The sequence below is a fragment of the Oncorhynchus nerka genome, linkage group LG4, assembly GCF_034236695.1.
Source record: "Oncorhynchus nerka isolate Pitt River linkage group LG4, Oner_Uvic_2.0, whole genome shotgun sequence".
In the NCBI taxonomy this organism is placed as follows: Eukaryota; Metazoa; Chordata; class Actinopteri; order Salmoniformes; family Salmonidae; genus Oncorhynchus; species Oncorhynchus nerka.
The window spans coordinates 48,530,885-48,796,609 of NC_088399.1; the positions used below are offsets into that span (position 1 = coordinate 48,530,885).

The 265,725-nt window shown below is 41.6% G+C and overlaps 9 protein-coding genes and 1 long non-coding RNA gene across 18 annotated transcripts in view; 7 read left to right on the plus strand and 3 right to left on the minus strand.

Moving 5' to 3' along the window:
* Positions 1-34,078, plus strand: part of fer (fer (fps/fes related) tyrosine kinase) — a 36,099-nt gene extending 2,021 nt beyond the window's left edge. The window contains exons 2-19 of one of the 2 annotated variants that reach the window (XM_029656285.2): positions 3,055-3,363; positions 3,887-4,060; positions 4,268-4,367; positions 4,837-5,020; positions 11,828-11,965; positions 13,685-13,804; positions 13,945-14,067; positions 18,717-18,906; positions 23,685-23,780; positions 24,064-24,270; positions 24,873-24,995; positions 26,736-26,792; positions 26,939-27,054; positions 27,247-27,341; positions 27,462-27,585; positions 30,489-30,643; positions 32,246-32,368; positions 32,980-34,078. In XM_029656285.2, the coding sequence (XP_029512145.1) occupies positions 3,154-3,363; positions 3,887-4,060; positions 4,268-4,367; positions 4,837-5,020; positions 11,828-11,965; positions 13,685-13,804; positions 13,945-14,067; positions 18,717-18,906; positions 23,685-23,780; positions 24,064-24,270; positions 24,873-24,995; positions 26,736-26,792; positions 26,939-27,054; positions 27,247-27,341; positions 27,462-27,585; positions 30,489-30,643; positions 32,246-32,368; positions 32,980-33,116 (2,472 nt within the window). In that variant the 5' untranslated portion in view covers positions 3,055-3,153 and the 3' untranslated portion in view covers positions 33,117-34,078. The remainder of the gene's footprint in view (positions 1-3,054; positions 3,364-3,886; positions 4,061-4,267; positions 4,368-4,836; positions 5,021-11,827; positions 11,966-13,684; positions 13,805-13,944; positions 14,068-18,716; positions 18,907-23,684; positions 23,781-24,063; positions 24,271-24,872; positions 24,996-26,735; positions 26,793-26,938; positions 27,055-27,246; positions 27,342-27,461; positions 27,586-30,488; positions 30,644-32,245; positions 32,369-32,979) is intronic. The other variant, XM_029656290.2, reaches the window with a different exon arrangement.
* A 2,890-nt stretch (positions 34,079-36,968) lies between these two features.
* pja2 (praja ring finger ubiquitin ligase 2) lies at positions 36,969-49,686 on the minus strand. 4 transcript variants are annotated; one of them, XM_029656304.2, is made up of 9 exons: positions 49,579-49,686; positions 46,619-46,813; positions 45,005-46,052; positions 44,386-44,547; positions 43,585-43,770; positions 40,901-41,012; positions 39,554-39,667; positions 37,601-37,716; positions 36,969-37,458 (listed from the first exon to the last, which is right to left on the minus strand). In XM_029656304.2, exons 2-8 carry the CDS (start codon positions 46,809-46,811, stop codon positions 37,618-37,620), a joined length of 1,914 nt encoding a protein of 637 aa, XP_029512164.2. In that variant the 5' UTR covers positions 46,812-46,813; positions 49,579-49,686; the 3' UTR covers positions 36,969-37,458; positions 37,601-37,617. The 4 variants fall into 4 exon arrangements, with proteins under 4 accessions (XP_029512164.2, XP_064873691.1, XP_029512158.2 ...); XM_065017619.1 differs by lacking the exon at positions 43,585-43,770 and adding an exon at positions 48,768-48,843 and having other exon boundaries at positions 49,579-49,595; XM_029656298.2 differs by lacking the exon at positions 49,579-49,686 and adding an exon at positions 48,768-48,843.
* Positions 49,687-55,104: 5,418 nt separating this feature from the next.
* Positions 55,105-117,802, plus strand: LOC115126674 (alpha-mannosidase 2-like). The gene is made up of 22 exons (XM_029656321.2): positions 55,105-56,248; positions 57,149-57,406; positions 65,201-65,345; positions 68,390-68,561; positions 70,849-70,976; positions 72,011-72,184; positions 76,854-77,040; positions 77,773-77,950; positions 78,232-78,431; positions 98,033-98,218; positions 98,469-98,583; positions 99,137-99,204; positions 99,439-99,604; positions 99,853-100,083; positions 104,125-104,247; positions 104,598-104,712; positions 107,587-107,720; positions 111,366-111,507; positions 111,813-111,946; positions 112,251-112,442; positions 113,776-113,889; positions 114,510-117,802. The coding sequence occupies exons 1-22, from the start codon at positions 56,105-56,107 to the stop codon at positions 114,660-114,662; spliced, it is 3,459 nt and encodes a 1,152-aa protein (XP_029512181.1). The 5' UTR covers positions 55,105-56,104; the 3' UTR covers positions 114,663-117,802.
* Positions 117,126-136,859, minus strand: tmem232 (transmembrane protein 232). The gene is given in 14 exon segments (XM_029656330.2): positions 117,126-117,766; positions 118,174-118,252; positions 118,362-118,539; positions 118,542-118,680; positions 119,346-119,524; positions 119,845-120,022; positions 120,262-120,388; positions 120,608-120,756; positions 134,385-134,506; positions 134,668-134,767; positions 134,929-135,086; positions 135,389-135,494; positions 136,063-136,174; positions 136,514-136,859. Coding segments are annotated over 14 exon segments (1,944 nt in total). The 5' UTR covers positions 136,645-136,859; the 3' UTR covers positions 117,126-117,580.
* A 39-nt stretch (positions 136,860-136,898) lies between these two features.
* LOC115126692 (mitochondrial outer membrane protein SLC25A46) lies at positions 136,899-144,154 on the plus strand. The gene is made up of 8 exons (XM_029656342.2): positions 136,899-137,348; positions 140,145-140,187; positions 140,375-140,432; positions 140,643-140,720; positions 140,872-140,972; positions 141,530-141,586; positions 141,839-141,896; positions 142,779-144,154. The coding sequence occupies exons 1-8, from the start codon at positions 137,099-137,101 to the stop codon at positions 143,352-143,354; spliced, it is 1,221 nt and encodes a 406-aa protein (XP_029512202.1). The 5' UTR covers positions 136,899-137,098; the 3' UTR covers positions 143,355-144,154.
* Positions 144,155-147,247: 3,093 nt separating this feature from the next.
* LOC115128954 (uncharacterized) lies at positions 147,248-150,071 on the plus strand. The gene is made up of 6 exons (XR_003863572.2): positions 147,248-147,401; positions 148,402-148,465; positions 149,113-149,234; positions 149,352-149,402; positions 149,505-149,633; positions 149,780-150,071. It is a non-coding gene; the product is annotated as an uncharacterized LOC115128954 (long non-coding RNA).
* Positions 150,072-150,423: 352 nt separating this feature from the next.
* Positions 150,424-168,426, plus strand: wdr36 (WD repeat domain 36). Its single transcript, XM_029656353.2, has 23 exons — positions 150,424-150,726; positions 151,202-151,229; positions 151,568-151,668; positions 151,881-151,998; positions 152,199-152,331; positions 153,005-153,059; positions 153,963-154,095; positions 154,257-154,432; positions 155,173-155,293; positions 155,376-155,441; positions 155,573-155,656; positions 155,780-155,934; positions 156,089-156,203; positions 156,298-156,463; positions 156,605-156,713; positions 156,833-156,912; positions 157,156-157,263; positions 158,426-158,523; positions 158,821-158,963; positions 159,233-159,352; positions 166,276-166,357; positions 166,620-166,807; positions 168,056-168,426. Exons 1-23 carry the CDS (start codon positions 150,571-150,573, stop codon positions 168,203-168,205), a joined length of 2,685 nt encoding a protein of 894 aa, XP_029512213.1. The 5' UTR covers positions 150,424-150,570; the 3' UTR covers positions 168,206-168,426.
* Positions 168,427-170,669: 2,243 nt separating this feature from the next.
* camk4 (calcium/calmodulin-dependent protein kinase IV) lies at positions 170,670-196,736 on the plus strand. The gene is made up of 11 exons (XM_029656369.2): positions 170,670-171,070; positions 185,692-185,770; positions 185,880-185,942; positions 186,053-186,135; positions 186,337-186,409; positions 188,555-188,645; positions 188,924-188,998; positions 189,354-189,429; positions 190,078-190,204; positions 191,098-191,250; positions 195,099-196,736. Exons 1-11 carry the CDS (start codon positions 170,949-170,951, stop codon positions 195,261-195,263), a joined length of 1,107 nt encoding a protein of 368 aa, XP_029512229.1. The 5' UTR covers positions 170,670-170,948; the 3' UTR covers positions 195,264-196,736.
* Positions 196,737-197,442: 706 nt separating this feature from the next.
* Positions 197,443-214,835, plus strand: kcmf1 (potassium channel modulatory factor 1). 2 transcript variants are annotated; one of them, XM_029656379.2, is made up of 7 exons: positions 197,443-197,639; positions 207,011-207,178; positions 207,381-207,520; positions 207,825-207,926; positions 208,075-208,252; positions 208,629-208,917; positions 214,113-214,835. In XM_029656379.2, exons 1-7 carry the CDS (start codon positions 197,624-197,626, stop codon positions 214,399-214,401), a joined length of 1,182 nt encoding a protein of 393 aa, XP_029512239.1. In that variant the 5' UTR covers positions 197,443-197,623; the 3' UTR covers positions 214,402-214,835. The 2 variants fall into 2 exon arrangements, with proteins under 2 accessions (XP_029512239.1, XP_064873700.1); XM_065017628.1 differs by lacking the exon at positions 197,443-197,639 and adding an exon at positions 200,868-201,181.
* Positions 214,836-237,284: 22,449 nt separating this feature from the next.
* On the minus strand, positions 237,285-258,653 carry LOC115126741 (BDNF/NT-3 growth factors receptor-like). 4 transcript variants are annotated; one of them, XM_029656387.2, is made up of 18 exons: positions 258,364-258,653; positions 256,857-256,931; positions 256,676-256,747; positions 254,798-254,866; positions 254,493-254,653; positions 254,104-254,240; positions 253,028-253,160; positions 252,304-252,615; positions 251,882-251,902; positions 249,208-249,216; positions 246,095-246,129; positions 245,887-245,986; positions 245,459-245,647; positions 244,855-244,985; positions 244,367-244,539; positions 241,496-241,736; positions 238,370-238,528; positions 237,285-237,709 (listed from the first exon to the last, which is right to left on the minus strand). In XM_029656387.2, exons 1-18 carry the CDS (start codon positions 258,567-258,569, stop codon positions 237,524-237,526), a joined length of 2,409 nt encoding a protein of 802 aa, XP_029512247.1. In that variant the 5' UTR covers positions 258,570-258,653; the 3' UTR covers positions 237,285-237,523. The 4 variants fall into 4 exon arrangements, with proteins under 4 accessions (XP_029512247.1, XP_064873690.1, XP_064873688.1 ...); XM_065017618.1 differs by lacking the exons at positions 249,208-249,216; positions 251,882-251,902 and adding an exon at positions 246,789-246,803; XM_065017616.1 differs by lacking the exon at positions 249,208-249,216.
* Positions 258,654-265,725: the final 7,072 nt, after the last annotated feature.

Consider the following 265,725-nt stretch of genomic DNA (forward strand, 5'->3'; position numbering starts at 1 on the left):
TGTGCTCATGAAATGTGCTGGCTTTGGTTGAATTTCCTTTTTTGTACCCAAGGTTTGTTGTTGTCACGATACACTGTCAGGTCAAAGTGATCCGTCTCGTAAGTGACACAACAAACTCCCTCTTGTACTTTCACTAGATGGCCAGTCAGAGGCTATTTCTTTATTGTGGATGACTCAGTATGTTATGCAAGCTTAATTTTCAATGTTGTCTTTATAGACCCTAAAGGCTAAGTATTGAGATGTTGCCTGCCGGATGATGGAGGAACCAACAATTATTTTGTGTCAGGGGAAAAAGGTGAAAGTGTACCACAGTTTACAGCTTCCTGTTCCTGAAGCTCCAAGTCCGCAGCTTTGCGGCTCTCTTGCATTAGGAAGCATGGAGTGAAAAAAAGCCTTGAAAGGTGTTAAATGTCTACTAACACAGACCTATTCAATGGTATTTGTTTATCAGGATGTCAAATGCTGAAACGTGTTCTTGCAGTCAACTCCATTGTTTTTGTAAGTTTGTGATAGTGCTGGGAATTGCCAGGAACATCCAACAATATCATGTGATACGTTTTGCGATTCTATATTTATCTCAATTCTTTATGTTTGGCTTTTGCGATTTAGATTCTGCGATTTTATTCAATTTGATGTTCCAAACATATTGCTCACTATGTCTGCTGCAGAGGAACAAGAGAGAGCCATTAGAAAACGAGTTTAGGAAGAAAAAAGTACTCAAACATGTTGGCACACCATTTTAAAACATGTAAAAATGACTATAGGATGAGAAATACTGGAGTTTCGGCGCAGGTACAACTTTATAGTGCTAGCTACCTAGCTATTTTATCATTTTTATCGATACTTGTAGTCACAGTATACTCTACTGTATCGATCTTACCCCATCCCTAGTTGGTGTTTGCCTTCACCACTTTTGTCTCCCTATCAGTCAGACACTGACATTTTGTGGCTTTAGTTTAGTGGGATGAATCAGTCTGGTCATAGTTAGGCCTATAGTTTGATAAAACTCACATTGAAACATACAAAACAATCTTTTTGTTGTTGTCATATAGCCTACGATGTTTGAGAATAGGGAGTTGCGGCCCCCCTTAGCGTTCTCTTGTTGGTGTCCCATGGCTTGATTCTTAGGCCGGCCTACATCAATTGCATTATAACCACTTTGTGGTTTTCTTTCATACTTTTTCTATGGATGCTTGCTGGTGGCTTTTACATTTGGTAGGCGACTGATGACTTGAACATGCACTGTAGTCTGTTTTCCTGAAGATGCTCCCTTGATCTTCTCTGACTAAAGGTAGGTGTTCTAGAAAATGGTCTTTGTTGAGGTCAAACGTGTGGTGTTGCCTGTGGCTACAGGTAAGTGTTCAAAGCCACCTTGTAAAGGGGATGTTAACTGTTCACAGTAATATAAGGGGCAAGTGGTAGCCAGGAGATCAAGTTTCACAAAAATGCATGGTTGTTAGGCCTAGGCTAATACAGAAGTCCCTGTTTAGCTAGTTAACTTTTAGTAGCCTAGTGTATGTCAGTTTATGGGGTTTCCTCAATGATAAAAGGCCTATGTTATCATTTTGAGGTTCGGTTCATGCTTTTGTCTTCTGCTGTGAAAGATTTGCTTCTGATCCAGCTTCTGTAATGGTATTTTAAAGCTTGTTTTTAAGTAAACCAGAGGCATTAGCTATAAACTGTATAGTTTCAGTACTCGCGCTGTAGAGTGGAGTCATGTACCTCATCCTTGTTAGCCTGTGACTTGTGGGTGGTAAAATTACGCCTTTTGAATTCCTTTCAGGCAGTGTTCACATCATCATGCCAAGAATGTGCAACAAGCCTGAATATTTCACTGTGATCCGTGACCGAAAACCTGACACTCCGTCCACTTGATTTTGCATGGACAGCCTAAATACAATTCACATGATCTTCTGTATCATTAAATTGTTACAATTCAAGACTAAAAAAGGTTTCCTGAATGTGGAGGACATTTTTGTGTTTGCTTAGTAGCCTCTTGTTGTGCTTGTCCTGGTATTTATGCTATGACCCATTGATGACACAGGTTAGACAAGTCTGCTTGACGAATGAGGCGGTTCTTGTTAAGTTTCTACATCTCTGAATTTCAGACGCTCCATTCTCATAAGGGAGATTGCACGTTTTCAAATATTAGACCAAGGCACACTATTTGAAGACGTTCCTTTCCAATTAGTCTACAGTGGGTGGCACGTGTGATCTTACTGGAACACACACAAGCACATTCCCAAATAGTAAACCACATTTTTCTACCCTCTGGGATGCTTGGTACATCTTTGACAAATTGTATTTGCCAAACTTTTTACCTTCCAAAACTGATAGTTCAAGATATGTTCTTGGTACCTTATTTTTTTTTGTACTCCCTTGTGAGACATAACTCCCTTTTAAAAAAGTATTTTGTGTGAGACAATGGAACAGAAGGCTCGGAGATAATCCGCTCTCCCCCCCTGAGGTTTAAAGACAGATTAAAAATCTAGTAGTAGCAGAGGTACAGTGAATACACATGTCTGTCTGTGTATAAAAGCTGCCCTATCTATAAAGGTTGACCCTTATATCTCATGTTAGAGAATTCACCAGCCTACATCCTGTTGTTGTAGATACAGTATATCAAACAATGGTTTCTGGCCTCTCTATCAACTTTGTTTTAATGTCTCCATGTGGTTTAACAGGCTACCTACCTGAGAGCTGATGAGCTGTGGTGTGATGCGGCTAGGGCTAGTCTATGTGTTGCGTCTCTTGTTAAGCTTCAGTTTTGTGCTGTTCACTGTTCTCACACCCACTTCCTGAGCTAAGCTGGTCATCCTCCCCTCCTTATTCATTATTTCAGAGAACTCTGCCTCTTCCATTAACAGGCTGTTGCAGTCTATAAAGGGTTTGGCTAATGAAAGGAGTGCCTTTTTATTTAGGCTATGTCATAGAAAACCATCCACAAACTGTTTGCTGTACTTTGTAGAAAAATAGGTTTCACCCATGTACTATAGCTTCTGTATGTGCAAATATCAATGCTTAGTTTTCTGTCCCTCTCAATCCTCCTTCCAGGAAAGATGCAGACCTGAGGGTGATTTCCCCGTCCTCTCGGCCCAGCGAAGTGTTAGCCTAAACAGCGTGCCTTGAGGAAGACTGAAGGGAAGAGGGACGATGGGGTTCGGACGGGACCTGCGGAACTCCCACGACGGGCTGTTGAAGCTGCAGGACTGGGAGCTGAAGCTGCTGGAGACGGTGAAGCGCTTCATGACGCTACGGGTGAAGAGCGACAAGGAGTACGCATCACTTCTCCTTAATATCAGCCAGCAGGTGGAAAAGCACGACAACTCCTCCCAGATGGACTACATCAGCAACGTCTCCAAGGTATCAACCTATTCAAACATATCAATACACAGTAAAGACCGGTACAATACAGACCCAACGGTGAACACCGACTACAGCAACCTAAGGCAAGATAGGAGATGATAAGATGGTGGTTTGTTGACCGCCGAAGCCAAAATGATATGCTATATTATTAGACACAACACACACCAGTGAACATGTAGATTCATTTAAGACCATATCTCCCTTTTTATCTGATGTTTTTACCAGTGGGGATCCCACACTTATGAATGTGGGTTGTTTTTCTGCTGTTGAGCAGGATGTTGGAAGGGGAGTGTGGAACTGGGTTGGTTATAGTGGGATATCAGTCACAGCGTTGTGTAGAAAGTGTTCTACAGGAGGCGTTAAATGCTTTTGCTTCGAAGAAGAAAACATTTGCACAATACATCATGCCTTAAAGTTCCAGTTGATTTTCCTATATACTGAAATCAGGCGTGACATTGCGATCTCCCATATCCCTCTTCCTCTCCCTCTCATCTATCTTCTTCCACCTCCATCTCTCCAGTCTTGGGCCCACATGGTCCAGCAGACGGAACAGCTGAGTAAGATCATGAAGTGTCACGCGGAGGAGCTGAACTCGGGCCCTCTGCACAGACTCACCATGATGATCAAAGACAAGCAGCAGGTCAAGAAGAGCTACCAGAGCATCCACACACAGATCGAGTTTGAGATGAACAAGGTATTGTATGCACTCACCTTACACACATTTACCGTTTCTTCATACACTATCCTCCCTGTGCATTGACTTTATTTACGGTTATGGAGCGTTTGTTGACAGGGTGTTTCACATGTAGTCCGAGTATAAATGAGGTGAACTTTACTTATGTCAAAGATGCCAATGTTGCTTTTGTTGACGATGTGATGTTTCTGACATTATCTCTTCTAGGTGACAAAAAGTGACCTAGAAAAGTTAAAGGGCACCTATAGACAATTGACAAAGGACGCCCACAGTGCCAAAGAAAAATACAGAGAAGCAATGGTGAAAGGTAAACATTTCTACTGAACATTGACAGGAAACTCAAGTTGAATATGTTTTCGTAGTGGAGTTTTCCTTAGAAATGCATGAAGTCTTAGTAGAAACCATCTGAAGTGCATCAATACCTACCGCACCAAACCTTTGGAGGCAGATCGTATGACTGACATGGGAGGCGAATGATGAGGCACACCCAATGATGTCCCTCGAATGATGAGGCACACCCAAATTAAACCTCCGTACAAACCAGCAGCACAGCATTTCTAGTGCAGACTAGTGGTTAGAGCGTTGAGCCAGTAACCGAGAGGTTGCTGGATCGAATCCCCGAGCTGACAAGGTAAAAATCTGTCCTTCTGCCCCCGAACAAGGCAGTTAACCCACTAGGCCGTCATTGTAAATAAGGATTTGTTCTTAACTGACTTGCCTGGTTAAATAAAGGTTAAATAAAACAAATAAAAAATGTCTTCTTGTTTTGATTTCAGGCAAGGAGCCAGAGAAGGCGAGGGAGCGCTACGACAAGACCACTATGAAGTTGCACAACCTCCACAACCAGTACGTGCTGGCGGTGCGGAGCGCCCAGCTCCACCAGGAGCACTACCACGACACCACGCTGCCCCTCCTCCTCGACTCCCTGCAGAAGATGCAGGAGGAGATGATCAGTGCACTGTGAGTGTGTCAAGCGGAGATTCGGGAAGGGATTACAACATACTCATGATATCTAATGGCTTTGAAAAGATGCTGGAGGTCAATGTACTGCGATGTATGCTCCAAGTGTGTTTGTTATGTTAGGTTACTTTTAGGTTACTTTGTTTCAATTCTATATGATGTGTTACTTTAAGTCATGCTACTTTGTTACGTCTTGTTACCAGTGATGTAGTATTGAAAAATAAGGTAGGTAAACAACGCTGTTCGCAGTGAGTAAATTAAGTCCTTATACTTTGCATTTTTCCCACAAAGGTGTTTACCCTCCACTACACCACTGGTCCCGACTCTTAGGTTAACAACTGATGAAGGTCTACGTGCTGAAATGTTGTTGGTTAACACACTTGGGTGCATATGTCACTGTGTGCAAAGTGCTCCTTTTCTGCAATGTCCAACCTAGACGTCCAGCAGCACACTGCAGATTACCATATCTGTAACACCCTAACATGTCAGGCAATTTAAACATTCTTCGGAATTACGTAAATCCAGAATTATTTTAGTATAGCGAGTTAGGAGTTATTGTTTTCATGTGGGACGATCCCAGATGAGGCTTAATCACATAATTTCATAGCTGTCAAGGGATTACTAGGAGTCAGAGGCATTTTCAGATGTCCTGTTTAACTTCTTGATGCACCCATCCCATTAGCAGGATCATTTTTGTCAACATCCGCTGAACTGCAGAGCGCCAAATTCAAATTAAATTATTAAAATATTTAATTTTCATGAAATCACAAGTGCAATATAGCAAAACACAGTTTAGCTTGTTGTTAATCCACCTGGCGAGTCAGATTTCAAAAAAGCTTTTCGGCGAAAGCATACCAAGCATTTATTTATTTATTTAACCAGGTAGGCAAGTTGAGAACAAGTTCTCATTTACAATTGCGACCTGGTCAAGATAAAGCAAAGCAGTTCGACACGTACAACAACACAGAGTTACACATGGAGTAAAACAAACATACAGTCAATAATACAGTAGAAAAATGAGTCTATATACAATGTGAGCAAATGAGGTGAGATAAGGGAGGTAAAGGCAAAAAAGGCCATGGTGGCGAAGTAAATACAATATAGCAAGTTTAAAAAAAATAAACACTGGAATGGTAGATTTGCAATGGAAAAATGTGCAATGTAGAGATAGAAATAATGGGGGCGCAAAATAAATACAGTAGGGGGAGAGGTAGTTGTTTGGGTTAAATTATAGATGGGCTATGTACAGGTGCAGTAATCTGTGAGCTTCTCTGACAGCTGGTGCTTAAAGCTAGTGAGGGGGATAAGTGTTTCCAGTTTCAGAGATTTTTGCAGTTCGTTCCAGTCATTGGCAACAGAGAACTGGAAGGCGAGGCGGCCAAAGTAAGAATTGGTTTTGGGGGTGACCAGAGAGATATACCTGCTGGAGCGCCTGCTACAGGTGGGTGCTGCTATGGTGACCAGCGAGGTGAGATAAGGTTGGGACTTTACCTAGTAGGGTCTTGTAGATGACCTGGAGCCAGTGGGTTTGGCGACGAGTATGAAGCGAGGGCCAGCCAACGAGAGCGTACAGGTCGCAGTGGTGGGTAGTAATATGGGGCTTTGGTGACAAAACGGATGGCACTGTGATAGATTGCATCCAATTTATTGAGTAGGGTATTGGAGGCTATTTTGTAAATGACGTCGCCGAAGTCGAGGATCGGTAGGATGGTCAGTTTTACAAGGGTATGTTTGGCAGCATGAGTGAAGGAGGCTTTGTTGCGAAATAGGAAGCCAATTCTAGATTTAACTTTGGATTGGAGATGTTTGATGTGGGTCTGGAAGGAGAGTTTACAGTCTAACCAGACACCTAGGTATTTGTAGACAGACCCGTCCAGAGTAGTGATGTTGGACGGGCGGGCGGGCAGGTGCAGGCAGCGATTGGTTGAAGAGCATGCATTTAGTTTTACTTGTATTTAAGAGCAATTGGAGGCCACGGAAGGAGTGTTGGCATTGAAGCTCGTCTGGAGGGTTGTTAACACAGTGTCCAAAGAAGGGCCAGAAGTATACAGAATGGTGTCGTCTGCGTAGAGGTGGATCAGAGACTCACCAGCAGCAAGAGCGACATCATTGATGTATACAGAGAAGAGAGTCGGTCCAAGAATTGAACCCTGTGGCACCCCCAATAGAGACTGCCAGAGGCCCGGACAACAGGCCCTCCGATTTGACACACTGAACTCTATCAGAGAAATACTTGGTGAACCAGGCGAGGCAATCATTTGAGAAACCAAGGCTATCGAGTCTGCCGATGAGGATGTGGTGATTGACAGAGTCGAAAGCCTTGGCCAGGTCAATGAATAGTTTATGTAAAGACATCTCTCTCAGCAGACAAAACATTACAAACAGCTAGCAGCCAGGTAGATTGGTCACGAAAGTCAGAAAAGCAATAAAATGAATGATCTTCGGATGTTTGCACTCACGAGACTCCCAGTTACACAATAAATGTTCCTTTTGTTCCATAAAGATTGTTTTTATATCCAAAATACCTCCATTTGGTTGGAAAGTTATGTTCAGAAATCCACAGGCTCGAGCGGTCACGACCAGGCAGACGAAAATTCCAAATAGTATCCGTAAAGTTCGTAGAAACATGTCAAACGTTTTTTATAATCAATCCTCAGGTTGTTTTTACAATATATAATCAATAATATTTCAACCGGGACTGTAGCATCTTCAATAGGAGAGAGAGATAAATTGTCTGCTCCAAGCTGTTGCGTATGCAAAACGCTGCTGGCACCCAGCCATACAATGACGCGATGTGATCTTTCTCGCTGATTTTTCAAAGTAAAAGCCTGAAACTATGTCTAAAGACTTCACACCATGGGGAAGCCATAGGAAAGGGAATCTGGTTGAGATCCCTTTAAATGGAGCGAAGGCAGGCAATGGAACAGAGGTTTCAGAAAAAACAGCACTTCCTGGTTGGATTTTCCTCAGGTTTTCGCCTGCAATATCAGTTCTGATATACTCACAGACAATATTGTCACAGTTTTGGGAACTTTAGAGTGTTTTCTATCCTAATCTGACAACTATATGCATATTCTAGTTTCTGGGCCTGAGAAATAGGCAGTATCATTTGGGTACGATTTTCATCCATACATCAAAATACTGCCCCCTACACTAAACAGGTTAAAGGAAAATTCTACCCCCAAACTATCTTTTGGTATTTGTTTAATTAGTCCATTATTGACATAGTCCCAAAATGTTTTGCATGTCAGCAATCCACAAGGAGTAAGTTAGAAATAGTTGCTTTCATGTAAAACCAGTTTTCGAGACCACCTAAAGTGAGACCGATTCAAGACCAAGACAGGGTTAAATGAAAAATGCGAGTCCAGTTCAAGACCATGATTTTAATTTGGTCAAATCACCACCATAATACGAGTCCAAAATGTCCAGTATTTCTGTGTTCATATTTCAGGACAACATATGGATTCTTTAGACATTCAGAATAGTGAAAATAGAGCCACACTACAAATTATTACTAACACAAACACAGTGGGGAACAATGAGGGCCGACTACGCCTTCAGAGAAGGGCGAAGGATTTATAAAATAATGATTGTAATGATAATTATTATTTTCAATGATGATCTGATTTCATCTCTTCAGTTTTTATTAACACTGAAGGGGAAAAAAAGATCCAATCAGGATTTTTTTTGCTTGTTTCTGAAGAGATAAATCTAGCTAGTTTAGTCAGCCCTTGGCTAGGCCATCAGACGCTAGATAAAGGCATCTGCCATTCATCTGTATTAGGGCAGCGTTTTGGAGTGACAGTGGAATCAACCAATCACATTTTGATTTAATGGGTGAGACCATTTTTGCAAAATTGTATGGAAACTTCTGCCTTGAAGGCAACAGGTCATCGCGCAATAGCAAGCAGTAGTTTCCCCACGGTCTAGCTAGCTAGCATTTGTTGTCGTCTAGTTTGTAGCGACTGCAGCATGTGTTATCAAAGAGGATGCTGTCGCTAATTTGTTAGCTTCTCCCTTATCAAGAATAACTTTCAACAAGAAGTTAAGTTTTAAATGATCATCATCTGGTGATTGGAACTGTGTTTTTTTTTAAAATGTATTGCAGCACGCTTGCTGTTAGCCATATCTTTGAAAATAACTTATGTGCGTGAAACATTGTTGCATTTAAAGTGGAACTGAGAGTATTTTACCGACCATGAAATCTTATTAAAATCTGTTCATATACACCCACAGGAGGAATGACACTTAAAAAAAAAAAATAGTACAAAAAAAAATAATAATCTGGCAAGCGACCACTTAGAATGTTTGGTAATTAGGTATACTAAGGCATTTGTGAAAATTCTATAGTAATATACACCGGGAAAGAGGCTGTGCGTTTGGACAATCAATAGACACTGCAATTAATAAAACCGAATAAAAACATCTGTTTTGTCTAGGACCGGAGTCTACACAGACCGGTGTGCCATAGCCAATCAGAGCTACAGTAGGCCTTTATACAAACAAGCCATTTGCTACAAGGGCCTGCCATCATTCACTTTGAACTGGACTGTGTGTTTACAGGCAGTTGCAACAGCGTGACTTTTAGATCATTAGAACGCATTTGCCAAAAGCCACAAAATACACCTGAATGGATTTCTGCAATTATGTAAACACCACGGGAGTCCTCTTACATTTGAGAACTTTACTGTCCTATTGATCAAACAACCATGACAAGGTAGGCTCTCTCTCCCTCAGTTATGCACATCAACAAGATCAACAAGTAATGCTAGCCAGAGCAAGATGAGCTAAAATCTAATGAAAGAACATCAGATATACCCTCTCAAACTTTTTCAGCTAGTTTGACGTCAAAATTGTACTGATAAACGATGGGAAATTGTAGCCTCCTTGTCTTTCTGCAGCTTGCCTGCCAATGCATGCTTGTCCCAACCATGCACCCAAGTTAACTGACTAAAGTTGGCTAGCTAGCTATTTCCAGACACAAATGAGAACACGCCACTGACCATTTTACTCTCCGTAGCAGAGCTGGTTAGGCTGTTTACATGTTATCTAGAGCGTTCTTGACCAACTATTACTTTTTTTGCCTACATTCGGTGGTTTAAAATACTTATATTAAAAATACTTTAAAGTACTACTTAAGTAGTTTTTTGGGGTATCTGTACTTTACTATTTATATATTTTTACCCCTTTTTCTCCTCAATTTCGTGGTATCCAATTGTCTCATTGCTGCAACTCCCGTACGGACTCGGGAGAGGCGAAGGTCGTGAGCCGTGCGTCCTTCGAAACACAACACAACCCAACCAAGCCTCACTGCTTCTTGACACAATGCCCACTTAACCCAGAAGCCAGCCGCACCAATGTGTTGGAGGAAGCACCGTACACCTGGCAACCGTGTCAGAGTGCACTGCGCCCGGCCCGCCACAGGAGTCGCTAGTGCGCAATGGGACAAGGACATCCCTGCCGGCCAAAACCCCCCCTAATCCAGACGACGCTGGGCCAGTTGTGTGCCGCCCCATGGGATGCGGCTAGCTGCGACAGAGCCTGAACTCGAACCCAGTATCTCTAGTGGCACAGCTAGCACTGCGATGTGGTTCCTTAGACCACTGCGCCACTCGGGAGGTCTACTATTTATATTTTTGACTACTTTTACTTTTACTTGACTACATTCCTTAAGAAAATATAGTACTTTTTACTCCATACATTTTCCTTGACACCCAAAAGTACTTGTTACATTTTGAATGCTTAGAAGGACAGGAAAATAGTCAAATTCATGCACTTATCAACTGAACATCCCTGGTCATCCCTACTGCCTCTGATCTGGCGGACACACTAAACACAAATGCTTTGTTTGTAAATTATGTCTGAATGTTGGATTAAAAAACTAGAAAATGGTGCCATCTGGTTTGCTTAATATAAGGAATTTGAAATTATTTATTCTTTTGATACTTAAGTATATTTTAAACCAAATACTTTTATACTTTTACTCAAGCAGAATTTTACTGGGTTACTTTTACTTGAGTCATTTTCTATTTTTTCCACCACTGCCTACGTTTACTGACACCTGTCATATTCAGCGGGTGTTGTGTGCTCGTAAATGTATCAGTTCTGCGCTCTGGCACACTCAGATGAGAGTGCTCTGAAATCGGAGTAGATCGCCAGAGGGAATTTGCAAACGCAAGACATGTGCTAACTGGATGACAGGGGTTCTTGCCAGCTTACCAAATCACACCTGCATCTCTAGCTGTGTATAGACTCAGAAAAACAATATAAACAAACGTCAGTCACTCACCCACTCCAATGGCATAACATGACATCCTACTAGCAGCTAGCTAGCATAAACTGGGGGGTTTTGTAGTACTCGAGTACTTGTAGTACTTTTAGATTTTTGTAGTACTCGAGACCGGACTCGAGTACTACAACATTGAATAAAATTGCACCCAAAAACTATCTTTTGGTATTTGTTTACAGCCGGCATCATATGATGCTAAATGCATCATAGCGGCTGTATTTATGTATTTGAAAAGCTATGTATCTTAAACTTGATTGCTGACATGCAAAGAATTTGTGACTATATCAGCAATGGGCTAATTTACCGAATAACAAAAGGTGGTTTTGGGGTGCTGTTTTACTTTAAGCAACTATTTCTAACTTTCCCCCTTGTGGAAGTTTGGCAAATTGCAAGTTTGGTCCACCAACTTCAAAGAAATATGTATTCAATATTTTTAGTTATTGGATAATATATTTCATAGAGATGTATACTAATAGATAAATTGAGCGTATTCTAACTGTGTTTTATGTCATTTTCAGGAAGGGGATTTTGGAGGAATACAGTGAAATTACCAGTCTCTTAACTGATGAAATAGTAAAGGTCCACAAAGAAATACACACGTCCATCGACCAAATTGACCCTGTGTCAGAGTATGAACACTTCATTGAGGTCTACAGGTAGGTTTTAGTGATTTTGCCTTAGAGACTGAACTGAAAAACCAACTTCTCTGGTTGAAAACAGCCATGTGGCATTGATGAGTCATAAACATTTATTCTAGTGTCAAAATTGACTACAAAGGGTAAATAGGATAATTTTGGTCATAAAGTCAGTCTCGTCCAAAATCTGAGATTTGTGAGATGAATAGGGGGAAAAATGTCACAGAATTAAGGGAACGCCACCATTTTCTTTGGGTTGGGGTTATTTCAATCCTGCCCACATTTGGCAGCACCCAAGTAATCATCAAGACCCAATCGATAATGCACATGGTCAATTTGGTTTGACTTTGGATATCCCTATGGTGCTAGTGAAGGACTAACAGTAAATTACACAATGTACAATGAGTGTACCAAACATTATGAACACCTGCTCTTTCCATGACATAGACTGACCAGGTGAAAGCTATGATCCCTTATTGATGTCACTTGTTAAATCCACTTTATTCAGTGTAGATGAAGGGGATGAGACTGGTTAAAGAAGGATTTTTAAGCCTTGAGACAATTGAGACATGGAGTGTGTATGTGTGCCATTAAGAGGGTGAATGGGCGAGACAAAAGATGTAAGTGTCTTTGAACGGGGTATGATAGGGGCCAGGCGCACAGGGGTGTATCAAGAACTGCAACGCTGCTGGGTTTTTCACACTCAAAGGTTTCCTATGTGTACACCCAAAGGACATCCAGTCAACTTGAGGTTGTTCTGAGAGCAAGGAGGGGGGTATTCCTAATGTTTTGTACACTCAATATTGGGACAATATTTTAACATTTCAATAGCTCCAAGTTTCAATTAATTATAAACCTCAAAACCACTATATATTGTGGAAATTCATATACAAATATTGAAAGCATTTAATGATACAACTAAAAGGTGTTCAACATTAAAATATTGTCCCATTTACATTGTGTAATTAATTGGCGGTCCCTAAATAGCCCCACAGATAGGCTATCCAAAGTCAAACCAACTTTGCCACGGTCACACAACAGCCGGCTGAAGCTAATTGGCGAAGGAAGCTACTTCCAGACTCGACCTGATTAGACTGTTTCAAGTTATCTTGAAGGGTGAGTGACTAATTGTGTACTGTTTTGGCAGTGTGTACAAGCGCTTCCCGCGTGCGAACACACACACACACACACACACACACACACACACACGAGACAACCACATCAAAGCATGCCTCCAAGACCCAAATCTCCTTCTCAGTTACATTTCCTAATGAGGAGGATTGACCTAGAGGCTAAATCAGTCAGTTCAGCCCATCTTTAAAGGAAAATTCCACCCCAAAATTATCTTTTGGTATTTGTTTCATTAGTCCATTGTTGATAGTCTCAATGTTTTGCATGTCAGCAATCAAGTTTTCAAGATGCATAAATTTCAAAATACCCAAATCTGACCTGTATGATGCATTTAGCATCATATGATGCTGCTTTTTGCATCATATGGGACAGCTTGCTGTATTTTTTAAGTTCAATATCTTGAAAACTTGATTGCTGACATGCAAAACATTGAGACTATATCAACAATGGACTAATGAAACAAATACCAAAAGATAATTTTGGGACTATATCATCAATGGACTAATAAAACAAATGCCCCAAAATAGTTTTGGGGTATTTTCATTGAAGTAACAGTACGTTTGTCCCCATTTTAAATGATTTTGGTTAACATGAGATGTCATCTTCCAGGTCTCCAGAAACCAAAGAACCGAATGTAGAATTTGACATTTCACTGCTGGAGGAAACAGAGAATCTTCAAGCAAACGAGATCCTATGGAACAATTTGACTGCAGACAGTTTACAAGCGATGTGAGTACAACAATGTATGAAGGGAGGAGAGTAATTGCGGTCATTGACCCTGTCTCGCGCTGATGTTTTGAAAAGAAGGTGGGAGGATGTTGTGAGGAATCAAGGAAGGACTTTTGAGATCCATCCATCTTCTTCCACAGGCTAAAATCCACATCAGATGAGCTGGTCCTCACTCAGCAGAGCCTACGCAGCAAGGAGGATCTTATGCAGGACCTGGAGAACAAGATCGAGGAGTCCACCAGAACATGTGAAAGGAAATCTGAGTACGTTGCTACCTTGTCTGATTAATCAGGCTATAACACAATGAATTGGTGTATATACAGTGGGGCAAAAAAGTATTTAGTCAGCCACCAATTATACAAGTTCTCCCACTTAAAAGGATAATAGAGGCCTGTAATTTTCATCATAGGTACACTTCAAGTATGACAGACAAAATGAGAGAAAAAAATCCAGAAAATCACATTGTAGGATTTTTAATGAATTTATTTGTAAATTATGGTGGAAAATAAGTATTTGGTCAATAACAAAAGTTTATCTCAATACTTTGTTATATACCCTTTGTTGGCAATGACAAGAGGTCAAACGTTTTCTGTAAGTCTTCACAAGGTTTTCACACACTGCTGGTATTTTGGCCCATTCCTCCATGCAGATCTCCTCTAGAGCAGTGATGTTTTGGGGCTGTTGCTGGGCAACACAGACTTTCAACTCCCTCCAAAGATTTTCTATGGGGTTGAGATCTGGAGACTGGCTAGGCCACTCCAGGACCTTGAAATGCTTCTTACGAAGCCACTCCTTCGTTGCCCGGGCGGTGTGTTTGGGATCATTGTCATGCTGAAAGACCCAGCCACGTTTCATCAAATGCCCTTGCTGATGGAAGGAGATCTTCACTCAAAATCTCACAATACATGGCCCCATTCATTCTTTCCTTTACACGGATCAGTCGTCCTGGTCCCTTTGCAGAAAAATAGCCCAAAAGCATGATGTTTCCACCCCCATGCTTCACAGTAGGTATGGTGTTCTTTGGATGCAACTCAGCATTCTTTGTCCTCCAAACACGACGAGTTCATTTTTTACCAAAAAGTTATATTTTGGTTTCATCTGACCATATAACATTCTCCCAATCTTCTTCTGGATCATCCAAATGCTCTCTAGCAAACGTCAGACGGACCTGAACATGTACTGGCTTAAGCAGGGGGACACGTCTGGCACTGCAGGATTTGAGTCCCTGGCGGCGTTGTGTGTTACTGATGGTAGGCTTTGGTACTTTGGTCCCAGCTCTCTGCAGATCATTCACTAGGTCCCCCCGTGGTTCTGGGATTTTTACTCACCGTTCTTGTGATCATTTTGACCCCACGGGGTGAGATCTTGCGTGGAGCCCCAGATCGAGGGAGATTATCAGTGGTCTTGTATGTCTTCCATTTCCTAATAATTGCTCCCACAGTTGATTTCTTCAAACCAAGCTGCTTACCTATTGCAGATTCAGTCTTCCCAGCCTGGTGCAGGTCTACAATTTTGTTTCTGGTGTCCTTTGACAGCTCTTTGGTCTTGGCCATAGTGGAATTTGGAGTGTGACTGTTTGAGGTTGTGGACAGGTGTCTTTTATACTGATAACAAGTTTAAACAGGTGCCGTTAATGCAGGTAACGAGTGGAGGACAGAGGAGCCTCTTAAATAATAAGTTATAGGTCTGTGAGAGCCAGAAATCTTGCTTGTTTGTAGGTGACCAAATACTTATTTTCCACCATAATTTGCAAATAAATTCATAAAAAATCCTACAATGTGATTTTTGGGGATTTTTATTTCTCATTTTGTTTTAGAACCACTTCAGACAGCCATAGACTTTCCTAGAACACCCCACTAAGCTACAATCCCACTAAGCTACACACCACATACAAAAACCAATGTCACACCCTGGCCTGACCAAATACATAAAGAAAAACACAAAATACTTTGACCAGGGCGTGACAGTGTGTGTATATGTATATGTGTGTGTGTATATATATAGATATATACACACACACATATACACACATACACACATATATATATACACACACACATATACACACTATATACACTGCTCAAAAAAAATGAAGGGATCACTTAAACAACACAATGTAACTCCAAGTCAATCACACTTCTGTGAAATCAAACTGTCCACCTAGGAAGCAACACTGATTGACAATAAATTTCACATGCTGTTGTGCAAATGGAATAGACAACAGGTGGAAATTATAGGCAATTAGCAAGACACCCCCAATAAAGGAGTGGTTCTGCATGTGGTAACCACAGACCACTTCTCAGTTCCTATGCTTCCTGGCTGATGTTTTGGTCACTTTTGAATGCTGGCGGTGCTTTCACTCTAGTGGTAGCATGAGACGGAGTCTACAACCCACACAAGTGGCTCAGGTAGTGCAGCTCATCCAGGATGGAACATCAATGCGAGCTGTGGCAAGAAGTTTTGCTGTGTCTGTCAGCGTAGTGTCCAGAGCATGGAGGCGCTACCATGAGACAGGCCAGTACATCAGGAGATGTGGAAGAGGCCGTAGGAGGGCAACAACCCAACAACAGGACCGCTACCTCCGCCTTTGTGAGGAGGAGCAGGAGGAGCACTGCCAGAGCCCTGAAAAATGACCTCCAGCAGGCCACAAATGTGCATGTGTCTGCTCAAACGGTCAGAAACAGACTCCATGAGGGTGGTATGAGGGCCCGACGTCCACAGGTGGGGGGTTGTGCTTAGAGCCCAACACCGTGCAGGACGTTTGGCATTTGCCAGAGAACACCAAGATTGGCAAATTCACCTCTGGCGCCCTGTGCTCTTCACAGATGAAAGCAGGTTCACACTGAGCACGTGACAGATGTGACAGAGCCTGGAGAAGCCGTGGAGAACGTTCTGCTGCCTGCAACATCCTCCAGCATGACCGGTTTGGCGGTGAGTCAGTCATGGTGTGGGGTGGCATTTCTTTGGGGGGCCGCACAGCCCTCCATGTGCTCGCCAGAGGTAGCCTGACTACCATTAGGTACCGAGATGAGATCCTCAGACCCCTTGTGAGACCATATGCTGGTGCGGTTGGCCCTGGGTTCCTCCTAATGCAAGACAATGCTAGACCTCATGTGGCTGGAGTGTGTCAGCAGTTCCTGCAAGAGGAAGGCATTGATGCTATGGACTGGCCCGCCCGTTCCCCAGACCTGAATCCAATTGAGCACATCTGGGACATCATGTCTCGCTCCATCCACCAACGCCACGTTGCACCACAGACTGTCCAGGAGTTGGCGGATGCTTTAGTCCAGGTCTGGGAGGAGATCCCTCAGGAGACCATCCGCCACCTCATCAGGAACATGCCCAGGCGTTGTAGGGAGGTCATACAGGCACGTGGAGGCCACACACACTACTGAGCCTCGTTTTGACTTGTTTTAAGGACATTACATCAAAGTTGGATCAGCCTGTAGTGTGGTTTTCACAGTGTCACTCCAAATCCAGACCTCCATGGGTTGATAAATTTGATTTCCATTGATAATTTTTGTGTGATTTTGTTGTCAGCACATTCAACTATGTAAAGAAAAAAGTATTTAATAAGAATATTTCATTCATTCAGATCTATGTAAGTCGCTCTGGATAAGAGCGTCTGCTAAATGACTTAAATGTAATGTAAATGTAATCTAGGACGTGTTATTTTATTGTTCCCTTAAATTTTTTGAGCAGTGTATATATATATGTATGTATGCGTGTGTATATATATATCTATCTATATATATATACACACACAATATTCTGGCTTGTATATATATTTCCACACACATATACACACACACACGTACTCTTCACAGACCGGTGCGTCATAAACAATCAGATCTGCAGTAGGCCTAAATGCAAATAGACCATTGTCATATATGGATCTGTGCCATTTACTTTGAGTTGGACTGTGTTTACAGCATGAGCGGTCGTGAGTAGATGCGAATGTTTTGAGATCAAAGCGAGAGCTGCATGTAGCCATGTGTGCACATTTTTGTTCATATCCTTTGCTAGCTAGTGAGTTATTAGTTATAGATAATTTGTAGTCAGCAATAGTGGAGTGATTGCTACCTACAAGAGCACAAAATGTGTACATTTCTAGATGTCTTTGAAAAGTGAGTCCGGTAAATAGTGTTGTATTTTGAGACATGTTTGAATAAGCTAAGTAGAGGCAGAGGGTAGCATAATTTGTCTGATTCTCTGTAATAATGGTATGGGAATAATGCATTTTATTTTGTAAAGTGGTTTCTTGCATCAAACACAACATTTTCAGTCACCTCCTTGTCTGAAGGACAAGTGGATTAACAGGTTTAATATTAAGTCCTGCATGTTTTTTTTCTTCAAAAGTCTCATGGAATGTAGGCCTACATTGAACACCACACATTGGCTGTTACTGTAGGCTGAATGATAGAACAGCTAGTTCCATGTTAAAATGTTTTTGGATGCATTTTCTCCATTGTTTTTGGTGGTAGGCCACTCTTGTAGTCAAATAGTCACACTAGGCTACATGGCCACTGTTAAAACTGTAACTTAAAGCGGGTATTGCCTCAGTGTTCACAGTCAAATTTGCTCAGTGCCGGGAACATTGGTCTTCACACCCATTAATCAGAGCACAGATAAAGCTTAGCAGTTGGAGCTGTTGCACTGTAGGCTATATATCGCTCTGGGAGAAAGCAAACCCCAAAATAATTTTCCTCGTTCCGAGAGGCAGATTAAGCCATAATACTGTTTGAATTCAGACAATGTGACCCCCCCCTCCCCCTCCTCATATCTATCCCTATCTTTTCACTCTCACATATACATACTCCCATTTTCTCTCTCCATCTCACTGCCCCTCTCTCTTTGTTTCTCTCACAACACACTCATTCACTCCCTAACTCATTCTCCCTCTCCCCATCAGTGCGGTTCTGCTGCTCAGTCAGAAGCAGTCTCTGGAGGATCTGAGGCAGACTGTCCAGTTGCTGCGCTGCACCGTGGCCAAGCTGGGCGCCCAGAAGGACCTGCTCGACCACAAGATGCAGGAGAACGAGGGCAAGGAGCTGCCCCCCATGGTCAACTACGAGGACGACGCGCGCTCAGTCAACTCCATGGTGCGTCAGTGTTGTTGATTTGTTGTTGGTTTTTAATTGGGAAGAACTTACTTGTCTAGCCTGGAATCCAAGCTGATATATCGATGGTGAAACAGAGCCTATCCGTGTGGATTTCAGGCTATTACTTGTCACTCAGACACAGCTTTGTAATAAGAAGGAATGCAGCACTTTCCACTCGGACTGACCCATGGTATGAACTTCTGTCCTGTCTTAGACCGTTTTGTGTCGAGCCAAACGGTCGTCTTTGCCGTGTTATTTCAATGCATTCCCCAGAGAGATGCTGTATATCGTTATGAAGGCATGTATTGATTAGATCAAATAAAAAGGTGTCGACATTACAGACAAATGCTTACTCACGAGCCCATTCTCAACAGTGCAGAGTTAAAAAGTAAAACAAATATTAACGAAATTAAAAAGGAAATAGTAACACAATAACAAGGCTGTATACAAGGAGTACCAGTACCAAGTCAATGTGCAGGGGTACGAGGTAATTGAGGTAATGCAGTATGTACATGTGGGTAGGGGTTGAAGTGACTAGGCAATCAGGATATATAATAAACAGAGTATCGGCAGCATATGTGTAAGTGTGTCGGTGTGTGTATGGCGTCAATATGCATGTGTGTATGTAGTGTGTGTGTGCGTAGAGTTTAGTGAGTGTGCAAGGGAGTCAGTGAAAAACAATAAAGATTCATAAATAATAGAGGGGGTCAATGTAAATTTGATGAACTGTTCAGTCGTCTTATGGCTTGGGGGTGGAAGCTGTTCAGCTGCATTTTGGTCACAGATTCGGCGCTCCGGTACCACTTGCAGAGAGAACAGCCTATGACTTGGTTGGCTGGAGTCTTCGACAGTTTTTAGGGCCTTCCTCTGATACCGCCTGGTATAGAGGTCCTGGATGGCAGGGAGTTCGGCCCCAGTGACGTACTGGGCCGTATGCACTACCCTCTGGAGCGCCTTGTGGTCGGATGCCGAGCAGTTTGCATACCAAGCGGTGATGCAGCCAGTCAAGATGTTCTCAGTGGCGCAGCTGTAGAACTTCTTGAAGATCTGAGGGCCCATGCCAAATCTTAACGCCTGTGTTGATGTGTTTGGACCATGAAAGATCCTTAGTGATGTGGACACCAAGAAACCTGAAGCTCTCGACCCGCTCTACTACAGCCGCGTCGATTTGAATGGGGTCATGTTCAGCCCTCCATTTCCTGTAAAACAGATTTCAGTGTCCCTGCATTATAATCACGGCCACTGGGAGCGCCGCATCTGGATAAGCATTTTCTTGTTTGCTTATAGCCCTATACAGCTCATTGAGTGTGGTCTTCGTGCCAGCATCGGTTTGTAATGGTAACTAGATAGCTACGAAAAATACAGGTGAAAACTCTTTCTAAATTATATGGTCTACATTTAATAATTGGGTATTCTAACTCATCGCGCACCAGCGGTTGTTCATTTGTATTTATTTATAGGGGACAATGTACACATAATAAAGAGACACAAAACCACCAACCCTGATCTTACCGGACTCTGCCGTTCTGTCCTGCCGATGCATAGAAAAGCAAGCTAGATGTATATTATCCAGGTCTTTGTTTAGCCACGACTCCCGAGAAGCATAGTATATTACAGTTCTTAATGTCCCGTTGATAGGGTAGTCTCAAACGGAGCTCGTCCAGTTTATTCTCCAGCGATGGGACATTTGCCAGATACAGTTAGACTACCTGTCTTAACCTCTGATTAAATGTATTCCACACACATAGCTAGCTACAGTGCCTTCAGAAAGTATTCACACCCCTTGACTTTTTCCACATTTTTGTTATAGCCTGAATTTAAAATTGAAAAACAGATTTTATTTTTTTTATCACTGGCCCACACACAATAGCCCATAATGTCGAAGTGGAATTATGTTTTTCGAAATGTATACTCAACCCCTTTCTTATGGCAAGCTTAAATATACTGAACAAAAATATAAACGCAACATGTAAAGTGTTAAAATAAAATATCCCAGAAATGTTCTATACGCACAAAAAGCTTATTTCGCTCAAATTCTGTGCAGAAATTTGTTTACAACCCTGTTAGAGCATTTATCCTTTGCCAAGATAATCCATCCACCTGGCAGGTGTGGCATATCACGAAGTGCATTAAACAGCATAAACATTACATTGTACTGTGCCTTGTGCTGGGGACAATAAAAGGCCACTCTAAAATGTGCAGTTTTGTCACACAACACAATGCCACAGATGTCTCAAGTATTGAAGGAGCGTGAGATTGGCATGCTGACTGCAGGAATGTCCACCAGAGCTGTTTCCAGGTCATTTAATGTTAATTTCTCTACCATAAGCTGCCTCCAATGTCGTTTTAGAGAATTTGGCAGTACATCCAACCGGCCTCACAATCGTTGATGACGTGTAACCACGCCAGCCCAGGACCTTCACATCCGGCTTCATTACCTGCGGGATCGTCTGAGACCAGCCACCCGAACAGCTGATGAAATTTTGGAATATTTCTGTCTGTAATAAAGCCTTTTTGAGGGGGAAAACTAATTCTGATTGGCTGGGCCTGGCTCCCCAGTGGATGGGCCTATGCCTCCCCAGTGGGTGGGCCTATGCCTCCCCAGTGGGTGAGCCTATGCCTAGATGTGAAATCCATAGATTAGGGCCTAATGAATTGATTTCCTTATATGAACTATAACTTTGTAAAATAGTTCAAATTGTTGCATGTGTGTGCTTAACAAGTCTCATAATAAGCTGCATTATAGTGTTTAACAGTATTTTTGAATGAGTACCTCATCTCTGTACCCCACACATACAATTATCTGTATCAGTCAAGCAGTGAAGTTCAAGCACAAAAGCCAGGGAGGTAATCCAATTCCTCACAAAGAAGGACACCTATTGGTAGATGGGTATATAAACATTTTAAAAAAGGATAAGGAATATTCCTTTGAGCATGGCAAAATTACTAATTGCACTTTGGATGGTGTATCAATACACCCAGTCACTAGATACAGGCGTCCTTCCTAACTCAGTTGCTGGAGAGGAAGGAAACCGCTCAATACTAACCTAATTGACAGAGTGAAAAGGACACCTGTACAGAATAAAAAATATTCTAAAATATTCATCCTTTTTGCCACAAGGCACTAAAGTAATAATGCAAAAAATGTGGCAGAGCAATTCACTTTTGTGTCCTGAATACAAAGTGCTATGTTTGGGACAAATCCAATACAACACATTACTGAGTACCACACTCCAGATTTTCAAGCATAGTGGTGGCTGCATCATGTTATGGGTATGCTTGTAATTGTTTAGGACTGGGGAGTTTTTCCATAATAAAAAATAAACGGAATGGAGCTGAGTACAGGCAAAATTGTAGAGGAAACCCTGGTTCAGTCTGCTTTCCACCAGACACTGGGAGATGAATTCACCTTTCAGCAGGACAATAAACTAAAACACAAGACCAAATCTACACTGGAATTGCTTACCAAGAAGACGGTGAGTGGCCGAGTTAGTTTTGACTTAAATCTGCTTGAAAATCTATGGCAAGACTTGAAAATGGTTACCAATGAAGACGCATAGCCATAATTGCTGCCAAGGGTGATGCTAACATGTATTGAATACTTATGAATACTTATGAGACATTTCTGTATTTCATTTTCAATCAATTTGTAAACATTTCGAAAAACATGTTTTCACTTTGTCATTATCAGTTATTGTGTGAAGATGGGTGAGAGAAAAAAAATGTATCAGGTTGTAACACAACAAAAATGTGGAATAAGTCAAAGGGTATGAATACTTTCTGAAGGCACTGTATGTGTAGCCTACTTGGACAACGGATCCCCACTTTTCCCATTCTCCCACGAATAGCCTAAGCCACAGGACTTATCGCAGGCTCATATTTCCCTACGGGAGAGCATTGCGAATCGTAGGTCGGGATTTTTGACCTGGTTAAATGTACATTGAACAACGTAGCTTTTTGGCATGTTTTGTTATTTCTGTTTAAGTGAGTTTGCTCTGTTTCAATGGGGAAAACAATGTTTGGTTTCCCCAAGTTGTGGTCGAGGGGAATTCGTCCTTATCACGTGAATATCGTATCAGTTGATAGAACATTCCAAATGACCATGAAAATGATTACATCACAATTACTCGGCAGCCATTGCGAGTGTACTTGAGTTTAGCAGTCAAATTGTCAGGGTTAGAGCTTCTATGACCGTTCTATTCATTCTGTGCATTGTCCTGTACATTTTCATTGTATGGTAGTAGGTCAGTGTGTTTTTTTTGTCTTCTGCTGTCTCCAAGGACATTTTCATTCAGACTACTGAAATGTTTTTAGTTTTTTTTCTTAAGGACAATGCTGTGCCTGCCCATGTGGGGAGATGACATGTGACAGTGTGTCTGTGTGTCAATCAAGTTTCTGTTTAAAAGATGATGGTGTCATAGAAAACCAGTTCAGAATGATGTTGCGTACTAGTTTTCCATTGACTTAGTCATTTTAGTGAAATGGGAAACATATTTCATTGACATTGAGATGTCTGACTTTGAATGGGGCAACGTATGAGCGCGACATAAAACGCCTTGTGTTGACTGGTATGTGAGATGATTTAGTGCTGTTGAGCCTCCTTTTGGCTTCAGCTCTCTCTGCAGATAGCTGGGTGAACAGCGGAGGGCAGTGTGAGCACATAGGGATCACACTAACCCTCCGGAACATACAGTACAGTCAGGTTTTCTATATTGGGCTTGTTCAATTGTTAATGCTCGACTGCTTATCAGTCTAACATATTTCTCTGTCATTTTCAGGACAAAGGCAAAGACAAGATATCAAAGTTTGACACCTTGCGTCATTCCATCGCCGGTATCATCCGCTCTCCGAAATCTGTCCTTGGCTCATCATCTGTAGGTTCTGAAGTCTGTTATTTCAAAAATCGTTTTTAAAACCATTGTTTGTTTTGCCTTGTGTAGTGAGTGTGGAAAATATGTTGTGTATCGTACACATTGCATTCCAATTGTGAATGATCTGTTTTATCATGTCTCGTCAACAATATGTCCTTTTCTGAGTGGAGTGACACAGATCTTCCGGCTGTCTTGACTGATAATTGAAGAGTAATTCACAATTGATCCCTAACTGTCATTATCATATCATCATAATATCATATTTCATTCCGTCGTACGTGTCCAGCAGTTTTTTGACGTGATCCCGACCAGTGAGAAGCCCCTGGGGGACCAGGAGTGGTACCACGGGGCCATCCCCAGGACCGAGGCCCAGGAGCTGCTCAAACAGCAAGGCGACTTCCTGGTCCGGGAGAGCCATGGCAAGCCTGGCGAGTACGTCCTGTCTGTCTTCTCCGACGGACAACGGAGACACTTCATCATCCAGTTTGCAGACGTGAGTTCTACGTGTTCAGTTGTGAATAAAAGCTGTTTGTCTCCCTGCAGAGCAATTGGGTTTCGGCAGTATAAGAGACAAAAGAAAAGGATGTCTTCGGGTATATTTGATGCGATGATGTGCGTCAGCTAATGATTACTTTGTGTCTGTTACATATACAGAGATACGAGTTCACAGGCAACTTGGTACGAACTGAAACTATTTGACAAGGAATTCTATGGTTCATTGATTCAGATGGCAGTTACAAGTAATGCTGCTAGTAGTAATTGCTTGTGAAGTTATAAGGTTTCCGTAAAAACGAAAGATGATGATTAGCAAATATTTTGAATGCATTAATGACTAAGTCAGTAGCCTTGCAGTTAGTGTCTTCCCTGAGATTGGAAGATTGGGAGTTTGATCCCCAGCCGAGTCGTACCAAAATGGTACCCGATGCGTCTCTGCTTGGCACTCAGCATTACGGAGGTGGATTGGGGGTAAGGCCCTGGGATAGACTAGCGTCCTGTCCAAGGGTTGTGTACTTGCACATCAAGCTGCTCCTATGAGCTGTTCTGGCTTTGCACAAGTCTTTCTTTTTTCACCTACTTTCTGCTCTTTGTCCGCAGAACCAGTATCGTTTTGAAGGCACTGGCTTCCCGACCATTCCTCAGTTAATTGAACACCATTACACCACAAAGCAAGTCATTACCAAGAAGTCAGGGGTGGTGCTTTTAAACCCAGTCGTCAAGGTAAAACATTTTCTCTCATATCCATGTTCATTCACCATGTGATGTAGAAGTCAGTGGGAGTTGTTCCCAACAGGGATGGGAAATGTAATTGTTACAACAGCCATCAAGCTGTCTTGGAGGCCTTTTAATGGCACACTGTAAAACTCGTTAATATGGTCAGGTTGTCCAGAAGCGTCTGGTGTTAGGCTAATAGACGTTCAGAAATAAGCCCCGTCAATTTCAAAATTAGCATTCACATTTACATTTGATGCTTCTAAAACAGGGAAAGGATAGCAAGCAACACGCACGTCTCAAGTCGTTTTCAGCGACATCAGTAGTCTAGGCTCTATAACTATTAGTCCTAGTTGTACCTTACGAATAGGGCCCCGACTCCTGGTGCTAAATCATGATATTAAAGGTTCTGAAGTTCTTATTTACATTTTCATAAAGTTTTTGTCATTTAGCAGATGCTCTTATCCAGAGCGACTAACGGTAGTGAGTGCATGCATGCGTTTTCATACTGGTCCCCCGTGGGAATCAGACCCACAACCCTGGCGTTGCGAGCGCCACGCTCTACCAAACTGAGTCACGGAATAAACATACATCGGTTTGTATGACTGCCGTGGTGTTTTTGTACTCGGCTCTCATTTCAGTCAGTTTTCACCAGGTCTTTCATTTGAGATGCATTACTTTTTTACAGGCTCTCTCACTGAGACTCATTATGTATACATCCACTATCTGCCGCTGACATCAGCATGAGTCGAAATGAAGTTGATCCCAAGCTTTTCTTGTACTCGCGACTTTTAATTGATTGATTTTTCCGACGTTCTGACATACCGCATCATCTCACCGTTATTTGATGCTTTGTTCCGCAGGTTATGGCCATATCCTGAAATATAGTGAGAATCTGACATCAAGTAAATATTTCAGTTTTAATAAGTACTGTGCTGTGATCACAGTTGAACATATTTCTGTAAGGTTAAGTTCTAACTACACTTACCACAATTTAATGAAACATATTCCAATTGGGCTTTTCAGTCCTCTGTATTAAATGACATTGATCATGATGTGCTCCAAAAGATTCCTTGGCTATTTTAGCCATTGACGCTGTTAACCTCTGTTTTCCTGGCCTGTATGACATCTTTCACGGCACATTTCTCATGTATAGGTTCGTAGTGCAAATGTATTTTAATATCCGCTATGTGCTGCAACTGGATCCAATATGCCTGACGTTTTCTCGATAGAGGGAAATAAGTCAACACTTTCAATAGCCAGGTTTAATCATAAAGAAGTGCTAGAGTCCTCCTAAGCTACCCGGTTAGTGTTGAACATAATGGGGTTTTAATTGCCCCAGCCATTACGAACACAGGGTTAATGGTTGTTGTCATTACTACTGTATTGGGTCTGCTGAAGCCGCCGAACACTAAGTGTTTTTAAATAGTCTTTTTGTGAGCACTTCATGGCAAAGCGGTGACATTTTACCATTAGGCACCACATCGCACTTGGAAGATTTGATCATTATTTTTATTCAATGAGACTGGCCATTGGAATGTGTTATGTTTAGGTGGGCCATTATTTTCTTGCTCCATGAAAATGTTTTTGAGGCATCAAGGTTTTTGTGGCTGAAGTAAATATTTCTCGGGTTTTATAGGAATTCTGATAATACAATAGTCAGTCGATGCTTTGTTACACAGTAGCGTGTGTGGTGTGTGTTTTGTATTTGGTGTTTACATTGCCTGTGTTTTGTTCCATCTTTCGTAGGATAAAAAATGGATACTCAACCATGAGGATGTTCTTCTTGGAGAGCTTCTTGGCAAAGTTAGTGGGTTTTGGATATCCTCTTCGTGTTCCCCACACCTGTAGGACAGAGGTGTTTTTTTGGGGGGTTTGTTAAATTAATATATACTAAACAAACTTTTGTTACTGTATCTCTGGTTTTTTTCCTATCTTTTCTTTGTTCTTAGGGCAACTTTGGTGAGGTATTCAAAGGAACATTGCGGGACAAGACTCCTGTGGCAGTCAAGACATGTAAAGAGGATCTTCCACAGGAGCTGAAGATTAAGTTCCTATCAGAAGCCAGGTGAGAGGAGCAACATATCCTGCAATATAGTGGATGGAAATGTCCGCAATCAGTCGCAGGTCCCTTTAAGTGCCTAGAAACGTCTGTTCACTCATCTTTGACATATATTTACCTGAACAAACTTTTAGTCTGGTGTTTTAGAGATCTGACAAATGTGTAACTGTCTCGTACTGTCAAATGTTGCTGCTACAGGATCCTGAAGCAGTATGACCACGCCAACATTGTGAAGCTGATAGGCGTCTGCACACAACGGCAGCCTATTTACATTGTGATGGAGCTCGTGTCAGGTAAGTCCAGTAGCGTACAGTACTGCCATACAGAAACAAACTTTTTTGGAACATAACTCCGTTGATGTCCCCCCCCGAATGTTACAATTCTGAACATAGATTTTGATATCTTGTTGGAAGGAGGGGACTTCTTGTCGTTCCTCCGGAAGAAGAAGGAAGACCTGAAAACCAAACAGCTGGTGAAGTTTTCTTTAGATGCTGCTGCAGGAATGGCTTACCTCGAGCTCAAAAACTGCATCCACAGGTATTGCTTTACGTGTGCTGTATGTTCATTATTCTGCATCGAGTATTCCAGCAAATAGCCCTATCTGTCTAACGTTCAAGAGATTGCAAATGCGTCGAACAGAATTTCAGTTCAGCTGTTCTTATTTTTACTCATGGGTCCTGTTAATGGTACAACATTTTAGACATGAAACCTCTTGCCCTAGCAGCAAGCCCACTCCATTTTCAAACCTAACTACAATTCCATGACCCCCCTGAAGTAAGATATGTGAGAGGACAACATGGATCTCTCGTTGCTTGACACGGTTTACAACACTATCAGCTTTGATAGTAACACCTTGAGCTCTGATCCATTTCTCTATGCTGGCTAATTTGAGATTGTGTTTTCAGTTGAAAACTATTTCCACCGAGCCAGATAGTGGAGGCAAGAGAAAGTGAGGTGCTGCTGCAATCAGTCTTACATTTCTCTTAGCACAGCGGGGCTATCAAATCATCTCCGGTGCATTGCTCTTACTTATCTCACCGGGACCAGTGTCCCTGAGTGACAGCCTAATTTGGCCCAACTCTGCGGCTTAGTGCTGGCAGTCAGCAGAAACGCCAGGAGAAGTTCTTTGAAAAATAAACTCAGCAAAAAAAAAAAAACTCCTCTCACTGTCAACTGCGTTTATTTTCAGCAAACTTAACATGTGTAAATATTTGTATGAACATAACAAGATTCAACAACTGAGACATAAACTGAACAAGTACCACAGACATGTGACTAACAGAAATGGAATAATGTGTCTCTGAACAAAGGGGGGTCAAAATCAAAAGTAACAGTCAGTATCTGGTGTGGCCACCAGCTGCATTAAGTACTGCAGTGCATCTCCTCCTCATGGACTACACCAGATTTGCCAGTTCTTGCTGTGAGATGTTACCCCACTCTTCCACCAAGGCACCTGCATGTTCCCGGATATTTCTGGGGGGAATGGCCCCAGCCCTCACCCTCCGATCCAACAGGTCCCAGACGTGCTCAATGGGATTGAGATCCGGGCTCTTCCCTGGCTATGACAGAACACTGATATTCCTGTCTTGCAGGAAATCATGCACAGAAATAGCAGCATGGCTGGTGGCATTGTCATGCTGGAGGGTCATTTCAGGATGAGCCAGCAGAAAGGGTACCACACGAGGGAGGAGGATGTCTTCCCTGTAACGCACAGCGTTGAAATTGCAACAAGCTCAGTTCGATGATGCCCCAGACCATGACGGACCCTCCACCTCCAAATCGATCCCGCTCCAGAGTACAGGCCTCGGTGTAACGCTCATTCCTTCGACGATAAACGCAAATCCGACCATCACCCCTGGTGAGACAAAACCACGTCTCGTCAGTGAAGAGCACTTTTTGCCAGTCCTGTCTGGTCCAGCGACGGTGGGTTTGTGCCCATAGGTGACGTTGTTGCCGGTGATGTCTGGTGAGGACCTGCCTTACAACAGGCCTACAAACCCTCAGTCCAGCCTCTCTCAGCCTATTGCGGACAGTCTTAGCACTGATGGAGGGATTGTGTGTTCCTGGTGTAATTCGAGCAGTTGTTGTTGTCATCCTGTACCTGTCCCGCAGGTGTGATGTTCGGATGTACCGATCCTGTGCAGGTGTTGTTACACGTTGTCTGCCACAGCTGTCCGTCCTGTCTCTCTGTACACTGTCTTAGGCGTCTCACAGTACAGACATTGTAAGATATTGCCCTGGCCACATCTCCAGTCCTCATGCCTCCTTGCAGCATGCCTAAGGCACGTTCACGCAGATGAGCAGGGACCCTGGGCATCTTTCTTTTGGTGTTTTTCAGAGTCGGTAGAAAGGCCTCTTTAGTGTCCTAAGTTTTCATAACTGTGACCATAATTGCCTACTGTCTGTAAGCTGTTAGTGTCTTAACGACCGTTCCACAGGTGCATGTTCATTAATTGTTCATGGTTCATTGAACAAGCATGGGAAACCGTGTTTAAACCCTTTTACAATGAAGATCTGTGAAGTTATTTGGATTTTTACGAATTATCTTTGGAAGACAGGGTCCTACAAAAGGGATTTTTCTTTTTTTGCTGAGTTTATATTGAGTATCTGTAGTCCTCCTCACAGAGGGGCTGCGGGGGCTGTGCAATTGAAACGGGGGGATACAGGGCTCAATTTGAACATGCCGCACGCACACACTCTTGCGCATACTTACACACACACACAGAGAGATGGTACAGGTTCATCCCATCCACCTGCAGCAGGGCCCAAACGATCTGTTGTATGTTTTCTCTCTGTAGATTATAAATGTTCACATCATCTGATTTACAGACAGTATGGTGACCTTTAACCTACATGTACCGTAGTAGTTGAGATCCCCGTCTGTCCCGACTCATGTACATGTGTTTTTAGGTGTCCTGATTTGCCTACTATTTAAGTCATTTATTTAATGGCCCATTGTTAATATGTACATTAAAATGGTTATTCATATGGCTAGCATCTGTCACGATCAGCAGGCTCTACCACTACATCCATTCACTTTGTTCTGTAAATATTCTGATCTAGCTACTGCACCCAATGTGTCTGTGCGGTGTCTGCGTGCGCATAAATTGCTTGTTTGATGGAGATGTTGAGGCGGGCAGCAAATAACGTCGAGAACGGCTATCTAGCTGAACGGTTGCCAGTCTTGTCATGGTATAGAAACTATTGATTAATACTTCTCTGAGAGCAATGGTTTCCGTTGAAATGCCTGTTAAATGTTGTGGTCATGAGTGACTGTTCGTTCACGAAAAGTTAATAAAGGCCTACTGTTTGTGTTGTTGTTGTATTTTGAACCCACCACAGCCCATCTTTTTTGTCTACACTCTGGACTTGTCATTCCCTCTGCTGCACCACCCCAATATCACGTAAAGTGATATTGTAGCTCCGTCTGTCTCCCACAGGGATCTGGCTGCCAGGAACTGTCTGGTGGGAGAGAGCAACCTGCTGAAGATCAGCGACTTTGGGATGTCGAGACAAGAGGATGATGGGATCTACTCGTCGTCCGGCCTCAAACAGATCCCCATCAAGTGGACGGCTCCAGAGGCATTAAATTATGGTAAAACTGCGTGGCTTTACTTTTTCACCAATTTCGTTATCAAACCTCCAAATAGATTTATAATTATGTGCTTAACAGCAACACTGGCCTAGCCCCATAACACTGGCCTAACCCCATTACACTGGCCTAACCTCATTACACTGGCCTAACCCCATTACACTGGCCTAACCCCATTACACTGGCCTAACCTCATTACACTGGCCTAACCCCATTACACTGGCCTAACCCCATTACACTGGCCTAACCCCATTACACTGGCCTAACCCCATTACACTGGCCTAACCTCATTACACTGGCCTAACCCCATTACACTGGCCTAACCCCATTACACTGGCCTAGCCCCATTACACTGGCCTAACCCCATTACACTGGCCTAGCCCCATTACACTGGCCTAGCCCCATAACACTTGCCTAGCCCCATAACACTGGCCTAACCCCATAACACTGGCCTAACCCCATTACACTGGCCTAACCCCATTACACTGGCCTAACCCCATAACACTAGCCTAGCCCCATAACACTGGCCTAGCCCCATAACACTGGCCTAGCCCCATTATACTGGCCTAGCCCCATTACACTTGCCTAGCCCCATAACACTTGCCTAGCCCCATAACACTTGCCTAGCCCCATAACACTTGCCTAGCCCCATAACACTGGCCTAGCCCCATAACACTGGCCTAGCCCCATTACACTGGCCTAGCCCCATTACACTGGCCTAGCCCCATTACACTGGCCTAGCCCCATTACACTGGCCTAACCCCATTACACTGGCCTAACCCCATTTTACTGGCCTAACTCCATAATACTGGCCTAGCCCCATTACACTGGCCTAGCCCCATAACACTGGCCTAACTCCATAACACTGGCCTAGCCCCATAACACTGTCCTAACCCCATAACACTGGCCTAGCCCCATAACACTGGCCTAGCCCCATAACACTGGCCTAACCCCATAACACTGGCCTAGCCCCATTACACTGGTCTAACCCCATAACACTGGCCTAACCCCATTACACTGGCCTAGCCCCATTACACTGGCCTAACTCCATTACACTGGCCTAGCCCCATTACACTGGCCTAACTCCATTACACTGGCCTAGCCCCATTACACTGGCCCAACCCCATTACACTGGCCCAACCCCATTACACTGGCCTAGCCCCATTACACTGGCCTAGCCCCATAACACTGGCCTAGCCCCATAACACTGGCCTAGCCCCATAACACTGGCCTAACCCCATAACACTGGCCTAACCCCATAACACTGGCCTAGCCCCATTACACTGGCCTAACCCCATTACACTGGCCTAACTCCATTACACTGGCCTAACCCCATAACACTGGCCTAGCCCCATTACTGGCCTAGCCCCATAACACTGGCCCAGCCCCATAACACTGGCCCAGCCCCATAACACTGGCCTAACCCAGCAAAATGCAACTACAGTAGTTGGTATTTAGGGACAAAAACAGCTGTTGTATTTTTTTGGAGTATATGATTTGAAGTCTGCAGAAGGTAGCATAGCTTTTTGATGACACAACATCCCCAACATGTCACCACATTTCTTCTCCAATACATGGTGGCTGAGAGTGTTGTTGTTGTTCCAGGGAGATACAGCTCGGAGAGTGACGTGTGGAGCTATGGGATCCTCCTATGGGAAACGTTTAGTCTCGGAGTGTGCCCTTACCCTGGGATGACCAACCAGCAGGCCAGAGAGCAAGTGGAGAAAGGTAAGGAGACGTCCCTCCGAGGGTTCAGAGTGTCGTCTTGATTTCCTTGTCTGACAGAATATCTGTATTAGCTTGGTAGCCGGATCCGTTTGTGCTTTAGCCAACTCTTCTGTTGTTGATTTTTTTAGGCCAGTGGCCAGAGGAGTATGTGCTCCAGTATTTTGTTGGAGCCTATTTTTTATTGGTTAAATGACAATATCGTTTAACCAATTGTATCTTGTGATTTTTCCTGTTTTCTAGAGATTTGCTAATGATATCGGAGACCACATATGACCATTAGTGGTCTGATGAAGGCATTTCTGACTGGTAACAGTCTTTAAGAATGAATGAACGGTATACTAATTAGGTATAAAACTGAAGGTAATGAGGGAACTCAAAAGACTACGCCACCATAATTATGCATTGACCATCGAGTGAGTCGATGTGTCGTGTGTTCTCATGCATTGGATTTGGCCTTAGTTTTCCAAGCAATTGTCTCTATGAGCAGTCGTGAAGAGAACCGCATTGGTTGGTATTTTGTTTTCCAACCTTATACCCCTGATTATCCTGCCTCGATCCATCCTAGGAAATTCACTGAAAGTGTGTCTGTCTGTCTTTCACCCCCATCTTAGGCTACAGAATGTCCTGTCCACAAAAGTGCCCTGATGAGGTTTACAAAGTCATGCAGAAGTGCTGGGAGTACAAGCCTGAAAACCGGCCGAAGTTTGCCGACCTTCAGAAAGAACTGGCCTCGGTCAAGAAAAAATAGCACCCAGGTAGGGGAAGGGGGACCAAGTCATGCATCACCTCCAGGGAATCATCCCCTTACAACCCGAAGTAAACACCACAGAAAGTTACGTCCTTGATGCTACTTGTCTTGATTGTATTTACGGTTTGTACTTTGTCACAAAATCACTGTGTTATTTGCCTATGCAACTGTTTTGAGCCATTATCGAGGAGAGAGGTCTCTGCTTAGCTTGGATCATTGTCAAAATACGACCGTATTTCTTTTTAAACCTGGTGTTCTTTTATTCCTGTTCCTTTCTTTCACCTCTTACTGAACCTCAGTAAACTTCAGGTATTTTGGAGCAAAACCATGCAAACCTGGAAAGATTGTAAAATACATAATAGGATCATGCTCCGTTGCGCGTACAGTGAGCTCCAACCGTACCGGGACAGTGACAAATGATATTTGTGCATCATGATTCACAATTCATTCAGGATTATCTGTAATCGTGGTACCATCTACATTAATACAGAAGTGTTGAGAAGCAAATTATATTCATATTTACAATAAAAGTGACTCCAAAATGGCGCAATACATTATTTACCATTCATTTCTATTGCGCCCAAAATAATCTGAAACAACCACATTAAACAGCAAATGCGTCCACAAACTTGATGTAGTCATTGTGTGCTATGAATATGGGACCAAATACGTAACTTTTTACTGTCTTAATTCTTTTGGTGGCCTAAAATGGGGCGACTATGTACAAAAAGTACTGTAATTTCGATTCTCTCAATTTGGATAAAAAAATACCCTCAAATTAAAGCTGACAGTCTGCACTTTAACCTCAGTCATTGTATCATTTAAAAGCCAAAGTGCAGGAGTACAGAGCCAAAACAACAACAAATGTGTCACTGTCCCAATACTTTTAGAGTTCACTGTATGACTTCTGCTGTTGCTCATCATTCATTCATTCATAGCCACAATAATGAAACATTTTTTTTTTTTTTAGGGCCCTGAGTTTGGTCCTGTTAAGGTAGCATGGTTTATGAGGACGTGAAAAAGGTTTCTGGGCCTCCGTGTAGCTGTGCAACCTCAAACAGACAGAAAAGGTAGATGCACTCTAGCTCATTTCAGTCTTTAGACAGATTGCGTGTGAGTGTTCTGTTGTTCTCTTTACCAGCAGATCATACCTAGGGGGTTATTATTGTATGTCTCAAGCTTGACTTTGACTTTCCAGGAAGAGAAATACTTCTAGCTGAAAGTCTTGTTTGTGACGATTTTGAGATCAGCTACAATGTCTTTCCAAAGATCAAGTATTCTCTTCACTCACACCATTCAATCTCGGAAACATTTTCAGTTTAACATAAGGATAAGTGCAATTTGTTACACCATTTTCCTATAATTATTCAGGCAATATAATGCAGAAATATTGCAATAATACTGCCTTAATTATAAAGTGAATGAATGTCTAAGTTGTGTATTTGTAATTAATACAATTTTACTTAGAATTATTTAATTTAAAGACCCTCCAGATTGCTGCCTCATTTCTAAGTATTGGTCTCGGTCAGTTGTTACAACCTCAATAGTTTTGTATGATCTGAAAATTAGAATGTGTCGTAACTGTACTATCTGACGTGAAATTTTCGCATTTTGTGTCAGAAACAGTCCGCTGTTACATTAGTCATGACAGTTAAGGAACTCCATGCATTCATTTGTGGTATTTTCTACTTCAAACAGACAATTATTTTTGGTGAAACTCACAATTGTAAATTGTTGATAGACATTGCATTCAGTAATGTACAGTGAACTAGTTTTCATTAAGTATACTTAGGGCCAGTTTTATCTGACCATGCATCATGACAGGATAAAACTCTGGGACCTAGGGCTTGAATCAATCTATCGCAATTCGCAGAAGATCGGCGGTATGGCGTGATTGAAATGTAAAGATCATTTTTAATTGAGCCGACATATGCAGCGTTTACCGGGAATGTTCCCTTTTAAATTTAAATCGTGCTTTACCGTGAATTTTCTACAACACGGATTGAATTGAGCCCCTAGGCCTAGTCAATAACTAGGGGCTCTAGTTCTTCCTGGTTCTTTAGTGAATTAGCTATTCTAGTCACTTCTGTATTCGGTCATTCCTCGAAGGCTGCCATGTTGACTCCATGTAGCCAAGCTCCTTGCCATTTTGTGCTGACAGTCCAGGTGTGAGTCTCTTTAAAAGCATCTTCTGTGAATTAAACACATCACATCCATCCATCTCACTTCTTGTCTTTTGAATTTTACAAACATTCCTCTTCCTGTATTTTGTAAATACTTGTAGATGCTATAACCTTTTTCTATATTGTTTTTTGAATACTAATCTGAGAAAAAATGCAATCATGCAAATGTAGGTCACTCTTTAGGATTGTTTCTTCCAATGGTTTATTTTGATAAAGAAAACGTCTGTTTTGCGTCTGCATGATTCATTTGTACATTTTTAGTATGTATAAAAGATATTTGGAAAGATCCTCCTGTTTCCTATCCTCTGTATACAATGTCAAACTGTCATGACCTCGTCTGTTGTCTCTCCAATGACATCCTGTTTACCATGTAGTGCACTACATGGTAAATGGGTTGCCGTTTGTAGACTGGAGTAACAAGTTATTCAGTGGTTTCTCCAGTCAAATTACCTCCAGATTGGTTTTCTTGCGTTCCAGACGAACTAGTTACAGTTTTAGTTGTAAACCCCAAAAAAACATTGATTTGTACGTGTATTTTTTTTTTATTAAAATGGTCTTTAATAACAAAAGGTGTAGAATGAAATGGGTGATTACATCACAACTACTGGTTGATGAGCACAATATATTTCTGTTTAAACAAATTTAAGGCATACACCTTTTTTTAGTAACCCTTTTATTTATTTGACACTAAAATAGTATCCTCAGCATTTTGGATCAATTTCAGTCTCTTATTAGTGTATGAAGATATTTGCCAGTGTTTTGTTTTTATAGAATTTGTTTTCTATTTTTATTATTCTCATGCAAAGTGACCAAGTCTAGATTTTCCCATGCGTAGTTGGAGATTCACCTCTATCTACACTACTGGCCAATGCATGATATGCAAACCATTATTACATCGGTGTTGAATGGAATCGGGTTTTTTTTTTGTGACTAATTCTGCTTCACAATTCAAAGTGAATGCCTCGTGCTGTATCGTTTATTTACTCCAAGGCCAACTTTACAGCATTCGAAAGTTTGTGCGTTATTGAGCGCTTTTCCTAAAGTATATTGCTAATATTTGAGTCTGTGTCAGACTCATTTAAAAGGCTGGGATATTTATTGCCACAATAGAGACCTTTTATATATTTTGATTGCACTTTTGGCCATGTTAAAGGCACACTAGTACCTGTTGTGTTCATTGTTTAGCTCAACATGCTTCCCTTTTAATAAAGACCATATCTAAAGTAAAAAATAAAATAAAATAAAAAAAGTGGACAATGCACTGGATTTAAGTAATTATCAAATTAATGTTACACGGTTACCCCACTTCAGAGTAAGAATTGAAAAATATCCTTAACTGTATTTTCCCCTTGTTAATGATCAAATCTCATGTCCTGTTTTTTTTTAATACTGTGTACTTGCAATAAATCTCTCTTGGCTCTTTGAATTCAATCTCTCAAGTGTTCTGTTTGGGGAGGTGCAGAGCTGAATTTCAACAAACCATAATCTTTTAAGTCCATTTTCAGAATACAAATATTTGATCCTGATTTTGTTTCATTCAACAGGCAACCAGAGGCTTACAAATGGGTAAATTGTATGAGAGATGCCTAATCTTTCCCTCGTATAAATGGCTTTTATACAAACTGAGTAAGGAAGTTATTATTTTGATAGACTTCTTGAAGACAAAGCCTTGCCCACACTACAGCCTTTATTGAACACGGGAAACAACATTATTTAGAAAATGAATACAATAAGGTGCATAATAAGCAGTGCTTTCATCTGTATTAAAAAAAAAGTGCATGTAAAATGCGTTAACAAAAATCTGGGCTAAACAAATTGCAATTTCCTATCCTTCATTAAAACACAACAAAAACTTGATTACACAGATAATATTTTCTCAGAAAATAAGCCTGAACTGTCACTCTCAGACATGGAACTTGTTAACATGTGCAGAACTAAATAAACCTCATTCATGAAGTGCTAAATTGTGGAGGCAGTGACAGAAAAAGTAATAATTTTAATTTAAGCGTTAGAGGCCTCTTATGGCTGTGGATTCACCGTGTTCCGGCTGCGCTGTGATTGGACGGAGGGATGTACTGATCCGACACAAACGAGGTGGGTGCAGGGGTCTCAGCGACAACAGGCAACAGGACGTGACGACAGACAGGGCAAGTCCCAGACTAGAGAGAGAAGATACCAGAAGTCAAATCATAGGCCAGGTGCTAGACTGATGCCACCATCATTTAAATTACATGCAAGGTTAGTTTAATTTTTTCAATTTAAGACTTCAAAATAAGTAATTATCCACACACACACACACACCTTCTGGAGCCAGAGAGTCACGCAGATCTTGTGGAACATGTGGTGGCACGGCAACTGGGTTGCAATCTCATCTTTGACGTACTCACAACAGCAGATGGCACAGCACTGTTCCTGCCCTAGAGAGAGAGAGAAAAAGGCAAGGATAAAGATTGAGGGATGCATAGCGAAAGGACAAAGGCTATAAAAAGAGACGCCGAGAAAGGCCCAGTCATACTGACACGGAGACACACAGGAAGTACTAATTGTCAGTGTCAGAGAACGGCGCCGCGCCATCGATCACGTCATGTTCTACATCCCCAGCCTCAACCACACTGTTTTGTATTCACAGCCCCAAGCATTCACGTTCGAATCACTAGATCCACGTGCACACAGATGGAACTGTACGCTCCGACACATGGCATAACGAATGGCGGCCATCTTCCCTCAACGCCTGCATTCCGTGATTTATTCCCGAGGACGCCCGGCATGTCATAAACTTGACGCGGCGCCAGTGCATGAAAATGTTCTTTCCCCCTCTCACAGTTACATTATGCATTACTTTACAGTTATTTCCTGTCGTGGCACCACATCGGCTCTGTAGCAGCGGGATACTGCCATGGGGAACGCGTTGATGTGTTGAGAGATTGTGACACCTCTTTTTTTATGATCCATTTTCTGGCAGAGTTCGCAGACTAATAAACAGAGCTTAAAGTCTTTATACCACTACGTGGCCAAGAGTACGTGGATACCTGCTCCTCAAAGATCTCATTCCAAAATCATGGGCATCAACATAGAGTTGCTCCCCCCTATGCTGCTATAACAGCCTCCACTCTTCTGGGAAGGCTTTCCACTAGATGTTGGAACATTGCTGCAGGGACTTGCATTAGTAAGGTCGGACACTGATGTTGGGAGATTAGGCCTGACTCGCAGTCGGCGTTCCAATTCATCCCAAAGGTGTTCAATGGGGTTGAGATCAGGGCTCTGTACAGGCCAGTCAAGTTCTTCACACCGATCGACAAAACATTTCTGTATGGACCTTGCTTTGTTCACAGGGCCATTGTCATGTTGAAATAGGAAGGGCCTACCCAAACTGTTGCCACAAAGTTGGAAGCACAGAATCGTCTAGAATGTCATTGTATGCTCTAGCGTTATGATTTCCCTTCACTAGAACTAAGGGGCCCAAACCATGAAAAACAGCCCCTGACCATTGTTCCTCCTCCACCAAACTGGCACTATGCATTGGGGCAGGTAGTGTTCTACTGGCATTCGCCAAACCCAGATTCCTCCATCAATCTGCTAGATGGTGGAGCGTTATTCATCACTCCAGAGACAGTGTTTCCACTGCTCCAGAGTCCAATGGCGGCGAGCTTTACACCACTCCAGCCGACACTAGGCATTGCACATGGTGATCTTAGGCTGCTCAACCATGGAAACCCATTTCATGAAGCTCCCAATGAGATTGCATGGCTGTGTGCTCGATTTTATACAACTATAGCAACGGGTGTGGCTAAAATAGCAGAATCCACTCATTTGAAGGTGTCCACATACTTTGTATATATAATATATTAGTAGCTAATTTCTGACTTTAAGACAGTTAGTCTGGACTGCTGGTTGGCTAATGGTAAAACTGACTAAAGACCGAGGTTGAGGATTTACAGAGTGGATAGTCCCACTAATTAGGCTACATGTTTTATTTTTATTCTGATACAAAGGCACTCATCGTGTTGGTATTAAGCACAGCATTACCTAGGCCTATTACAGTAATTAGTGCATGCCAAATTAAAACTAATCTTACTCGTTCAATCACTGAAAATATGGCTTTGCTTGAGCATTTTCAAAGGTCATTCGGAATTTGCCAGGCGCACCGACAACCCCCCCCCCCCAATGCAAAGTGGGCAATTGCACACATTAACAATACAGCCAATTCAAAAAGGAAGGGAAGGGCTAGTCTGTAAGGACAAGATGTGGCCCTACCACTGTGGTCCTCCAATATGGTGATCTGAGGCAGACACTCGATGATCTGTTCTGTAGCAGGAGGGTGAGCCTGCTCCACGTCGATGGACAGAGACTCAAGGTGGCTAAAGCCGCCTGTGAACCAAACAGAAGAACATCAGGTGCCAACGTCCCTACACGGTCTGTCAACGTAGGGTGGCACCATCTTGAAATGCACATTTGATGCAAACCTTTGAGAGATGGAATGGTGTTTAACACATATGGTCCTAAGATGCTTCCATCTGCACTTATGCCTTAAGTGACTCGTGTCATTGTAGGCAAGGCAAACCAGTTATCATGATTTCCCAATGATCAAAATAAATAAAAATCACAGCACATCGACTCATTCAGCAGTTTTTACCTGATTAAGTAGAATCCTATTGGAAATTAATGTGTAAAGTTCCATTCATATTTCTGAAACAAGTTGAAAATTATGCCGTTCTGCTTCCTGTTGACAAGAACTTTTGATAAATAGCCCAAAGTCAAAACACTGTTTTGAAGTGTCCAAATCAATAGTCAATACGCAGAAACAGTTTGTGATATATTGAAAACCTAAACATAAAAACGTACAACCTACCCATACATGTGCCACAACAGTAATCAGATTACTCATATTTTATTAAAACTAGGACCATAAACTGCATAAGCAAAAAATAAAAAAATTGATGTGGCAATAAAATCACATGTCGATGAGGGGGGGGAAATCAGATTGTATGCACTGTTGAAACTAACCCCCATCACAGAAAATGGAACAAACCACTCAATGAATCACGACCCGCAATAGGATATCAACAGTGATAACTGTTGGCTGCTATTTCAGGGATAGTTTGTCAAATCCGTGTATTGGTGTGTCACTTTTATAGAGAGGCCGCCCAGAATTGTTCTCTAGTCTGTCCTTTTAAATTAGAAAATGACAAATCTAAATAAAAAAAAGGTACAAAATCAAAGACATTGATCTGTTTTAAGCAATACATCGTGATGATTAAACTTTTATACTAACAAAAAATAGTGTAATTCCCCCCAATTCAATGTGTTCAAAACGTGAGCTTGTCTAATGTAGTAACACATATTGTCCAAATCAAGGAAAGTAGCATAACATAAAAATGGAAAAAATAATTCCATATTTAATTTTAGGATGACCGTAAATGAAGCAAACTTGCAAAATGTTAGTAACCACATACTGTATGTTCACTAGTTTCACCATTTAGAGACATCATTAAAAAATATATATCATGCAGAATTTAACCAGGTGCTCTAGAATGAGATCCCATAGTGACTACGCAGCAGTGCAGTCGCTGTCCCTTGAAGAGTCTAGGACTTGGGCCTTACCTCCATAGCTTGGGCAAGGCGCTCTTCAAGAGCCATGTATGTGAGGAGCTGAGGATCCACATAGGAAATAGCCTGAGCCATCCCAAAGCCCTCTCCAAAGTCATCTAGCAACCTAAGATGAAGCCAAACAAAATGCATTTAATTGTGCGGATTTCTCTCATAACAATAGCATACCATGTCAATTCTTCCTGGTCAGAGAGAACTCCTGGCTTTACATACAGCTTACATTTAGGAAGTGAAACTACCATGTTGTGAAAGTCAACAGAGTACAGGCAAACATTCCCACCTCCGGGAAACAAAGCATCCATTTTCTATGATGAGAATTTCAAGAAATTCGAGATGCATTGCTTCTCGACAGACATGGCTATAATTCAAACTTGAGAAATTCTCAGGTCTTGAACACTGCCTCTGGAGGGATGTGCAAGACACTCGCTGGACATTTGCCCCCCTCTAAGCAGGGCAGTAGAAACAGAATTGTCTAGCTGAGTTCAATATTCATACAGTAAAAATACTAATAGCATAGCAATGTTTTTGAAACAGATGAAATGTAATATAGACATTATCACTATATTTGAGACTTGTTTCCAGTGGCAACCCGTCATTCAGGGCAGGTGGGGCAGAGAAATTAGAGATAAAATGTATCGGTGCTCATCGGCCATAAACATTACAAGTTAGAAGTCGAAAATTCAACCATGAGTAGTTTGGATGGAATCAGTAGCTAACTACAAGCGTTGCAAAGCAATCACTAGCCTGCTATTCGGTGGAGAGCGCTTGTGGTCCAAGTCTTGGTTTAAGTGTCTCTTTTCAAAGCTTAAAAGTATAAAAAACAGTCGACACCATGGGCCAGAAAAGGTTGAATACATTGACCATGCTGTCAATCCAGCATGAATTCTGCCGCGTTCAAAACAACTGGAAACTTGTAAGTCTTAGACTTCAATGAGTTTAAAACAACTGGGAATTTTTTTAAATTTAAAAAAAAGGGGACCGCTTAAAAACAGAACTTGGGCCTCTTTCTAGAGCTCCGACGTCGTTTTTTTTCCCCCTTTATTTAACTAGGCAAGTCAGTTAAGAACAGATTCTTATTTTCAATGACGGCCTAGGAACAGTGGGTTAACTGCCTGTTCAGGGGCAGAACGACAGATTTGTACCTTGTCAGCTCGGGTGTTTGAACTTGCAACCTTCCGGTTACTAGTCCAACGCTCTAACCACTAGGCTACCCTGCCGCCATCATGATTCAACCTTGTTTTTTTCCGATTTCCCAGTTGTCTTGAAAGCAACATGAATCCAGAGAATGCCAGACTTTGATGACACAATTTGCCCACAAGAAGGACCGCTGCGACACCTTCCTGTTCAAGTGAGCACAGTAAGGAGAGCCCAAAAATGACTTATATGCTACTGCATAAATTGTGTAATATGCCAGGGAAATGTGTACTGTAGTGTACTTCGCTCATTAATGTCTTAATCGAAACTCTGGATTGCCTCTTATCCGCAAGTCGTCCCCTTATGACATAGTTGGTACAGATCAATTGTCAGGAGAAACCACATTTTAATGAGGCTGAATGAACTGTTCTGCTGCCAGACAAGGCTCCACTGATGTAGTAGTGGTAAGGATTCACTCCATGGTGCTGAAAATAAAGCTCCTCTGTTGGGACAGCTTTATGTAGGTCCTAACAGTTTGGTGGGCACCGTTTGTCACCGTTATTGTGCAATGAATGTATTGTTTAGTGTTGTGTTATGGCTTTTCTGGCATTTTTTGTATTTGTTCTCGGGTAACTTTAATATGCTGAAACCGTACATGTATATTCGTGTGAGAGGGGTAATGCTAACATTGCTAGCTAGCAGTATTATTGTCTTGCAATCTACATTTAGCTAACGCTTGTACGAACGAGAAAATATAAACTGTCATTGTCCGCACATTATTCAAGGCTGTAATATGGTTTGGTAGCATTATTAATGTGAACCCAATATGTTTTTGAGGAAAAGTTGCTCACATTCGTTGAATAGTTTGCAAGCTTACTGCCAGCCGCAACCAAAGGTTAGGCAAGGATGTACTGGAAATTGAAAAGTGTGTACATATTATGTAAATTAGAAACCTGTCAAGCTGCCTCCCCTTAAAATATTTGTCAATGAGAATAGCCTCTAAACACAAAAGAGCCTTAAATACACGCCGTGTAGAAAACATTAGGAACACCTTCCTAATATTGACCTCAGAACAGCCTCAATTCGCCGGGGCATGAACTCTACAAGGTGTCGAAAGAGTCATGGTTGAGTCCAATGCTTCCCACAGTTGTGTTAAGCAGGCTGGATGTCCTTTGGGTGGGGGACCATTCTTGATACACACAGGAAACTTGAGCGTGACAAAACCCAGCAGTGTTACAGTTCTTGACACACTCTAACCGGTGCGCCTGGCACTTACCATACCCCGTTCAATAAGGAACCGACATTTTCTCTTTCCCATTCCCCCTCAATGGGCCACATGCACAATCCATGTCTCAAGGCTTAAAACCCTTCTTTAACACGTCTCCTCCCTTTCATCTACACTGATGGAAGTGAACTTAACAGGTGACATCAATAAGGGATCATAGCTTTCACCTGGAGAGTCTGTCATGGAAGGTGCTCCTAATGTTTTGGACACTCAGTGCAACTCTCACAATTTGGAGTAGAAAGCTTCATGTTTCCCCCACCTCCACTCAGCGTCCAGGTCCTCGCTCATGCTGGAGTCATCCTCCAGGTTGTTGTTGCCGTCAAGGATGAAGAGGCCCGGGTGGACAAAGTGACTCATGCCATCGGGGTCTTCGTCACTGCTGCTGCCCGCCTCTCCGTTGTACATCAACCAAGGAATCTCCCCCTCCTCCAGAGGTGGAGGCTCCCTGCACACACAAGGGCTATGTTCATTGGGCACCAGACAGAAGAGAACGGACTGAAAAGGGGAGGAACTTGTCCAATAAGGAACACTGATTTTCATTGTGGCAAACAAAGTTTTCACCGTGCAACTGAAAATAAAAAAAGTGTATGTACTGGAAAACATAGGCTAAGCAACTCGCTATTTATCAAGCTACACACATATGCAAACAAGCCAGAGCTACTGTACATCTTAGCTACTTAACTCATCAAAATCCATATCCACGGGAATGATTCAGCCTGCCTCAACGGATTTAATGTAAGACCTTGCTTGGACAGTGTGCTGCTGTGGCACTTAGCTTAATCGTCATTCCAGTCCACACCCTGGTTCAACATCACAGCAGTCACACATGGAGATGTGCATCTGAGGGCTGGCGGTGCTTACCAATGAAATTCTATACACATACAGTTGACTGATGAATGCAAAGTCTAAGTGTAGTGGTCCCCAGTCTCAATTTGAATAGTTTCTATTAGACCAGTCTCAAGCAATTGATTGCATTTATCAGGAGTGAACTGTGTATAAGACCTATATCATCATGGTGTATTTATTGAACTGTATATAAGGCATGTGTTATGGCGCTTACGCAGGGGGCAGGCTGAGCTCGGGTACGTCCTCCAGACTGCTGCTGTTGCTGATGTGCAGCTCGTCCAGGCCGGGCAGAATCTCCCAGCTTTTCTGACGCTCCGTCTCCAGGCCAGAGTCCGACGTCCACGAGGCCGCCCACTCCCCCTCGCTGCACTCCGAGCTGCAGATACACACGCGCACGGATGTGTAAATACACACGCACGCACACACACACACACTTCGCCCTAATAAACACCAACCAATCCGCTAGCAGAGGTCTTAGCAGTAAACACAAGACCTTCGCGAGCAACCTTTGCTTCCTCAATCCCCAGTTAATACTTTATCAGGACAACAGAGAGCTTCGTATTCACACGTTCCCAGAAAGGCTTAATAATATTGCGAGTTGCAATGTCATGGCTCATCAGAGATCACGAAAATGACCGGTCTACTTTTATGAATAACTCCCAAGTGCAGACAATCTATACTGCTGACGTTTCCCCATCACCGCAATCCAATCCTTATGATTAGATTTCACTGACCGTATACACACACTCGCTGTGCGTTTTGTCATATTTTACTAGGCTCCAAGACCAATAAAAAAAAAAAGGTACTACGTAAACCAATGTATATTACAATACCTTTCCTCAGCCTTCATGAAAGGAGCACACGTCTCATTGAAATCCTCCAGATCTTCCCAGATCTCATCTTCCTCATCTGAATGAATTTTGCTACCAGCATCTCCATGTTCACGCCACCTCTCTATAGGGCTAAACCCATTCGATTCAGTCTGAGGAAAATCAAAGAGCATCTCCTGGTTTGGCCTTTCTGTTTGCGTCAGAAAGAAAGGAGGTGCAGACACACACTTGGTCTTGCTGGCCTGCTTGGCTAAGCCAGAGTCTACCTCCTCGCGGTGAGAACTCTTCCTCTTCTCCAGGTGTGTTTCACTCGTCTGCTTACGAATTTTGGGCCTCACCACCATCTCAGACTGTGTCCCTCTCTGGTTGTCGTTCCCCAGCTCAGCAGGACCTTTGGGACCGATGGGAGAGCCACCGGCTGCTAGGTCATCTGGTATATGGTGGTCCTCAGTGCCGTTTTCCATGTGATCTGTTGCGTTGTGTTCCGATATATTCCTCTCAGGAGGGGGTTCCTCTGTGTTTGAATCTGATTTAGGATCCGTTCTAGAATCTTTCACTGACTCAGTGTCTCTGAGGGAAGAGTCTGTCCCTTCACACGATTTTGTATACAAATACGAGTGCAAACCGCTGAGATAGTCAAACTCCTTGCCCAGCTCGAAGATCATGTCATCCAGTCTTTTCTGGAGACCGTGAGACAGGTCGGAGCTCTGCCCCTCCTCCTCCTCCTCGCCTCCACTACTGTCCGGCTCATAAGCATCAATATTTACAAAGCTCAATACGCTAGAATTAGATGGGTTACTGTCCTCGGAGATAGGCCACGCACTGGCCTCAGCACTTTTCTTCAAGACATTTTGGTCCTGGTCACAGGCTACAGGTTGGTTACACTTTAGTTTCTTGTAATGGACGGAGAGGGCTTCCGATGGCTTCCTAGAAATTGACGGTTTCTTGTGGGGAGGATCTTTGCCAGATTTGGCTTTTACTTCTGGGCGAACCGAACTCGATGACACAGGAAAGCTGGTGTGAAGCGTCGAGGAGATGTTCCCTTTTGAAGCTAGAGGAGGAGAGGGAGGCATTTAGTCACAGCTAAATAAAACACAACCAAAACGTCTACCATGACTTGTCAATACACAATGATTACACTTGTTGAAAGAGAAAGGAAGAGAGAGAGAGACAATAGAGCAAAGACAGAAAAGAGCAGTCCTTGTTTTCTGAATACAGATATAGCGTGCAGCAGCACCAAGCAGACATATTTTATTAAAAAGCAGAATAAGGGATTCATAGGCTTAGCTGCTTGCTCACACTGCATTCCATGTCACAGGATAAATCAATCCAAACCTCAAGCTATGCAGTACTCACTCACATGCTGCTGACTACCCTACACAATCTGCTAAATGGTCTGCCATGGATGATGTCACAAAAACAATAAACACAACTTTCATTGATTTGCCGACCTTGTTATCATTGCTAACATGCAGAAATATAGACCTGTATCATTGCTTGAAAGAAAAAAATATATGCTCTTCAGACTCAAATAGCCTACATCTTGTCCCTCGGCTAATCAATGCACTGCAAATGGGACTTGAAAGCATAATAGATGTATTTGCACAGTGAACGTACGTATGGAATGTGCTCTGTGAACACCATCCATTTCCATAGCTGGCCAATCCTCCACACTGGCTGGGTTCCTGTGCTTGGCAGAGGTTGGACGGAAGCTAACGTATGCATGCCTCCTGCCGTATCTCCTTCCTGTTATTGTGTGATATCCAACAGCCGGTTTGGGCCAGGCTGGCTTGCCAGCTTCCTGACCCATCACTAGAGAGAGAGAGGAAATAACAACATTGAAATACACAGCTTCAAAACTAAAAGCTGCAAACAGAGTGACTGATGGTTTAATCAAAACCTGAAAGTAGACCAATTGTGTGAAAAGAGGGTGAGAAACTGCAACTTTGAGCTTTGATCCATTCAAAATACAGCACAGTAAAGATACAAGAAACATTGCTGCAAGCCATTACGGTTGTGGTGGGCTTCTTTACACTTAAAATCTGTCTGGAAATGTTGTCAACGGAAAGCAAAAACACTCAAATATGATTAACATGGCATGAAAGAAAAGTAAACCATCATGGTCTTGCTCAAATTCTTGTTAATCTACAAATGTGACCAAAATTGGAGATGAATGGAAAAGTCAGAATGTATATACACCATAAAATTCAGTACTACCAGCAGTGCTATGAAATTATCCAAAGAATGAATGATATGCCTACCTCTGGCTGGGTTCAAATAAAATGTTTTGTCACATTCGCAGAATACAACAGGTGTAGACCTTCCTATGAAATGCTTACTTACAAGCCCTTAACCAACAATGCAGTTCAAGAAAAGGGGTAACAAAATGTTTTTAAAAATAAAGTACAAAAATAAAATAAGTGATACAGAGGCTCCCGGTACAGAGTCAAGGTAATTTGTACATTTATTTTACCTTTATTTAACGAGGCAAGTCAGTCAAGAACAAATTCTTATTTTCAATGACAGCCTAGGAACAGTGGGTGAACTGTCTGTTCAGGGTCAGAAAGACAGATTTGTACCTTGTCAGCTCTGGGATTTGAACTTGGTTACTAGTCCAACGCTCTAACCACTAGGCTACCCTGCCGCCCCATGTACATTTAGGCAGTGGTGGAAAAAGTACCCAAATGTCATACTTGTGTAAAAGTAAAGATACCTTCATAGAAAGTGACAAATGAAGGTCACCCAGTAAAAAAATACTTGAGTAAACATCTAAAAGTATTTGGTTTTAAATATACTTAAGTATCAAAAGTATAAATAATTTCAAATTGCTTAAGATCAGACGGGACAATTATTTTTTTATTTACAAAACAGCCAGTGGCACACTACAACACGCAGACATAATTTACAAATTAAGTTCGTGTTTATTGAGTCCTCCACTTCAGAGCCAGTAGGGATGACCAGGGATGTTCTCTTGATAGGTGTGTGAATTGAATCACTTTCCTGTCCTGCTAAGCATTAAAAATGTAACGAGTACTTTTGGATGTCAGAAAATGTATGGAGTAGTAAGTACATTATTTTCTTTAGGAAAGAAGTGAAGTAAAAGTAGTCAAAAAAACAATAACTTAAAAGTACAGATAACAAAATACTTAAGTAGTACTTTAAAGTACTCTTTACACCACTGCATGTAGGTAGGGGTAAATAGATAGTAAACAGCAAGTAGCAGCAGTGTAAATAGGGCGAGGGGGTTCAATGTAAATAGTCCAGGTGGCCATTTGATTAATTGTTCTGCAGTCTTATGGCTTGGGGGGGGTAGGAAGCGTTTAAGGAACCTTCCACCTAGACTTGGCACTCCGATACTGCTTGCCGTGCAGTAGCAGAGAGAACAGTCTATGACTTGGCTGACTGGTGTCTGACAATTTTTTGGACCTTCCAGTGGTTAAGTTTGTTAACATATCGTTTCATAACAGAACATGCATTATTATCATCATCATGCATGCCTTGTGGAAGTAACCAGCAACATTACTTGCGTAAGGTGCAACATGATTTAATAGCCAGCTAATTGTAAACAAACATTTAGCTAGATTATGGCGCTAACTAGACGGCCCTGATTGAAACGGAATAAGCAATACTGTTGCTTGTTAGCTAGCAAGCTGAATAATTACTGCAACCGGCTTGCCAATGTTGTCTTGCTTGGTTACAAAGTTATTTTCATGACGTCATTAGCTTGCTAGCTAATTGCACCCAAGCAAAAATGTAGCTAACTTACGATTCATATTCGTTGTTTAATAGTCACATGTTCCAGGTGTGATTGCAGGGTAGCGCTCCAACAAGTGAAATCAAATCTTGAAAACGGTAAAGAGAGAAATATAACTACACACATAACTGTGGCAGTGACGAATAAATAAGCATGTCCATTGGGGATGGAGGCAGACTAAAGACTTGAGGTGGAAATTGCTGATAATAGGAGGGGGCAGAGTGACCCTTGAAGGGTTGGGTTGTACTTGTAAGGGCCAAGTGAAAAAAAAAAAAAAAAAAAAATCTATAATACACATATTAACAACTGCAACATTGATGAATGTCGTTTGGGTACGGGCAGAGTAAACGTCCGTTGTGGGGGAATATCAGGGGAGAGCAGGTAACGCGTTAGCTAACTTAGCTGACTAACGTTAGTGGTGGCTATTCAGCAGCCTGATGTGATGGTCTGAAGGTAGAAACGATTGGCCCCGATACGATAACAGTAACGTTAGTCAATATAGCTGATTATTGGTGCGTGTATTTTCACAAGATAACATTTGTATTTGTAGATGGAACTTGGAAAAACGCTTGGCCCTGGCCTAACGTTGGCTAACTAACTGTGTTGTGTTAAGCTAGCTAACGTTAGCTTGTCAACAAAAAAAAGCTTCCCTCTTCTGGTTGTCAACAAGGCATGCAGTAAACTAGTTGGCTACTGTAGCAATTTTCAAACGGCAAGGGACAAACCATTTCAGATGTTATCAATCAAATATTATCGATCACCTTATTTTCAACTAGCTTGCTTATTTTAACCAATATCAAATACAAAATAATGGTCGTATTACCTGTCCCCGACACTTCCTCTCCGTCCGAAACTGCGAACAAACCTATAAGCCAACGTCATCCGCAAAGAGTGTCATGTGACTGGCTTTCTCCAATCAGAATGTCCGAGACTGCATTAGCAACATCAGTAGTGAGGAGTAGGAGTACGCCTTTTCAAACATTGTTTTAAGCTTTGTTTTACATTTACAGCTGATTCTGGGATTGTATATCGATTCGATCCTTAAATATTTGTCATCCGGTGTATTCGTTTCAGTCTCTGAATTGCTTAACATAACTTTTAGCCGCCAACTCCTGATATCAGGGCATTTCCTGAATTTGCCCAGAAGTATATCCAGTCCGGTATATCCAGCTCGTTTTCCATGTTTTTTTAAATATATATTATTTTTATTATGAACACAATAAATACAAAAAAACGGAAATATACAAACAAGAGTACATAAACCTAACGGACAGGTTAGGTTCAAATCAAATCCTCTAACTCACTCCAAAATCTTCTGACATAAGAACAGTCCCAAAATAAATGGTCAAGAGTTTCTGGGTCACAACCACAAAATACACATTTGTTATCAATAGCTATTTTAAATCTATTTATAATAAAGGTCTTTACAGGGTAGATTCTATGAATGAGTTTGCGTGATACTTCCGTCACCTTATTAGATATACAATATTTCCCAGACAACAACAAAACTGAAATATATCGGAGCGTTGGACTAGTAACCGGAAGGTTGCAAGTTCAAACCCCCGAGCTTACAGGGTACAAATCTGTTGTCCTGCCCCTGAACAGTCAGTTAAGAAGAAATTCTTATTTTCAATGATGGCCTAGGAACAGTGGGGTAACTGGTCTAGGAACAGTGGGTTAACTGGTCTAGGAACAGTGGGTTAACTGACTGTTCAGGGGCAGAACAACAGATTTGTACCTTGTAAGCTCGGGGGCCTGAACTTGCAACCTTCCGGTTACTAGTCCAACTGTTCCTAGGCCGTCATTGAAAATAAGAATTTCTTCTTAACTGACTTGCCTAGTTAAATAAAGGTAAAATAAATAAACATCCACTGGTACACCTCCAATTGACTCAAATTATGTCAATTAGCCTATCAGAAGCTTCTAATGACATCATTTTCTGGAATTTTCCAAGCTGTTTAAAGGCAGAATTTCTTAACTGACTTGCCTAGTTAAATAAAGGTACAAATAAAAACTTGTCCTAGGGCTGCATTCCAGTACATTTCAGCAGAGGGAATAGTAATATATTGACATAGTTTCCTTATATACATGTTATTTCCGGCGCCGACAGAGATGGCCGCCTCGCTTCGCGTTCCTAGGAAACTATGCAGTTTTTTGTTTTTTTACGTGTTATTTCTTACATTAGTACCCCAGGTCATCTTAGGTTTCATTACATACAGTCGAGAAGAACTACTGAATATAAGATCAGCGTCAACTCACCATCAGTACGACCAAGAATATGTTTTCCGCGACGCGGATCCTGTGTTCTGCCTTACAAACAGGACAACGGAATGGATCGCATGCAGCGACCCAAGAAAACGACTCCGAAAAAAGAGGAAACGTAGCGGTCTTCTGGTCAGACTCGGACAAGGGCACATCACGCACCACTCCCGAGCATTCTTCTTGCCAATGTCCAGTCTCTTGACAACAAGGTTGATGAAATCCGAGCAAGGGTAGCATTCCAGAGGGACATCAGAGACTGCAATGTTCTCTGCTTCACGGAAACATGGCTTACTGGGAAGACGCTATCCGATGCGGTGCAGCCAACGGGTTTCTCCACGCATCGCGCCGACAGAAACAAACATCTTTCTGGTAAGAAGAGCGGGGGGGCGTATGCCTCATGACTAACAAGACATGGTGTGATGAAGGAAACATACAGGAACTCAAATCCTTCTGTTCACCTGATTTAGAATTCCTCACAATCAAATGTAGACCGCATTATCTTCCAAGAGAATTCTCTTCGATTATAATCACAGCCGTATATATCCCCCCAAGCAGACACATCGATGGCTCTGAACGAACTTTATTTAACTCTTTGCAAACTGGAAACCATTTATCCGGAGGCTGCATTCATTGTAGCTGGGGATTTTAACAAAGCTAATCTGAAAACAAGACTCCCTAAATTTTATCAGCATATCGATTGCGCAACCAGGGGTGGTAAAACCTTGGATCATTGTTACTCTAACTTCCGCGACGCATATAAGGCCCTGCCCCGCCCCCTTTCGGAAAAGCTGACCACGACTCCATTTTGTTGATCCCTGCCTACAGGCAGAAACTTAAACAAGAGGCTCCCACGCTGAGGTCTGTCCAACGCTGGTCAGACCAAGCTGACTCCACACTCCAAGACTGCTTCCATCACGTGGACTGGGACATGTTTCGTATTGCGTCAGATGAAAATATTGACGAATACGCTGATTCGGTGTGCGAGTTCATTAGAACGTGCGTCGAAGATGTCGTTCCCATAGCAACGATAAAAACATTCCCAAACCAGAAACCGTGGATTGATGGCAGCATTCGCGTGAAACTGAAAGCGCGAACCACTGCTTTTAATCAGGGCAAGGTGTCTGGTAACATGTCCGAATATAAACAATGCAGCTATTCCCTCCGCAAGGCTATTAAACAAGCTAAGCGTCAGTACAGGGACAAAGTGGAATCTCAATTCAATGGCTCAGACACAAGAGGCATGTGGCAGGGTCTACAGTCAATCACGGACTACAAGAAGAAACCCAGCCCAGTCACGGACCAGGATGTCTTGCTCCCAGGCAGACTAAATAACTTTTTTGCCCGCTTTGAGGACAATACAGTGCCACTGACACGGCCTGCAACGAAAACATGCGGTCTCTCCTTCACTGCAGCCGAGGTGAGTAAGACATTTAAACGTGTTAACCCTCGCAAGGCTGCAGGCCCAGACGGCATCCCCAGCCGCGCCCTCAGAGCATGCGCAGACCAGCTGGCCGGTGTGTTTACGGACATATTCAATCAATCCCTATACCAGTCTGCTGTTCCCACATGCTTCAAGAGGGCCACCATTGTTCCTGTTCCCAAGAAAGCTAAGGTAACTGAGCTAAACGACTACCGCCCGTAGCACTCACTTCCGTCATCATGAAGTGCTTTGAGAGACTAGTCAAGGACCATATCACCTCCACCCTACCTGACACCCTAGACCCACTCCAATTTGCTTACCGCCCAAATAGGTCCACAGACGATGCAATCTCAACCACACTGCACACTGCCCTAACCCACCTGGACAAGAGGAATACCTATGTGAGAATGCTGTTCATCGACTACAGCTCGGCATTCAACACCATAGTACCCTCCAAGCTCGTCATCAAGCTCGAGACCCTGGGTCTCGACCCCGCCCTGTGCAACTGGGTACTGGACTTCCTGAAGGTGGTGAGGGTAGGCAACAACATCTCCTCCCGCTGATCCTCAACACGGGGCCCCACAAGGGTGCGTTCTGAGCCCTCTCCTGTACTCCCTGTTCACCCACGACTCGTGGCCACGCACGCCTCCAACTCAATCATCAAGTTTGCGGACACACAACAGTGGTAGGCTTGATTACCAACAACGACGAGACGGCCTACAGGGAGGAGGTGAGGGCCCTCGGAGTGTGGTGTCAGGAAAATAACCTCACACTCAACGTCAACAAAACTAAGGAGATGATTGTGGACTTCAGGAAACAGCAGAGGGAACACCCCCTATCCACATCGATGGAACAGTAGTGGAGAGGGTAGCAAGTTTTAAGTTCCTCGGCATACACATCACAGACAAACTGAATTGGTCCACTCACACTGACAGCGTCGTGAAGAAGGCGCAGCAGCGCCTTCAACCTCAGGAGGCTGAAGAAATTCGGCTTGTCACCAAAAGCACTCACGAACTTCTACAGATGCACAATCGAGAGCATCCTGGCGGGCTGTATCACCGCCTGGTACGGCAACTGCTCCGCCTCAACCGTAAGGCTCTCCAGAGGGTAGTGAGGTCTGCACAACGCATCACCGGGGGCAAACTACCTGCCCTCCAGGACACCTACACCACCCGATGTTACAGGAAGGCCATAAAGATCATCAAGGACATCAACCACCCGAACCACTGCCTGTTCACCCCGCCTATCATCCAGAAGGCGAGGTCAGTACAGGTGCATCAAAGCTGGGACTGAGAGACTGAAAAACAGCTTCTATCTCAAGGCTATCAGACTGTTAAACAGCCACCATTGAGTGGCTGCTGCCAACACACTGTCATTGACACTGACCCAACTCCAGCCACTTTAATAATGGGAATTGATGGGAAATGATGTAAATATATCACTAGCCACTTTAAACAATGCTACCTTATATAATGTTACTTACCCTACATTATTCATCTCATATGCATACGTATATACTGTACTCTACATCATCGACTGCATCCTTATGTAATACATGTATCACTAGCCACTTTAACTATGCCACTTTGTTTACTTTGTCTACATACTCATCTCATATGTATATACTGTACTCGATACCATCTACTGTATGCTGCTCTGTACCATCACTCACTCATATATCCTTATGTACATATTCTTTATCCCCTAACACTGTGTATAAGACAGTAGTTTTAGAATTGTTAGTTAGATTACTTGTTGGTTATCACTGCATTGTCGGAACTAGAAGCACAAGCATTTCGCTACACTCGCATTAACATCTGCTAACCATGTGTATGTGACAAATAAAATTTGATTTGATTTGATTTGATTTATTACATTTATAGTTTAAAATGTCCATTCCGAATGCGCTGTATGTATGAGCTAGACCTACTATCACATTTAAACATTTTTATTTTTTTTAGATTGTATCAATTTTCTTTAGATACTATCTCAAAATGTTGACTTACATCTCTGACAGTTTTGTAAATTTTTTACATACTATCCAAACATTCTGATATACTATCTCGAAATGTGGACTTTAATATCTCAAAATGTTTAGATAGTGTCAACTTTTTTATGGTGGTGGGAATGAGCTTCTATATGATCTGGCTAATAATGGGAGCCTCAAGCGGGAAAACATGGGCCGGTGTGGGGGCCAAGGTGGATGAATGAAGGCTGTGTTTCACCAGGCTAAAGAGGTTGCATAGAAATCTGTTCCCAACTCAGCTTGAGTTCCAAGCCAAGCAAGGGATGGGGATCCTAGAAGCTTGCTTTACCAAAAATTCCGACATTGCAGCAAGATTCATTAAGTTATTTAAACGAGTAAATGATTGACTGACAAATCTAGATGATTTGATCTTGATGATATAATTACATTTCTTTAAAAAACAAGTATGTATTGATATTATTATTAATACTAGTAGTTGTATTAATAATATTATTAGTATTAGTAGTAGTATTAGCCTAATATAAATAGTGGATAATTTACACTCCGAATTACCCCATTAATCTATCCATATCTTTTTTTACCTGTTAAATTTGAACCAAATTATATTTTTCGTCACCAAATGATGTCAGAGGAGGCGTATGCAAGTTTCGGTTCTCCTGTGCCCTACTGGGCTACTACTATGGCCCGGAGAGAGAGAAGGGAGACGTTTCTCAGCTGTGAGATTACATTCACAAAGGAAACTTGTAACGCAAAGAATTGCACGCTCGTTTCGCTTTACTCAATCGATTAATGCTGAGTGAAATGTGTGGCGTTTTCAATTTTATTTGCTTATCTCAATCTTACAATCAGAATGGAGTAAGAAATGATTTTTTTGTCGGTGGAGCTTGTCTATTTCCGCAGATGCTGTTGACGTTTGCAATGAAATAGCGTCACATCTTTCTCTCTTTTTCAATTCCAAATGTTGAAAATATGAACGCGATCAAGTAGAAGCTGGCATTTGGACAGCCTGGAATCATCAGTGGCGCGCGCTGAACATGCCCATGCAGCTGTTTTCACGAGGTCTCTGGTGTTTTCTGGAGTTAATGACCAAGTTTTGGCAACACAAATGAATCATTGGAGGCGTGGTTTCTGGAAGATACTACAGTGGGATAAGGGCAATGATCGCAAAACGATGGAGTTGGAAACGTTTACGCATTGTGCGCTGGACTAAAAACGCAGTAACGCACGACTTTACCTGTGCGCCTCAAATGAAAGTTGTGAGTCGGTAGGCGGCGCACGTTCATACCATATGGTTTTCACTTCCTCGCTTAATTTGAACAGAAAACAAATACAGGAAGGAGACGGGGTCGATCTGCTGAATCACACTAATCTTTCACACTAAAACTTTGCGACTGACGACGCAGTCTGTGGTTCAGGCTACCTTTGGGTGACAGATCCAGCTTTTTAAAGTTTATTGTACATAGGAGGGAATGTCAACAATTATGTAAGTTCCTTCGTAACACATTAAAGCAGAATGTATTACTATTTTATAAAAGAGTTTTAGGAATAGCATAGACATTTTCCGATCCTCGCCGCGGAGTCAAGACATCGACCATTCGCAGAGGGGGATTTACATGACTATAGGTTATTGCTGTCACTCAATGCGATCAACTTCGATTCATCTGGCAGTATCGATTGTAAATGATGATAAGGCTCAATCGGCAAGTCACTGTTTTTGGCAGTGCCATATTTTGTGTAGTGGTCTTCTCATTGTACCTGATGCTGGATCACCTGCAATTAGACAATACCAAAAGTCCAAACAACGGTGGGGATAGATTGCAAAATGTAAGTCGGATTTATTTTTCGTAAGATATAGCCTATGACTGATGAACCTTGTTTTTACATAGTTGCACAAATATGAATGAATTTGTAAAGTAGCCTATTTCCTCAAAATCGTATCAACTGCTACTGTGTAGATAACTGGTGTTGATTGGTTGCTGTAGGCATGGGCACGGTTAGTAGGCCAACTAGTAGTTTTTTCATTGTTACAATGTACCAACGTTCTAGACAATGTTTAACAGTTTTCGCTTCCAGACAGGAAACACATTTTCAACTGTAGCCATGATATAGTTATCGTCTTGAAACATAAATGGTTCCAATAAACACAAGTGTATGACTTTTCTTGGAAGTCCTAGGGTCATATTCATTTTGAGATCTTGATATCGTGGGGTTGTGTGTCACATAATTCCATTCCTGAATCAGTGAAAACGAGTATTTCTAGGCAATCGGGTTGCCTCCCACAATAACAATGTTCCAGCATAACATACGCCCTCTTATTATACACCTATTTTGCACCTATTGCTATTGCCCAAGGTATGAGATATCGAGACTAAGTGAAACTGGTAAAAGTGGACATGTTTGTGCAACAAGAAGGTGACTGACCTCTTGTTATCTCTTTATTCGTCATTTCCACTTCCTTTCACTGAGGGCTTAACAATTAACCCTGTGACACTTTGGATTTGTGTGTAATATAGTATTCTATATTTGTCACCATGGAGGACATACCCATAGGTCCTCGTTTTGGTAACAGTATAGTAAGGTTACTTTTATTAAGGGTTTACAATTAGTTTATTGACTGTCATTATAACTCATTTATCAACGGTTATTGCATAATAATTAGATGCATACTGTATTGTATAAAGCCAGTGAACTTGTTTTCCTCCATCCCTTCTTTTCCTTGACCAGGGCCAGTTGTCAATCCTGCAGGGTAAGATTGACCGCTTGGAAAGACTACTGGCAGAGAACAACGAGATCATAACCAACATCAGGGACTCTGTGATCAACCTGAAGGAGTCTGTCAAGGATGGGGTTCCTGGTGGAGGGAACATGAGCCAAGGACCCTACCCAGAACTGCTGGCTTCGCCTCCACTGGTCCTCCCTATTGACTCCCAAGACTGTCAGTTTGCAGCAAGGGAGTTCTCTGAGCCAGCAGATGGGGTGCAGGTAAGACTTTTAGAGAAAATCAGAAACAGCTCAGGTATTTGTAGATGCAATGCTGTTGTAGGCTTGAACATCGATTTGAGCTGTAAAGCATCCTCCAGTGAACGTTTGAAGTGGACAAAACTTCAATGGACAGCGTTATAACTGCCAGTGTTATTTTTACTGAACTCTAACCTATTTTGATAAGATGAATTCGTTATACGGAGAGACATCATCGTGGTCTCATTACCACGCTGAATTGCTCCTACCATCAGTGTGAAATATGAAGCCTTGCAATAGCCACGGGGGAAATCCTTGTTACAGTGTGACGTGACTATGGTGTTAAAATGAAGGACAAATGTAAAAACCATTACACTATGTGTCATGAATATTTTTCATAATTAATAACATGATAGTGCTGAGTGATTAGTGCTTTTTGAAGTTGGTTTGGTTTCGGTCCGGTTCTAAAAAAAATATAAACTTTTTCGGTTTTGATTATTTTATAAATATTAAATACAATACGTGGGTTGAATGCTTTAACAACACAGAATAAAACAATTAATAAAAGTCCCATGATGGTAGTGACTGCCCATTACCGCATTACCATCATTTATTCACATTACTTTAATAAAATAGTTCAGTTGTGGTGTATATTACATTTATTTTATTTGATGACATTGTTATTTCATTCCAAGTCATCATCTCTGTACTACTGCTGCCTATGCTGTCTGACAAAATCACTATTTTAGTAGTTCTTCAAAGTAAATCATGTATACTTTTATGACTGCTGAACACCAACTATCAATCACTTAGCTCACGTATTTTCAGGTAGAGATACCTCCCGAAGCAACTGCTCTCTATCCCTCTCGATCGTGTATTATTTTGTCTCCCACGCCATGTCTGCCCCACACAAACCTATTGTAGCAGGCGTAAAAGAAACACACAGACCAGACAAGTAGGCACGCAATGGATTATGGTCATTGTAGTTAATTACCATGTTTTCGGCGCTAAACCATGTAGAAGATTGGCCTCTTGGAAACTAGAACTCCCTACTACCTCACATAGTTTGGGCTTGATCTGATTTACCTCTAGAGAAACTATGTATTGAGCAAAATAAAATAAAACATTAAATGGAATTCAAATAATGGATCTAACATTGGTCAATTAGTTGTTTAAAAATGAAATAATTACCAAAATGTTGGTTAATTGCTCAGCACCTATATCATGAGCATGTGGGGTGCGTGCTATGCCACTGCCTATAACTAACTATAAGTTAAAGCTACGATATGTCATGTTTTGAATGGCCCGACCAAATTCACATAGAAATGTGAGTCATAGATATTTCAGTCTCATTGAAAGCAAGTCTAAGAAGTGGTAGATCTGTTCTATGCTTCCCGTTCTTAAGTTTTGCTTTGAAATACAGGTTTCTTTCAGTAGAGATAATACCTTTAGGTACAATTATGTCAGTCAATACTCAAGAATGTTACGGATGAAAAAGAAACCTGCCACCCCTGTGCTTAAATAGACAGAATGAGTGTATATAGCCACCGTGAGTGTATATTTTACATTTTTTATTTGACCTTTATTTACCTAGGAAAAGCCCATTGAGACCCAGAGTCTCTTTTTCAAGGGAGACCTGTCCAAGAAGGCAGCAACAATCAATACATTACAGAATTAAAACATACAACAATACAACATGATCCAGCCTAAAAAAAAGCATTTTACACTCCTTCGTAACAGAGTCTCCCATCAATATATTAAATTCATTCAGGGGCACTAACATATCTATATGAAGCATGGATTGTAGACTATTCCATGCGTCTGGTGCACACGAAGAGAAGGCAGTCTTGCCTAATACTGTGAATGCCCTGGGGACTTTAAGTAGCAACCACCTAGCAGACCGGGTACGGTAACTGCTGGTGGTGACTCTTTGATCCACCTCTACGCAGACGTCTCCATTCTGTATACATCTGGTCCATCTTTGGACACTGTGTTAACAAACCTCAAAACGAGCTTCAACGCCATACAACACTCCTTCCGTGGCCTTCAACTGCTCTTAAATGCAAGTAAAACGAATTGCATGCTCTTTAACCGATCGCTGCCTGCACCTGCCCGCCCATCTAGCATCACTACTCTGGACGGTTATGACTTAGAATATGTGGACAACTATAAATACCTAGGTATCTGGCTAGACTGTAAACTCTCCTTCCAGACTCACATTAAGCATCTCCAATCCAAAGTTAAATCTAGAATCAGCTTCCTATTTCGCAACAAAGCCTACTTTACTCATGCTGCCAAACATACCCTCGTAAAACTGACTATCCTACAGATCCTTGACTTTGGCGATGTCATTTACAAAATAGCCTACAACACTCTACTCAGCAAATTGGATGCAGTCTATCACAGTGCCATCCATTTTGTCACCAAAGCCCCATATACTTCCCACCACTGCGACCTGTATGCTCTAGTTGGCTGGTTCTCGCTACATATTCGTCACCAAACCCACTGGCTCCAAGTCATCTATAAGTCTTTGCTAGGTAAAGCTCCTCCTTATCTCAGCTCACTGGTCACCATAGCAACACCCACCCGTAGCACGTGATCCAGCAGGTATATCTCACTGGTCATCCCCAAAGCCAACACCCCCTTTGGCCGCCTTTCCTTCCAGTTCTCTGCTGCCTGACTGGAACATATTGCAAAAATCACTGAAGTTGGAGACTTATATCTCCCTCACTAACTTTAAGCATCAGCTGTCTGAGCAGCTTACCGATCGCTGCAGCTGTACACAGCCCATCTGTAAATAGTCCACCCAACCAACTACCTACCTCATCCCCATATTTGTTTTTGTTTTTCTGCTCTTTTGCACACCAGTATATCTACTTGCACATCCTCATCTGCACATACATCACTCCAGTGTAAATTGCAAAATTGTAATTACTTTGCCACTATTGGCCTATTTATTGCCTTACCTCCTTACTTCATTTGTTCACACTGTATACAGATATGTCTATTGTGTTATTGACGGTATGTTTGTTTATCCCATGTGTAACTCTGTGTTGTTGTTTTTTGTCGCACTGCTTTGCTTTACCTTGGCCAGGTCGCAGTTGTATATGAGAACATGTTCTCAACTGGCCTACCTGATTAATTAAAGGTGAAATAAAATAAAATAAAAATAAAAGCAGACCAGATTACACAGGTAAAGAGGGAGTTTACCCAAAAGGGTTTTGTAGATGAACACATACAAACATATCTTTCTGCGCATATAAAGTGAGGTCCAACCTTCCATTTGGTACAAGGTGCAATGGTGGGTGAGTGTCTTGACATTTGTAATAAAGCACAAGGATGCATGATAACAGAGTCCAGTCTCTGTAAGACGGAGGAGGTCACCATAATCAATTACAGAGAGAAAAGTGGCCTGAACAAGCTTCTTTCTAGCCATAAGCTGGAAGCAAGCCTTATTACGAAAATAAAAACCCAATTTCAATTTAAGCTTTGTCTCAAGATTATTCACATGAACTTTAAAGGACAACTTGTTATCCAACCAAAAACCTAGGTATTTGTAGGATGACACTTTTTCTATGAATTAGCCACCTGATGTGACAATGCTAACGTTCTCTGGCAGAGTTCTAGCTCTGGTAAAGGTCATGAATTTAGTTTTTTGTATATTCAAGAACAGTTTGAGACCATAAAGGGAGGCCTGCAATGACTGAAAAGCAGTCTGGAGCTCTTCAACAGCCTGAACCAGAGAAGGAGCATTCGGAAAGTATTCAGACCTCTTGACTTTTTCCACATTTTGTTACTTTACAGCCTTATTCTAAAATATATTAAATAGTTATTTCCCCCCCCCTCATACATCTACACACAATACCCCATAATGACAAAGCCAAAACAGGTTTTTAGACATTTTTTCACGTTTATTAAAAATTCAAACTTGAAGTATCACATTTACATAGTTGAAGTCGGAAGTTTACATACACTTAGGTTGGAGTCATTAAAACTTTTTTCAACCACTCCACAAATTTCTTGTTAACAAACTATAGTTTTGGCAAGTCGGTCAGGACATCTACTTTGTGCATAACACAAGTCATTTTTCCAAAAATTGTTTACGGACAGATTATTTAACTTATAAATCATTATATCACAATTCCAATGGGTCAGAAGTTTACATACTCTAAGCTGACTGTGCCTTTAAACAGCTTGGAAAATTCCAGAAAATGATGTCATTAGAAGCTTCTGATAGGCTAATTGACATCATTTGGAGGTTTATTTAACCTTTATTTAACTAGGCAAGTCAGTTAAGAACAAATTCTTATTTTCAATGACAGCCTAGGAACAGAGAGTTAACTGCCTGTTCAGGGGCAGAACGACAGATTTGTACCTTGTCAGCTCGGGGGTTTGAACTTGCAAACTTCTGGTTACTAGTCCAACACTCTAACCACTAGGCTACCCTGCCTCCCCAATGTATTTCAAGACCTACCTTCAAACTCAGTGCCACAAATCTGGTTCACCCCTGAGAGCAATTTCCAAACGCCTGAAGGTACCACGTTCATCTGTACAAACAATAGTACGCAAGTATAAACACCATGGGACCACGCAGCCATCATACCGCTCAGGAAGGAGACACGTTCTGTCACCTAGAGATGAACGTACTTTGGTGCAAAAAGTGCAAATCAATCCCAGAACAACAGCAAAGGACCTTATGAAGATGCTGGAGGAAACGGGTACAAAACTATCTATATCCACAGTAAAACGAGTCCTATATCGACATAACCTGAAAGGCCGTTCAGCAAGGAAGAAGCCACTGCTCCAAAACAGCCATAAAAAAAAACAGACTACGGTTTGCAACTGCACAAGGGGACAAAGATTGTACTTTTTGGAGAAATGTCCTCTGGTCTGATTAAACAAAAATAGAACTGTTTGGCCATAATGACCATCATTATGTTTGGAGGAAAAGTGGGGATACTTGCAAGCCGAAGAACACCATCCCAACCGTGAAGCACAGGGGTGGCAGCATCATGTTGTGGGGGTGCTTTGCTGCAGGAGGGACTGGTGCACTTCACAAAATAGATGACATCATGAGGGAGGAAAATTATGTGGATATATTGAAGCATCATCTCAAGACATCAGTCAGGAAACATCCGTCAGTCAGGAAGCTTGATCGCAAATGGGTCCTCCAAGTGGATAATGACCCCAGGCATACCTCTAAAGTTGTGGCAAAATGGCTTACAGACAACAAAGTCAAGGTATTGGAGTGGCCATCACAAAGCCCTGACCTCAGTCCTATAGAAATTTGTGGGCAGAACTGAAAAATCGTTTTGAGCAAGGAGGCCTACAAACCTGAATCTGTTAACCCAGCTCTGTCAGGAGGAATGGGCCAAAATTCACCCAACTTATTGTGGAAAGCTTGTGGAAGGCTACCCAAAACATTTGACCCAAGTTAAACCATTTAAAGGCAATGCTACCAAATACAAATTGAGTGTACATAAACTTCTGACCCACTGGGAATGTGATGAAAGAAATAAAAGCTGAAATAAATCATTCTTTCTACTATTATTCTGACATTTCACATTGTTAAAATAAAGTGGTGATCCTAACTGACCTAAGACAGTGAATCTTTACAAGGATCAAATATCAGGAATTGTGAAAAACTGAGTTTAAATGTATTTGGCTAAGGTGTATGTAAACTTCTGACTTCAATTCTAAGAATTCAGACCCTTTACTCAGTACTTTGTTCATGCACCATTGACAGCGATAACAGCCTCGAGTCTTCTTGGGTATGACGATACAAACTTGCCACACTTGTAGTTGGGGAGTTTCTCCCATTCTTCTCTGCAGATCCTCTAAAGCTCTGTTAGGTTGTATGGGGAGTGTCGCTGCACAGATTGTTTCAGGTCTCTCCAGAGATGTTTGATCGGGTTCAAGTCCAGGCTCTGAAGGGGACATTCAGAGACTTGTCCCCAAGGCACTCCTGCATTGTCTTGACTGTGTGCTTATGGGTTGTTGTCCTGTTGGATGGCGAACTGAGCACTCTGGAGGAGGTTTCATCAAGGATCTCTCTGCACTTTGCTCCGTTCATCTTTCCCTCGGTCCTGACTAGTCTCCCAGTCCATGCCGCTGAAAGACATCCCAACAGCATGATGCTGCCACCACCATGCTTCACCATAGGGATGGTGCCAGGTTTCCTCCAGATGTGTTGCTTGGCATTCAGGCCAAAGAGTTCAATCTTGGTTTCATCAGACCAGAGAATATTGTTTCTCATGGTCTTGAGTCATTTCGGTGCCTTTTGGCAGACTCCAAAGTGGGCTGTCATGTGCCTTTTACTGAGGAGTGGCTTCCGTCTGATCACTTTACCATAAAGGCCTGATTAGTGGAGTGCTGCAGAGATGGTTGTCCTTCTGGAAGATTCTCCCATCTCCACAGAGGAACTCTGGAGCTCTGTCAGAGTGACCATTGGGTTCTTGGTCACCTCCCTGACCAAGGCCCTTCTCCCCCGATTGCTCAGTTTGGCCGGGCGGCCAGCTCTAGGAAGAGTCTTGGTAGTTCCAAAGTTATTACATTTAAGAATGATAGAGGCCACTGTGTTCTTGGGGACCTTCAATGCTGCATAAATGTTTTGGTACCCTTCCCCAGATCTGTGCCTCAACACAATCCTGTCTCAGAGCTCTACGGACATTTCCTTCGACATTATGGCTTGGTTTTTGCTCTGACATGCACTGTCAATTGAGGGACCTTATATAGACAGGTGTGAGCCTTTCCAAATCATGTCCAATCAATTGAATTTACCACCGGTGAACTCCAATCAAGTTGTAGAAACATTTCAAGGATGATCAATGGAAACAGGATGCACCTGAGGTCCATTTCGAGTCTCATAGCAAAGGGTCTGAATACTAACGTATGTTATGTTTTTCATTTTTAATAAATGTGCAAAAATGTCTACAAACCTGTTTCCACTTTTGTCGTTATGGGGTATTGTGTGTAGATTGTTGAGGATTATTAAAAATATATATATTTTTAGAATCAGGCTGTAACATAACAAAATGTGGAAAAAGTCAAGGGGTCTGAATACTTTCCGAATGCACTGTATGTCATCATGTTTCTTCTTGACACCAATCATGATAACAAGCTATTTTCTGCGCTTCATCCTGTTATTAAAACCATGGCTTTAGTAAGGGTTCTTGTACCATTCCATACTGGACATATAAACCCATGACAGACAACACATTTTATCATCTTGTCCTCTCGGTATCACATTCCAATTATTCCGTTATTTTATTTGGCCGTAAAACAAAGACAGATATTTAAGTTGGCGCGAGTCCCAGAGAAACCCCAAGCAGCCTCTGTTGCATTAGAAGTTCCATCTCTCATTTGCATTCTTCTGACCTCCCGATATCACAGATGTGAATGTTATCATACACCGATTTCCAGGAACAGATGCGTTGTTTTCTTTTCTTTTTCTTTCTTTCCACTGTGGTGGAGTAGGGCACTTAATTTGACTGCTACTTGGACATAAAGTGAACACAAAACTGAAGCTGAAGCAAATACATTAAACTTCCTTGAAACACATTCTAGAGTAGGCAACATTGCCTAATAAAGTGACGCTTTGCTGCAAACCAGTGACACAAGACTATCTGTGGCCATATTGTTCAATACTTTCAATACTACTAATCATACATTGTTGACAATAAACAGGTGAAATATACTTCAGTGTATGTTAGCCTTCTTCACGTTAGTCGTTTACCGCAAAGAATATCCCACTATTTTTCTCAGGGGAGAAAACAGAAACAGGGGTTGGAGTGTTTGTTTTTTGTGTGTCTTTTTCAGTTGCTGGATGTTTATGACCTTCTGACCTTTGACAATCCTGATGGGGGAGTGTGGAAACAAGGATTTGACATCACCTACCAGGAGAATGAATGGGACAGCGAGCCACTGCAAGTCTTTGTTGTGCCCCACTCACACAATGATCCTGGTAAGCAGTGCACTACTTCAGAGAGCATTAAAAGGACACCACACTCCAAAACCAAGTTGTGTGGTTCTTCACAGCCGATGGCGTGGGACATGGATTTGTCTTAACATAAGACTACCTTTGAGGTTTAAAAAAACATCCGCTCACATTTCATTTTGGAGTATGTTGTCCCTTAGAAGCTAACCTAGAAACACTGTACTTTCCTCTGTGACTTCTTCAACGCTTTGTTTTCTCTACTTAATACAGTCACACCTCGTGTAGACAGGAAGCAAGGCGTAGGCAGCTCCTCAGCAGTCAGGAATCATATTTCTAGGTTAATTGTGTTTCATGGTCTGCCAAGGGAGCAAGCATTATACCACAGTATACAACGTAAAGACAAGCATTATACCACAGTATACAACGTAAAAACAAGCGTTATACCACAGTATACAACGTAAAGACAAGCATTATAACGTAGTATACAACCTAAAGACAAGCATTATATCAAATCAAATTATACCACAGCATACAACGAAAAGACTACATTATACCACATTATACAACGTAAAGACTACATTATACCACAGCATACAACGTAAAGACTACATTATACCACAGCATACAACGTAAAGACAAGCATTATACCACAGTATACAACGAAAAGACTACATTATACCACAGCATACAACGTAAAGACTACATTATACCACAGCATACAACGTAAAGACAAGCATTATACCACAGTATACAACGAAAAGACTACATTATACCACAGCATACAACGTAAAGACAAGCATTATACCACAGTATACAACGTAAAGACAAGCATTATACCACAGTATACAACGAAAAGACTACATTATACCACAGTATACAACGTAAAGACTACATTATACCACAGCATACAACGTAAAGACAAGCATTATACCACAGTATACAACGTAAAGACTACATTATACCACAGCATACAACGTAAAGACTACATTATACCACAGTATACAATGTAAAGACAAGCATTATACCACAGTATACAACGTAAAGACAAGCATTATACCACAGTATACAACGTAAAGACAAGCATTATACCACAGTATACAACGTAAAGACAAGCATTATAACGTAGTATACAACCTAAAGACAAGCATTATACCACAGTATACAACGTAAAGACAAGCATTATAACATAGTATACAACCTAAAGACAAGCATTATACCACAGTATACAACGTAAAGACAAGCATTATACCACAGTATACAACGTAAAGACAAGCATTATACCACAGTATACAACGTAAAGACAAGCATTATAACGTAGTATACAACTTAAAGACAAGCATTATACCACAGTATACAACGAAAAGACTACATTATACCACATTATAAACTGGGTGGTTCGAACCCTTAGAAGCTAACCTAGAAACACTGTACTTTCCTCTGTAACCTTCTTCAACGCTTTGTTTTCTCTACTTAATACAGTCACACCTCGTGTAGACAGGAAGCAAGGCGTAGGCAGCTCCTCAGCAGTCAGGAATCATATTTCTAGGTTAATTGTGTTTCATGGTCTGCCAAGGGAGCAAGCATTATACCACAGTATACAACGTAAAGACAAGCATTATACCACAGTATACAACGTAAAAACAAGCGTTATACCACAGTATACAACGTAAAGACAAGCATTATAACGTAGTATACAACCTAAAGACAAGCATTATATCAAATCAAATTATACCACAGCATACAACGAAAAGACTACATTATACCACATTATACAACGTAAAGACTACATTATACCACAGCATACAACGTAAAGACAAGCATTATACCACAGTATACAACGTAAAGACAAGCATTATACCACAGTATACAACAAAAAGACTACATTATACCACAGCATACAACGTAAAGACAAGCATTATACCACAGTATACAACAAAAAGACTACATTATACCACAGCATACAACGTAAAGACTACATTATACCACAGTATACAATGTAAAGACAAGCATTATACCACAGTATACAACGTAAAGACAAGCATTATAACGTAGTATACAACCTAAAGACAAGCATTATACCACAGTATACAACGAAAAGACTACATTATACCACATTATAAACTGGGTGGTTCGAACCCTAAATTCTGACAGTCGTTGTATATCAGACCATATACTACAGGTATGACAAAACATGTATTTTTACTGCTCTAATTACATTGGTAACCAGTTTATAATAGCAATAAGGCACCTCAGGGGCTTGTGGTATATGGCCAATATACCACGGCTAAGGGCTGTAACCAGGCACTCTGCGGTGTGTCGTGCATAAGAACGGCCTTTAGCCGTGGTATAATGGCTTTATACCACACCCCATCGTGCCTTATTGCTTAATTATACAACATAAAGGTCGTAGAGCAATTGATGAAAGTCTTGTCCTGTTACCAATAAAACAATTGATCAGAAAACGAAAACAATTGATCAGACGTATAAGACGCCTGTTTTCTTTACATTTCCTCACTGTTACATTTTCCACAGAAACAGAACATTTGAACTATGTATTCCAGTGTGAAGGCGTAGTCCCTCACAAGCATTCTAGAGACGAAGGCGTCAGTGCAGGCAATAAGAGTGCTGGTAGTTCCGGGTGCTTGTCACATCGTGTGTATGCTCAATAGCAGCATCTGCAGCTCAGTAACAGCCAGGTCCAGTCTATTCTTTGTTCCTGAGATTGGTTAACTCTTTAGTAACCTGAGCTGTCTTTCTATTTTGTCTTGCAGTGGAAAGAACAATGCAATTTTCAGATTTTTTTTATTTTATGCATTGATTTTCATTGGAAATGTGATAACATGTGAAATCAATGGATGTGGCAAATTGATTAAACCACATGTTCTGCTCATTCACCTGATGATGATAATGATGGCCTTATTGAATCCGTTAATTTAATCTACGGCAGACAGATAGACCACATAGCATTTATGTAGAACTGAGCACACATAGATTGTTCCCGTACACACCACTCTACAGTCGTAATGTATGCTCAACCACTTTGTCATAGTTGTCCATTCGTTCATTTTCAGGATGGCTGAAGACGTTTGACGACTACTACCGGGACCAGACCCAGCACATCCTGAACAACATGGTGGTGAAACTCCACGAGGACAGCCGCAGGAAAATGATCTGGTCCGAGATCTCCTACTTCTCCAAGTGGTGGGACAACATCGACGGCCAGAAGAGAGACGCTGTCAAGAGGTAGGAGTTCTGTCTGTGTCATTCTAGCTTCAAGTTGAGACTGAAATCAATGCGAGCAGCAAATCACCAGTGGTGAAAAAAGTTCCCATTTTTCATACTTGAGTAAAAGTAAAAGTAAAGATACCTTAAAATAAAATTAGTCAAGTAAAAGTGAAAATCGGCCAGTAAAATCCTACTTTAGTAGAAGTCTAAATGTATTTAAATATACTTAAGTATGAAAAGTAAAAAATCCTTATATAAATTAGACCATTTTCCTGTCCTGCTAAGCATTAAAAATGTAACAAGTTCTTTTGTGTGTCAGGGAAAATGTATGGAGTAAAAAGTACATAATTTTCTTTCGGAATGTAGTGAAGTAAAAGTAAAAGTTTTCAAAAATATGAATAGTAAAGTAAAGTGCAGGAATAAAACAACTTAATTAGTACTTTCAAGTATTTTTACTTAAGTACTGTACACCACTGCAAATCACTTATGGATTCTGTTAGTGTATTCTTGATTTAGCTTGGCTGCTGTAAACATGGAAGCTAATTCCTTAGTGGATTTGCAATAATATTCCGATGCTCCTGTTATTCCCATTTTAATTAAAGGAAGGTTATACCTTGCTTAGGGCTAGCAGTTTTATAGGGTTTATTAAAAATGCAATGACATTAGAAGTGAAGAAGTTGTAGATAAATTAACTCAACCTCACAGCCTGAGATTGTCATTATACAGTAGGTACAGGTAAATCAATGGCCGCGTCCCAGTTTACAGTACAACTATTCTTTACCTGGTAGCAGGAGTTCATTGGTTTGAATTACCTTAACAAGCCAAACTGACTCCAAATGGTCGTGAGGTCATAAAATCAATTGTGCTTGTGAGAGGCACATGGGCTCACACATGCTCTCTCTCTCTCTGCCTCAGTCTCTTTGCTGTTGATAATGTCCCCTTGAGGATGTAACAGTTGTCAGGAGTTAGGGGGTTCTCTGCGAACGACATGGAGGGAGTGATGGGGATAGGGTTTTCCACTTCAGAAAACAGCCCCAAAGGCAAAGAGGGTATCACAAATGCTGTGTGCATTGGCCATGCTCACGATGAGCTACTGGCGGGTAAGGTTTCAGCACTAAGCCTTGGGAGATTACAAAACGGTGTATGAAATGCAATAAACATTTCAGCTGCAGGTTAGAATTCCAATTAGGAGCACAAGCAAAAACAGCCTTAAGGTGAAGGATGGAGGAAGATGAAAAATCCAACACTAATATTTATTCACTATTGATTTGATGCGCAGGGAGTTCAAAGAGAACCAGATCCATTCCTTTTTTTTGTTGGAGAATATTCCGTGTTTGCTCTTTTTTTGAAGGGTGCTGTTGCTCATTTAATAACTTATTTTCTTTGCAGGTTTTCATTTGATGTCAGCAAATTCAAGGTCTGGCGCTTAATGATAAAATGTCCCCCGTTACAGTACACGGAGAACTATCGCTCAAGAAATTCAAACAAACAACCTCATTATTTCTTCGGCAAAACACCTTTAGGATTTGAGAGGAACTTGTTTTTGAGCAGCATGTTTGGGATTTGTAGGACAGCCACATCCATCCGTCCTCGTTAGAATGCAGTGTTGCTATCGGCTCAGTGAAGATGGCACCTGCTTTCCTCACTCCAACTCTTCATCGCCCGGACAGACCTACACTACACCCCGCTCCCGCCCGTCCAATCATAGAACAGTGAAAGAAACCCACCGGTGATTGAATGATCCCAGAGGAAAATCCGGTTTCCAAGGAGAGAAAATAAAGAGCTATTCCTATTCCAAAATGGGCTGAGTCGTCGTACTTTGTGTTGCTGCTCCATGCAGCAACATATTATAGGGACTTGCCAGGGACACGTTAAAGAGGTCTGCAGATGAAATATGCTCTGCGAACAGGGGAACGATGCTGACTCAAAGTCAATGCAAGAGGTTTCTAGTAAGGGGGGGGGGAGTATCTACTAAAGTGGTTGGTTTCACTCTTAGGACATAGGAGTAAGATAATTAAACAGCTACGGAGCAGGAGATGGATCTGATTATTGCAATATGTAGAGGCCTTGATTTCTCCTGCAACTAAGATGCATGTTTGACACCCTCAGATTGTCGTATTATCCATGTCATAATGTTTGTGACCGAAAGCATCTCTTTTAATCCACAAGCTCAAATTCATGAAGCTGCAGGGTTTTTGGATCGCTTCACGATTTGTTTGTTTATATTTTGGTTTGTGAGCTATGAGACGGTAATTGACTGAGTTGACAATCTGAAATCCGGATCCTTTTGCTCGGTGTTGTTTAGTCTGGTTGAGCGAGGCCAGTTGGAGATTACAACTGGAGGCTGGGTGATGCCTGATGAAGCCAACTCACACTACTTTGCATTAATTGACCAGCTATTGGAGGGACACCAGTGGTTGGAGAGAAATTTGGGTGAGTACATAATAAATATATCAGGCATTTGTTATCTGGAAAGAGATCGTAAAAAATAAATGTTGTTGGCAAACACAACATACACTGAGTGTACAAAACATTTGGAACATCTTCCTAAAATGTTGTTGCTCCCCCCTTTTTCCCCTCAGAACAACCTCACTTCTTCAGGGAGATGGGACTCTACAAGGTGTCGAAAGTGTTCCACAGGGATGCTGGCCCACAGTTATGTCAATTTGGCTGGATGTCCTTTGGGTGGTGGACCATTCTTGATACACACTGGAAACTGTTGAGCGTGAAAAACCCAGCAGCGTTGCAGTTCTCGACACAAACCGGTGTGCATGGCACCTACCACCAAACCCCGTTCTAAGGCACTTTTGTCTTGACCATTCACCCTCTGATTGGCACGCATACACAATCCAGGTCTCAATTGTTTCGAGGCTTAAAAGTCTGTATTTAACAGTTCTCCACCCTTTCATCTACAGTGATTGAAGTGGATTTAACAAGTGACATCAATAAGGGATCATAGCTTTCAGCTGGTTTCACCTGGTCAGGCTATGCCATGGAAAGAGCAGGTGTTCATATTATTTTGTACACTCACTGTGAAGCTGTTTGTTTTCCTGTGCTGGAGAGACAGGTCTGTTTACACACGCTTCCAGTCACAAATGATAGCTACTTGCTAGTGATTTGTCTTGAATTAACACTCTCCTAATGTTTTGTACTCTCAGTGTATTTGCTCAACATATTTGTTATTTTGCGTGATTGACACAAAATGATTGGCATACTTTAACCATCAGAGATTTGAACTGTTTACACATGAACACATTAACCCAGTGGCAGCTGGTGACTTAAAAAGTTAGGGAGGATGACAAATGAAGACTGGTTGATTGAACGGGGCGACCTGTGTAACAGATGTTTATCACAATTTGTTTTTAAGTGATGTTTCATTGTTTTCTATTGTTTATCCATTTTTCCTCAACATTTTGAGGAGAGTTGTTTGCATGAACCTGAATCTTCCTTCTGGTTTTCCCTGTTAGGTGTGAAACCCGAGACGGGCTGGGCTGTGGACCCGTTTGGCTACTCCCCTACCAACGCGTACCTGCTGAAACAGGCTGGCCTGGCCAACATGCTTATCCAGAGGGTGCACTACTCCGTCAAGAAACACTTTGCCAGTCAGAAGACCCTGGAGTTCTTCTGGAGACAGAACTGGGGCAAGTATGCAGACTGACTGTGTCCCCTGTGGCTCTCTCAGGGTGCTTTCCCAGAGCCAGTGTTTCCCCTAGCTAGATTGTTTTCTAGGCGGGGCGCTAAGGCCCTCAAATAAACACCCAGTGCCTCTTTCGGATCTCTGCCCGGAGATCTGCTCCTCATGCCTCTATTCTCAGTCGTTCGGTGTTTCAGGCGCTAGCTCACCCATTGAATTTAGCATATTCAAAGTCCTAGTTTTAATTCTATCGGCAGAAACAAAAGAACATGACTTCAGAGTGACTACTTTATACTCGGTAGAAAACGCATGCTTCCAGCTACTTCCATTTCCTTGACATATTTGCTGTGGAAGATGCTGTGGATGGTTTGATGCCCAGTGTTGAACTCTGGACAATCAGCTTGTGTAACTAAAAGCGCTAGGATAGGCGACAGTAGCATCTGCTGTGGACGGTATTGACTCGCCTAAAAGCGCTAGGATAGGCGACAGTAGCATCTGCTGTGGACGGTATTGACTCGCCTAAAAGCGCTAGGATAGGCGACAGTAGCATCTGCTGTGGACGGTATTGACTCGCCTAAAAGCGCTAGGATAGGCGACAGTAGCATCTGCTGTGGACGCTATTGACTCGCCTAAAAGCGCTAGGATAGGCGACAGTAGCATCTGCTGTGGACGGTATTGACTCGCTCAGACCATCGCAGAGGGATTTCTCATGCGTAACACATGCAAGAGCATGCTTGTCTCTCAAGGCTCCGATTTTGTTTGGCGTCATCTTATAGCATCTGTGGTATAGGGGATTGTCTCCTTGTATGGACTGAGGCCTGGCTTTAAAATGTCTGGCAGGCATTTCATGCGATGAACAGATCTCGGTTCAAATAGTATTTGATTTCTTTCAATTTGTGTTTGAGCTTGAACGTAGTGCCAGATGGGCAGGGTTTTCACTTTTGAAACAATTACGTTGGTTCCATTACACCAGGCAAGCTCAATCGAGTACAGCTGAAGCATTTGAAAGAAGATAAGTACTATTTGAACCCAGGTCTGATGATGAGCATGCTGATTGATAAGAACAATGGAGACCACATCCTCATGACCAACATAAGGGGTTTCACATTTGCCGTGAACCATCTGCTTTGTGTGTCTGTGTGTGCCTGTGCGCGCATGTGACAGGGATCAGTTGGTAACAGTTAGTGGGTCCATGCAGCCATGTTGGAACCAACCGTCCCCCAGACGCTCTGTCCAAAAACGGGTGATTACTCAAACCCCTAAGCCAAATGATACAGTACTCATTAATGATTCTCACTGGGTAGACAGATGCTGAAATCGTCTGCAATGCCAGAGCATCTGTCTGTACAATTTTTTATTTACGTCATGAAAATGATCAAATACTGTTATGGTTATTTAATAGTAGACAATGATGAAAGAGCAGATCAGTTTGTGCTCTGTTCTTATGGTTCACTTTCATCGAAGTGTTTTATGTTAGAATTGAATACTTGTTGATGCCCCTCGGGAGGCTGAAAAGATTTGGCATGGGCCCTCAAATCCTTATAAAGTTCGACAGCTGCACCATCGAGAGCATCTTGACTGGCTGCATCACCGCTTGGTATGGCGATAGTACCGCCCTTGACCAAAGGGTGGTGTGAACAGCCCAATACATCACTGGGGCTGAGCTCCCAGCCACAGGACCTCTATATCAGGAGGTGTCAGAGGAAGACCCCAAAAATGGCCAAAGACTCCAATCACCCAAGCTGTAGACTAGTAGTCAACCAACTAGTAGTCAACCAATATTCAACCAATGGTACCCAAACTATCTGCACTGACTCTACCTTGCACTGACCTTGCACACTCACTAGACTTTAAATACTCACTCACACACACTACATTGTCTCTCCCACGCAAATCCCTCACATATTCAAATACATAATACATAATGCACACACACACATACCGACAGAACACAAACATACATATGCACACGTACACTCACACAAACACACGTACTTTTACACTCATCATTTGCTGCTGCTACTCTGTTTTTATTATTATTATTATTATCTGCCTAGTCACTTTACCCTGCCTTCATATTCATATCTACCTCAAGTACCTCGTACCTCTGCACATTGATCTGATACTGGTACTACCTGTATATAGCTTCATTCTTGTGTACTTTATTTTTATTCATTTTTGTTAGTTAGTGTTTTATTTTTTTAAACTGCATCGTTGTGAAAGGTTCGTAAGCCAGAATTTCACTGTAAAGTTTATACCAGTTGTATTTGGCGCATGTGAGAAATACAATTTGATTTGAGTAGATTCGTTTGTTTGGCTATGTGGTGCCATTCTGCCAGGGGACACACTCTCTAATTATATAGCTTAGTCTCTGGACAATGTTTTGAAACATACAAATAAAAGAGCACCTACATTATATACATGAGATTTTTTTTTAAGTCGTGTTTTTTAGCTTTGAAGACTTGAATGAATTGAACGTCGAATGAATAGTCGAATGACAGTCGGTTGGTCTGAGAATGTTGTTTTACCTGCAACTTACTGGTCAAATAACAGTAGAATACAGTATATTATTAAGCTTTCTGTAGCTAGTGTGTATGCTGCTTACCTTCTCTGTATGTGTAACGATGTGCGCTGAGAGTCGGGAAGCAGGTTCAGGGTGAGTGAGTGTTTTAAGAAATAAACACAACACAATACAACACAACACAATACAACACAATACAACACAATACAACATAAGAACCACAAACGACGCACAGACAATACACTGGAACAGAAACAATAATGCCTGGGGAAGGAACCAAAGGGAGTGACATAAATAGGGCAAGTAATTAAGGAGGTGATGGAGTCCAGGTGAGTCTGATGACACGCAGGTGCGCGTAACAATGGTGACAGGTGTGCGCCATAATGAGCAGCCTAGTGACCTAGAGGCTGGAGAGGGAGCACACGTGACACTGTTCCCTCTACTCAATAACAAACGCGGGGTCAAATACATGTCATGGAAAACCAACACTGATGTAGGGGTTGGAAACATCACTCTGCTATTGTTTTGAGAGACAGACATCCTGTGGCATAATAGAGTGCATGGTTTGAAATGTGCAATGTCACACTGGCAGATCCATATGGGAGGTGACAGCATCCTCCAGCTCAGGAAGCAGGCCACTTCCACTGCAGGACAAATAGGATTTAATCTCACTTGGCCGCAGTGGTGTGTATTCATAGATGCCAAGGGAAGCCAGGCTTCCCCAACATTTTTACCAATTAACATTTAAAAACATAAAATTATTTATCTTTCGTCTCTCTGTGTTTCATAATTTTCCTTCAATTCGCAAGAGTATCTCCCAGGAGAAAGCATATAAGCGAGCGAAACAGCGCCCCTCTGTCTCTCAATTGTGAATGCCATCTATCTGATGCCTTCTGTTGTTAGCTTGCTAAAATGAACCCTTTCCTAAATTAGCCATGGATGGACATAGGGATTTGTGGTTTTACTTAATTCGTCGTACTGGCCAATGATTATAACGGCAATTGTGAACCAACCATTAATTCATACATTGTTGTGCCCCTGGCCTGAGAGGATGGAAGTTCAACATGTAGCTAGATGTAGAAGGCTAATGCTAACTAGCTAACGTTACCCATGAATGGAAGTTAGGCTCGCGAGCAAGCATTTTAGCCAAGTAGCCTAGGACAACAAAAAATAAGTGTCTACTATATGAGTGGTAGACCGTTTTGTCAACATGAAAGAGAGGAGAATGGCATTGGCGTTTCTCTAAAAGTAGGTCAACGTGTTTTTCTACTTGCAAGAAACACGTACGCACGCACACACACACACACAAATCAGAACCATGGACAGTCACATCATATTCAGCTTACGTTGATTGGACTAAATAGTTTTTGGTATCTGTTAGTTGTCATTGTATTGGACTAAGCATAGGTGATTTGATGTTCAAATGGTGCCGGAATAGTAGAGGCAACTCTTGTTCTCTTTGCAACTTGCCGTAACTCTCTGTGCTTCAAAGTTTTTTAGTGGTCTTTAAATGTCGGAAACATTAACTTGCTTGACCATGCAACTGTTTGTTACATGCAATATGCTTTGTGGTCTTCACTGGACAGAGGTTGCCATCTGGTTTAGCTGCGGTTTAATTTATTATGCTGCTGTGTCTTCTTATTGTCTCGGCATTTGAATTAACAGGTTACAAACATCATCATTATCATCATCCCCAGTGATTTTACCCACGCACCGCTACTGCTTGGTCGTAGCAAATTAGTCATCGGTTCAGTGCCAGATCAGATTATATCATCCAATTTTATTTTATATAATTTTATATCATCATACCAGCGACCAGGAATTAGTTGTTATTTCTAATAAGGGATAAATGTTAGTACTTTTGAATACTGCGTGCATACAGCGGCCAGTCTCTTTCAGATAGAAATGTCAACCGTTTTTCTTTCAAACAGTTTTTAGACATTGCATGCTAGCTATTTGTTTACAGTCCACATTCTGAAATGTTGTCATAAGAATGCTTGTGCATTCTTTGTTCTGTCAAATGCAAATACCACACAAGACGTACCGTTAGGAAGAAAATACATATTTTCTATGTTCTATTCTAATACTCTATTATGTTTCTATGTTATATTCTAATTCTCTATTCTATTTCATGTTATATTCTATCTGTGTGCAGACCCAGCCTCCAGCACGGACATTCTATGTCACATGATGCCCTTCTACAGTTACGATGTTCCCCACACGTGTGGCCCCGACCCCAAGATCTGCTGCCAGTTTGACTTCAAGAGACTTCCTGGTGGGCGGGTCAGCTGTCCCTGGAGGGTCCCCCCTCAGCCAATCACGGATGGAAATGTACAACAGAGGTGACCAATCACATAGAAATGGAATGAGAGTGATATACTGTGTCTCTATAAGAAACCAATCTTTATTGTTCTATCGAATTTACATGAAACAGGAAATTGTCTTTGGCTTGAGGCTCACAGTTACTAACAACACTTGACATTCAAACACAACAAAAGCAAAGCTGGTCACAAAGGCTTTGGGTCCTCAATGTAAAGTGTTTCTTAATTGGTGGTCTGTCCTGTAGCTTTCTTCTCCCTAGTACAGACAAGTATTAGAAACACTGGTTTATGGGGTAGACAGACGGTCCACATTCTCTCCACAGTTTGATAATGTTATGGACAAGGGTCAAACACTTTGTATGAATAAGATGAGACATCGAAGCTACTGTACGATAATATTTTGTGGTAATAGGAATTTCAGATGGCCTTTGTTTTTCTAACACAAGATAGTCTCTGATGATAAGTGGACTTTCTGACACAGTAGCAAATCCACTAGAGACTAGAGAATTGACCACACATGTGAATGCACAAACACAGACACAGATAATTCATTGTCAATTATAAATCAATCAATCAAATGTATTTATAAAGCCCTTCTTGCATCAGCTGATGTCACAAAGTGCCGTACAGAAACCCAGCCTAAAACCCCCAAACAGCAAGCAATGCAGGTGTAGAAGCACGATTACAGCTTAATATGTCATGAAAACTGTGAATTCGTTGTAGTATTGTGACTCTTTTTCCCATGATCCCTAGGGTTCAGATGCTGCTGGACCAGTACAGGAAGAAGTCCAAGCTATTCCGAACCAAGGTGGTGATGGTCCCCCTGGGGGACGACTTCCGCTACACAGAGGCCTTGGAGTGGGACCAGCAGTTCCAGAACTACCAGAAGCTCTTTGACTACATGAACTCTCATCCAGAACTACACGTCAAGGTCTGACTTTGGGAGCTGGAATGTTGCGTTGAATATGCAGGACGTTTTCCTTTTCAAGCGGCCAGGTTTATTTCAGGTTTATTAGGTTTGCAATAGTGGAAGATGGTGGGGGTTAAGGTTTTGATGCAACACATCATTGGAATGACTGATGGTTGATCGTGAAATGGTGTGTTTTGTTGGCTTCCCACCCTCTCAATAAAGCAGAAGAGTAAACTACCCTACAGCATTAACGATAGAGTTTGATAGAGTTGATTTCTTCTAACTGGCGTATTCTGTTCTAGGCTCAGTTCGGCACCATCACGGATTACTTCAATGCTCTTCGTAAATCGGCCACAGACCCCGGTCACACTGTTCCCTCTTTACCTGTGGTCAGCGGAGACTTCTTCACCTACGCAGACCGAGATGACCACTACTGGAGCGGCTACTTCACCTCCCGACCCTTCTACAAACGCCTGGACCGCGTGCTGGAGTCACACCTCAGGTGGGAGCACAGACCGTTATTTTGTGGCAACCTGTTTGTCTTTCTCTGTTTGTCTTTCTCTGTTTGTTTTTCTCTGTTTGTCTTTCTCTGTTTGTTTTTTCTCTGTTTGTCTTTCTCTGTTTCTTTTTTCTCTGTTTGTTTTTTCTCTGTTTGTCTTTCTCTGTTTCTTTTTTCTCTGTTTCTTTTTTCTCTGTTTCTTTTTCTCTGTTTCTTTTTCTCTGTTTCTTTTTTCTCTGTTTCTTTTTTCTCTGTTTCTTTTTTCTCTGTTTCTTTTTTCTCTGTTTCTTTTTCTCTGTTTCTTTTTCTCTGTTTCTTTTTTCTCTTGTTTCTTTTTTCTCTGTTTCTTTTTTCTCTGTTTCTTTTTTCTCTGTTTCTTTTTCTCTGTTTCTTTTTCTCTGTTTCTTTTTTCTCTGTTTCTTTTTCTCTGTTTCTTTTTTCTCTGTTTCTTTTTTCTCTGTTTCTTTTTTCTCTATTTCTTTTTTCTCTGTTTCTTTTTCTCTGTTTCTTTTTCTCTGTTTCTTTTTCTCTGTTTCTTTTTTCTCTGTTTCTTTTTCTCTGTTTCTTTTTCTCTGTTTCTTTTTTCTCAGTTTCTTTTTTCTCTGTTTCTTTTTTCTCTGTTTCTTTTTCTCTGTTTCTTTTTTCTCTGTTTCTTTTTTCTCTGTTTCTTTTTTCTCTGTTTCTTTTTCCTCTGTTTCTTTTTTTTACAACGTATTCTAATTTCTTTTTCTACGTCCTATACATTTTTTAAAAATGTATCTATATTGCTAAATTTCAAATCGTCATCCGTCAACCAAAAGAGATTACATAGATTATTTTTTACAAGCAGTACAATTTCAACATAGAAAGTGAATCACTGTAAGTGCATGTATTGGATGTCTGGTTAAAGAGCAACTGCCCCTAAAAAAATGACCTTCGCATTTAGAAAACAACCTATGTGGCATCGATATGATGCCGAAACATTTATTCTAGTGTCAAAATGTACTACTAAATGTAAATAGGATAATTTTGTTCATGAAGTCAGTCTCGTCCAAAACAAGAGTTTCTTGAGACTTTTGGTCGTGACTGCCTCACAACGTAAATTAAGGTTGGGTTTCTTTCAATTCTGCCCACAGCTGGCAGCACACAAGTAATTGTCAATTCAGCGTGCAGCTGCACGTGACCTAATCGTAATATCTGTGGTAAATTAGGGTTGAGTTTGAATATCTCCATGGGGCTAGTTAGGGACCATCGTTAAATTACACAATGTACATGGGACAATGTAAAAATTCCAAGTGCTCCAAATTTCAACCTTAAACCAACTATAAATTGTAGAAATTCATATACAAATATTGAAAGCATTTAATGAGAAAACTAAAAGGTGTGCAACATGAAAACAATTTTGCCATAGTCGCACACCAGCTAGCTTGAAGCTAATTGGCTAAATAATTTGGATAGCTCTCCCCACCTGCGAACACACAAGAGACACCCACATCAAACCACACACCGAAACCAACTCGTGTTTGAATTCAGTCTTGGCCGCTAGCATTTCTTAAAGGGCTTGATAGTACTACACCTATTGTATTCGGCGCGTGTGACAAATAAAGTTTAATTTGATTTACCAGGAAGACTAGTGGTTGCCAAGGTGTCAGCTCATGGAGATCCAATTCAAAAAAAGAATTCTGTAACTCAATCAAAGACATGGTGAAACTAATCCACTGTGCAATGTAAAAATGCACAGCATTATAAACACATAATTGATTGGAGAAATTGTTATTTTTACATTTGAAGCTCTGAGACAGCCCAAAAACAAACTGTGAATAATAACCCACATCTCAAATTAAGCCTGTTACAATCATTACAAGCCTTTTTGAAATAATATGCTTGTTTGATATTATTTTTGTTGCATTCGTAATGTTTTTTTTTACCAACCTCTTGCATATTGATGAATATGAATCCAATCAAATATTCTAATTCAGTCTTCTCACTCCAAAGTGTTGAAAGAAAGGAAAACCAATCTAATGGTCCACCATCTAATAACCTTAAACACTGACCAGACAGACTTGACTTTAATGCATTTAGTACTTGTAGACTTTAACCTTAATTCACAGGCTTGAGAAGATCTCCACCAGGTCGTTGCCTTTGATCCAGTCTGTTTCTTTCTTTAGTAAAGGTTCATGTAACACGTAATTTTTTTTAGGTGGTGCTTTGTCCGCCTGCTACCCTTCGACCTGTCTGGCTTGGTTGGACCTGCCGGGGTAGACACCCTCTCCGGCAAGGAGACAGTCCAGTAGACTAATTACTAGCCTTAATTAGTAGTTACCCTTAATTAGTACAATGGACAGTCTCTCCCAAATTAGTACAAAGGACAATCTCTTCCCATCATCAGCACGGTCAGTTAGAGCCCGTGTTGAGTGTGGTGTTGGGAAGGTTAGTCATGATTATAGAAAGGGTCTGTAAGGCTTGTGGGATATTTCTCTGCCTGCGTCTTCTAGGCATAGAGCCACAACTTTAGGGTCGCCAGGGCATAAATGAAGACATGCAGGAAACCGACAGTTGATGTTGGTTTTACTTGTATGTAGTACCATTTAGCAGATTTTAATATACTTCACTCACACAAGTGAGCCTTGTGGTTTGGGCTGGTCCCCAGCAACTACTTTAGATAAATAATCAATGTCGTTTGGTCTATTGTTTGGCTAATTGACAGCCAACTTGGCATTCCCTCATGTACACTGCAAGCTTAAAAGGCGACTTTCTGATTTGGCCTTGTTTAGATTTGGTTTCGGGAGTCGGTGCTCCTTCCACGGGACGGTTGAGCTAACGTAGGCTAATGCGATTAGCATGAGGTTGTAAGTAACAAGAACATTTCCCAGGACATAGACATATCTGATGTTGGCAGAAAGCTTAAATTCTTGTTAATCTAACTGCACCTTCCAATTTACAGTAGTCTCATCGTCACACAACGCATAGGTTTACCTCCACTGTACTCACATTCTACCATACCCTTGTCTGTACATTATGCCTTGAATCTATTCTACCACACCCAGAAATTGGCTCCTTTTAATCTCTGTCCCCAACGCACTAGACGACCAGTTCTTATAGCCTTTAACCGTACCCTTATCCTACTCCTCCTCTGTTCCTCTGGTGATGTAGAGGTTAACCCAGGCCCTGTAGCCACCAGATCCACTCCTATTCCCCAGGCGCTATCATTGTTGACTTCTGTAACCGTAAAAGCCTTGGTTTCATGCATGTTAACATCAGAAGCCTCCTCCCTAGTTTGTTTTTTTCACTGCTTTAGCACACTCCACCAACCCTGATGTCCTAGCCGTGTCTGAATCCTGGCTTACGAAGGCCACCAAAAATTCTGAAATTTCCATCCCCAACTGCAACATTTTATATAGATATAACTGGCAAAGGGGGTGGAGTTGCAATCTACTGCAGAGACAGCCTGCGAAGTTCTGTCATGCTATCCAGGTCTGTGCTCAAACAGTTCGAGCTTCTACTTTTAAAAATCCACCTTTCCAGAAATACGTCTTTCACTGTTGCCGCTTGTTATAGACCCCCCTCAACCCCCTTCTGTGCCCTGCACACCATATGTGAATTAATCGCCCCCCATTTATCTTCAGTGTTTGTACTGTTAGACGACCTAAACGGGGACATGCTTTTAACACCCCGGCCATCCTACAATCTAAGCTAGATGCCCTCAATCTCACACAAATGATCATGGAACCTACCAGGTACAAACCTAAATCCGTAGACACGGTCACCCTCATAGATATCATCCTGACCAACCTGCCCTCTAAATACACCTCTGCTGTCTTCAACCAGGATCTCAGCGATCACTGCCTCATTGCCTGCGTCAAACGACCACCCTCAAACGACCACCCCTCATCACTGTCAAACGCTCCCTAAAAAACTTCAGCGAGCAGGCCTTTCTAATATCCTGGAAGGATATTGACCTCATTCCGTAACCAGAGGATGCCTGGTTATTCTTTAAAAGTGCTTTCCTCACCATCTTAAATAAGCATTCCCCATTCAAAAAATGTAGAACTAAGAACAGATATAGCCCTTGTTTCACACCCTTGACCAGCAAAAAAACATCCTGTGGCGTTCTGCATTAGCCTCGAATAGCCCCCGCGATATGCAACTTTTCAGTGAAGTTAGGCACCAATATACACAGGCAGTTAGGAAAGCAAAGGCTAGCTTTTTCAAACAGAAATGTGCATCCTGTAGCACAAACTCCAAAAAGTTCTGGGACACTGTAAAGTCCATGGAGAATAAGAGCACCTCCTCCCAGCTGCCCACTGCGCTGAGGCTAGGGAACACTGTGGAAACACCACCGATAAATCTACGATAATTGAGAATTTCAATAAGCATTTTTCTCCGGTTGGCCATGCTTTCCTCCTGGCTACCCCTTCCCCTTTCAACAGCTCTCCACCCCCCTTCCCCTTTCAACAGCTCTCCACCCCCCACAGCAGCTTTCCCAAGCCTCCGCCATTTCTCCTTCACCCAAATCCAGATAGCTGAATGTTCTGAAAGAGCTGCAAAATCTGGACCCCTACAAATCAGCTGGGCTAGACAATCTGGACCCTCTCTTTCTAGAATTATCTGCCGCAATTGTTCAACCCCTATTACTAGCCTGTTCAACCTCTCTTTCGTATCGTCTGAGATCCCCAAAGATTGGAAATCTTCCGCAGTCATCCCACTCTTCAAAGGGGGAGACACTCTAGACCCAAACGGTTTCAGACCTATATCTATCCCACCCTGCCTTTCCAAGGTCTTTGAAAGCAAAGTTAACAAACAGATCACCGACCATTTCGAATCCCACCGTACCTTCTCCACTATGCAATCTGGTTTCCGAGCTCGTCATGGGTGCACCTCAGCCACGCTCAAGGTCCTAAACTATATCATAACCGCCATCGATAAAAGACAATACTGTGCAGCCGTATTCATCGACCTGGCTAAGGCTTACGACTCTGTCAATCACCGCATTCTTATCGCAGACTCAACAGCCTTGGTTTCTCAAATGACTGCCTCGCCTGGTTCACCAACTACTTCTCAGACAGAGTTCAGTGTGTCAAATCGGAGGGCCTGTTGTCCGGACCTCTGGCAGTCCCTATGGGGTTGCCACAGGGTTCAATTCTCAGGCCGACTCTTTTCTCTGTATACCTCAATGATGTCGCTCTTGCTGCTGGTGATTCTCTGATCCACCTCTACACAGAAGACACCATTATGTATACTTCTGGACCTTCTTTGGACACTGTTAACAAACCTCCAGATGAGCTTCAATGCTATACAACTCTCCTTCCGTGGCCTCCAACTGCTCTTAAATGCAAGTAAAACTAAATGCATGCTCTTCAACCGATCACTGCCTGCACCTGCCCGCCCATCTAGCGTCACTACTCTGGACGGTTATGACTTATGTGGACAACTACAAATACCTAGGTGTCTGGTTAGACACCACACACACCTCTCCTTTCAGACTCACATTAACCTCTTGAAGCTAGGGAGCACTATTTTCATGTTTGGAAAAATAACGTTCCCAAAGCAAATGGCCTATTTCCCAGGACCAGATGCTAGAATATGCATATAATTGACAGATTAGGGTAGAAAACACTCTAAAGTTTCCAAAACAGCAGGCGAAACCCTGAGAGAAATCAAACCAGGAAGTGGCTTCTATTTTGAAAACTCCATGTTCCATAGCCTCCCATTGCTCCATTTAAAGGGAGGTGTCAAGGTGTCAACAGTCTTCAGACAGTTTCAGGGTTTTATTTAGAAAAATGAGCCAGAACGATAACATCGCGTCAAGTGGTCACATGAGTTTTGCTCGCTCAACAGAGTTTGGATAGATATTGCTTTTCCCTCTCCTACTGTGAAAGACATTTGCGGTTGATATATTATCGATTATATATTTTAAAAACAACCTGCGGATTGATTATAAAAAACATTTGACATGTTTCTGTGGACATGACTGCTCCTTCCTGTGGATTTCTGAACATAATACGCCAAACAAACAGAGGTATTTTGGATATAAAAATAATCTTTATGGAACAAAAGGAACATTTGTTGTGTTAACTGGGCGTCTCGTGAGTGAAAACATCCGAAGATCATCAAAGGTAAACGATTAATTTGATTGCTTTTCTGATTTTCGTGACAAAGCTACCTGATGCTAAGTGTACTTAATGTTTTGTCATGCGATCGATAAACTTACACAAACGCTTGGATTGCTTTCGCTGTAAAGCATAATTTCAAGATCTGAGACGACAGGTGGATTAACAAAAGGCTAAGCTGTGTTTTGCAATATTGCACTTGTGATTTCATGAATATGAATATTTTTAGTAATATTATTTGACTGAGGCGCTATGCTTTTCAGCGGTTGCTGATGACAATTATCCCGCTTAAGGGATGGGTATCGTCAAGAAGTTAATTAAGCATCTCCAATCCAAAATTAAATCTAGAATCAGCTTCCTATTTCGCAACAAAGCATCCTTCACTCATGCTGCCAAACAGACCCTCGTAAAACTGACTATCCTACCGATCCTTGACTTCGGCGATGTCATTTACAAAATAGTCTCCAATGCTCTACTCAGAAAACTGGATGCAGTCTATCACAGTGCATCCGTTTTGTCACCAAAGCCCCATATACTTCCCACCACTGCGACCTGTATGCTCTCTTTGGCTGGCCCTCGCTTCAGATTCGTCGCCAAACACACTGGCTCCAGGCCATCTATAAGTCTTTGCTAAGTAAAGCCCCGCCTTATCTCAGCTCACTCGCCACCATAGCAGCACCCACCCGTAGCACGCGCTCCAGCAGGTATATTTCACTGGTCACCCCCAAAGCCAACTCCTCCTTTGGCCGCCTTTCCTTCCAGTTCTCTGCTGCCAATGACTGCAACAAATTGCAAAATTCACTGAAGCTGGAGACTCATATCTCCCTCACTAACTTTAAGCATCAGCTGTTAGAGCAGCTTACAGATCAGTACATAGCCCATCTGTAAATAGCCCAACCAACTTTGTTTTTGCTCCTTTGCACCCGTCTCTACTTGCAAATTCATCTTCTGCACATATATCACTCCAGTGATTAATTGCTAAATTGTCATTATTTTGCCACTATGGCCTATTTCTTATATAGACTTTTCTATTGTGTTATTGGCTGTACGTTTGTTTATTCCATGTGTAACTCAGTGTTGTTTGTGTCGCACTGCTTTACTTTATCTTGGCCAGGTCGCAGTTGTAAATGAGAACTTGTTGTTCTCAACTGGCCTACCTGGTTAAATAAAAGTGAAATTGTTTTCTTTAAAAAAAATTGTTTTAAAGACCATTAGATGAATCCCAGAACATATTACAGTCTGTGCTAGCAGAACAGTCCTGTAGCGTAGCATCCGTGTCATCTGACTACTTCCATATTGATAGAGTCACTAGTACTTCCTGTTTTAGTTTTTGCTTGTAAGCAGGATTCAGGAGAATGTAATTATGGTCAGATTTGCCAAATGGAGGGCAAGGGAGAGCTTTGTATGTGGAGTGAAGGTGGTCTAGAGTTTTTTTAATCTGGTTGCACATGTGATATGCTGGTAGAAATGAGGTAAAACGGATTTAAGTTTGCCTGCATTAAAGTCCTCGACCACTAGGAGTTTCTGGATAGGCATTTTCTTGTTTTCTTATGGCCTTGTACAGGTGGTTGAGTTGCGGTCTTAGTGCCAGCATCGGTTTGTGGTGGTAAATAGATGGCTAGGAATAATATAGATGAGAACTCTCTTGGTAGATAGTGTGGTCTACAGCTTATCGTAAGGTACCCAACCTCAGGCGAGCAAGACCTCGAGACTTCTTTATTATTTGACATCGCACACCAGCTGTTATGGACAAATACTGTAGACACTTTCCAGAAGTAGTTTCTCTGTTCCTGACTATACATGGGAAATCCCGGCAGCTCTTGATTATCCGGGCCTTCTAATCTAGTGTTTCCTCTATGAATACACTTGAGATACACCTCAAAGTACCATGTACCCAAACTTCTGACCAAAAGTTTGGCTACTTTCTACCGATAACAGGGCAAAGACCCTTACTCGGAGTGTTTAGAACTGTGTTCTCAGCACATATTGATTTCCTTTGCTTTGTCTTTTGAGATAAGGGTCTAATCTTACAGGCTCCCTGGTGGGAGGCCGTCAAAGTGGTCAGTGCAGGAACTAAGCACACAGAGAGTGTGAATCTGTTTGAACTTCGAACCTCTTCTGTCCTGCTGAGGTCTCAAGACTGCGTACACATCTATTGTTATGCATGGATGGTTCAACTTCATAACAGGAAGGAGTTTGTTAGATTCAGTCCACCAACAAATACAGTAGGGATGGATTTGTGGATTTTCATTAAACACAGGACCGTATTTGCATTTGATGGTGTCTAAATATAGGAAGGGAGATGGCTTATCAGAATACAGTCGTTAAATTAGTCTTGGCACTCAACCGGCGGCTCCTTTCAAGCTGCAAACAAGACTGTGCACAGTATGTGGTGTATGTGTGCCTGCTCTCATCCTCATTCATCTGAAAGAGATGTTCCCTTAAGTCATTGTCTCATTCTGTACATGTGTTTTTCTCCTTGGACGAAGGTAGAGCTATTGGCTTTTTACACGGTGCATTTGGGTCAGTTGCCTCAGTGTGTTGTATTATGTTAGAAGCTCTCAAGATGCAGTCATTGCATTAAAACCAATGATTTTCTTAGAGATACTACCACAAATGAGAGGTGTTACTCCACCATTGTAACAATCTAGAAAGACACAATAAGACATAAAACATAGTAAGATTATCAGGATGCGCAATATAAAATATTGAGATACGGTAGAGAAAAAGCAGTAATCAAGTTATACATTAGTAAAAAACTGTCCTATGACTTTAAGTTCTCCATCCCTCAGCTTTATACCAAACCAAGTGGCAGGGCTGCCATTGGGCTGAAACTAGGGCTGTGGCGGTCATGACATTTTGTCAGCCCGTGATTGTCATGCAAATAATTGCCGGTCTCATGGTAATTGACAGTTAATTACCATGATATATTACCATAAACACGTTCAGGATCTCCTAACCTACAAGCCCCTGATGCAGACCATTTGAACATCTACATTTTAAAAAGTCTAATAAATCAATTGAATATAGCCTACGGCATTTATTTTAGACAGGTCTATTTATTTTAGACAGGTCTAAAGAAACATGTAGCCTATTTCAGAGGTCTAAAGAAACAAGTAGCCTATTTCAGAAGAACAACATAGCATATTCTGAGTTGTCCTTGTGTTAGGCCCAGTGGCGGCTGGTGACCTGAAAAATTGAGGAGGATGATATAGACGACAAAGTGTGTTTCAAAAATCGTCAAAGACTAATTATGTTAACCTAAAGCATTTAATAAAGACATTTATAGTAAACTATTATGGGAAGGGAATGAGAGGGCTACTTAAACTGTGTTGGAAAGGGATCACAGCAGTGATTGAATGAGGGTATGAGGCATGAGTTGAGGTGTTCAGAGGCTTGACCAGTGCAGGACAGGATTTGACTGGGAAGACAAAAAACTATAAGACAGCACACTACACAGTTAGACAAAAGAGCTAAGAATGAGTTAGTCCAAGCAAGGAGTAAAATCATTGATGTGTAATAATGTGATTGTGTTTGTGTTTGTGATTGACTCTACATACAGGAATGAGAGAAAATTGATAGGGGTACTCACAGTTCTTTGAGGGGAAGCGTTCATTGTGCCAGTGGATGAGTGGGCACATGAGACGTAGCTTCAGTTCATGTCAGGAGAGAGTTGACAATGGCAGGTAAAGTGGTGTGATCATCACCTCTTAATCAGGGAACAGGAGGGGACTTAGCTGTAAATACAAACAGCAAATACATTCCATTACAGCTGCGCCATCGTAGGCTTGGACAACGAGTTTCTCTATGAAGTTAAACTCAGACATCTCAAAATTCATGAAGTCAAACAGACTGCGCACCTCGCCCTCTTAAAGTATCCTAAGAAACATTCCTGAATAAAACCCTGTTTCATCCACATATCTGACAATAACTGACAACTGCACGCAGACTGGTGACACCATTGGTCTTAGAGCGGTGGGGCAATTTTTAAATTGTCTCGTTTTTATCCAATACAGCGTGTCAGATGTTTAGGTGTAGCCTAGGCTGCTGAAACATTTCTGTCGTGAGTTTCTGCTTGTGTCTGTCCGGAGTGATTATGTGTTAACATCTTTGCTAAATAAATACCGGACGAAAGTGGAAAGCCTACCTGAGCATGCCCTGCTTTTGTTTTTTCGTTAAGCTGAACACAATCGATGTTCTTCAAGTCACTGTACCCATCTTTCGACCAAGGCCAGCAATACAGACGGCTTGATGAAAAGCTCCCTGTTAACCAGCTATACTTTTGACGTCAGGTGGTACTGAACGCCCTCATCTTTTCATCCTTATTCATGAAACTAATCTCAGGCAGAGGTTGACTCTCGCTTTTAATTCGCACCTTTTCCACGTACCCCAGAGAATGAAAGGGGTTCTTCAACAAAAAGTCCACAACATTTTCGTCAGCGTTGGCCATTCAATCATTCTGGCAGAGAAATCTGCACACTCGTGCTGATATGGAAGTTAGCAAGGCAAATTTAAATAAATTTAAATAAATTGCAAAAATAAAGTTCTAATACCAAGAAAACAATGTATAATATACCTCTACCATCTCCTGTCATTTGAAAAAAAAACTCATTTGAATTGAATAATATCCCCAAAATCTCTATCCAACAATGTCACCAAGCCTCTCAACACATAGAACCCCCATAATGCTCTGTGGCACAATCCCACTACAACTCACTTTGTTAATTCTCTGGATGGACACCATGTCATTTCATACTGCAAAAGTTTTGATTGGTTGGAGAACGTCCTCCGGGAGTGGTCATAATTACCATGTATGTCAATGGAAGGGGGAAAGGCCTAGGAGCCTCCTAGGTTTTGTATTGAAGTCAATGTAGCCAGAGGAAGACGGAAGCTAGCTGTCCTCCGGTTATACCATGGTGCTACCCCAGACAGGGCTGTTGAAGTTACTGTAGACCTTCATTGCAAAACAGTGTATTTTAATCAATTATTTGGTGACATATGAGAATATTTAGTGTAGTTTAATCTAAAAAGGATAACTTTTTTAATTTCTCTAGGCTACGTGGGACGGTAGCGTCCCACCTCGTCAACAGCCAGTGAAACTGCAGAGCGCCAAATTCAAAACAACAGAAATCCCATAATTAAAATTCCTCAAACATACATGTATTTTACACCATTTTAAAGATACACTTGTTGTAAATCCAGCCACAGTGTCCGATTTCAAAAAGGCTTTACGACGAAAGCAAACCAAACGATTATGGTAGGTCAGAGCCAAGTCACAGAAAAACACAGCCATTTTCCAGCCAAAGAGAGGAGTCACAAAAAGCAGAAGTATAGATACAATGAATCACTAACCTTTGATGATCTTCATCAGATGACACTCAAAGGACTTCATGTTACACAATACATGTATGTTTTGTTCCGTAAAGTTCATATTTATATCCAAAAATCTGAGTTTACATTGGCACATTATGTTCAGTAGTTCCAAAACATCCGGTGATTTTGCAGAGGGCCACATCAATTTACAGAAATACTCATAATCAACATTGCTTAAAGATACAACTGTTTTGCATGGAATTTTAGATCTACCTCTCCTTATTAATGCAACCGCTGTGTCAGATTTTTTTTTTAAAACTTTACGGAAAAAGCACACCATGCAATAATCTGAGTACGGTGCTCAGACGACAAATCAAGTCAAACAGATATCCGCCATGTTGGAGTTAACCTCTTCCCTCTACCCTCTACTTTTTTGAACATTCTGTTAAAAATCGCGCAACATTTCAGCGCCCTGCTACTCATGCCAGGAATATAGTATATGCATTTGCTTAGTCTGTGTGGATAGAAAACACTCAGACGTTTATAAAACTGGTTAAATCACTGCTGTGGCTTTACTAGAACGGCATTTACATCGAAAAGCACAGGAAAAACTGATCACTGAAAATGGAAAAATATATCCATGCGCTACTTGAACCCATTGATAAAGGTGAACCACAATTAATTGACTGAGGTTGCAGTACCTACAGCTTCCACACGGTGTCTAGAGTCTTGTCATTTGCCTTCGAGTTTTTTCTTGGTCAAACACATGCAAGGCACCGTATTTCTTCAGGTCTAGGACCGGATATTTTGGTTGAGTTTCTAGCCGGACATTTTTCCAGACGGACAGCTAATGATTTTTACATCGCCTCCTGATGAATTTTATCGCTTATTAACGTTTACTAATACCTAAAGTTGCATTACAAAAGTATTTCGAAGTGTTTTGTGAAAGTTTATCGTCGACTTTTTGAATTTTAAAAAATGACGTTACGTTTTGAAACGATGTTTTTTTCGTTTATCACACAGTCTACATATAACGATATCTAGGCTTTATATGGACCGATTTAATCGAAATAAAGACCCAATAGTGTTTATGGGACATCTAGGAGTGCCAACAAAGAAGATGGTGAAAGGTAATGAATGTTTTCTATTTTATTGTGCGGTTTGTGTAACGCCAAAATGCTAATTATTTTGTTTACGTCCCCTGCGGGTCTTTTGTGTTGTAGTGTATTGTTTCATGCTATCAGATAATAGCTTCTCATGCTTTCGCCGAAAAGCATTTTAAAAATCTGACTTGTTGCCTGGATTCACAACGAGTGTAGCTTTAATTCGATACCCTGCATGTGTATTTTAATGAACGTTTGAGTTTTAACTAATACTATTAGCATTTAGCGTAGCGCATTTGCATTTCCAGAGCTCTAGTTGAGACGCAAGCGTCCTGAGTAGAGGGAAGAGGTTAACCTCTTGAGTTTGGAATATATTGTGTAAATAATAATAATGCCCTTTTAGTGTAAGAGCTGTTTGAAAAGACTGCCTGAAATTCCTGTCTGTTTTTGGTGGGTTGGAGTTTTAGTCTTCCATGGTGACATCACCATGCGGTAAAATTAGTTATTAGTCCAATAAGAAAGAGTTCCAAACCTCTCTGCCAATAACAACTCGTTTTCAGTTTTCCCCTCCCCACTCAGACCACTCCCAGACATTCCTGGCAAACATCTTGCTGGAGAAATTGCTCTTGCTACGAAGCTATGTTTCTTTTTGACCATTTTCATTGAAAACCATCATAGTGAAGTACTGAATTGTTACCCAGAAATTATTTGATATTCAGATAAAAACAGCTGCATTGGACCTTTAAAACTGTAACACTGATATAGTGTCTGATTCCCTGACAGCACTTACAGGGCTTGAGCAGTTAAAGAGAACACTCTTCCATCAGCTGTTTTCCTTGATACTCTCTAGGGGTAGGGCTGTTACGGTGTTCCGTATTACCGCCGCACCGGCGGACACGAGTCATGACGGCAGTCAAATTCCATGTGAACGGTTTTGTCACAATAATTAGGCTTCTCCAAGCTCTGACGCTGCTGATGGTCATTAGTAGCCTACCAAACTTGCTAACTGCCTGGTACTCAAGCACTCTTTTGTCCCTCTAATCACTCTGACATCAATGCAAATGTATTCAAGAATCTAGTCAAACACTTCATGAGAGTCCATGAGTTCATGCTGCGCAACATTTCTGTAGGGTATGCAATTTCGTGAGAAAACAGAGTTTTGATGGTCTCAATTAAAAAGAGGAGGATCCTATCAGCTTTCTATAGGCTAGGCCTACTATATTTATTTTTAAGCTTGACTAATATTAAGCACATTGCTTCTATTTACAACAGGAGTGTAGCCTATCTGGCTGTCATGAAAAGAACCACAGGAAAAGCGTCCTCCTTTCACTATTTCAGTTTTTTTTAATCCCCTACCCGTTTCTAGACAGGTGCATGATAATGGTCCATTCTAAATCAAAACAAATTTCACACATGTATGTTTTTGTACATGTAAAAACAAGATTAAATCAAGAATAATTTAATGGGTGACAATATTAGCCTATCACTTGTGAATTATATATTATCACTTGTGAATGATGCCCAGCTTGTGCTCAGTAAGTTTTTTTTGCAACTTTTTAAAATCATAATCACACACCTCATGTAGTTTTGGTAAGGTTTGTAATCACGACTAAAGTGGCCAAATAACTTCTTAAAATTAAGCATATTAATCCGCTTTACCACGGGTGTAGAGCTGGTATACATTTGTTTTTTGTTTTTTTGGTACTTTTTACCCATTTTTCGTGATATCCAATTGGTAGTTACAGTCTTGTCCCATCGCTGCAACTCCCGTACGAACTCGGGAGAGGTGACGGTCGAGAGCCATGAGTCCTCCGTAACATGACCCCGCCAAGCAGCACTGCTTCTTGACACACTGCTCGCTTAACCCGGAAGCTAACCACACCAATGTGTCGGAGGAAACACCATACAGCTAGCGACTGAAGTCAGCGTGCATGCGTCAGGCCGCCACAAGGAGTCGCTAGAGTGCGATGTGACAAGGACATCCCAGTTGTCCAAACCCTCCCCTAACATTGCCTTAGACCGCTGCGCCACTCGGGAGGCCTAACTGGCATACATACGTGAGTATCAAGTTTGGGGAAGATCATTTTCACCATGAAAATGCTAACCTTTATAATAAAAGCATTACATGCAGAATAGCATTTGCGGTCACTTTCCCCGCTAATTGATTGCATTTTGGAACATTTGCGCTGATGATGTGAAGAAATAGCCTAATAGTTGATCAACATTTAAGCTAAACGTTCTGATCTTTTGCGTCAGCCTCATTGCTTAAACATGTTTTTTGGATGCTAATGGTTGTATTAATTTGGGATCTATCGCATCCCACAACTGTCTCAGACTATGATTTGAATATTTCTTTCTCTCACAGAATATAATAGTTCAACTTTTGTACTATTGGGATAGTAAATTGACATAGGCTAGTTCTTTTGCTGGATAGTAGATTGACATAGGCTAGTTCTTTTGCTATTCGTTAGGCCTACTCATCTTGTTGGCTGACGAAAAGTAAATGTGGACAGTTCTTTCAATATCGTCAATATACGCCTCGGAATTGGATAAGGACACGGGCCGTTCCGTCCCTGATGTGTCCGTCTTCACATGGAGCCTGTGAAAAAGACCTGATCACGTGACGGGCATTGGCTACTAAGAATTGAGCTATCTGAGAGAGCCATGTGAGTGAAAGGTGCTTCGGAGCCCACAGCCAGGAGAATGGAATTATATTTAATATATTCAGCCCTAGGGCTCAACAGTCACTGGCCGCAAAAGGCACGGATTTTTTTAGGGGGCATTACTGCCACACAATGGGGATGCCACCGAGAAGTTTGAGGCGTTATCAAGTGCTTGTCAAATTGTGAATGAGAGACTGATTAAGTGTGTGTACTGCTCAAAAAAACAAAGTAGAGCTCATGCCTTTCATGCAACTTTTTTCAAATCATCATTAGAGTTGCATCATGCAGCCTTAGAATGTATTAAAAATCTAAACATATAGCCCAACGTTTGTATCACAACCACAGTTGCATAAATAACTCTAAATGAAGCAAATAGGAGGACCTGTTTCTTTGTTAACCCCTCAACACAGAATAGCTGCATATGAGCACTCCCTCAAGTCATTTGGAGAAAATACCCTTTCTATTTTATTCATCAATGTTCAATTGTATTCTTCATTCTATAAAATCATATAAAATAGTGCCACGGAATTCTAAGCTAATTTTTTCTGCTAAATTAACTAATGTAGCCCACAGCCATATGTAGCCCACAGCCATAGCCAGATCAGGGCCTAACATAAGGACAACTGTTTAAAGAGTTACCATCTCCCATATTAAACTCTGAAGATCTTTACCTATCACATCCCTAAAACAGTCAACATATTAATGATAACCTTTTGTCATATCATCATTCTGAACAGTCGTAACCTTCTTGGATCTGCAAAACCCCCAGCCTTACTTATGATTCAGTACTACATAAATTGGTTTAATTATTTATTTACTAGCCAACTAAATAATAACACAGATTAAACATACACACTTCATACATAATTAAAGGTCCCTAGTGGACTGACACAATATGATGGCTTTTTACATAACAACATGGAGAGGGAGAGAGGAAAAGATAGAGAAAAAGACACTTATCATTGATACATTTTCAAAACTATTCTCACAGTAATCATATACTTTGCACATGAACCACCACCCTTTTGGAAAAATAAATCATGATTGTATTTATGTGTGAATGTCTTTGTCCGTCATGTAGTCCTGAACAGAACTAAAGAGTTCACTCTGTTCCATTCGCTCCTGAAGCTGCTTCTTTGAAGATAGGCTAGCCAGCCGTGTCGATGCTTCCTAGTGGGGTGATGAGAGTAGTGTAATATGATGGTTTGAGGAGAGTAGTACAGTTGGATGATTTGAAGAGTAATAGCATGGTCCCACTTAAATGAACATTTCTAGATATTTGACTTAGGACAGCTAATCAGCCGTGCTAGTGATTGTCCTAGAGGGGAGTTTTCTCCTCTCTCCACCTCGTGTTAATAGTCAGAGTTTGAACCACTTTAAATGCACAGCTGCAGCCTGGCGATGTTCTGGTCTAGTCTGGGAGGTGAGTTTCTTTTTTCTTTACCTCATGTTGAGGTTCAAAGTTCCAACCATTTCAAACGTGTAGGCTACCGTTTTTCTGGTCTAATGTTAATTTCGTTACCAATCCTTTTATGCACTCTGGCCGAAGTGGATGGTTCCGTCAGTCTGACTGTAACGATGTGCGCTGAGAGTCGGGAAGCAAGTTCAGGGAGTGAGTTTTTAATAAATTAACACAACATAATACAAAATGAGAAACATGAACAACGCACAGACATGACACAGGAACAGAAACAATAACGCCCGGGGAAGGAACCAAAGGGAGTGACATAAATAGGGCAGGTAATTAAGGAGGTGATGGAGTCCAGGTGAGTCTTATGAAGCACAGGTGCGCGTAACGATGGTGACAGGTGTGCGCCATAACAAGCAGCCTGGTGACCTAGAGACTGGAGAGGGTGCACACGTGACACTGACACGCTCTCTGACCTCACTCTGTCTACTTATGCACAGTTTATAGGAGATATATTCTCTTATGGCTCCTAAAATCACATTCCTACTTAATACTTTCATCATTTTTCATATTATATGCATGTATTTGATGGAAACTTGACAGACAAAGGGGATATACTTTCCAAGTTACAGTATTTCCTTTATACCATTTTTAATGACACGACAAAAGAACAATCCATTTGAAATGATTATATTCCCCACGTTCTTATGTTAGAAATATTGTTCCAGTATTCGCTTTAGAAACTGTTAGAGTTTCGGCGGGAAGACTGTCTGTTAACAACGGGATTCCTTTGGTTAATATTGGAGGGGACAAAAGAGAGTCCTCTGTTCCTGTAATTTACAAGAGGGTGTGAACTGTCAACCCCCCAGCAGCTCCCTCCCCCCTTCTGTGGGTGAGAGAGGGCCTGGCTACTGTCATCCACCGCCGAGCTGATCTGACCCATTCTGATCCTCACAGGGCAGTCATGTCACTATCCGTGGAAGCCAGGAAATGCTAAATGTGTTTATGTTCATTAACGGTCAATTACCATGAGAACGGCAGGTATTTGCTTGATAATCACCGACTGACAAAATGTCATTACCGCCACAGCCCTGTCTAGGGAAAATGAAAAGACCTCTATTTTGGGAGAAGAGCAGCTCAGTTTTCATTGTTGTGGCTCGGGGGTTAAATGGGTTCCATAACACAAGCTGAGACTCTGATTGCAATCAAATACGGGAGATTTCCAACTGTGGTCAATTTGGAGTACTTTTCTTACGCTCTTGGCCCATGATGACCCATATATCAACAACTATTTTTCACTTCACTGAATGCACTGACATGAGTGAACAAAGCAAAACTTTTTGCAATGGAAAACAAAAATCTGCGGTCTTATTGGACAAATCATATACAGTACCTTTGGAAAGTAGTCCGACCCCTTGACTTTTTCCACATTTTGTTAGGTTACAGCCTTATTCTAAAATTGATTGAATTGTTGTTGTTTTTTATCTCATTAATCTGCCCACAATACCCAATAATGAAATTAGGATTTAGACATTTTTGCTCATTTATAAAAAATGTCAAACTGAAATATCACATTTACATAAGTATTCAGACCCTTTACTCAGTACTTTGTTGAAGCAACTTTGGTTGCAATTTACAGCCTCGAGTCTTCTTGGGTATGATGCCACAAGCTTGGCACACCTGTATTTCCCCCATTCTTCTCGGCAGATCCTCAATCCTCTCAATCTATCAGGTTGGACGGGGAGCGCTGCTACACAGCTATTTTCAGGTCTCTCCAGAGATGTCCATACTCTGACTGGGCCACTCAATGACATTCAGAGACTTTGCCTCAAAGCCACTCCTGCGTTGTCTTGGCTGTGTGCTTAGGGTTGTTGTCCTGTTAGAAGGTGAACCTTCACCCCAATCTGTGGTCCTGTGCGCTCTAGAGCAGGTTTTCATTAAGGATCTCTCTGTACTTTGCTCTGTTCATCTTTGCCTCGGTCCTGACTAGTCCCCAGGTCCCTGCCGCTGAATAACATCTCCACAGCCTGATGCTGCCACCACCATACTTCACCATAGAGATGGTGCCAGGTTCCCTCCAGAAGTGACGCTTGCCATTCAGGCCAAAGAGTTCAATCTTCGTTTCATTAGACCAGAGAATCTTGTTTCTAATGGTCTTGGAGTCCTTTAGGTGCCTTTTAGCAAACACCATGCGGGCTGTCATGGGCCTTTTACTGATGGGTGGATTCCATCAGGCCACTCTACCATAAAGGCCTGATTGGTGGAGTGCTGCAGAGATGGTTGTCCTTCTGGAAGGTTCTCCCATCTCCACAGAGGAACTCTAGAGCTCTGTCATTGTGACCATCGGGTTCTTGGTCACCTTCCTGACCAAAGCCCTACTACCCCGATTGCTCAGTTTTGCGTGCAACTTCTTCCATGATGTTTGCCACTGTGTTCTTGGGGACCTTCAATTCAGCAGATATTTTTCGGTACCATTTCCCAGATGTGTGCTTCGTCACAATCCCGTCTTGGAGCTCTACGGACAATTCCTTCAACCTCATGGCTTGGTTTTTGCTCTGACAGGCACTGTCAACTGGGGGACCTTATATAAACAGATGTGCGCCTTTTCAGATCATGTCCAATCAATTGAATGTACCACAGGTGGACTCCAAGTTGTATACACATCTCAAGGATGATCAACGGAAACAGGATGCACCTGAACTCAATTTCGAGTCTCATAGCAAAAGGTCTGAATACTTATGTAAATATTGGATTTCTGTTTTTTTATTTTTAATACATTTGCAAACATTCCTAAAAACCTCTAACTGTCGAATTGCTGAGTATTTTTTTTTTTTTTTTTTTTTTAATAGAATAAGGCTGTAACGTAACAAAATGTGGAAAAATTCAAGGGGTCTGAATACTTTCTGAAGGCACTGTAGCATCTCCCTGTTCAAAACGTTTCCCCCCTAATGAACACGACCCATGTCTATCTTCGTGTCATGGAAAGGCATACTGAAGAAAATAACTCTTCTCTCTGTCTGTCCTTCAGGGCTGCTGAAATCATCTACTCCCTCACCCTGGCCAATATTAGGAGGTCTGGGAAGCGGAATGATTTTCCAGCAATGGAGAATTATAGACTGCTCACTGAAGCCAGGAGGAACCTGGGCCTGTTCCAGCACCATGACGCCATCACAGGCACCGGCAAGGAATTGGTAGTGATCGACTACGGTATCAGGTATCACTTCTTTTTTTTATTGCTTGCTTTATTAGTTTTCATTGTCTTAATTGATGGGGAGAGATGCAGTTCAAACGTGAACACGAGGATTAATCAATAATTGAATGGATTGGCACTGACATGGTTTTGTGATTATTACCAGCATCGTGCTGTAGACGTTGGTTAAATGAAAGTGAAACACTATATATTTGACTCAGAACTTTGACTGCTTTCCTCTGGGCATTGAATTAGAAGAAATCTCCCTTCTCAGATTGTTTCATTCCATTTTGAATTTGAAACAAGTGATCGTCAACTCCGCTCACTGGCTGGTGCTGAAGGACAAAAGTGCATACAGTTACAATCCCTCAAAGGCCTTCCTTCAAATGGTGAGTAAAAAAAAAACGCTGGCATTTTAATTTTAGTGTTGAAACACAAGGTAGTTGATTGTACATAGCAACATTTCAGATTAGTATAGTGATTTTCAAAGGGTGACAGTTTATGGCGGTGATGCAGGGAGTGAAATGCGTGCCATAGCTACATTTGAAGTGTTTACTAGACTCTACTTTCGGCCAAATCCCTGAAGGTGGCACAACATCAGGATTTGAATATGCAAATTGCCCGGGCAGGAAGTCAACATCAATTTTCAGAGTAATGTAACCTCTTCCACTTCCTTGTTTCGCTACAGCAGCTGAAAAGACGCTCGATATGCATCTCACTCACCCAAACCTAATGAAAATTGTGTTCAAGTGAATGAGCCTTAGATGTTTAAATAGCTTTTCCGTTTTGAAAAGCATTACCAATACCAGAAAAACTCAAATTAAATATATTTTTTTGAAAACTAGTCTATAAGGACTGGATATAGCCCGTGGACTGTGTGTTGGTGTAGCTATACCAGATTGGTGTTCTTTTGCAAATCAACTCTAATCTCATTTCTCTCAGGATGATATCCAGCCTGCTCAAGATGCCCTGCCTCGAAAAACAGTTCTGAAAATCAGCTCACAGCCCAGGTAAGGCACCGTACAAATCTTCCTCCCTTTTCCCTCACACATTCTGCCTGTTATTATGACCCCTTTCACATTGCAAACCTGATTTAGAATAAATACAGGACGTGATAGTCTGGTCAGGTTGAACCATGTTAAACCTGATGACAACAGCTGTGGAATCTTTTCTTTATGACCAATTTGCCTTTCAGACTTTTCAAAGCGTTAGCAACTCGCACCAACCTGTCTATTTTCCTACAGGTCTGTGGTCGTCTACAACCCCACGGAGCAGGACCGCACCTCAGTGGTGACTGTGTATGTGAACACTCCCCACGTACGTGTGGTCACAGACCACGGTCGTCCCGTCCCCGCTCAAGTCAGCGCGGTGTGGAACGAACCCACCACAGCCTCCACAGAGGCCTTCCAGGTACAATTGTCCATTTTTTGTCATTAGTGTTTGTATTTAGCCTTTATTTATCCATGTGAATGTTATTTATCGATAGTTTTTTATAATGGCAGTATCAGGTAGGACTATGAGGTTACCACGGAGATTAATTGGAGATTAACTGGAGATTGATTACCAATGTGTTACCAGTTCATTGTGATTTTATTTTTTATGTTCATGCATGCTTTCCCCACATTATCTCATGTTATGGTGTTTTCTCTTGGGGTCAGTTGTCATTCATAGCGCAGGTGCCAGCGCTGGGTCTTGGGGTGTACCAGTTAGGTGAGGCTGCGAGCGGCAGAGCGGAGACTGCAGAATACGTATTCTTCAGGCAGAGCGGCGAGCTTTCCGTCAACGTGAAGCACTTCACAGTTAACATCCCCCAGGACGCCTCCACCCCCCTCAGCATCCACAACGCCCACCTCCAGGTCTGGAGCTCCCCCATCACCGGCCTGATGGAGGTGAGACATGCACAGCATAGCATAACAAAGCATACCATTGCACGGTAAAAGCATAACATGGCATAGCTTAGTAAAGCATAGCATAGTTTAGTAAAGCATAGTTTAGTAAAGCATAGCATAGTAAAGAATAGCATAGTAAAGAATAGCTTAGTAAAGTATAGCATAGTTTAGTAAAGCATAGCTTAGTAAAGTATAGCATAGTTTAGTAAAGCATAGTTTCGTAAAGCATAGCATAGTAAAGAATAGCTTAGTAAAGTATAGCATAGTTTAGTAAAGCATAGCTTAGTAAAGCATAGTTTAGTAAAGCATAGCATAGTAAAGAATAGCTTAGTAAAGTATAGCATAGTTTAGTAAAGCATAGCTTAGTAAAGTATAGCATAGTTTAGTAAAGCATAGTTTAGTAAAGCATAGCATAGTAAAGAATAGCTTAGTAAAGTATAGTTTAGTAAAGTATAGCATAGCTTAGTAAAGCATAGTTTAGTAAAGCATAGTTTAGTAAAGCATAGCATAGTAATGAATAGCTTAGCAAAGTATAGCATAGCTTAGTAAAGTATAGCATAGTTTAGTAAAGCATAGCTTAGTAAAGAATAGCTTATTAAAGTATAGCATAGCTTAGTAAAGTATAGCATAGTTTAGTAAAGCATAGCTTAGTAAAGAATAGCTTAGTAAAGTATAGCATAGCTTAGTAAAGCATAGTTTAGTAAAGCATAGTTTAGTAAAGCATAGTCTAGTAAAGCATAGTTTAGTAAAGCATAGTTTAGTAAAGTATAGCATAGCTTAGTAAAGCATAGTTTAGTATAGCATAGCTTAGTAAAGCATAGCATAGTAAAGTATAGCATAGTTTAGTAAAGCATAGTTTAGTAAAGCATAGCATAGCTTAGTAAAGCATAGTTTAGTATAGCATAGCTTAGGAAAGCATAGCATAGTAAAGAATATCTTAGTAAAGTATAGCATAGTTTAGTAAAGCATAGTTTAGTAAAGCATAGTTTAGTAAAGTATAGCATAGTAAAGAATAGCTTAGCAAAGTATAGCATAGTAAAGAATAGCTTAGCAAAGTTCTTTCTTCCCACCCCACACTAAGACCCCCATTCCACTACCTTTTCATGCTTTTGTTTTATTATATGAAAGCAAGCTTTGTTTTTATACTTACAAGACCATCAGGCTTGATTGGGCTGTCTTGTAGTAATGTGGTGCCTGCCCGTATTTCCTTAAACCTTTATTTTAACAATACATGTCATTGAAAAATACAAATATTTCATAACATATTTTTGGGTCAGTAGGTACCCAACATAAGAACAGGAGGTGGTGGTGTGTTCGACAGTCACTCATATAGATATAGAGGTCTATAGAGCACATCTGCATTCCTGATTTCTGTCACCGTTAGCTTACCTGCGTTGTATTTACATAAGCTCAGAACCATTTTGTTTTTCAAACATGGCCCTGTTTTATTAACTGCTGTGGTGATCAATGGGTAGTTTATCGCCTTTGTCAAAAGACTATGTAGCTTAAAGTTATATGTGTATTTGTATTTATTTTTGCAATGCAGATGATGACGCTACAATAATACACATTTACAATAGGCCTGTATCTGAAAAATACATACATACTGATGATATATATATATATTATTTTAATAGCAGGACACTGCAAAGTCCATTATCCCTCTGAATAGTATGAATTAGGCTGTTTGAAAAGGTTTGAATCCAGAGTAACCTGCCCACACACTGCTGGAAGTAAAATAGACAAACCTAGCTACCGTAGTAGGTCAAAGATGTGTGCTGCAAAACCTTGGTAGAGCATGGGTGAAGTACGCATTGTGGTGCTCAGGTGAATTTCAGATTAATGCCGACTTCTCACCTAAAACACCATTTTTTTGTTTTTAATTTCCATGGTTTTTACACCGGAAGGTGACAACTACTGAAGAAGTGCATAGTACTACATTACCTGTAAACAATAATGAGTTATTGCGAAATATAAGATTTACAATCAAACGTACATTCATCAGATATAGTCAACGTTGTAGATACAGCTCAGGGATGGCCACAATTGCTCTTGAAGAGCTACAAGGTTATGCAGGCTTTCTTGTTCAAGCACAGTTCTACCACACCTGTACAAAATATTTTTAAGTATACATATTTACAAATGTGACGTTGGATAGGCGGTCGAAATCCTTTAGCGACAAATGTTCTTAGTAACGCTGTACACAGCAGTCCAACCCCAGTAAAAGAGAACACATTCCCACATTTATAAATGGCATCTATCCTGGCCATTAAGCAGACTGGGGCATTCCCTGCAGCACGAAGATTGGTGTAGAGGTCCACTGCTCTTGTGTGCACGTCAGGAGAGGGGGTAATCAAATGCTTGTTTAACAATTCAACTGCAGAGCTGGTAAGTCTGCCATTTAAGCAGTGTGTCCCTGGGATGTACCGTAGGGATGGCATGCATCTGACGGATGAGGGCAACGACGTCCTCCTTGAGAGATTGAGAGCTGGTCTCTCCACCGTAGTAGCAATGACGCACACACTAGTACTACATACACGTCACACTCCCTGTCCCTTGCCACTCAAAAATGTCCAACAAACCCCAAATCTTATTTTTAAGACACCCCTAATAAATCAAAATTAGCACTAGTGCGTGTGTCGGGAAAGGGAGGGGAATGTCAAAAACTATACACGAAAGAGAATGGTCAAAATATCAGGGCGGTGACGCTAACCTGTACGCTACAATCCCTGTTAGCTAGCTTATTTGTTTGTGCTCTGATTACACACAAGTGTCCAGGTCAGAAGTTTACACAGATGACTTCAGTCAATGTGAAAAATCTTCCATAGCAAAATATACCTAGCGCCCTCTTTTTGCTTCTCATCCAACTGGTGTTAGCTAAGCTAGCTTCAGCTGCTAGCCTTCTACTAATTAGCTATTACTGTTGCGCAGCAGCCAAGTTGCTCAACCTGGTTTTAGATCTCTGAGATTCGGCTGAAAAGATGTTAGCATTGTCAGAAACGCTACAAAAAGGTAGCACATTGTTGGTTTTTATTGGGAAGAAATGTGAATCAGGGGCGGCAGGTAGCCTAGTGGGTAGAGCGTTGGGCCAGTAACCGAAAGGTTATTGGATTGAATCCCCGAGCTCACAAGGTAAAAATCTGCCCTTGAACAAGGCAGTTAACCCACTAGTACCCGGTAGGATGTCATTGTAAATAAGAATTTGTTCGTAACTGACTTGCCTAGTTAAATAAAGGTTAAATAAAAATAAAATGTGCATGCGAGAGCGGTAAATTGGGAATTTAATAAAAACTGTTACACCTACAAACATATTCAATCCAAATGGATTTAAGTCTAATGGTCACCTTATGGGCGCTGTAGCGTCGTTTTAATCGATGTCTAAAAACTGAGCTAGTTTTGGGCAAAACATTGTCTGACAACCCTGTCAGAAATCCGGTATAGTGGTTCTCGGTAACGGCCGGACGGGTCATGACGAGAGGCTAGTGTGTTGTACCTCCAATCAAATTGGTTTTGAATTTCCTTAGACATTGGTGTCATATTGGCTTAGATAGGATGCTAGAGAGATTTGAATTTACATTGAGCTTCAATCAATCCCATACTATAGTCGTGGTGACCGGCACCGCTATAATTCAAGCCTATTCTAATATTAGCACTGAACCAGAGTCATTAAGTATTTAGTGACTGTGACCTGCACTGATAGGTCGCAAGGAATGTATCACACTTCTAGACTGTTAATGGTACTGACGTGGTATCAAACCAGGGTCGTCTGTGTGACAAAAAACTACATTATTCTTCTGAGCTAAAGCATAGGCATGAGTTCTCGGGAAACAAAACAAGTCTTCAGGTCTTCAGGCGAGATTAGTCGTCACACAAGCTCATCACATTGTTCACCAAACCACCTCAACTACAACAACACAGGATACAGTCTGTGTCGTATTACAATGGTATATCCGTTAGCTCATCTTTATTCATGTCAAGCTGCCAATGTAATGGTGATGATGCAAGTGTTGAATCCGACCTTCTTCTGACTGACATCCGCAGAGATTGAAGCTGAAAGAGGACGGCTCAGAACACCAGATCAAGGTGGAGTTTGCGTGGTACGGCACAACCAGCAACCGAGATAAAAGCGGAGCCTACTTGTTCCTGCCTGACGGGGAAGCCAAGGTAACTCTGCAACTTTATTAAACGTGATTGATTCTCCTTTGTCAACGTGTAGCATTACAGCGCCACTGAAACCTTGTAAAGAAGAGAGTGCTTTCAGCTCTTACAGTAAAGGGAAAGGAGATACCAAGTCAGCTGCACAACGGAATGCATTCAACCCGAAATGTGTCTTCTGCATTTAACCCAACCACTGAATCAGAGAGTAGTTCTGTTACCCCAGTTTCCCTCTCTTTTCTCCCTTATTTGTGCTCCCTTGCCGGCACACTCTCTGTAGGAGGTATTATTGGCAGAGGATGGATGGGAGAGGGTGTTATGAGTGATTTGATCCCCATTGGTTTTCTGTGCTCCTCCAGATGTACTCTCCCGCTCGGCCTCCAGTGATAAGGGTTACCAAGGGATCTGTGTTCTCTGAGATCACCACTACCTTCGATCATGTGACGCACACTCTACGCCTCTATCATGTTCAAGGTAATGATGGAATGTGTGTGCGTGCGCATGTGTGGCCAATCTACAATTGACTCCATACACTGTTACACCTGATCAGTGATCAACTGAAAGCATTTGTACAAACATGCATGCGACCTTCGTAGCCTGCATGTATCAAAATCAGAAAACGTTGAAATATCAAAAACACCCTGAAACGTAATGTTTTGTCTTTGAAATGGGAGAAGATCCAAAACCCTGTCTGTAGATGAGCCACGCGAAGACTCACTCAGTGAGCTTACTAGGATAGTCGAGAGAGAGGGAGAGAGACGGTTTAGTCAGTGCAAAAACCATTTGAATGGCTTGCTTTCTAAGAGAAAATGTGTGTTGTTTTGTTTGCGTGCTCGTCGATAAAAAGGAAGCTGCAGTCATGCTACCCAGGGAGCCCCTGAAGGGCTGCATGTCATCACACAGCAAAACAGGCCTTAATTGGACCCAGCATGCAGATTTGTTACTGAAGAATGGTTTCATTGCATATTTTGACCTGAGGGTACAGTATATAGAGATACAGTCTACATGTTTTGAGACGTATCACTATAGTTGTAATTTACCCATTTGGAATTTTTCACTGTGACATTGGTCCTCTATTAATGTATTTACGATATTTAATGGCTCAATGTTGAGACTTTTTACTGCTTTTGCATTCAACTAAAGTCTATGTACTGTAACTGTGGATTTTTTCTTCTTAGATATATTTATTCATGTTTTGCATTATTTCTGGGGTTATGTTTATTTATTTTTTTCATCTGAAGAACTGGGGCAAAAGAAATTCAACTGTGTTTTTATTTCTCCTCTCGGTGGATTAATTAAGTTAGGTATGTAAAATTATATCAAACAATGCAAGATGTATTCCCAAAAAATGTACAGTACCAGTCGAAAGTTTGGACACACCTACTCATTCAAGGTTTATTTTTTATTTTTGACTGTTTTCTACATTGTAGAACAATAGTGAAGACATCAAAACTATGAAATAACGCATATGGAATCATGTACAGTCATGGCCAAAAGTTTTGAGAATGACACAAATATTAATTTTCACAAAGTCTGCTGCCTCAATTTGTATGATGGCAATTTGCATATACTTCAGAATGTTATGAAGAGTGATCAGATGAATTGCAATTAATTGCAAAGTCCCTCTTTGCTATGCAAATGAACTGAATCTCCCCCAAAAAATTCCACTGCATTTCAGCCCTGCCACAAAAGGACCAGCTGACATCATGTCAGTGATTCTCTCGTTAACACAGGTGTGAGTGTTAACGAGGACAAGGATGGAGATCACTCTGTCATGCTGATGCTGAGTGGTGCTTGGAATCTTTTTTCTTCCTCTGTTAACCATGGTTATCTGCAAGGAAACACGTGCCTTCATCATTGCTTTGCACAAAAAGGGCTTCACAGGCAAGGATATTGCTGCCAGTAAGATTGCACCTTAATCAACCATTTATCAGATCATCAAGAACTTCAAGGAGAGTGGTTCAATTGTTGTGAAGAAGGCTTCAGGGCGCCCAAGAAAGTCCAGCAAGCGCCAGGACCATCTCCTAAAGTTGATTCAGCTGCGGGATTGGGGCACCACCAGTACAGAGCTTTCTCAGGAATGGCAGCAGGCAGGTGTGAGTGCATCTGCACGCACAGTGAGTCGAAGACTTTTGGAGGATGGCCTGGTGTCAAGAAGGGCAGCAAAGAAGCCACTTCTCTCCAGGAAAAACATCAGGGACAGACTGATATTCTGCAAAAGATACAGGGATTGGACTGCTAAGGATGGGGGTAAAGTCATTTTCTCTGATGAATCCCCTTTCCGATTGTTTGAGGCATCTAGAAAAAAGCTTGTCTGGAGAAGACAAGGTGAGTGATACCATCAGTCCTGTGCCATGCCTATAGTAAAGCATCCTGAGACCATTCATGTGTGAGGTTGCTTCTCAGCCAAGGGAGTGGGCTCACTCACAATTTTGCCTAAGAACACAGCCATGAATAAAGAATGGTACCAACACATCCTCCGAGAGCAACTTCTCCCAACCATCCAGTAACAGTTTGGTGACGAACAATGCCTTTTCCAGCATAATGAAGCACCTTGCCACAAGGCAAAAGTGATAACTAAGTGGCTTGGGGAACAAAACATCAATATTTTGGGTCCATGGCCAGGAAACTCCCCAGACCTTAATCTCATTGAGAACTTGTGGTCAATCCTCAAGAGGCGGGTGGACAAACAAAAACCCACAAATTCTGACAAACTTCATGCATTGATTATGCAAGAATGGGCTGCCATCAGTCAGGATGTGGCCCAGAAGTTAATTGACAGCATGCCAGGGCAGATTGCAGAGGTCATGAAAAAGAAGGGTCAACACTGCAAATATTGACTCTTTGTATCAACTTCATGTAATTGTCAATAAAAGCCTTTGACACTTATGAAATGCTTGTAATTATAGTTCAGTATTCCATAGTAACATCTGACAAAAATATCTAAAGACACTGAAGCAGCAAACTTTGTGGAAATTAATATTTGTGTCATTCTCAAAACTTTTGGCCATGACTGTAGTAGTACATGATTTCATATGTGTCATTTCATAGTTTTGTTGTTTTCACTATCATTCTACAATGTAGTAAGTAGTACAAATAAAGAAAAACCCTTGAATGAGAAAGGTGTGTCCAAACCTTTGACTGGTATTGTATGTATTCGGAGACTCACTAGGAGTATAATTAATAAATCGAAATCAAGCCAAAAGAGGAAGGAAGCTTATAAATATGTGCTGTGAATATGTTCTGTGATTGTGTTAGTGTTCTCTTTCTCTCTCTCTCTCTCTCTCTCTCTCTCTCTCTCTCTCTCTCTCTCTCTCTCTCTCTCTCTCTCTCTCTCTCTCTCTCTAGGTGTGGAGGGCCAGGCGGTGGAGATCTGTAACTCGGTAGATATAAGGGGGGAGTTCAACCGTGAAATTACAATGAGGTTAACATCAGATGTGGACAGCAAGGATCGATTCTTCACAGACCTCAACGGATTCCAGGTACTGTTACTGTATGACCTGGCTCTCTCTCTCCCTTTCACTCACCCTCTCACCCCCTCCCCTCCCTACTCAGGCATTGCCCCCAGATCATTCAATGAGTGAATGAGAATTTTATTTTGTACACACTGAAGGATACGTGTACAGGGAAAACGGTCACAGCTCTTCGAGGGCCACTTTGAAAGGAAATGTAGCCTTGCAGTCACCCCTGATATTTAAGATATCACAGACACATGCATAGAGTGAAGAAAACAAGGACAAAGAGCAACCTTACACAAGTTATACACGGTGGAACATTTTCATTTCTAGTAGGAATACACAATTACAGCCCAGTCCCTAGCTATCCAGTTGTGAGAAAGTACTGCACAATATAACGGAGCCACATATACTGCTTTTCTTGCTTCTTGCTTCTGAACTGGAGATTTCTATGCGAGACTGTGCATGGACATTGAGCATGTCAACAGTTACGACAAGAGCAATTAACTATGATACAAATGGCTAGTAGCATTAGCTTGACATCAAATGTACATAGAACTGGCTGAATGTGGGTATATTAGATGTCCAAATTCGTATAAATGACTTCTTGGACGTCTTCCATTTTGTCATGACAAAGTTTTGAATTGAAAACGAAGTCAGAAATGCAGATTTAAACGATTACATTTTGTTCAGGGGAGAATCTTTCGACAGATCAGTGTCTGAGCTCCTTTGCCAATTAGACACTCTGCCGTAATTCTAGTGAGAGGCAGTGTTTTCTCTCAAAATCTCCATTTGCATGGTTTTGGCAGTCGGACCTTACTTTCAGTGATTAAAAGGGATTTACTGCCATCAGAGATTAAATATATTTTTCTCCGACATGCAACGCTACACGCAAACAAACAATAGACAACCCAGCTGAACAGCTTCCCGTAACCATTGTAGTCAAAACAAAGACGGTCGGCTTAAGATCCCACTCAACACACTTGCTCACTGGTGATACAGTATGTGTGGGGCCCATAGTTTTTCCCTTGTAGGATAAACTGTGGGTCCTTGTTGAAGCCTTTAAAACTTCTTTAGGGATAGGCTTCCCGCTAGCGGGACAACTTCCTGTGAATCTGGAGGGCGCGCAATTCAAATAAATAATCATAAAAATGATGGATATTAAACATTTAGGTACATAGAAGTGTCTTATATTGGCTGAAAGCTTAAATTCTTGTTAATCTAACTGCACTGTCCGATTTACAGTAGCTATTACAGCGAAAACATGCCATGCGATTGTTTGAGGATGGCGCCCCACATCAAGATATTTTTCCACTGGTACAGGTTTCATACATTCAAAAATAACGATTGAATATTCACTTACTTTATGAAAATCTTCCTCTGATTTCTCATCCAAAGGGTCCCAGCTATAACATGTAGTGTCAGTTTGTTAGATAAAATCCTACTTTACATCCCAAAAAGTATGTTTAGTCGTTCAATGTGCAGAGAAAATCTACCTCTAAACTTTTACTTGCCTTTCGTCTCTCAAAAAAAAAATCTGGTTGGTTTTTCTTTAGATTTTCTCCTACCATATTAATTGTGTTATATTCTCCTTCAATATTTTAACATTTCTACAAACTTCAAAGTGTTTTCTTTCCAATGGTACTAATTATATGCATATCCTGGCCTGAGCAACAGGCAGTGTACTTTGGGCACGTCATTCAGGCGGAAATGGAGAAAAAAGGGGCCTAGCCCTAACTAGGGCCTTAAGGTTTTCCTAGTCAGGTCACATGGTTCCTCAACATCACCTTGATATGTGACCAGAGACGGAAGAGGAAGTGAGACAGCTCACTCACTTTTTTTCTGGTTAATCAATGAACGAAGCAGACCAGACCCAGCTGCTATCGCAATGGTGCCTATGGGAGAGTCACCCCTTAAACAGACCAGAACTGTGACATTTTTTTTTTCAATGGTAAAAGTCATCAAATCAAATTTTATTTGTCACATACTTCGTAAACAACAGGTGAAGACTAACATTGAAATGCTTACTTACGGGCCCTTCCCAACAATGCAGAGAGAAAAAATACAAATTACAGGGAAAAAATGATAACACAATAAATAAATACACAATGAGTAACGATAACTTGGCTATATACACAGAGTACCAGTATCGATTCGATGTGCAGGGGTACAAATTAATTGAGGTAAACATGTACATATAGGTAGGGTTAAAGTGACTAGGCAACAGGACAGATAATAAACAGTAGCAACAGCGTATGTAATGAGTCAAAAGACTTAGTGCAAAAAGGGTCAATGCAGATACTCCAGGTAGCTATTTGGTTAACTATTTAACTAACCATTTCGCAGTCTTATGGCTTGGGGGTAGAAGCTGTTCAGGGTCCTGTCGGTTCCAAACTTGGTGCATCGGTACCATTTGCCGTGCAGTAGCAGAGAGAACAATCTATGACTTGGGTGGCTGGAGTCTTTGACCATTTTTTGGGCCTTCCTCTGACACCGCCTGGTGTAGAGGTCCTGAATGGCAGGGAGCTCGGCCCCAGTGATGTGCTGGGCTGTACACACTACCCTCTGTAGCGCCTTGCGGTCGAATGCCAAGCAGTTGGCATACCAAGCGATAATGCAGCCAGTCAAGATGCTTTCAATGGTGCAGCTGTAGAACTTTTTCCAGATCTGAGGGCCCATCCAAATCTTTTCAGCCTTTTGAGGGGGAAAAGACATTACCGCGCTTTCTTCGCGACTGTGTTAGTGTGTGTGGACCATGTTAATTCTTTAGTGATGTTGACACCGAGGAATTTGAAGGTCTGGACTTGCTCCACTATAGCCCAGTCGATGTGGATGGGGGAGTTCTCAGCCCTCTGTTTCCTGTAGTCCACGATCAGCTCCTTTGTCTTGCTGACGTTGAGGGTAAAGTTATTGTCCTGGCACCACACTGCCAGGTCACTGACATACTGACATCCTCATTATAGGCTGTCTCATTGTCGTCGGTGATCAGGCCTACCACTGTCGTGTCGTCAGGAAACTGAATGATGGCGTTGGAGTCGTGCGCGGCTGCGCAGTCATGGGTGAACAGGGAGTACAGGAGGGGACTAAGCATGCACCCCTGGGGGCTCCCGTCTTGAGGCTCAGCGTGGCGGATGTGTTGTGGCCTACCCTCACCAACTGGGGGCGGCCCGTTAGGAAGTCTAGGATCCAGTTGCAGAGGAAGTTGTTCAGTCCCAGGGTTGTGAGCTTAGTGATTAGCTTGGAGGTCACGATGGTATTGAACGCTGAGCTGTCTTCAATGAACAGCATTCTCACATAGGTGTTCCTTTTGTCCAGGTGGGAAAGGGCAGTGTGGAGCTCAATAAAGATTGCATACTCTGTGGATTTGTTGGGGCGTTATGTGATTCGGAGTGGGTCCAGGGTGTCTGGGATGATGGTGCTGATGAGTGCCATGACAAGCCTTTCAAAGCATTGCATGAATAAAGATGTGAGTACTACGGGGCGATAGTCATTTAGGCAGGTTACCTTTGCTTTCTTGGGCAAAGGGACTATAGTGGTCTGCTTGAAACATGTAGGTATTACCGACTGGGTCAGGGAGAGGTTGAAAATGTCAGTGAAGATACTTGCCAGCTGGTCAGCGCATGAGTGGGACATCTTCATTTATCCACCATCTTTGATGTGATTTTCTTACAGATCCAGTCTAGAAAAACCATGGCCAAACTTCCCCTCCAGGCAAACTTTTACCCCATGACCAGTATGGCCTACCTTCAGGACCCCGGCACCAGACTGACCCTCCTCACCGCACAGTCCCTGGGCTCCGCCAGCCTCAAGAGTGGTGAGTGCAGGCCTGGGGATTTGTTTTCTGTTGTCTATTGGAAGGAGGGCATCAGTACTTTAATTGTCCAGGAAAGATGACATCCCTGCTCGGTTCTAAGATTACCATCTGTACAGTACATAGTATCATCTGCTATTTTGGCACCAGGATGTGAAAAGAAGGAGAGACATGACTTGATTTAAAATGAGTGCAGTTTCTATCGTGCTGTTTCTTGCCAAGCAATACATGTATATACACATTTCTGTTATGTAAACAGAAGGCAATGTGATATTGAAATAGATCAACTTTGACCTTTTCCCCTCCAGGCCAATTGGAGGTGATCATGGACCGTCGGCTGAACCAGGATGATAACCGCGGGATGGGCCAGGGCGTCCTGGACAACAAAGTTACTGCCAGCTCCTTCCGCCTGCTACTGGAGAAGAGGGCCAAGACCGATGGGGTACTAATACCAGGAATTTGAAGCAATTTTGTCATTTTCGTAGTTACTGTAGAGTGTAGCTCTATTGTAGGTTTACTGAGGTTCACTGACAATGGAGACTTGATTAAGACGATTAAGGTTCAAACATAGAGTGTAGCTCTATTGTAGGTTTACTGAGGTTCACTGACAATGGAGACTTGATTAAGACGATTAAGGTTCAATCATTGTCATTATAGTAGATTATGATCAATCCTCTCTTTTCCCAGTTACTTTTGCACCAGAGTATTGCCCTAACCTGTCCATGTCCCTGCTTTGATATTTCCAGGGGGAGAAACTCTCTACCCTCAGCTACCCGTCTCTGCTGAGTCACGTGTCGTCGCTGTACCTGAACCACCCTCTGATCCCCATGGCTGTGAGCACGGAGGCAGAGTCCCGGTCTCTATCCCCCTTAAGCCCTCTGGCCTCATCACTGCCCTGTGACGTCCACTTGGTCAACCTACGCACCATCCAGTCCAAGGTGAAGGTTTTCGCATTGCTACATAATACTTTCTTCTCTTTTCTCTCTGTGGAGCATAAGGCCGCAACAAGCCGTACATCCTGTTGCTCTTTTACCTGTGTAGTAATGTTTTCATTTACCTTGCGTTAACAGGTTGTTACCTAGTGATTTAATCGCGTTTAATTGCGTTGTACTTGCATATTCATGGCGTTCGGGACATTTTTCGAATGAACCTGTTCCTTATTCCCCAAAAAAGAAACGCTCGCGTCATTTGCTACTGTATTCAAACGATGAATTACTATGTAACATGTTAATACAATCCTGTTGCCACAGTACTTACAGTGGTACTACATAGGAGCAACTCCTTACAAAGAGTCACCAGGTTTTCTAAAGTGATGAGTGCATCGCTGTGTTCTCATAGTCATTGTCTTTAATATGATTAAGCGCATCCCTGGCTGTATGGATTACCCTGGCTGTATGGATTACCCTGGCTGTATGGATTACCCTGGCTGTATGGAATACTGGCTTAATTGCTTGTTAGGACAAAACACACACTCAGCACTCCTCCAAGGGGCTCTCCATTAATTTCCTTATATAATCTCTGTAAATATACACTACATCTGTATGTTGTAAGTCTTCAATGATCTCCTCTTTGTTGTTGCATGGCCCATCAACTCTGATGACACCGCCGTCTATCATGTCAAAGATCGAGCTAATTGTTCCGGGGATCTGCCGACCAATTTGCTCGATTATCGATTGTACAGGCACGCTCGGACATCCAATTTGACTCTGAGAACAAATCAAAAGAGGAGACGGGCAGAATCGTTGAATGTGTTTTCGACGAGGGCTTTGTACTCATTTATACAAATACTCACATGATGACACCACTGCCGCTACTACCTACTACTAACACACTTAGTATGCACTGTGGCATCTCCATATACTCAGCCAGGAACTGTGGATGTAAAAACAAAAAAAACTGTTTCTGAAAGGGGGATGAAATTGACTGCAGTAACCCTGTTTCAGAGTCCGAACCTGGGTTCAAATACTATTTAAAATCTTTCGATCTTTCTTGCCTGGTATTCCAGATAGGTGGGGTGGGGTTTGCGGTATTGAGACTATTCTATTGGTCCATTCATCCAGACTAGCTCAATAAAGCACTGATAAAGTGTTTGAAATGATGTAGAACAGTATTTGAACCCAGGTCTGTTGCAGAAGCAGCACCTCGAACATGGCTGTGGAAATGCAGCTGACCGGTGAAAGGGTGGTCTCTATAATTGCCCCAGTGTTTAGGCTGAAGGGGGAGAACAGGAGGGGTCTTTATGGGGACTGAAGTTTCTCACTGGTCCTACAGGAGGAAGGGGGTGGGCCGTCGGACGAGGCGGCTTTGATTCTGCACAGAAAAGGCTTTGACTGCGCCCTCTCCAATAGGAACACAGGGCTACTGTGTGCCACCACGCAGGGGAAGGTAAGGCCTGCCACACACATGCCGGCACACTAGCACACACAGGAACACACGTTATACACACACACACAAATGAAAGTTGTGATCAAACACTTTATTAATTAGTGATTAAGGGGAATTTTAACCTGAGGGTTGCACGCGATGCTCTTTATTCAAGCAGCTAGTAGTGTTACAGAAATTAACTTCCCCTCCAGCAAAAAAGCTCAAGAGTCACTTGCCATAGAAAATGTGCAGTGAGGACGGAAATTCCTTTCATTACATTTCCTCCTTTTCCAATGTCATTACAACTGTAACAATGCAACCATAATCAGTTTAAGTGAATACTTATCTCTCTCCAAGAGGAAAATCAAGGCTGTTATGACCAAGAGTGTGTTCATTAGAAAATGGCCAGAGTGGATGGTGAAATCTCTGTTGACCCAGGCACTTAATCTTAATATATTTAATAAGCCTGTTAAGTGTCCATTTATATTAATAGCTTCTAAAAGGAAAGGGTATTTCATTGTGATCATCGGTGTCAATTTTTTTTATTGAACCTATCCATCAACGCCTTTCATAATGGGTTTTCCTATTCAAACATGCGGGTATAATGCCATTGTTCATGTTTTGGATTGGTTTTCTCACAGATCCGCATGGAGAAGCTGTTTTCTGAACTGAAATTCCAGAGCATCACCCCTGCGTCTCTTACTCTGATGCACACGCCTGAGAAAGGGCCGAACCAAGAGGAAATCAGCCTTAAGCCAATGGAGATCAGCACATACCGTGTGCAGCTGACATGAGCGCTGGCCAGAGAGTCGGTGATCGCCACGGAACATGCCCAACATCCGGCCTCTGTTCCTGTGCCGAAAAAACATAGTCAGCGAGGCTATGCAGAAGCCTGAAATGCATAGGACATCCTTGGAACAGACAGAAGGAGGGAAAGAGGAAGAAGAGAGGGAGGACGAGAAGGAAGGAGAGAGGTGGAGAAGGAAAGAGAGGCAGGAGGAGAAGTAAATGGAACTTGCTTAAGCTTAATTCTACAAGTGCAATATGATATTGTTTGAGTCCAGTATACCTAGTTATGCTGCAGTCTCAGGTTCTGTATGTGTTGGGAACATTTGTGTTGCAATTTCACATGAACTCACTCTATTGGGAAGACCACATGTTCAGATTTCCTTTTTCCACAGCTATGATTTTGTACAATGTGATTCTTTGTTTTCTTTATACCGAGGTATGGCTTCAATCATAGTGAATATTGCTTCATGTCCTTGGCGTGCCTGAAAAAAGATTTGAAGGCCAACTGATTCTAAATATTAATTCAATATTTTTTTAGCGGTCAATATGTGATAAATTGTTAATTGCAAGTGAGATCTTGTTTTGTTGTTCGTTCCAAAGAGCAAGAAATGTGCCTTATTTCACAGTTTTATAATGAGCCTTATGTACATATCTTTGTATGTTGGTCTTGGGAGAAATTTGTCACTTACAATTTGCTATCGATGCAAAATGAATGCATTTCATAGTTGATGTCACAAGATTGACATGTGGTATTACATTAATTGATATGGGTCTGTTATTGTGACCTTCATACAGTGGGGAGAACAAGTATTTGATACATTGCCGATTTTGCAGGTTTTCCTACTTACAAAGCATGTAGAGGTCTGTAATTTTTTTATCATAGGTACACTTCAACTGTGAGAGACCGAATCTAAAACAAAAATCCAGAAAATCACATTGTATGATTTTTAAGTAATTAATTTGCATTTTATTGCATGACATAAGTATTTGATACATCAGAAAAGCAGAACTTAATATTTGGTACAGAAACGTTTGTTTGCAATTACAGAGATCATACGTTTCCTGTAGTTCTTGACCAGCTTTGCACACACTGCACCAGGGATTTTGGCCCACTCCTCCATACAGATCCTTCAGGTTTCGGGGCTGTCGCTGGGCAATACAGACTTTCAGCTCCCTCCAAAGATTTTCTATTGGGTTCAGGTCTGGAGACTGGCTAGGCCACTCCAGGACCTTGAGATGCTTCTTACAGAGCCACTCCTTAGTTGCCCTGGCTGTGTGTTTCGGGTCGTTGTCATGCTGGATGACCCAGCCACGACCCATCTTCAATGCTCTTACTGAGGGAAGGAGGTTGTTGGCCAAGATCTCGCGATACATGGCCCCATCCATCCTCCCCTCAATACGGTGCAGTCGTCCTGTGCCCTTTGCAGAAAAGCATCCCCAAAGAATGATGTTTCCACCTCCATGCTTCACGGTTGGGATGGTATTCTTGGGGTTGTACTCATCCTTTTTCTTCCTCCAAACACGGTGAGTGGAGTTTAGACCAAAAGGCTCTATTTTTGTCTCATCAGACCACATGACCTTCTCCCATTCCTCCTCTGGATCATCCAGATGGTCATTGGCAAACTTCAGACAGGCCTGGACATGCACTGGCTTGAGCAGGGGGACCTTGCGTGCGCTGCAGGATTTTAATCCATGACGGCGTATTGTGTTACTAATGGTTTTCTTTGAGACTGTGGTCCCAGCTCTCTTCAGGTCATTGACCAGGTCCTGCTGTGTAGTTCTGGGCTGATCCCTCACCTTCCTCATGATCATTGATGCCCCACGAGGTGAGATCTTGCATGGAGCCCCAGACTGAGGGTGATTGACTGTCATCTTGAACTTCTTCCATTTTCTAATAATTGCAGCAACAGTTGTTGCCTTCTCACCAAGCTGCTTGCCTATTGTCCTGTAGCCCATCCCAGCCTTGTGCAGGTCTACAATTTATTCTTGATGTCCTTACACAGCTCTCTGGTCTTGGGCATTGTGGAGAGGTTGGAGTCTGTTTGATTGAGCGTGTGGACAGGTGTCTTTTATACAGGTAACGAGTTCAAACAGGTGCAGTTAATACAGGTAATGAGTGGAGAACAGGAGGGCTTCTTAAAGAAAAACTAACAGGTCTGTGAGAGCCGGAACTCTTACTGGTTGGTAGGTGATTAAATACTTATGTCATGCAATAAAATGCAAATTATTTACTTAAAAATCATACAATGTGATTTTCTGGATTTTTGTTTTAGATTCCGTCTCTCACAGTTGAAGTGTACCTATGATAACAATTACAGACCTCTACATGCTTTGTAAGTAGGAAAACCTGCAAAATTGGCAGTGTATCAAATACTTGTTCTCCCCACTGTATATGTACTGTGGTGAGTGATAAAACATTTTTTGTTGCTTTACACAGCTATCACATTTGTTTATTTTTTTAAATCACATCTTATGATAACCTCAGTGCAGTATATCTACTGCTTCAACAGAGATGTGCAACGTCCTCACTTACGCCACCTCTACTGTCGTTTTGTGAAGCTCCTCTTGGTAGAGCACACAAGTCGGATGTTTGGTTCCATTCAATCACTTGCAGGTAAAGGGAAACTGCACTGCGAGTTCACTTGGAATGTTCACACAAATGTCTACCAATGTTGCTCGCTAAGAGTCACATTTTGTCCATTTTTTTTCTATCTTTCTGTAAATATAATGTGAGATTAAAAAAGGATGAAACCCAAGTTACCTTGGCCAATTAAATGAAATAAAGTGCATAAAACAATTTGCACTTGTTGTAAGACACTATTCCCTCCAAAATAATGCTAGATGCAATCACCATGGTAAAAATGTTTTTGGATCAGTATTATAACAAAGAGCATAGCACAAGTCATGTATGTCTCTTTCAGATTCAGATTTGACCTCCCGTTTGTTGATATTCAGGCAGCTCATATGGTTTGGTGTCCTTCTTGACTTTCTCCACCCGCCTCCTCATAATCTCTTTGAATTGTTCCTCTTTTTCCTTTTGTACTTTCTCTAATTCATTTTGTTCAGCATCTTCCTCCTCTGCCATTTTGATCTGTAGTTCTTTTTGCCACTGTAGTGAAATGAAAATACAATTGACTTGAATTTCCGTCCCAACCATAGTTATTTTCAACCATCATCAGAAATTACAATGACTTTGATTAAGTTATCACTGCTAATACACTAAACCATGCACAGTAAGGGTTGGCTAATACGCTTTTAGCAAGAGAACATCCTCAAAAAGCAATCAGGGTACAGTATATCCCCAGGCACAATGCCACCATAAGGAACACATCACACACACTGGAAAAGGACATTCATTTCTAATTACACTCTATGATTTGTTTTTGGCACATCTCTATTTATGCAAGGGACATTATCAATACAAAATTGACATTCATAATTGTAATCTGCATGTATCAGGTTTGTAATACCTTGCGTGAATCACTTTTTATGTATGCCTTAATGTAATGCTCTCACCTGGTCCTCCACAACTCTCATCAAGTCAACATCTGTACGTGCATTGAAGTCCATGTAAGTTTGATGTTTCTTACTTTTTCTAGGATAAATGTAATAACATCATGTTCAATTACATTTCACTTCTTTTCCATAGTTACATCAAGTATTGTAGTCATAACAACAATTTAGACTAAATCTGTTTCCTGTACCCCGGGGCACTGTGATATTCCTCTGGATGTCTGGTTGGATGCTGCGTCTTACTGGCAGGGCCAGGGAGTGTTTCTTTAGGCAGTGGAGAACAGGCTTCCAGCCTAGGCCTGTTGGAGGGAGGTGGTGGTTCCTTCTTGGCCTTGGTGTGGGGGGTGAGCTGGAGAGGCGTGGGGGAAGGTAGAGCTGTGAGAGGGTACATGCTAACCTCCAGGTGATCAGTTGGCCAGGTAGACTAGCGGGTACGCTAGAAGCAGAGGTAGATGATGATGGCTTCCCTCCCTCACTGAGAAGACTGCTCTCTGAAACATTCATTTCAGCCTAGGAAACAAATAAAAGAGCACATATATATTGCAGTGCCTTAACTTATGTTTAAAAAATAATAATAATAAGTTAAGTCATTTAGTAGTTATGCATTTCATTTGCAAAAACTTGGACAGAGTATTAAACAATGCCATGGTAATAACCACAGTAATGATAAAATATGCTAATCTTTAATTGGATCCATAAATCACCAAAAACTGCCTTTGTTCCCTTCGTTTCGATCACAAGTAAAGAACCAGTTTGAATTTTTTTCTGATGCAAATTATATTTCAGCTAACAATAAATGTGTGAATAAGAAGCCAAGTTGCTGATTCTGTTTGGATTTTAAGACTGAATCCTCTCAGTTTACAGGTAATTGATATTCATTTTCAGAATCTTCTATACTATATATAGACTGTGACAAACTTCAGGACTTTCAGGATTTTCCTAATGATGTTATTCAGCTCCAACCTGGTAAGCAGATGTTTGTGCTTTAAACAATACTTTGTGAAGGGAAAAGCAGTTGTGACAACACAGCAGTTGTATATGAAAAGTCAAAGACATCTCTTTTCTTTGAGAGTAAGTTGACATTTGAGAGGAATAAGGCCCAGAGTTTTTCCTGACCATGTGACCGGACTAGGAAAAGATCTGCACCTTAAGAGATATCAAAAACAACTCGGCACCTCTATAACCCGGGCGGCATCTCCGACTCTCTGGTCAGTCTCTTGGCACAGGTGTTCCTGCAGAGTGATCCAGGCCACATTCCTCAGCCCCTCCTGCAACACAGCTCCGCTGAGCCCTCGGCATATGCACACCAAAGCCTGAACAGCACTGTAGCGCAGCTGCCAGGCCTCGGCGCCAGCTAGCGAATGAACAGATGACACCAAACTCAGTGAAAACCCTGACAAACTGGAGACCAGGATAGGGAATTACTGCTTTAGACTTTTGGTGTAAAGATAATGGCTAACGCAAGCTGTGTCATTGGATCGTACTCTTGCTTTAAACTGTAATGTACGCAATGGAAGTTTAGGCTAATAAGTCATATAGGCATAAAATCTGAAGATGATTATAACTCCCACAAACCAAAACAAATGTGGCTATTTTTGTACAATGCTCATGTTACAGTGTTTGTTTGCTTGTTTTTCCACTATCTCCATCCGTCATGCCACTTCCTGGACTTACAGTGGTTCAGAAGTTTAAGCAGTCCATCAGTATTGTGATATCCTGGAGGGGTTTGACTGCCCAGCAGAGCTGTTTTCTGTATCTCTGCATTGCTGCTATGCTGGCATATGTCTGCTAACACAGTGGTATAGATGTGTTCCAACTGCCATGGCCAGCAACCACTCTGAGACATACCTTCCTGGAAAAGAGAATGACATATTTTTAGCACGAATGAAAGAAATGAAAAGAGAGAGAAGTTAATTTAATGTGTGGATTATGGGCCGGCATTACCAGAAACAGATTTAGCCTAGACCTGGGCTAAAAAAAAAAGCATGCTCAATGGAGAATCTCCAGTTAAAATAACTTTTAGTCCAGGACTAGGCTTAATCTTGGTCTGGGTAACCAGCCCATAATATGTATGGCAGTTAATAGCTTTACGTTTTCTTCTATAATCCCATCCTGCTCTGTCTTTGGGTTGATGTGGAGACTCATCAACATCTGAAGGCACAACAAGCTGGACTTTGCAGCCTCACCCAGAACCATTAATCCCAAAGCACAGTCCACCCTGGATTTAAAAAAGATTAAATAAAATGTATTAATTTACAATAAAACACTTTGATTTGGATGATTACACAAGTATTTATGACTTGATACTGGTATAAAATAAACATTCATATATTTATGAAGAATGATACGCCAGGAGTAATGTATGAACTAATGTTGCACTAATGAAAACGTTTGACTGCTGGAGAGAACAAGATTACAACACACAGCCCAAACCAACCAGTTTTCTTTCTGCAGCTCCTCTCTCAGCATGATGAGGTGCTGTGCCACTTGGGAGAGCTGGCGGACATTGTTTTGTACGCAGTACCAACTGAGAAGACAATGCCAGAGCACCTGGTTCATGTCATACTCCTGACAGTCTGCCTGAGCCTACAGTACACAACAGATCACATATGGAAAGCATCAGGACGTAGCTACGGGATATGCAAACAGCATACAATGGGTGGGTCTAATCTTGGACGTTTATTGGTTGAAACTTTATTCCAGCCTGTGTCTATTCCACAAATTACCACCGGCTAAAGCTATGACTTTGAAATGCCTATTTACTCTGTTCCATCTCACTGCGCAATCCACTGTCTCGTCAACCCAGCCAGGCAATTTATATGAATTGCTCAACTTGATCTCCGCTGTACAAAGCATCTTGACATTATCTCCGGTTTCTCTTAGACTAGCAACTGGTTTTCAATAGCGGATATTTGTATAAACCTTACTCTGTCTCACTGACATTTGCAACATTGTTTCAGTATTGAAATTCGACCTCTAGCTGTCCCATAGTAATAAACTGTGTAAGGGTCGGGATGAGAATGACAGGCGGGCAGCTTTTCTCAGCCAGGTGAAATCATGAATCAGCTGGCATAATTTGTATGGCTATAGGGAAAGAATGGTCGATAGAAAACAGGTGAACGAAACAAAATGCAGCTAGTTTGCAGCTTCAGTTTGAAGTGATTGTGTTTGCTGTGTTGTTGGCTAGCTCCTCTGAACAATAGTGTCCTGATGAGAGAGCACATTTTCTATGCCAGGCGAAATCGCCCATCATAAACTCATTGTTGTGGATGCAGATCTGCCAACTCTCACACATTGGCAGATGGACACACACATTTGACCCTCTTCTCACGCATTGAAAAGTACTGCTTTTATTTTTCGAATTAGTTAATTGTATAGTCAGCGCGTTAACTTTTCAACTGTGCTCCAAATCGTTTTGAAATCGGAGCATCTGCGCCTGCAATTTAACATCACGAGCGGAACCTCTTCCGTCCTGTTTTGCAACAGCACAGTGAACAGCGGCACATTGAAGCATATGATTGGTCTAGTTATGTAAGGGATCAAGGGGATTGAATGCATGTTTTAAAGAAACGCCCCTCAAAATTAGAGTGTAGCTGAATGCAGACGAGAATGTTCTCCGCTGAGTTTATAAAACTGTAAAAGGAGCATTTATGTACAAAGACAACATTCTTTTTGCTGTTACTCCCGTCACTATTATTGCAGAATGCAGCCTTTTGACAACATGTACTAAAATTGATTTAATCCACACTCGCATTAGTCCCTACTCCCCTTGAATTGGCATTTAGGCTGTGACAAAGACAGATTTACAGCAGTGGCGGTCACTGCCGTTTATGATGATGATTTTCTATTACAGCATGTTTGATGACTGTCATTCATATTCCATTCACCCAATTCAATGTAACATCGATAGGTTTAGGCTACTGCATGATCAAATGTTCCCTGTACCCATCACGAGGTTGCTACAACCTAGCCTGAATGAAAGTTTACAACATAGGTGCACACAGGTCGAGAGAAAAATTTGAGATGACAGACACATCGACACATGGACAGACAGTGACCCAATTCAATACCGCCTTGCACATGCTTGCCTGCTCCTAGGTTATCTAGGGTGTAATCATTAGTCGAAAAGTTGCAAACAAGTTTCTATTGGACAAATTCTGGTAATTTTCCCCGTTTCGTTTAAGATTTTTTTTTAAACAGAATCGGTGGAACGAATACCCACCTGATCATGCATAAACACAGTTCACTTTCATAGCAGCCACGTTGTATTCCTTCTCGCCTCTATGCACTCTCCTCCTCTCACCTTTTCCCTTTGTTTGTGGATTTCAATAAACAACACATCAGCTCTATGTGACCAGGCGAAAAAACCTTTCCAAGCCAAACCATGTCATAACCGCTACACACAGCATACATCGTTGTACCTATATTAGCTAAAGTAACATTCTAGTCAACATAGCTAATAAAACAAATACATTAGTAAACCCACTACAATCATGCAGTAAGGTCACAGTGTACAGTCAGTAAGCAGTTACACCGGCAGGTGCCGGTGGCGATAAATTAATTAAACAAAAAGCGTACCTTGACATGGAAGAATTCCAGTGATATGTTGGATAGTCATAGCCACCTAGCTAACATAGCATTCCTCTGTTTTAGCCAGGTGTTGAGTAACTAAACAAGCCAGCTACATTTGCTAGCTAAGTAAGTGAAACTAAAAGTGAGGGAAAAATGACACTCTCACGCCCTCTCTCGCTTCTCCTTCATTTTTGAATAAATTCATATGTTGAAAACTGTTCAACTATTGTCTTTCTCTTTGAGTCAACTACTCACCACATGTTATGCACTGCAGTGCTAGCTAGCTGTAGCTCATGCTTTCAGTACTAGATTCTGATCCTTTGATTAGGTGGACAACATGTCAGTTCATGCTGCAAAAGCTCTGATAGGTTGGAGGACGTCCTCCAACCTGTCATAATTACTGTGTAAGTCTATGAAAGGGGGTGAGAACCAAGAGCCTCCTAGGTTTTGTATTTAAGTCAATGTACCAAAAGGAGGATGGAAGATAGCTGTCCTCCGGCTACTCCATGGTGCTACCCTACAGAGTGCTGTTGAGGCTACTGTGTGTTTTAATAAATTATTTGGTGATATGTGAATATATTTGGTATAGTTTTATCTAAATAGCTTTTTTAATGTTTTACCATTTTTATGAAATTCACTGAGGAGGATGGTCCTCCTCTGAGGCGCCTCCACTGACCTACAGTATGTTTTAGCAGGGAAGTTTGGTAGGGTGACCTTATTTGTAACTATGAAAATAATTTTGTAAAAACAGTTTTGAACCGAAAAGTGTAAGTTGATTCTAGAGGGGGGAATGAATATAACAATTCCTTGGCTAGGTTGTAGGGGCAGATTCATGTAATCTTGTCATCGGGAGATTTTATTATCTATTTACTTGATTTAGTCTGATCAGTGGAACAATTCTCATTCTTAACAATGGGCTAAAATAGAGGGTAGTTACTGTGCTTGTCACCAAGAACACTACCGTTACTCCCCACACTTATTCTATTATTCCACTTCTTCCCAATTTTGCCAGTGTAATCACATATCTGATATGCGTACTTGTGTCTTTGAAAAAGTATGATATTTGTATTACTATTGCAGTTTTGAATAAGTCATACAAATAAGCGTTGGATATTAAATGCTCTAGGAATCCAAAATCATTTTTGATATTTTAGTAACGTGCGCAAGCTAGGCAGAGATGGTAGGGGTCTCACAACTCATAAACACATATTTTGTCTATTTAGAGTAAGATGATGGAAAGGATCTTCAACAATATAGTAGGCATAAGTAGTAAGGAAGTAGCATTGTAAGAGCTTTGACTTGTGAGAACCGGAATGGCTCATTGGGCAGGAGCCGATCTCCTGTTTCTGTAGCGAGAGGCATCTTGATGTAAAGTACACCCCCTGGACAGGACGCAAGTCTATTGCAGGGCCTTACCACCTACATTTGAAGTCGGAAGTTTACATACAATTAGGTTGGAGTCATTAAAACTTGTTTTTCAACCACTCCACAAATTTCTTGTTAACAAACTATAGTTTTGGCAAGTCGGTTAGGACATCTACTTTGCGCAAGTCATTTTTCTAACAACTGTTTACAGACAGATTATTTCACATAAAATGAATTATATCACAATTCCAGTGGGTCAGAAGTTTACATACACTAAGTTGACTGTGCCTTTAAACAGCTTGGAAAATTCCAGAAAACATTGTCATGGCTTTAGAAGCTTCTGATTGACATAATTTGAGTCAACTGGAGGTGTACCTGTGGATGTATACAGGATGTACCTGTGGATGTATTTCAAGGCCTACCTTCACACTCAGTGACTCTTTGCTTGACATCATGGGAAAATCAAAAGAAATCAGCCAAGAACTCAGATTTTTCTTTTTTAGACCTCCACAAGTCTGGTTCATCCTTGGGAGCAATTTCCAAACGCCTGAAGGTACCATGTTCATCTGTACAAACAATAGTACGCAAGTATAAATACCATGGGACCACGCAGCCTTCATACTACTCAGGAAGGATACGTGTTCTGCCTCCTAGAGATTAACATACTTTGGTGTGAAAAGTGCAAATCAATCCCAGAACAACAGCAAAGCACTGTGTGAAGGAAAAAGGTACAAAAGTATCTATATCCACAGTAAAACGAGTCCTATATCGACATAACCTGAAAGGCCGCTCAGCAAGGAAGAAGCCACTGTTCCAACACCGCCATAAAAAAAGCCAGACTACGGTTTGCAACTGCACATGGGGACAAAGATCGTACTTTTTGGAGAAATGTCCTCTGGTCTGAATAGAACTGTTTGGCCATAATGACCATCATAATATTTGGAGGAAAAAGGGGAGGCTTGCAAGCCGAAGAATACCATCCCATTGACCTGGAGAATCCGCAACCCGCAAGAATTCAGAATCACACCCACAGAGGAGGAAGCCTAGATCAAATTTACGAGCAGCAATGATGAGGATCACCCCAGACGCTCAGAGGCTGGCTCCTCCCAATATTTTTTAGACCAGGAAGAGGAGCCACGCAGGTTCCCCAACAAGAGAGGGAGAGGACGCGGAAGAGGCCAACACGGAGGAAGAAATCAAGACTATCCAACCACACAAAGCAGGACCAGAACAAGGCTGTGATCAACATTTCTGGAGAACCCCTTTATGCTGGTTGTGTAAGGGTCTTGTCTAAAGGACTGTCCTTTGCAGCCACGTACTCAACTAATGAATTCAATACAAAGATTGACCTATTTTGTTTCTCCATCTGAAGGCCTGGTACAAGCAAAACATTTCTCCAACTACAGACACCGGTGTTTCAGGTCAGGCAGTTTCTGTGCCCTCAAAAACACCTTTCAAGCCCAAGTTCACCTTTTGTCCCATTGTCCAGAATACCACACTAAATACATATGCCAAGAAGGTGCATTTTGATGTGGAGAATCTGTTTAAAAGGTCAAATTTACTCTAACCAAACACGACATAACTTTTCTAAGACAGAGGGGGATGCAGTTGAATCATTGTCCAAAAATGGACAGATTGTGGTTAAAAAAGCAGACAAAAGGTGGCGCTACCGTAGTGTGGAGTAAAGACATATGTGACAGAAGTCTACCATCAATAAGACAATGATGAATTCTACCCACCTCCAACCCTACAGAGGATCTCAAAGCTGAATTGAAAGGGATCCTCACAGACGCTAAGGAGAATAGCTACATTTCAGACAATGAGTTTAAAAAAAGTATTATCTTCTTCCAAAGGTCCACAAGAATCTTAGAGCAGTGATTAGTGGTGATGAAAGTCTGACAGAACCCATCTCCAAGTTCATTGATTACTTTATTAAGCCTCATCTGACGTCACTCCCAGCCTATCTTCAAGACACCACAGATGTATTGAACAACATTAAGGAATTGAACAATATAGGTACAGCTTCATTTTTAGTCGCCATGGAGGTGGAGTCCCTATACACCACCATTAAACACAGACAAGAATTGGCAGCTATGTACCATTGAGTACCTGGCCTGAAACTGAGATGCCTCCCACAGAATTCTTTGTTTCACGGACTGAATGGACTCTTAATAATAACATCTGTCTTTCAGGACCATATTGTTAAACAAGTCAGAGGATGTGCCATGGAAGCTTGCTATACAGCCCTTCCTACGCTGGTTTGTACTTATGTAAATGGTAAAAATGACTTCATTTTGGATCCTTCTAAAAAAACGGTTATTTGACCAGATTATATGTTTGGGACGCTATATTGATATTTGCCTGTTCTGGTCTGGCTCAGAAGATGAACTTATTTCCTTCCACCAATACCTTAACAGCATTAAACCCCAACATCAAACTAACTATGGAGTACAGCAAGGAAGACATTCATTAACCCCAACATCAAATTAACTATGGAGTACAGCAAGGAAGACATTCATTAACCCCAACATCAAATTAACTATGGAGTACAGCAAGGAAGACATTCATTAACCCCAACATCAAATTAACTATGGAGTACAGCAAGGAAGACATTCATTAACCCCAACATCAAATTAACTATGGAGTACAGCAAGGAAGACATTCATTAACCCCAACATCAAATTAACTATGGAGTACAGCAAGGAAGACATTCATTAACCCCAACATCAAATTAACTATGGAGTACAGCAAGGAAGACATTCATTAACCCCAACATCAAATTAACTATCAAACATTCATTAACCCCAACATCAAATTAACTATGGAGTACAGCAAGGAAGACATTCATTAACCCCAACATCAAATTAACTATGGAGTACAGCAAGGAAGACATTCATTAACCCCAACATCAAATTAACTATGGAGTACAGCAAGGAAGACATTCATTAACCCCAACATCAAATTAACTATGGAGTACAGCAAGGAAGACATTCATTAACCCCAACATCAAACTAACTATGGAGTACAGCAAGGAAGACATTCATTAACCCCAACATCAAACTAACTATGGAGTACAGCAAGGAAGACATTCATTAACCCCAACATCAAACTAACTATGGAGTACAGCAAGGAAGACATTCATTAACCCCAACATCAAATTAACTATGGAGTACAGCAAGGAAGACATTCATTAACCCCAACATCAAATTAACTATGGAGTACAGCAAGGAAGACATTCATTAACCCCAACATCAAATTAACTATGGAGTACAGCAAGGAAGACATTCATTAACCCCAACATCAAACTAACTATGGAGTACAGCAAGGAAGACATTCATTAACCCCAACATCAAACTAACTATGGAGTACAGCAAGGAAGACATTCATTAACCCCAACATCAAATTAACTATGGAGTACAGCAAGGAAGACATTCATTAACCCCAACATCAAATTAACTATGGAGTACAGCAAGGAAGACATTCATTAACCCCAACATCAAATTAACTATGGAGTACAGCAAGGAAGACATTCATTAACCCCAACATCAAATTAACTATGGAGTACAGCAAGGAAGACATTCATTAACCCCAACATCAAATTAACTATGGAGTACAGCAAGGAAGACATTCATTAACCCCAACATCAAATTAACTATGGAGTACAGCAAGGAAGACATTCATTAACCCCAACATCAAATTAACTATGGAGTACAGCAAGGAAGACATTCATTAACCCCAACATCAAATTAACTATGGAGTACAGCAAGGAAGACATTCATTAACCCCAACATCAAATTAACTATGGAGTACAGCAAGGAAGACATTCATTAACCCCAACATCAAATTAACTATGGAGTACAGCAAGGAAGACATTCATTAACCCCAACATCAAATTAACTATGGAGTACAGCAAGGAAGACATTCATTAACCCCAACATCAAATTAACTATGGAGTACAGCAAGGAAGACATTCATTAACCCCAACATCAAATTAACTATGGAGTACAGCAAGGAAGACATTCATTAACCCCAACATCAAATTAACTATGGAGTACAGCAAGGAAGACATTCATTAACCCCAACATCAAATTAACTATAGAGTACAGCAAGGAAGACATTCATTAACCCCAACATCAAATTAACTATGGAGTACAGCAAGGAAGACATTCATTAACCCCAACATCAAATTAACTATGGAGTACAGCAAGGAAGACATTCATTAACCCCAACATCAAATTAACTATGGAGTACAGCAAGGAAGACATTCATTAACCCCAACATCAAATTAACTATGGAGTACAGCAAGGAAGACATTCATTAACCCCAACATCAAATTAACTATGGAGTACAGCAAGGAAGACATTCATTAACCCCAACATCAAATTAACTATGGAGTACAGCAAGGAAGACATTCATTAACCCCAACATCAAATTAACTATGGAGTACAGCAAGGAAGACATTCATTAACCCCAACATCAAATTAACTATGGAGTACAGCAAGGAAGACATTCATTAACCCCAACATCAAATTAACTATGGAGTAAGCAAGGAAGACATTCATTAACCCCAACATCAAATTAACTATGGAGTACAGCAAGGAAGACATTCATTAACCCCAACATCAAATTAACTATGGAGTACAGCAAGGAAGACATTCATTAACCCCAACATCAAATTAACTATGGAGTACAGCAAGGAAGACATTCATTAACCCCAACATCAAATTAACTATGGAGTACAGCAAGGAAGACATTCATTAACCCCAACATCAAATTAACTATGGAGTACAGCAAGGAAGACATTCATTAACCCCAACATCAAATTAACTATGGAGTACAGCAAGGAAGACATTCATTAACCCCAACATCAAATTAACTATGGAGTACAGCAAGGAAGACATTCATTAACCCCAACATCAAATTAACTATGGAGTACAGCAAGGAAGACATTCATTAACCCCAACATCAAATTAACTATGGAGTACAGCAAGGAAGACATTCATTAACCCCAACATCAAATTAACTATGGAGTACAGCAAGGAAGACATTCATTAACCCCAACATCAAACTAACTATGGAGTACAGCAAGGAAGACATTCATTAACCCCAACATCAAACTAACTATGGAGTACAGCAAGGAAGACATTCATTAACCCCAACATCAAACTAACTATGGAGTACAGCATTAACCCCAACATCAAATTAACTATGGAGTACAGCAAGGAAGACATTCATTAACCCCAACATCAAATTAACTATGGAGTACAGCAAGGAAGACATTCATTAACCCCAACATCAAACTAACTATGGAGTACAGCAAGGAAGACATTCATTAACCCCAACATCAAACTAACTATGGAGTACAGCAAGGAAGACATTCATTAACCCCAACATCAAACTAACTATGGAGTACAGCAAGGAAGACATTCATTAACCCCAACATCAAATTAACTATGGAGTACAGCAAGGAAGACATTCATTAACCCCAACATCAAATTAACTATGGAGTACAGCAAGGAAGACATTCATTAACCCCAACATCAAATTAACTATGGAGTTCCTATTTAAGGAATACCTAGGATAGGATAAAGTAATCCCTCTCACCCCCCCTCCCCCTGAAAAGATTTAGATGCACTACTGTTCCACTGGAGGTCATAAGGTGAATGCACCAATTTGTAAGTCGCTCTGGACAAGAGCGTCTGCTAAATGACTTAAATGTAATGTAAATGAGTACAGCAAGGAAGACATTCATTAACCCCAACATCAAATTAACTATGGAGTACAGCAAGGAAGACATTCATTAACCCCAACATCAAATTAACTATGGAGTACAGCAAGGAAGACATTCCTTTTTTGGACCTTGACATCAGTAAAAATGACAAAGGTTGTTTGCACACATCAATCTTTAGGAAGCCTACAGATGGGAATACCATTCTGAGGGCAGACAGCTTTCACCCCAAAAGGCTAAAAGAGAACATTCCATATGGCCAATTCCAAAGATCAGGGAATAGACTACAGTGTCAAATTGCTGAATTAGAAAATTGCTTCTTGAATCTCGGTTACAGTGCTCAGGTCCTGAAAGATGCATGTATAAGGGCCGGACGACTTGACAGGGGGAACTTGTTGCGAAGCACACTGTGATGTACCAGAGAGAGTGTACTTTATTACAAAATACAGAACTGAAGTAGAGAACATGAAAATAATGATTAAAAAGAATTGTGGAATCATCCAAAGTGATACGCTACTATGCCAAGTATTTCCTGAGCCACCAGTCATAAGCTATAAGATATGTCTTACCCTAAATTACAAATTAGTCCACAGTTATCTTCCTGGTGACTCTCAAACAACTTGGCTAAACCACAAACCCAAGGGCTCTTTTAAATGTAACCAGTGCAACCATTGCAGAAATATTGCACAGAAGAAGTATTTTGTTGACACAGCTTCCAAAATGGAGTATTACATCAAGCATTTCATTAACTGCAAAACCACTCATGTCATCTACAGATTGGAATGTCCACAGTGCAAGGTGTTCTACATTGGACGGACAAAGAGAAGCCTTTAAGACCGCTTAGCGGAACACAAGTACGCCATTCGGGTAGGCAATGAAGACTACCCCATGGCAAGACACTACAAGTCCTTACACCATGGCAACCCTGCCTCCCTACAAGCTATGGGTATTGATCATATTCCGGCCTCTATTAGAAAAGGGGACCGTCTGAAACAGCTAAACCAAAGGGAAAGTTTTTGGAATTTACAAACGACTGGCCACTAAGTACCCTGGTTTAAATGAAGATATGGATTTCTCACCTTTCCTGTAGGGTCGTGAGAGGTCCCTTTGTTGTCATTTAGTGGACATATTGCTCAACTACCCTCAGCTATGTTTAGACTGCTGTGGTCTGTTTGCTAGTGTACTATAAAATAGATGGCTCTCCTATTCTTAACACTTTGCCCAGTCATGTTCAAGGTTAGAACTACCTTTCTAGGTGTTCTGATGCTTTAAGCCTCGATTAGCATTTTTGATAACATATCTACAGTATTCAACTGTTTTTTTAAATGTATGTGTATAGTATTGTTTACTAGGGTTGTCCAGTGAATTCTGTAACCACTACCTCTTCAAATCAGGGTTGATTGGAAAAAGCTGTTCAAAAGAGGACATTGTATTATCATGTCTTTGTACTCCCCGAAGAAGGCCATGCAGCCGAAACGCATCAGAGTTTTTAAACTTTGTTTCCATTGAACATGCCATACAAATAAAGGCATTTTAATTAATTATATGAAGAGTGCCTTGGTGCTCCTTTTCTTTTGATGACCAATTTACACCTTTTACCAAAGAGCACCTTCTGTCTACAAAAACCTACTATTGTGAACCTTAGTAGCTTCTGTCTACAAAAACCTACTATTGTGTACCTTAGCACCTTCTGTCTACAAAAACCTACTATTGTGTACCTTAGCAGCTTCTGTCTACAAAAACCTACTATTGTGAACCGTAGCAGTTTCTGTCTACAAAAACCTACTATTGTGAACCTTAGCACCTTCTGTCTACAAAAACCTACTATTGTGTACCTTAGCAGCTTCTGTCTACAAAAACCTACTATTGTGAACCATAGCACCTTCTGTCTACCAGAACCTACTATTGTGAACCTTAGCACCTTCTGTCTACAAAAACCTACTATTGTGTACCTTAGCAGCTTCTGTCTACAAAAACCTACTATTGTGAACCTTAGCACCTTCTGTCTACAAAAACCTACTATTGTGAACCTTAGTAGCTTCTGTCTACAAAAACCTACTATTGTGTACCTTAGCAGCTTCTGTCTACCAAAACCTACTATTGTGAACCTTAGCACCTTCTGTCTACCAAAACCTACTATTGTGTACCTTAGCAGCTTCTGTCTACAAAAACCTACTATTGTGAACCTTAGTAGCTTCTGTCTACAAAAACCTACTATTGTGAACCTTAGCAGATTCTGTCTACAAAACCCTACTATTGTGAACCTTAGCACCTTCTGTCTACAAAAACCTACTATTGTGTACCTTAGCAGCTTCTGTCTACAAAAACCTACTATTGTGAACCTTAGTAGCTTCTGTCTACAAAAACCTACTATTGTGTACCTTAGCAGCTTCTGTCTACAAAAACCTACTATTGTGAACCTTAGCACCTTCTGTCTACAAAAACCTACTATTGTGTACCTTAGCAGCTTCTGTCTACAAAAACCTACTATTGTGAACCTTAGTAGCTTCTGTCTCTACAAAAACCTACTATTGTGTACCTTAGCAGCTTCTGTCTACAAAAACCTACTATTGTGAACCTTAGCACCTTCTGTCTACAAAAACCTACTATTGTGTACCTTAGCAGCTTCTGTCTACAAAAACCTAATATTGTGAACCTTAGTAGCTTCTGTCTACAAAAACCTACTATTGTGTACCTTAGCAGCTTCTGTCTACAAAAACCTACTATTGTGAACCTTAGCACCTTCTGTCTACAAAAACCTACTATTGTGAACCTTAGCAGCTTCTGTCTACAAAAACCTACTATTGTGAACCTTAGCACCTTCTGTCTACAAAAACCTACTATTGTGTACCTTAGCAGCTTCTGTCTACAAAAACCTACTATTGTGAACCTTAGCAGCTTCTGTCTACAAAAACCTACTATTGTGAACCTTAGCAGCGCTTCCCTTCTTTTTCTTTTTTTTCACCTGAACTGTGGTTTTTAATTTTCCAACCTGGTCATAGGTCGTACCCATGTGAAAATACATAGCATTGCATTATCTTGAAAAAAGTAACATTTTCCTGGAGGAGGACCCCCCCAGTCCCCCGTCTAGCAGTTGTGCCAGGGGGCAATGAAATTCACATAGCAAATCTCACTCCGAGCTTTATTCAAAAGTTGGCAGGCCTGTGGGTGTATCCAAATAAATGTCACTAGTAAACAGCTTAAACAAATGCAAATGCAGCTACTTAGCTGTTATTCTGGCTGCACTGTTTGACGTGACTGTAAGTTATCTGCAGTTGACTAGCTAGCAAGCAAGGGATAAGAAGGTTGCCAGCCAGTATGGCAATGGAACATCTGGATACAGAACAAAAAGACTTAACGACTGGGTCGCGTTTCTGGCAACCAAACCAATAGAACGAACGACCAGCCGGCTTGGGTAGCAACCATAGATTTGTGTCGGGACTATATCTCCTGAAAGGATTAAATAGTATGATTAAATTAATCAAAATACATTTTTTAATGAAAATATTTCAATCATTATTTGAATATGTTGGTAACCCGTTGTATAAAAGTGATAATGCCCTCGAAGCCGGTGTTTGGAGGATATATTGGCACAGTTTGCCAGCACTCGACTTTGTCTCGGGACTAACAACACCCGTGCCAATATTTCTTCCAAATACCGGTTTCGAGGGCATTATCGCTTAATTAGTACACCTAGATAAGTCATGTTGTGTTATGACACAGTGCAAAATTACACATATTGACATGCATTTGAGTGAACGTGAATACACTTTCCAATGTTAATCTTACACTAATATTAAACCAAATTCATTTTTGGGATAGACTGGATTTAAATGAATATATGCCACTTAGAAGAGTATTATCCAAAGCAACTTTTTCTACCAGCAGCACTGGTAGAAAAAGTACCCAATTGTCATACTTGAGTAAAAGTTAAGATACATTAGTCATTTTCTATGCAGGTAAAAGTGAGTCACCCAGTAAAATACTACTTGAGTAAAAGTCTAAAGCTATATCATCTTAAATGTAATTGCTAAAATGTACTTCAGTATCAAAAGTAAAGTATAATTAATTTCAAATTCCTTATATTAAGCAAACTAGACGGAACCATTTTCTTGTTTTTTATTTTAGATTTACGGATAGCCAGGAGCACACTCAAACACTCAGACATCATTTATAAACTAAGCACGTCTGTTTAGTGAGATCAGAGGCAGTAGGTATGACCAGGGATGTTCTCTTGAGAAGTGTGTGAATTGGACCATTTTTCAGTACTGCTAAGCATTCAAAATGTAACGAGTACTTTTGGATGTCAGGGAAAATGTATGGAGTAAAAAGTGCATGATTTTCTTTCGGAATGTAGTGAAGTAAAAGTATAACTTGTCCAAAAATATAAATAGTAAAGTAAAGTACAGATACAACGACCTAAGTAGTACTTTAAAGTACTTTTACTTGATTACGGGTATATACTATGGGCAGCGCTCTTAACAAATGTTCAATCAGGACCAAAATAAATATTTTAGGAGATTTGTTAGAATTTGTATGTAACTCTTACTGATGCTGAATCATCTTCAAAAGGTTCCAGTCCACAAATGATCTCCCCTGAACGTAACATGAAGTGCACTGAGAGCAAGATGTTTGGATACGGTTGGTAGCATGGCTCACACTGAGACAGAGCTAAAAGGGAAACAGTTTACAGCCATTAGTTGTGTTTTTCAACAACACAGTTCACATCAATTAGTAGAACCTGCATGGGAACACACACAATAATTACACTATTACAGGATATTGCTATGCAAAAGTAGAATGAATCACTATTTATCCATCTAGTACTCTACCTTTTAAAAAAACGTGAAGATGGGATTTGCTTCTTTGGTATCCACTCAGGTTTCCAGAGATGTGAAAGAGAAATAGTCTCAAGAAGACCAAATATCCCAGCTAAAAGAGCACAATAAAGTTGCAAAGGTGAACTAAATATAATACAATTCAAGTTCTTACCCTGTTTTAGGAGTATGGCTGTTCTGTAAACTTGTTACATAAGGTATTTTTTCCCACACAGTGACACGTACTTAAAAGAAACCTAGATCTGTCCACTCTACCTTCAGTATCTTCACTTCGCAGGTGTACAAATTGGGCTTCTGGGACGTATCAGTACAGACCCAGTACAAGACTGACTCTCCAAGGTAAAAGAGGGCGGGAATCTGTTCTGCATGCACTGGAGCATGGTCCAGTGACATCAGAAGGGAATCCAGGGAATCTAAAGAGGTAACACAATGTTTGTCTTGATTTAAACAAAAACAGTATGTGTTAACAGCTATGGCATTAACATACTATACATAATCATTATAATTACCAAGGCCCTAAATCTTTCCTGACCATGTGACCTGACCAGGAAATCCTCTAGGCTCGAATTACATAGTTATAGTAATCTATTGGGCCCTGGGTTTTTAATGGTCAGGTCAAATGGTCAGGGAATAAATCAGGGCCCGGCCCAATCATTACAGTACAGTTATTGAAAAGTGCACTCTATGCACATTAGGTCTCTCAATAATAACCTACCATTTTGAATTTTACCACGGCACAAACCAAGCAACAGCAGCTCTGCCCATGCCAGAGGAAGCTGAACGTGGTAGCCCTCACCCATGCATTTCAGTCCAGCTCTGCGCTGTTGAGGAAAAATATGATTACCGTGAGGTGTACAGCAGGGTTGGGGTCAATTCCATTTCAATTCCAGTCAATTCAAAAAGTAAACCAAATTCCTATGCCAAATTTTCCTAATTGAAACGCAAGAAGAGAATTGGAATTTCAATGTACTTCCTGAATTGACTGGAATTTAAATGGGATTGTCCCCAACCGTAGTGTCCAGTTAAATAGCCACATATTTGATTTTGTCACCATCTGCTGGGAATTCTGTGAACTGTCACGGAAAATGGTTGAGAAATGAATGCGGGACATTGACACCTGGGCTGCGTTCAGTACGAAAAACATTATGGTACGTCCAATTAAACGGGAAAGGGGGAGGGTTGGGGAACGCTGTCAGCATGGCCGCTGCTCTTTAAATACGTACCTTCAAAGTCTGTTCAAGAAATTTGAAGAACGTTTTGGTGAAATGTGTTGTTCAGTACAAGCCGTTATGTAATGTAACAAACGTTTAAACGAACTGAACGCACCCCTGGATCGTTTGCAACAGAAAATTAAAATATGAGCATTTATTATTAGATAAGTCCAGGTACCTTGCTTCGGCTAAGTAGTTGTCGTGCCAGCTCATTATACTTTTCTTGTTCCTCAGAGCCATGGGAATTGTTGTACTTTCTGATAAACTCCTCTGTTATTTCAAATGGGTTTCTGTAAAATATATACATTTTACCATACAGTAGGCATATGTGAAGACAACAAACATACAGTAGTAGGCTAAGCATTTTTTTTTTACGAAGGGGTATGGGTATATACATTTTACAAAAATATATCGAGATTTGAAACAGTAAAACATCATTCTGGCAGTCGCCTAAATTGAGCTCCCCCAGTCTAGCTCATTTTGCAGAGACAGAGCTTGAACCAGCAACTCTGAGGTTATTGGGCAAGTTCACCACCACCTGTGCCATAAGGTCCAGACCTTTACACACATATAGGCTACATTACTTAATTAAGATCAAAAAGGGACAGTGCAGTAAACTCAGTCCTTACCTGGTAGCCTTTGAATTGGTTGTGATTGTTATTTCCTGAGCTTTTTTGAAAAGTCTTTTTTGCAAATCCTCTTTGTGAGTTTGGGAAATTATACCCAAATTATGGACAACTGGAACTTTAATTATAGGCATTTTGCACAGTTTTATAAATACAAAATGACAACGTTGTCAGCTTTCATCATTTTGTAGACACCTGTTTTCCTCGCCTACGTCTATGGAATTTCACTCTCATCTCGTGTACATCTGTCTCGTTTGTTTGCTGTGTTTCCATGGACGCATGGCAGCGATGTCAAATAAGTGCACAAAAAATACATATCCCACAATGCAATTTGGATGCGGAATAGAACGAAACCACTTCCGGTTGATCAGTTGACAGTTCATTCGCGTTGTTTTGCTAGCTATATCGCTAGCTATCTAACGACGTCATTTAGAGTGGCTAGCTTGCTAGCGGGTGAAATTGATGTTATACAGTGGTTAAGTTTTATATTTAATGTGTTCCTCGTAGATTTTGAGAGCGATATAGTTACACACATTTGACCAATCGTGATACTAGGGAGCTGTCACTCCTATTTAGCTCTCAGGCAGCATGACTTCTCGGCGTCCGGACAATTTCGATGGCTTAGGTTACAGGGGTAGGGAGGATACGGCTTTCAGTGGGGGTTACAGTGGAAGGTCATTTAATAATTCCTCTAGTGTTGACCTACAGAATTGGGTAACAACACCGCCAGATATTCCAGGTAGCCGAAATTTGCATTTTGATGACCGCACGCCCCCATTTGAGGCGGCCCCTGCAGCGCCTGGTGCTCAAGATACCCTGCCCACGGCTCCTCCATCCGGTAAGGGATCGACATCATGATCATTCCAGCAATGCTGGCCCTTTTCATTAACAGCAACGACAACGACACAGTATCATCACTGGGTCATGAGTGCTTCGAAAGTGAAAGCATTCACACATTTCAGCTGTCTAGCTAAAGTTAGCTTTTAAATGTTAGCAGAGTCCGTGTCAGTAGAAGACGTTTTGCTTCTTCGCCTTGAAATCGATATTTACAATAATTTACCAGTCACAGCTGATATGTGTGCAATATAGGGATTCAGTGACATTGAAGTACAAAAAAATTGAAGTACAGAGCACAAACTAGGCCTATAATGTTATTATATATATATATATATATAACAGTTTTATGGCTGAGGCATTGTTCTTTATTGCATGTACAATTGGGCCGTTAGTGTCCAACCAAGTCCAGAGAAAGATGGCTGACAGCCATTTATGTTGTCAGACAAGACCAAGAGAGAGGGAGGCTAGAGTAGACCAAGGTGCAGTTCTCAAGTAGGCAACATGGCCTTACTGGAGCATCTGTAGAGTGCAACAGAAATTTAAATGCGTGTCATTCGTATATTATAAAGTCACTTTTCTGGTTATTTGTACCTTTTTAGGTTAGTTGTGGATTTGTGAACATTGATTGATGTCAATTAGGCTTACACTCCAGCTAATGGCATATTGTTGACACAGCTCAGGATGGAGTATATTGTGGGTGTCTTTAACAATGGTAATTTCCATGTAAAACGGCCCATGAGCACCAACATATGAACTTCATAGGAGCATGTCAGATGAAAGCTAATATTTTTATTGTTGAGAAAAGTAAGGCATACATACATTTTTCAACCATTTTCCATCCCATAGAGTTAACAAGTGAAGGTAGACCTTTCAATTAGTTATAGTGTTTTTACTAATATCAATTTTGGTAACAGAATTTCAGAAAAATCGTTAATGGAATTTCTACTATTGAATTGGCTACATTGGGAAATCATAGTAGTCACAAACCACAGTTGGTTTGCTGCTACTGTCTTCCCTTCCACTGGCATTCTGTTATGTTCAGCTCATAACTGTTTTCTTTTTCTGTCGTCTGGTGGTCAAAGCAATAGTGTGAAAAGTCTAGACAACCCCTCCCTCTTCCTCTATCTCTTTCTCTCTCCAATTAATGTAACTTCCCCCGGCTCTTAATGAGACCTATTCATGAGCCCCCTCTCTTTCCATTTACTGTAACCAGCATCCTCACCCACATTTAAAAGTACTTGAGATTTGGTCAGTCTGCCTTGTCCAGCCTTGTTTTCAACGTCCACAGACGTCTGGACCAGCCTTCATTTGGCCCAAAAATAGACGTCCATGACTGGTTCAGATTTGGTCCGATCCGTAAAGACGTCTATGTTCACAAATTTGGACAGCACAGTACAGTTCATCTCCATCGTTCATTGAAGTTGATGGTTCATTTATAACAAAACCTTTCAATATTGCCAATCATTTCAATGAACCATTTCACTAGTAAAGTGGAAAAACTCAAGGGAAACAACAGTGAACCATTATATCTTCGTATAAAAGATCTAATAATGAAAGTGAAGAATTGCCTGTTTAGAATTTGATCTAGTTCGTGTAGGAGAGTTGGAAAAACTATTGTTATCCCTTATAAGATTGCTGTCAGAGTGCATTATAACTGCAGTACAATGCAGTTAGAGTTCAGTCTAATTGCAGTATGCTGCAAATACTGCGTCCAAAATAACACTTTTTTTTTTACTTCAGTCATTTTGCAGTGTAACTGCAGTTATTCTGCAATTACTGTGTTCAAAATACTACAGTTGACTGCACTTTTACTGCAGTGTATACATTTCAATCTCATTAAGGGTATTTATCAATAATGATAAGCCACCAGGTATTCTCAACCTTGATTGGAATGGTAGCAGACTGTATTGCCACCATTATTTGCTATATCTTTAACCAAAGCCTAAAGTAGTTTGTGTGTCCACAGATGTAGACGGAAGCTAAAGTAATTCCGCTGCCTAAAAATTGTAAAGCACCCTTTGCTGGCTCTAACAGCCACCCAATCAATTTGCTGCCTGTTCTTAGTAAACTGATGGAGAGAATTGTGTTTAACCAAATACAATGCTATTTTTCAGAGAACAAGTTAACTGCTGACTTTCAGCATGCGTATAGAGAAGTGCACTCAATTTGTACTGCACTGACCCAGATGACACATGATTGGTTAAAAAAAATGGAAAATAACCTGCTAGCACATGGTTGGATAGTTATTTATCCAATAGAACCCAGAGAATATTCTTCAACGACAGCTTCTCTAAGATCAGATATGTCATCGCTGACACCCCATTCTTTCTGCAGACATCTTTTGAATCATCATTCTGAGTGGATATTTAATATTTTTTGGGGAATGCGGTGCGAAAACTGAGGGAGATTTTTCCAAAATTCTGTTACCAAATTTTGCATCTGCGCAGTTCTTCCAGTAAATGTGTTTTTGAAAAATGTTCAGTGTAAATGTTTTTTGTTTGACATTGATTTCAAGTGAAAAATTCGGAGTCTCAGCGCAATTCCCATACTGTGGAATTGCCCACATCTGACTAATACGTGTGCCAGATACTCGGTTTGTAAACAACAAACACAATTCAAATAGTCTGCTGCTACACTACTCAATCTGTGACGCTCAAAATAGTTATAAGAAACTATTACTTATTAAGTGACTATAGTCACTTGAGTGACTATGACTTATTAAAATAGAGCAATAAATAAGGTTTGCGATTAAATGTTGCTGTTTGATATTCACATGTATTTGTTCTTTCTCTTTCAGAGCAGTTGAACAGATTTGCTGGATTTGGTATCGGGCTTGCAAGGTAATTCAGTGTTTGGCCTATCCACGGCAGTAGTTCACCAGTAATGTCAAGAGATGACTATAATCCAACATTGAATTCATAAGAAAGAGAAAAAACGTTTCTACGAAAATATATTTACATCATTGAACATTCCATATACAGTAGAAGTGTAATATTCATTTATTCACACAATGACTTCTTCTTCCAGTCTCTTTACTGAAAATGTCCTGGCTCACCCTTGCATTGTGTTCCGTCGTCAGTGCCAGGTAAGCATACGGTCAGGTTAGATACTGTATGTGTTCCACCTCAGTTGTAGTCTTTAGACTTTTCTACCATACAATATATCAATCTTCCTGGGTATATCACAGTTGTCCATTAGAATTCTCCAGTGCGCATGAAGTAAGTATGAATGAAGTAAGTAGTAATATTAAATGTTCATTATTCCTAATTCTGTTTTTTTTTTTTGTGGCTTCCAGGTCAATTATCATGCCAGGTGCTACCATCTGTCCCCATTGACTGCTGTTAGTGTGATGTATAATGTCACCAAGAGTCAGGTAATAAATGTTTTTCATGATCCCAACATTCACAATTAGTCCTAACAGACAGTGTATCGCAAGAAAACGTTCAAAGGATATTGAAAATGTGAATTCGGGGCTGGCATTTTGTTTTTATGCCGGTATATTGTTGTGATTTCTCTGCTCGCAGGGTCCTAAGGCCTTATGGAAAGGAATGGGCAGCACCTTTGTGGTACAAGGAGTCACATTGGGCACAGAAGGCATCATTAGTGAATGTACTCCACTACCACGGTATGGATTATATTTTAGAGAAGAAACCTAGCTAACGGGTCTGAACAAATATTGTCCTTAGTCATCGCCTGATCGCCCACCATATCATATTCCTTATGGATTAGCTTTGACAAGACTTCAATGAGCACATTTTTAAAATGTTTTTTTAATGCTGTTGATAAAAATCGAGCACATCTACTGCGAGTCATTTTAGATGCCGTTAAGTGTCAAACTTGCATTCACGTTGTAATGTAGCCTCTACCAGAACATGCTGAAGTGGCCGATTCTACTCAGAGGGGCCATATATATCAGCTTCCAAGGTTTCCAGTGAGATGAGCAAGACGTCCCAGTACCAAAATCAAAGACCACTAAGGGGGGGGGGGGGACACAAAACATAATACAAAACTATCGCACATACTTCAACAGTAACTGTTCAAGCAACACAAAAACTAGTTTCAACCAATCTTTTTAAATTCTTAAAAGTCACAATCCTGTTGAATCTCGTTATTTGAACATATGCAATAAACAAATATGAACTGGTACCATGGATAGAGGTCTGACTATGTTTGTTTCCTCAGGGAACTCTCCCACAAATGGAACCCCAAGCAAGTTATTGGGCATTTGGTTCTGAAAGGGTAATACAATTTATTTGCTTTGTTTTATAATGGATGGTTTTCATACTGTAAAAAGTAGTGACAAAGTATGTTTGGTGAAAGTGGGGATTCAGTTGCATAACTATTGATTGCCAATGGATATATTTCTCAAAACGGTGCAGTGTAATTGAAGGGACTTTACCCTTAGTAAATGCTGGTATCAGATGGTGTTGATAATATCTTTATTTCGGTAGAATCTTTTGAACAGTCATTGTGTATCTCTCTTTCTTACAGTTTGACCTATGTGGTTGCCATGCCATTTTACTCAGCTAGTCTCATTGAAACTGTGCAGGTCAGTGAGTCCATACTTATATGAATGATGATCCGTTTGTGGTCGGTTGTATTTTGGCCATCGGTATCGCATCTATAACTCCCCTCCACTTTCTAACTGACTTTCCCTAAAACATAAAGATAATCGTGAGCGTGAAGACAGTGGTGTAAAGTACTTAAATTAAAATACTTTAAAGTACTGCTTATGTAGTTTTTTGTGTGGTATCTTTACTTTATTATTTATATTTTTGACAAATTTGACTTCTATGTTTACTAAAGAAAATAATGTACTTTTTACTCCATACATTTTCCCTTACTCCCAAAATGCATAGCAGGACAGGAAAATGGCCCAATTCTTGCACTTATCAAGAGAACATCCCTGGTCATCCCTATTGCCTCTGATCTGGCGGACTCACTAAACACAAATGCTTTGTTTGTAAATTATGTATGAGTGTCCCCTGGATATCGGTACATTTTAAAAACAAGAAAGTGGTGCCGTCTGATTTGCTTAACATAAGGAATTTGAAATGATTTATACTTTTACTTTTGATACTTAAGTATATTTTAAAACAAATACTTTTAGACTTACTCAAGTAGTATTTTACTGGGTGACTTTCACTTTTACTTGAGTTACTTTCTATTAAGGTATCTATACTCTTACTCAAGTGTGACAATTGGGTAATTTCCTACCACTGTGTGAAGATCGTTCTTTTACCAAAGATAAATATGATCTTTATGTTTTTGGGAAACTCCACCTTTGTCAGTATCAAAGAATCAGTACATTTTACGATTCCTTTGCAGATCTGGTCATTCCAATCCAAACACACAAGCAAATATAATTTCAGGCTGTTCTTAACTATTCTGCCATACCATACCAATGCTGTCCCTTGTTGTGTGTCCCCAGAGTGAGATCATCCGGGACAACCCTGGCATCCTGGACTGTGTGAAGGAGGGTGTGGGCCGGGTCATGGGCATGGGCATCCCCCACAGCAAGCGCCTGCTGCCCCTGTGGGGCCTCATGCTCCCCACCGTGCTCCACGGGGTCCTCCACTATGTGGTGAGCTCCACCGTGCAGAAGCTAGTGCTCTTCCTCCTGCGCCGGAGGAGCCCGGCCAAACAGCCCGTGGACGGCTCGGAGACCGTCCAGACCATGCTGGACGCCTACTTCCCTGAACTCATGGCCAGTTTCGTGGCCAGTCTGTGTGCCGACGTCCTCCTCTATCCGCTGGAGACGGTGATGCACAGGCTCCACATCCAGGGCACGCGCACCATCATAGACAACACGGACCTGGGCTTTGAGGTCCTGCCCATCAACACGCAGTATGAGGGTATCAGGGACTGTGTGAATGTGATCCGGCGAGAGGAGGGAGCCCTGGGATTCTACAAAGGCTTCGGCTCCATCGTGGTGCAGTACTCGCTACACGCCGCCGTGCTGCAGATCACCAAGGTGATCTATTCCACCTTGCTGAAAAATGCTTAAAGCAAAACAATGGAATATATTCCTAAATGTTTTTTGGGGTGGTGGTTCCCCCCTTTGAAACCTGTTTTTTTTTCTCATGTGAGTCAGGGTTGTGCTCACTGCAGAGGATGTTGTCCTAAAAAAAATGGAGGAAAAAAGGAAAATACCAAAAGATGACTTGTTTTTTTTCTGTCCAGAAGCACATTTCAAGTGGTGTTCCTCACGTAATTGTCACCACTTCCACTGTGTCACAAAGCACTTGATATGTTCTATAACGTATGGCATCAACAAATATCCCCAAATAGTCATGGAAGTTAAGTGTATATTTCCTTCTATCTGTCAAACAAACTCATCCTGCCATCATTTATGTGAAGTATCAGTCAGTAGTCTTTTCTGCAAATCATGTTGACACACGCTTTCTTTGCGCTTTTCTGCTTTGTATGAATGTGACAATCTGTTGGTTTTTGGGTTTGTGTTAGCACTAGCAGATAATGGATTGTGCCAGAAATGTATGTACAGAATGTCTTTAAATTATTCTTTGCTTTAGGAGTGATAATGTTGTGTGTGTAGGTATGTATCAAGTTGTTCACATTTTGGCATCCACAGAGTACAGTACATTGTAAATTTAGGAACAATTTAAAGATATTTAGTACGAGACTAGGAACATGAGCAGATAATGTATAATATGTGCAGATGGATGATTGAGTTCAGGGATTTTAAATGATTGAACTGCCTCTAAGTGTTTAAGGACTTTACTTTCAGAGTAGGGAAATGTATAAGATCGCTTGAGAACCTTGCTAAAATTAAATGGCTGACTTATATTTGGTGTGCGTTTGTGTAATTTGAACAATGAGTTCTCCAATGCCAAGGACTGACAGCGATAAAGTAGCTGACTCCAAATGCAGTAGGATACCAACCAGCATTCAGATAGTTTACCTCGGAGACATACACCAATTGTTCAAAACATTAGGAGCACCTGCTCTTTCCATGACAGACTGACCAGACTGACTTTGCCTATTAAATCAATTTCAGTCAGTGTAGATGAAGGGGAGGAGACCGGTTAAATAATGATTTTTAAGCCTTGAGACAAGGATTGTGTATGCGTGCCATTCAGAGGGTGAATGGGCGAGACACAAGCTAGAGTAGAATAGGACTTTATTGTCCATCCAGGATGGACATTTTTCTTTGGCATCACCTTCCATTAAAAGGATCGCAGATTTAAGTGCCTTTGAACGGGGTATGGTAGTAGGTGCCAGGCACACCTGTTTGAGTGGGTCAAGAATGGCAACGCTGCTGGGTTTTTCCACACTCCACAGTTTCCTGTGTGTATCAAGAATTGTCCATCAACCAAAGGACATCCAGCCACCTTGACGAATTTGAATTTGAGTCAGCATGGGCCAGCATCCCTGTGGAACGCTTTCGACACCTTGTAGAGTCCATGCCCCGATGAAGTGAGGCTGTTCTGAGGGCAAAAGGAGGTGCAACTCAATATTGGGAAGATGTTCCTAAGGTTTTGTACACTCACTGTATATGTCTCTGATTTACATGTACTGGACCTCAGTATAGGGCTTTTAATTGTTGTATACAACGTTCCATCCACCCACACTAGTCTCGTCTACCAGCCAGCTCTACACACAGGTAGATATTATATTCCCAATAAAAAGCTTTTTGGAATTCAACTAATAATTATAGTGGAAATCATAGGTAGGCAAAAAGTACTGTATCAGCCATCATAAGGGAGGTATGAAGAATTCTGCTCTAGGTACCAAGGGAGTACCCGGGGCAGTTACACTGAACAAAAATATAAATGCAACATGCAACAATTTCAAAGATTTTACTGAGTTACAGTTCATATAAGGAAATCAGCCAGTTAAAATAAGTTCATTAGGCTGTAATCTATGGATTTCACAACTGGGAATACAGATATGCATCTGTTGGTCACAGATACAATAAGAATAAAGTTAGGGGTGGATCAGAAAACCAGTCTCAGGTGTGACTGGGGCTATTGCGGTGACGTGTTACCGCCACACTGGCAGCCATGAGTCATGACCGTAGTATCACCTTTCGCAGCAAGAGGCCGCATGCTCCTCAAACAGTGGTGGATGCTTGGAGTGAAATAAGAGTATCCTACCCAAAAGGCGGGAAAGCGCCTTCCATTCGCTATTTGATAATGGGCCATTCGAAATCAAAACTAATTTAACACAGTATTAGTAAAGACAATATTACATTGAGAATAGTCTGATGGGTGATAATATGATCACTTTATGAGAGAACAGTGTGTGCAGCCTGAGGCAAGGAACAGGGGGCAAGCTTTTTTTGTGACTTTCTCAAGTCATCAATAGCCTATAGTCACATCATGCAGCCTATTTATGTATTGATTTCTAAGACATTCTAAGGTTTGAATCAACACAACTAAAGTTGCCAAATAAATCTAAATCTAGCGTAACTCACTCAGGAATGGGAAAAATATATATATTTTTTTTATTCAGCTAAATTTAATTATATTCTTCTTACTATAAAATCATATAATATCAAATAATGGCAAGGGACTTATATGCATATCTTGTCTGCTAAATGAACAAGCCTACAGCCTATGCTATGTGAGAATGCTGTTCATCGACTACAGCTCGGCATTTAACACCATAGTACCCTCCAAGCTCGTCATCAAGCTCGAGACCCTGGGTCTCGACCCCGCCCTGTACAACTGGGTACTGGACTTCCTGACGGGCCGCCCCCAGGTGGTGAGGGTAAGCAACAACATCTCCACCCCGCTGATCCCCAACACTGGGGCCCCACAAGGGTGCGTTCTGAGCCCTCTCCTGTACTCCCTGTTCACCCACGATTGCGTGGCCACGCACGCCTCCAACTCAATCATCAAGTTTGCGGACGACACAACAGTGGTAGGCTTGATTACCAACAACGACGAGACGGCCTACAGGGAGGAGGTGAGGGCCCTCGGAGTGTGGTGTCAGGAAAATAACCTCACACTCAACGTCAACAAAACTAAGGAGATGATTGTGGACTTCAGGAAACAGCAGAGGGAACACTCCCCTATCCACATCGATGGAACAGTAGTGGAGAGGGTAGCAAGTTTTAAGTTCCTCGGCATACACATCACAGACAAACTGAATTGGTCCACCCACACAGACAGCATCGTGAAGAAGGCGCAGCAGCGCCTCTTCAACCTCAGGAGGCTGAAGAAATTCAGCTCGTCACCAAAAGCACTCACAAACTTCTACAGATGTACAATCGAGAGCATCCTGGCGGGCTGTATCACCGCCTGGTACGGCAACTGCTCCGCCCACAACCGTAAGGCTCTCCAGAGGGTAGTGAGGTCTGCACAACGCATCACCGGGGGCAAACTACCTGCCCTCCAGGACACCTACACCACCCGATGTTACAGGAAGGCCATAAAGATCATCAAGGACAACAACCACCCGAGCCACTGCCTGTTCACCCCGCTATCATCCAGAAGGCGAGGTCAGTACAGGTGCATCAAAGCTGGGACCGAGAGACTGAAAAACAGCTTCTATCTCCATTATTTTATTTTACTAGGCAAGTCAGTTAAGAACAAATTCTTATTTTCAATGATGGCCTAGGAACAGCGGGTTAACTGCCTGTTCAGGGGCAGAACGACAGATTTGTACCTTGTCAGCTCGGGGATTTGAACTTTCAACCTTCCGATTACTAATCCAACACTCTAACCACTAGGCTACCCTGCCGCACTTATCTAAAATAGATCATGGATTGTTATATATTAAATTGATGTATTATTAAATTGGATTTATTGGAGATGCTAAATGTGTTTATGTTAATTATTGGTCAATTACTATGAGACCGAAAGTCTTGCATGACAAGAGCCAGCTGATAAATGATCAGGACCGCCAGAGCACTAGTGTGTGAACACCATTTGCCTCATGCAGCGCTACACATCTCTTTCGCATAGAGTTGATCAGGCTGTTGATTGTGGCCTGTGGAATGATGTCCCATCTCTGGCAGGAACTGGAATATGCTGTTGTACACGTAGATTCAGAGCATCCCAAATGTGCTCAATAGGTGACACGTCTGGTGAGTATGCAGGGCACGGAAGAACTGGGACATTTTCAGCTTCCAGGAATTGTGTACAGATCCTTGCGACTATGCATTATGCTGAAACATGAGGTGAGTGCTGTGGATGAATGGCACTACAATGGGCCTCAGGAGGATCACGTCGCGGTTACGCTGTGCTTTCAAATAGCCATCGATAAAATGCTATTGTGCTCATTTTCCCTAGTTTATGATGTCAACTCTGTTCACAAATTGACATCAGCAAACCGCTCACCCACATGATACCATACAGCAATATGGCTGCCATCTTCCCGGTACAGTTGAAACCGGGATTTATCCATGAAGAGCAAACTCCTCCAGTGTGTTAGTCGCCATCAAAGTTGAGCATTTGCCCACTGAAGTGGGTTACATTGACAAACTGCAGTCAGGTCAAGACCCTGGTGAGGACGACGAGCACGCAGATGAGCTTCACTGAGACGGTTTCTGACAGTTTGTGCAGAAATTCCTCTGTTGTGAATACTCACAGTTTCATCAGCTACCCGAGTGGCTGGTCTCAAGACGATCCCGCAGGTGAAGAAGCCGGATGTGGAGGGGCTGGTGTGGTTACACGGGGTCTGGTCTACGGTTGTGAGGCTGGGTTGGAAGGACTGCCAAATTGTCTAAAACTATGTTGGATGGGGCGTACGGTAGAGAAATTAACATTCGGTTCTCTGGCAACAGCTCTGGTGGACATTCCAGCAGTCAGCATGCCAATTGCACACTCCCGCAAAACTTGAGACGTCTTTGGCAATGTGTTGTGTGACAAAACGGCACATTTTAGAGTGGCCTTTTATTGTCCCCAGCACAAGGTGCACCTGTTTAATGATCATGCTGTTTAATCCGCTTCTTGATATGCCACACCTGTCAGGTAGATTATCTTTGCAAAGGAGAAATGCTCACTAATAGGAATGTAAAAAACATTTGCTCATAAAACATGGGACCAACACTTTACATGTTGCGTTTATATTTTTGTTCATTGTAGATATCAGGCGACCACAAGAGCTGCTCTCTCTCCAGGGGAGGCTAGATTGGTGGTCAAGTGTAAGGTATGCTTCAGGCTGCATGTGTTAGTCTGCCCAGTGCAGAATATACCCTCACACACAGACCGATGTCTTCATTATGATAAAGTGGTCTGACTAAGCTCAAATGTCAGTAATGGCCACAGTTGTGGGAACTCCATTTTTGAGAAAAGTGGAATCATCTTATTTGATTTTGATCAATTTGTATGATAACTCTTTGGTGTGTTGTCAATCAGAGGTGTACCCTTTTCAATCTGAGTACATAGTGGTTATTCAAACTGAGATCAGATCAGATTTTATGGAATGTGGTGAGTGGGTTGAGATTTCTTCTATGTTAGATGAATTGACCATTAGTTTAAAGTACATGCCTATATGATTCATACTGTGAGTCACAGTTTATTTTGTTCATGTGATCATTTTTCATTTATGGAGGGACATTATGGGTAAAAAATGAAGGGGATTTGAGAGAGTATAAAAGATGCCCGATCACTGAAATGTTCAGTTCTCAAATTAACACAAAGATGAGCAAGGCACTGATTGGTAAATGACTGAATTTTACAATTGATTGGTAACTGATTCAATTGAACACATGTTGACTTTGACAGCTTTCCTGGCTTCTTTCTGACATGTTGTAATTGTGGTATTGGTCTGTGTGTCGAATTCATTTTTTGCAGGTTATGTCACACTGGCTTTTGCAGTGTACCTTGCTGACAGCATTTCAACAATGCATAAGGGATGTCTCCAAAAAATGCAGGATGAGGCTATAAATGATATCATACCAAAATATAACATGGATGTAAGTCAGATTTCTAAAAGTTTGTTTCTTTGAGTGTATTAATTATCTTATTGATATTAGGTTTGTACATTCTGAGATTCCATGAGGTTTGAAACACCTACGTGGTTTCATTTGCAGGCAATGTGGAAAACGCACTGTGGAAGTTGGAGACCGAAGCATTATAACAAGGTAAAGTCTTAATATCCTATCGGTTGGATTTGACTTAGACCAAATGTTTTTTTTTTCAATGACTTAAAGCCATCATATTATACATTTCATTTCACTCTGCAGACAATCCTGCCTAATTGCATTTTCAAATGGTCTCACTGCCCACTGCCCAGTGGAAAATGCGTTAATTACACACGGATGAATATGGAGGAATTGAGGAAGATACAATGTAGTTTGGCATCTTCTGCAAAGGTGAGTATTTTGAACATTCTTATCTGTCATATTTTCCATATTTGTCTGTCATTGTTATTGTTATGACAGACAGTAATCACATGGGGTTTCTCTGAAATCAAAGGTACAACTAGTATTGTCTTTGATTGTATGTTTGATTTCCACAGGGTGAAGAGTGTGGGAATCTGAAGGGCATTCCGAAACGGCCATGTAAACGTGCACAAGTTCCATGCAAGTTCTTGGAATGCTGGCAAATTTTTGTATCTGCAAACCTGATTGATAATTTTTTTTAAATCATAGCCACATTTAAAACCAGCAGCAAAAAATCTGTTTGATATTGTTTTATAAATAAAATATTAATCAATTGTTTATCAAGTATTTTCTGTAAAAGTACTTATGCAACCTTCTTCGGTTAAATCTACCTATGTTCTATATGATTGCTTATTTTCAGATATTACATTTTTCATTTCAACTTATTTTTTATTTGGTTATTTCAGGTTTGCTTAATGATGTCTTATTTCTGTATTTAAACAATAAATAATAAACGTTTGATAATAAACACTGTAATACCGTATTTTGATTTAGCTACAACTCAAAATATGGTGGATTAATTCATTATTTTATTCTCAATAGACACACACGGCAATATATTCTTTACTATACTAATAATTTATTAGACCGTTTTCAAGATTTTGTTGATACTTTTATTTGCAATATAATAGAGATTGAGAGGGGTAGATATTTATGAAGGGAATATCAGGGAATTTATCAGGCGGAAGTTATAATTCTCTTAAATCCAGTCTATCGGACACTTTTCAGTGTTACACAAGATGTGTTCACGCTTTGAAAACATTGAAGAACCACAGGAACAACCTTATTCTGCCTGCCGTATTTAAATAGATTACGAAAAAGGTCTCTACATTTGATAAAGCATTACTTGATATACATCAACCTAAACATGCCGGTGGGTAGTAAAAAGGGAAGCGTTATATTTTCAGGCTTCAGAGCATTGGGACTGTATTCGAATCACCTCTCACACGTGGTACGGTACCATAAGAAACATCGAGAATTCTACATTGTAACAGCCGTGGGAAACTGTTTCCACACGTACAATGTAAGTACTTATGTTGATAAATGTAACGATAAACTTAGCTATTTACTTGTCACATAGCAATCATTTAAAACATATATATATTTGCCATTTCCTGATGTCAACTAGATCGATGAAACAACATAGCTAAAGGATGTGCCACGAATGCAATGCCAGATTTTGAGGGCAGCCTTTTCTAAAATAACGTTATCTACCCTTACGAAAGAAGATTGCAGTCAGAGTGCACGGTATGCTGCAAATACTGCGCCCAAAATACCACAGTAGACTTCAGTTACTGTTTTTGTAAGAGTACATTTAGTTATTTGATAGCTCGCTAATTCTCATATTATAATCGGAGTGGTTATTCAGTGGTCCTATTGGTGATCATCATTAGTTCTGTAGCCATAACAGTGACTCAAAAGACAAGTTAACATCACTTCACCTTTTTGCACATTCCATTGTCCATTGTTTTGTTTGGTAACCATTTGCAATGTTACAGGTCAAGAAACTTGGAATTGTTGCTGTCAGTAAGTAGGACTCCATGTATATTTATGTAGTTTAATTTAAAGGTACTCTTCCTGATATGATGACATCATCTTACACAGTGGGACATCCTCCCTACAGAAATCAACAGCAATCAAATGCATATCTGCCAAAAGAGCCACTGTTTGCTCTTCCTAATGTGGGCATGTGTCAAGGGAGGGCATACAGCGGGAAGATTGGATTCTGTTGATGTCTGTAAGAGTTTCCCGACTGTGTATGACGATCACTCATATCACCAAGTATAGCTCCCTTATTAATTCACCGGTGTTACAGTTTCAAACAATTTGACTGTAGATTTAAGGAATGTATGAATTTTCCCAAGGTAATGCACTTCCAGAGGACATATCATGCATAGCGGCTGATCGGATGCTGGTCTATGTTGCAATTGGGGGGAAAGTATCAGCATTTGCCAGGAACAAAGAGGTGAAGTATCCATTCCATCACTTATATAATAAATATATTATATGATCTTTTTTTTTTTAAAGACAATGATATCAAACTATTTAGGCCACCTACTTGTCATGACACGAGGCTAGCTGAGGGCACACACTCGCTTTAGCTTCAATGTTACGTTGACGTAGAGTGAATGACATTGCTTATAGTCAACTGACTGTGAGATTGTTGCGTCTATCCAGGTCGTTCACATGTACACCGGCCATGGAGCTGATGTTCACCTCCTGCTGCCTTTTGGGGATCACATCATTTCTGTAGACCGGGACAATGCTGTCATTGTTTGGGACGTGGAGTCAGAGGGTTTGTGTTGCAAAAATAATGCAGAACTGATCATTGGGATCATTGTTGAGTTTATCTGTTCCAATGAACCTAGAGTTGAACATGTTTTGGTAAATTGATTGTTTTGAAATGATGATCAGTAGTTTTTCATTTTCCAGTCAAACCAGTTTTTGTGAAGTCAATTAAATAGGTTTGTTCTCTTGTGCTTGTTTGTCCCACAGAGGAGTACCTGCAGATAACATTTGACAAAGTGTCATTTGAGGTGTCTGCTGTAATGCACCCAAGCACTTACCTGAACAAGATCCTGTTTGGGAGTAGCCAAGGAGGTCTCCAGCTCTGGAATGTCAAATCCAAGTACGGTCATTAATGTAGTTTTAAAATAATTTGAACAGGAGCCTCCCGGGTGGCGCAGTGGTTAAGGGCACTGTACTGCAGCGCCAGCTGTGCCATCAGAGACTCTGGGTTCGTGCCCAGGCTCTGTCGTAACCGGCCGCGACCGGGAGGTCCGTGGGGCGACGCACAATTGACCTAGCGTCGTCCGGGTTAGGGAGGGCTTGGCCGGTAGGGATGTCCTTGTCTCACCGCACTAACCAAGGTTGCCAGGTGCGCGGTGTTTCCTCCGACACATTGGTGCGGCTGGCTTCCGGGTTAGATGCGCGCTGTGTTAAGAAGCAGCGCGGCTTGGTTGGGTTGTGTATCGGAGGACGCATGACTTTCAACCTTCGTCTCTCCCAAGCCCGTACGGGAGTTGTAGCGATGAGACCAGATAGTAGCTACTAAAAACAATTGGATACCATGAAAAAGGGGTAAAGTGAAACAAAAAAATTATAATATTTTGAACTAAAAAGTATTGGTTGATAATTTAATTATAATTTGTTTGTGAAATCATAAAACTGATGGAAGGACAGAACAACCAAAGATCTGCATTAATGCAATTGCAAGTGTGCTTTGTCAAAGTTTGGTCTTAAATGTAGGAATGTTTGCCATGTTCTCTGTGCTCATTAAGTGCATTTCTTTTGTGTCTTAGCAAGCTTCTGTACACCTTCACTGGGTGGCCATCAGGAGTTACAGTGCTTCAGCAGGTTGGTTAAAATACCATTTTACTTTTCTCAAAGCTGAAAGTTTTTAGGTTGAGGAACAGTCAAGCAAACACATGTTCAACTCCTTTCAAATACTGTATAGAATGAAGGTACTGTGTAGCCTACATTCTGACTCGGGAAGACATGCAGGCAGAGGCAGAAATCTGATGACGGCAGGGCCAGCAAAAATGTAGGTGGGCCCCTATCTGGGCACTCAAACCATAATTAAAGGATCAATAAAGCATAGCCTACGCTATACCCTGCTGTATTCAGTCACCCATAACAAACCATCTCATGTGATTTCGACATTACAGACCAAATAGCCTTGTAGACCTACGGAAATCCACGACTCTTGCATTTTACCATGCGACTCTACACATAATAAACCATAGGCCTATGTAGCGTTAATAATCACAATAGGCAGCCGTAGACTAGAACAGCGGTCACCAACTTTTTCTTGTTCTAGATCACTTTGAGTGAAAATGTAAGCAGGGTGCGCCTACAATGTGATGTCAATGAAATGATCCGTAGGCTATAGGGCCTTCACTATAGTGTATGGCCGGAGAAGCACAGGGCAAAGTTCTATTTCCAATTAAATGAAGCTCTTAAAAATGATAGGCTATTTACATTGACTGGAAATAAATACTTCATGCATTTGCCACTGTGTCAAGAAGCAGTGCGGCTTGGTTGGGTTGTGTTTTGGAGGACGCACGGCTCTCGACCTTCGCCTCTCCCGAGTCTGTGCGGGAGTTGCAGAGATGAGACAAGACTATAACAACCAATTGGATACCACAAAATTGGGGAGGAAAAAGGGTCAACGGTTTTTTTCTTTTTTATTAAAAAATCTATGTGTTTCCTGTCGAGCTTATTTCTCTCTCACCCATTTCCTCTAAACCGCCCCCTCAGACCCCAGCTGTGGACGTTGTAGGAGTTGGCCTATCATCGGGTCAGATCATCATCCACAACATCAAGTTTGATGAGTCACTGATGAAGTTCCAGCAAGACTGGGGCCCAGTCACTTCCCTTTCCTTCAGAACAGGTGACATCCCCAATTGAACGAGGTGTTGTCGTAATGATTATAATGATAAACACAACATTGTGTGGCTTCATTTTTTTGTCTGGTGCGTCACTGCTTTGCGTCCAATATAATAAATAAAATGTTTACTCACCTCTTAACACTTTGATGTGATTGTCTTCTAGATGGCCATCCAGTAATGGCAGCTGGTAGTCCTATTGGACATATTGGGCTGTGGGATCTGGAGGAGAAGAAGCTTGTTTGTCAGATGAGAGATGCCCACAACACAGCTATCGCTGGACTAACATTCCTCCATGGCGAGCCTCTTCTCATCACCAATGGGGCTGATAACGGCATTCGGGTTAGTGTTACTTAAATTGTGTTACTTAAATTATCATTCACTAGAGGACGGCACTGTACAATTGCTGTAAAATTTTTATTTTTTTACTACACATCTTAAAGAAGGGGTGTCAAACATACTGCCACATTTTCACTTGAAACTGTGTGGAAATGATTGTGTCTACGTTAATTTCTTGACTGTGTCCAGCTTGCTAATAGTCACCGACATGAAAGCTTGACAGTCAGGGAGCATCGAAAATTTAAAAGATTGAAAACCGAATGCGCTCCCCCCGGACCTCTTTATAGACCGAATGCGCCCCCCCCCACCGGACCTCTTTGTAGACCGAATGCGGCCCCCAGGACCTCTTTATAGACCGAATGCAGCCCCCAGGACCTCTTAGTAGACCAGGCCCCGGGGTAAAATTAGTTTGACACCCCTGTCTTAAAGCTTGTATTTGCAAATCTCAAGTTGCAAATTCAGCTCTGCTAACACATTCTCGTACCAAAATATTTAACCTTTATTTAACTAGGCAAGTCAGTTAAGAACAATTGTTATTTACAATGATGGCCAAACCCGGACGACACTGGGCCAATTGTGCGCCACCCTATGGGACTCCCAATCACGGCCGGATGTGATTGTCTTGGATTCCATCCAGGGACTGTAGTGTCGCCTTCTTTCACTGAGGTGCAGAGTCTTAGACTGCTGCCCTCGAGATTTGGTATTCAACCATAGAGTTTTGAATGATCAGTCATATTCCTCAGGTGTGGATCTTTGACACGGCGGGGGGAGGAGGCCGTCTACTCAGGAGTCGTCAGGGACACAGCGCCCCGCCCACTAAGGTCCAGCACCACGGCCTGAACGGACATCACATTCTCAGTGCTGGTATGTGTGATTTGCTTTATCAGGCAGTTGTATAAGGTTTTTTTTCTTCTCTCTAATCCGCTGTACTCTTTCTTTTTCTAAGGTCAAGATGGTACTCTGCAGTCGTTCTCCACTGTTCATGAGAGATTCAACAGGAGTTTAGGACATGGTACGATTACATTTTTTCTGTTGTAGGGAAAATTGCTGTTATGGACTATGAGCTGTCAATTTGAGTACTGTTTACCTGCATGAATCCTTGTTTGCTCTATTCTTCATGACAATAAACCAATTGGTAACTAGGTTCCATCAACAAGAAGAAATCCAAAAAGAAAAGCTTGAGGTATGACAAACTAAAGCTTCCTGCCATCACCACTTTCGCCTCAGGTATGTTTAGCAACAACAACAAAAAAACTCGAAACAAGTCAGTTTTTCCTGTAGAACTTTTATCATTGAATGGGATTTAATTTGTAAAAACGTTTGTTTTCTCTGATTCTATGTGGGATGTAGAAAGTGCCCGCCAGAGTGATTGGGACAGTATAGTGGCGTGTCATCGAGGGTACCTCATGACGACCACCTGGAACTATCAGAAGGGCAGCATGGGAGCACACAAGCTGGAGCCGAAACGCTTCAACAAGAACCGCGCTCTCAGCGTCCATGCTACGGTAGCTAAATATGTGTAAAAATGTCTTGTTCTTAGTGTCAAATGAACCCAAATTATTTGATGAGTTAGTTTATAACACAACGTTTATTACACATTTTGAAACAAACACAATGTATACGCTATTTCTGTTGTTAAAATGTGTACTTTCGCCTCAGGCGGTAGATATCACATCTTGTGGTAACTTCGTGGTGATAGGACTCTCATCTGGACATATTGACGTTTACAACATGCAGTCTGGCATGCATAGAGGTCAATATGGAGAGGACGAAGGTAAGTACCCCCAGAAAGACAATTACCGATGTATATTTGGCTCGTGCTTTCCGTGAAAGATTCAGCTTCATTCGTCCCATCTCTGACCGTGTAGCTCACAGCGGGGCGGTGCGCGGCGTGTCGGTGGATGGACTCAACCAGCTGACCGTGAGTGCCGGAGCTGACAAACTGGTCAACATCTGGAAGTTCAAATCTAGGAAGCTGGTCCTCTCCATTGACCTGGGCACCTCGCCCGCCACCACACACTTGCACCGGGACAGGTACGGGACAGATAACACCACAGGGAGGAACAGCACTGACACGACTGCACGTCTTCCAACTGATTTGTAGTTTTCACGTGGTTATAACATAGCTGTAGGAAAGTGTCTGATTGATTGTAGTCTTTTCTGTCCCTGGTAAAGTGGGATGTTTGCCATCGCGCTGGACGACTTCACTCTCAATGTTCTGGACATGGAGACCAAGAGGATTGTCCGCAAGTTCTCTGGCCATCGAGGACAGGTCAATGACATGGTGAGTCGTTATCTTTCTTGATCTCCCTTTCTGTTTTTTTTTACTCTCGATTTTGATCTCTTTCCCTCAAATATCTTTTTGACTACTGATGATTTTTCTTGTCTGACGTTTCTCCTCAGGCTTTCAGTCCAGACGGTCGCTGGTTGATAACGGCAGCCATGGACTGTACTATCAGGACATGGGACCTTCCCTCTGGCTGGTAAGACTAATCCTTCCGCTTCTGGAGCAGCTTCTCGTCATTTCCTCTTGCCATAACCTGAAATCGTTAAGATTACTTTTTGTTCAGATTCTTAAAAAAAAAAAAAGGGGGCTTTATCAAAAATGTAGTTTATCAATGAATCTCCTTTAAGTGCTCTGCAGGGGAATTTCCCTCTCAGCCTTCAGTAATTGACTTGATTTATTCTCTCTCTTTTTTTCTGTCACTGTTAACTTTCTTTCCTAGCCTGGTGGACTGCTTCTTGGTCGACTTTGCTGCAGTCAGTCTGACCATGTCACCCACAGGGGACTTTCTAGCCTCCTCCCATGTCGACAACTTGGGGATCTACTTATGGTAAGAGTCACCCACATCAAAGAAAGACTGTGTGGTGGGTGGAGTCGATGATTATCTGAGGTTATGTCCTTATTACGGAACCTAACCTGCTGGTTAATGTTCACACTAACAGGCAACCAAGCATTGGATGATAAAGGAACAATCTTGATTTGCTTAGTCTTTGAATAAATGGGACCCAGCAAATTAGTAGTCATATGGTCAATTGTTCCAGCATCTATTCAATTGAATAGTTATTTATGAAGGATTTATTTGTTATTTATGAAGGATTTGAGTTATTTCCTTGTATTCAAGTAGTTTTCTGTGACACACTGTGTTGCATGTATATTGAGTAGTAGTATCACATCCAGTATAATACTATTCAGGATAGTAACTCGTAGTATTCAGCAATAATAATAATGTATGACATTTACCAGGCGCTTTTACCCAAAGCGACTTAGTCATGTGTGCATACATTTTTACGTACGGCAGGTCCCGGGAATTGAACCCACTATCCTGGCGTTGCAAGCGCCATGCTCTACCAACTGAGCTACAAAGCACAACATCATAGTAGTATTCAGTATTAGTAATTCAATCGAGTACAGGCCCAGCTGAATGAACAACAAAGACCGAAAGCAATATGAGATTTTGTGAAATAGTTTTGGGGGAATGGTTTCGTCTCCGAGGGAAGATCCTCTGAGCTAGATGAACCGATGACGGGTTGCCCTATGCGGGGCTGCTGGCATCGAAGCCCTCTCCCGCTGGAGGAAAGGAGTTCCCGTGACGGCCCTTAAGGTTATAATAGCTAGTGGTGGCGGATGGTTGTTGAAAACTGAGAGAGAGGAAGGTGATACGTGCGAGATTGAGCCCACAGGTTAGACTGCATGTGTGAGGAATGTGCATCATTGTGCCGTGGTTATAGGCTCTACGCTCAGGAGGTGATTGACATTCCACATATGGCTGACAGGGAAGAGGAGAAACGAGACACTATGCTGATGATGATTAGTTTTGTATTCATTCCCACTATGCCCCTAGAATAGGAAATAAAGTGACTTCTGTTATGCTTACTGGATGACGTATATATGAGCATTCAGACCAGCCTTCCTGATTTTGAACATTACTACATTAGTGTTATTGTTGAGTGAGCATCCCATGTTGAGTGAATTCCGTATGGTTGTGTTTCCAGGTCCAACAACACGCTGTGCAGTATGGTGTCGCTGCGCCCCCTGCCTGCAGATTACGAGCCCACCGGGATCATGCTGCCAGGAACCTGTTCCAGCCAAGGTACCGACTGAACAGCCACTGTACCCATGTAGCACTTACTCTGTACCGGGCACGAGGGGCTCGAAAGTCCCCCACACCATCTGGACTGGCACATGTAACAGTGGTACCAGCCAATTATTCAAGCGGTCCTTTTGAATATTTTCTAGATATTGGTGGAGAAAAACAATACTGTGCCGTAATGTGTGTGGCAGAGTACTGTACATTCAAATGCTTGAAATAGCCTTTCTGGAGCTTAAGCAATATTAGATGGTAGCTGATGGTGTCCGTTGCCAAAGAAACATTAGTTTTCTTCTGCAGATGAAGAGGAAGAGGGAGATACTGATCTCAACACTGAGATGATAGAATATGAGTCTCCCGAGCAACTGGACGAGCAGCTGGTCACCCTCTCTCTGCTGGCCGACTCTCGCTGGAAGAACCTGCTGCACCTCGACATCATCAAGGTGAGCATGTCACGCTGTGGTTGTCTGCGGAGGGAAAACGGGTCAGCTACACGGTCTCAAGCCCAGGTTGTCTGTGCGACTCAAGACAGTCTTAGCCCTCTGAGCTAAACCTAAGGCAACACATTTCTCCTTACACTTGCAGTGACTGACGACGCGTGTGGTAATATCATTGTCATCGCTTCATAAGACAGACTTTCACAGTGCTCATATATTTTGTTTTTGTTATGTCGGACTGAAATGAGATTGGTGTTTTCCCCTTTCACATATAGAAACGGAACAGACCCAAGGAGCCCCCCAAGGTTCCAAAGGCTGCCCCCTTCTTTATGCCCACCATCCCAGGACTAATACCACAGTTCGCCCCCTCTGAAGGCTCCAACCAGGGGGAACAGGTGAGAGAAGTTAGCTACTTCTTCAAGTTCTGATAATAAACAGAACTCCATGAATGACCCTGAAACCACAACACTGTAAAATCCATTTTTATAAAAAATAAATTAACATTAATGTAAATTACAGGAGCTGGAATCCTTAATGTTGAAACTGCCATGTCTGTTTGCGATGTTCAAATAAAAAATCAAGTCAAATTGTATTTGTCACATGCGCCATATACAATACCAGGACCTGCCAACATGCACGCATTTTGCGTACCAGCTGCGCAATTCTCTGTCCATGTACGAGATCCGAGTTAAAAGTACGCAGAAATGAATAGGGACTGATTATTATATATACATATATTTTTTTTAAACAACATTTGAATAACAAATAAACCCGCTGAGTAAATCTAACCTATTGTTGAGCTGCAACACCCAGGCGTCTACGGAGTTTGTGTCAACGGACACGGAGATGAATAAAATCATTATTGGACGTAGCTACCCCGTGTCTGCCCCTCCTCCTGTTTGATGTGATGCTGAGTTTGCCGACTGTCAGCTGTACGTAAACACACGGGCAAGTCTCTTTTCGACTCTGTGTTGTTGTGGAAAGGTAAACACTAATTGTTTCAAGCTAACATTAGCGAACATAGGATGGACATTCGGTGGGCTCTAAAGTGCCAGCAGTTCACTCGCATTTTCTTGCGAAAGAAATTAAATGCAAATGCGAAAAAGAACTGGTCGCATTTGTTGTGAGAATGATAGACATTCAATTCTGCGTCCCATTAGTTGCATTTTCCACGTAACATTACGAGGATCACGCAACCTGATGGACTGCGACTGAAATGATGATCCATGTCAGAAAAAGCATTTACAAAAGTATAATCCCAAATAAATATAAATATCTTGGCATTAAATGGGAGTCGGGAGTTTAGAAGACGGCGCGATGAAGAATGAATGAGTGTCCTGTATTGGCTATAGAGGCAATGCTTCTAAAAGTCCTTGCACTAGATTTGAGATTTGATGCATTTCGAAAATCTGAAATGATGTATGTGCTGCAAAGAAATCCAATGGGCACCTTCACATAGGCTGAAACATTGCCAACAGGCCGACTGCCAAGTTCTCATCCCTCAACCTTTTCACGACGTGCTCTCCCTGCATTATTTCTGAGGGAGCCTCTGTTGATCTGGTGGAAGATGAGTTTAGACTCTATCAGGCAGCAAACTTTTGAGCAGAGTCTGGTCAACATGCGCACGGATCAGGCCTGGAGAGAAATCTGCACAATGAAAAGGCGGGGCAGCCTGGTCTATTCCCACCTTTCGACTGTGATGCTGTGCATATTGGTCATATTCCACTGCGATGCAGACTGCGAACTAATATTCAGTCTCGTTTCCAAGGACAAAACCCAGTACAGAGCCTCCCCCAGTACAGACATGCTGAGTGCCCTTGTTACCAAGGTTTCAATGATTGCCAGAGGAACTGTTTGCCACGGAGAAGTCTATCCTGATGCCCTGCTGCGTGAGGCTAAGTCTGCTAGCTGCCAGGCAAATCTGTCTAGGAAATGATTTCCTGAACATTTCAAGCTCTCCAGAAGATGTGTTCTTACCCACTGCTTCCTATCATAGCCTTTTCCTTTTACATGTTTATTTGATACTGATTCTCTGCTTCAAACATTTGTTCTTATCAGGTTTTTTTTTATTCCCATGGATAAGACCTTTGTACATTTTGTACTTAAACAAATAACTTGTTATTATATGCTTAATTATTATTTTTTTACTCCAAGAATAAAGGCCCTTTGTGTTTTTTCTAATTACATATTGTTAGTGACTTTTACCATATGTGTAACTGGAATGCTGTCAAAGTATTCCATCCTTTTTATCGACTTGATTTGGAACAACTCTATAATTGCGATCAGACTCACGAACAGCGTGCACACGTGCGGGGGAAGGAACCCCAATTCGGGGAGTGCTACGAGCGCGTGTTGAATCTCCAATTTGCCGCGTGCGTCTGGTACTCTAAAAAGTTGGACAGGTTTGGCAGGTCTGCAATAGGTGTAGACCGTACAGTGAAATGCTTACTTACAAGCCCTTAACCAACAATGCAGTTTTAAGAAAAAATACATGGGGTACTGGTACAGAGTCTATGTGCTAGGGCACCGGTTAGTCGAGGTAATATGTACATGTAGGTAGAGTTAATATGCATAGATAATAAACAGAGTAGCAGCAGTGTAAAGGGGGGGGGGGGGGCGACGACAATGCAAATAGTCCGGGTAGCCATTTAATTAGATGTTCAGGAGTCTTATGGCTTGAGGGTATAAGCTGTTCAGAAGCCTCTTGGACCTAGACTTGGTGCTCCGGTACCGCTTCCCATGCGGTAGCAGAGACCACAGTCTATGACTAGGTGGCTGGGGTCTTTGATAATTTTTAGGGCCTTCCTCTGACACCGCCTGGTGTAGAGGTCCTAGATGGCAGGAAGCTTGGCCCCAGTGATGTACAGGGCCATACGCACTACCCTCTGTAGTGCCTTGCGGTCGGAGGCCAAGCTGTTGCCATACTAGGCAGTGATGCAACCAGCTCTTTGTTGCAGCTGTAGAACCTTTTGAGGATCTGAGGACTCATGCCAAATCTTTTCAGTCTCCTGGGGGGGAATAGGTTTTGTCGTGCCCTGCCCTTCACGATTGTCTTGGTGTGCTTGGAACATGTTAGTTTGTTGGTGATGAGGACACCAAGGAACTTGAAGCTCTCAACCTGCTCCACTACAACCCCATGAGAATGTGGGCGTGCTCGGTCCTCCTTTTCCTGTAGTCCACAATCATCTCGTTTGTCTTGATCATGTTGAGGGAGATAAGAGGTTGTTGTCCTGGCACCACACGGCCAGGTTGCTTACCTCCACCCTGTAGGCTGTCTTGTCATTGTCGGTGATCAGGCCTACCACTGTTGTGTCATCGGCAAACTTAATGATGGTGTTGGAGTTATGCCTGGCCATGCGGTCATGAGTGAACAGGCAGTACAGGAGGGGATTGAGGGGCCCCCGTGTTGAGGATCAGCGTGGCGGATGTGTTGTTACCTTCCCTTAACATCTGGGGGTGGCCTGTCAGGAAGTCCAGGATCCAGTTGCAGATGGAGGTGTTTTTTTCCCAGGGTCCTTAGCTTAGTGATTGGCTTTGAGGGCACTATGGCGTTGAACGCTGAGCTGTAGTCAATGAATAGCATTCTCACATAGGTGTTCCTTTTGTCCAGGTGTGAAAGGTCAGTGTGGAGTGCAAAAAGATTGCATCATCTGTGGATCTGTTTGGGCGGTATGCAAATTGGAGTGGGTCTAGGGTTTCTGGGATAATGGTGTTGATGTGAGCCATGACCAGCCTTTCAAAGCACTTCATGGCTACAGATGTGAGTGCTATAGGTCGGTAGTCATTTAGGCAGGTTACCTTCGTGTTCTTGGGCACAGGGACTATGGTGGTCTGCTTGAAACATGTGGGTATTACAGACTCAGGCAGGGAGAGGTTGAAACTGTCAGTGAAGACCCTTGCCAGTTGGTAAGTGCATGCTCGGGGTACACGTCCTGGTAATCTGTCTGGCCCTGTGGCCGTTGACCTGTTTAAAGGTCTTGCTCTCCGTAGCTGATGTGAGTGTCATCACACAGCCGTCTGGAACAGCTGATGCTGTCATGCATGTTTTAGTGTTACTTGCCTCGAAGCGAGCATAGAAGTAATTTAGCTTGTCTGGTAAGCTCGTGGCTGTGCTTCCCTTTGTAGTCTAATAGTTTGCAAGCCCTGCCAAATCCGACGAGCATCGGAGCCGGTGTAGTACAATTCGATCTTAGTCCTTTATTGATGCTTTTCCTGTTTGATGGTTCGTAGGAGGGCATAGCAGGATTTCTTATAAGCTTCCGGGTTTTTTTATTTTTACCTTTATTTTGCTAGGCAAGTCAGTTAAGAACAAATTCTTATTTTCAATGACGGCCTAGGAACAGTGGGTTAACTGCCTGTTCAGGGGCAGAACGACAGATTTGTACCTTGTCAGCTCGGGGATTCGAACTTGCAACCTTTCGGTTACTAGTCCAACACTCTAACCACTAGGCTACCCTGCCGGGTTAGAGTCCCGCTCCTTGAAAGCGGCAGCTCTACCCTTTAGCTCAATGCGGATGTTGCCTGTAATCCATGGCTTCTGGTTGGGATATGTACTTACGGTCACTGAGGGGACGACGTCATCGATGCACTTATTGATGAAGCCAGTGACTGATGTGGTGTACTCTATGCTTCTCTGTGTGTGGAGTAAAAGTGGTTGAGTTTTTTTTTTTTTTTTTCTCCTAAAACGGATTTGAGTTTTTCTGCATTAAAGTCCCCAGCCACTAGAAGCCCCGCCTCTGGGTGAATGTTTTCCTGTTCACTTATGGCCGTATACAGCTCATTAAGTGTAGTCTTAGTGCCAACATTGGTTTGAAATGGGAAATAGACAGCTACGAAGAATATAGATGAAAACTTTCTAGGTAGATAGTGTGGTCTACAGCTTATCATTAAATACTCTACCTCAGACGAGCAAAACCTTGAGACTTCCTTAGATTTCGTGCACCAGCTGTTTACAAATATACAGTTGAAGTTTACATACACTAAGTTGACTGTGCCTTTAAACAGCTTGGAAAATTCCAGAAAATTAGGCCATGGCTTTAGAAACTTCTGGTAGGCTAATTGAGTCAATTGGAGGTGTACCTGGTGGCTATATTTCAAGGCCTACCTTCAAACTCGGTGCCTCTTTGCTTGACCTCATGGGAAATCAGCCAAGACCTCAGAAAAAAATGTAGACCTCCACAAGTCTGGTTCATCCCTGGGAGCAATTTCCAAATGCCTGTGAAGGTACCACGTTCATCTGTACAAAAAATAGTACGCAAGCATAAACATCATGCGACCACGCAGCCGTCATAGCTCTCAGGAAGGAGACACATTCTGTCTCCTAGAGATGAACATACTTTGGTGCGAAAAGTGCAAATCAATCCCAGAACAACAGCAAACGTCCTTGTGAAGATGCTGGAGGAAACGGGTACAAAAGTATCTGTATCCACAGTAAAACGAGTCCTATATTCGCATAACCAGAAAGGCTGCTCAGCAAGGAAGAAGCAACTGCTCCAACTCCGCCATAAAAAAGCCAGACTACGGTTTGCAACTGCACATGGGGACAAAGATCGTACTTTTTGGAGAAATGTCCTCTGGTCGGATGAAACAAAAATAGAACTGTTTGTCCATAATGACCATCGTTATGTTCGGAGGAAAAAGGGGGAGGCTTGCAAGCGGAAGAACACCATCCCAACCGAGAAGTACGGGGGTGGCAGCATCATGTTGTGGGGGTGCTTTGCTGCAGGAGGGACTGGTGCACTTCACAAAATAGATGGCATCAAAGGGGGGAAAATTATGTGGATATATTGAAGCAACATCTCAAGACATCAGTTAAAGCTTGGTCGCAAATAGGTCTTCCAAATGGACAATGACCCCATGCATACTTCCAAAGTTGTGGCAAAATGGCTTAAGGACAACAAAGCCAAGGTATTTGAGTGGCCATCACAAAGCCCTGACCTCAATCCTATAGAACATGTGTGGGCAGAACTGTAAAAGCAATGTGTGAGCAAGGAGGCCTACAAACCTGACTCAGTTACACCAGCTCTGTAAGGAGGAATGGGCCAAAATTCACCCAACTTATTATGGGAAGCTTGTGGAAGGCTACCCATAACGTTTGACCCTAGTTAAATCATTTGAAAGGCAATGCTACCAAATACCAATTGAGTATATGTTCGCTTCTGACCCACTGGGAATGTGATTAAAGAAATAAAAGCTGAAATAAATAATTCTCTCTACTATTATTCTGACATTTCACATTCTTAAAATAAAGTGGTTATCCTAACTGACCTAAACCAGGGAATTTTATTAGGATTAAATGTCAGGAATTGTGAAACTCGAGTTTAAATGTATTTGGCTAAGGTGTATGTAAACTTCCAACTTCAACTGTATATAGACCGCCACCCCTTGTCTTACCAGAGTCCGCTGTTCTATCCTGCCGAAAAGCTTAAAACCCGCCAGCTATATGTTATTCATGTCGTCGTCCAGCCACGACTCGTCCAGTAAAACACAAGATATTACAGTTTTTAATGTCCCATTGGTAGTATATACGTGATCCGAGTTCGTCTATTTTATTATCGATTGATTGTACGTTGGCTAATAGGACAGATGGGAAAGGTAGACATTATAAATTGTGTTAGGGGCCCGGTAGGGTCTGTTTTTCCCATCAATAACGAGGCAGGGCTCCTGTATCACTAAATTGATCAGTAACATTTTGAAGCTGAGCTATTTGCTCGTGATCTGCTGTGGGGTACTGTCATATCTGACTAAGATCATAACATGGTGTCAGAAGTGCTTCAACCTCATCAAATATAAGACAGGAGAGATTCTTTCACAGAAAATAATAATGTTCCTTGAGTTTTGTCAGAGTGACTAACAGTCTACTGCTCTCTGTCTCGTCATTGAACAGAGTAGCCCAAGCGGAGCCATTTGCTATAGATACTCACAGATACGGAACCGCCATGAGCAGAGCGAGCAGCGTGCAGGAGCGACTGACAGGCAGCGAGGAGTAGCTAATGCATTTGCTAACAGAGGAAGTTATTTTGGATTTCGGGCAGGGTCGGTCCTTAAGCAGTCAGACCTGCGTAGGGTCGGGCCTGAACGTCGCTGGCATGGGTAGGGCTTGGACATGAAATGCATGCCTGTGCAGGGCTCTAGGCGACCCTCCCCACCTCTGCTTTGTCAACAAAACAAAAACGGCTGTAGGGTGGACAGTGGCGCTGTTTCCCCTACTACTGATTCCAACTTTTAAAAAAGGTTGTTTGCTTTTCATATTATCCCCCCTCCCATAACAACTGTTATTTGGTTTAAACAATGCTTCTTTTGTTTACTTTTTTCACAGTCAAAGATTGTGAATTTTGGAGTCCTGGCACAGAAGTCCCATTTCTACCAACAGCTAGAATCTGCTATGCTCAGCAACAAATGTAAGTCTGAATCTCACTTACCTAGCTATTACTCACCGCACCTTTTGCAAGCATAGCAATTCCTCTAACCCCAAATCAATTCTGACTCCATAAAAACTCAAGAATATCTTTTGGAATCACAATACTTGGGCCTACTGCTATGAAGTCGAGTCATTAGCATGTGCACTAACTAAAGTATTATTTGGCACGACTTTGCATTTCAAATGGCATGTACCTCAGGCCAATCCAATGAATAACCCATCCTCATGATCGTTTCCTCCAGATAATGACCCTGTGGGGTTGCTGAAAGAGATGGGTCCGTCTGGGATTGATGCTGAACTCCGAGGCCTGGCCCCTGATATGGGTGGCGATGTATCCGTCTTACAAGGTTTCCTGAAGATGGTGGCCAGCATGCTGGACTCCAAGAGAGACTTTGATCTGGCACAGGCCTACCTGGCTCTCTTCCTAAAGGTAACCACATAAATATCATAGTCACTAACACTGCACATTTAATCAGCTGCTGTTATACCAAGGGTCGCGTTAGTTCACAACTGTATTTTCAAAATGCTGTATTTGATTTATTTGTATTTTTTAATTGCCTGTGTTTAATATTGAAAGTCGTCTTTTTTTGTTGTTGCTTCACATAGTGATCAAGGCCGTGCAATTATAGTTTACCATCACAGAAAATACATTAGTGGGACATATTCCGTGGAAAATAGCTTCATTTTCATCAGATGACTACAGAAGTGCAATGCTATTTGGCTAGTCGTAAATGAGAAAGGTATTTTTTGCAAAAAAAAAATTATACATGGCCATCATATTTATCATAGAAAGAATGTAGCCAGCTACATTTCCTAATGTTTTGCCTGAAGTGAATCTTCATTTTACAGGAGAAACCGAGAAAAGTACCAGAGAAAATAGCTACGCATCAGTCAGAGCGCTGTCTGCTGATAGAATGCCCATTCGTGAATTCTCATCTGAGTGGAGAAGTGCAACTGAAGCATAAAATCAGTCTGATGCCGAGCAGAAATTACAATAAGGAGCATTTTAGATCTGGTTTACAAAACACAGCAAGATATTTCTTTTTGCGTTTGATCTATTTGTCTGGGTGAAAAATACAGAGTTCTGCGTTATTGCAACCACTGTATACCTGTGTAAAGACAGTTTATTTTTTATTGAATCTACATTTGATTGATTTAGTTGTTTTTATTGTTACGTTTTCGTCCAATGTTATTACTACAGTAATTGTATCGTTGTTACAAAGGTATAAGAGCAGCTTAATGGTATCAACTCCAGATGCCACTAGATGAAGGGGAAAGTTGTTTTCTGTTGCATTGACTGTCATCCACTTACATCTGCAGCCAGCAGATGGCATCAGAACACTATGATTGGAAAGAAAAAAACAGAAACGTAAAAATTCTCTGATACACAACGCCCTATTCGATCAAAACTAATACCCAGATTCCCTGTAGAAGTCCAATAAAAATGGAACAAGAAAACATGTTTGACTTGATACGCAGTTCTATTGTATCCCTCTTAAAATACAATCTATTTAGTTGAGTACCTTCATTCAAATTGCATCTCTACAGAACATGAAGAATGATGTGTTTGTCTTCACAGCACCACAGGCACGTTCTGAGGGCAAATAACAAGTGTGTGTGTTCATGTATGGCTAGACTTACATCCATCGCTAACCCTGGTTCGTCTCTCTCTCTCTAGCTGCATCTTAGACTGATCTCCCAGGAACCAGGGCTGATGGAGGAGGCATCTAAAGTATCAGAGAAACTGGAGGAGACGTGGACATCCATGCAGACACTTTTCAATCAGAGCCTGTGTTTGCTGTCATACACCAAGAGTGCACTGCTTTGAAGCGTACCTCTCCCAGTGTTGTTTTTCACCATAAAAGTTATGTATAAATCTCTACACAGTATTCTCGGCGCAAGTATCACAGTTGATGCGAGACAAATTGGTCACATTTTATATGAAGTGCTCTCATAATGGTCTGAACAAAATATGAAGTTCAATGAAACTGTGGTTGATCGAAAACCTGATGTAACCGTTTAAAATAAACATGGATTGTTATCATTGTATTTGTTCACTTTGTTTGTTCCTTTGGTCTGCTTTAGTTTGCTTTGTTCCCTGCGGTCTCAATAGATAAGAGGATAAAGCTCAGGTGCATCCTGTTTTCATTGATCATTCTTGAGGCATTTCAACATCTTGGTTGGAGTTCACCTGTGGTACATTCAATTGATTGGACATGATTTGGAAAGGCACACACTTGTCTATACTAGAGTTTCCCCATCATCAATCTAGACACAATACCCCATAATGACAAAGCAAAAGGTTTTTTAGATTTAAAAAAAAAATAAAAACAAAACATTTACATAAGTATTCAGACCCTTTACTCAGTACTTTGTTGAAGCAACTTTGGCAGCGATTACAGCCTCGATTCTTGGGTATGATGCTACAAGCTCGGCACACCTGTTTTGGGGGAGTTTCTCTTCAGTGCAGATCCTCTAAAGCTCTGTCAGGTTTGATTGGGAGCGTTGCTGCACAGCTATTTTCAGATTTCCCCAGAGATATTCGATCAGGTTCAAGTCCGGGCTCTGGCTCGGACACTTGAAGACATTCAGAGACTTGTCCCGAAGCCACTCTTGTGTTGTCTTGGCTGTGTGCTTAGGATTGTTGTCCTGTTCAAAGGTAAACCTTCACCCCAGTTGGAGGTCCTGAGCGCTCTGGAGCAGGTTTTCATCACGGATCTCTCTGTACTTTGCTCCGTTCATCTTTCCCTCGATCCTGACTAGTTTCCCAGTACCTACCGCTGAAAAACATCCCCACAGCATGAAGGCCGCCCCCACCATGCTTCACCGTAGGGATGGTGCCAGGTTTCCTCCAGTCGTGACGCTTGGCATTCAGGCCAAAGAGTTCAATCTTGGTTTCATCAGACCAGAGAATATTGTTTCTCATGGTCTGAGTCTTTAGGTGCCTTTTGGCTAACTCCAAGCTGGCTGTCATGTGTCTTTTATTGAGCAGTGTCTTCCGTCTGGCCACTATCATAAAGGCCTGTTTGGTAGAGTGCTGCAGAATTGTCCTTCTGTAAGGTTCTCCCATCTCCACAGAGGAACCTCTCTGACCAACCCTTCTCCACCGATTGCTCAGTTTGGCCGGGCGGCCAGCTCTAGGAAGAGTCTTGGTGGTTCCAAACTTCTTCCATTTAAGAATCATTGAGGCCACTGTGTTCTTCAAAGCTGCAGAAATGTTTTGGTACCCTACCCCAGATCTGTTCCTCGACACAATCCTGTCTCGGAGCTCTACGGACAATTCCTTCTACCTCATGGCTTGGTTGTTTCTCTAATATGTACTGTCAACTGTGGGACCTTTATATAGAATAAGGCTGTAACGTAAGAAATGTGGAAAAACTCAGTCTGCGTACCTTCCGAATGCACTGTATTTTCATTGTGTTCAGTGCTGTTGGGGATTATAGTTTTTGTCTCATGACGGAGCAGGTAGTGGAGCAGATGGTGTCTCTGTGTGCCTCTCTCTGTAGCTAGGCTCTGTTGGAGTCCTAGAGGATGACCAGCCACGCATGGGGTTTTAGTCAAGCCTGTCATTTTTATGGTATGGAAAATAAAGCAATAGAGTAACTTTTTGTTAGTGTATTACATCTTACTGCAACTTTTACATATGAAAGTGTTGTCATTGAATAATGATAATGTTAGTTACTGGGCATCAATTGCATTTCTGTGATTTGTCAGTGTTTAATTGTAGGGCAGTCTTTTATTTTTTATATGCCCCACAACATATATGTTTGCGGGAATATTAAGGCTACAGCGTAATTACATAGTTCAAATGGTAGGCCCAGAGCCATATACAGTGTACATATTTTTAAACAATACGGCCCAGAAGGGGTGTGGTAAATTGGCCATATACCACCCCCCGTGCCTTATTGCTTATATATATATATATATATATATATATATATATTAGTTCATTCAGAAAGTATTCAGACCCCTTGACTTTTTCCACATTTTGTTACGTTACAGCCTTATTCCAATAGTTTTTTTCTCTCATCAATCTACACACAATGCCCCATAATGACAAAGTGAAAACAGGTTGTTAGAAATGTTTGCAAATAGGCCTATTTTCATGTCATAAAAAGCAACACAATTATGTCTGGTAGTTATGGTAACATGACGTGCTTGATTGTGACCTCAGGTAAAGGTAACTCAATTGTTTTTGTATGTTAATCCAGCGACAGTAAGACCCGGTGGAAACCCTCTATAACGCAGACTCCACTGTCTGCACACTTTCCTTTACACTGAGTGCAATATGGTAGCAATGCTGGGCTGGAGGCTGTGAATAATATGCATTTAGGACCAAGCTCATTACGCTACCCGGTCCTTTAAATGGTCTTGTAACTCACATTAGATTCTTACGAAAGGCTGTGTTTTTTTTGCTTTGGAGAAGATAACGGTCTTACGCGCATCTCTATCTCAGCCTGATCGCAGACAACTCGCTTTTCTTCAAACCACTGTAACTGAGTCAAGCCTTGAATCGCCGCAGGGGAGACGAGCTGTCAAGATACTTATTAAATCCGTTTGGATAGCTGGTGATGCTTAAAGTCACTATGCTCTCGTCCAGAGCAGGGGCAACCCCAGCTCCAGACTACTGGATAGATGGATCGAAGAAGGAGATCTTGGCTGACTACTATGAGTTGGAGTCCGAATTGGGACGGTGAGCATCATCTCTCTCTACAGTACTACTGTATTCAGTGTTTTCATGTTTTCACTGCCTTGATATCGCCAGGAGTCGCATTCTGATGATCTTCTAGTCTTTTCAAGCTATAGTTTTAATAATATATTAGTTAGTGATCGAAGGACATGCAGCAAATGGTATTGCATCTATTATATAAACACTATTTTGTTTTCAATGGAAATAAATTCTGCATACAACACAGGAGAGAATGCATTCGGTTACCACAATTTCCTTCCTAGATTAGCATCCCCTGATGTTTTTGCTAAAGAAAACTATTATTAAAAACAATCTAAAATAATAATTGTCATCTAAATAATTGATATACAAATAATTGACAAGGCAATAAAAAGTGAACTGTCAATTTCCTTCATACCCAACCTGGTCAGAGCATTTAGTAATATTCTGTACGTAAATACGATACTTTCTATTTAGTATGTTACGTTTTGTATGGTATGTATTCATTTGTGGATTTCCATCACCCATTTCGTATGATACCTTGCATTCGGAAACTATTCAGACCCCTTGAGTTTGTCCACTTACATTGCTCCCGAATGGCACAGCGGTCTACCTCACTGCATCTCAGTGCTTGAGGCGTCACTACAGACACCCTGGTTCAAATCCAGGCTGTATCACATCCGGCCATGATTGGGAGTCGCATAGGGCGGCGCACTATTGGCCCAGCGTCGTCCGGGCTAGGCCATCATTGTAAATAAGAATTTGTTCTTAACTGACTTGCCTAGTTAAATAAAAAATAAATGCGTTAAAAAAACGTACATCCTTATTCTAAAATTGATTAAATAGTCCCCCCCCCATCAATCTACACACAATCCATCAAAATGGCAAAGCAAAAAGTTTTTTTTTTAAATGTTATGAATGACAATTTGTATTATATTAAGTTGTAAAATGTACGATATGTTACGAATTCGCATAACCTATTATGCTAAGAATTTGCTAAATGTCCAATATGTTACGAATTAGCAAACGTATTAAATCTTACAAATTCTAGCTATGGTTAGGTTTAGGAGTAAGGTTAGGGGAAGGGTTAGCTAAAAGGGTTAGGGTTAGGTGAAAAGTTAGCTAAAAGGTTAGGGCAAGGATTAGCTAATATGCTAAGTAGTTGCAAAGTAGTTAAAGTTGCTAATTAGCTGAAATGCTAAAGTTGTCCGTGATGAGATTCAAACTCGCAATCTTTGGGTTGCTAGACGTTGACCTTTTTTGTTTTTGCTTTAACATTTACATTTAAGTCATTTAGCAGACGCTCTGTCTTATTTAACCATACCAAATGTAACATATCATACTAAATGGAATGTCTTGGATTTGCATACAGATTAATACGAAAAGCTCTGAGACCAGGCTGTCATACTGGTAATTGTCCTTTTATGACCATGGTCCACTGAGAAAAACACAACTCTGTTTGGTCATGTTTATCCTCATAGCACTTTTCTGTACAACTGTAAACACTTCCAAAGCATGAAAAATAGATACAGAGAAGTTTTGCTCATCACTTTTTCTCGTGAGTTATAGCGGTACAATTAACATGATTTGAGATACTCTGTGGCTTACATAAAGCAAGTCACCTACCAAAACAGTCTCCAGGCAACGACATTGTGAGACAACAGCAGCAAGTTTGAAGTTGTAATGTCACATGCACAAGTACAGTGAAATGCCTTTCTTGCCAGGTCTAAACCCAACAATGCAGTAATCAATAACAATGTAATACTAAAAATAACAAGGTAGAACAAAAACGCACTGTAGAACAAAAACACACAAGATATGGAAATAAACAGCTGATTTCATGGCAGATTATAACACATTCAGTAGGTGGTCTGGTGACATGATATGGACTGGTGCATGTGTTTTTATTTATTCCCTTTACGCCTTACATTCTGAACACCTGACTGAGGTGTATGTTTGTTTACTTGTTTATTTGGATCCCTATTAGTTTCTACAGAAGCAGCAGCAACTCTTCCTCCTGTGGTCTACGAAAAACACAAAACATGACAAGTAACATAACACTCATACACTGATAGACAGGGAAAGTCACACAATAGGCTACAGTATTAAAAGGAGCGGTATTGACCATGCGCTGGCACTGCTTTACATGGCTCTGGCTGTGCCGCCACAATCACATGAGAAGAGCCCTACTCCATATTCATAACTAATTGTATTATACAAGGCAGTCTGATAGCATCGGGACAACAGTTGCACTCAAGGATCTGCCACTGAGCCATAATCAGGGATATGGAATGGAGAGAGGGAATCTAATGCATAGAATCAGGGAAATTAGAGCCATCTACAGAAGTCCCAAAATGGACCTGTTTCTGGCCATGCTGCTGTTGGTCGTGAGCAGGGAGATGGTGGCCTGTTGAGTTTGAGTTCATTCAAGTTGGTAATTGATTTTGGTAAGATGAAATAGGTGATATTATATTTAGGGCTGAACATAGGCTATCCATATCTGTTGGCTCAGAGGTAGGGCCGGTGCCAGAAGGAATCAGTTGGACGTGCAATGGGTTTCACAGGGGGGCACATTTATTTCACAGGACCTCCTATGTGTGCACATGGGAGTAAATATAATAGGCGGTGTGTGAGTTTCAAGTTTGGGGAAGCTTACAATTTATCCTACCATTTATACCAATCTGAGTGGCAGTTATGATTATTTTATAGGCTTATATGAATTTTCATGGAACAGTTTCATTTCAATAATAACGTTTTAGTTTCTCAAAATCATTGTCTCAAAGTTAATCAAACATCTGAATTTAAAAATAATAATAATAAAAGTACAAATTAAACTAATGCGAGAGCACCAGCCTCTGCTATATGGACACCTTGGTGCACCGTGATCTATTGGCAGCTAAAGAAATGAGCTAATGGAACAGAGAGCCTATAGGCCAATAACTGCCATTGCTAAAGAAATGAGCTAATGGAACAGAGAGCCTATAGGCCAATAACTGCCATTGCTAAAGAAATGAGCTAATGGAACAGAGAGCCTATAGGCCAATAACTGCCATTGCTAAAGAAATGAGCTAATGGAACAGAGAGCCTATAGGCCAATAACTGCCATTGCTAAAGAAATGAGCTAATGGAACAGAGAGCCTATAGGCCAATAACTGCCATTGCTAAAGAAATGAGCTAATGGAACAGAGAGCCTATAGGCCAATAACTGCCATTGCTAAAGAAATGAGCTAATGGAACAGAGAGCCTATAGGCCAATAACTGCCATTGCTAAAGAAATGAGCTAATGGAACAGAGAGCCTATAGGCCAATAACTGCCATTGCTAAAGAAATGAGCTAATGGAACAGAGAGCCTATAGGCCAATAACTGCCATTGCTAAAGAAATGAGCTAATGGAACAGAGAGCCTATAGGCCAATAACTGCCATTGCTAAAGAAATGAGCTAATGGAACAGAGAGCCTATAGGCCAATAACTGCCTTTGTGAACTAAATAAAATACATGTACATAGGCCTAAAGCCAATAAATAAAAACAGCATAAAATATCCTGATGAAAATGCAGGTTCTTTTAATTGCATTCATATATCTACTCTACCTGTCTGCCTCCCTTTTTAATCTGTCTTGAGCTATCTCTAGTGAAGTGAAACATTGTATCAAATCTGTGAGGACAGACGCTGAGAGACGAGAAGCAAGTACAGGGACTGAACTTTCTTTATAAATATTTTTTTATGTTTTTAGTTTATCTTGTCTTATCGCTACTAAAGTGCTATGATTGTGAAGTTGAAATGTACTGTATAGGAGCAACAACTGCCCAGCCGCAAAGTGGTAGGCCACACACGCTCACAAAATGGGACCGCCAATTGGTGAAGTGCGCAGCGCCTAAGAATCATCTGTTCTTGGTTGCTACACTCACTCAGTTCCAAACTGCCTCTGGAAGCAACGTCAGGACAAGAACTGTTCGTCGGGAGTTTCATGAAATGGGTTTCCATGAACGAGCAGCCGTAAGCCATGCCCAATGCCGAGTATCTGCTGGAGTGATGTAAAGCTCGACACCATTGGACTCTGGAGCATTGGAAACTCGTTCTCTGGAGTGATGAACCACACTTCCAGCAGTCCGACGGACAAAGCAGGGTTTGGTGGATGCCAGGAGAATGCTACCTGCCCGAATGCATAGTTCCAACTGTAAAGTTTTGTGGAGGAGGAATAATGGTTTGGGCCTGTTTTCCATGGTTTGAGCTTGGCCCCTTAGTCCAGTTAAGGGCAATCTTAACACTACAGCATACAATGACATTCTAGACGGCCATTTTCTGTTTCAACATGACAATGCCCCAATGCACAAAGCAAAGTCCGTACAGAAATGGTTTTTAGAGATCGGTGTGGAAGAACTTCAAATCAAATCAAATTTTATTTGTCACATACACATGGTTAGCAGATGTTAATGCGAGTGTAGCGAAATGCTTGTGCTTCTAGTTCCGACAATGCAGTGATAACCAACAAGTAATCTAACTAACAATTCCAAAACTACTGTCTTATACACAGTGTAAGGGGATAAGAATATGTACATAAGGATATATGAACGAGTGATGGTACAGAGCAGCATACAGTAGATGGTATCGAGTACAGTATATACATATGAGATGAGTATGTAGACAAAGTAAACAAAGTGGCATAGTTAAAGTGGCTAGTGATACATGTATTACATAAGGATGCAGTCGATGATGTAGAGTACAGTATATACGTATGCATATGAGATGAATAATGTAGGGTAAGTAACATTATATAAGGTAGCATTGTTTAAAGTGGCTAGTGATATATTTACATCATTTCCCATCAATTCCCATTATTAAAGTGGCTGGAGTTGGGTCAGTGTCAATGACAGTGTGTTGGCAGCAGCCACTCAATGTTAGTGGTGGCTGTTTAACAGTCTGATGGCCTTGAGATAGAAGCTGTTTTTCAGTCTCTCGGTCCCAGCTTTGATGCACCTGTACTGACCTCGCCTTCTGGATGATAGCGGGGTGAACAGGCAGTGGTTCGGGTGGTTGATGTCCTTGATGATCTTTATGGCCTTCCTGTAACATCGGGTGGTGTAGGTGTCCTGGAGGGCAGGTAGTTTGCCCCGGTGATGCGTTGTGCAGACCTCACTACCCTCTGGAGAGCCTTACGGTTGAGGGCGGAGCAGTTGCCGTACCAGGCGGTGATACAGCCCGCCAGGATGCTCTCGATTGTGCATCTGTAGAAGTTTGTGAGTGCTTTTGGTGACAAGCCGAATTTCTTCAGCCTCCTGAGGTTGAAGAGGCGCTGCTGCGCCTTCTTCACGACGCTGTCAGTGTGAGTGGACCAATTCAGTTTGTCTGTGATGTGTATGCCGAGGAACTTAAAACTTGCTACCCTCTCCACTACTGTTCCATCGATGTGGATAGGGGGGTGTTCCCTCTGCTGTTTCCTGAAGTCCACAATCATCTCCTTAGTTTTGTTGACGTTGAGTGTGAGGTTATTTTCCTGACACCACACTCCGAGGGCCCTCACCTCCTCCCTGTAGGCCATCTCGTCGTTGTTGGTAATCAAGCCTACCACTGTTGTGTCGTCCGCAAACTTGATGATTGAGTTGGAGGCGTGCGTGGCCACGCAGTCGTGGGTGAACAGGGAGTACAGGAGAGGGCTCAGAACGCACCCTTTTGGGGCCCCCGTGTTGAGGATCAGCGGGGAGGAGATGTTGTTGCCTACCCTCACCACCTGGGGGCGGCCCGTCAGGAAGCCCAGTACCAAGTTGCACAGGGCGGGGTCGAGACCCAGGGTCTCGAGCTTGATGACGAGCTTGGAGGGTACTATGGTGTTGAATGCCGAGCTGTAGTCGATGAACAGCATTCTCACATAGGTATTCCTCTTGTCCAGGTGGGTTAGGGCAGTGTGCAGTGTGGTTGAGATTGCATCGTCTGTGGACCTATTTGGGCGGTAAGCAAATTGGAGTGGGTCTAGGGTGTCAGGTAGGGTGGAGGTGATATGGTCCTTGACTAGTCTCTCAAAGCACTTCATGATGACGGAAGTGAGTGCTACGGGGCGGTAGTCGTTTAGCTCAGTTACCTTAGCTTTCTTGGGAACAGGAACAATGGTGGCCCTCTTGAAGCATGTGGGAACAGCAGACTGGTATAGGGATTGATTGAATATGTCCGTAAACACACCGGCCAGCTGGTCTGCGCATGCTCTGAGGGCGCGGCTGGGGATGCCGTCTGGGCCTGCAGCCTTGCGAGGGTTAACACGTTTAAATGTCTTACTCACCTCGGCTGCAGTGAACTTGACTGGCCTGCACAGAGCCCTGACCTCAACCCCGTCGAACATCTTTGGGATGAATTGGAACGCAGACTGTGATCCAGGGCTAATCGCCCAACATCAGTGGCCGACATCACAAATGCTCTTGTGGTTGAATGGCAGCAAGTCCCCTCAGCAATGTTCCAACATCTAGTGGAAAGCCTTCCCAGAAGAGTGGAGACTGTTATAGCAGCAAATGGGGAACCAACTCCATAATAATGCCCATGATTTTGGCATGAGATGTTCGACGAGCAGGCGTCCATATACTTTTTGCCATGGTCTGTAAGTGTTTGAGCTTTGGTGCCAAAATAAAGGAATGGTCCCTTTTTCAGAGCTCTCTGGTGGACATTTTGAATGTTCCTCCTGGGGCTTTTCGTGCAGGGCCATTCATTCTACCCCCTGAAAGTGTATATGGCAGCTTTTCCAGCCTTTTGCTAATCCTGCTTGTGGTAGAGTGCATTGTAAGCAGCGTCTTTCCCACAGGATTGTGCAGGCTGTTTCTATGAAAAAAGGCAGGAATTAGCTAACAGTGTATGTGCCCACTCAATTAAAGGGTTGCCTGCAGGAGATACTGTAAAAATATAAACGCCACATGTAAAGTGTTGGTTCCATGTTTCATGAGTTGAAATAAAAGATCCTATAAATGTTCCATAATATACACAAAACGCTTATTTCTCTTGAATGTTGTGCACAAATTTGTTTTCATCCCTGTTAGTAAGCATTTCTCCTTTTCAAAGATAAACCATCCACCTGACAGGGGTGGCATATCAAGAAGCTGATTACACAGCATGATCATTACGCAGGTGCACCTTGTGCTGGGAACAGGCCACTCTAAAATGTGCAGTTTTGTCACACAACACAATACCACAGATGTCTCAAGTTTGGAGGGAGTGTGCAATTGTCATGCTGACTGCAGGAATGTCCACCAGAGCTGTTGACAGAATTTAATGTTAATTTCTCTACCATAAGCCGCCTCGTTTTAGAGAATCTGGCAGTACGTCTTTGATGATTTTTTTTGATTTTCTAATAACCAATGTATGTGTTCATGCAAGTGACTGACTGAACGAATTCTCACTATCTGTATCTGCTATTTGCAGCATGCCCAGACCCTTGTTTTGAGAATGAAAGATATCTCAGTTTCTAGGTCTCAACTTAGAGAAGAAACCTCGTGAGGTATTGGTCTGTCACATGCATGACCCAGTATTGGTTGGTCACATGAATGAAGCAAATGTTAATGATGAATTAATTATGAATGATGTATAAGCTAAATTATGCTAATGTAACTTGTCTGTATATAAGAGAACTAACTGGACTTCCCCGGAAGAGCTCCTGATCTTGGTGCATTAGGTTGGTTGGAACCTCTCCAGCACGCTGATAATAAAGAATGATTCGTTTAAGATTGACTTTGAGTGTCCCTGTGTAGAATTTCCATGGCATATCCAACCGGCCTCACAACTGCAGACCACGTGTAACCACGCCAGCCCAGGACCTCCACATCCGGCTACTTTACTTGAGGGATCGTCTGAGACCGGCCACCAGGACAGCAGATGAAACTGTGCACAACCAAAGAATTTCTGCACAAACTGTCAAACGTCTCAGGGAAGCTCATCTGTGTGCTCGTTGTCCACACCAGGGTCTTGACCTGACTGTAGAGGGCAAATGATCACCGTTGATGGCCACTGGCATGCTGGAGAAGTGAGCTCTTCACGGATGAATCCTGGTTTCAACTGTGCCGGGCAGATGGCAGACAGCCACAGCGTGTTCCAGGCGTCGTGTGGCCGAGCAGTTTGCTGATGTTAACGTTGTGAACAGAGTGCATGTTTGGGATGTTCTGCATCGACGTGAACGACGGCGTGTTCCAGTTCCCGCCAGTATCCAGCAACTTCGCACAGCCATTGAAGAGGAGTGGGACAACATTCCACAGGCCACAATCAACAGCCTGATCAACTTGATTGATGCGGAGATGTGTTGCGCTGCATGAGGCAAATGGTGGTCACACCAGATACTGACTGGTTGTCTGATCCACGTCCCTACCTTTCTTTTACAAAGGTATCTGTGACCAACAGATGCTTATTTGTATTCCCAGTCATGTGAAATCCATAGATTAGGGCCTAATGACTTTAAAATGGCTCAATTGACTGATTTCCTTAGTAAAATTCAGTAAAAACTCAGTAAAATCTTTGAAATGGTTGCATGTTGCATTTTATATTTTTGTTCAGTGTATTTGTGCTGCAGGAAGCTGGGAATCACCACAGACTTTTGTGAGGTTTTATCGCCTGAATTTCGCTGCCCCCAGTGTATGTAGCACACAGTGTGCTTACAGCTGGGACAAAAGGTCATTAGGCAGCACGCAGATTGCACAATACCCGGGTACAGCAGGTTTTCCTGTCCGGTTGGAACTCTGGGTAGTCTGCCGTGGGCCGTTTCATTTGGTCTCTGCTGGGGTCGGCTTTGAGCGTGATTTCATATCCCCATCGCTGTGTTGTACCAAGTTGTCCGACTGAAAGGGAACGTACTGTTATGACCATTACTACTGTTCCCTGAAGGAGGGAAACGACGTACAACACCCCATTTCCCTCCTTCAGAGATCAGTAGTTAGTCATAACTGTATGTTTTTTTCCCTGCTCAATTCACATGGTCTGGAATAACTACTAGCCCTAGTTATACCATCAGGCACATTTTTAAAGCTTTGAACTTTTGAGTGTTCTCAGTCAGAGTCCAGAGTGAGCTACTGGGCCCTGAGTCTAAGCAGACAGGCAGTAGCCCCAGATGAAGGCATAATGTAGCTGAATGTACTGTAGCGTGTGTTGCTCCTGAGAGTAGCAAGCAGCATCTCTTCTGGGATGACATAATGTTGCGTGAGTGCAAAACTGAAACAAGAGCAGCTTGTGTAATATATAGGCAGGCAGCATTGAGCTGCATCAGCAGAGAGATGCCTTCACTCAGATGACTTGTTTCGTTGGTTTAGAAAAGCTTGAGGGTTCTTGTAATTACTGGGATTGGGAAAAAGACCCAGTAGTTTTTAAATTGAAGTTAATTTGTTATTTCCATCCATGTTGTGTAAAGCCACGTGACGGACACTGATACCTAGGCTCTTTGAGGACAACCTTAAGATGTGCAAAAATAGGCATCTTTGCCATCTGAAATAAGCTTGTCAATATCTTACATTGTTCTACATTAGTCACACGTCATGCTGGAGATGTTTACACGTGATTGGATTTTGCCTGTTACTTATTAAAAGAGGACGAGGTCAGTGTGGTTTCCTGGGGAAAATCCTATTGTGCCATTCAGAGGGCAGTTGATTATTATTATTAGTATTATTATTATTATTATTATTATTCCCCTCTGTGTCATCCTCTCCAGTGACAGTTAACTTTATTCATCTAATTTGCATATTAAGATTTTTGTAGAGAATTGGAGTAAGATGTAAAAGGACCCTTGAACACCAACGTGAAGTTCATAAGAACATGTCTAACTGGGTGTCAAATGAAAGCTAAGAGTTAATAAAAAATAAAGGCATATATAACATTTGGAATAAGCAAAGGCTTTGATTTCTGGTCAAACAGATGGAAAATAAGTCTTAGAAAACGTCTACCAGAAAGTCTTAAAAGGTATTACCAACACAGCAAAACACAATAATGTTGAAGTAAAGACCGCTGCCAACTCATATCAATACTTATATTTAGTTTTGGTGAAATGTTTCTGCCATCTGTATGTTTAAGAATCATTGCCTTGTGACTTGAAATTCCGTAACCAACAACCCACATATCTTTAATATATTTAAACAATTCTCTCCCTCATGAGGAGGGAGGATAATGAAAGTTCACAGAAGTAACAAGTAAAGGTAGACCTGTCAATTAGTTAGTGTTTGTACTGATATCAAATTTGTTTATTAAGTGATTAAAACTCTAAATTCAATTTTTACCTTTATTTTACTAGGCAAGTCAGTTAAGAACAAATCCTTATTTTCAATGACAGCCTAGGAACAGTGGGTTAACTGCCTGTTCAGGGGCAGAATGACAGATTTGTACCTTGTCAGCTCGGGGATTTGAACTTGCAACCTTTCAGTTACTAGTCCAACGCTCTAACCACTAGGCTACCCTGCCGCCCCATTGCCAAATTGGTAACGGAATTTCTGCAATTGAATTGGTTGCAATGGAAATCATACTGTAGTAGTCACAGATCACAGTTGGGTTCACAAGTTTGGACAGTACAGAACAGCACAGAGTGCAGCAAAGAAAAGTAGAGTTTATTAAAGCACACTAGAGTTGAGTAGACTGTACTGCACTGAACTCTACTTTACTGTATCACTCGCTGCTCCCGAGTGTCGCAGCGGTCTAAGGCACTGCATCTCAGTGCAAGAGGCGTCACTACAGTCCCTGGTTCGAATCTTGCATCACATCAGGCCGGGATTGGGAGTCCCATAGGATGGCACACAATTGGCCCAGGTTTGTCCGGGGTAGGCCGTCATTATAAATAAGAATTTGTTCTTAACTGACTTACCTAGTTAAATAAAGGTGAAATTGTAAAAAAAAAAACGTTGAAATACTCTTCTGTACTGTGTTGTACTTTTACTGAACTCTACTATGCTGTACTTTGATCTTGTTTGGGGCAGAGCTCATTAAAATAAAAGCCAGTGTGTAGAATAATACTCAAATATGCAAAGGAGGATGTTACATATTTATACCTTTTGTGTACCTATTTAGGATACATCACCATGAAGAGAATGACATTCATATCCAGAATTATACATTTCTGTAGATCAGGGACCCATGATGAAACTCCGTTACCGCAATTCCGTTACCGGGTATAAATCCACTTCACCTACTGTAGTTCAATAACCAAAATAGATTTTTAGTCAATGTGTCATGTCATCGCTGAAACCCCATTCTTTCTGCAGACATCATTGAATCTTAATTCGGAGCAAATATTTAACTGAGTTTTAGGAAAACATGGCACGTAAAAATATTTGACCGGAATTCTGCACAGTTCTTCCAGTAAATGTGATTTTGTTAAACTTTGAAATTGTTTTTGTTTGAGATACATTTTAAGTACAAATTTGAGTCCGTTACAGTGGAATTGTAACAGTAAATGAGTATGACAAACATGGACATTTCAAACAATTTAGCCTACCTAAAGAATTCTTTCCGTAAAGCAATATTGTCCCACCTAAAATATTGTTGCATTTGGCTGCAAAATTAAATTGTCAGCATTTGTGGGAAAAGCTATATGAGCTTGTGTTGTTCATTGATACTAAATGTTTTAGTATCAATGATGTGTTTGTCTTAGTGCTGTGGTTGGATATGACCATTCCAGAGTGATGAATATGATCCGTTAGTCAATTAGTGGAATTCATCACTGATGATCTGGGATGGAGCTCTCTGGCCTTGATGTAGAAGACCCATCTGTTAATTAAATCCCACAACTAAATCTGATGATAGCAGTAGCTAATTTCCCTGTGTGCGTGTGCACATCTAGGGGGAAAAAAAAGGTGGTCTCTACAAACTAAAAGGGTTCCTCGGCTGTCCCCATAGAAGAACCCCTTGAAGAACCATTTTTGGATTCCATGTATATCCTCTTCCACAGAGAGTTCTACATGGAACCCAAAAGGGTTCTCCTATAGGGACAGCTGAAGAACCCTTTAGGAGTTCAGGACAGACCAGGGTCTGGATATATGCAGATCGCAGTACAGCTTTATATGCAGATCTCTTTTGCCCGTCCCTCTTGAGCTTAGTGCTAGAACAGACAGCAACAATAAGCTTCCTTCTCAGGGTGTCAGACCAACAATAAGCTTCATTCTCAGGGTGTCAGACCAACAATAAGCTTCCTTCTCAGGGTGTCAGACCAACAATAAGCTTCCTTCTCAGGGTGTCAGACCAACAATAAGCTTCCTTCTCAGGGTGTCAGACCAACAATAAGCTTCATTCTCAGGGTGTCAGCCTCCGAGGCTAAATGGTCTAGCATCTTGACTCATATGCTGTGTGTACAATGACTTTCGAATGAAATAACGCTTATCTCTCCAAGAGTTGAGAGGCTCAACACAATGCTATATAATTCAAGTGTGAAATCATGGCATAAGGATGACAGAAACAATGCAGGGAGAAGTTGAATTGGGAGGTGGATTTATAAAGTGGATTAACACATGCGTTGACTAAAATAAATGAATGGAATAAATTGGTAGTTTATTCAAGAACTGACTCAGATATTTAGACAGATTTTGTTAGACAATTACATAAGGAGGGCACATAGTAGACTATAGGCCTAACTATGTATTGCTGTAACTTTTTCAGTTCTTCGTTGTATCGTGGCCTGTCTGCGTATTTCAAACTCTTACTGCTCTGCCAATGAGTGGCCATTTTGACGTCAGATAGGAAAGTGGTCATTACACGTGCTCTCGTCCATCACAGAGAAGAAAGCAGGGCAAACTCATAAATATAGATCCCTCTTTTCTGTACGACATTAAGATTGCATGATTTAATGAAATGAGGCATTGTAGAAATTACACGGGTGGATCCAAAGTGGAGCGAGGAGGGTACACTATGATGAGGTCATCTCGTCAACCTGATAACAATTTAATGATATTTTGTTTATTAGTGTTTATTAGATTAGTGTTATTTGCTTAGGTAGGCCTTTGCCTTTGCCCCTGAGCTGCACAACAGTAGTGTACAGTCCTTTGCCCCTGCATAATAATAGTGTACAGTCCAAGTCTAGTTTCTCTCTCCTAAGACTCTTGGCTGTTGTTGTGGTTGGATTGAAGCTGTGAGCTGGCTGTCATGCCTGCCTTATGTCTGCTCACATGGACCTGCCGTGAGGGTATTTCCCACAGGAGGCAGGGAGGGAGAGGGGGGAGAGAGAGAGAATGTGGGAGATGAAAAGAGAGAGAGGAGGTTTGGGTGAGAGGCAGGGAAAGAGAGAGAATGTGTGGTAGGGGCAGAGAGGCAGAGAGGATGTGTGTAGGAGTAAGAGAGAGAGGGAGAGGGAAGAAAATCAGTTCTGTATTTCTGGTGTAATGGTGAGTATCGAGGTCTGGACACCTAATGAGAGCCCAAGTGCTTTCCTCTGAACACAGAAGCTGCTTCTCTCTCTCTCTTTCTCTCTTTCTCTCTCTCTTCCCTCTCCCCACTAATTTGTAAGCTGTGCAACCAAATTTGATTTATTTGCACATTGGAGGCGCTCCAATAGCCTACCTTTCTCTATACTGCAGGCGGCACAGTATGTATCCCTCTTGCTTTCTTGAAGCCGTTATAGCAATCTTCTCTTTAAAATGTCATATCAACTCCTCTGACAATAGCAGGGTCATGTTGTACCTGTAAAAGATGTCACATGCAAAGTGGAGCTCTTATTCAGAACTAACAGTACTACTTACGTTTGAATAAATACAAAGTAGATCTTTAGTTGGCTTTGTAGCTCAGGGCCCTCATTTCAAAAGTGCTTATCTAGAATCATCTTCCCCTGTCCATATAACCGTATTCCGCACTCCTACTCTGACAAGCCCAGGGCTTTTAATAACAAAGGAAACATAATTAATGACCCCGAGCCAGTGGCCAAGGTGACCGAACCGCTGAACACATGACAATGTAAAAATCTAATCAAATCCAACTTTATTTGTCACATGCGCCGAATACAACAAGTGTAGACCTTACCGTGAAATGCTTATTACAAGTCCTTAACCAACGGTGCAGTTCAAGAAGAGTTATGAAAATATTTACCAAATAAACTCAAGTAAAACGTAATGATGGTGTTGTATTCGTGTTTGGCCATGCAGTCTTGGGTGAACAGGGAGTACAGGAGGGGACTAAGTACACATCCCTGAGGGGCCCCAGTGTTGAGGATCAGTGTGGCAGAAGTGTTGTTGCCTACCCTTACCACCTGGGGGCGGCCCATCAGGAAGTCCAGGATACAGTTGCAGAGGGAGGTGTTTAGTCCCAGGGTCCTTAGTTTAGTGATGAGCTTCATGGGCACTATGGTGTTGAACGCTGAGCTGTAGTCAATGAACAGCATTCTTACATAGGTGTTGCTTGAATCCTGAAGGAATAGAGACTTAATCTCCATGTTTGCCTACTACTTTTATAATTTATAGGCCTATGGGATTGTGGTGAAATTTGTCTACCTAGCGCTCAGATTTGAACGTGTCAGTACAGAGAAAATACAACGCTGAGTTTCTTTGGGAGAATTGCCAACTGACGCTTCAGACAAACACTCTAGGCAGTACGCAGCCATAATGGAAGTAAAGAAGAACCTCATCAAAGCCTATTCACCATTTCCTTGCGCTGTTTGCACATTGTGTCCCTACCCACTTGACAGTTGCTCTTGTATCTTAACTGTGTATTCCCTCTGCATTTAGGGGAGCGACATCCGTGGTGTGCAGATGTCGACAGAAGGGAACACAGAAGCCGTTTGCGGTGAAAACGCTGAAGAAGACAGTGAGTTCTCGGTGTATATTCTCCATAGAGTCTTAGTGTAGTCCTTTTACCCAGAGACTACAACACGCTAAAGGTCCTTCCTTAACCCAGGTCTGTTTTGTGTCTGCAGGTGGACAAGAAGATAGTGAGGACAGAGATAGGTGTCCTACTTCGACTCTCTCACCCAAACATTGTGAGTGTTCTACAGCACTTTTGGGCTGTCCTTGCATGGAATTAACGATTGCTGTTGTGTTTTTTTTAATCAATGCGGAATTTATGTTTGTTTTGTTTTACTTCTTCCAGATAAAACTAAAAGAGATATTTGAGACCCCGTCAGAGATCAGTCTGGTCTTAGAGCTTGTGACTGGAGGAGAGCTATTTGATAGGTTAGTTAACTGCCCTAATGGTCACACACACACACACACACACACACACACACACACACACACACACACACACACACACACACACACACACACACACACACACACACACACACACAAAAACACACACACACACACAAAAACACGCACACATACTCTCTTTACCCTCTGTTACAGCAATCACAACGCATGTTATTCTCTCAGGGTTGTGGAAAAGGGCTTCTACACTGAACGGGATGCTGCTGATGCTGTCAAACAAGTACTAGAAGCCGTTGCAGTGAGTTGACTTCCTTCCTCTGACGCCTGTCAAAAAGTAGGCCAATAAATGTCTAGCAAGCTCTTGACATACTGTAAAACCATCACACATTCACTCCGCCTGTCTCCTTATCGATACATTATAAAGGGCAAAAGGGAAATGGAAGGCTTTTTCCGTAATCAAATCCCAAATTCACTGTCATTTGAACCAGCACTGTTGGATCAACAGTGGACACGGTTTAAGTTCACTTCATTGAGCTATCGCATAACCAAGCGTGCGTCTCTCACTGAGCTATCTTTGACATCTTATCCACATGGACCGAGCCATATGTCATATGGCATGAACTTGTTAGGGTCTTGTAAGAGATCTCCTTCCATGATCCTCAGTTAGCAACAAATTGATGTTGCCAAGGAGATTAAATAGTGAGACAGACAGGGAATTTTTAAAACATCGAAACCAACCTATGACTTGGTGTTGTAGTCAGTTTACATGACGCAACAGCTGCTGTTTTCCCAACGGGTCGACTCACGAGAGGACAACAGGGCTTTTCTTAAAGTTTCCTTGTGTTGTTGAGCAAGTGCTGAGAAAGTGTTTGTTCCGTGTTGATTTGGAGTGATTCCTTTGCATTGTACACGGCCACTTGAAAGACAGCAGAGAGCTTCTGCAGTCTGTGTTACATGACGAACTCCTTCTGGATATCTAGCTAAACGTCCCAGTGGAGCATTGCGGTAGCCTCGTTTCCCGCCAATCTCACTGACACATCTACATTTAAGTCCCCACTCTGTTTGTGACAGATTCCTTCATTATAGGCCATTCATTTGGTGTTAAGCATCATAACACGTTGATTATTTTGGACACGTTATGCTGTGATAACGGAGAATCCGGAGATTCTTTGTGACGTTTTTTTTTACTATGTCAAAAGACGGTGTTAGGCTAAGGTTCTTGATATTGATATTTGACCATTGAGAGCCTATGCATCTCGAAATAATATTTGTCCTCGTTGGCCAAATACATCGGCTGGCCCACCTCTCAGGTAGGCCCTGCTTTACTTTCTCTGGCAGAAGAGCACCACAGTCAATGAGAATACACAGCTGAGTCGTTGGGTTACAGTACTGTACGAATAGCTTTTTTTTGTGTGGTGCGGGGGCATCTGTGGGAGGCGTGGGATGTGTGCGATGTGGTGGAGGCTACTGTTTTAGCTCCTTTCCTCCTCCTCTTCTTCCCTCCTTTCCTCCCTCCCACACTCCACGTATCGGATGAGAGGAGAGGAGAATTCCCCTCTGACATCATAGAGAGATCACACCGGGGGAGGGGGGGGTCACAATACATAGTGAGGGGAGAAAATGATGCCTTCGTTCACTGTGAATAACGTCTGTTCAACTCAGTCATTCCCAAGCAGAAAATATGTCTGTTTTGTTGCGTAATAAGTGTAGCTCCTTCAGTGCCAACTTTGATGCTTAGAAATGTATTGTCAGTGCCAGTGGATTGGAATGTGGTTTTCTTTAACAGCTTGATGTTAAGAGTTTACACAAGAAACCAGGGATTTGGATATACACCCACCCACAGTGTGCAGATGATATACATTTCTACAATAGGTTGCTTTACAAACCGGTATCATTATCAAGACATTGAGCCATAGACTTGTCAGAGGAGGTCTACATCCATGACACTACAAAGTCTGAGAACACATTGCTTTCCCTCACTCAAATCCCACCTTTGTCTTTCCAATGACCAGCGTTACCAAGGCAGCTGCCTTATGCTGCTGTTTTCAGTAACTGTGCAGAATTCCATGGCCCACGCTGCCTTGTTTGATGAGTTACTGTGGTAACACAGGTGAAAGTCCTCGCTGAACCCCAAAAACAGTTTAAAACATGTTTACATCCAGTACACAGTATCATAGAACATTGTTTAACAGTGTAATACACTGTTTTGGCAACAGTAAGAAAGAGGTTGTGAAAAGTAGTTGAACTTTGCATTTTGCTTATACATTTTTAACAGTGCCCTATAATGCAGGAATGTTACGGTTCTGCGTGGAAAAGGAACTGTGGGGGTAGATAACGCCCCCAAAATCCCTAACAGTCCAGCTCCATACTCACCACCAGACAGATCAATAACACTATATGTGTATAGGAGTCAGTTATGCTGCTGTCTTGTGTTTTTGGGCAGTACCTGCATGAGAACGGCGTGGTGCACCGAGACCTGAAACCCGAGAACCTCCTATATGCCACCTCAGCACCAGATGCTCCCCTCAAAATAGGTGGGTGCGTAAGTCAATACACTGTGGGATTCACTACGATTATCCCAAAGAACATCCATTGAGCCTGAACAGACTCTGCTGTGCTATCAGATACAGAACTGAGATATTTGGGGAATCAATGCCAAAGAATCTATTCTATTCTTTTCTTTTGTTTTCCATTCTATTGTACAGGTGTTCTATTTTATTTTATTCTATTCTACTATTTTATTCTAATACCAGATAATGAGAACTTCCAGAAATAGGCATGATCTCTAATACAGCTCTCTTTCTTTTTGCAGCTGATTTTGGACTGTCAAAGATCATCGACGATCAGGTCACAATGAAGACAGTTTGTGGTACACCAGGATACTGTGGTGAGTTGTAACCCATTACTGTGATGCTATTTCATTCACTTGGAACAAAGTAATAGACAGTGCCATTTCAGACATAGCAGATTGTTGTTGTTTTGGTCATGCATGCTTTACCTGCCAAGTTTTGAGCAGAGATAAGTACCCTGAGGATAGTTTGCACTGTATATTGTAATATTTATCCACATACTACATAGTAAGTTCTTCCTTGGATTAATTAGTGAATAAGAATTCCTTACTCTGTTTTTCATCTCTGTTTCTCTCCCTCCTCCATGTGTTGCCTCATCCCCCCCCCACATCCTGCGCTTCTCTTTCCCCTCCTTCCCTCTCTATCCTTCCCTCCCTCTCTGCCTCCCTCCAGCCCCAGAGATCCTGCGAGGATGTGCTTATGGACCTGAGGTTGACATGTGGTCGGTGGGCGTTATCACTTACATCTTGTAAGTGACACCAGCCCCTCAAAAGTGTACTGGAACCCTGAATCACATCATTGAAAATACATCAGTTCCTTTTGACACTGAACAGTTTTGTTCTTTTGTTAGCAGAAAACAACAACAACAAAATGCATCAAGAATGTGTGTTCTTTATTTGATAAGAGGAAGTACAGACCCTTTTTTAATTGCATTTTTAGGCCATTTTGGTTTCTGGATCAAGGGTGTTGGTGCATTCATGTTTAAGAGCAGCTGAGTGTTTTTTTTATCTCCTCACATACTGATTGGTATACATAGTATGTGGGTGTGCGTTCCCCGTTATACAGCAAGCAGGGCAATGGTAGTTCAACTGCAAGCAACAGCATTCAGAAGAAGCACAGTGGTGTACAGACTACTAGTTAATTAATATTAAACTGTAAAAAAAAAAACATATTTTGAAGGCACATCAATCTGGGAGAAAAAGAGAGGGAGTTTCTTGTTATTCTGTCCAACATTTAAAGGCAAACCTTAGTGTGAGGAGGATTGCCATCTCCAATAGAGTTGTAGCTCAGGCCCCTGCGGCTGTCAGAGCCTGTCAGACTGTGCCAGCCAGTGAATCAATAGACAGGAGCTGTCTGTGGTTGATGTATACCTCATTTTTCATCCTCCCTCTGACAGGCTATGTGGCTTTGAACCGTTCTTCGATGATAGAGGGGACCAGTACATGTTCAAGAGGATCCTCAACTGTGAATATGAGTTTGTCTCCCCCTGGTGGGACAATGTGTCCCTCAATGCCAAGGATCTGGTGAGTTCTATGTACTGTTACCAGGGGTCCAGAGGTTACCACAGTTCAGCTGCCGGGTTGACATTCCCCTCTGGTACTTAGACCTAATTGATAAATCCGTAATTGGTGGAGAATGCAAACCTAACCAGCATGAGGGTTCAATTCTTGCCCTGTCGACTACTGGCTTGGCTTCTGAAAAAACATAGTGTGCTGTACTTCCAGAATGACCTTGCAGACTTTTATGCCTGCACTTTAGCATCCGATCGCTTAGACCATGGGTTAAACAATGGCGAACGTGCATAAAGATGGCAGAATTCCGATATGACGTCATTGTTTTAGCACTATCGACACTGAGTTTTTAAACTACGGCACGTGATATGGTTCAATGTGCCAATAAATCAACACAATCTACTTTTTTTTTCTCTTTCGGTTTTTCAAATTGCCGCCGTCCTGGAGATGAAATTGGGATCATTTATACTCTGCTAATGACCATGCATTAAAAAAAATAGAATAACAGAGAGCAATGTACAATAAGGTGAACTTAGCAAAACAAGGAATTTGTGGTAAGCGCATGGACCTCCATCTTTATGCACCTCTGCTTTTGGTTAGGCATATGGTTGCGTGCTGCATTGTAGCATTGGGTCAGGTCGACTGTTTCCCAGCTGAAGGGTCAGTGGGAGTGTGTCCATGTAGGTGTGTCTGATTCATAAAATAAGATAAAAAGGAGGGTAACTAGACTACATCCATCTCCTACTGTATTTCTGCATTTAATCTCCAAATTATGAACTGGGCCGACTTGTTATGGGGACAAAAGGAAACTGCATAAACAGCATCCAAGCAAATAATGAATTCAGACTCAGTCTCAGTGACCCAGTTACTAACCATATGCTACTGTATGTGCTGCTGTCCTGTAGGTGAGAAAGCTGATTGTCCAGGATCCAAAGAAGCGGCTAACGACCTTGCAAGCACTGCAGCACCCCTGGGTGACTGGGAAGGCAGTTAACTCAGCCCATATGGACACTGCTCAGAAGAAACTGCAGGAGTTCAATGCACGCCGAAAACTCAAGGTAGGTACAAAAACAAATTCTGTCATTTTTTTTGTACAGTAGTTGAGGGCAAGTAGTACCATGTATAATTTATTGATGTCTCGCCATTTTAAAGTTAGGATTGTGTGCTTGTGTCAATATCCTTTGACTGAATACAGTTGAAGTCGGAAGTTTACATACACTTAGGTTGGAGTCATTAAACTCCTCTCATTCCACTACACACATTTCTTGTTAACCAACTATAGTTTTGGCAAGTCGGTTAGGACCTCTAATTTGTGCATGACACAAGTAATTTTTCCAACAATTGTTTACAAACAGATTATTTAACTTATAATTCACTGTATCACAATTCCAGTGGGTCATAAGTTTACATACACTAAGTTGACTGTGCTTTTAAACAGCTTGGAGAATTACAGAAAATGATGTCATGGCTTTAGAAGCTTCTGATAGGCTAATTGACATCATTTGAGTCAATTGGAGGTGTACCTGTGGATGCATTTCAAGGCCTACCTTCAAACTCAGTGCCTCTTTGCTTGACATCATGGGAAAATCAAAAGAAATCAGCCAAGACCTCAGAAAAAACTTGTAGACCTACACAAGTCTGGTTCATCCTTGGGAGCAATTTCCAAACACCTGAAGGTACCACTTTCATCTGTACAAATAATAGTACGCAAGTATAAATACCATGGGACCACGCAGCCGTCATACTGCTGAGGAAGAGATGAGTTCTGTCTCCTAAAGATGAATGTACTTTGGTGCAAAAAGTGCAAATCAATCCCAGAACAACAAAGGACCTTGTGAAGATGCTGGAGGAAACGGGTACAAAAGTATCTATATCCACAGTAAAACGAGTCCTATATCGACATAACCTGAAAGGCCGCTCAGCAAGGAAGAAGCCACTGCTCCAAAACCGCCATAAAAAATACAGACTACGGTTTGCAACTGCACATGGGGACAAAGATCGTAATTTTTGGAGAAATGTCCTCTGGTCTGATGAAACAAAAATAGAATGGTTTGGCCATAATGACCATCGTTATGTTTGGAGGAAAAAGGGGAAGGCTTGCAAGCCAAAGAACACCATCCCATCCGTGAAGCACGGGGGTGGCAGCATCATGTTGTGGAGGTGCTTTGCTGCAGGAGGGACTGGTGTACTTTACAAAATAGATGGCTTCATGAGGGAGGGAAATTATGTGGATATATATTGAAGCAACATCTCACAACATCAGTCAGGAAGTTAAAGATTGGTTGCAAATGGGTCTTCCAAATGGACAATGACCCCAAGCATACTTCCAAAGTTGTGGCAAAATGGCTTAAGGACAACAACGTTCAAGGTATTGGAGTGACCATCACAAAGCCCTGACCGCAATCTTATAGAAAATGTGTGGGCAGAACTGAAAAGGTGTGTGTGAAAAAGGAGGCATGCAAACCTGACTCAGTTACACCCGCTCTGTCAGGAGGAATGGGCCAAACTTCACCCAACTTATTGTGGGAAGCTTGTGGAAGGCTTCCTGAAACGTTTCACCCAAGTAATTTATTTTTAAGGCAAATACTAATTGAGTGTATGTAAACTTCTGACCCACTGGGAATGTGATGAAAGACATAAAAGCTGAAATAAATCATTCTGACATTTCACATTCTTAGGATCACCACTTTTATTTTAAAACTTCTTATGGCTGCAGGGGCAGTATTGAGTAGCTTGGATGAAAGGTGCCCAGAGGTGCCCAGAGTCAACGGCCTGCTCCTCAGTCCCAGTTGCTAATATATGCATAGTATTATTTGTATTGGATAGAAAACACTCTGACGTTTCTAAAACTGTTTGAATGATGTCCGTGAGTATAACAGAACTCATATGGCAGGCAAAAACCTGAGAAGAAATCCAAACAGGAAGTGGAAAATCTGAGGTTGGTCGATTTTCAACCCAGCCCCTATTGAATACACAGTGGGATATGGATGAAGTTGCACTTCCTAGGGCTTCCACTAGATGTCAACTGTCTTTAGAAACTCGAATGAGGCTTCTGCTGTGTTATGGAGCCGGATGGGAGCTCTTTGAGTCAGTGGTCTGGCAGAGAGCCAGGTCCTGGTCACGCGCATTTCACATGATTAGCAACCTGCGTTCCATGGCTTCTCTACAGACATAGGAATTCTCTGGTTGGACCTTTATTGAAGATTTATGATAACATCCTAAAGATTGATTCTGTACTTAGTTTGACATGTTTCGTCGACCTGTAATATAACTTCTTGAAGTTTTCGTCCGACGTTCGGATGAACCTGCACGATTTGGATTTGTGTACTAAACGCGCTAACAAAAGTAGCTACTTGGACATAAATAATGGACATTATCGAACAAATCAAGCATTTATTGTTGAACTAGGATTCCTGGGAGTGCATTCCGATGAAGATCGTCAAAGGTAAGGGAATATTTATAATGCGATTTCTGATTTCTGTTGACTCCAACATGGCGGATAATTTTATTTTCTGAGCGCCGTCTCAGATTATTGAATGGTTTGCTTTTTCCGTAAACATTTTTTGAAATCTGACATAGCGGTTGCATTAAGGAGAGGTACATCTATATTTCCATGTCTAACAACTGTATTTGTCGACATTTATAATGAGTATTTCTGTAAAATGATGTGGCTGTCTGCAATATCACCGGATGTTTTTGGAACTAGTGAACTTAACGCGCCTATTTATACTGAGATTTGTTTATATAAATATGAACTTTATCAAACAAAACATACATGTATTGTGTAACATGAAGTCCTATGAGTGTCATCTGATGAAGATCATCAAAGATTAGTGATTAATTTGATCTCTATTTGTGCTTTTTGTGACTCCTCTCTTTGGCTGGAAAAATGGCTGTGTTTTTCTGTGAGTTGGTGGTCACCTAACATAATCCTTTGTTGTGCTTTCGCTGTAAACGCCTATTTGAAATCGGACACTGTGGTGGGATTAACAACAAGGTTATCTTTAAAACGGTATAAGATGCATGTATTTTTGAGGAATTTTAATTATGAGATTTCTGTTTTGAATTTGGCGTCCTGCACTTTCACTGGCTGTTGTCATATCATCCCGTTAACGGGATTGCAGCCCGAATAAGTTTTAACTGACCTAAGACGGGGCATTTTTACTAGCATTAAATGTCAGGAATTGTGAAAAACTGAGTTTAAATGTATTTGGCTAAGGTGTATGCAAACATCCAACTTCAACTGTATATTTGGAATGCAAGCAGATACAAACATATACTGAGTATACCAAACATTAGGAACACCTTCCTAATATTGAGTTATATCCCCCCTTTTGCGTTCAAAACAGCCTCAATTTGTCGGGGCATGCACTTTTACAAGGTGTCGAAAACGTTCCACAGGGATGCTGGCCCATGTTGACTCCAGTTGTGTCAAGTTGGCTGGATGTCCTTTGGGTGGTGGACCATACTTGATACACACGGGAAACTGTTGAGCGTGAAAAACCCAGCAGCATTGCAGTACTTGACACAAACCGGTGCTCCTGACACCTACTACCATACCCAGTGCAAATGCACTTACATATTTTGTCTTGAACCATTCGCCCTCTGAATGGCACATCCACAATTCATGTCTCAATTGCATCAAGGCTTAAAAATCCTTCTTTAACCTGTCTCCTCCCCTTCATCTACACTGATTGAAGTGGATTTAACAAGTGACATCAATAAGGAATCATAACTTTCACCTGGATTCACCTCATCAATCAATATCATGGAAATAGCAGGTGTTCTTAATGTTTTGTATACTCAGTGTAAATGATTGCTATAATTTGTTTATTTATCTGCACAGTCAGAGTGGGCCTGCACGTTAATCCTAAACTATGTCAATGAATGATGTGTTTGTTGACAGGCTGCAGTAAAGGCCGTGGTGGCCTCGTCACGATTGGGCAGCGCTGGCAGTCACGGCCACGCTGACAACAGCAAGAACAGCAACTGCAACAGCGCCACCAATCAGGAAGGGGCACAAGAGGAGCAGCCACGGAACGATCAGTCACAGATCCAGGAAGGATCCTAACTGTGGATCTCCTCTGTTGTTGCATGTCACCCTGTGAAGCCATTCTACCCTCCTGTTGGACTGTGAGGTTTCTGAGAGGAACCATATATGGTCTCACCTATACTGGAGATACTCCGCCTGGCTTTATTGCATGTGACTGATTAATTAAAGGATGTACAACCATACTGACTCAGCACATTGCAACAATATGCCACAAGTATTTTAAGTACACATGAAACCAGAGTTTACGACTGCGCATGCCCATTTCTTAACTCACACAACAACTTCACTGGATGGTTTATTTATTCTATTATACCATGTCATAACTGCAAAATGACATCCAAGTGTTCACAGTATTCATTTGCCGGTTTATAAAGTAATTCATAACGATGGTAGTCATCATGCTGCTCTGGTGGCAGAATATAATATAGACTGGAGAATTGATTTAGGTTGATTTGCATTACTGGTTGAGTAGGCCAACAGTATCTGTTTGGAGAACGGGTTGGACACATTTTTCAGATGGTCATAAACTGAACCTTTATTACAACGTCTAAGGAGAATGCCTTATTGTATCTTATTAACTGTGTTTTACACTCCTTTTGTAAGAAATATTGAGTATCTTGTTAAAGGTCCAATGCACCTGTTTTTTTTATCAGAATATCAAATCATTTCAGGGTAACAATATCAATTAAAATAGTCAAAAGAAACAAAAATTGCTTCTTAGCAAAGACCAATTTCTCAAGCAAGAATTTTGCTAGGACTGTCTGGGAGTGATCGGAGTGGGGAGGGGAAAACTGAAAACTAGCTGTTATTGGTAGACAAAAGTGATGTTATTTAAAAGTGTAGAGTTGTTTTACAATTAAGAACTTTTTCTTTTGTATACTAAAATGGTTGTGTACAACTGAAAAGGCACCCCAGTTTTTTTTATTGCCAAATTCACAATTTTCATGGAAATGGAAGAGTAGATATTCAGTGTCAAAATTGGTTGAGTCTGTTGCTTTATTCGATAATATCCCACCTCTGTCATATACAATGGAAGAGGCTGTTTTCTTGTTGCAAATAGTTCTCTCTCATTAATCCATTAACTGACATGCCTTGTAGTTGAATGTTTGTTAATCTACAAAGAAAAAGGCTGGCTGTGTATTGAATCTTTTTGCATGATTTTGCCTGCAGTATAAAGGAATGTTGTGGTTAATATATGAAATGTATTCAACAACGGTTGTCCATTTGCATGTGGGAATGTTGAATTGAACTGCTGCGGTTGTCTGTTAAAATGCCCATTAGTTTTACTTACATCACATGACAGATGCAATCTGTGTTAAACAGTGAAGTATTAGAGGCCTTCTGAAGGCCCCAAGACGTAAGACGTCAACTTGATATTCATTTTATATGCTCAAGGGAACATTTAATCATTCAGTGTCGTCTTAAAATGGTTACCATTAGGATTGTTTTGGTATGGACTGGCAGGATAAAAAATTAAACTTTATGAAGTTATATGTTTGAGTGGTTTTGTATATCTGACAGCTTATGTACTTTTTGAACAAATAGTTTTATCAAGTAAAGAATAATGGCAGTATCCTTAACATATTTTTGTATTGACCTACCATTTCCAGTGTTTTCGATTAATTGTAGATTCATTAGGCGGGGGATGGGTCTCCATCACCCAGTACTGGAGGATGCACCTATACTGACCAATGTCTATGGTTTTGTAAGTATAATGTATGTAACAGGTAAATGTGGAGAGAGAGTGAGCTGTAAGGGAGATCTATGGATCTTGTGGTGCAAAGGTGAAAGCACTACTCCCTGTACCACGAAATCCCTGGCCTCGAGGGCAGAGGCAATAGTATTCTCACATAGCTATGCCATGCTACAGAATTACCCCTCTCTCTCGAAACATCCTTGCATTTGCACCAAGCCCTGAATGCAAACCTGTAAGCTCCTCCAAAGGCCATCCCACTGCTGTCACCAGTGTAACAGGTCGATGTGAAGAAAGAGTGATGGGCATGATCACTGAGCATGATCCATGGATCCTGCAGCATGGGGAATTATTATATTTTTTACATCAAACTAGTCAGGGCTTGGGTGAATAACTTTCTTGTCTCAGTTATTAAAAAATTACCATCTTCAGTTGAACAACCACAAAATACATTATTGTAAAGGGCGCCTCCTAGTGATTTTTAAGAAGACTGCGAATGCTCTGTCTCAGTACTTCTTCATGACAGACGGGGAGGGGGAAGCAGAGAACTGTAAGCTCAGTATCCATCTTAAAGAGAAAATAGGAAAGAGAAATCGCGTCCCAGGGTTATCCCTCAAAAACTGTATCTTTTCCTCCTGATCCGTGCTTGGGAGCCCCAGGAGGGGGCTGTGTCATCGGCTGTAGGATGTCCCGACATGAGGGTAAGTGAAAAATAGACGTCCTTAGCGTCGCAGACTGAGCGCTGAAGCTTGCTAGCTAACATGCCATGTTTTGTATTGCAATGCATTGGACAGGGCTCATGATGGCGGCCACCATGAATTTTCAACCTTTTCCCAACCTCCTGATAACTGGGTGGAACCAGGCAGTTTTTCTTTAACGACAGTCTCCGAATTCATTAACAGTCATGTTTCAAATAAGTCATACGTCTAGTCAGGGGCATTTTCTTATAGCGAGTTAGCTAATGCTAATTAGCGTGCTAACGCTAGCTAACTAAACTGATGATGGTCCGACGGTTGCTAACTAGTTAGCTAGGACGTTAACTAGCTAGCCAACTAGCGTTCTTCAACGCTGTACACAGTAGTAGTAGCTCGTTTGAAGTGTTCAGACTTTAGTGAATGGAAGGGTGAATGCGTGGTATATTTTGGTATGGCCACAGATTGTTATCAGAGCTAGTTAGTTAACTGGACTTCGTGCTAAAATACTCAGTCACCAAGGTTTTGGTCATTGAATGCACTGTCATCAAGGTATCGTTAGTTTGAGGCCCTCCGTCACAGTGGGCCAAACCTAGGCATGTATCTAACTAGCTAGCTAGTCTATCGTCACTCAATTATCTAACGTTAGCTACCTATTCTAATTAAATTCATTAACGTTAGCTAGCTAGTTAGGGTTATCGGAGTAGAAGAGTACCGTATACCAGCAAACTAGGTAACTGTAAGCAGAGTGAAGTTAGCTAAGGTTAGCCAAGTTAACTCTGTTAGAGCACGGATTTGGAGAACAACCAGTTTGATAGCTAGCCTTCTCTATCTGGCTTGCTAGACACATTTGTTCACTTGTGCCATATTAGGTCTGGATGACTAGCCAGGTCAGGCTTTTTTCCCCCAATGAAGTTAACGTTGTAGCTAACTAAGGATCATCATTTTTCACTTTAGACACGTTTCTGGTGAGGTTTGGAGAATAATTCATTTTAGCTGGGCTGCTGCAGAGGATATTTATGAAGGCCTGTTATGAAGTCGGTGAATTGGTGCATTGGCTAGCTATGTCAAAATGACATACAGGTTCCAAATAGGATATTTTTCTAGGCAGCACACCTTTTATCCCTAGCCTGGTTGTGCTCTGTTAATCTATTACATTCCACTCGTGTCCACTCTTGTCATTAGCAAAAGAGACTGGCCTTTCGGGAAATCTTCAAATATGAACATTCTATCATTAATGAGCTCTAGGAGATCAGAAGATTTAATACAAATTTGATAACCCTCACAGCTATCATCCAATCACAATGTTTATGCAAATTAGGTTGATAGAACGTTTTCCTAACTTAATTCATATATCAAGGTGTTTTTTTCTTCTTCTCTCAAGTAGGTATATATTTTTTAGTTGCTCAAAATAAGTGATTTGCCAGGGAAGTCGCAATATGATATTGTCACAATACTTAGGTGCCAATATGATATGTATTTAGATTATATATGTATTGCCATTTCAATACTGTGATTTTATTGCGATTCCATGGTCCAAACATATTTCTCACCATATGTCTGCTGCGGAGGGACGAGAGACCTATGAGAGAACGAGATTTGAGCAGTAATAGAAATAATTGAGGAAAACAAATTGGCTCCCTATTTTAAAAAGATGGAGAACAAGCTATGAGGGAAAAATACTGGAGTTTTCGTGCAGGTACAGCCAACTAGCAGAAAAATAATATTGCGATATTGTCAAAACAATAAAATAAATAGTTAAATAATATCCCTATATGTCACTATTGATTTCCTGAGTGTTTTAACTACGTTGTCTGTTTCATATCTGCAATCATATCAGTCAAAAAATATAAATGACCAGTTTATGCTTCAAAACCAACTTTAAGAGGTTTTAAAAATAGGTTCTATTTGACTCAAAATTCCATGACATATACAGTAAGGCATTGTTGGCAGAATAGATGGATGCAGTTAATCATAAATATTATGATTAACTGATGATGCCAGAGAAGTCGGTGTTTGAATGATATGATGGCACGGGTGTTGTTAGGCCCAAGACGGAAGTCGAGAACAGACTTCAAGGGCATTATCACATTATACAACGGGTTACCAAAATGTTCAAATAATGATTGACATATTTTCATTCAAAACTTTATTCATACTATTTCATCCATCCACAAGATGTATATCGGTTTGGTTGCCAGAGACACACGACCCAGTCGTTAAGTCTATTTGTTCTGTGTCTATGAACGCAACCCAGTCGTTCGTTCTAAATGTTATATTGCCATACCGGCTGGCAACCTTCTTATCCATTGCTTGCTTGCTTGCTAGCTAGTCAACTACGGCCAACTTGCCAACTTACAGTCATGTCAAACAGTGCAGCCAGAATAACAGCTAAGTAGCTGCATTTGCATTTTAAATGTCACTAGAAAACAGCTTATTTCGATACATCCATAACTAGGGTTGCACATTTTGGGGAATATACAGAGGTGGAAACTTTCCATGGGAATTAACAGGAATATATGGGAATTAATGGAAATATATGCAAATGAATGCCATTTAAATGTAATGTTTTTCGCATTGGATACATTTACTGTATCATATGGAGACAGAAACATAAACCTTTTACCTTATCATAAGTAGACATAATTGCAAATTATTACATCCTTCCAATAAAACAAAAACAATGTAGTTACAAATTGAACTTTAATTAAATGAGTTGACTCTTCACATGGGATGATTTCACTGAACAACAAAAGGGAATATTGAATGATCCCCAATGATCCATCACATCTCCCAAAAAATGTTCAACATGCATCTGTAAAATTTTGGCATGACTGCCATATTGCATCTCCATCCCAAAGCCCTTGCTTGGAAGTGTACTTCACCAGACTGCCAAGAACCTTGCCCTCATCCAGGCCAAGGTGGCGAGACACGGTTGTGATGACATCATAGGCCCTGTTGATCTCTGCACCAGACAGGATGCTCTTGCCAGCATACTTGGGGTCCAACATGTACGCTGCGGTGTGTATGGGCTTCAGGCAGAAGTCTTCACGCTTTCTGATGTATTTCAGAACTGCAGTTTCCTCTGCTTGGTGCAACAGTGAAGTGGGCAGGGCAGTACGGATTTCTTCTCTTACATCTGTAAGCAGAGTCTTAACATCAGACAGGTTGGCATTGTCTCCCTCAATCCGTGCAATGGCTACTGTTATAGGTTTCAGGAGTTTCAAGCTCCTTACCACTCTCTTCCAAAATACATCATCCAGGAGGATCCTCTTGATGGGGCTGTCCATATCGGCAGACCGTGATATGGCCATTTCTTGGAGAGACTCCTACCCCTCCCTAACGGGTGTTGCTGGACAGCTTCAATGTGGTGCTCTTATTCTTCTCACTTTGCTTGGTGAGGTAGATTGCTGCTATAACTTGATGACCCTTCACATACTTAACCATTTCCTTGACTCTCTTGTAGTGTGTATCCATTGTTTTCAGTGCCATGATGTCATTGAGGAGCAGATTCAATGCATGCCAGCACAGCCAATGGGTGTGACGTGAAGGTAGGACTCCTCCACTTTAGACCAAGCAGCCTTCATGTTCAGAGCATTGTCTGTCACCAGTGCAAATACCTTCTGTGGTCCAAGGTCATTGATGACTGCCTTCAGCTCATCTGCATTGTAGAGACCTGTGTGTCTGTTGTCCCTTGTGTCTGTGCACTTGTAGACTACTGGTTGAGGGGTGGAGATGATGTAGTTAATTATTCCTTGCACACGAATATTCGACCACCCACCAGAGATGATTGCAATGCAGTCTGTTTTCTCTATGATTTGCTTGACCTTCACTTGAACTCTGCATCCAGCAAATTAGTAGATAAAGCATGTCTGGTTGAAGGGGTATATGCTGGGCAAAGAACATTCAGAAATCTCTTCCAATACACATTGCCTGTGAGCATCAGAGGTGAACCAGTTGCATACACAGCTCGAGAAGACATTCATCAGCATTTCTGACTACGTTCCTCAATTGAGTCAAAATAAACTTCTCATTCCAGGAGGACCATGAGCTGTTGCTATCGATAAGTTGTCTGATTCGTCATTTTCACCTCAAATAGAAGTAACGGGACTTTTGTCAGAGGTTGCTTGTTGTGAGCGCTGAGGGAACTTTATGCACTTCGCCAGATGATTCTGCATCTTTGTTGCATTATTCACATATGATTTGGCACAGTATTTGCAAATGTACACAGCTTTTCCTTCTACATTAGCTGCAGTGAAATGTCTCCACACATCAGATAGTGCCCGTGGCATTTTCTTGTAAAAGTTGGAAAAAAATCCAAATACAATTCCATGTACAGATAAATAGTGAAGAAGTTAGATTAAACAACTACTTTGTAAAATAAATATTTTAAAATGAAACATTTATGGAAACAGGTGAATTAACGCTCAAGTAAGCTAAAAACCCACATGGTAGCAAAAACTAATTAGCAGAAATTGTTAGAAATGATTTAAAAACACTTTGCTGTAGGCTACTATTTACTAGTTAACAAGAAATCATGTATGTCATAACTATATTCACCCCACTCAGTATTGTAATCCAAGCTTACCAGAAAGCATGTAGTCCTTGGCTCAGACAGTGTAGTAGTGTGGGCTTAATAGCATCTTATTAGTGTGCAAGATCTTGAGAATCAGCTGTACATGTGATGGAAGAATGCACTGTGCATGCAGAGGGTTGCAATTCCAATTCTAATTGGGGATAGTTTAACCAAAATATGCCATAAGACCTAGAATTGCCTTGTGTATCCCACAAAAAAAGATTCACTGTTATAAGCTAACCTTTTTGATGAATTTAATCAAAATTACCCAAATTCCCAGGCTTCACTTCCCATGGAAAAATCCCAGAAATTTCTGGGTCCAGAAATTAGACCCACCCATTGGTGGCGTCCAGGATTAGACCCACCCATTGTATAAAATTCACCAATACATGTCTTGGTAGTCCCAAACTATTGATATCAGCTGACCTGGTACATTGTTTGATGCTGCCACCCATTCGGGATGCACCGTCAAACACCAGGCCCACGGGCTGAATAGGACACAGAAGCGAGTATAAATGAGTCAACAGTCTTTATGAAATTAGACTGATGCGTCGCATAGGTTAAGTCCACTTCAGTTGTAGTTTTATTTACTGCAGTGTCTATTAATTGTTCAAACACACGGCCGCTTTCCCATTTTATATTGCTATGGAAATGCCTTACTATACTTCATTCCCAAACCGTCCATGAATTTATGAAAATGACCTTATGTAAGTGCTTGCTTGTCAGAAGAAGGAACAACTGTAATTCTTCCTGGGGGGTGACTGAACAGATTTTTAATAAGATTTCATGTTGCTAAAATGCGGTCAATTCCACTTTTTAATAAGAGAGGAGTCATGATAATCAGCGTATTTGCGAGGAATGACGACAGGTGCCAGTTACATTACTTTCCCCATTGATGGGCTGCCTAGTGGCACAGCGGTCTAAGGCGTTTCTGTGCAAGAGGCGTCACTACAGTCCCTGGTTCGAGTCCAGGCTGAATCACATCCGGCTGGAATTGGGAGTCCCATAGGGTGGCGCACAATTGGCCCAGTGTCGTCCGGGGTAGGCCGTCATTGTAAATAAGAATTTGTTCTTAACTAACTTGTCTAATTAAATAAATTGAATTTTAAAAAATGTACGGTATGCAACTGAAGCAAACGTAGCTCGATTTGAATCTTGTAGGCTAATATTTTCTGTATCATTGTTTCTCTCTCATTACGGAGTCCTCTCTAGCCACTTTGAACAACATGATCTTGCATTGACACTACCTTCTCACAAGGCAATGACTGCAGCAGGTTTGTAACGGTATTCACACAGTCGGTATTAAATAGAATGTTTCGGCCCTACCTACCTGTGGGGAAATCAACCTGTTACTTAGATTACCCCACTGGCTCACAGCCCAAAATTTCATTTGAAAAAGTAAAGCCTTCTTGTAATCCATTTGTTTTAGTCAATTACAAAACTACATTTTAAGAAAAGTACAACATGTCTAAAGATTACTTTAAAAAATGTCCTGCTCCCTAGCGTTCTTACGACCTAGAAAAATGTAATATTGTAGGGCTACTGACCGGAACGATAAATTAGCCTAGACCAACAACACAAATGGACTATACAGCTACAAGTAGTGAGTGGCTTTAAATGTCTTAGCTGTGATATGTTTACCACACACATAGCTATGTGTGGCCTACCTGAACACGGCATCCCCACATTTCCCACACAGAATAGTCTGAATCCACAGGGCTCTTCTCGCAGGCTCTATTTCCCTACTTGGGAGTATTTTTTAAACTTGGCTACATGTACATTGAACAACACCGCAGCTTTTCGGGTATGTTTTGTTATTTCTCTATAACAAAAAACTTTTATAATGGGGATCAATTGGAAAGAATTTAGTTTTCCCCCAATTTGTGGGCGTAGTCGAGGGGAATTCCTTATGGGAATACAGACTGCGACTGTTTGTTTGTTCTACAAAATCTATATTGCACCAAATTTGCGTGCACCTCATGTCCCATAACATTGTCATGGAAAATATTCATGTTTCCGTCGACCGTAAATTCGGCTGCGTATTGAGATTGCCGAAAGGCCAGCAGTCTCTTTGGCAAATGACAGGAGTGGAATGTTAGCTAAAAATACTGGTACCCAGGCTACTTTTATCCAGAGTCCAGACAAGCATGGCATAGAGGCAATTCCACAGGAGTGACACTGAAACCAAAAATGTAAAAAGTTAGAATTTTTTTTCAATAACTTTAATATTTACTTGGAACAGTGCAAAATCAAAGTTTGGTAACAGAATGATGGCACAAACTGTCATTCTGTGGTGTGAAAGACACCGTTTTGCAAGTATAACAAGATTTTTCTATCGGGCAAATTCAGGTAGGTCCCTCCCCGTTTCGTTTGCTTCAGTTTAAGAAACGTTTTGCAACAGGCCTCATTTATAAACGATTGCGTACGTACAAAATATGCCCCAGAACATGCGTGCACCAGTTTTCACGCAAAAGTTGGCATTTATAAAAACTGAACTTGATGTGAGAATGTGGTTATCCTCCCACAAACTTTAGATCATGCGTACGTACAGTTCCTAGTGGTTGAAGTATTGCTTTGCAAGAAGGCAAATGAGTGCAAATAGGGAATAAACGATGACTTATACATAACAAAAAAACAGGTAGCTAAATATAATAACAAGATGCAATAATTTGCTGTTCGTGAGAAACTATTTTATCTTTTCATTCTAAAATAATTACACATCTATTTCCAATTCAAATTCCTCAGCTTTTCTGACTGTGATGGTTTCATACTCGTGAAATAGCCTATAGTCCTGCAACAGGGGACGAATGGTAGCCTATCCTAACATCTCTCATGTCATTTGGACCCACTTCACAGCAGTAAATAGATAAGCTACCGGTATTTAAAGTATTTTGCTCTATGCGATCCTAAAAACAGTTTAACGGTAGAGCAGATGGTTCTCCTTTTCCGTTGACATTTTGTAGACCACATCTGAATACTGTAATGTGACATTTCTCAAGTAGACAAGACACTTTCATTTATAAATATATCATGACCATTGCACCTTTTCTAGCCGCGATGAGTTCATGTTCGGAGTAGCCCTACAACAGATTGGCATTCTCGTCTCTCATTTAATTGGGCCTATTAGATAGGCTATTATCATTGAATGTTTTTTCTCTTTTCACCTGAAAGGGATTTATAACATATGGTGTCATTTAACTGGTGAACAGACAGTTGATATTTTTTTGCATTAAATTGTAGGCCACAACTGTAAGTAGACCTACTCTATAGTAAAAAAAAGTTTCCAGAGTGGACAATATTTAAGAATTCGTGGGCAGTGCAGCATATTTAAGGTTCAGGAGAAAGTAAATACCAAAACATTATTGAATTAAATTATATGTTTACAGGTTCACAGCAATTTGCAATTGTTTTCGTATTTCCGAAACAGCAAATGTCACTGCAAAAAAAAATAAAAAAAAATCTGCCAACACATTTAATCAAGTTCGCTATTGATATTTCCTTTAGATATTTGGCAGGGTAGCCTAGTGGTTAGAGCGTTGGACTAGTAACCGGAAGGTTGCAAGTTCAAACCCCCGAGCTGACAAGTTACAAATCTGTCGTTCTGCCCCTGAACAGGCAGTTAAATCCACTGTTCCTATGCCGTCATTGAAAATAAGATATTGTTCTTAACTGACTTGGCTAGTAAAATAAAAAATACAAATTCTGTCTTTGCCCAATTCCAATACTTCCAAATTATTCAGCAAAAAGGGGGATTATTGTAACTTGGAAAGGTGAATGATGGGCTTTATTCAAGTGGTAGGTCTGATTTATAACGGGAAACATGCATATGTAGTCATTTCAGGAATAGTGCCTGCAGGTATTTAGTATAAAATGTGTGCAACGGTTATAAATGAGGCCCCTGGCCTCTGAGTAGTGTAGCAAGGGGTGTAATTCATTTGGTACCATTTCCCATTAGTGCTTGATTGTCATCAAAGGATGGGAAGTCAGCTGCTGTTGTCATCATCACAGAGCAAGGGCATATTCTCAAATGGAAAATGTTGAGAATCCAGACAATTGAATAATCTTGTACAGAAGTTTTCAGTTCTCATAAAAGTCTGACTATATGTGTGCAAGGATCAGCAGCCTAGCCTTTTCCTTTTTTAGTTCCTACACTTTGTATCCATTTTGTCAGTTGCCTAAGGAGTGATAAGGGCTATGTGATAAATGCCTTGGCTTTATAACAGTGGTGAAATTGTCTGATAAAAGCAGCAGTAACAAAGTGACGGTGGTGGTTATAGCAGTTTAGATAATGTCCTCCTTCAGACAGGCGTTATCGTGAGATGACAAAGAAAGGGCACAAAGGGACAGGAAGCGGACAATGGGGGTGCCTTTTTCAAATGGTTATTTTTATTTTCACTGTCTACGTGCTCCGTTTCTGTTCTCCAGATCATCTCTTTTGTCTCTCTTTAGGCCTGCTTAGTTTGTTATGTAATATAAAGCCCGGGCAACAAATGGGAAAAGAATACGGACAAATGCATAAGAGCCGATAAGATGGGGCATTATTATTCAGTGCCAGCCAGGCACACACACTGGCATTCCTTAATGACTTGCTACTGACTTTTAGGTGGATTGTCTTCTCGGTTGGCATTTGTGGATTAGTGTCAGTGCCAAAGACTGGCTGATGCGTGTCAGCCAACCTCAGAGCAGACTGTACGTTCTCTCTCCCTCTCCTCCTCTCTCTCTCTCTGGTCGTAGGCCTACTCCACGCTATCATGTATGCAATTAGTCTATACGTTGACATTCAGTCCTCCCCCTTGTTTTGCAGGTGTGAGCTGTGACGCGTGTTTAAAAGGGAACTTCAGAGGACGCCGGTACAAGTGTTTAATTTGCTACGACTACGACCTGTGCGCGTCGTGCTACGAGAGTGGCGCCACCACAACGAGACACACGACAGAACACGCCATGCAGTGTATATTAACCAGGGTAGACTTTGGTAAGGACATTTGATGTGTAGATTAGGAGTTTTTTTTCCTTCTGACCACGTGGCCCAAACTGGGCTTGGAGTTCTTCTTGGTCCGGTCATGTGGTCAGAAAAAAAACACCTTGCCCTAATTGTATTTTATATAAAATGTTTGTGTTATGATGATGATGATGATGATAACAGCGACTCTAAAGACAGATTGTTTTCTTTGCAGACCTGTATTACGGCGGTGAGGCGTTCTCAGTAGAGCAGCCCCAGAGCTTTTCTTGTCCGTATTGTGGTAAAATGGGATACACAGAGACATCCCTACAGGAGCATGTTGCCTCCGAGCATACAGAGACCTCCACAGAGGTGGTGAGTGGACACATCATCCTAGTGTTTCATCTAGCTTTACTAAGATGGGGAAAGACCATTCCCCCAGTCTAGCTCTGTTGCCCTTTTGCTTAAAAAAAATGTCCTCCATTGGTTTCAATAGGATGTTTTTGGTGTTTACGTCCTCTTATAAGAATCTATGGTTAGATTAGATTCCAGGGCTCATGGACGCATTAACACAATTCTCAAATGGTTATTTTACAACTGACACTTGTCAATAACTTAAAATAACTTGAGTGGTCAGTTGAATATATCCAGAGGGTGTTTACTGCTTACTTTATTTCAGATCTGTCCAATATGTGCTGCGTTGCCAGGCGGGGACCCCAATCATGTGACCGACGACTTTGCTGCTCATCTCACACTTGAACACAGAGCACCTAGAGATTTAATATCTTTTCAATGCAGCTCTTCTCTGTCTGTGTGTGTCTGCTTCTGCGCGTGTGTGTACACCATTGTGGGCAGGGTGTGTATTGTTTCTGATTATTCCAAGTACTTGCGAACCCTTTCAACTCTGCTCCTTAACCTGCCTGGTTTACGATGAGTCCAGCGGCGTCCGGCACGTGCGTCGGATGTTCCACCCCGGTCGCGGGCTGGGCGGTCCCAGGGCACGCAGGACCAACATGCACTTTACTAGCAGCTCCACTGGGGGGCTCTCCTCCTCACAGAGCTCCTCGTACTCACCCAGTAACAGGGAAGCCATGGACCCCATAGCAGGTGAGCAGTGCACCTGGTCTGACCAGCCTCTGTCTGTGTAGTCAACGACAAGCAGGGTCTTTCCCATTGAGATGGATAGAGAATCTGGTTGTCTGCTCTTTACTCCCTGATCTGTGTTCACTTCTGCTATTTTTTATTCACCAGTCTGCACTGGAGTCACTTGAATGTTGACTTCAGTGGTTATCTTTCCGTGAGATGTAATGGCTCTGGCTCTGAATCTCGTATGAAGTATAACCTGCAGTCCTAGTGCCGTGCCTCTTTTCTGTGACAGTCTTACTGTATATCACATTCACCTGTCTCTACTGGAGCCTAGTTTGAAACTATTCATCTCGCTAGAAGAAACTCTGAACACACTTCTTCATCTCTCCTCCCACAGAGCTGTTGTCTCAGCTGTCGGGCGTGCGGCGCTCGGCGGGCGGCCAGCTCAACTCGTCGGGCCCGTCCGCATCTCAGCTGCAGCAGTTACAGATGCAGTTGCAGCTGGAGCGCCAGCAGGCCCAGGCGGCCCGGCAACAGCTGGAGACGGCCAGGAACACCACGCGACGCTCCAACCCCGGTGGCAACATCAGCGCCACCATCCCCCCGCCCAGCGCCGTCGCCAACTCGGCCGGCGTGGCCGAGAGCAACCCCATGGCCTCCCACAGCTCCCAGTTCCTGCTCACACGGTGAGTTGGTCGATCCCTCTGAAGTGTACATGTGAACAGAGCCTTTAAAAAAAATGTTTTTTAACTTGACTATATTATAAATGGAAGGCTCTGTACACACACACACTGTTCGCTGTTACTGCTATCAGGCCCCAGGTGTTGAATGCCCCAAGTGGCTGGATCTGCTCTGCCCCCCCCTCCCATGCTGTCTCCCTCCTCTTGTTCTCTCCCCACCCATAGACTCACAGGTCTCCTCTCCTACTACCCTTTTTCGATACCACATTGTGAAAAACAGTTTGGTACTAGAATTTTGTTCGTTTTTGTTCCTCTTATCAAATGTCTCACGTTTGGAAATAAACGAATTGTTTATCATAAGGCATGAACAGAATACATCAGTGATTCATATTCCCTGCAACTTTCTGAAGAGGCAACGGCATGGGAATATCCGTCTGTGTGTGGTGCGCGTGTTCACCACTTTGTGTATCCGTTAGTGTTGCCTAATAAATCGGACTGTGATACCAATTCTTGGTATAACGCCTGCATCAACTTCGAAAGTGTCCTTACAAGCCAGAATGTTGAATAAAATACAATTTGAACTTATCTACAGATTCTGTGTTGGTCCTTCAGTGGGTCGAAATTTGAGATAAAATATCCACAGCCGGTGCTGTCGTAATTTGAAAACCTGGCACGTGTGCAAAGCCATGTTAACACTAGTGATCGGAGAAGAAAATCGATAGAAGTTTTGGGACAAAATTATATCAATATTTGACCACCGAGTATTGATCATCCTATAGCTTGTTCTACATCTTTTTAAATAGTGAGTCAACATGTTTTCAGCTCTTATTTCTCTGACTGATCAAACTCGTTTTTTCATGCTCATTGTCTCTCTGCAGCAAACCTAAAATGTGCGATATGTTTGGAACGTCAATCACAATATATTCGCAGTGTTGAATTGCAATACATATAGAATCGTGAAAATTGCAATACATACCTAACTATCATGATAATATTGTATTGTGAGGTCCCTGCCAATTCCCAGCCCTAGTAAACACCTGCAAGACTTCAGTTTGTATGCATGCATCGCATATACAGTGCATTTGGAAAATATTCACATTTTTATTACTTTAAAATCCTCAATCTACACACAACACCCCATAATGACAGAAGAAATAGGTTTTTAGACATTTTTGCTAATGTATTGAATATAATTTAAAAAAAAATAAAAACCAAGCCATGAGGTCGGAATTGTCCATAGAGCTCCAAGACAGGATTGTGTCGAGGCACAGATCTGGGGAAAGGTACCAACAAATGTCGGCAGCATTGAAGGTCCCCAAGAACACAGTGGCCTCTGATTCTTAAATTGAAGAAGTTTGTAACCACCAAGACTCTTCCTAGAGCTGGCCACCTGGGCCAAACTGACCAATTGGGGGAGAAGGGCCTTGGTCAGGGAGGTGACCCAAGAACCCAGTAGTCACTTAGAGTGCTCCAGAGGTCCTCTGTGGAGATGGGAGAACCTTCCAGAAGGACAACCATCTTTGCAGCACTCCACCAATCAGGCCTTTTTGGTAGACTGGCCAGACGGAAGCCACTCCTCAGTGGAAGGCACATAACAGCCCGCTTGGAGTTTGCCAAAAGGCACCTAAAGACACTCAAATCATGAGAAACAAGATTCTTTGGTCTGATGAAACCAACATTGAACTGTTTGGCAAGTGTCACTTCTGGAGGAAACCTGGCACCATCCCTATGGTGAAGCATGTTGGTGGCAGCATCATGCTGTGGGGATGTTTTTCAGCAGCAGGGACTGGGAGACTAGTCAGGATTGAGGGAAAAATGAACAGAGCAAAGTACAGAGATCCTTGACGAAAACCTGCTCCAGAGCTCTCAGGACCTTAGACTGGGGCGAAGGTTCACCTTCCATTAGGATAACAACCCTAAGCACACAGCCAAGACAATGCAAGAGTGGCTTCAGGACAAGTCTCGGAATGTCCTTGAGTGGCCCAGCCAGAGCCTGGACTTGAACCCGAGAACATCTCTGGAGACACCTGAAAATAGCTGGGCAGCGACGCTCCCCTCCAACCTGACAGAGCTTGAGAGGATCTGCAGAGAAGAATGGGAGAAACTCCCCAAATACAGGTGTGTTAAACTCGTAGCGTCATACCCAAGAGGACTCGAGGTTGTAATCGCTACCAAAGGTGCTCAAAAAAGTACTGAGGAAAAGGTCTGAATACTTGTGTAAATGTGATTTGGAAAAAATACATGTTTATTTAATACATTTGCAGTAACGTCTAAACCTGTTTTTGCTTGGTCATTATGGGGTATTGTGGGTGGATTTATGAGGGGGAAAACAATTTAATCCATTTTAGATTAAGGCTGGAACGTTACAATGTGGAAAAAGTCAAGGGGTCTGAATACTTTCCGAATGCACTGTACTTCGTCTAGGTCACGAGCAAACTCATCTGGAGACCTGTGCTTTGAAGTCAGTTTAATAATACTTTTTTTGTGGGAAATTTTGTCTCAAATTTTTAACCCACTGATGGCCCAACCCCCCCAGACAATCGGCAGAGTAAGTTCAAATATAAATTTATTCAATATTTGTATACAGGCGAGACTTTTTCGAGAGAAAAAAAACTATGTAAGTGAGTGTACACAATTGGGACTACCATTAGCGATGCTAATGATAACTGTCTTCGGGTAGATGGAAAGGCTTTCCCAACAACATTCTCAATTAAAAGTTAACTACAAAGTAGCCTGTGCCTACCTAACAAAATCATGATTATTTGCATCAATCCAGTGGCCATTTGTTCTGCAAACTCCATCACAGGATCAAACGCAGACTTTTTTTTCTCACTGGCCAAAAATCTAATGGCCAGAACAGAATTTCTAATGGCCCGGACGTGGTGTGATTTAAAATAAAATATATATATATATATATAAAGAATATAAATAAAATCATGCAGGGCATGTGTCAAACTCCTTCCGCCGAGGGCCGAGTGTCTGCCTGTTTTCACTCCACTCCACTTGATAGATGAATTAAGCTCACTAATTAGTAAGGAACTTCACTCACCTAGTTGTCTAGGTCTTAATTGAAAGGAAAAAACAAAAACCTGCAGACACTTGGCCCTCCGTGGAATGAGTTTGACACCCCTGGCCTATAGGTTAGCATGCTTCTCTCTATATTCAGCTATTAATAGGCTATGTATTTTAAAATGCGGTGTAATATAATTTAGAAATGCAAGCCATTACTCTATTCTTCAGAATTGCATATTAATTATACATTTGTTTCTGAAGTATGTAATTTTGAGGGAAAATTCTACATCTCAAGTAGGACGATGCCTCTAAAGGGTCAGACACACCAAGAAATCTTAATATCTTTAGGTACTTAGCACCCCTACCCAGTGTCGGCAGTTAACATGTTGTTGTTCACACAGCCGTTTAACCACAGTTCAAATAAATACTCCAGACCACAAGGTGGTGGCAGCTTGTTTTGTATTTTGCCAGCATTAGAAAACAGATGGCTAAATTGCAAGCTGTGCAAATGTTTTTGCTAGTTAGCTAGAATTGTTAGTAAGCCCTTATGGCAATCTGGCTAGTATCAACAACTATACCGAACAAAAATATAAACGCAACAAAGTGTTGGTCCCATTTTAATTTCTCTACCAATGTTATTTTTGTGAATTTGGCAGTATGTCCAACCGGCCTCACAACTGCCGACAACGTGCAACCCCGCCAGCCCAGGACCTCCACATCCGGCTTCTTCACCTGCGGGATAGTCGGAGGAGGGGGAGGGGGTAGTCAGGACTATTTCTGTCTGTAATAAAGCCCTTTTGTGGGGGAAAACTCATTCTGATTACCTGGGCCTGGCTCCCCAGTTCGGTGGACCAGGCTCATGGCTGCCCCCTTGCCCAGTCATGTGAAATCCATAAATTAGGGCCTAATGAGTTTATTTCAATTGACTGATTTCCTTCTATGAACTGTAACTCATTTTTGAAATTGTAGCATGTTGCGTTTATTTTTGTTCAGTGTAGGTAACTAGTACCATTTATAATTAAATCACAATGGATACATTTTTTAGAAAGCAGCCAAGAGTCCGTGTAGAAGCGAGCTAGCTATGTTGTGCTATTGCATATGGCGACGCTACCCGTTAAGCTAACATTAGCTAGTAAGCGAACTGGCACTGACAGTATGAGATAATGGAGAATGATTATTTATTCATCATGCTAGATAGCTAGCTTGGTTTAAAAAAAAAGATGTAAAGACTTGCGCTAGAAAAAAGGTGCATTATGCAGCTTTGTTTTTAGTTAAAACAATTCTGATGAACTGGGAGTGGATTACACTGGGTAAAGTGCCCTCTTTTGCTTTCTTTTTCTTGTCACTCCTGTCGGCTCTCCCACGTGGAGGTTCATGCTCTTTGATTGGCTCAAAGTCAAGTTGTCCACCACTGCCGAGCATTGCGAGTCCACAAGTAATGCTGGGCATACACTACACGACTTTTAAAATGCTAACAACTTGGACGTGCTCACATTTTCTGATTTCCTTGTCCTAAATGTTTCATTCCGTCTACCCTCAACCCCAGGACGTGGGTGTTCACATTACACGATGATTCCTTAGTTAAGCTTGCCTTGCGTTTCTCGATTGTTGTCGGGGAAAAGATGCTGACACGCAAACATTGAGCTGCTTTATTAGTGTGCAAATTATTATTTGCAGAAACGTCAACAAATTTACGGAGGACAGAATATGGGCTTAATTTCATATTATCTTTTTGGTTTCTGTCAGTAGTTCGCAGATGTAATATTGGTGGAGTATGTTATGCATGGAGATTTAATCTAAGGACCAATGGAAAGGTCTAAAATGAGCAAACTGGGCCATGTAAAACTAACTTGCCCATTTGAAAAGGCAGCCACGTTCTCTCCACAGCTCCATCAACAGCTCCATCAATCTTCCATCACCTCGGTCCACATGGTGCGTGTTGTTGCTAGATTTTTTTCCTAGACCTAAAAAGCATTGTGGACTTAGAACATTCAATTTTGTTTTTCTATTAAAAAAAAAAAAAAGTGTAAAAATCTGTCATTCTCCCCGCTTTCTTTTTTGCCGTGTGATCGAGTATCGTGATGCTAACCCTGGTATCAAAGTCTAAATTCTGCTATGACAACACTACTGCAGTAGTCCCGGCCTCTGCTCGGTGCTAACCAGTTCCCCTCTTCTTTGTCCTGCTAAAGGTTAAACGAGCCCAAGATGTCGGAGGCGGAGCGGCAGGTGCTGGAGGGCGAGCGCGCCGACCGCAGCCTGTTCGTTCAGGAGCTGCTGCTGAGCACGCTGATGCGCGAGGAGAGCTCTTCCTCGGACGAGGACGAGCGGCGAGATTTCGCCAGCTTTGGGGCCATGGGCTGCGTGGATATCATGCCTTTAGACGTGGCCCTGGAGAATCTCAACCTCAAGGAGAGCGGTACAGGCAGCTACGGCAGCAGCTCGAGGAGCTCTAAGGAGCCTCCACCGCCTCCTCTTTGATGATATCCCAGCACCACGCAGACTTTGTCCTCTGTGCTGCTACTGCCAGTGATGGGCGGGCGGTGCAGCAGGCTGTATTTTGGTTTGTTTTTTGGTGATTGTAATTTCAGGTCTGTCACCTTTGTTACATTGTGTACAACCATAAAAAAGGAGAACGGGAGCGATTGGGGAAAGTGCAAGTGGATGAGTGCGCAGCGCCGAGCGAGCGATGAAGAGAAAATAAATATATAAATATATATTAAAAAGTTGATAATCACATAATTTTTCTTTAGCAGGTCAGCATTAGGTAGCCGTGGCAGACCTCTGCTTCCTGTTCTCATGCAAAAGGCTCCTTTATAAATACTCCACATTCAAAAACTGAAGAGGAATCAGACACCCTCTGATGAAGCTGCTGTGTGTATTTATGACTTAACTAATAAAGTGCTTGAATGGTTTACCATAACTACTGCATGAGGTTCTTTGCAGCGTGCATGACTTTTAATGACTTTATCGTCATTAAAAAGCTCAAAAAATAAAATAAATCCCCATGCTTTTTTATCTTCAACCATTTTTAAAAGGGTTACATGATTTGAGTTTTTCTGAAAAATTGAATATCACCAAACAAAACTGACACGCTGAAAAGTTTAGGAACTTTTACAACTTTTTAAAAATTTTAATAGAAAAAAGCAACCTATTGGAATCTGTTGTAGCTTTTAAAAAGAAAACAATGCAATGTGTTTGTCTCTTAGCTCCGGTTTGTCCTTCCCTCTCTGTGACACCATCGTCTGTATATAACAACTTGCGGCACTAATGTCAACTCAAGACGTCTGCGTCTACTTAGCAGATGATAAAATAATACAGTACTAGGAGCAGAAAAACAAGATCTTGCCTCTGACATTTTTCCTAGATGTTGATGTTTTAGTGATAAGCAGTGTGTAACCACCAGATGTAGTTTCTAATTTATGCACCTGTACAGAAGAACTAGTCTCTCCCATTCTCATCAATCGCACTCAACTCTGCTCCTCTCTCTGCTTCTGTAGGCCCAGACTCCCTCCCTGCATTCAGTTGTATTTCTTCTCTTTGTTGAGGAAGGGGAGCTCGGGACTCCACATTGCAGCCATTGTTTTTTTGTTCGACTTACGTTCAGATTTTGTTTTTCAGCTGAAGATAGCACCTTCTATTTATTCCCTTTTCTTTTTTTCTCTGATTCTTTAAAGCCTTGTAATGAATCATGCCACCTCCATGCCTATACTCTTATACTCTATGTAAAATACAATGAGATGTATATTGAATTTGTGCGTTAACTTTCATAATGGTTCTAGGACATGGGCAGACTTTTTTTTTTTTTTTTTAATTTCTTTTTTTTTTTAATGTAAATTTAGAATACTACAATAAACTGCGCACAGCTTTTGATGAAACAAAGCACCTCCCTCTTTATCTGTGATGGCGTGTTATCCGGCTACTGTATAGGGCTTTTCACACTGCTGAGCTGTACCAAGCTGTACTGGTTGCGCATCCACCATAGTCCCCGGAACCGTGCTGGAAAGGGCAATGTGGAAAAAGAAAAATAACAAACCCAGTACAGTTTGGTTATGGTCTGCACATAATTGTGAAATGGGTATATAGTTAAAGTCAGAAATTTACATACACCATAGCCAAATACATTGAAGCTCAGTTTTTCACAATTGCTGACTTTTAATCCTAGTAAAAATTCCCTGTCTTAGGTCAGTTAGGATCACCACTTTATTTAAAAAATGGGAAATGTCAGAATAATAGTGGAGAGGGTTATTTATTTCTGCTTTTATTTCTTTCATCACATTCCCAGTGGGTCAGAAGTTTACATACACTCAATTAGTATTTGGTAGCTTTACCTTTAAAATGTTTAACTAGGGTCAAATGTATTGGGTGGCCTTTCCACAAGCTTCCCACAATAAGATGGGTGAATTTTGGCCTATTCCTCCTGACAGAGCTGGTGTAACTGAGTCAGGTTTGCAGGCCTCCTTGCTACACACGCTTTTTCAGTTCTGCCCAAACATTTTCTATAGGATTGAGGTCAGGGCTTTGTGATGGCCATTCCAAAACCTTGACTTTGTTGTCCTTATGCCATTTTGCCACAACTTTGGAAGTATGCTTTGGGTCATTGTCCATTTGGAAGACCCATTTGCGACCAAGCTTTAACTTCCTGACTGATGTCTTGAGATGTTGCTTCAAAATATCTACATAATTTCCCTCCCTCATGACGCCATCTATTCTGTAAAGTGCACCATTCCCTCCTGCAGCAAAGCACCCCCACACTATGATGCTGCCACCCCCGTGCTTCACGGATGGGATGAAGTTCTTTGGCTTTAAGCCTCTCCCTTTTTCCTCCAAACATAAGGATGGTCATTATGGCCAAACAGTTCTATTCAGACAGGAGGACATTTCTCCAAAAAGTACGATCTTTGTCCCCATGTGCAGTGTCAAACCGTAGTCTGGCTTTTTTATGGAGGTGTTGGAGCAGTGGCTTCTTCCTTGCTGAGCGGCCTTTCAGATTATGTCGATATAGGACTCGTTTTACTGTGGATATAGATATGTTTGTACCTGTTTCCTCCAGCAACTTCACAAGGTCCTTTGCTGTTGTTCTGGGATTGATTTGTGGAGGTCTACACATTTTTTTCTGGGGTCTAGGCTGATTTATTTTGATTATCCCATGATGTCAAGCAAAGAGGCACAGAGTTTGAAGGTCGGCCTTGAAATACATCCACAGGTACACCTCCAATTGACTCTCATTATGTCAATTAGCCTATCAGAAGCTTCTAAAACCATGGCATCATTTTCTGGAATTTTCCAAGCTGTTTAAAGGCACAGTCAACTTAGTGTATGTAAACTTCTGACCCACTGGAATTGTGATTATAATGAATTTTAAGTGAAATAATCTGTAAACAGTTGTAAGAAAAATTACTTGTCATGTACAAAGTAGATGTCCTAACCGACTTGCCAAAACTATAGTTTGTTAACAAGAAATTTGTGGAGTGGTTAAAAAACTAGTTTTAATGACTCCAACCTAATTGTATTCAAACTTCCGACTTCAACTGTATGTGTCGCAATGTTCAAGGCTTTAATAAGATATTTTATTTCACTGGGTGTGTACCATAAACAAGGCTCAATAAAATACTCTAGTGCAGCACCAACTTCCCTGGACCTAAAGACCACTGAACCCTGTGCACTTTTAAGGGATACTTTGGGATTTTGACAATGAGGCCCTTAATATTTTTGTTCAGTGTAGATAAATGCAACGATGTCAGATTTTGAGTTACAGTGAATTGAAATAAATTAGCTACTAATCTATGGATATCACGACTGGGAATACAGATCTGCATCTGTTGGTCAGAGATAAGGTTGGGGTATGGATCAGAAAACCAGTCAGTATCTGGTGTGACCACCATTTGCCTCATGCAGCGTGACACCTCTCCTTTGCATAGAGTTGATCATGCTGGCCTGTGGAACATTGTCCCACTCCTCTTCAATGGCTGTGCAAAGTTGGAACACGCTGTCGTACACGTTGATCCAGAGCATCCCAAACATGCTCAATGGATGACGTGTCTGAGTACGCAAGCCATGGAAGAACTGGGACATTTTCAGCTTCCGGGAATTGTATACAGACCCTTGTGACATGGCCGTGCGTTATCATGCTGAAACATGAGGTGATGGTGGTATGGAACATTTGATCTTTTATTTCAGCTCATGAAACATGGGACCAACACTTTTTACATGTTGTGTTTATATTCTTGTTCAGTGTACCCCCCCCCCCCCCCCCAAAGACAGATTGCCTTGTGGATACTATTTTTATGTCTCTGTCCAGTATGAAGGAAGTTAGTTTATTTTGCAAGCCAATGCTAACTAGTGTTAGCGTAATGACTGCAGATACCCATAGACTTCCAGTTATTGCACTAACTAGTTAGCAACTGCGCTAGCGCTAATTTCCTTCAAACTGGACACAGATATGAAAATGGAATCCACGAGTTCATCTGACTCTGGGGAAGTAGATAAAGGGCCTCATTGCCAAACTCTCAAAGTATCCCTTTAAGCTCTCACCTCTATCTATGCACTGCAATGGCTTCCCTTTTTCTACTACCAGTATGACAGCAGTGGGCAACACTGTACTTATTCTATAGCTGGAGGACAACTGATATCTCCAGGAGTGATAAGTATAATTTTTGTATATCTGTTGTCTAGTACTTTCTTTTTGCGAGCTAGGGCCACCTATTTTATTAAGTGTTGCCTGTCTTTCCAACATTTTGGTGTGTGAACAGCTGACTGCTCATAACTTGCAGATGCTTGTTGACACATCAACCAGGTTTGGTAATCAGTGGCTGTACTAGAGGGGGAGTTGTAACCTGCCTAAATGACTACTGACCTGTAGCACTCATGTCTTTAGCTATGAAATGCTTTGAAACTCACATCAACACCATCATCCCAGAAACCCTAGACCCACTCCAATTCGCATACCGCCCCAACAGATCCACAGATGATGCAATCGCTATTGCACTCCACACTGCCCTTTCCCACTGAGACAAAAGGAACATGTTCAACACCATAGTGCCCTTCAAGCTCATCACTAAACTGAGGACCCTGGGACTAAACACCTCCCTCTGCAACTGGATCCTGGATTTCCTGATGGGACGCCCCCAGGTGGTAAGGGTAGGCAACAACACATCTGCCATGCTGATCCTCAACACGGGGGCCCCTCAGGGGTGCGTGCTTAGTCCCCTCCTGTGTTCCCTGTTCGCCCACGACTGCACGGCCAAGCACGACTCCCAACACCATTAAGTTTGCCGACAACACAACAGTGGTAGAACTGATCACCGACAACAATGAGGCCGCCTATAGCAGGGGTGGCCGATTCCAGACCTCGAGGGCCTGATTGATGTCACAGTTTTGCCCCAGCCCCAGTTAACACACCTGACTCCAATAATCACCTAATCATGATCTTCAGTTTAGAATGCAATTAGATTAATTAGCTGTGTTTGCTAGGGATAGTGTGTCACTTTTTCTCCAATCAGGCCCTCAAGGACTGGTGTTTCCCACCCCTGGCCAATGGGGAGGAGTTCAGAGACCTGACCATGTGGTGCAAGGACAAAAACCTCTCCCTCAACGTGATCAAGACGAAGGAGATGATTGTGGACTTACAGGAAAAGGAGGACAGAGTACGCCCCCATTCTCATCGACGGGACCGTAGTAGAGCAGGTTGAGAGCTTCAAGTTCCTTGGTGTCCATACCACCAACAAACTAACATGGTCCAAGCACACCAAGACAGTCGTGAAGAGGGCATGACAAAACCTATTCCCTCTCAGGAGACTGAAAAGATTTGGCATGGATCCTCAAAATGTTCTACAGCTGCACCATCGTGCAGTAAGATGTAAGAACTGGTCCTGTATCCATAAACCATCTCAGAATAGAACATTTGTCATAAGTGCTGAGAATAGAGACATTTTACTCCTACTCTTATCAAAAAACAATTCTAGCTATGCATGAAGCCTCTTCAGTCACAAGAGTCGCACCTAGTCGACAGATATTTAGGGCATCTCATGAGATGCAATTGCTTTGGGGTTGTTAAAATGTTTTGATATTTCTAAACTCAGCAAAAAAAGAAATGTCCTTTTTTCAGGACCCTGTCTTTAAAAATAATTCGTAAAAATTTGTCCTCACCAGACATCACCGGCAACAACGTCGCCAATGGGCACAAACCCACCGTCGCTGAACCAGACAGGACTGGCAAAATGTGCTCTTCACTGACGAGTCACGATTTTGTCTCACCAGGGGTGATGGTCGGATTTGCGTTTATCGAGCGTTAAACCGAGGCCTGTACTCTGGAGCGGGATCGATTTGGTCTGGGGCGGTGGGTCACAGCATCATCGGACTGAGCTTGTAGTCATTGCAGGCAATCTCAATGCTGTGCGTTACAAGGAAGACATCCTCCTCCCTCATGTGGTACTCTTCCTGCAGGCTCATCCTGACATGACCCTCCAGCATGACAATGCCACCAGCCATACTGCTCGTTCTGTGCATGATTTCCTGCAAGACAGGAATGTCAGTGTTCTGCCATGGCCAGCGAAGAGCCCAGATCTCAATCCCATTGAGCACTTCTGGGACCTGTTGGATCGGAGGGTGAGGGCTAGGGCCATTCCCCAGAAATGTCCGGGAACATGCAGGTGCCTTGGGGGAAGAGTAGGGTAACATCTCACAGCAAGAACTGGAAAATCTGGTGCAGTCCATGAGGAGGCGATGCACTGCAGTACTACATGCAGCTGGTGGCCCCACCAGATACTGACTGTTACTTTTTATTTTGACCCCCCCTTGTTCATTGACACATTATTCAATTTCTGTTAGTCACATGTCTGTGGAACTTGTTCAGTTTATGTCTCAGTTGTTGAATCTTGTTATGTTCATACAAATATTTACACATGTTAAGTTTACTGAAAAAAATGCAGTTGACAGTGAAAGAACTTTTCTTTTCTTGCTGAGTTTATATGATCACTCCATAAATAATCTAGACCTACATCCAACAGTATCTCTTGCGTTTGTGACAACGATATCACAAGGCCTATTTCACATGATATGCTTAAATACTTAAAGCCACTAGGCTAATAAATGTGTTTTTCTTGCGATTATTTAATTACCTAAAACATGTTATTTCAAGTTATCCATTTGGAGTGCATTCCTAAATTTGGCCAATGGGAGGCATCTAGGGCTTTTGTTAACTTGAATTGTGTTGATGAAAATGACAGCTAGACCTTTCAAACGTTGTATGCAACATTGTATGGAATATTGTCGGCAGGAGACTTGATGCCTACTATGCAAAAGCAATTAAGAGTTATTAAACAAGAGTGACGAGTCTGTTGATATAAAAGTAATATTGTAAAAATTCTGTTTTTAAACGACCATCAGATTTGGTAAAAAAAAAAGTTATACAGGCCAAATATGGAAAAGCTGTTTTAACATATATAAATGTAATTATTAATGTAAATAATTGTTGTTTTTTCAATAAAAAAAGGATTTATCAATGTTAAAAATGTAATTACCAATATCAAAAATGTATTAGCATTATCAAAAATGTATTAGCATTATCAAAAATGTATTAGCATTATCAAAAATGTATTAGCATTATCAAAAAAGTATTAGCATTATCAAAAATGTATTAGCATTATCAAAAAAGTATTAGCAATATCAAAAATGTGGTCAGGACTGCGACTACTAGACCATTCAGGGACACTCAACACCACTGGTGTGTCTTCGGCATTAGAATTTGTGTAATTGTTCCACTGAAAAAAAAACTATCACTAGGTTAGGTTTTCATGGCGGGTGTTCCTCTTAACTTTTTACCTGTCCTTTGCTATCGTATTTATTTTGATCTTAACATATACTTTATGTACAAAGTACACTACATGGCCAAAAGTATGTGAACACTTGCTCATCAAACATCTCATTCTAAAATCATGAGAATTCATTTGGAGTTGGTCCCCCCTTTGCTTCTATAACAGCCTCCACTCTTCTGGGAAGGCTTTCAACTAGATGTTGGAACATTGCTGCGGGGACTTGCTCCCATTCAGCCACAAGAGCATTAGGGAGGTCGGCACTGATGTTGGGCGATTAGGCCTGGCTCGCAGTCGGTGTTCCAATTCATCACCAAAGCTGATCCACGGGTTTGAGGTCAGGGCTCTGTGCAGGCCAGTCAAGTCCTTCCACTCCGATCTCGACAAACCATTTCTGAATGGACCTCTCTTTGTGCACTGGGAATTTGTCATGCTGAAACAGGAAAGGGTCTTCCCCAAACTGTTGCCACAAAGTTTTAAGCATAGAATCGTCTACAATGTCATTGTATGCTGTAACGTTAAGATATCCCTTCACTGGAACTAAGGAGCCAAGCCCGAACCATGAAAAACAGCCCCAGACCATTATTCCTCCTCCACCAAACTTTAGAGTTGGCACTATGCATTCGGGTAGGTAGTGTTCTCCTGGCATCCGCCAAACCCGACGGACTGCCAGATGGTGAAGCGTGATTCAGCACTACAGAGAACGTTTCCACTGCTCCAGATTCCAATGGCGGTGAGCTTTACACCACTCCAGCCGACGCTTGGCATTACGCATGGTGATCTTAGTCTAGTGTGGCTTCTAGGCCATGGAAACCCATTACATGAAGCTCCCGACGAACACTTATTGTGCTGACGTTGCTTCCAGAGGCAGTTTGGAACTCGGTAGTGAGTGTTGCATCCGAGGACATAGGATTTTTATACGTATGAGCTTCCGCAATCGCCGGTCCTGTTCTGTGAGCTTGTGTGGACAAACACTTCGCGGCTGAGCCTTGTTGCTCCTAGACGTTTCCACTTCACAATAACAGCACTTACAGTTGACCAGGGCAGAAATTTGACAAACTGACTTGTTGGAAAGGTGGCATCCTATGACGGTGCCATGTTGAAATCACTGAGCTCTTCAGTACGGGCCATTCTACTGCCAATGTTTCACTATGGAGATTGCATGGCTGTGTGCTAGATTTTATACACCTGTCAGCAATGTGTGTGGCTGAAATAATCAAATCCACTAATTTGAAGGGGTGTCCACTTATTTTTGTATATAATGTATACAAGATTGTTTGGGTCTTTATGGGGTATTGTGTGTAGATTGATGAGGAAACGTTTTTTTTTACAATCCAGAATAAGGCTGTAAAATAACAAAATATGGAAAAAGTGAAGAGGTCTGAATACTTTCCGAATGCACTGTAAACATAAAATGTCAGACTTTGACAAATTAAGTTTAATTGATCAACTGCACCGCCTGCTCAATTTTGAAATGTACTGAATCTCCAAAAAACAATGCTTTGTCATCAGCCAGTAGTTATTCTTATTTCGCTGTTTTATGTTGATAAACCTTGAATGTCTGAACTATTCAGGACAGTCAAAGATACTAGTTCCACCAAAATCTAAAAAATAATTGGAGAAAGGGGACACCTTTGACGCATACCTTTCAGTACTGCCTTAGACTGCTGCGCCTCCCGAGTGGTGCAGCGGTCTAAGGTACCGCAGTGCTTGAGGCTTCGCTACAGATCCGGGTTCAATCCCGGGCTGTGTCGCAGCCGGCCGGGCCTGGGAGACCCATGATGCAACGCACAATTGGCCCAGCGTCGTCCGGGTTAGGGGAGGGTTTGGCCGGCCGGGATGTCCTTGCCCATTGTGCTCTAGCGACTCCAGTGGCAGGCCGGGTGCAGTGCACGCTGACACAGTCGCCAGTTGTACGGTGTTTCCTCCGGCACATTGGTGCGGCTGGCTTCCGGGTTAAGCGAGCAATGTGTCAAGAAGCAGTGTGTGTTTCAGGGGATGCATGGCTCTCAACCTTGGCCTCTCCCGAGTCTGTACGGGAGTTGCAGCTATGGGACAAGACTGTAACAATTGGATATCACAAAATTGTGGAGAAAAAGGGGTAATAATTATTTTCATTGTGGTAGGCATTTTCTTTCTATCCATACATTATTTAAACATTTCCGATGAAGAAGTTTCAAGAAAGAAAAAAAATCTGAATATTTTTCTTCCGTTGTGTTCGACTGAATAAAGCCCTTGACCTTTTCAGCAAACCTGAGATCAACATTTGAATTGTTCAAATGACCATAAAATAAATTCACATGCTCTGATACTTCTACAGGATTAGTGTTAAGATTGACATTTATCTTAAGAGCTGAACAGAACAGTTTATTTTCTGATTCCTTTTTTCTAAGGCAAAAAAAGTAACTAGTAGTATTTTCACCTTCTTCCAGGCATTTGGCTCTTGAATTTATAAAGGCACATTTAGCCATGTCAACATGCATTTACAGCAGATGTACTAAGTGTTATGTCTTCTTCTACTGTAAGATGAGCTTTTATAAGCAAATCATTCAGATTTTCCATTATTTTATCTTCCTTGGCCGAGTAAAATGTTTTACTATGCTTAATTCTATCAAAATAAAGTCGCATACTCCATGTATAAACTCCCAGCAATTTAATGGGTATTTACCAACATTTCGACACCACTGTGCCTTCCTCAGGGTAATATCATGAATATTTGAACCAGGTTATGTAGACAAACAGTGCAATTAGTGCAACTAATGAAAATAGGGAGGGTTGTGTCATAATTGATTAAGTTAATTCAAATGAATTAGTGAAACTGTTAAACTATTTTTTTCATGGCATATTAAATATATTACGCTATTGTTATCATATAGAAACATTGAATATTGTACATCATATTAGCATCAACATACGTTATTGTTGAATTCAATTTCACATTTGTTACCTGTAATCTTTTGGTTCAACCTTAATGTATAATGAGCGTCATCAACAGGGGGAACATATTTGTGTGTACGCTAATAAGCTGTAGAAAGAATATATCAATTAACGAGACTTGTTCATAAAAGAAAGATTTGTTCATAAGAAGGGCCTGAGATCAAAGTCAACATTCAGACCACTAGGGGTCAATGTTTTGAGATAGGATATCCTGTAAGCCTCCTTTTGCAGTAGTAGGATCTCGATGGTTACCTCCTCTCCTTGGTAGAGCAACATGCTCAATGCCTGTGTATTTGAGGGAGGAGATTGAATGGTTATCTTCAACAAAGTGAGCTGCTACTGGATAGTCAAATGTTCTTACACCTGATTGAGCTGCAGTGTTCAGCTATGCGTTGTTTTAATTGTCTTTTTGTTTGTCCTACATAGGCTTTTCCACATGAACAGGTGATGAGATGGATTACTCCCTTGGTCTTACATGAGATGGTACCTCTAACAGGGATTCTTCGACCTGTATGTGGGGGTCTGAAGAAAGACGTTTTTAATAGTGCTATTGCACTGTGCGCATGAGCCACATTCGTAGTTCCCATTTGGGATAGGTGTCAAGAGTGTCTTACTATGCTTTATTGCCAATTCTGTGACTTTAAACTTAATGTGTATCTTTGTACATATACCATTTGCTTGTTCCCAAAGAATCTCCTTAGCAGCTAGTTTAATAGTGTCAATGAATAACTCATCTAGTAATAAATTATTATTCAATTTCCAGTAACCACAAATATTGTTACTCTTTTCTTTAGAACCAACAATACTAAGGACTATTATCTTATGATTAGATAAAGGTGTTCAATGGTGTGAGATTTCTGAAACTGCAAACGAAAAGTTCTGTTAGCATTGCTCCAAGTTAAGTCTTTTTCATTTGGGTTCAAAAACCATCAAGTGCCTGATACCAACAACTGGTCACAACAAGCTACACGTGCCACACGCCACTCTCCAAAAGAGCAGCAGCATACAGTAAATTGTACAATTTCTCTTGGATTTTTCTGTCCTGCAGCAGTTGCGTTCGGATCTGTACGGGTCCTTCCGGATAAGTCAGTTAAAATGACACAGACCTGAGACCTGTGAAAATCATATCAGATCTGACCCAGACCCGTGACCTGATTTAGAATTTTGGATCTGGACCCACGGATCGGGTCCAGGTTGATCCGTGAAGACCTCTTCACTCTCACAGTGGTTGTCTGAAGCGTGCTATAGACTAGAGTTCACAGTTGGCGAATGGCAATGACTCACCGTGGTTGGTTATTCCCCATTTGCAACACTGTAAATAAGCGTCATGGCGTCGTCACCATCATTCCTTTGCGGTACTGCAAACTGTCATGATTACCAGCTGAGAAACTTGTATGAGTTGATTTCATTCCTAGCTCAGAGTTTGCCTGAAAACCTACTCTGAGCTGGTATTCTTTTGTCTTAAAACAGGTTAACAGGATTCACTTTTCACAGGTTAACAGGATTCTGTTCTGAGATGCTTTGTGGATAGGGCCTTGGCCTAGGGACCACTTCATCCTGCTCATCAAGCATTACTGGTATTGGTTTGTCTGTGTATCAGGGTCTTTGCTACGGGCCAGCTGCCATTGTCACTTAACTGTGGGTTTATTTTTAGATCCCAAAGTTGCCCTTCGGGATGTCTTTCACGACACTGCAAGGTCTGGTTCTATAAAATAGCCACCAGAAGCAATGGCGGATTTACATGTCACGTATCAATGGACATCCCAACACAGTGTTCAGATACTCTGCCTATCAGATGCCGAACAGAAAGCTGGGTTATGTTCATTAGGCACCAAACTTAATAAAACGGACTGAAAATCTGAAGGATTTTACTCGTTTTCTGTTGCAAAATGTTTTGCTATGGTGTGCCTGAATTAACGCAACCCTGATGGTGGCACTGGAGCAGTAAATCATTGCGAGTTATAAGGTACGTGGATCAGATGAGTCCATTATCTTGTGGCTACTGGGGTACAATGACAAATGACCTCTGACAGCAATTCTATGAGAGATTGGAAGCGCGGTATTGAATTCTGCTGCAGGTCGGTAGCCTACATGCAATAAATCATGTAAATTGATTTGAAATTAAATCGGCATATACCTGTAGCTGGTATATGATTTCATATGATTAGCTAACAAATGAACAGCTGCTCAAGGAGGCCCAAATCTCAGATGTAATTCAATCAGCTTGGGGTTCTATGAATAAAGATGTACAGAAGATAATGTATGAGATTGGTATTCTAAAGCATAACTCAAAGTGACATGCTGAAAGGAGACAACGTATTGTAAGACATACCACCTTTATTAAATGCACAGTATTACAAGGAGCATTTCCATTAACTGCAGAGAAGCTACTCTTATGATGCACAAAGCATAGAATTGATTGATAGAATCGACTGATACTTAAGCAGTGGGATTGAATCTGTCGGGAGAAAAAAAACACACACACACCGCAGCTCAGGGGTATCCCATACAAATGCCCGCATACACTCGGACTCTCACACGACATCTGCACAGGGATGAAAAAAAATCTATTATGCTTTTTCCTATTTACAAAATAAATCATTGACACTCCTCCCATCCCAAAATAGATTACATTCAAAAAGGTCCCATCCCTTCTAGATTACATTCAAAATGATACACTATTCATGATGCAAAGTTACAGTTATTCATCTGAAGGAACACCAAACAAGAAGCTACAGTCAGAGATAGAGATGAGTGGTTGGGGGGTTGAAAATATGGCCTCTGTCCCCATTGGGTCACCTGGTTACTGGATTTGGTCCTTTGACGTTCCAGGTGACCAAGAGTCTATGGCCTTCTCACAGACAAGACAGACAGCATCACTCAGTCATAACCTATATGGTCCTTCCATCCGATAGGAAAGCAGAGTGAGCGGGGATATAGGACTCAGAAGATACAGTTGAATGAAATCTCTCCAGTTCCAAAGTAAAAAAACATACAATAATTATTATTATTATATGAAATTATGAACAAACACAAATTCTGTTTTTTTTTCTTCCCACAAATAAACGTGTATTTACATATTGCCAATGGCCCATAACACATATTTCTTTACTGTCACAGGTTTTTGATATGGTACCTGTTTATAACAGAATATACTATAGACCATACAGAATGGATTGCAGATTATTGGCGAGAGTATTCAAAGCAGACACACATGACTATAATACAGAACGGACTACATTGCATTACGAAATGTTTCAGACCGCATCACTTTTTCCACATTTTGTTACGTTACAGCCTTATTCTAAAAGATTAAATGAATTTAAAAAATCCTCAAAGTACACACAATACCCCGAAAACAGGTTTTTAGAAATGTTTGCAATCTTTTTTTGTTTTTAAATAACAGAAATACCTTATTTACGTAAGTATTCAGAGCCTTTGCTGTGATACTCAAAATTGAGCTCAGGTGGATCCTGTTTGCATTGATTATCCTTGGTTCTACAACTTGATTGGAGTTCACTTGTGGTAAATTCAATTGATTAGATATGATTTGGATAGGCACACATCTGTCTATATCAAGTCCCGCAGTTGACAGTGCATGTCAGAGAAAAAACCAAGCCATGCGGTCGAAGGAATTGTCCATAGAGCTCCGGGACAGGATTGTGTCGAGGCACAGATCTGGGGGAGGGTGCCAAAAAATGTCTGCAGCATTGAAGGTCCCCAAGAACACAGTGGCCTCCATTCTAGAGCTGGCCACACGGCCAAACTGGGAGATGACCAAGAACACGATGGTCACTCTGACGGCGCTCCAGAGTTCCTCTGTGGGAATGGGAGAACATTTCAGAAGGACAACAATCTCTGCTGCACTCCACCAATCAGGTCTTTATGGTAGAGTGACCAAACGAAAGCTACTCCTCAGTAAAAGGCACATACAGTTGAAGTCTGAAGTTTACATAAACTAGTTTTAATGACTTCAACCTAAGTGTTTCAACCACCCCACACATTTCTTGTTAACAAACTATAGTTTTGGCAAGTGAGTTAGGACATCTACTTTGTTCATGATACAAGTAATTTTTCAAAAAAATGTTTACAGACAGATTATTTCACTTATAATTCACTGTATCATAATTCTAGTGGGTCAGAAGTTTACATACACTAAGTTGACTGTGCCTTTAAACAGCTTGGGAAATTCAGAAAATGATGTCATGGCTTTAGAAGCTTCTGATTGGCTAATTGACATTATTTGAGTCAATTGGAAGTGTACCTGTGGATGTATTTCAAGGCCTACCTTCAAACTCAGTGCCTCTTTGCTTGACATCATGGGAAAATCAAAAATATCTGCCAAAAATGGTAGAACTCCACAAGTCTGGTTCATCCTTGGGAGCAATTTCCGCCTGAAGGTACCACTTTCATCTGTACAAACAATAGTACGCAAGTATAAACACCACGCAGCCATCATACCACTCAGGAAGGAGACGCGTTCTGTCTCCTAGAGATGAATGTACTTTGGTGCGAAAAGTGCAAATCAATCCCAGAACAACAGCAAAGGACCTTATGAAGATGCTGAAGGAAACAGGTACAAAAGTATCTATATCCATAATAAAACAAGTTCTATACCGAAATAACATGAAAGGCCGCTCAGCAAGAAAGAAGCCACTGCTCCAAAACAGTTTGCAACTGTACATGGGAACAAAGATCGTACTTTTTGGAGAAATTTCCTCTGGTCTGATGAAACAAAAATAGAACTGTTTGGCTATAATGACCATAGTTATGTTTGGAGGAAAAAAGGATGAGGCTTGCAAGCCGAAGAACACCATCCCAACCGTGAAGCACAGGGGTGGCAGCATCATGTTATAAAGGTGCTTTGCTTGCAGGAGGGCCTGGTGCACTTCACAAAATAGATGGAATCATGAGGGAGGAAAATTATGTGGATATATTGAAGCAACATCTCAAGACATCAGTCAGGAAGTTAAAGCTTGGTCGCAAATGGGTCTTCCAAATGGACAATGACCCCAAGCATACCTCCAAAGTTGTGGCAAAATGGCTTAAGGAAAACAAAGTCAAGGTATTGGAGCCCTGACCTCAGTCCTATATAGAATTTGTGGGCAAAACTGAAAAAGCGTGCGCGAGCAAGGAGGCCTACAGACCTGACTCGGTTACACCAGCTCGGTCAGGAGGAATGGGCAAAAATTCACCCAACATATTGTGGGAAGCTTGTGGAAGGCTACCCAAAACGTTTGACCCAAGTTAAACAATTTAAAGGCAATGCTACCAAATACTAATTGAGTGTATGTAAACTTCTGACCCACTGGGAATGTGATGAAAGAAATAAAAGCTTAAATAAATCACTCTCTACTATTATTCTGACATTTCATATTCTTAAAATAAAGTGGTGATCCTAACTGACCTAAGACAGGGAATTTTTACTAAAATTAAATGTCAGGAATTGTGAAAAACTGAGGTTAAATGTATTTGGCTAAGGTGTATGTAAACTTCTGACTTCAACTGTAACAGAGTTGCCAAAAGGCACCTAAAGGACTCTCAGATTATGAGAAACAAGATTATCTGGTCTGATGAAACCAAGATTGAACTCTTTGGCCTGAATGCCAAGAGTCACGTCTGGAGGAAACCAGGCACCTCTCATCACCTGGCCAATTCCATCCCTATGGTGAAGCATGGTGCTGACAGCATCATGCTGTGGGGATGTTTTTCAATGGCAGGGACAGGTAGACTAGTCAGGATCAAGGGAAAGATGAACATAGCAAAAGTACAGAGAGATCCTTGATAAAAACCTGCTCCATAGCACTCAGGACCTCAGACTGGGGCGGAAGTTCACATTCCAACAGGACAACGACCCTAAGCACACAGTCAAGACAATGAAAGAGTGGCTTCGGGACAAGTCTCTGAATGTCGTTGTGGCCCAGCCAGTGCCCGGACTTGAACCCGATTGAACATCTCTGGAGAGACCTGAAAATAGCTGTGCAGCGATGCTACCCATCCAACCTGACAGAGCTTGAGAGGATCTGCAGAGAAGAATGGGAAAACTCCCCCAAATACAGGTGTGCCAAGCTTGTAGCGTCATACCCAATAAGACTTGAGGCTGTAATCGCTACCAAAGGTGCTTCAACAAAGTACTGAGTAAAGGATCTGAATACTAATGTAAAATGTCTGTATTTCATACATTTGCAAAAACAAATATATATATATATAGACACTGATTTTGCTTTGGTATTGTGTGCCAATTGATGAGGGGGGCAATTTAATACATTTTAGAATAAGGCTGTAACGTAACAGAATGTGGAAAAAGTCATGGTGTCTGAATACTTTCTGAAGGCACTGTAAATGCTGGAACTGGTCAAGAAAGAACCAACCATTGACAGACCACTGACAGACCATTATCCCCGAACAAATATGTTAGGATTTTTCAGCGGTATGTTGCAGACAGTCCAACATAGCTGGGGGCAGATTTCTGTTGTGTTCAATAAAGAATGCAATTAGTGATAATACAACAGTTGAACTGTCTGTGGCTCAAAGCATAGGAGTTTGGGTGTGCATTTCTGAAGTGCACTTAACATGATCTGTTGTCTCAGCAAACATTACTGCACTGAATTATCACCATATCAAAAGCCAAAGGTTATGGCAACTGGGGGCTTACATAGTATCACTGATAAACAGTAGTGTAGAGATCACGTTTATGCGTCAAAGGGACTCCAGTAAAGAGAAGATGGAAAGATTGTTTCTGCAGTGATATCAACGTACAATCTGATTGTACCTTAGAAAGAGACAGACACGTTTAGCAGAGCACTGTGACAATAATGGTCCTTTTCCATATTGACTCGTCATTCTTCCTTGGAGGGAATGCACGATCACCATGAAGATTCAGTCAAATGCAGGGGAGATATGGTGGTTGACATTGTTTTGCTAATCATACTTTTTCTTGCAGAGACACCATTTTTTCCCCAGAAATTCTTGCGAACCCATCCCTTTTTTTTTTTACAAAAACAAATAACCTTCAATTAATCACATTTTTTATCTCTTATCAAAAGGAAAAGAAACCAATAAATACATTTACTCAATAAAAAATTTCAAACGCGTTTGTAACTGTAACTGGAGAGATTAATTTTGACACCAAACAGCAGTCCCCCACCACCACCACTAATGGTCCCGACACCGACCTGGTATATTGAAGTGATAATGCCAGATAATGCCGGTGTTTAGAGGATATATTGGCATGGGTGTTACATATATATCATCCAAACACCGGCTTCAAGGGAATTATCACTTTTATACAACGGGTTACCAACATATAAAAATAATGATTGACATATTTTCATTCAAAACGTTATTTTGATTAATTTATTCATAACATTTCATCCTTCGACACAAAACTAGGGCTGCTAGAGACGCGACCCAGTCATTCAGTCTTTTTGTTCTGTATCTATCTATATAAGCGACCCAGTCGTTCGTTCTAAATGTTCCATTGTCATACTGGCAGATAACGTTCTTATCCCTTGCTTGCTAGCTAGCCAACAACGGCTATCTTACGGTCATGTCAAAAAAGTCCAGCCAGAATAACAGCAAAGTAGCTGCATTTGCATAAACTGTTTTCTGGTGACATTTATTTCGATACATCCATAACAATGAGCTAATGATGCGCGACTTCGCCAGGCATATAATATGTGCTCTCTCGTCAGGGCACTGTTGTTCAGAGAAGCTAGCCAACAACACAGCTAAAACAATCACTTCAAACTGAAGCTGGAAAGACTGCAAATTAGCTGCGTTTCGTTTGACCTTTTTTCAATTTACATTTTGTATATATATATATATACAAAATGTTTTTGTTTTTTTTTGTCTACAGTGCTCTGCTAAACGTGTCTGTCTCATATATATATATATATATATGATTATGCCAGCTGATTATTGATTTCGACTGGCTGAGAAATGCTGCCGGCCTGTCTGTCTTGTTCCGACTCGTTCATTACCATGGGACAGCAGATCGAATTTGAATATTGAAACAATGTTGCAAATGTTGGAGAGACAGACAGCAAGGTTTATACAACTATCCGCTGTTGAAAACAATGCAATATTAGTCTAAAAGAAATGTGAGATAACATCTAGATGCTTTTTATAGTGGAGATCAAGTTTATAAATTACCAGGCTGGGCTGTTGAGACAGTGGATTGCACAGTCAAATGGAACAGAGTATAATAGGCAGTTTGACTTCATAGATTTAGCCGGTGGCAATTTGTTGAATAGACAATGGCTGGAACAAGGTTTTAACCAATCAGCATTCAGGATTAGACCCACCCGTTGTATAATGCTATGTACCGTGCCATCAGAAAGTATTCACACCCCTTGATTTTTTTCCACATTTTGTTGTGTTACAGCCTGAATTTATAATTGATTATATTTAAATGTTTTGTACCCGGCCTACACACAATACCCCATAATGTCAGAGTGAAATTTTTGACATTTTTACAAGCCTCACAAAGGGCAGCTGTTGGTAAAAAAAAAAGCAGACATTGAATATCCATGGTGAAGTTATTAATTACACTTTGGATAGTGTATCAATACACCCAGTCACGACAAAGATGCAGGCTTCCTTTCTAACTCAGTTGCCAGAGAGGAAGGAAACCACTCAGGGATTTCACCATGAGGCCAATGGTGACTTGAAAACAGTTACAGAGTGGCTGTGATAGGAGAAAACTGAGGATGGATCAACAACATTGTAGTTACTCCACAATACTAACCTAATTGATAGAGTGAAAAGGAAGCCTGTACAGAATAAAACTACTACAAAACATGCATCCTGTTTGCAATAAGGCATTAAAGTAATACCGCAAAAAATGTTGCAAAACAATTAACTTTTTGTTCTGAATACAAAGTGTTATGTTTGTTTGTTATGTTACAACACATTACTGAGTACCACTTTTTCAGGATAAAAAAAAATGAAATGGAGCTAAAGCACAGGCAAAATCCTAGTGGAAAACCTCGTTCAGTCTGCTTTCCACCAGACACGGAGATTAATTCACCGTTCAGCAGGACAATAACCTAAAACACAAGGCCAAATCTACACTGGAGAAGACAGTGAATGTTCCTGAGTGGCCATTCATTCTACTTGAAAATCTATGGAAGACCTGAAAATGGTTGTCTTGCAACAATCAACAACCAATATGACAGAGCTTGAAGAATTTTGAAAATAATAAAATGGGAAAATATTGTACAACCCCGTTGTGCAAAGCTAAAAAATAAAATAAAATAAAACACGTACCTAGAAAGACTCACAGCTGTAATCGCTGCCAAAGGTGATTTGACTCAGCGGTGTGAAAATTTATGGGAATTAGATTTCTGTATTGAATTTTCAATAAATTTGCAAGAATGTCAAAAAAACATGTTTTCACTTTGTCATTATGGGCTATTGTGTGTAGATGGGTGAGGGAAAAAATATTTGATCCATTTTGAATTCAGACTGTAACAACAAAATATGGAATAAGTCACAGGGTATGAATACTTTCTGAAGGCACTGTCTTAGGTCCTCTTCCCTGTCACATAATCTGATTAAACTCTGCCAGAGTTATCAAGTCGTCACATTCCTGATAGAATCTGTTCATGATGTGAAAACGTTGACACACCTACTCATTCCAGGGTTGTTCTTTATTTAAAAAATAATAGTGAAGACATTAAAACATGTGGAATCAGATAGTAACCAAAACTGTTAAACAAAATCAAAATATATTTTTATATTTGAGATTCTTTAAAGTATCCACCATTTGCTTGATGACAGCTTTGCAGTCTTGGCATTCTCTCAAACAGCTTCATGAGGTAGTCACCTGGAATGCATTTCAATTAACAGGTGTGCCTTGTTAAAAGTTCATTTGTGGAATATCTTTCCTTAATGCGTTTGAGCTAATCAGTTGTGTTGTGACAAGGAAGGGGTGGTATACAGAAGATAGCCCTATTTGGTAAAATACCAACTCCATATTATGGCAAGAACAGCTCAAATAAGCAAAGAGAAACGACAGTCCATCATTACCTTAAGACATGAAGGTCAGTCAATGAGTACAATTTCAAAAGAACTTTTCAACTTTCTTCAAGTGCAGTCACAAAAACCATCAAGCGCTGTGATGAAACTGGCTCTCATGAGGACCGTCACAGGAAAGGAAGTCCCAGAGTTACCTCTGCTGCAGAGGATAAGTTCATTAGTTACCAGGCTCAGAAATTACAACTCAAATAAATGCTTCACAGAGCTCCAGTAACAGACACATCAACTGTTCAGAGGAGACTGCGTGAATCAGGCCTTTGTGAGACACATAGTAGGTGAACAGATGAGTTTTGCATGTGTGGTTCCCACTGTAAATCATGGAGGAGGTGTGATGATGTGGGGGTGCTTTGCTGGTGACACTGTCAGTGATTTATTTAGAATTCAAAGGCACACTTAACCAGCATGGCTACAACAGCATTCTGCAGCGATCCCATCTGGTTTGCACTTAGTGGGACAATCATTTGTTTTTCAACAGGACAATGACCCAACACACCTCCAGGTTGTGTAAGGGCTATTTGATCAAGAAGGAGAGTGCTGGAGTACTGCATCAGATGACCTGGCCTCCACAATCACCCGACCTCAACCAAATTGAGATGGTTTGGGATGAGTTGGACCGCAGAGTGAAGGAAAAGCAGCCAACAAGTACTCAGCATATGTGGGAACTCCTTCAAGATGTTGGAAAAGCCTTCCAGGTGAAGCTGTTTGAGAGAATGCCAAGAGTTTGCAAAGCTGTCATCAAGGCAAAGGGTGGCTTCTTCGAAGAATCTAAAATGTATTTTGATTTGTTTAACACTATTTTGGTTACTACATGATTCCATAGCTCACATCTTCACTATTATTCTACAATGTAGAAAATAAAGGAAAACCCTTGAATGAGTAGGTGTGTCAACTTTTGACTGGTACTGTATATCAATCAATATAAGATCACAGAATTTCACACCCTGGTTCCAAATAATATGCTATACAGTACATAATGTAAACAAGTCAATTAGTAATTTAAGTGCATAAATCGCTGAATAGGGGCATTTTACCAGTGATGTTTTCTAACTCTAGGGTGAAAACTAAAGCAGTGTCAATGTTGATTCGCCACAAATACAGCTGAAATGAATAAAATATCCTTAAAGGCTAAATCCATCATTTCCTATTAGCTTCAATATACTGAAACATCTTATCAACGTCGACCTCAACAACATCGACAGCATTTATAAAGCTGCCAAAAATGCAAAACAAACAGTGTAGTAGAGTTCTGGGCCTCCAATAGATTTATACGGTAGAGCATAAAATGATGGTCTCTCTAAGCCATTGCTGGTGAATGTGCTCTTCACAAATGACAAAACAAAGTGACAATGTTATTATATGCTACAGTATGGTCAACTTTCTTACTGCTTTGGTTTGAGTTGAGGCAACTCAAATTCCTCCCTGTTCCAACTTAATGCTGGGACGGTCCTTATTCACTGTGCTTTAGTTATCCAGTCAAGATTGTGACATGTGTAGTGCATACTAACCACATTCAAAAACACAAAGACCTTCTACATGGAAATGGACAATGTCAGTATCTTGCAAAATAGAATCAGATAGAAAATACCACTGATAATGAACCACAACCTGAAATAATCATTTAAGAAAAGAAAATGATTCTGAAAAAATGAATTAGAAATATGGCATAGAGAATGCCCATATGTTTTAAAAGATAAATCCTTATTTTTATAACATTTAAAAGTGTTTTTGTAATATGCACATATGTATATGTATAGCAACACTCAGGGGTTTAACGGTGTTGTGTGGATGGATGGCTCTTGTTCTCTCTAGACTGAGGGTACCTACATAGACTTTATAACACACAAATAACCATATATGAGCAGTACATAAGCATTTCATGAATGGATGTTTTTTTTTTTACTGTGGTATATATGGGTTATTAATGGGTTATTAATGTGATATGACGTCATTATAAGTCCTAAGAGGTACCCTTCAAGTACCATAATAATCAACTCCACAGCTCCGGACTGGTTGGCCATGATGACAGAATTCAGTCACCAATCAAAATGTAAAGTGGAAACATGAAAACAACAGAGTCAAAAAGCACCTGACATCAATAAGAAAGTTCTCACATCATAAAAATAGTCCATGACACTTATATAAGCGGTAAGCCTTACTTCATTGCAATGGGTTTAAAAAGAAAGAAATATTACTTCGACTTTATATGTCGCTCCACATGAGATGTTCCTCGTGTTAGTAGGAACAAGGAAAAGCTCTATCCATGTTGGCACGTGTCCATACATTGTCCATGATCATTTTGACACAGTCATTTTCCCTTTGTTCATCCCCAGCAATTACAGTGTACAAGAAGAGTACAATAACACAGTTAATGAATTGTTTCGCAGACCCAGATTACAATTTAACCAAGATTACTGATCATTTGGTTTCATGGACATGGCCTCAATTATTGTTGGACTATGGTTAAACTTCATTTAAAAAGTTCCCGTCACGGTCCAGCATTATGTAATTCAAGGTTAATAGATCTTAATTAAATCATTTTTAGCTCTTGATGAACTAAATCAGAATTGGGCCTGCTCCTGGATTATTTTAATCTGGGTTTGAGAAACTGGTCCTAAGAGTATCATCAAATGGAGAAGGAAAGGAAAAGTTAATCAAATTTAAGGCTTTTCTCTATGTGATGAGGAGGCAGAAGCACAGTCAGCACAGTCAGGCACACGCACACGCACACACACACACACACACACACGCACACACGCACACACGCACACACGCAACTCCCCCTCACCCCCACCCAAACACCTGCCCAGACTCACTCAGCCCAGTATATCCAGGTAGACAGGCGAGGCCTTGGCCAGGCTCTGGAGCAGGCTGTGGATCTCCTTGATGTTCAGTCTCATGTAGGATTCTCTCTGCCAGCATCCCAGCATCAGGTCGTACACCTCCTTTGGACAGGAACGCGGCCGCTGCAGCACTCGCCCCTGGGTGATACACTCGATCACCTGCATAAAGGGTACCCACCACAATGCAATTGAAATTCAGTCCAATTCAACTTGATTTATTCCCTCAGGGGCAATTAAGGAAGCCATCACTCACATGGTAACAGCATCTAAACAAAGTGAGGTTTACCAAGGTGATATGTTTTTTTAGACTCAGACATGTTAGCCTTGGTTTCATCTAATAGATTTCCAGGAAATGTATATTCATAACGCATAAAAATCGACACGGAGAATAGAACATTAGGAACACCTTCCTAATGTTGCGTTGCAACCCCTCCCCCTTCTTTAACCCGTCTCCTGCCCTTCATCTACACTGATTGAAGTGGCCTTAACATGTGACATCAATAAGGGATCCTAGCTTTCACCTGGATTCACCTGGTCACGCCGTGTCATGGAAAGAGCAGGTGTTCCTAATGTTTTGTACAGTCAATGTATATGGACAATACAAATGTGATATACTACAACAAAGATTAGCAAAATGGAGACTACAGAAGACTGATGTATTTGAAGATTACAAAAAATCTCATTGGAGCTCAAGTGCTATGATACCAGTGTAGTCAATCTACTGTAGGAAAGGTTTGTGTTTGTGTCTAAAACCTTGTAATCTCGGAACCCAGAACCAAATCTCAAGAGTGCTGCTGTCTGTGATAAGAGACTACTGACCTCATTGTTGGAGAGCTGGTACCAGGGCTGCTTCCCATAGGTGAAGATCTCCCAGAGGACCACGCCGAGACTCCAGACATCACTCTCCGTGGTGAACCTCCGGTACATGATGCTCTCTGGAGGCATCCAGCGGATGGGCAGCATGGTGTGACCCCCCACCTGGAAACAGACAAAGGATCCATCAGGAACCATCCAGGAAAACCACAGAGAAGGTCAAATGAACGGGAGTGAAGAAAAGAAACGGCCCAAAAAACAGGGTTAGATGGAAAGGTGTCAGTCAGGTCAGTAACCAACATACTATTAAGGCCCATTAACATTTGTTTAAAGGTCATGTACACAAATGTGTATTGGCTGGGCCTACAGTTGTCATGGAAATCAATATTACGAGATATTTAAAAAAAGGTATTAACCCAACATGTTTTGCCTGTATTGGTACTGTTAGGCCTGACATGATTGTCAGTTCACAATAACTGGCAAATGTTTCCACGTGTTGACCCAATTGCTGTTCAGCTGCATCGTTGGTCTTCCTATATGATCACAATAGCGGATACTGTGTATTAGTGAGTGGGCATATTCATATGCTGCCCTCTGATTGGAGGGGGGCGGGGGGTGATGGGTCTCAGTTACATTCATCTGTTTGGTATTGATTCTCCCGAGGGAGGGCCAGGAAGCAGCAGAGGGCACTGTAGTCTACATAGACCCCAGGCCTGGGGCTGATTGGGACACAGAACAAGTCTGGATCTAAAGGCCAAATCTGAGCGACTGCCTTTAAAAAGCAATAAATCCCTTTGAAAACGGCCTACATGGCCTCGATTTGAGTCAGAAACAGTTATTCTAGTGTCAAAATTGACTACAAAGTGTAAACCGGATAATTTTGGTCATAAAGTCAGTCTCGCCTTAAATGGAGTTTGGAACAACCGTGCGTTACTTCAGAAATACTGCACCAAACACCTTAGTTCGATGTAAAATTGCGCAACTAAAACCTCCTCTGCAAAAACATCTAAATTCATTTCAGATTTCTTGAGTTATTTTAGATTCATTCTGAGGATTATGAGGAAATTAAATAGACTTCTTCTGCGTCTACAGTGTCTCATGGGGAACAAACATGAAATCTTGAAAATGAAATTGTGTTTTTCTTATGAGCAACAGAAAAACACACGGCCCAATTGACGGATTTTAATTTATTTTTACTATTTTCTACATTGTAGAATAATAGAAGACATCAAAACTGTGAAATAACATATGGAATCATATAGTAACCAAAAAAGTGTTAAATAAATCAAAATATATCTTATCATTTAGATTCTTCAAAGTAGCCACCCATTGCCTTGACGGCTTTGTGCACTCTTGGCATTCTCTCAACCAGATTTCACCTGGAATGCTATTCCAACAGTCTTGAAGGAGTTCCCACATATGCTGAGCACTCGTTGGCTGCTTTTCCTTCACTCTGCGGTCCAACTCATCCTAAACCATTTCACTTGGGTTGAGGTCGGTGATTGTGGAGGCTAGGTCATCTGACCTCCACTCTCCTTGTTAGTCAAATAGCCATTACACAGCCTGGAGTTGTGTTTTGGTTCATTGTCTTGTTGAAAATAAAATGATAGTCCCACTAAGCGCAAACCATATGGAAAAGTAGCAGAGAGTCCACTTTAGAAATGTGATGTACTTGTAGAATATATTGTTAAAAACAATATGTCTCAAAATGAGCACACTATTAGGAGGATAATGACACCACGGTGTTGTCTGTATCATGTACAGTTCACGGACCATTAAGTCTGACAAGACATTTACATTTAAGTCATTTAGCAGACGCTCTTATCCAGAGCGACTTACAAATTGGTGCATTCACCTTATGACATCCATTTAGTTCACAAATCAGTTCTGTACATTGCCTTTGATGCCATAGAGAAGGGATAGTATGACCCATGCAGCAGTAGCAAGCACATACAATGTGTAGGCTGATTGAAATTGAGCATGTTGTGATTTGCCAGCAGCCATGAAATGTAATGTCAGCCTCAGTTGCATAGAGAATGAAGGCAGTAGCCTATAGCATTATCACAACAAGGATCACGCTCAGAACGTTGCAGATAGAATTGCCATGAATAAAGCAGACAAAATTCCATTACTCTTCAAGTCAGAGGCATGTCTGTTCCACAGTGCATTTCTGATTCAGAACATTCCATAACGTTGTACCTACTGAACAAGGCCCTGATGGGAGAGCGCAATCAAGATACAATTCCAAATTGACGGAAGCCTCATGCACTTCTTGTGTACATCTGAAAGGACTGTGGGGTTGAGCAATATGGTGAAAATTCAGAGAGCAAGGTGGGGAAGGGGCATGTATAGGTCTAAAAAGGGCCTAAAATGGACACTTTCATTATGATTTTTTTTTTAATGGTTTCTTACACAAATGTAAAAAGAATATCAAACATCCGTCCTCCCAATTAAGTTTCTATGTGAGAATTGTCAGATCAACCTGAGATGGCCAAAATATTATTGGGCCCATGCAGACATGAAATCACATTAATGCCTGTAGTGTTGTCTATACTGTTCTAGTAAAAGCTAGACAGTAGCAGATAGCAGTTAGCCTGTTAGCCCAATCTGTTTGTGCTTTAAGTAGCCAATATCATGCCAATTTGGCATAACAACAACAAAGGAGTTGGGTAAAGCAGAAACAGGTTAGGCTACCTGCTAAGGTAGACAATGTTTTCCCTCACTCATTTTATAAGAACTAGGTTAGATACTGGATAGAACGGGGGGTGATAAGGAGAAGCGTGTTCATGAATCTAGGTATTTTAAGAGCAGTAGCTTGCCTCTGAAAAGGCCTTAAAATAGAGAGTTCAAGGCTAAATTTGCATCACGGCATTAATGCAATGTCAAGCATGAAAAAAAAACTGGCAGTGCATTTTGCACTGTTGCCCCCTATTACCATGGAAACAGCAATTCTATGCATATTATAGAATTTGCATTTAAATGGCATTAAAAATAGATTTTAAAAATTGCTGGTTAAAATTATTGCTGTAAAAGCATGGTTGTTACAAACCAAAACCAAATTCTAATTACACATGAGTGTATTCCTGTCTTTCTGTTTTGCGTGCGTGTGTGTGTGTGTGCCCACAGACTCACTCTGTAGTAGTCGGTACTATACACATCCCTGGACATGCCAAAGTCCCCAATCTTGACCAGCAGGTTCTCTCCCACCAGACAGTTGCGTGTGGCCAGGTCTCTGTGGACAAAGTGCTGGGAGGCCAGGTAGACCATGCCTGCAGCGATCTGCTGGGCGATATGCAGCATCTGGGACTGGGTCAGCTCCACCATCAGGCTGTGCTGTCCATCAGCCATCAGCACTGCGTCAGGACCATGGGACCTACACCAAAACACAGGTGGGTCAAACACAATGCTAACTATAGTTATCTAAAATTGAATACAAAGAGGACTTAATCGGATAAGTGCAAACTCATTCGCTTCCATTGCAGTTACCCAGTTTCAATTCAAATAAAGTATAACACTTACATACAGTACTAGCCAAACGTTTGGACACACCTACTCATTCAAGGGTTTTTCTTTATTTTTACTATTAATAGTGAAGACATAAAAAATGAAATAACACATATGGAATCATTTAGTATCCCAAAAAGTGTTAAAACAAATCAAAATAATTTCATATTTTAGATTCTTCAAAGTAGCCACCCTTCGCACACTCTTGGCATTCTCTCAACCAGCTTCACCTGGAATGCTTTCCAACAGTCTTGAAGGAGTTCCCACATATGCTGAGCACTTGTTGGCTGCTTTTCCTTCACACTGCGATCCAACTCATTCCAAACCATCTCACTTGGGTTGAGGTCGGTGATTGTGGAGGCTAGGTCATCTGATGCAGCACTCTCCTTGTTAGTCAAATAGCCATTACACAGCCTGGAGGTGTGTTTTGGTTCATTGTCTTGTTGAAAATAAAATGATAGTCCCACTAAGCGCAAACCATATGGGATGGCTTATTGCTGCAGAGGTTAACTTGTTGAGTGTAGTGGGCAGTAATTTGATGTTTGGATGAAAAACGTACCCAAATTAAACTGCCTATTTCTCAGGCCCAGAATCTAGAATATGCATATAATTGTCAGATTAGGATAGACACTCTAAGGTTTCCAAAATGGTCAAAATATTGTCTGTGAGTATAAGAGAACTGATATTGCAGGCGAAAATCCAACCGGGAGTGCTGTTTGTCCTGAAACCTCTCTGTTCCATTGCATGCCTTCCCTCCATTTAAAGGGATATCAACCAGATTCCTTTTCCTATGGCTTCCACATGGTCTGAACAGTCTTTAGACATAGTTTCAGGCTTTTATTCTGAAAAATTAGTGAGAAAGATCACATCGCGTCAGTGGGTGGCTGGGTGCCAGCAGCATTTCGCATGCGCGAGCAGCTTGGAGCAGACATTTTCTCTCTCACTCCTATTGAAAAAGCTACAGTCCGGTTGAAATATTATCGATTATATATTGTAAAAACAACCTGAGGATTGATTATAAAAAACGTTTGACATGTTTCTACGGACTTTACGGATACTATTTTTGTCTGCCCCGTCGTGACAGCTTGAGCCTGTGGATTTCTCAACATAACGCGCCAACCAAATGGAGGTATTTTGGATATAAAAATAATCTTTATGGAACAAAAGGAACATTTATTGTGTAACTGGGAGTCTCGTGAGTGCAAACATCCAAAGATCATCAAAGGTAAGCGATTCATTTTATTGCTTTTCTGACTTTCGTGACCAATGTACTTTGCTGCTAGCTGTTTGTAATGGTTTGTCTGCTGAGAGAGATGTCCTTACATAAACGCTTGGTATGCTTTCGCCGAAAAGCTTTTTTGAAATCTGACATACCAGGTGGATTAACAACAAGCTAAGCTGTGTTTTGCTAAAATGCACTTGTGATTTCATGAAAATTAAATTGTTTAGTAACTTAATTTGAATTTGGCGCGCTGCAATTCAGCGGTTGTTGACGAAAATGATCCCGCTAACGGGATGGGTGAGTCAAGAAGTTAAGTGTGCCTTGAATTCTAACTAAATCAGACAGTGTTACCAGCAATCACCCCCACACCATCACACCTCCTCCACCATGTTTCATGGTGGGAACCACACATGCAGAGATCATCCGCTCACCTACTCTGTCTCACAAAGAAACAGCGGTTTTCTTTCTGATGAGTCCAAATCTCAAATTTGGACTCATCAGACCAAAGGACAGATTTCCACCGGTCTAATGTCCATTGCTCGTGTTTCTTGGCCCAAGCAAGTCTCTTCTTATTATTGGTGTCCTTTATTAGGGGTTTCTTTGCAGCAATTCGACCATGAAGGCTTGATTCACTTGGTCTTATACCAAATAGGGCCATCTTCTGTATTCTACCCCTACCTTGTCACAACAAAATTGATTGGCTCAAATGCATTAAGAAGGAAAGAAATTCCACAAATTATATTTTAACAAGGCACACCTGTTAATTGAAATGCATTCCAGGTGACTACCTCATGAAGCTGGTTGAGAGAATGCAAAGAGTATGCAAAGCTGTCATCAAGGCAAAGGGTGGCCACCTATGAAGAATCTAAAATGTTAAATATATTTTGATTTGTTTAACACTTTTTTGGTTACTACATTATTCCATGTGTTATTTCATAGTTTCATGTCTTCACTATTATTCTACAATATAGAAAAAAATAAAGGAAAACTATTGAATGTGTAGGTGTCCAAACTTTTGACTGGTACTGTATGTATGTGCCAAAATCCCCCATAGCCTTTCATGACTGATTAGATTAGACACCATTATTATGCATTAAATTTGCACAGAATGTAAATGTGTCTTTGGCACTCTGGCTTACAGTAAAAGGATAAAAACAGACACAAAACATACACGTTGCACACATGGAGTATTTACGTCTGTTAGTTCTTTAATACAGTACACGTGAATTGGCAAACGTAAATCACACACACAAAGACATTGGGACACAGGACAATACCTGAGGAACTTGTTGAGGTCGCCGTGCTTCATGTACTCGAACACCATGATGAGCGGGTCACTCTCCACACACACGCCATAGAAGGTAACGATGTGCTCATGCTGCAGGTTGGTCAGTAGCTCCGCCTCCCGGTGGAAGTCGGCTCGGCCGCTCTCGCTGGCCTCTTTCAACGTCTGAGGAGGACAGGGAGGCATGTGCACGTGCACACACACACACGCACGCACGCATGCACATACCATCATTTAATCATTGATTGATGGGATTGTTGATGGTTTCAAAGTCTCCTTCCTACAAAATTCGATTAAATCCTAATATACTTGTTTGCCGTGCTATTATCCAAAACAATGTACATACAATCCTCACATATGGGAAAAGGACAAACAGCTAAATAGTTTATATTTAAATCTGTTCTTTAAAAAAAAATCAAAGCCAGGACTAAAGTGTGTGTTGATTGTTTGAAATAGCATGCATAGATGGCCATACTTTACCTTGACAGCCACCAGGATCTTGTCCTGATCTGGGATCAGGTTGTAGCACTCAGCCAGGAACACCTTCCCAAAGGCCCCCTCTCCCAGCTCACGCTTCAGCACAATGTTGTGTCTCTTGATGTGCTGGACAACTGGGATGTAAAAGAGACAGATGAAGTAAGGCTATCACAGTTTTTCCTGAATATCGTGTGAACTGACCAGGAAAAACTCTCGGCCCCTAGTTAGAATTAGTCAGGTCAAGTGGCCAGGAAAAACTCCTGGCCCTACACATTACATACACTAAAGTTAACAGCCCTAGTCTACTACTGTATAGAGGAAAAACAGTGAAACTGTGATATTCTGGTCGCGTGTCGGACGAGTATGGACATTGTAGCCATTACAGAACTACATTTCTCACAGGGATACGAGTGAAATAGTCAGATGTGTGTGTCTGTCTAGTGACATCCTCTGTGCCATACAGTCTGATATTACAGCAAGCCATCCGGCAAGAGGTCAACCAAAGTCATCGCCATGAAGTCCATCCAGTCGCAGTGGCCCTGTCATGGATTTATCAGAAAAAGACCGGGTAACAACACCAGCAGACCTCCGCACCACGGTAACTCACACGTGTCCGATTTCAGCATGCTGCCAGATTGGCGGAAATACTGTGGGTTCTCGATGACAGGGATCTTTGTCATTCCAATGATCACCGCATCGTGGCCCATCTCTGAGGACGACGGGGTGTTGTTGCCATTGGAGACGTGATGAAGAGGACTGGCGGAGTCATCGTCGTTACTGATGACCGAGGAGGAGCCTGAGGAGGAAGGGGAGAGGACCCCAGTGGGAGGAAATACAATTATGAGAGGAGTGATTGACTTCTGTATGTTATTATGTCGCCGAACATAAGCTGAAATGTGGTGGGGTTAAATGGAATTAAAACTGTAGAAATGTGCACCTAAAACAAGATGTTCATTGTTATCCAAATGGGAGGCCTGCAAGTCTCAATACTGGTTTGAAAAATGACTATACTAAGATTAAAAAGAAAAGCTTTACCCTTCATCCCAAACTTTGAGTTTCTTCCATATTTCAGAATGATCACCATCAGGACACATCCAATTAATGCCACGCCAGCGATCCCCACCACTATGTACACCTGGAACAACACCATTCAACAATGCAAAATACTTACCAATAACAGTGCACAACATTATAGTATGCACATAACCACGCATGACAAATTATGATGTGTACGTTAACTTACTGCAACACTGTCCTCTATTGGGGGTAGTGGTAAGTCTGAGACAAAAAGAACAAGCACAGGACATATTTAAAACAGAATGAAACAGCATTAAACATACAAACATTAAAGTACATAATCTAATTTCATCGGATTTCTTCTCTCACGTTAAAATGACCTTAGATTTTTTTCAAAGGCTAAAAATACTGTCTGGTTGTGATGTAACCAGACAGTAGGTGTGTTAGCTACAGTGCCTTCAGAAAGTATTCCCACCCCTCGACTATTTCCATGTTTGGTTGTGTTACAGCCTGAATTTAAAAACATTTGGCCTACACACCAACACACAATGGCAAAGTGGAATTTTGAAGCTGAAATGTCTTGTCAATGAGTATTCAAACCCTTTGTTACGGCAAGCCTAAATAAGTTCAGGTGCTTAACAAGTCACATAAGTTGCATGGACTCGCCTTGTGCGCAATAGTGTTTAACATGATTTAACATCTCTTTACCCCACACAGACAATTATCAGTAAGATTCCTCAGCAGTGAATTTCAAACACAGATTCAACCACAACGACCAGGGAGGTCTTTTCCAATGCCTCGCAAAGAAGGGCACCTATTGGTAGATGGGTAAAAAAAAAAGCAGACATTGAATATCCTTTTGAGCATGGTGAAGTGATTAATTACACTTTGGATGGTGTATCAATACACCCAGTCACTACAAAGATACAGGTGTCCTTCCTTTTTTGCCAGAAAGGAAAGAAACCACTCAGGGATTTCACCATGAGGCCAATGGTGACTTTAAAACAGTTACAGTGAGGGAAAAAAGTATTTGATCCCCTGCTGATTTTTACGTTTGCCCACTGACAAATAAATGATCAGTCTATAATTTTAAAGGTTTATTTGAACAGTGAGAGACAGAATAACAACAAAAAATCCAACAACAAAGAGCTCTCCAAGGATGTCAGGGACAAGATTGTCGGCCTACACAAGGCTGGAATGGGCTACAAGACCATCGCCAAGCAGCTTAGTGAGAAGGTGACAACAGTTGGTGCAATTATTCGCAAATGGAAGGAACACAAAAGAACTGTCAATCTCCCTCGGCCTGGGGCTCCATGCAAGATCTCACCTTGTGGAGTTGCAATGATCATGAGAACGCTGAGGAATCAGCCCAGAACTACACGGGAGGATCTTGTCAATGATCTCAAGGCAGCTGGGACCATACTCACCAAGAAAACAATTGGTAACACACTACGCCGTGAAGGACTGAAATCCTGCAGCGCACACAAGGTCCCCCTGTTCAAGAAAGCACATATACATGCCCGTCTGAAGTTTGCCAATGAACATCTGAATGATTCAGAGGACAACTGGGTGAAAGTGTTGTGGTCAGATGAGACCAAAATGGAGCTCTTTGGCATCAACTCAACTTGCCGTGTTTGGAGGAGGAGGAATGCTGCCTACGACCCCAAGAACACCATCCGCACCGTCAAACATGGAGGTGGAAACATTATTAGTGTTTTTAGTGTGTTTTTCTGCTAAGGGGACAGGACAACTTCACCGCATCAAAGGGACGATGGACGGGGCCATGTCCCGTCAAATCTTGGGTGAGAACCTCCTTCCCTCAGCCAGGGCATTGAAAATGGGTCGTGGATAGGTATTCCAGCATGACAATGACCCAAAACATATGGCCAAGGCAATAAAGGAGTGGCTCAAGAAGAAGCACATTAAGGTCCTGGAGTGGCCTAGCCAGTTTCCAGACCTTAATCCCATAGATAATCTGTGGAGGGAGCTGAAGGTTCGATTTGCCAAACGTCAGCCTCGAAACCTTAATGACTTGGAGAAGATCTGCAAAGAGGAGTGGGACAAAATCCCTCCTGAGATGTGTGCAAACCCGGTGGCCAACTACAAGAAACGTCTGACCTCTGTGATTGTCAACAAGGGTTTTGTCACTAAGTACTAAGTCATGTTTTGCAGAGGGTTCAAATACTGATTTCCCTCATTAAAATGCAAATCAATTTATAACATTTTTGACAGGCGTTTTTATGGATTTTTTTGTTGTTATTCTGTCTCTCACTGTTCAAATAAACCTACCATTAAAATTATAGACTGATCATTTCTTTGTCAGTGGGCAAATGTACAAAATCAGCAGGGGATCAAATACCTTTTTCCCTCACTGTACATAGTTTGAGGATGGATCAACAACATTATAGTTACTCCACAATACTAACCTAATTGACAAGAGTGAAAAGAAGGAAGCCTGTACAGAATAAAAATATTCCAAAACATGCATCCCGTTTGCAACAAGGAACTAAAGTAATACTGCAAAACATTGGGCAAAGCAATAAACTTTTGTCCTAAATACAAAGTGTTATGTTTGGGGCAAATCTAATACAACACATTATTTAGTACCAGTCTCCATATTCTCAAGCATAGTGGTGGCTTCATCATGTTATGGGTATGCTTGTAATTGTGGTGGTCTGCTTTTTCTTTTCTTCAGTAGGAAAATAACTTAAACACAAGGCCAAATTTACACTGGAGTTGCTGACTAAGAAGACAGTGAATTTTAACTCTACCTACATGTACATATTACCTCAATTACCTCGACTAACCGGTGCTCCCGTACATTGACTCTGTATATAGCCTCGCTACTGTTATTTTACTGTTGCTCTTTAGCCATGTTATTTTCTTTAACATAAATTACTTCAAGATCTAGATCAGCAACCAATTTGACAAATTGAAGATTTTGTTTAAAGAGTAATGGGCAAATGTTGCACAATCCCCAGAAAGACCCACAGCCGTAATCACTGCCAAAAGTGCTTCTACAAAGTATAGACTCAGGGGTGTGAATACTTACGTAAATGAAATCTTTCTGTATTTCAATTTCAATAAACATGTTTTCACTTTGATATCCATTTTGAATTCAGGCTGTAACAACAAAATGTGGAACAAGTCAAGGGGTATGAATACTTTCTGAAGGCACTGTAAATTATGTAATAGACAGGGCCCAGAAACTGCAATTTTGTCCAGTCAAAGGTTTTGCTATGGATTATGCTTGTCTATCCCCTATTAGCTTTTGGGCCACCCTGGATTTTCCCCCAAACCCAATACATTCCCTCAGGATTTCATACTTCAAGCACATACCAGTGGTGTCTGAAATGCAGCAGGGTGATGACATCCCACAGCACAGGAAGAGCAGTGGACAGAGGAAAGGAAAATAACAAGGCAGGATCATCAATCTGTCATTATTCCTAAAGTCTTTAGGGCCCAGTGCAGTCAAAAACAACGTTTTCCTGTATTTTATACATACAGGGCATTCGGAAAGTATACAGACCCCTTCACTTTTTCCACATTTTGTTACGTTACAGCCTTATTCTAAAAGTGATTAAATTGTTTTTCTCATCAATCTACACACAATACCCCATAATGACAAAGCAAAAACAGGTTTAGATATTTTTGCAAATTCACATAAGTTTTCAGACCCTTTGTTGAAGCACCTATGCCAGCCTCAAGACTTCTTGGGTATGATGCTACAAGCTTGACACACCTGTATTCGGGGAGTCTCTCCCATTCTTCTCTGCAGATCCGCTCAAGCTCAGTCAGGTTGTATGGGGAGCGTTGACGCAAAGTTATTTTCAGGTTTCTCCAGAGATCTGGCTGGGCCACTCAAGGGCATTCAGAGACTTGTCCCGAAGCCACTCCTGTGTTGTCTTGGCTGTGTGCTTAGGGTCGTTGTCCTGTTGGAAGGTGAACCTTTGCCCCAGTCTGAGGTCTTGAGCCCTCTGGAGCAGGTTTACTTTGCTCCATCCCTCAATCCTGACGAGTCCCCCAGTCCCTGCCGCTGAAAAAGATCCCCACAGCATGATGCTGCTACCACCATGCTTCACCGTAGGGATGGTATTGGCCAGGAGATGAGCGGTGCCTGGTTTCCTCCAGACGTGACGGTTGGCATTCAGCCAACGAGTTCATTCTTGGTTTCATCAGACCGGAGAATTTTGTTTCTCATGGTCAGAGTCCTTTAGGTGCCTTTCGCTTTTGGCAATCTCCAAGCAGGCTGTCATGTGCCTTTTACTGAGGAGTGGCATCCACCTGGCCACTACCATAAAGGCCTGATTGGTGGAGTGCTGCAGAGATAGCTGTCCATCTGGACGCTTCTCCCATTGCACAGAGGAACTTATGGAGCTCTGTCAGAGTCACCATCGGGTCGTTGGTCTCATCCCTGACAAAGGCCCTTCTCCCCTGTTTGCTCAGTTTGGCCGGATGGCCAGCTCCAGGAAGAGTCTCGGTGTTTCCAAACTTCTTCCATTTAAGATTGATGGAGGCCACTGTTCTTGGGGACCTTCAATGCTGCAGAAATGTTTTGGTACCCTTCCCCAGATATGTGCCTTGACAGAATCCTGTCTTGGAGCTCAAGGGACAATTTGTTCGACCTCATGGCTTGGTTTTTGCTCTGACATGCACTGTTAACTGTGGGAACTTATATAGATAGGTGTGTGTCATTCCAAATCATGTCCAATCAATTGAATTTACCACAGGTGGACTCCAATCAAGTTGTAGAAGCATCTCAAGGATGATCAATGGAAACAGGATGCACCTGAGCTCTATTTCAAGTCTCATGTCAAAGGGTCTGAATATTTGTGAATAAGGTGTCTGTTTTTTAAATAAATTTGCTAAAATTTCTAAAAACCTGTTTTCACTTTGTCATTATGGGATATTGTGTGTAGATTGAATAATCAAAACATTTCCTCATAATTTTTAGAACAAGGTTGTAATGTAACAGAATGTGGAGAAAGTCAAGGGGTCTGAATACTTTCAGAATGCACTGTACACACACACACACACACACACACACACACACACACACACACACACACACACACACACACACACACACACACACATATATATATATATTGGAATGACCTTTTAGTCTAAGAGCTGTTTGAAAAGACCACCTGAAATTTTTTGACTGTTTTGTGGGATGGAGTGTTGGCCTGACTGGTGACATCGCCAGGTGATAAATTAGTTAATAGACCAATAAGAAACAGTTCCAAACCTCTATCAACAGCTAGCTTTCAGTTTTCCCCTCCCCACTCAGACCACTCCCAGACAGTCCCCACAAAATTCTTGCTTGAGAAATAGCTTCTTAGCAAAGAGCAATGTTTGTTTCTTTTTGACAATTTAAATTGAAAACATTCACAGTAAGGTACTTAATTGTATCCCAAAATGATTTGATATTGAGATAACTCAAATAAACGGCTGCGTTGGATATTTAAAATTAAAAGTAACTCTCCAGTGAAAATCTCACTTTCAAGAAGTTAATATTCTGTTAACTCATACCTAAATAATGTTGTTGACTTGTGCTATACTCATACCGTATGTTGCCAAAGCATAATTTGGGGACCCACCTCAAACAATGTCAAACAGACCGTTTAAAAAAAAAATGCTATTTCCTCAGAGGATGATTGCATGAAGGCCAATCGGTGGTCTACTTGCGTGAATATTTTTTATGATTGGTATACGCCCACACCATTCTGTTGTTGAGGTACGCCCACACCATTCTGTTGTTGAGGTATGCCCACACCATTCCAACACAGAAAAGCTGCTTTTTAACATTCTTAATTGAAAAAAATTGGAAGGAAATCTATTTCCCTCATATTGTAATTATTTATAGGTCATAATATCATAGAAATCTGGAAACACTGGACAGTTATTTAACGTCATGTCAAGAGAAAAACACACACACACGTGTCTTCGTAACGGCACGTTTTAGAATCTGAATTCTTTGCAGAATTGCAATGTCTTAAGAAATACTTACAAGGGTAGGTATATGGCGGTTCTGAAATAAGTGAAAAAGGGAATGTACATGTTATTCATAAACATCCATTACACATACCATGCTACACAAAAAAAACAATATTCTCAGAAAAAAAGCTGCTATGTTGAACCATTTGTTCAGGAAAGGAAACCTCTGAAAAAAGGTTACAATTTTCAGGTCATATAGAACCATTTTTGGTTCCACATAGAACCTCTGGTTCCAAATAGAACTCTTGAATTGGTGCCATTTGGAACCAAAAAGAGTTTTATTTGACTTGAAATGGTTCTATTTTTAACCTTTTCTATGGTCCTAGAAGGTTCTACATAGCACAGATTTTTTTTCAGAGTCTAAAAACAACTTACATATAGATTATAACATCTTATATCAAATTACAGTAACTATAAACTAAACTGCAGTGAGACCTGTATCGTAGTCTGGGTCTGGCGGGAGCAGGAAGTGGGCGTCGATGTCTTTACGATCCTCCCCGTACTCGTTCCTGACCACCAACGTATACTGCCCGTTGTGGATGTGAGTCGGGTTGACAAGCTTCAGGCAGCCGTGGTGAACGCTCCCTGTGCTCTCGTGGATCTCGGTCTTGATGTACTCCTGTTCGTGGAGCTCTTGGTCCTTGTGGTACCACCGTAGCTCGGGCTTGGGGTTTCCGGTCACACTGAAGGGGATACACCAGTGGTGGAGGCGCAATGGCTCCAGCAGCTCCAGGATAGTGGGGCGAACTGACACAGAGACAACAGGAAGAATAGTCACAGGGTACTGGGAGTGGGTGCTAGACATGAGGAAGGGGGACTGGAAGAATGCAGTGGGATACTGGGGTAAGGGGGCTAGACAGGAGGGAGAGTATGGTACGGCATTGAGGGCAACCAGGAGCTAAACAGACGGAGGAGTACAGTATGGCAAGGTGACAGGAGACATGTAGAGTCAATCAGATTGTTGAGCAATATTATCATTTCAGTAAGGACACAGAACCACCAGAGGTGGTCTTTCAGAATGTAGGATGCTACAGATCCAGGATAAAACTACACTGTAGAATCAGTGAAAATGGCATTTTACATTTTGCAACCACAGTGGCAGAATAAAATAAACAAAAAAATGGTATAGGCACGCAAACACAACAGAACACGTCCTTACAGAGGATGTTGAGTTGGAGGTAAGCCTCGGTTTGGCCGACTACGTTCTCAACATTGCAAGTGATCACTCTGCCGTTGTCCGAAGGCGAGAGACCTAACAGTGTCAGATTGCTCTCCAGCTCCAAGGCATTGATCTGTAAATACATTTAGCAATATTAGCATTGTCATGATGAGCAATAAGCATTATTAGCTTTAGCATTATTAGTAATAGTAACATGTATTACACAGTCAATACAGTTAATAACAAATCATTGTGATCATAGTGAGCTAAAATATTTACTGCTGTATGTTATAAAACACCTAAAAGTATGGAGTAATGTGCTGTTATTATATTAATAAAATGATATTGTTAGTTACGTATTGAAATGTAAAAACTTGACAAGTTTCATGTAAAAAAAGAAGAAGAAAAACTAACATAAAATTGAGTGCTATGGGGCCTCCCGAGTGGCGCAGCAGTCTAAGGCATTGCAGTGCTAGTGGCGTCAATACAGACCCGGGTTCAATCCTGGACTGTATCGCAACCAGCCGTGATTGGGAGTCCCATAGGGTGGCGCACAATTGGCCCAGCGTTGTCAAGGTTAGGGGAGGGTTTGGCCGGGGGGCAGTTCGCTACACCCGCAATAACATCTGATAAACACGTGTGAGTGACCAATAAAATTAGATTTTACTTGGCTCATCGCGCTCTAACGACTCCTTGTGGTGGGCTGGGCGCCTGAAGGCTGACCTCGGTCGTCAGTTGAACAGTGTTTCCTCCGACACATTGGTGCAGCTGGCTTCCGGGTTAAGTGGGCGGGTGTTAAGTTGCGCGGTTTGGCGGGTCATGTTTCGGAGGACGTGGGACTTGACCCTTGCCTCCTGAGTCCATTGGGGAGTTGCAGCGATGAGACAAGATCGAAATTGGGGAGAAAAGGGGGGTCATTTTTTTGTGAGTGTTAAGGTGTCAATTGAGAAAAGTGCATAATATACAAAGCCAAGAGTTTTTCCCTGCCCACATGACCTCATCAGGAACAACTCCTAGCCCTAGTAATAGTCAGAGGGTTGTGTCATAATATACCAAAACAAAGATCATCATCTTACCTTAGTGATGGTAAACAAACTGTCAATATTCCACAAGATATCAGGGGCAGGAGACCCTGTTGCACTGCACACTGCTCTGACATCACTTCCCTCCGTCATTTTGATGATAGAGGGACTGACCTCCACTGCGGGAGCCTCTGTAAAACGTAAACAGAACCTTTAACAATGTTGTTTTGCGGTACAAGTTGCACCTCAGTGACCTTCACTTGATTTCTACTCCATGCTGTTTACTGACTATTTGAAAAGAAAAGTCAAAGCAATACACTGGCATTCTAGTATGCTCCTCAATGTTCCACACGTACACAAGCTTTCTCTCTCTCTGCTTTTTCACAACATGTTTAGTGTAGTTCCCCATCTGTATGTCTGTCTTTCTCTGGGGTTGACATTACCACAATCAGGGGGAGTGAATCTGGAGATGGCCCTCCTCACTGCTCTGTCATCTATGCATTTCAGCTCTTGACTCTCTGTACTGTCAATGTCCTCTTGCAGCCTCAGTTTGATCCACATGTTCTCACATACACACTTCAGAGGGTTACCAGACAGGAGAGGACTAGAGAAAAAAAAACAGAGCATTAACACACACACACACACACACACACACACACACACACACACACACACACACACACATAGACATTGCACTTTAAAATAATAATTATATGACATGAAATAGTAAATAGGGATAGGTACTTACAAAGATGTCATGTTTAAGTTTTGGAATGTTTTCCAAGAGAGTGTTGACAAGTTATTGTCTCTCAGATTCCTACGAGTCAAAATAATAAATCATAAATGTTACAATAAACCAAGTATTGTAGGTCAGAATGACATAACTAATGTTATCAATGTACAGGTAACTTCAAAAATAAAGGAAGCACCAACATAAAGTATCTTTGGGGCGGCAGGTAGCCTACTGGTTAGAGCGTTGGGCCAGTAACCGGAGGGTTGCTAGGTCGAATCCCTGAGCTGACAAGGTAAAAATCTGTCGTTCTGTCCCTAACCCACTGTCCCTAGGCCTTCATTGTAAATTAGAATTTGTTCTTAACTGACTTGCCTAGTTAAATAAAGGTTAAATAAAAATACAAATATGACATTGGGCCACCACGAGATGCCAGAACAGCTCCTATGCGCCTTGACATAGATTCTACAAGTGTCTGGAACCAGTGCTTGACTTGGACTGAAATAGGTGCCGGTACTCATTTTGGGTGCCGGTATTGTTTACAATTCGTTGCAGGAGCTCCATAATACTTGTGAGTTAATATTCTATAAGAGGAACAGGAGCTCAAGCAGTAGAGCATTTGAGGTGCCGGTACTCTGCTCCGGTGGGCTCCTGCCCAAGTCAAGCACTGTCTGAAACTCTACTGGATGGGGATGTGACACCATTTTCCACGAGAAATTCCATCATTTGGTGTTTTGTTGATGGTGATTAAAAACACCAGGTGTCACTCCAAAATCTCCCATACGTCTGTGTCACCAGGTTGAGATCTGGTGACACACACACACACACACACACACACACACACACACACACACACACACACACACACACACACACACACAACCATTTAAACCCCCTATGCTCATTTGAGACCCCTCTTTCAAAGTCACAGACCTCCTCTTCTAGCCATGGTAGCCTAAATACTGGGCAACTGGGCACTTATACATGACCCTAAGCATGATGGGATGTCAGTTGCTTAATTAACTTAGGAACCGCACTTGTGTGGAAGCGCCTGCTTTCAATGTACTTTTGTATCCCTCATTTACCCGAGTTTCCTGTCTGTTGGCAGTTACCTATGTATGTACTGAACTCAATCCAAAATCAGTGTGTGTGCGTGTGTGATCAAACTCAAATGAAAACGTATGTGACGTTGGAACAGAATGTTTGCTCTATTTTCACTTTCACTTGTTTTGCACCTAGCACCTTTTAACCATGCATTAACAAAACCATATGGTCAGACCATTAACTGCTCCTCACTGTTTGCTGAGCGTGTCATCCCGCTACCCAGCCATGAGGCTAAACTGTATGCGCTTGAACCAGCTCCTTTGACTATAGGCGACATTATCATGCCAATCCATGCAGATTTGGATAAGAATTACCACGTTTAGAAGTGTTGGCTGCAAGGCTTCACTGTAAGGTTAGTACAGATGTAGAATCTTCATTTGAGACAGTTCGCTACAGCAGGAGAATAATCCTTCAGCGACAGGAAATGTTCATGATTATGTGGATTGTAATTAATGGACATTTTTGTAGGGGTTGATACATTTTTCATTAGGGCAAGTTTCAAAGTGGGAAACACACCGTTTAGAAGCCTGTTTAAAACTCAAATATGTGACAAATTTGCATTTCCTGCTGTGTAGGAACATTCTCAGCAAAAAAATATCTAAATTAAGATCCAAATTAAGATCCTACATCTGTAAGAATCCACATAGTCTATAATATGAATTGGGCTTAATTGTTTGTGATTGGCTTGTGGGCCCTACATTTGCTCTTTGAAAGTATATTAGCTACATCTGTGAGGAGGAAGATAAGAACAACACCAAACAGAAAATCTATCAAAGACTATACAGTACTTACAGATATTGAAGTCTTGTATTGTTGAAAAAGGCCTGTGATGAGATAGAAGTCAATCTGGTATTTGTCACAGTTCTGTTCGGAGTGGGGGAGTGAATGTGTTATTTTTAGTCACAATTACATATCAATTTAGTGCAACCATAACATAGTCTGGATCATAACCTCGCGTAATACTAATACTTACAGATTTCTGAGATTTGAGTAGTACTTCAAGCTGTTATCATTGATGTCAAATAGTCTGTTTTGATTTGCAATGTATCTGTAAAAGTTCAATACAAAACAATTACAAACATAATGGAAATATAGTATTTGGCCATCGTGCCCATTTTGGGCAGGTTTCTGAACTGTTTTGAGGGAATCTGTAGCTTCTCTTCATGATAGATTTGATAGCGGTACAAACTGGTGTCTCTTTGGACACTCAGCTAATATTTACTGATTAGAAAAGCTAAGGTGATTGATATCTCTCTACACTAGAGTAAACAACACCTGGATGGGTGATGGTTGTTCATGTAATATTCATATACGTATGTTTAGAATGAATTATTAATGTTAAATATTCATAATAATGAATGAAAATGCTTTGCATGCCAAAGTAATAGGCCAGTAGACCATCATCAATTAAGGTTTACCTTTGATTAAGCTATGGATGGTATTAGAAGACACAGTTAAGTACAACACCACCCTGTCTAGATGTAGGCTATGGCCCCATCATGCTGATGGTGTTAGTTCTCTCACTATCTGCATTTGCCCAGGAGCAATATAGGTTTCAGGCACAATACTATGCACCTTATGGATATATGCAATAGGGCTACTGCACTGAAATATGATAAATCTAAACATATGCTGCGTTAGCTAATAGGCCTGATGAACTAGAGTAACACTTATCACCAACAATATGCAGTGGTAATGTATTTTTTTCTCCGCACATGCATTGTCTGTTTATTGTCTATCAAATAAACTCATCCAGTCCAGCTCTGGCACGTCAACAATTGTAGCCTAAACCTAATAAATGGCTTTAACCCTGTGTTTTATACAGATACCACTGTGACGGTGTGCTAACGTGTTTTGATATTTACAAGAACCACTTCGGGCGGCACTGATTGCTACGATGGGTATTTTGTGGGGGCGACATAGACCCGAGTCTGTAACGTTGGCTAGCCCATTATAATCGTGATTTGGCAAATTTATCTGACATTGTTTTCCTTTGTGTTTTTACTTGCTTCCCCCATGTCTCTGCTTGTTGGAGCCACATCAGCCATCATGCCATTATCCCCACTAAATATCATTACCACTATCCCTGCCAGGGCCTGGTTTCTAGAGGAAAATGGCCTATTCCAAATATTCCCAACAACTCGTGCCCCCACCACCTGACACGCACGCTCGAACCCCCCCCCCCCCCCATGATAATTATAATTATCCTGCACTATTATATGCTGAAGCTGTAGCCTACTTATTTTTTTATTGTTGCTTAGGGTAGGCTGTCTCCATATGAAACTGAAAACATGAGAGATGAACAGCCTAAATAGTATGGCAAAGTAAATACACCTTATTTTGTGATACACCTCAGGTGTTTTTGTATTGATTTGTTTGAGCAAATCGGACATTGTTTTGCTTAAAAACAGGAACCGTTCATTGTAGGTTTGCCATGTCTGCAATGACGTAGCCATTTATTTTAATTAATCAATACTTACATATCGGTGATGTTGATGTCCATTTCTATGTCATCTAACGTAAGGATAGGGAAATCCTCGATCCCTGGTTCAGGATCGATACAAGCAATCCTTGAGATGCTGCAAGTGCAGAACGCAGGGCAAGCAGCGCTAACCCGCCACAGCCCCATCAAAACCATAAAGATTCCCAAGCGAGCCATTCCATATTCCCGTACGTTGGAGTCCATTGCAGGTCCAACGATATCTCACGGTAGGTATTGATCAAATATGGATATTATTAATTTCCCCCGTCCTATAGCCAATTTAATCCGTTCGGCACCACTAACGAGGCTGCCTTTGATCACGAATGCGCAATCCCTCAATGTAATATTAAGATGCCATGGAATGGCCTCTACGTCTCCGCAGAATTGGTATCACACTACTGCATATCGATGCGGTGAAGCAAGGTGTCAAGTGCTCGGTCCTCAGTCTCACCCGTCTCTTTCTCGGAGGCAGAGCGTCTGTCTCTGTGTGGTAAAACGTGGCGCTCCAGATGTTGAGAGAGAAACCCGTTATCCTTGTGATTCTTCTTCATATGCAGTAGTGATGGAGATGGAAATAAGAGACTGCACGGTGGAGTCAGAATGCGTGGTGATGTATCAACAGAGTGCGTATGCGAGGAGGCAGGGTACCTGCATTCGTCTATTGATTACCGCTGTGGAAGAGCGCATCTCCGCCAGTCATCGCTGGAATTGCATTTATACAGAGATATTTGGCTGACAGTTTATCAACATTTATCAGTGTTATGACTATTCAATAGCTATATATTTGCATGATTATCGTACACATTCTGAAAAATAGATGGGAATAGGCTATTCAAACTATAGCCCTACATTGATTTATTTAACTATGTAAGTCAGTTAAGAACAAATTATTATTTACATTGACGGTCTACCTACACTCTTATATTATAATAGATGGCTTAATAGTTGGTTAAAATTGAATTATATTACCTCTATTTGTAATGTTTGATGTGCCAATTTTATTCTGCATGCGGACAACCTCGGTCTATAGGCCTACAGAGTGCTTTTTCCAACAATACCACAGCTCCATGGATGACCATTACGAGTGTGACGTGCACTTTGACGCACAAGACGGGCTGCATCTACGAAAAATAATTAAACAATATATTTGTTTGTGTGTGTGCTTCAAATGGGTCTTCCATCCGAGGAAAAACAAGACAGAAATACTGTAGCTTCCATCGAAATTGTCGTAATTTGTCAAAGCTATGTTTAGCATATGGTTTTAAAAATATCATATGTGGATATGTCAGCTATTGGAAGGCCATAAGATTAAATATGCATCCCATTTACGAAAAAAATGCTATTGTAATAGCTCACTTGGATAGATTATTTAAAAAAATATGTAATTATGCTCAGTTCAACTTTTTCCTCTAGGATCTTTTCAATTTGAGGACTAGTAAATCTGCTGCAGACAAAGGTCATGGGTCAGAAGAGTCCTGGCACATGACACGGTTATTTTCCCACCAGGTGTAAACACACACAGGTGCCGTGATGTTGTGGGAAAATTTTATCTCTGAGGGATAAGTGTAATGATTTTGACAAGGTCCTTTAATGATTCCATAAATATCACAATAAGCAAGTGAAGGAAATGTCAGATATCAATGGCTATTGAAATGAGATCATTTAAAACATTTGTGATGTTTAATAAATTCATGTTCTTGTGACAATGAAAGAAAATCAACTGAACAAAACATTGCAACCATGTGCAATTCGTTTTCTACCCCAGCTTAAAAATCACATGGAACATGAAGAATATTCATAAATAGGATAGTATCAATTTGTGATTTACCCATACACTCCATACTTATTGGACAGTGAAGCTAAAACTTAATTTGTCTCTATGCTCCAGCATTTTGGATTTGAGATAAAATGTTTTATACGAGGTGGCAGTACAGAAGGTCACCATTTACTTTAAAGGTATTTTCATACATATGTTTTACCTTTTAGATATTAATGCAACTTTATATTTCTTCTGTAGTCCCCACATTTGAAGGTGTCAAGTATTTGGACAAATTCATAGTGTATTAAATGTAGTATTTGCCCCCAAGACATGCTAACCTCTCACCATTACCAATACCAGGGCAAGTTAGCATTTTTGCTCCACAAGGAGGAGCAGAGGGCATTATTCTGATTAATGCGGATTTAGCAATGTACCCAATAGCAATTGTTACATTGAAATGAAAACCAATGTAATTTGATGTCTGCACCATTAGCTTGCTACATTTTGAAAACAGATGTTAGGCTACTTTGTTTTTTTCTGAATCATTGCCAGTGGTGGAAAAAGTACCCAATTTTCAAACTTGAGTAAAAGATACCTTCATTTTTCTTTTTTAAATGACAAGAAAAAGGTCACCCAGTAAAATAAAAGTATTTGGTTTTAAAATATACTTAAGTATCAAAAAGTAAAAGTAATTGCTAAAATATTTATTTTAACTAGGCAAGTCTGTAAAGAACAAATTCTTATTTACAATGACAGCCTACACGGCCAAACGCTAACGAAGTTGAGCCAATTGTGCGCCGCCCTATGGGACTCCCAATCACAGCCGGTTGTGATATAGCCTTGAATCGAACTAGGGTCTGTAGTGACACCTCTAACACAGGTGCAGTGCCTTAGACCGCCTCTCCAAAAGTTGTCAAAAACATTGATAGTAAAGTAAAGACACCCAAAAAATCTAGTAGTACTGACAAGCATTTTTACTTAAGTACTTTACACCCCTGATCATTGCAATGATGACCACCACATGGTGCTGCAGCTCCTGACCAATTCTGCTATTTTGTGTGTTTTTCAAGCGGATTTGAACTTTCTTTGTATACAGTGGGGCAAAAAAAGTATTTAGTCAGCCACCAATTGTGCAAGTTCTTCCACTGAAAAAGATGAGAGAGGCCTGTAATTTTCATCATAGGTACACTTCAACTATGACAGACAAAATGAGAGAAAAGAAATCCAGAAAAATCACATTGTAGGATTTTTAATTTATTTATTTGCAAATTATGGTGGAAAAATAAGTATTTGATCACCTACAAACAAGCAAGATTTCTGGTACTCACAGACCTGTAAACTTCTTCTTTAAGAGGCTCCTCTGTCCTCCACCTGTTACCTGTATTAATGGCACCTGTTTGAACTTGTTATCAGTGTAAAAGACACCTGTCCACAACCTCAAACAGTCCCACTCCAAACTCCACTATGGCCAAGACCAAAGAGCTGTCAAAGGACACCAGAAACAAAATTGTAGACCTGCACCAGGTTGGGAAGACTGAATCTGCAATATGTAAGCAGCTTGGTTTGAAGAAATCAACTGTGGGAGCAATTATTAGGAAATGGAAGACATACAAGACCACTGATAATCTCCCTCGATCTGGGGCTCCACGCAAGATCTCACCCCGTGGGGTCAAAATGATCACAAGAACGGTGAGTAAAAATCCCAGAACCACACGGGGGGACCTATTGAATGACCTGCAGAGAGCTGGGACCAAAGTAACAAAGCCTACCATCAGTAACACACTACGCCGCCAGGGACTCAAAATCTTGCAGTGCCAGACATGTCCCCCTGCTTAAGCCAGTATATGTCCAGGCCAGTCTGAAGTTTGCTAGAGAGCATTTGGATGATCCAGAAGAAGATTGGGAGAATGTCATATTGTCATATGGTCAGATGAAACCAAAATAGAACTTTTTGGTAAAAACTCAACTCGTCGGGTTTGGAGGACAAAGAATGCTGAGTTGCATCAAAGAACACCATACCTACTGTGAAGCATGGGGGTGGAAACATCATGCTTTGGGGCTGTTTTTCTGCAAAGGGACCAGGACGACTGATCTGTGTAAAGGAAAGAATGAATGAGGCCATGTATCGTGAGATTTTGAGTGAAAACCTCCTTCCATCAGCAAGGGCATTGAAGATGAAACGTGGCTGGGTCTTTCAGCATGACAATGATCCCAAACACACCGCCCGAGCAACGAAGGAGTGGCTTCGTAAGAAGCATTTCAAGGTCCTGGAGTGGCCTAGCCAGTCTCCAGATCTCAAGCCCATAGAAAATCTTTGGAGGGAGTTGAAAGTCCGTGTTGCCCAGTAACAGCCCCAAAACATCACTGCTCTAGAGGAGATCTGCATGGAGGAATGGGCCAAAATACCAGCAACAGTGTGTGAAAACCTTGTGAAGACTTACAGAAAACATTTGACCTCTGTCATTGCCAACAAAGGGTATATAACAAAGTATTGAGATAAACTTTTGTTATTGACCAAATACTTATTTTCCACCATAATTTGCAAATAAATTCATAAAAAAATCCTACAATGTGATTTCTCATTTTGTCTGTCATAGTTGAAGTGTACCTATGATGAAAATTACAGGCCTCTCATCTTTTTAAGTGGGAGAACTTGCACAATTGGTGGCTGACTATATACTTTCTTGCCCCACTGTATATTGTCGCAACCATAATTTCCTATGACTGAAAACAGCTTCTGGACATCAGAACAGCGGTCACCATCATCAATTTGGATAACCATTTCTACTTCAAAGAGTCTACAGGTCTGGACATTCTGCAGACCATACTATTTACCAAGAGTTTTAATCTATACTTTTCATATCCGTCTATTTACCACCACAAACCGATGCTGGTAGTAAGACCACACTCAGCAGGCTGTATAGGGCCATAAGCAAACAAGAGCATGCATATCCAGATGCTGCGTTTCTAGTGGCCGGGGATTTTAATGCAGGCAACTGAAATCCGTTTTAACTCATTTTTACCAACATGTCACCTGTGCAACTAGTGGCATTGAGGAGTTTACCACATCAGTCACTGCCTTCATTAATAAGTGCATCGATGATGTCGTCCCCACAGTGACCGTACATGCCCCAACCAGAAGCCATGGATTACATGCAACATCTGCAATGAGCTAAAAGCTAAAGCTGCCGCTTTCAAGGAGCAGGACACTAATCCGGACGCTCATAAGAAATCCTGCTAAGATCTCAGACGAGCCATCAAACAGGCAAAGTGTCAATATAGTACTAAGATCGAAATCTACTACGCCAGCTCTGATGCGCAACGAATATGGCAGGGCTTGCAAACTGTCAAGGATTACAAATGGAAACCCAGTCGCGCAAGCCTACCAGATGAGCTAAATGCCTTCTATGCTCACGTAAAGGCAAACACTGACCCATGCATGAATGCACCAGCTGTTCCGGACGACTGTGTTATCTCACTCTCCATTGCCGATGTGAGTAACACCTTTAAAACAGGTTAACATCCACAAAGCCACGGTGGAATACCAAGACGGGTACTCAGAGCATGCGCTGACCAGCTGGCAAGTGTCTTCACTGTCATTTTTAACCTATCCCTGACCCAGTCTGTAATACCAATTTGTTTCAAACAGACCACCAGAGTCCCTGCCTAAATTACCTTCGACCCATAGCACTCACATCTATAGCCATAAAAAGACATACTGGACCCACTGAAATTCACATCCAGTGCCAACAGATGACACAATCTCTATTGCACTCCACACTGCTCTCACTCACATGACAAAAGGAATGCCCATGTAAGAATGCTGTTAATTGACTATAGCTCAGCATTCAACACCAAAGTCCCTACCAAACTCAGGGCCCTGGGACTGAACACCTCCCTCTGCAACTGGATCCTGGACTTCCTGACGGGCTGCCCCCCAGGCAGTGACCGTAGGCAACACATTCGCCATGCTGACCATTAAACACGTGGTCCCTTCAGGGGTGTGTGCTTAGTCTTCTCGTGTACTCCCTGTTCACTCACGACAGCGTAGCCGAGAGCCTCAAGTTCCTGTGTCCACATCACTAAGGAATTAACTTGGTCCTCACACCCACACAGTTGTGAAGATGGCACAACAGTGCCTCTTCCCCCTCAGGATTCTGTAAAAATTCAGCATGGGCCCTCAAATAGTTATACAGCTGCACCATTGAGAGCATCTTGACTTGCAAGGCGCTAGAGGGTGGTGAGTACATCACTGGGGCCGAGCTACCGGCCATCCAGACCCTCTATATCAAGCGGTGTCAGAGGAAGGCTCAAAATATTGTACCAGTGCATCAAGTCTGGAACCAACAGGAGCCTGAACAGCTTCTAACCCCCCATGCCATAAGACTGCTAAATATGGCTGCTAAATAGCTAATCAAATGGCTACCTGGACTAACTGCATTAACCCTTTTTGCTCTTGCACTGACTATGCACACACACACACTCTACCCACACACGCTTACACGGACACCAACACATACACTTTTTTGCACTAACTGCGCACACTGGACTCTACCCACACACTCCCTAACATGACACCCCAACTTGGGCTCCCGAGTGGCGCAGCAGTCTAAGGCAGTACCACTCAGTGCTAGAGGCATCACCCTAGTTCAATTCCAGGCTGTATCACAACTGGCCATGATTGGGAGTCCCATAGGGCGGTCGCACAATTGGCCCAGCGTTTTTCGGGTTAGGCAGTCATTGTCAGTTAAACACAATTTCTTATTTACTTGCCTAGTTAAATAAATCTTAATTTATTTTTTACATTGAACCTCTATTTAACGAGGCAAGTCAGTTAAGAACAAAATCTTATTTACAGTGACCGCCTACCCTGGCCAAACCCGGACGGCACTGGGCCAATTGTGTGCCGCCCTATGGGATTCCAAATCACGGCCGGATGTGATGCAGCCTAGATTCGAACCAGGTACTGCAGTGATGCCTCTTGCACTGAGCTGCAGTGTTTTGGGAAACACGCACACACTTTACCCCTTCTATATACATACATACTATCTCATACCCCTGCACATCGACTCGGTACAGTTACTCCCTGTACGTTTTTTCCCACTCATTATTTTTATTTACTGTGGAGTTATTTCTCGTGTCACCAGTTGCAAAAATCACTAAAGCTGGAGACTTATCTCCCTCACTAGCTTTAAGCACCAGCTGTCAGAGCAGCTCACAGATCCCTGCACCTGTACATAGACCATCTGTAAATAGCCCATCCAACTACCTCATCCACGTACTGTATTTATTTATCTTGCTCCTTTGCACCACCATATCTCTACTTGCACATTCATCTTCTGCACATTATATCATTCCAGTGTTTATTTGCTATATTGTAATTACTTCTCCACCATGGCCTATTTATTGCCTTACCTCCATTATCCTACCTCATTTGCACATGTTGTATATAGACTTTTTCTACTGTATTATTGATTGTGTTTGTTTATTCCATATGTAACTCTGTGTTGTTGAATGTGTCGAACTGTTTTGCTTTATCTTGGCCAGGTCGCAGTTGCAAATGAGAACTTGTTCTCAACTAGCCTACCTGGTTAAATACAA

Excerpts from the sequence above, each read along its gene's own strand:
- camk4 (XM_029656369.2), top strand. The coding sequence starts at position 170,949 with ATGCTTAAAGTCACTATGCTCTCGTCCAGAGCAGGGGCAACCCCAGCT. Across the intron at positions 188,999-189,353 it reads TGGTACACCAGGATACTGTG|CCCCAGAGATCCTGCGAGGA; the intron begins GTGAGTTGTAAC and ends GCCTCCCTCCAG. Across the intron at positions 189,430-190,077 it reads GGCGTTATCACTTACATCTT|GCTATGTGGCTTTGAACCGT; the intron begins GTAAGTGACACC and ends TCCCTCTGACAG.
- wdr36 (XM_029656353.2), top strand. The coding sequence starts at position 150,571 with ATGCCGGTGGGTAGTAAAAAGGGAAGCGTTATATTTTCAGGCTTCAGA. Across the intron at positions 152,332-153,004 it reads CTCTGGAATGTCAAATCCAA|CAAGCTTCTGTACACCTTCA; the intron begins GTACGGTCATTA and ends TTTGTGTCTTAG. Across the intron at positions 154,096-154,256 it reads TTCCCTTTCCTTCAGAACAG|ATGGCCATCCAGTAATGGCA; the intron begins GTGACATCCCCA and ends ATTGTCTTCTAG.
- LOC115126692 (XM_029656342.2), top strand. The coding sequence starts at position 137,099 with ATGACTTCTCGGCGTCCGGACAATTTCGATGGCTTAGGTTACAGGGGT. Across the intron at positions 140,973-141,529 it reads GAATGTACTCCACTACCACG|GGAACTCTCCCACAAATGGA; the intron begins GTATGGATTATA and ends TTGTTTCCTCAG. Across the intron at positions 141,587-141,838 it reads GGGCATTTGGTTCTGAAAGG|TTTGACCTATGTGGTTGCCA; the intron begins GTAATACAATTT and ends TCTTTCTTACAG.
- LOC115126741 (XM_029656387.2), bottom strand. The coding sequence starts at position 258,569 with ATGGACTCCAACGTACGGGAATATGGAATGGCTCGCTTGGGAATCTTT. Across the intron at positions 251,903-252,303 it reads AGACCCAGACTACGATACAG|AACCGCCATATACCTACCCT; the intron begins GTCTCACTGCAG and ends CACTTATTTCAG. Across the intron at positions 237,710-238,369 it reads ACCAGCTCTCCAACAATGAG|GTGATCGAGTGTATCACCCA; the intron begins GTCAGTAGTCTC and ends CCCTTTATGCAG.
- kcmf1 (XM_029656379.2), top strand. Across the intron at positions 207,521-207,824 it reads CAGAGACCTCCACAGAGGTG|ATCTGTCCAATATGTGCTGC; the intron begins GTGAGTGGACAC and ends ACTTTATTTCAG. Across the intron at positions 208,918-214,112 it reads TCCCAGTTCCTGCTCACACG|GTTAAACGAGCCCAAGATGT; the intron begins GTGAGTTGGTCG and ends GTCCTGCTAAAG.
- pja2 (XM_065017620.1), bottom strand. Across the intron at positions 46,053-46,618 it reads TCACAGAGCACATTCCATAC|CTTCAAAAGGGAACATCTCC; the intron begins GTACGTTCACTG and ends CTCCTCCTCTAG. Across the intron at positions 37,459-37,600 it reads TGACTCTCTGGCTCCAGAAG|TCTGGGACTTGCCCTGTCTG; the intron begins GTGTGTGTGTGT and ends TTCTCTCTCTAG.
- LOC115126674 (XM_029656321.2), top strand. The coding sequence starts at position 56,105 with ATGATGATAAGGCTCAATCGGCAAGTCACTGTTTTTGGCAGTGCCATA. Across the intron at positions 68,562-70,848 it reads AAGAGAGACGCTGTCAAGAG|TCTGGTTGAGCGAGGCCAGT; the intron begins GTAGGAGTTCTG and ends GGTGTTGTTTAG. Across the intron at positions 107,721-111,365 it reads CAGACCTCAACGGATTCCAG|ATCCAGTCTAGAAAAACCAT; the intron begins GTACTGTTACTG and ends ATTTTCTTACAG.